The 288,358-nt window shown below is 42.0% G+C and overlaps 2 protein-coding genes across 5 annotated transcripts; both read right to left on the reverse strand.

Annotated features, from left to right (window-relative positions):
- Positions 1–28,855: 28,855 nt before the first annotated feature.
- On the reverse strand, positions 28,856–72,828 carry Gng4 (G protein subunit gamma 4). 2 transcript variants are annotated; one of them, XM_028859815.2, is made up of 4 exons: positions 72,728–72,828; positions 53,815–53,919; positions 51,870–51,978; positions 28,856–29,201 (listed from the first exon to the last, which is right to left on the reverse strand). In XM_028859815.2, the coding sequence occupies exons 3-4, from the start codon at positions 51,966–51,968 to the stop codon at positions 29,073–29,075; spliced, it is 228 nt and encodes a 75-aa protein (XP_028715648.1). In that variant the 5' UTR covers positions 51,969–51,978; positions 53,815–53,919; positions 72,728–72,828; the 3' UTR covers positions 28,856–29,072. The 2 variants fall into 2 exon arrangements, with proteins under 2 accessions (XP_028715648.1, XP_028715647.1); XM_028859814.2 differs by lacking the exon at positions 72,728–72,828 and adding an exon at positions 72,178–72,520.
- Positions 72,829–77,873: 5,045 nt separating this feature from the next.
- Positions 77,874–237,174, reverse strand: Lyst (lysosomal trafficking regulator). 3 transcript variants are annotated; one of them, XM_037205934.1, is made up of 54 exons: positions 237,073–237,174; positions 214,838–214,923; positions 212,194–212,392; positions 202,217–202,307; positions 198,535–200,614; positions 196,070–197,078; positions 194,435–194,596; positions 192,310–192,466; positions 189,616–189,842; positions 189,042–189,108; positions 185,735–185,844; positions 183,783–184,209; positions 182,332–182,473; positions 180,998–181,171; positions 176,873–177,033; positions 175,685–175,875; positions 173,420–173,665; positions 170,963–171,136; positions 161,101–161,250; positions 160,062–160,199; positions 155,054–155,252; positions 152,693–152,824; positions 149,372–149,987; positions 148,289–148,466; positions 145,845–146,014; positions 144,401–144,631; positions 142,623–142,789; positions 141,679–141,831; positions 138,544–138,699; positions 137,657–137,848; positions 133,276–133,454; positions 131,286–131,492; positions 128,475–128,651; positions 127,416–127,492; positions 126,904–127,092; positions 123,312–123,457; positions 123,132–123,228; positions 120,172–120,233; positions 118,296–118,351; positions 117,287–117,439; positions 114,060–114,304; positions 109,751–109,817; positions 108,333–108,489; positions 101,838–101,978; positions 97,784–98,001; positions 94,339–94,569; positions 90,207–90,396; positions 87,463–87,599; positions 85,516–85,614; positions 84,023–84,162; positions 83,682–83,779; positions 81,123–81,279; positions 80,683–80,754; positions 77,874–79,787 (listed from the first exon to the last, which is right to left on the reverse strand). In XM_037205934.1, exons 3-54 carry the CDS (start codon positions 212,383–212,385, stop codon positions 79,649–79,651), a joined length of 11,526 nt encoding a protein of 3,841 aa, XP_037061829.1. In that variant the 5' UTR covers positions 212,386–212,392; positions 214,838–214,923; positions 237,073–237,174; the 3' UTR covers positions 77,874–79,648. The 3 variants fall into 3 exon arrangements, with proteins under 3 accessions (XP_037061829.1, XP_037061828.1, XP_028715625.1); XM_037205933.1 differs by having other exon boundaries at positions 182,332–182,476; XM_028859792.2 differs by lacking the exon at positions 138,544–138,699 and having other exon boundaries at positions 182,332–182,476.
- Between the last annotated feature and the right edge of the window lie 51,184 nt (positions 237,175–288,358).

The following is a 288,358-nucleotide window of genomic DNA, read 5'->3' on the forward strand; positions in this document are numbered from 1 at the left end:
ATGTTTGAATATGACAAGAAATGTCTTGCTAACAAAGACAAAGCTCAGTCTGGAAAGTGCTTGCTGCCTAAGTACTAAGAGCCAGATTTCCAATATAAAAGCTGGGTGCAGAGCAAGTGTCTGTAATCCCAGGGCTTGTGAGGAGACGGTCGATCCTTAGAGCTGATAGCCTGCTGCCTCTCTGAATCCATTCATGAGATCCAGCTTCAATGAGAGATTAACTGAAGAGGTGCTGATCTCTGGCTTCCACACAAACTGGCATCCCACCTCACACATAGAAGTATAACACACACACACACACACTCAACACACAGCTAGGTATGGTGGTGCATTCCTGTAATCCTAGCACTTGGGAGGCTGGGGCTACATAATGAGACCCTGTCTCAAAATCAAGTTTCCAAAGATACCAAAAACAAAGAGTAAGTGACATCCAAAGATTAAATTTTCTTACAAATGAAAAGCCATGAAGTGAAGTCTAGTACGATGGCATACTTATGTAATGCTAGCCACTAGAGAGGCTAAAACGGGGGAACCGGCAGTTCAAGGTCATCTTGGGCTACACAATAAGATCCTGTATAAAGAGCGGGGGATGGGGATAAAATGAGCACATATTGTTCATGCAGTCTTGGAAAGACTCTAATGCCATAAAATTTAAGATTCAGAAACCTCTGTAAAGAAAGAAACAGAATCAAAGAACTCTCTGTAGCCCCATGAGTCCCTTGGGGTCCAAGATCCAGATCTGCATATATTCCCTGGAGCAAGAAAAGTGTGTTGTCTCATTAGAGCTGTGCAGTGAGATTCTGGAACACCCCAGAGCTGTTCTGAATAGTAAAGAAGGAAACAGACCAGCAAAGGCTCCCACCTTACCTCTGAACTTCCATAGGGACATTTTCAGAGAGCTAGGTGTGTGCCACCTTAGCCTTCGGAGATACAGAGGTGAAGAAAAAAAGATTGATTCTGGCTAGGCATGGTGGCTCATGCCTATAATTCCAACATATGCGAGGCTGAGGCAGGAGAATTGCTGTGAGTTTAAGGCCAGGCTGTTATGGAGTGACACTGTCTCAAAAAAAAAAAGTCAAAGAAAGATTATTTTTATCAATTCCCTTAAAATAACAAAAGTAAAAGCACCTTGGATATGTCTTTGACCTGCATCTCAGGTCCCAATTGTCACATACTCTGTGACTTGGTGAGGACATTTCTGGGGACAAAGGACATTGTTTGCAACATTTCATTATGAGGAGAATTCAGACTCCTGCTTCGAGTCCTCTGCCTTTTTCCTCTGACCCTGGAGCTTCCTCCCTCTCTTCTTCCTTTCTCTACTATCACAATGGAAACACTAACAGCATCTGCTATGGAAAATGTCCACGACAGTGGTCTCCGTCTCAGCCTCCCCAATAGGGTCCTGCCGCATTATGACAGGGTCATAGTAGCTGCATTATGGGGTCAAGATAACCTGCTGCCAAGCTGGAATTGGCAAAGGCAGAGTCACTAATGGATCTGACAACAAATGAGAAGTGCCCGCCCGCTCTGCAACCCGGCCTCTGATGTCCTCATCACACCACCATTCCCCTGGCTTTCTGACAGCATCATAGCCGGGTCTGTTCATCAGCCAGTTGGTTCTGCAGACCTTATGCATTTCACTGACTACAGCTTGCAGTGAATTTCAGAAACGTAATAGAGACATAGAGGAAGAAAGCCTGAAGGGAGGTGAAAATTAAGGCCACTGGAAGTTAAAAAAAATGGAGTGTGGACCGCATCATAAATATTTACCCAACTTTGTTTATAGACAGAGTCTTGCTTTGTATATAGGCTGGCCTGAAACTCCCCTTATAGTCCAGGCTGGCCTCACAATCCTATGTCAGACTCCTGAATGATGAGATTACAGGTGTGTGCTACCATTCTTGCCTCCTTTATTCTTTCAACAAGTATATATTCGGTGTATTTATTGTATACATTGTATGTTTTCTGTTCTGTATGCCTGTCGCCAGTAATGTTACAGATGAGAACAAAATAAAGTTGGTTCTTGCCTTCCATTCTAGAAGAAAAAGGTAAACAAGGGTTTTGAAAAAGCCATCAGTTCTCTGCAGAACAGACTGAATATTTTGAACACACTGTGGCAGCCATATGGACAGTTGCACCTTCATGGGCTTATGGCTTCCTGGCATCTAGGTCAGCATAAGTAGGTTTTTCACCAAAATATATAGCTGGCAAGATCTGAAAGTCTTGCTGCCTAATCTTTTGGATTCCTGCCAATGAGCCTTCCTGTACTTGTTCAGCAGCTGCATGGGCCTCTACAGCAGCTCAACTGGGTATGTGGTGGTGGTGGTGGTGGTGGTGGTGGTGGTGGTGGTGGTGGTGGTGGTGGTGGTGGTGGTATGGATGCCTACTTCTCTGAGGGGCTGATTTCAGTGAGGGAAGCCACATGAACCTCAGCTTACCTAAAAGTGGATGCAGGGACAATGATGAGGATGCTCAGTGACTAGGTATAAAATGAATTAAGGCCCAGTGTGCTGGAAGCAGAGGTGGTTAGAAGGAGCAGGAACAGGGCAGATGGCAGTCCAGGAGGACAGCCAAGTACTCCAAATACAGAGTAGCAATGTGGAGAAAAGGCGCCTTCCACAGTTTAACGGACAGTAGGATTACACAGTTAATAATACTTGTAACTTTAAAATGAAATAGATTATCTTAATGAGCAAGTTTTAAAAACCTTAAGTGAAACATTGTCTCTTTCTCCTTAGAACTTGGCTTCATGGCCTGGGGATGGAGCTCGGTTGGTAGATCTCTTGCTGAGTGTGCACAAAACCCTGGGTTTCGTTCCCAGGACCTTACAAAACCAACCGTGGTGGTGGATATCTGTAACCCAAGTGCTTGCAAGGCATGAAGAGCAGAGCTCAAAGTCATCCTCGACTACAAAACAACAACAAAAATGAAAAGCAAAAACAAACTTAATTGGCTTCAAATATCACTGTCCCATTCTGAACACAAACTAAACCTCCTTTCTAAGCAAGAATTCTAGAGGAGAGGTTCTCAACCTGTGGGTCATGACTCCTTTTGAGGGGGTCAAAAGACCTTTTCTCAGAGGTCACCTGAGACCTTTGGAAAACACAAATGTTTACATTATGATTCATAATAGTAGTAAAATTATGGTTACAAAGTGGCAACAAAAACAGTTTTATGGTTGGGGGTCACCACAACATGAGGAAGCTTGAGAACCACTGTTCTAGATGCTTCCACTTAATGTGTATCTGAAAGCTTTCTAAAACACTTGTCTTTAATATTCCTTTTAGCTGATTTATCTATAAGAGGATGCGTCTCTCCCAGGCACTGTCACACACTTCCTAAGTTACCAGGGTCTGTAATTCAGTGCTCCCAGAGTGACTTCAGGTTATGTCCCCTCCTTTCTGACTTTTTTCTTTTTGTTCCTCCTTGTTTCTTCCTCACCCTGACATGTCTCAGGAATCTTGCTTTTAGGGGATCAAAAAAAAAACAAAAACAAAAACAAAAGCAAAAACAAAAAAAAAAAAAAAAAAAACAAGTTTCTCCCATACCCTTGTCCTTTGTTTAGGTTAAGCATCAACATTATTTTTATATTTATCCAAGATACATCATTAAAATCACTTCAAAGCCTTTAGACCAAGATGCATGCAGAGAAGCCTTACCCCGAGCTGCAGGGAAAATTAATTTCCAGCACTAGCAGAGACACAGTTATTAGGTCTTCAAAATGACATTATATTAATTCAGCAAGAGTGTCTTAGAACTTGCCGAGTCAGAGGACAGGAGGATATTTTGATCTTAGAAGATAAAAGGGCAACTCTAAGCAGCTAATTATGCACAGGGTTCATTATCTGCGCTGGTGTGCACATTAGGGTGAGTTTCCACCAGGCCATCAGAGCCAGGTTCTGCTTACTGCATGCTGTCAAACAATTTTCCCCTCTGATTTATATCAACTGAGTTACATATCCTCCTCTTATAAACTGATGCTGGAGAACAAAACCTATAACGATCTGTGGAGATGAAAGTGGATATTCATGTGGCCTCATCTGATCTTTGTTAAAAAAAAAAATTAAGGCATTATAGTATTGTGGGGTATATTACTTATAAACTGTATGGCCGTGGCAGGCTTCTTAAGATATAAGAACAGAATATAACTGGTCTTATATCTTAAATTAACCCATTTCTATAAATCTATACCTTGCCACGTTGCCTGTGGCTTACCGGCGTCTTTACATGCCGCTTATCCTGGTGGTGGCTGCAATGTCTCTCCTCCTTCTTCCTGTTTCCCCAATTCTCCTCTCTCCTTGTCCCGCCTATACTTCCTGTCTGGTCACTGGCCATCAGTGTTTTATTTATATAGAGCGATGTCCACAGCACTTCCCCTTTTCTTCATTTTTTAAAAAAGGAAGGTTTTAACTTTAACATGGTAAAATTACATATAACAAAACAATTATCAAGCAAGAATTACAGTTACAATATTAAATAAGATGTCCTATCTATCTTATATTTGTGAGTTTAATGTTTTATATCTAAGTTATCTTTTATCATAACTGAGGAAATTACAACTATCTAGTCTTTAACCACATCAAAGACCTCAGAAGGATATGATATTACCTGAGAAATGGAAGAAGGATGTATGTAACTAGCAGCAGTTATAGTTACAACTTAGTATATATAATATCTTAGATAGAACATATTAAGTATTAGATTCAGGTTCTTTAGGATAGGACACTTTTTGGAATGATCTTTATAACATGCCATTTACCTATGCTCTATACTTCTCTGGATTTTAGTATGTGTTTCTTGCTTGATATTGTTTGCATTGGTTGTAGTTACATCTTATCTAGGTCATTATCCCTCATTATTCCTGAACAATATTTGATAACCATTCCTTTGTATATAGTCTTGTATTAGTTTAGAACCTTCTTATTTAGACAAAAAGGGGGAGATGTAGTGGGTAGCCATTCCAGCTTGGATCTGGAAGTTCCAACCCCCATTGAGACTCTGGCAACTGTCACGCCTACGAGGCGGGACCAAGGGAGGCGCCTAGAGACCCGAGAGCTGACTGGGCGAGCGCTCTCTGTGCTGGACCCTGAATGGTGGAGGTGGACTGAGCAGAGCTCCAGAGAACACCGCTGGACTGCAATACACCTTCCCCAGACCCTGCGACCTACCTATCCCTTAGTTTATGAGTTACGCCATTAAATAAATATCCTTTTAACTATGTGGAGTGGCCTTAATAATTTCACCAATAGTGAAGAGATACTAAGAAAAATGAGAAATTAAGGAAACATGAGAGATACTCCTGAGAGTGGGAGGGATTCCCAGGAGAGAAAACAGCTACTGACCTTTGTCTAGGACTGTGGTTCTCAACCTGTGGGTTGCAAGGCCTGGAGTTGAATAACGCTTTCACAGGGGTCATATATCACATATCCTGCATAGCAGATATTTACAATTCATGCTAGCAAAATTAAAGTTACAAATTAACAACAAAATAATATCATGGTTAAGGGTCACCACAACATGAGGAGCTGTATGAAAAGGTTGAGAATCACTGGTCTAGGGCATCTTATGTGACCCATAGTAGAAACTGAACAAAGATTGAGGTACTTTCAGTAGTTGGCCGATTAGAGGGTCCCACACTCTGGGCATGTTCCCCTGGACTAACCAGGGAAATGGTTGTGCCTAATCCACATGCTGCTTGCCCAGTTGTGGTAGGCAAAGCCCCCCATTCCCCTTTTAGTGCCAGCCTTGACTAGCTGTTGGCTGTCAGTCTGTGAGTCATCAACCTTGTGGGTATCTGGCTGTCTCTTCTTACAGTTATCTGGTCAACTTGTAGCTGTCAAGATTCAGCTGCCTTTGTTCTTGATTTCCTCACACTTAACAGTTTGCAGGCAGTCTTGGGGGTTACTCATCTCTTTCCTGAAATAGGTGGAGGATTTTTAGAGGCCATCCTTACAAGTTATTCTGTTACATCAGCTGTGTTTCAAGCAAGAGCATGTGAAGGTTGACACCACCTTGCATACGTTCCCTGTGGGAGAGAAGACGCATGGAAGCCAGTTAGCTGGCCAGCTCACACAGGCCTTGCCCCAGTCTGTCTATTAAGTCAGATTGGCTAGCTCATTCCCATCTGGAAGCCCTCTTATTTCTCGTCCCTGACACCCCCACCTCACCGTCTTAACCTTAGCATCCCTTTGAAGCCCAGCATCTGTTCTCAGTAACACACGTGATCCGCTGTGTGCTTTTGCCTACAGTGAGCTCATCCCTGCCTCACTGGTGAGAACGGCTTCTCTGGCATATGTACATGGCAGAGGGTTGGAGCACTCACAGTGACTGTTCATACACAGATGTCTTCCTTTTGGTTTCACCGTATGGAGCACTTGGAGAATAGTAAGGTCTTCCCAACCCCTCACTTGACTCTGAGGGAAGCTCTGAGATGATGCAGGGAGAATGAGCTCCCGAAGCAGAGGTCAGGCCTCTTTAAAAGGGGCGGAGCGTTGAGTGGCAAGAGGAGAAAGCCATGTGCTCTTGCTGTCTTCAGCTGTCTGGGAGTGTGGGTGTTTTCCTCACTGCTGTGACCAAGTACCTTCCAGAAACAGCTTAAAGGAAGGAAAGTCCGGGGCTGGAGAGATGGCTCAGAGGTTAAGAGCACTGATTGCTCTTCCAAAGGTCCTGAGTTCAATTCCCAGCAACCACATGGTGGCTCACAACCATCTGTAATGAGATCTGGTGCCCTCTTCTGGCCCGCAGGGATATGTGCAGGTAGAACACTGTATACATAATAATAATAAATAAAATAAACCTTTGCCGGGCGGTGGTGGCGCATGCCTTTAATCCCAGCACTCGGGAGGCAGAGCCAGGCGGATCTCAGTGAGTTCGAGGCCAACCTGGGCTACCAAGTGAGCTCCAGGAAAGGCGCAAAGCTATGCAGAGAAACCCTGTCTTGAAAAAACAAAAACCAAAAAAAAAAAAAAAAAAAAAAGTCCATCATGATGGGGAAAGCAGGGTGGAGCCTCTCTGTGGTGATGGAAGCATGAAGTAATGGTTTGTTCACATGGTGGCAGATAGTACTTACTACACAGGTAACAGGGACCAGCATCACCTTCAGAAGTTTGCCCCTAGTGAACTACTCCCATCAGCCGGGCCCTGCCTCTTAATGCTACACTCTGGGGACACTACAGACTTAAATACTACAGAGAGAAGTGGATGATGAGTATGCCAAGGAGTGATGGGTGCAGTGACAGCTAGGGAGAGATACAGATTTGTAACATCAAAGGTATCCAGGTAACCTATACTTTATTGTACAACCTCTTTGTTGTTGTTGAGACAGTTTCACTATGTAGCCCTGCCTGGCCTGGTACCATATCGGTAGCCCAGTGTAGACCATGAACTGAAGGCAATCGATCCTCCTGCCTCAGCCTCTTGAATGCTGAGATCACAGGCATGCACCACAACACCTGCCTCGCCCTATTGTACAACCTTGATATGATTGTGCATTCATGGCTCAGAATTAATTTAATTTTCCTCAGTTATCTCTGTACTTCTATCCTCAGCACAGCTGGGAACCCATTATGCTAAGCCACCTTTCATCATTTGGGATACCACCTACCTTGGTGAATCAACCATCACAAATTGCTAGCACATAGTCTCGAGCATAATCCCACAGAATATATCTTCCTAAGTCATTGTATTGTGATTTTACAATGTCTTAAGATTCAAAATGGTTAAACATCTTGCTAAAATACTCTGTTCTTAGATTTGTTTCAGTGAATCTTTAGGAAGTACCTGCAAGGGTTAGACCCTGAGACAGGCACTTCTCCTAGAGAAGACAAGTACACTGCCTGCCATGCAGAGCCTGTGGTTTGGGGGATAGAACCTTAAGAGGCGTGAATGTATGGGACACATATATAGGAGGAACCACTAAGATTCAAGTCACTCCAAAGCACTCCCAAGGCTTGACCTACACGGTATATAAAGCTTTTATTCTAGAAGACTTTAATGTCTTGTTGTTCCAATAAACAAGACCCTGGGATACAAATGAGGTCTGCTGTGTTTCTTTTCCTGGCTCTATTCCTTTCTCTCACTTTCTCAGCATTTCACCACAGCAGATTTGGGATGGAAAAGCACAAATCAGTGTTTTTGCACTTTAACTCTGTGTGTGTGTGTCCATCAAAATATGTAATGTAGCTGGAAGCTTTCCTGTGTCCTGCCCAGTCTCGTGGCAGTCCCAAGTAAACACACAAAGGCTTATATTAATTACAAACTATATGGCCTATGGCTCAGGCTTCTTGCTAACTAGCTCTTTCGTGTTAAATTAACCCATTTCTATTAATCTATATGCTGCCATGTGGCCATTGCATTACCAGTCTGCTGGCACCTTGTCGCTCCTTTGGGCAGCAGGCTGGCATTTCCCCTGATTCTACCCTTCTTCATCTCCATCTTCAGTTTGAATGTACCACCTAACCTTATTTTGCCTCACCATTGGCCAAACAGCTTTATTTATCAACCAATGAGAGCTACACGTATTCACAGGGTACAGAAAGACATCCCACAGCAATGTTACATCACTGGAGGTTTCCCTTTTACATTATTTGTGGGCCATAATGTGCATGTGGTGCGAGAGAACAACTTGCAGGGGTGTGATGTGTGAATCTAATTAATCTTATCAATAAAAACCAAGAGTCAGATATTGGGGTAAAAACCTGAAAGATCACAGAAGCAGGGGAGCAGCCATAGTCGCTTCCTACCTCTTATGTTCCTCCAATCAAAAGGGCAGACTGAGATCCTGTCTCTGCCCCACCTTATCACTTCCTGTCTCCCCTCTGTACAGACCTCCAGGCCTCTATGGTTAACTAGTGGCTAGCTCCGCCCTCTGACTTCAAGCAAGTTTTATTTGTCAGAACACAAACAAAATATCACACCATGGGGGCAAGTCTTCCCTTCCACGGCGTTGGTCCTGGGGATCCAACTCAGGCCACTAAGCTTGGCAGCGAATGCTTTTACCCGCGGAGCCACCTTGCCAGCCTTTTATTTTGAATTTATTTAAATGCTCCTTAAATACACCTTATACACTCCTACAACTCGCTCCTTTCACTCAACAGTACATTTCCAGTGCTTGTCAGATTTGCTAAGTACAGACCCACACACTCATCTTAACGGGTGTTTATTACACGTCCATTGTACCATATTCACCACTGGATGTAACCACCGCTGCTTAATGCTCATGTGTGCAACAGCTGTGTCGTGTTCACATTCAGCATCTCACAGCACCCTTTCCTATCCTCTGGCACTTACGTTCTTTTGTCACCCCCCACCCCCCTTTCTATGATGACCCCCCGAGCGTTAGGGCAGGGGTTGATGTCAATGTCCCATCCATGACTGAGTTGCTTATTCTCAGCGCTCAGAACAGTAATACATGTCTGCATTAACCACTGCCCACTGCTGGAGGAAGAAACAGATTGGGAACAGCATGGGTCTGAGGCATAGGAAGGGAAATCTCTGTGCACGCACGCGTGTGCTGTGGTGTACATGTGGAGGTCAGATGACAAATTTTGGGATTCAGTTCTTTACAATGCAGGTCCTGGGGATCAAACACAGGTTGTCAAGCTTGGTGGCTTTCCCTGTTGAGCCATCTTGCTCACTCCACAGCACCCCATTTAAAAGACTAGTCCACTGCTGTCATAACCAAAGCTACTCATTGAATTAACAAGCAAACTGATCTTACAGATGAGCTGTCCCATTGACCTTGAACACCAAATGCAGACAGGATGGAGGGGAGTTTTGTTAACCATCTGAGGGTTTCCTGCTTTGGCTTAGCCTGGAAAAGCAAATACACACAGCACACCCCTGAAAAGTGGTGGGAGTCACGCTCTCATTTCCCTAGATCGTGAACTCATTTCTGGGACCACTTCAGAGACACTGAGGGAACTGATTCGTGTGTTTAGCTTAGGTGAGTCCTGGCTCAGCTTGTGTCTGAAGGCTGCTTCTCAGCCTGCCAGTAGATCAGTGATTAGTGATTTCATGTGCTTGTATACGTTCATGGGTGTGCAAGTGCACATTTCCACATGTGTGCACACGGGCATGTAGAGGTCAGAGGTCAACCTCAGGTGTTGTTCGTCAGGTGCCGTCCACTATGTGTTTTGGAGGCAGGGTCTCTTCCTGGCCTGGGGTTTGCCATTTTGGCTAGGCTGGCTGGCCAGCGAACTCCAGGAATCCTCCTGTCTCTGCTCTCCCACTGCTGGAATTATAAGCATGCACTACCATGCCTGGTTTTTGTTCATTTGTTTTTCATGTGGGTTTTGAGGACTATATCCAGGTCCTTACCTTGTGCAGCAGGCCCTGTCCCCCCCAATCCACCTGCCCAGCACCCTATTCCACATTTACTGAACGCCCAGTGTGAAGTGTGTTTAGTTGCTCGAAGTATGTAACGGCAAGGAGGAAATCTTCACTTCTCAGCAGATGACAAGAACTGAGGGGGGCGGCGCACTGAGAGACACATCAGCCATGAAACGTTGTGAGGCAGCATCCATTCCGGGCAGGAAAGGATGAGAAAGAGATGGGGTAGCCCTGCGTGGGAAGGGGTGCATTCGCTACGCTTTTCCTTGCTCTCTTAGACCTGGCAAGAAGCAAATTAATGGAGAGAAAGAATGTTTTGTCTACCATAGACGGGAAAGCATGGTTGGGGACTAGCTCCTGTCTGTAGAGGCTGCCTGTTCACCTCCTGGTGGATCAGAGAGCAGATAATGGGAATGTCTCCTCTCTCTCTCTCTTTCTGTCTCTGTCTCTCTTTCTCTCTCATTCCCTCCCTCCCTCCCTCTCTCTGAGTCTCCCTCTCACTGTCCCTCCCCACTCTCTCTTCATTCTGGGACCCCATGAAGCTGTGTATATTAAGGCAGATACCCTCACAGATACACGCATAGGAATGACCCAGGATCCAGGACCTAGGCCTTGTCTTTTCTTTCTTGTTTTCTTTCTGAGACAGAGTCTTACAAAGTAACTGTCTTAGTTTGAGCTTTTATTTCTGTGAAGAGACATCATGACCATGGCAACTCTTTTTTTTTTTTTTTTTAAAGATCAAGTCATGGACTTTTATTTATTATGTATACAGAAGAGGGCACCAGATCTCATTACAGATGGTTGTGAGCCACCATGTGGTTGCTGGGAATTGAACTCAGGACCTCTGGAAGAGCAGTCAATGCTCTTAACCTCTGAGCCATCTCTCCAGCCCCGACCATGGCAACTCTTCTAAAGAAAAACATTTAATTGGGGCTGCTCGCATACAGTTCAGAGGTTCAGTCCATGATCATCATGGTGGGTAGCATGGCAGTGTGCAGGCAGATGTGGTCCTGGAGCTGAGAGTGCTACATCTTGCAGGCAACAGGAAGTATACTGACTGTTGCACTGAGGGAAGCTTGAGCAAAAGAGACCTCAAAGCCCGCCCCCACAGTGACACATTTCACTCAAAAAGGCCACACCTCCTAATAGTGCCACTTCCTTTGGGGACCATTTTCTTTCAAACCACCACAGTAACCCCAGCTATCCCTAAATTCACTATGCATAGCCAAGACTTGTTGCAGAATCTTTGTTTAACTATGCAAAGATGTGTTGCATTTGTTTAACTATGTAAAGATGTGTTTTATCTTGCCTACATAAGGCACCTGACTGATCTAATAAAAAGCTGAATGGCTAATATCGAGGGAGAAGGTATAAAGCAGGACTTATGGGGAGGCAGAGTAAGGAGGAGGAGGAATTTAGGCTCTGGGAGAAAGAAAAGGAGACAACAGGGAGACACCAGGGGCCAGCCAGAAAGACATGGAGGAAGCGGGACATACAGAATAAAAGAAAGGTTAAAAAGTCCTGAGGCAAAATGTAGATGAAGAGAAACAGGCTTAAATTAAGTTAAAAGAGCTTGTGGAACAAGCCTAAGCTAAGGCCAAGCATTCAGAATTAATAATAAGTCTCCGTGTCTTTGGGAGCCAACTACAAAGACTAGCTTCAAACTTACGCCAATCCTTCTGCCTCAGACTCTGCAGTGCTGAGATTATAGGCATGTGCTACCATGCCTGACTCCTGAATGTTTCTTAATCAAATCAGTAATCAATGCAGATAACCATGTAAAGCAGGCAGGGGCACTTCAGTTGGTGGGACAGACACATCCAAAGGAGCTTATTATTGTGGGAGACATAAAAACCCTCCTCTATCACTACTACAAAATTCTCATTGTCCATCAGCACCTGTGGGATTCCTTCCCATAGAGTAAACATGTGGCTTCCATACATGGCCAGGGTCCATTGGTGTGTGAGAACAATTCATCACGTCATGCCCTACTTTAACAAATGAAAGAGGACATGGAGCACCTTGTCCATTGTGGAAGAAAAATGAGTTTGATCCTCTTGTTGGTTCTGAGTTATGATGTAAAATTGTCACTTGCTTTACAGACCATGGTCAAAGAAGTGAGAGACTCATTATTATATCTATTGGACTGATCACAGTAGTAACTATGACAATCTTTTTGCTCTTTTCAATTGGGTGGAGACAACACCTGGTAACCTTTTCTTTGCTCTTTCTAAGTCTTTGTTTCCAAGCTCTAAATACTATTTCTGCATCTCTCCCAAGCACTTGCCCACATGCACATGCATGCACGTAACACTTGTACACATCAGATTATGAACGTGACCATTGATGAGGGTGGATCTCTTGTGACCCAATCACTCCCCCAAAGGCCCACTGTGGTGGTTTGAATGAAAACGACCCATAGGCTCATAGGGAATGGAACTATTTGGAGGTGTGGCCTTGTTGGAGGAAGTGTGGCCTTGATGGAGGAAGTGTGTCACTAGGGGTGGGCTTTGAGGTTTCAAATGCTCAGGATCACTCTTCCAGCTGCCTGTAGATCCAGATGTAGAACTCTCAGCTCCTTCTCTAGCACCATGCCTGTCTGCATGCTACCATGCTTCCCACCATGAAGATAATGGACTAAACATCAGCCAGTGCTAATGAAATGTTTTCCTTTATAAGAGTTGCTATGGTTATGGTGTCTCTTCACAGCAATAGAAACCCTAAGACAGCCACCTGTGAACATTGCTACATTGCAGACCAGACCTTCAACACAAGAACTGTTGGGGTACAATGCATATTAAAACCATAATAATGCACACATGTATTTTGAAGATTTACTTTTTGTTTGTTTGTTTTGTTTTGTTTTGCCTACATGTATGTCTGTGCACCACATGTATGCAGTGCCTGCAGAGGCCAGTAGAGGGCATGAATCCCCTGGAACCAGAGTTACAGGCAGTTATGAGCTGCCATGTAAGAGTTGTCAGTGTCCTTAACTGCTGAGCCATCCCTCAAACCACATGACAAATAGGTCTCAAAGTTAGAATATAGCCCAAGCTCTCACTGCCTTGGTCATGTTCCATTTGGTTGGTGTGTAGAGAAATTTTGCCTTTGAAAGTTCTCTTTTTCCTGTCCTAATTAAAGCTAAGGCTGGGAAGATGGTTTATTACAGCATTTGGTGCTTCAGTAAACAAATATGTTCTAAAAATGTAAATTGCTGTGTGGAACTAAAACATATGCCCCAAATTCACATTAATGATATGCAAGTTAATAAAGACTTTGGTAAGCAAATAAACTCTTGGGAATTGATTGTTGTTATCTGGATGCTAAAAATATAACATCTATTATAAATAAATACCTGGCTCAACATGATCATAAACAAATTAATCATGGATTTGGATATAAATATTATACTGGGAAAGCTTAAGCACAATGTGCTTTCCTTTTTTCTTCCTTCCTTCCTTCTTTTCCTCTTTCCTTCTACCCTCCCCCAACCCTTATTTTTGTTTTTTTGAGACAAGGTTTCTTTGTGGCCTTAGGCACATCACACATCTTTCTCTTTTTCTAGTAGGGTCTCAGCTATTCCAGGCTGGCCTTGAACTTGTTATGTAGTTGAGGACAACCTTGAACTAGATCTTCTTGCTTCCATCTCCCAAGTGATGGGATTATACACATGTATCACAATGCTCAGTTTATGTGGTGCTGGAGATTGAACCCAGGACTTTGTGCATATGAGGCAAGTATTCGGCCAACTCAGCTACAGCCCCAGTCCTCAATGTACACTTAAACAAGTCCATTTACTCCTGTAGTGTTGGGCATCTATCTATTTTTGTTGTCATTGTTGTTTTGTTTTGTTTTTCAAGACAGGGTTTCATTGTGTAACAGTCCTGGCTGTCCTGGAACTCACTCTGCAGACCAGGCTGGCCTTGAACTCACAGAGATCTGCTTGCCTTTGCCTCCTGAGTGCTAGGATTAAAGGTATGTTCCACCACGGCCCAGCAGGGCAGCTATTTTCTAATAAAACACACTCATGACTGGTGAAATATACTTCATGTACCTTTACATGCATCCCGCTGATAGGAAGTTATGATGTTATTAATACAGTCAGTCACACTTGGGAAGATTTGATCATGGAGAACTCTTTGTAGTGCTGGTGTGTGAAGCTGGCTTGTCCATGCCAGGCAAGTGCAAGCCACACTCCCATACCTAGGAGAACTCTTTAGTCAAGACAGTTGGGAGTTCACACCTTGGAAGATTGCCCTCTTCAGAAACAAGCCATATCCCATTCAGGTGATGTTTACAAAATATCATATGTCAGCATTTCAGAAGATGGACCATGAAAGGACGTGAAACTTGTGTCACTGGATGAAGCATGACACTCTGTGATGACCTCTGAGACTCCACCCTGGAGCTGCCTGGTATTGACAGACAGCAAGCTTGTTGGCCTCTGGGAAGTCTGTCCCTCAAAGTAATCCATCCTTTCTAGGCCATTCTCTTTTGGACCTGGTCCCAGTCTCAAGCCTCAGGAAAGTTAACAATCATAGGCAGAGAAGAGGGTATGGGCTGCCATGGAGAAAGGATTCTCTCATCTCCCCTTCTCTTGCTCTGTTGAGATCCAGAGTTGGGCTCAGTTCTGACCTGTTAGCTTTGGCCTCTTGGGAAGAGTCTTCCAATGAGGCTATCTGGCAAGCAGAGGCTGTCACCTGTGATGCCTCTGCCATGTTCTTGGGTCATGTGCCCTTCCTGGTTACAAGGTTGCCCTGATGGCTTCCTGCCCGAGATCTTGTGCCTGTGCATCTGCCTGGAGAGGCTGCTGCTGCGCTCTCCAGCTCAAGTTCCTTTCTGATGAATTCTACTTCTTGGGACTCATTTCATAACTCCAAATTAATCTACAACCTCTGGAGGAAAGGTGGGGCCTCGCCCCATGACTCTGCTCATGTCTTTGTCCAGGCTACCTGGTTCATTTACATGGTCTCCATCTCTGTGTCTCCTGCCCTCATAATGTCTATCAACTTGATGGAGTTCTTCAACACCACACCCAACATGCTCTGAAGCCCCTGCTCCCCCCCAGTCAGGAGCTCACTATTTCCATTTGAACTTTTGTATCAGCTATTTTCTCATTGTCTCCAAGAACCAGTATAGTAAAGTCACTAAGAGCCTTATGTGTTGCTTGTTGCCATTTGGTGACCTTGACAATGGACTTAACTCCCTTTATGCCTCATTTTGTCATCTGTAAAATGGGTTTGATAATTATACCTCCAGGGCTTATTATGAGGATTTACAAAGTGAGTTTTGTGAAGTGATGGGCGATTAGTACCTTAAGCTCTATGTAAAGATCTGATCATTGTCTATGTTTTCTGGGGTCATGGTTAACACTGGCTGTCAGCTTGTCAGGGTCTAGAATCACCTAGGACATGTCTATGAAGAAGTTTCTGTGTGGGGTTAATTGAGGTGGAAAGATACACCCTAACTGAGGTCAATTCCTTTCCATGGGCTTAAGTCCTATACTTAAAAAGGAGAAGGTGGGGTGAGCACTTACCATTCATCTCTCTTAGCTTCCTGACTGGGGGTGTCATGTGACCAGCCGGTTCCCTCTCCTGCATTCATGCTTTTCCTGCCATGATGGTCTGCACCCTCAAAGTGTGAATCAAAACAACCTTTCTTCTTTTTTTAATACTTACATTTTTTTTTTCATTTTTACATCCCAACCCCTGTTCCCCTTCCCTCCCCTTCTCCCACTCCCACCCATACCCCCCATCCCACCCCATCCCCTCCTCATAGCAGGTAAGACCTCCCTTGGGTAGTCAACACAGGCTGGCATACCACATTGGGGCAGGGCCAAGCCCCTTCCCCCTGCATCAAGGCTGAGCAAGGCATCACACCATAGGGAATGGGCTCTAAAAAGCCAGTTCCTGTACCCGGGATAAGCCCTGGTCTCATTGCCAGGGGACCCACAAACACATCAAGCCACACAACTGTCACCCTCATTCAGAGGGTGACCTAGTGCAGTCCCATGCAGGCTCCCCATCTGTCAGTCCAGAGTCCGTGAGCTCCCACTAGCTTGGATCAGCTGTCTCTGTGGTTTTTCCCATCATGATCCTGAGCCCTATTGCTCCTATAATCCTGCCTCCCTCTCTTCAGCTGAACTCCAGGAGCTTGGCCCAGCGCTTGGCTGTGGGTCTCTGCATCTGCTTCCATCAGTCACTGGGTGTAGGTTCTATGATGACAATTAGAGTAGACACCAAACAACCTTCCTTTCTCAAGTTGCTTCTTCAGCTATTTTGTCACAGCAACAAGGAACAGTAGCTAGCATACCCCGGGGGGTTGTAATAGAGTATTATGGACTGGGAGGTCTAAGAAGCAGGGAGTTATTTCCTCATAGTTTGGAGGCTGAAGTCCAAGCTTAAGGTGCTGGCAGGGTTGGCTCCTGTGGGAGGCGCCAGTTCCTGGCCTACAGATGGCCATCTTCTTATGACCCTCTATGTATGTCTGCACCCTTACCTCTTCTTCATATAGAGATACCAGTCAGACTGGATTAAAGCCTACCTATCTGATCTCATTTAAAACGAATTATTTCTTTAACAGTTCTCTTTTATACTTTGGGTTTTGTTTTTATTTTGTTCTTTATTTTTTTTTTTTTCTTTTTTGGCAGGATCTCACTGTCACCCAGTCTGGCCTTGAACTTGAGAGCCTTCTGCCTCAGCATCCCCAGAACTAAGATTACAGCCATGAGCCATCATGTCCAGCTGCTCTGGCTCCCCCTTGCCACCCTCTTTCCTTCATTCCCTCTCTTCATCCCTCCCTCACCCATCTCTTTCTATTTTCTTCTTCCCCTCTCCCTCCCTCCCCCCTTCCCTTCTTCTGTATCTCTCCCTTTATTCCTTCTCTTTGGAAGCTGAGGAAGGAACACAGGACCTTGCACTTGCTGGGCTATATCACGAGGTGCTGAAGATGAGACCATCTACATGTCGGTTTGTGATGGGGGCATAGTTCTACTCACAACAATAACTGAACAAATACTTTGCATCTGGACCTGTCAAGCTCCTGAAGCCACTGTTATTGGGTTCCTGTCTGTCCCCAGTTTCGCTTTAAAATCCGTCCACTCACTGTGACAGCATTAGGAGGGAAGACCTTTGGGAGGTCATTGGGATTAGATGACTTTAGACGAGTTCTGAGGGTATGTGCCCCTCTCTGATCTCTAAAGTGTGAAACGTACTGAGAAGAGGACTGTGAACCACGGAAAGGCTTCCGCCAGAGCCCCTCTGTGCTGCTATTTGCTCCCCAATTGTAAGCCTCCAAGATTGTGTGTGTGTGTGTGTGTGTGTGTGTGTGTTGTATGCAGGTGCACATGTGGACATGTGCATATATAGAGCCCAAAGGACAACCACAGGCATCATTATCCAGGTGTCCAGTGCTGTGGAATAATCCTTCTGTACACTGTGAAAATGTGTTGCTCTTCTTGTTAATAAAAAGTTGATTGGCCGATAACTAGGCAGGGTTTTCAGGGAAGAAGGGTAGAGTTTGAGGAGTCATGGGCCAGATGTGGAAGAAGCAACAAGGGAAGTTCATAGATGAGGAAAATGAGCTTCAGAGCAGCACATAGACTAATAGAAATGGGTTGATTTAAGGTACTGGCATAAAAGCTGACATGTGGACCAGTGGAACCAAACTGAAGACCCTGACATTAATCCGCACACATATGAACATATGATTTTCAACAAAGAAGCCAAAACTGTACAATGGAAAAAAGAAGACATTTTCAACAAATGGTGTTGGCATAACTGTATGTCAACATGTAGGATGCTGCAAATAGATCCATATCTGTCACCTTGCACAAAACTTAAGTCCAAGGGGATCAAAGACCTCAACATATATCCAGTTACTCTGAACCTGATAGAAGAGAAAGTAGAAAGTAGTCTTGAATGCATTGGCACCAGAGATCACTTCCTAAATATAATACCAGTAGCACAGACACTGAGAGAAACAATAAATGGGACATCTTGAAACTGAGAAGCTTTTGTAGGGCAAAGGAAATGGTCAATAAGACAAAACGACAGCCTACAGAATGGAAAAAGATCTTCACTAACCCTGACAGAGGGCTGATATCCAGAATATATAAAGAACTCAAGAAATTAGACATCAAAATACCCAACAGTCCAAATAAAAAATGGGGTATAGAGCTAAACAGAGAATTCTCAACAGAAGAAGCTTAAATGACTGAAAGACAGTTAAGGAATTGCTCAACATCCCTAATCATCAGGGAAATGCAAATCAAAACGACTCTGAGATACCATCTTACACCCATCAGAATGGCTAAGATCAAAAACACTGAAGATAGCTTATGTTGGAGAGGATGTGAAGCAAGGGGAACACTCCTACACTGTTGGTGGGAATGCAAACTTGTACAGCCACTTTGGAAATCAATATGGCGTTTTCTTAGAAAATTGGGAATCAACCTCCCTCAAGACACAGCTCTACTACTCTTGGGCATATACCCAAGGAATGCTCAGTCATATCACAAAGACACATGCTCAGCAACGTTCACAGCAGCATTATTTGTAATAGCCAGAACCTGGAAACAACCTAGATGCCCTTCAACTGAAGAATGAATAAATAAAATGTGGTACATACACACAATGGAGTACTACTCAGAAGAAAAAAAACAATGATATCATGAGGTTTGCAGGTAAATGGATGGAACTAGAAAATATTCTGAGTGAGGTAACCCAAACTCAGAAAGACAAACATGGTATGTACTCACTCATAAGTGGATGCTAAATGTAAAGCAAAGGATAACCAGACTGCAACTCACAACTTCAGGGAGGCTACCTAGTAAAGAGGACCCTAAGAAAGACACAGGGATTGCCCAGAGACAGAGAAATGGATGAGATCTACATGAGCAAACTGGAGGTGAGGAAGGGTAATGGAGGGCAAGGGTCAGGGGAAAGAGATCTTAGGGGATCGGGAGGTCCCAGCTGGATCAGGAACAGAGTGGGAGAACAAGGAAAGAGATACCATGATAAATGAAGAACCCATGGGAATAGGAAGAAGCAGAATGCTAGAGAGGTCCCCAGAATACCACAAAGATACCTCCACTATAGACTACTGGCAATGGTCAAGAGGGTGCCTGAGCTGACCTACTCTGGTGATCAGACGGCTGAACACCCTAATGGTCATGATAGAACTCTCATCCAGTGAATAATGGAAGCAGATGCAGAGATCCACGGCCAAACCCCAGGTGGAGCTCCAGGAGTCCATTCGGTGAGAGAGAGGAGGAATTGTATGAGCGAGAGATATCGAGACCATGATTGGAAAAAGCACAGGGACAAATAAATAGCCAAACTAGTGGAGACACATGAACTATGGACCAATAGCTGAGGAGACCCCATGGAACTGAACCAGGCCCTCTGGATAAGTGAGACAGTTGATGAGTCTGAACTGTTTGAGAGGCCCCCAGGCAGTGGGACCAGGTCCTGTCCTTGGTGCATGAGCTGGCTTTCTGGAACCTAGGGCCTATGCTGGGATACTTTGCTCAGCCTTGGTGCAGGGAGGAGGGGACTGGACCTGCCTCAACTGAATCTACCATGCTGGGCTGAATCCCCGGGGGAGACCTTGCCTTGAAGGAGGTGGGAATGGGGAGTGGATTGGGGGGGAAGACTGGGGTGGGAGGAGAGAGGACAGGGGAATCCATGGCTGAAATGTAAAATTAAATTAATTATAAAATAAAAATATTTATAAAAAAAAGAAACAAGATATCCCCACTCATATCTCTTCAGATTAAAGTCTCCAAACTTTTATATCTTAAATATATGTCTATGAACAATGAAAAATGTTTTTTTAAAAAAAGAAATGGGTTGATTTAAGTTGTAAGAGCTGGCTGGAGACAAGTCTAAGCTATCGACGGAATATTTATAATTAATAATAAGTCTCTGTGTGGTTATTTGGGAGCGATAGCTGGGACACAGAGGAGCTTTGCCAAAAGTCCAGCTTTTTTTTTTTTTTTTTTTTTTTTGAGTCAAGGTGTCTCACTGGCCTAGAACTTGCCACTTCCCCAGTGCTGGGATTACAAGTGCATGCCATCATGCCTGGCTGTTGTCCATGAGTTCTTGGAATTGAACTCAGGTCAACTGAGCTGTCTTTCCAACCCCCTGTTACTTTTTTACAGTAGCCAGAACTAGCTGAAGCAGCCTATCAATTGACTCTCCACTGGCTGGACCCCCAAATGCTGTCTAAACGATCCTCATCTCCAGTATTGGGCTGGGGCTGCAGCTGGGCATCCCTAGCCCAGCCGGAAGACCAGTGTGCATCTCTCCGCCTTTTGGGGGCAATGCATGATCTGGCACTGCAAGGAGCATCAGCCTCTGGTCTCTTGATGTCCTGTGTAGTGGTGCCAATGTCACGAACCCAGAAGGTACAAGACAGAGAAGACAGCCTAGCACAGCACTGCTGGTTAGTGGCTAGAAAGAGGGGAACGTCCCAGTCACTAGAGAGACTTGCAGTGACCTGTTCCCACGGGTGGATACTGAGATCTCTTGATAGGCCCTGATAAACACTTTAATCCTTCCAATATCTTTGTCCATAGCAATTCTGCACATAGCAATTCTGAAGTCTGGGAGCATAACCACAGACTTGAGTATGTCCTCCTCTGCTAATCATAGTCAAGTCTTGTCTTCCAGGTAGATGTGAGGTCAGCGCTTGCAGAATGGTCACCCTCAATTATATTATGCACAAAAAGTTTATGGTTTTAGTGTACCAAGGTGCTGAATGGGTTGTCAGCCGCTGTCTGACGTGTGGTACCTTCTCTCCTCTCTTCAGTACATCTTTACCAATGGTACAGTTTTGTTTTAAATCTTGCATCTCTGTAGGACCCAGTTTCCACAGTAGTTGTTACAGAGGCAAATCTAATCACTAATCAATGCCTATTTATTGAGCACACATTACATCAGGCAACGCTACCCACTTGTGTTATTTTCTGGATATTCAAGAGCTCTTATGAGAAGGCTGCTATTGTCCTCATATGACCACAGCAGCAGGGTGGTTGGTGTGGGAGGGTGTGTGTGTGTGTGTGTGTGTGTGTGTGTGTGTGTGTGTGTGTGTGTGTGTGTGTGTGGTGGGGGTGGTGAAGGCTGTCAGCATCAGCAGAGCCAGCACTGGACAGAACCCGAGTTCAACCCAAGACCGAGTTCCCAGCTCAGGCTCCTGCCTCTATAGTCTCAGTCTTCTAAATGGCCGGGCCATTATTTAACCCCCACACAGACACTACCTGCCCTTTTGGTTTATATTTGATGGTGCTGAGGTTGAAGCCAGGGCCTCACAGGTGCCAGGAAAGTGCCCTGCCCCAGAGCCACTTCCCCGTTCCTTCCTGTCCTTTGTCATCCGCTTGTTCCTATGTAATCTGAACGAAAGTGGGCCGTTCCCAGGTGCATCTGCGCGTCCAAATGTCAGAGGCTGGGCAGGGTGAAAACAAAGCCACAATTTATTGCATCCAGAAGCAAGTGTTGAGACAGTGGCCTCCAAGCATCCAGGACAAAGGGATTGGTTTATATTTAAAACAGAGCTGAAATGAGTCTAATTTAACTTAAAAGCAAAAATAAATAAATAAATAAATAAATAAAATCGAATACCAATGTTAAAAGCTTCAGGTAAGCAATGGGGATTTTTACCAAAAGATTTGGAAAGAAAAGCTGGGGAGTGAGCACTTGCCAGCCCCCAGCTGTGGTAATGACAGGCCTGGTTCTTCACAGAAACACTTCCATGTCCCCTGCTCCAAATGCATGCTGCCCTGACTGATGCCATGCTGCTGCTTTTGTGGCTCACTGGGGAATGCTGCTTCCCTGCTCCAGCTAGTCCTCCATTTCTCACCCAGAGGCAGCCTGGCCCCAGCCTTAATTACCACCATTAGGCCGGCATTCAGCTACACAGCGGGAAGTGAAGTTTGTAGCAGGCAAGGGATTTATGGCTTGTAAGTGGCAAGGAAGCCTGATAAGGCTATGAAGCCAAGGGTGCATGTTTGTGGTTTCCTAGCAGCTTACAAATGAAGGTGCATGTGCGGAGGAGCATATATGGAGTGGGGGAGGGGGGTTGTGGGCATGTGTACGGAGGCCAGAGAATAATCTTGGGGGCTGGTCCTCAGGAGCCAGCCATCTTGTTTTTTGAGACAGGGTCTCTCTTACTGCTTGCCAGTTAGGCTCTGAAGGCAGGACAGGGACCCGCTAGGGACTGCCTGTCTCCACCTTCCCATTGTTGGTTTAGAAGCACACACCATAGTATCCAGCTTTCTTTCTTTTTTCTTTTTCTTTCTTTCTTTCTTTCTTTCTTTCTTTCTTTCTTTCTTTCTTTCTTTCTTTCTTTCTTTCTTTCTTTCTTTCTTCCTTCCTTCCTTCCTTCCTTCCTTCCTTCCTTCCTTCCTTCCTTCCTTTCTTTCTTTCTTTCTTTCTTTCTTTCTTTCTTTTTTTTTTTGAGACAGGGTTTCTCTGTGTAGTTTTGGTGCCTGTCCTGGATTTCGCTCTGTACCCCAGGCTGGCCTCGAACTCACAGAGATCCGCCTGGCTCTGCCTCCCGAGTGCTGGGATTAAAGGTGTACGCCACCACCGTCTGCCTGTATCCAGCTTTCTTATGTGGGTTTTGGGATCTAACTCAAAGTCCTTGTGTGGCAAGCACTTAAGCAGATAGACCCCATCTTTCAGCTCTTAAACTCCCTAGTGTAAAAATAGGCAGTGTGGTGGTGGTTTGGACACTTTTGCATTAAAATCCAGTCAGTTAATAATAGTGAAACATGGGAATATTTTGCAGATAGCCAATAGCCATCCAGTACTACTTAATGCCTGCCCAATAGGAGGGAAGTCATGCCTGGTACTGTAAACCGAGTCAGCTATCCACGGCTAGAGAGGTCACAGACCCTAGAGGAGAGCCCACCACTGCCACTTCCCCAATCTAGTGTATTTACTAACCGCATTCTAAATGCTTACCCTCATCCCTCCGGGTCAGTGTCGCTCTCACCCCTCATCAAAGAAGCTTCTTTTTGCAGCAGTCGAAAACCATTATAGAAAGCCACAACTGTTCACACTGTAGAGAACAACTGACCGTGGGTGCCCAGCCCCCGTTGATACATCTACATCGCAACCCTTTGGCCTACGGTTGAGGGAACTTACAGAAGTGGGGATGGAAGGCTGTCCGGGCGGAGAACAGGCTGTCGGCATGGCACAGGTGCTTCCCACACAAGAGACAGAGGAGCAGGGTCTCTGCTGTGAGGGAGTATCTCCTCTATGCCATGGGGAAGCTACAGCCATGAACTCCCAACAACAGTTGCATAAACAAGGCCAGCACAATGGCAACAGCAGTGAACAGGCCAGGCAGATGGGAGAACTCTCACAGGCCCACACCCAGATGAAGAGCCTCAGGCATAGTAATGGCTGCACAGCGAGGAAGAATCAGTCTTCTCCAGGCATGAGCCCGACAAGTTATCTAGTCCCAAGTGGTCAGCCCTAAACACGTAGGCATAGGACAATACTAAATAGACTCTGCAGACTGAATTTGCATCCATCCATCCATCCATCCATCCATCCATCCATCCATCCATCCATCATTCCATCCTCCCACCCACCCACCCACACACCCATCCATCTACCCATCCATGTATGTAACAATAACAAAGAAAAGGTAAGGGATTTGAAAGAAAGTGGGAGGAGTTGGAGGGGAGAGAAGAAGAGTAGACATGATATGAATATAGTACTCAGGCATGAAATTCCCCCAAAATTTAAATTACAAGAAGAAAACACAGATAAAAAGAAGAAAAAACCCTTAAAAAGATAAAAAAAAAATTAATAGAAACTTGGAGCCTGATATTGAATCAGGAGTAAATCACACATTTTTTACATTTTGAGGGGCAGTGCTACAGATCATGCCAGGCAAGCACTCTCACTGAGTACTGCCCCAGTCCTGATGACACTTATGAGCGGCTCTCATGCGTCAGGTGACCCACTCAGTGCTGGAGATACCACGGTGAACAACACCAGAGCCTCTGATCACCTGGCATGTGGGAGGCCAGCTCCCACCTTTTAAAGGGGTCCTATGAGGAGGAGAGAGGGATAAGAAACCTTTACACATAAAGATAGGGAGGAGACAGATAGAAACACAGGATAGCTTCAGGAGGACCTGGATCAAAATCCACCAGCCCCTTCTGTCTCTTCAAAAGGGCTTTTTATAACAATGTCAAGGGGCGGGGCAAAAGACCTCCTCCTTGCTAGATCAAAACACACCACACAGATAAGTGCAGACCCTTCCAAACACCAAGTAAACATGCCCATGGTTCAGTCTACCTTATGCAGCCCTGCTGGGTAAAGCAAGCTCAGATTCTCGGACCCTAAGTAAGTCCTCACTAGGAAACCTCTGTAGGTCTCTACACTGGGATTTACAGATATTCCTTGACAACCTCAAGCACAGATGTAGGACTCTCTTGTGGTGCCAGACAAGCTTAGAAACAGATTTGAGCTGGTCAGAGAGGCCATGTGACGGTGAGTCTTTGCTGATCTTGAGTTGAGATCTATAAAATAAACAGACCTACCACAGTCTGGCAGCAGACAGATACATCAAGTGCAGGGACCCTGCGGCAGCAAGACAGAGTCAGTGAGGCAGCCTTGGGTAATGGCAGCATGGAGGACACAAGGTTTGGAGGAGAGAGGTGACAGGCACTGGAGAGTAAGTCCAGGGCAGAGGAAACAGACCACAGGAGGTCGCTCCACGGCTCTGAGAAATCTTGGAAGCCATGGAGTCAAGACAGCAGCCTACAGTAAATTATTACAAATGGGTCTGAAAAATGTCACAAGTTAGCAAAACCCAGCGACAGCAGAATCAAACACAGAAATTGGATTAAAAATAAAAACCGGAGGGTTTGGAGGAGGTGGCTCAGAGAATAGAATACTTGGAACCCCAGCACCTATACCAAAGCTAGGGGCGATGGTAAACGTCTGGAACCTCAGCTCTGGTGGGAAGGAGGGGGATAGAGCGATTCTGGGGGCTGCTGGCTAGGCAGTTTAGCCAAAATGAGAGCTCCATGGTCAGTGAGAGACAATAATTAAAAAAAAAAAGAAAAAGAAAAAAAAACAATAACAACAACCAAAAACCTAGCAAATGTCAGGGCATGCCAGGCACGGTTGTCCCTGGGTCATCCACACTCATACCCAGGAGTGTGAAACCTGGATTGACAGCAGTTCATCTGCCGCCACTGCCGCTCTGGGCAGAGAAGGTGCTCAGCCAGGACATGGGCCTGGAGGTTGGGCCACCTTTGGTCTTGGGATTCTCCTACCACCCGGAAGCTGAGAATGTTACAGGGTAAATAAAGTCTATCCCAGCCCTGTTCTTCCCCAGCTGCAGCGAGCGTCAGCTCTCATGATATCAGCTCAAGCTCCAGCAGTCACCACACAGACAACTCCTGGCTTCCTCGGGCACCTGGCAGGCGCTCAGCATCACAGACAAAACCTTTGGACCACTGTGAGGGGTGGAGGAGGACGGCTGGAAGCTGCTCTCTGATCACCCCGGGACTCCAGTGGCAGAGCTGTGAGAGGGCACAGCAAAGGCCCTGTGGAGCTCAGACATTCCAGGTTGGGGGCAGGGGACCCTCGGGGGGAGCAGAGTGAAGGAGAGACATGCAGCACCCTCTCTTCCTGCCTGTGTGCCAGCTCTTTGTCACCACAGGGCCTTGTGGTACCTTGCTCTCTTGCTCCAGAGGTCGCTGTAATTATGGGCTTTCCTGGAAGGCCACCCTGTCCCTTCACTCCTGAGGGTGAGAAGGCAAGAGTAGAGTGTCTGAGGATGTCACCTCAGACACTCAGTGGGAGACACATGGTGTGCCTTGCTGTTTGCCCACAAATCCCAGAGCATAGTGTTTGTGTGGGAAAGCACCTGTGCAGCCTGTTCTCCAGCCAGACAGCTGGTGATTACAAGTATTTTGTATTCCAAAATGTTGTCAAACACACCCTTAAAGTGTCCCACCAATGATGGGAGTCATTAATGTCATGTTGCTAAGGACATGTAAAGAGGAGTCAAACACTGAATAAAGTGAGAAGAAGAAGAAGAAGAAGAAGAAGAAGAAGAAGAAGAAGAAGAAGAAGAAGAAGAAGAAGAAGAGATCTAGCAGAGAGATCCAGTTGGTAGTCAAGTCACAAACCCGACTTTTTATTGAAGTATAACACACATACAGAAAAGCACCCAAAATTAGACAGCTGGGAAAGTTTTTACAAACTAAACATATCAGGGTGACAGGCAGCTAGATACAGAGACAGAACATTCCAGAAGCCTCTTGTCTGCCCTCTCTGTTGCCCCTTTGAGAGAAGCTACTGTTCCTCCTTGAGTCAGCCTGGGTTGGCCTTCCAGGCCTGTGCTGTGTGAAAATGGAACTGAGGCTTGGACTAGCCTGCTCTCAGTCCCCTCACCAGGCCTGGAAGGTTCTCAGTGAGCTGTGGGTGGAGCTGAGACAGTCCCTTCTGGGGCTGGGCAGGAGTCCACCATGTGAATGACCCTCATCGGCTTCTCCCTTCAACATGGGCAGAAGAGGCCTTCTGCTTCGGGGTTACTGCGAACAGTGCCTCCATGGCCACTCTAGCGCGTTTCTCTTGATGATATGTACACATTTCTGTCGAGGATATTCTCAGGAGTGGAGTTGTCAACCCACACGATATTTACATCCAAATGAGGGTATTTCATGGAGTGAGTTTACTGGACGGCTCTCAGAGACTCCAGGAATGAACAGAAATCTAGGGATAAGTAGGAAGGTGTTGGGGGTGAGAAAGTTCAGTGGGTACAAGGTGTGGCGTGGGAGCGTCTTCCCAGGACAGTTACTAGTGGACACACCGTCTACAGGAGAATGTCAGAAAGGTGGTTGGAAATGGGGACAGTAAAACAGAGACAGGTTGGGAGGAGATTCCAGCACACTGTTCTCCCGACCTACTTTGCCGCCCTAGGTACTATCACACTACTTTTGTGGACCCTGGTCTCCTCTGTCGGGTTAATGATGCCAACCTGGGTCATAGAATAACGAGATCTTGTTATAGCTCAACAAAACCTCGTGGAATCTTAGCCTCTCATCTCACGCACAGTAGTAAAACTAAGAACGGTTTCCACAAAAGCTGCCAGAAAGGGTAGCAAGGCACAAACCTATGATAATGTAATAAAAATGATACATTCACCATCACCAGAACCATGGGATCTAGGAAGTCACATACTCTTCCCAACGTTATAGGCTGTCATCTAGCATACATTGCTTTTCAAGGATAATCAGAGCCTTACTTGGTTTCTGCCCTGGCAGAAGAGCAAGATGGGTAATTAACATTGCCTGCAGTTTGCTGGTTTGAACAGCTTGGCACACAACGGCTTACCCAGCAGCACACAGCAAGCCTCTCCCAGAGCCAGAGGGGCGGCAGTTTCCAAACACACAAAACAAAAGTCCTCACTGAGCGCTCAGCAACTGCACCTTTATCAGGAGGGCATGGAGGTATTCTAGACTGGGCCCATAGCCTCATCTTGGAAAATCCCAGGGCTTACTGCTATCTGGTCTTAGGGCACCCACATATCAGCTATGACAAACTGCTAGAATCTAGGCTTGTGAGACTTCTCCCAGCAGAGGTGGGAGAGAAGTGTGCAGTCAGTCAGTGTGACAAATGTGTTTGCTTCCTTCCTCGTGTGCAGCTAGGATTGTTTGTGGATCTGTACAGATGCAATAGGCGGCCACAGTTTAGGGGTTCAGGGAGGGGTTCAGGGATGAACTACCCACATATGGAAGTCGTGGTTTGCCTACACTGTCTGCAGCCTTGAGCAAACGTCATTTCTCTGTCCTTCAGCTATTCCCTCTCTAAAACAAACCACACTGGTATTCACTGTCAGATTAGAGATGTTAACAGCCATAACTTCTCAGATCAGTAAGTGGCATGTGACTGACTCTGATCCACTACTCGAGGTCAGGGCTGTCTCTGTTGAGACTCCCAAGGGTCTTACCTTACTAGAGACACCAAGCAGGAGGAAGCGGGCAGGAAGAGTGGCATTCGGACTGAGGAGGTGGCCCAGAGGGGCTGTCCTGGTGAGTATCTACATGCAAGGCTGCCTTAGTGTCTATACCACAAATGCTTCTTCAGAAGCATCAGCTCTGGAATGTTCAGTAATAGGCAGGTGGAGACATTAGCCATCTACAGGGTCTGGCACATGGCCTGTGAAGACTCCTATGATAGAGATGCCAGAGGAGAAAGAGACCTCACCTTCACATGTGGCTGGCTGACATGCTCTCATTTGATACTGAATTACTGTGTGCGGGAGACACTCGAGCATGGTTTCAATGTCAATGAATTACCCACTGAAATTTATTAACTGGATATATTTACATTTGAGGGTTAATGTTTAAAAACTGTAGACCCTTAAATCCACATTTTTACTTGGCACATTTGTTATTTGACTATAAAAATGTCTGTTTTCTTCTCTATAGATGGAAATAACAAAAATGAAACCAGAAGAAGAAGGAGAAGAAGAAGAAGAGGAGGAGGAGGAAGAAGAAGAAGAGGAAGAAGAAGAGGAAGAAGAAAGAAGAAGAAGAAGAAACAATGTCATGAAGAAAATATGGTAAACCAAGATGAGCCTAGATCACGATTGGTTGGAGAGAGATGGGGTGTGTATGGGAGGCATGCCTCTACATGGGAGGAGCGTGCACGGTCTCTACTCGGGACTTTTACAGCAGGAAAGGGCCAGTTTCATGACCATGGGTGTTAGAGAATGGTGCAGAAGAACTTCTTCTCCCGGAAGGGGTTTTCTGAGGCAGGCACTGGGATGATGAGGGGGTCCTCCCGCACGTGGGCTTCACAGTAGGCCAGGAGGTCCGAGGCTGCCTGGGAGACCTGCAGGGACACAGCATAAATGCTTGGTTAAAGGCATTCACAGAGTGGGTCCAGGCTGAGGTCCACCAGAAGAGTGGCCACAGCCAAAGTCGGGCTATATGGTATGCAAGATGAAACAAGTCCAGGGGCTGGCAGGTTTGGGTAGAACTGATGGGTTTAGAAGATGCTGCAAGGACCTGTTGTCCTAGAGGTCAAGGCCAGGACCCAGGGGGCTGAGAACATGCTGAGGGTGTGGCTCTCACCTAGCATGTATTTGATCCCAGCCCCTCTAACAAGTGAATAGAGAGAACAGAGCAGAGTAAGCTCATAGTGACTCTCCAAAGCCATTTCTGTAAGAATAACACAGAAGCTGTTCCTAGCCAGCCAGGCTGATTGTAATTATTAGTATTGGTTTTTCTTTCTTTTTTTTTTTTTTTTTTTTTTTTTTTTTTTTTTTTTTTTTTTTTTTTTTTTTTTTTTTTTTTTTTGGTTTTTCGAGACAGGGTTTCTTTGTGTAGCTTTGCGCCTTTCCTGGGACTCACTTGGTAGCCCAGGCTGGCCTCGAACTCACAGAGATCCACCTGGCTCTGCCTCCCGAGTGCTGGGATTAAAGGCGTGCGCCACCACCGCCCGGCTAGTATTGGTTTTTCTATAGTCTACTCTCATGGCCAAACCAGGAAAGACACTCTGTCCCCTTCAACAGGCCCCCGATTCAGCTCTGCTTTATAAGCCCTCATCTTACAAATTGCAATTATTATTATACTTATATAATATTATTATATTAGTATGTAATACATACTGCACACATGGGGGAGGGAGCAGGTGCATGCCATGGCACACGTGCAGAAGTCTGAGAACAACTTTTTTTCGGAGTCAGTCCCATCCTTCCACCTTTATGTGGGCTCCAGGCATCAACATCAGGTCATCAGGCTTTCGTTGGAGGCATCTTTACCTGCTCAGTCATCATCCCTCTAGCCCACACTCACATCTTCCAGTGACAGGCAGCTGCTCCCTCCAGGCGGGCTGCTGCTGACCGGGAAACCCTCTCTTCTGTTCTCCTTCCAGACTCTTCTTGATCAACACATAGAAACTGCATAGCAAACTCCCCCAGTTTGAATCCAGAAAAAGAGCTGGGTGTCCTCAGAGAAGGAGATGGTGTGTCCTTTTATGCGGTCTGCCGCCAGAAGGTGAGGCCCAGATTTAGGTGGGCATTCTGAGCTCGAATGATCCAGACTTAGCATGGGTCTTCCCACCTCAAATGATCTACTCAAAAAAATCCCTCACTGCTCGGGTCTTAGTGGATTGCGGATGTAGTCATGTTGACAAACTGAGATTAGCCATCACAAGAAGTGAGGGATAGCCGGGCGGTGGTGGCGCACGCCTTTAATCCCAGCACTTGGGAGGCAGAGCCAGGTGGATCTTTGTGAGTTCGAGGCCAGCCTGGTCTACAGAGCGAGATCCAGGAAGGCACAAAGCTACACAGAGAAACCCTGTCTCGAAAAACAAAACAAACAAACAAAAAAAAAGAAGTGAGGGAAGACTATCCTAAGGCCCCTGTCCCAGGCAGCCACAAAATCTGCTTTGGGGTTTCCCCACCTTCCACCTTCAGATTCTTCTTTCCAATTTCCAACCCAGACCTGTCTGTGTCTGTGGTAGCCCGATTCCCACAGGTAACCATTAGATACAAGTTGATGTGTGTGTGTGTGTGTGTGTGTGTGTGTGTGTGTGTTTCCATCAAATAAAATAAGTACACATTGAGTGGATGAGTCAAGCCCAATCCTGACAAATGCTACATTTGTTAGGAGTGTGGAATGAGAAAGGAGCTCTTTGTACTACCCTTTCTTTCCTCCTGGAAATAAACTCTTCCTTGGGGGTTTCTTGGGTATTTTGTCATAGCATCAAGAAAAATAGTTAATGGGAAAATGAAATCTGTACCGTTGAGTGCATGATGGTCAGGTGAACAGGCCTAAATGGGCTCCTACAGGAGTCTCGCTGCAGTGAAGGGAAGAGGTAGGGATCCCAGGGGCTGGTGGGACACAGGCAGCTTTCCATCTTGGTGGAGGTGAGTATGACGGACAGGAAGCACTGGTCATTTACTTCCAAGTTTAGAGCAGGCATGCATACACAGAACCTCTCTTCCTGTGCCACAGCTATGTCCCATTGCCTTCACTGTGTGACTCCCGATCTGTGAGTCCATCAGGGTCATCTCTGTGCCCTGTACTCCCATCATCCCTTGTCATGGCTAAACACACGAGCTTGGTCTTCCCCTGGGAAGTTCCCATCTCCAGGTACAGTTAGTTAGGATTTCAAAAGCTGACTCTGCTATTAAAGGTAGAACCACAGAACACAGGTAAAACAGGCTTAGAGACATAGAACTCCCCCCCTCATGTCACTAATTCAGAGGTCAGAGGTGAGTTCCTTGCTGAAGATCACATACAAGCATAGGAGGCGAGGTAGGAGAAGAAGCCTGAGGTCAGGGATGCAGATCCAACAGCCCCAAGATGCAAGAGTCCAAGTTGGCCCCTTTAGTCATTCCGCCATCCCCCCAAATGACCCTGTCTCACTTTTCTTGACCATGCTCTGATACTTCTGAATTCTTTATCTCATCCAGGAAGTGTTTACTGAGTATCTATCTACCTTGCTGAGCTAATTGAGAAGATGCCAGGGAAAAACTAAGACACTAGAGCCAGCCAAGAAGACTCAGACATAACAAAGCCACTGCAGACAGCGGCATGTGTTGGAGAGTCACAGATGTGGAGGCGGAGGACCGGACCTAGGCAGCTGCTGGTTGGCAGATGGCTTGTGAGTAACCAGGGCAGCTTTCCTGTCCCTTGACCACTTCACCTTTATATACAACCAGCGACAGTCGTGGCTGGGGTTGGGGCGTGGAGGGCGGCGGCAGGGAGGGGTCCTTTACTAGCTTAACTGAGAACAACCCCAAGTTCAAATTTATCGCAGGCAAGGCATGGGGGTAGGGTTAGGATCGGGGGACTTGGTGGGGTGTGTGCCCCGTGGAAGAGCTGCAGGGTCCCGGTGCCTCTCTCGCCCCAGTGTCTGCAACACCTGGCAATTATGCTGGGTGTCTGGCCCGCCCAGTTCTGAGCAGGTTCTCTCTAGAAGTTTTTTCTGTCATGTCACAAAGATGAGCCTATGCTTGGTACCACCATGCTCCTTTTAAGAAAAAAAGTTGTTTTTAGGTTGCCTCTTTTTTTGGCGGTGTGGGGTGGTTGGAGACAGGGTTTCTCTGTGTAGCCTTGGCTGTCCTGGAACTGACTTACTTTGTAGACCAAGCTGGCCTCGAACTCACAGAGATGCCTTTGCCTCCCTGGTGCTGGGATTAAAGGCGTGCACTACCACTGTCCGGCTATTGGGTCGCCTCCTTTCCAGCTGTTCTTTCCAGACTGCAGCTGCATCTACTCAGTTGTATCCCATCCATACACCCAAGTGGCCCAACAGAATCTACAAAGAGGTCCACTCAGGACCAAGTAGAGGCACTTGGTGCAGGAGCACGAGTGTGTGGACCTGGGTTGGTTCCACACCGCGCCAGTTTTCTAGATTCACTCAGGATTACCGACACACGATTGTTGCAGTTTGAAAGTACGTTCAAAACTCACTTTAAAAGTTAAGGGCCCTCACAAACCGGTTCTGTGTGCAGAACCAACAGGACCCCTCCCTGCCGCCTCCCCCATAGGCTACAGTGTTACTGTAGAACAGAGCTCCTGACAGGGGAGCAGAGTTGAGCCTGAGTTTTCTCCTGCCTTCCCTGATGGCTTGCCTTCCCACCATGGTATGACAGCCTGGGGGCCCTGTCCGCCACAGTGCCTTGCTCTTGGACTTCTAGCTCCAGAGCTGTGAGAAACACCTTCCTTCCCTCCTTCCTCCCTTCCCGTTTCTTCTCTCCCTGCTTCTCTTCCAATCTTTCCTTCCTTTTCTTTCTCCTCCTGCCTTCTCCCCCACCTTCTATTTTTCCAGCCATGGAATTCTGTTACAGTTGCAGAACAGGAGCTCAAACAAAAAGCCTGAGGCCAGGATGGCGATCTGACAATCCCAGGAGGAAAGGGTCCTTCCAACATGGCCTCTTTAGTCATTCTACACTCCCAACAAATGATCTTATTCCATTTTTTTCTGACTATGCTCTGCTAATTCTGAATTCTTTATAGGATTTTTACTCAAACAATTGCATTGTAAAGAATGGACTACTTATGCCGAGCCACATCTAACACAGTGTAAATTATTTTATATCAAGGTAATCAAGGGAATATCTACCCTAACCAGACCCCCTCTGTTCAATAACATTGTCCAAAGTCTGTTTATGTCAGTATAAGCAAAGCACCTTGAATATCTGCCGGTGCTCACTGTACTGTGTTCAGAGAAGACAAACATGGGTAATGACTGTTTTCAGGCATGGAACATTACACATGAAAGATGCCATCATGGCTGTGGTGGCTATAATTTAGAACCACAGAGGAGACACACCTTTGGGTGTGACTATGAGGGTGTTTCCAGAGAGGTTTAATGGAGGTGGGAAGACCCAAACTGAGTGGTACCCACCCATGAACTGGGTCCTAGTCTGCACAGAAAGGAGAACACGAGCTGAGCACCAACCCTCCTCTATCTCTGCTTCCTGACTGCTAATGGGACGTGACCAGCCGCCTCATGCTCCTGCCATGCCTTCCCATCATAATGGGCTCGATCTTCCAACCAGGAGCCCTTCCTTACAGTGTGTCGTCAGGTATTTTCGTCGTCACAGCAACAGGGAAAAGTAATACACTGGCCCACGGTGTTCCATCCCAGCATTCACTAACCTAACTGCTGCCAGGGCTGAAGGAGGTTTTTCTTAATCAGAATTACATTGATTTTTGTGGCTTGTGGTTTCCTTCCTGCAAGGTACAGGTGGCAGACAGTGCCAGATGCCAAAACATCTGCCGCTTCGGAAACGAGGCCGATAATCTCAAAGATAAAATTTTACCATGGTAGGAAACTGACAACTGCCTCCTTGTGTTGCTTTCTTGTCAAGCATTGAGATCATTGTGATGAGCTGCCCTGAGCATCCCGGCCTCCTACCTCAGCATCCAGCTGTTAGGGTTATAAGACAGCAGATGCTCAGAGAAATGGGTAGCCTGGGAACAACTGTGGAATTTTCCCATTGCATTTCAGAGTAAAAGAGGTGATTAAAACAGCCCAAGTTAGCACATAATGCTGTTAGTTGCACTATAATTACCAGCTTCAATGATGGGAGAAAATGTTGCAATTACTATAGTCACATTCCATGACAAGACAGATGCCATAATTACTACTCTCGCTGTGACACCCACTGCACTTATCTTGTGCATCTGAAGTCAAGAGGGCACCTACTTCGCAGCAGTCCTGGTCTATTGAACAATATAGACTCGAAGGAGAGCATCTTGGTTGGCTTTGTCTGTTCTTCTCTCCACCCCCAGAAAACCAAGCCATGACAGGGTTAAGAGTGCAGCCAGGCTGTACTCAGCATGCAGCAATAGTATCTTCTCTAAGATCAGGCCTGGTGCACACTCCAGCAGTGGCACATGGTTGTGTCCTTAGCCCCACAGGGATCCTCAGGACATCACAAGTATATGCCTTGCCTCTGAATTCTGAGCGAGTGCCTGTGCTCTTCTTCTTTCTAAACTCAAACATAGTTGAGTCCAACACCCCGGCTTCTGAGGACAATCTCTAGGAACTGCACACCCTGGCTTTCCTCAGATCCTAGAGCTGTGAAGGAAATCCCAGGCTGTTGGGGAATGGTCTGAATGGGGAGGTGATGTCTGAGGCACAGGAGGTCCTGTCCTCAGGGAGGGAGCATCTCCTGCCCCTAGAGAGCATCTGGGGTAAAAGCCAGATGATGATGGCGTGCATAAACCGTAAGGTCAGATGTCTCTAAAAGTAGAAGCCATTGTCACGGCTATAACAGCTTTCCTTCATGTCAAAAGCTGGTTGCACCCTGGGAAGTATAAATGTGAGGGTTAGGTTAATACCACCAAGCTCACCTCTGTGAGGACTGTTGTTTATACAGCCACCACAGGACCAACAGGCCCCAGCCTGCATAGCCTACGACTGACCCTCACGTGCCCTGGATCTTGACTTAACCAAATCCTTCCAACAGGTGGGCAGATGTCCCGTCTGACTGGATACCGCTCCATCTTCACAATTTCCCAGTTTTCTACAAGAAAAGCTGTAACTCAAAAAAACTAGGTGGGGCCATGCATACCTGTAATTTCAGTGCTCAGGAGGCTGAGGTAAGCCTGGCAAGTACAGACTCTGTCTAAAAGGAAACAAGGCAAAACCACCAAAAGCCACAATTCAAGCATCTCACAAACTTTCTCAGGAGAGCATTTACATGGCAAGGCAAGCCACCAGGGTCAAGGATGAATGCAGCAAGGACCCTGATCTTGGCCCAGAGGGATTCTATAACAGTAGGAGCTTCATTTTTCCTATGGAAAACGATGAGCCCTGACTTAGTGGGCACCAACACTCCCTGTCCCGACTGGACATGGCACACACCACACAGCCCTGACTTAGCCTCAGCGATCACTGTCAGGTCCTGTCCCACTGGCAGGACACACACCACATAGACAGCCATCTGGCTTTTACTTCTGCAAGTGGTAACAGTTCCTGCAGCATAGTGAATGCCACCCTGAAGCTTCTGTGACTACTGTACTCATGGAGCTATGTCTGGAGGGATAGAGAATGTCCTGTCCTGCCCTTGGGTTTAGTTAAAAGGTTGTTCTCCTCTTATCGGATCTTCATTCTAGAGTCACTGACCACGCTTACCTATGTCTTACCAAATATCAGTTTTTGGCTTTTTCTGGTTTGAATTTATAAGCTGTGAGGGCAGGGGGCAGAAATCATGTTTTGCTCTTTCTAAAGATCCCCACCTGCTGGCATTGCACACAGCTCTTAGGAGGGAGCTGGGAAAGCAAGAGTAGGAGTTGTTGAAGTCTCATTTGTTAAAAAGGAATCATCATGAAAAACTCGGGCTCAACCACAAGTGTGGAGAAGTCACAAGCTTGATCTCATGGGGCTTGCTCAGAAAATGTCTGCACCAGGTAGTTTATTCACACCGAGGAAACCGGTGGACACAATCTAATTAAATTGATGCTCGAATTTTGAATATATTGTAAATTTTTATGTAGATTGTCTACATAAAAATATGGTCATGTCTTCTGCTAGGCTGCCGGCACCTGCGATAACACAGAAGATGATGTAGGGTCTATGGAGAGCACCCATGTAAATGACTGTTCAAAAGCCAGCTGCCAGGTTGGAGCTGGAGGCTTAGTTGGTAATGAGATTTCTTGTGGAAAGAAGATTCCTTCTGTTTACTGAGCTGCATGGTTACTGCTGTCCTGGTGCCAGCCTACTCCTTCCAAAGACCTTCATGTCTAGAAGGAACCCAGCCCCCAGGGACACAATGTCACCTTTATCAAGGAGGCAATTCTGGGAAAGAATCCCACTACTGAAATAATTTTTACCGTTTTCAGAATGCGTGATGGTTAATATCGATTACCAACCTAATTGGACTGAGAGATGCCAGGTGAGTAGGCATTGAGCACAACTCTGGCCATGCCTGTGAGTGTATTATTAAGTAGTTTAATCCACTTATGGAATCAGAACTTGAGTAGCCTATTGGGAGGTAGCAGAGCCTGGCTTAGGAAGTAGATGTCGTTATGGGGCGGGTATGTGTCGAAGGACACCTTTCGACCCTGGTCCCTTCCTGTTGCATTTCTTGCTTCCTGAAGACAGAAGTGACCAAATAGTGCAGATCACTCTGGGGCATCTCCCTATCTGTGGTTGCACATATGGTTCCACGTGCACAGGAGAGCTCGCTTCCCACTCATTCACACAGAACTATGTCATTATTTGTAGCGGTGATGTACGACGGTTGGTGCCTACTGCGGGCCAGTTATCTTCAGTTTTTAACACCTTGGATGTACTCTAAGGAGCTGCTTGCTGCCCACTGTGCTTTAGCATGTGCTCCTAGAAGTGACAGTTCTCGGCTCTAGACTGCGCATGACGGATATGTTGGTAAATGCCCCATATCTGCCTTTCAGGAAGACGGTCCATTTCTACTCCAGACAGCAGCAGTGCACCGTTGGTGAATGTCAGAGCAAACCCTGGCCAGGTCTGTGAGTGAATTACCAGTGACTTAATCCACTGATGGATTCACAAGGGGAGCAGCGGGTCCTTGTAAGGTGGTGGGGGTGTTGAAGGTGGGTCTGGTGAGAGGACTGACTCCCCACGATGGAAATGCTAGAGTTCCTGCTCTGGTGAGGATTTCAGCCATGTTTCTGGTGCTGTTGCTGAAGGTGACTATCTTTCCTTGTCTGAGCACTCACTCTTCCCATGTCTCCCTTTTTAAATTGCTAACTCAAGTGTTTCTTATCCAGCTCAAGAAAATAAAACCAGGGCTCTTCCCCTCTCCCTCTCCTGATTGACTTTGCAGGACATCTTCTAATTTGAGGAATTAACTCTTGTTTAGGTAGCAGTTATTTCTCTTTATTGATTGGGAGGCTTTCTCACTTAACAAAACTTTAAAGAAAGCAGTCAGAACTCCCACTTTACCCATGAGCTGTGGATTTAGTGGTACCACCAGACAGGACTTTCTCAGTTCACATGTTACAAACATGGATTCCCATCTTCCAAGGGCTTTTATGGTTTTGTTTGTTGAATTTAAATCTTTGCTTTCTGAGATGGTCTCACCACACAGCCAAGGTTGTAAATGTATCTGTGGTGGTCCTCCTGTTTCAGCCTCCTGACGGCTGGGATTAGAGGTGTATACCACCACACACAGATCAGATATTTGATCTGAGGCTGGAGAGATGGCTCAGTGGTTAAGAGCACTTTCTGCTCTTACAGAGGACCCTGGTTTGGTTCCCAATGCCCATAGCAGGAGTTCACAACTGCCTGTAACTCCAGCTCAAGGGATCCGATACTCTCTTCTGGCTTCTGTAGATACCTGAATATATATGATTCACATATATACATTCAGGCAAATACACATACATATAAAAAATGACTCTTTAAATCTTTTTTTACTTTGAGACAGGGTCTTACTATGTATGCTTGGCTGCCCTAGACCAGGCTAGGCTCAAACTCACAGAGATCCTTCACCATATCTGGCCAATCTTTAAATCTTTGATTCATGTTATAGACTTAATCAGAACTCCCCTCAATTTAAATGCAGAATCAAATGTGGAGACAGAGCTCTGGGGGAGGTGATTGGAGCTAAATGTGCTTATAAGGGAGGGGTTCGCATATCCTTATATCAGAAGAAATGACGGAGGGATTTCTCTGTCTCACCTTGCAAGCATAAGCGAAAAGCCACATGAAGCCACGGTGAGGTGTCCATCTACCACCATTCAGGAAGAAGACCTCTCAACACATGTACACACACACACACACACACACACACACACACACACACACACCCCTCATTCCACACCCTACTGGTACCTGGATTGCTGTGGATATTGCTCTATATAAATAAAACACTGATGGCCAGTGACCAGGCAGGAAGTAGGTTGCCAGGCAGGAAGTAGGTGGAACAAGGAGAGAGGAGAATTCTGGGAAGCGGAAGGCTGAGGGGGGAGACACTGCAGCCACTGTCAGGACAAGCAGCATGTAAAGTCTCTGGTAAGCCACCAGCCACGTGGCAAGGTATAGATTAATAAAAATGGGTTAATTTAAGATAAAAGAACAGTTAGCAAGAAGCCTGCCACGGCCATACAGTTTATAAGTGATATAAGCGTCTGAGTGATTATTTTATACGTGGATTGTGGGACTGCGGGGTTTGGTGGAAGCTGGAGAGAAGCCCTCCAGCAACACTGGATCTTGCACTTATAGCTAAACCACACACACAAACAAAAACCAAGAAAAAAAAAAAAAAGAAAGAGAAAGAGAAGAGAAAATGGTAAGAAATCTGTTGTTTAAGGTGCTGGAGAGCTGGCGAGGTGGCTAAGAGTGCTTGCTTTGGAATCATGAGGCTAGGGGCTGGGACCCAGGATCATAGCGCCCACATAAGAGGCCAGGCATCCTTGCAAACTGCTGTAACCGCAGCACTGAGCAGGGTAGAGACAGGAGGATTGCTGGAGCTTGATGGCTTCCAGCCTAGCCAAGAAAACACAAGTCCTGGTTCAAGGTGAGCCTGACTCCAAGGACAAAGGTGGAGAGCAACCGACGAGGCTATCAGACTCCCGTGGCCTCTGTGTGAGTGTAGAGATACGTGTACCCACGGGTGTCTGCCATCTGCACATGTACACATGTATACACATACATATATAAGTAAAATAAACCTTTGAAAGAATCTGCCGTTCAAGCCACCCATTCTGTACAGAGGGTTCCAATTCTGCTGCCATTTATTTGGATAAATTAGTGAACAGGCAACTTTGTTTACTTCCCTGAGTGCCAGCAACATTTATCAACAGCATTCTAACGAGTCTGTCAAGAACTTACTCCCACTTATCTCAGATGCCATCTGGACCATGGACTTCTGGGTACATGCTGGGTCTGACGCTGAGACTTCTAATTCTGTTCCAGTGATCTGTCTATTACTCAAGGAAGTCAGAAATCTTTATGCATTCTGACTTTTATATGCTTCCAGAGGTAGGAAACATCTGCGTGTTTTCCTTCTTTTTGTTACTTAAAAAAAAACAAAAAACAAACAAAAAACTTCCTAGGCATTGTCATGTTTTCCATCTAACTGAACTTAAGGATAATTTTAACTTTAAATTCTAAATAGAATTTCTGCTAAGCGGAGTCTAGGTATTCATTCATAATATTTTCCAATACTGACTGCTTGTTCTAGAACACGGCATTCTGTCATTCAAATCTTCTTGTATTATACCCTTTTTAAGTATTTCTTTTAACAGTAAACTAGGCCTTGTCCATATATAGGCATTCTCAAAGTCACTTCCACATGTTTAGTTATCTGAGTTGTGAGAGTGCCCGACATAAACAGTCTAACAAAGAAAGACTTATTTCAGCTCACATGGTCACGTGGCTCTGTGTGCTTGGGCAGAACATGATGATGGCAGGAATATGTGACTGACAGGCTTCTTCCTCTCATGGTGGACAAGAACCAGAGGACACAGGCACAGAGTGATCTCTACTTCCCCCAGGGAGCACCTGCCTCTCCAAGTGTTTACAGCCTTCCAAAACAGGACCACTATCTGATGACCAAGCATCCAAGACACAGCCTATGGGGCCACTCATACCCATGCTGGAACATTCATGTTCAGGAGGCAGTTTTAAATGCTTCCGGTGTGTATTCCCACTCCTGCTACCATTCCGGTGTGCTGTTAAGGGCACAGTCTCCATGGCTACTGCTTTACAGGGTCGATGCCTGTAGAGAGGCATCCCTGAGGTCCTTCTGAAAAAAGGATTTTATTTGTTCTTTTTGACGAAACAAAACATGAGGAAATGCCAGGGGCGATGGGCAAGTTGAGTAAGAGTCCAGTTCTTGTGGATCAACTAAACAGAAAGAAGCATGTTAATATAGGAAGTTCGGCTGACATATTCCCTCTCCTGTGTTTGCTTGGATTTTGTTTTCTGCGGTTTTCATATCGTTGGATCATATGGCTAAAGTACATTTAGAAAATGTAAGTTGCTGTGTCATTTTGCAGTCCCCCTAGCAAGGAACTACAATCCATTGTTCCATATTCTCACCAGTATTTGATATTGTCACCCCCTTTTCTGATTTAGCTATTCTAATGGTGTGTAATAGCATCTCATGGTTTTAACATGCAATTGTTGAAAGACATATCACAGTAGACATGTTTTCATATGCTTGCCTACCATTTGTGTAAGTACACGTGTATGTTTGTGGGAGCCAGAAGACAACTTCAGGTGTTGTTCCGTGGGAGCTGTCTACCTTTTTCGTTTGCATCAGGGTCTCTCACTGGCTTGGAGCTTGCCAAGTGTGATCGTCTGTCTTGCCAGTGATCCCCAGGGCCCCTTCTGTCTCATCTCCCCTGTGCTGGGATTAAAATGCACACTAACATGCATAGCTTTTAAAAATTGGGTTCTGGGGATTGAACTTGGGTCCTCTGTTCGAAAAGCAAGCAATTTACCAGCTGAGCTATCTCCTCATTCCATTATTTACCATTTTTGCATCATCTTTGGTGAGATACCCAGTCAGATGTCTTGTCCCTTTTTTTGGACGGCTCAGGCTGTCTAGTCAACAACTCTATGACCTCTCTCCAATCCCTTTATCCACAAAACTAAGCACGCTTGGATCTCTTGTAGTGAAATTCAATTATATAATGAAATGATTTTTTTCTAAGGAAAAGCAGGCTTTGTTTGTAGTCAGTTTACATATCTGCATACTGAGAATATGCTACGTCACCTTGAATGTGGCAAGAGGCAGAGGTCCCCCTGCAGATGCCATTTCTCCATGGGATGTCACTCGAGCTTCAGGAGGGCACCCGGCTCCATGCCTTTTTCCATGTGGTCAGGGACAGACCCAGAGTTCCAGAGTTCCAGGTTCGTGTCTGTTTGCTCTCGCAGTACCTCTGGAGCTCATTCTTGTCTGTGAGCTGAGACACTGGTCTCGGAGTCACTGTGAACACTCAAGAGCCTGATGCCATGTATGAAGAATGTGATCAAAATTCGGTCCTCTGTCCCAAGTGGTTCCTTCTGCCCGTAACCCACCGGGGCTTCCTTCCTTATTTGTACCATCTAACTGCTGCTGTAACTGCTTCTTGGGTTGTGTTTGTTTTCTAGTTTTGAGACAGGGTCTTAACGGAGCCCGCACTGGCCTTCAACTCTTGATCCTTCCACTGCTACTTCCTGAATGTTGAGGTTCCGGGTGTGGCCACCACGCCCCGGCTCATTTTTGTTTTGTCTGGGTAGCATCAGGAAAGGGTCTGCTGCTTCTGAGAGATGAGGGAACCTCCCAGATGCTTGTCTCTCATCGTCTGTCATTTCTACCAGCTGGATGTGGCAAGGTGCTGGGATGGGCAGACTCTTCCTCTATTTACTGGGAACTCTTCATACCTTGCCCTGAGGAGTCTTTCCTGTTCCAAGATGTTTCTGCCAGGAAACATCTCCGTGCAAGGTGGGGTGTGGACAGTCTTGAATTCATGAGCTCCAAAGGGATACTTTAGCTTTAGCTGTGACTTTCATCCTAACATCTTTGCCATTAATTTCGTTTTCTACAGGGCATTATAGTCATTGTTCCTTCTCGTGGCTTTCTCCACCCTTCCATCTCTCCTCAATTTTTCCTTATGTTTTGTTTTATTTTTTTATTCAGTAGCAAGGATTGAACTTAGAGTTTCAAGCAGGCAAGTACTCTGCCACTGAACTATATCCCAGCCTCCCCTTTGTTTTTTGAGACAGGGCCTCAGACAGCTGAGACTGTTCTTAAACTTCTACATAGCCCAGGCTGGCCTTGAACTCGTGGTCCTGTTGTCTCAGCCTCTAAGGAGCTGGGATTACAGGTCTGTGCCTCCACGTCTGCCTTTACTTAGCTTTCCCGCCTCTCTTCGGCTTGTCTTCTCACTCTCCTTTGCACTCCTCCCTAGATTTGCTGTCCTTTTCTTGAGTGTATGAGGCACGTTAAAGTTTCTTTTGATTTTCTAGAAAAAGCCTTCTTTGTGCTGTAGTCTGATACCTCGCTGTTCTGGGAGAATGTTTACCCAAGCCCATTTTGTTGTTCTTTTACTCTTTAAAGGGACGGCTGCAACTCAAATCTGTGCCCTTGAGGAGAGTTTCAGCAGGGTCTCCTTGTCCTGTCTACCGAAGCAGAGCAGATGGACCTCTGTGCAGCTGGGCTGCCAGGCTGCTCCCTCATTTAGCCTTTGGAGGACGTGCTGGCAACCCACGGTTAGATATGTTGTTTAATATATGTTTTCTGAGGGTACCTGATACTTTCTTCATCAGCATATCCTCTCCATGGAGGAAGGTCTTGGCTTTTTGGCCATGGCCCGTTTTGGAGTAAACACATGCCTCTGTGGTGGGCCAGACAGATGGCATGCTGAGGCCTGAGGTCAGAGTCAGTGCCACATTCTGAACATGACGGCGATAGGTGTCCTCTGGGTAGTGGGGCACACTCTTCAGATGCCATATTCATGAGGCCGATGAAGGTAGGTGTATAGACACGTGGAAAGGAGTACCAAGAGAGAACTGGTAATTCCTAAATATAATGATGGGCTGGGTGAATCAGTGGTCATGTGCACAATGCTGAGGAACTGGCATTTCACACACTGCAGAGTTTTAGGTCACAGGCGCAGTCAGCTTTTTATATTAGATTGAGCATAGGGCCTTTGTCCCTTGCTCCTGGCACAGAGCTCCTAAACTCTGGGATTCTCAAGTGGTAAGAGTCTCTGTTGTGTGCTAATGAGATGGCTGGTGGCTGGGACCCCTGAACAGCTTCAGGAAGGGGGCGTGTCATCAGAAAGAAAGCTATGATTGGAAGTAAAGCTTCCAGCCCTGCCTCTGACCTGGAGGGATGGAGGAAGGGCTGGAGACTGAGTGGCCAATGCATTAATAATCATGGCTATACAGAGAAACCACCATAACACCCTAAGTATGGGCTTGGAGGCCCTGGAGGGGGTAAACACATTTATGGGCTGGGAGGTGTCACTTTTATACAAGTCCTGGAGGCTGAGAACAATGACCCACAATTCCTCGTCCTGGGCATCTCATCAGGAGGTTTCCGAATTATCATCTTGATAATAAACTGGTATATATAAGACATTTCCTGAGCTCTATGAATTATTTTATGAGTGATAGAGCCTGGGGGAAGGGTGTCCTTGGGAACCCTCGAATTTGCAGGCAAGCCTGACAGAATGTGGGTACATAGGACACCCGGAGCTTGTGACTTGTGTCCACAAGGGGAATAGCGTTGTTGATCTGAGCCCTTAACCCATGGAATCTGTGCTATGCCACATAATGAAAGCAAAGCACTAACAAGGTAGTTCCATAAATATGACTTTTAATATATCGCTGTAAGGCATTGATTCCATGAACAGTATGACTTCTTCTTGACTTATTAGAGAGAAAATGATGAGCTTGATTCACAAAATCAGTTCCAGAAATAATTCTCCACCCTACATGCTGACAGCGGTTACTGACAGTGGTTACTCTGCCATATTCATCTGGACCTCAACTTGCTGGACTTCTCAAGCCACTTCGAGAGCATGGGGGGGAGACAGAGACTGTGCAGGAGGAGCAGCTGCAGGCTGCCCACCAGAGCTTCTGGTTGACCTGGAGATGATGTGGCCCGAGAACAGCAAGGAGTAAGGGACAGATCTCAGCAGTATTCATTCAGTGAGCAGAAATACGTGCCTGTCTTGGGACTACTTTTCATAAAGAAATTTGATATTGTTTCAAACGTGTTTGTGTGTGTGTGTGTGTGTGTGTGTGTGTGTGTGTGTGTGTGTATGCGTGCCTTTCTCTGTGTGTGTTTCTGTGTATGTCTGTATATTGTATATGCACAATGGAACATTATTCAGCCATGAAAAAAGAATGAAGTTCTGATGCACTGTACAATATAGATAAACTCCAAGGATGCTGTGCTACGCGAATAAATTACACATAACATGACAGCCATTACATGTTTCCACTTGGAAGAGGTCTCTACTACAGTTATACAGTCATAAGTGCCAGCAGAATGGTGTTTCTAGGGCCGGAGGAGGGGGAATGGGGATACATTTCTGGTTGGGAAGATGAAGTTCTTGGAGATGGAGGGTGGATGCTAGCTCAGGATACTACAAATATCCCTGATCCTCAAATTGCAATTTATTTAAAAATGGTTTAATGGGAAATTGTGTGTTCTATGTATTTTACCCCAACAAACCCATGCAAGATTATGCATGCCTGTCATCCCAGTGTGATGATATTTGTATAGCTAATAAAATTTGCTGAAAGACCTCATAGTTGGGCATCCTTCCCCTCAGACAGCCCAGGACTGTCTCCTCCCTGAGAACTCTGTACTCTGCTTCTGCAGCGCACAGGCCCGCTTCTTGCCCACTCCGTGTGCTGATGTCACCAGAGCTGGAATTATCTCCTTCCTCCACAGGGCCCCAAGCAGCAGCACACAGCCTTCCGAATGGCTCTGGAATGATTTATGATTCTCCTGCCGTTAGAGTCTGTACGTGTGCCCAAAAGACTCCAAGAACTGGCCATCCATGGGAACAATGTCTCTGGGACTCTGTCTATGGCTGAAGATGATCTGTTGTCACAGAATGTGTCTTTCCCTGGTAATCATATATGAGCCTAACCTGTGCTCACTGTCCCCTAACCCTGGCTTGGTGCGTGGCTGGCTTCTTGCCTCTCTCTGCCTGGTGCTCCATGCTTCCTTCCCACACTCTGCTTTCTTGGTGTGATCACCTCTCCCATCTCCTAAGCTCTCGGCCCAACTCACAGCTGCAGCTGCCTCCCTGCCCCTAACAACCAGATCTGCAGCCACAGGCCATTCACTGAGGCTCTGTGATCTGTGCTTGTATCCACAGCACCCTCTCCCCAGCAGCTCAGCGGGTGGCTTTTCCAAATCTAGTTGCTGGCCCCAGGCCAGCTCACATCTCTGCTCACTATGGTGGAGACACTCACACTGAAGCCGCAGCCCCGCTGTGCGGAGCCTTGCTCAGCGATGTTCTTACTGTGTCCTCCCCTGGCAGAGATTTCCTGTCTTTGCAAAGCTGGGCACTGCTTGTCTGCAGGACACCTCTGAAGTCCTATTCAATCTCTGGAACCCCAGCTTCCAATTGTTCTCTGGGTGCTAACCTCACTCCCTTCTCTGGCTGGCATTCTAAGGACTGACATCTGATTGGTTGGTTGTGGTTGGCAGCTTCTGCTACTATATATAACAAATACCTGAGGCAAACAACTCACAGTTTCGGGGGACGGCACATCATGGCGGCAGCCCTGGCAGAGCAAAGCCATTTACCTTGTGGACACGACCCAGGAGAGGAGAGATGAAGCTGGGCATGGCAGTGTATGCTCCTAATGCCAGCACTTGGTCAGGGTGAGGTAGGAAGCTCACTGTGAGTGAGTTCGAGGTCAACCTGAGCTATAGAATGAATTCAAAGCCAGTGTAGGTTACAGAGTAAGACCGTGTCTGAAAAACCTTAAAGCAAACCAACCACAAAAAGAAGAGACCGGTGGCCCCTCAAGATGGCTCAGCAGGTAAAGATGCTTGAAGTGGAAGCCTGATCCTGGGTTAGAGCCTCAGAATCCATGTAAAAGGCAGGACAGAAGTGGCTATACAGAGTTGTCCTCTGAGTTACACACACACACACACACACACACACACACACACACACACACACCACATCCAAATAAAACAATAATAATATCTAAAATTGGTTTTTGTTTTTTGTTTTTGTTTTTGTTTTTCGAGACAGGGTTTCTCTGTGTAACTTTGCGCCTTTCCTGGATCTCGCTCTGTAGACCAGGCTGGCCTCGAACTCACAGAGATCCACCTGGCTCTGCCTCCCAAGGGCTGGGACTAAAGGTGTGCACCACCACCGCCTGGCATAAAATTTTAAAAATGCATAGACCAGAGTTCCACAACCCCATGTGACCCAAAGCCTCCCAGCAGGCCCTACCTCTTAAAACTCCTAATACCGTCCTACACTGAGGTCCAAACCTTTAACCCTGGGCCTTTGGGGGACACACGATCCAAATGCAGCCTAGCTGGTGTCAGCACAGACAAGCTGCGGGTGCTCGAATGACAGACAGGTCTCTTCGTAGCACTGCACGCAGCCCACACTCCTCCCTGTCCCGTAGGCATGGACATCAGGTTCTGTGCACACTTCCTGTCCCCAGGAGAACTTGCGCCATGAGCTGTAGGGGAAAAGAGCCACTCTGCTTGCAAGGGGGAGATGGGGCTGCTGAGCCACACTCTAGAACGGGAAGTGCTGAGGGATATTTTGATCGCACTTTGACACTCCCAGAATTAGCCATGGAGATTTTAGAGGACCAAGGACAGATAGAGAGAGACAGGAAGTAGTAGAGTGGGGCTTAGAAAGATTCTTGGCCCTTTTTGGATCGAGGAAGGGGAGAGGGCTTCTCTGCCACTTCTCTGATCACTCAGGTGCTGGTCCCCATATCTGATGCTCATGTTTTTATTGATAAGGAGTAATTAGATAAATGCTTCATTTGGTACCCAACTCATGGCATGTAAATCCACATAGGGCCTGAGAAAGCTGCAAAAGGGTTCTGAGTAGGCTTGGTGCTTGTGGTGTGCAGAGGCACAGCCCTTTCAAGAGGCCCTGCTACTTGAATGGGGTTTATGTGTGGCGGGCGGTGCACTACTCAGTGGTGGGAGACTAGGCAGAAGTGCCTACCAGAGCTGGGGCAGATAGACTGGCTCCAGGCCAGGCCGGCAGGCACGAAGCTCTGCTCTCACTGACTTGAAGTGGGCAGAGCCAGCCATCAGGCCATGTGCTGGAGTCAGGCAGTGGAGGGCCTAACTGCTGCTTAGCAGTTTAAGGTATGGCTCACTCAGTCAGAGAAGTCTGCAGACAGACAAAAAAGCCAGGTCCAGACAGAAAACCTCTAAACAGAAATAGTATGCTTAAAAATGTTTTTAGATGCTGAAGAAAGAAAATGGGTATAGGCAGTCAAAATAAATAGTTTAAAAATAATAAGGTCTTTAAAGAGAGAGCAAAGTAATATAAAAGAAAAAAAGTCATGTAAAAATGGGAAATACACAGGGTGTCTGGATCCTGTACAGTGCTTTGTTGACTCTGAATTTTTTTTTTTTTTTTTTTTTTTTGGTTTTTTGAGACAGGGTTTCTCTTGTGTAGCTTTGCGCCTTTCCTGGAACTCACTTGGTAGCCCAGGCTGGCCTCGAACTCATAGAGATCCACCTGCCTCTGCCTCCCGAGTGCTGGGATTAAAGGCGTGCACCACCACCACCACCACCACCACCACCACCACCACCACCCGGCGACTCTGAATTTTTTAAATGCTAATATCCAAAAAAACAATAGGTGCTAAGAGACACTGGATTATGGAAACTGCTAAATTAAAACAGCCTATATATTTTAAAAATGTCTTAACTTTAAAATGGAAGTCAGAAAATATGTTGTATTGAGGGAGAGGTTTTGCTTTTGTTTCCACAGGAAATAAAAAGCTATGCGTTTCTTTAAAATTAATAAGGACTAGATTTGATTGGGGGAGACCACCTGAAAATCTTGGCTGTAGACATGAAGAAAAGAAATCCAAGAAAATCTACTAGACAGGTGATGTGTATGTTGATCCCTCTACATGGAAACAGCTTGGAGACTGGATGAGACATGATAAATTTTGTTGGCCACAGATGACTTCTTATTACATGCTATCCTTTCATATGGCTGGATAGAGATTTATATTACAGTTTGGTTATGTAGTCCAAAGGAACTTGTAAAGTTGACAGATGCCTTTTACCTGCTCTAATATAGAACAAAAATCATCTTTATCTGACTTGTGCACACCATAATTCCATATGTGTGTTAATGCAGATATGTATGTTACCTTTAAAAGTTTGTGAGTTTTCAGGAAAATTAAAAAAAAAAAAAAAGGACCAGACATCAATGAGGACAAGCAGCCCAGGTGATCCAGCCTCTCAGAATGCCTCTGTTGCAGTTTCCTCAAAATTCTACATCCAGGACAACTTCAAAGCTGCTAGCTGAAATGGTCCAGCCTCACAGACTACTCCAGCCAGGACTTCAGATAAGCCCTGCACTTTTTCATAACACAGGGACTAAACAACAAATGATACAGCTAGCTCTCCCAGGACTTGACCATTATCCTAGTTTTGTCAGGGTCCCCTAAAGATGTTGTTGCCTCCAGACAACAGGCAGCAGTCTAGAGACATGATGCCCACATTCCCAAAAGGTGGGGTGGATAGTTTTTGGTTGTTTGGTTGTTTATACATGTTTGTCATAATTTAGGGGGGTTGGTTGCAAGTTGTTACTGGTCATGACGAGGGAAAAAAAAAAACTAAACAAAGCAGGTTGGATTCAAGTATCTCTTTTTGAAAAGAAAAAGGGAGAATATAGGTTGGGTGGCAGCAGTGCATGCCTTTAATCCCAGCACTCAGGAGGCAGAGGCAGACAGATCTCTGTGAGTTCGAGGCCAGCCTGGTCTACAGAGGGAGATCCAAGACAGGCACCAAGACTACACAGAGAAACTCTGTCAAAAAAAAAAAAATAAGAAAGAAAGAAAGAAAGAAAGAAAGAAAGAAAGGTGGAGAGATATAGTATATTGATACAAATGTAAGGTTATTCTTGTTAGAACATACTGTATATATGTTTCTACTCTTGTTTAAGGTATTGTGCCTATGCAGCTTAATTAACAATGTAATGTAAAGTTTGAATCTTTGGAAACTACTTAGGATAATTAAGAAATGCAAGTTAGTAGTCATCTTTTACAATTAAACTTATAGTCATGTTAGGTATATTTTTCAAGATTAAAGAGAGATATATTTTAGATAGATAGGTGGTATTCAACCACTTCAGTGACCTAAAGAATATGGCATTTATGATGTTTTAATAACATAAGGCTTTTCATGACAGTGAGACATGTCTGCTCCTGGCAGCACCAATTTACTTCAAAAAAGGATGACAGCCATCGAAGAACCTCCACATGGAGTTTGCTTTCATTGTGGCAAAGAAATTTGGGCAAGAAACTGCCCTTGCCTCGACTGCTGACAGTATGCTGTCCAAAATTGGACAAGCAGGACACAAAAGAAGGTGACTACTGAACTTTGCCAAGACAAGGTGGAATAGTCCTTTGAAATTCCTGCTTCACAAAAAAGTCTGGCAGGTATTCTAGGTCTGCAGGCCAAAGATGGATGCCTCAACATTGCAGAGGAACCTTGGGTGATATCTGCAGCCAGACATCTCTGTTATTTCTTAGTTTTGGAGTTGCTTGCTCTACACTTCCTGCTTAATCAGGTAATATTATTTCCTTCTCAGGTCTTTGATGGAGTTGAAGATGAGACAGTTATAGTATTCCTTGTTACAAAATTCAGAAAAGAAACTCACCAAAGAGGTATAAAGTGTATGAGGCTGAGAGACATAAAAGCATAAATTGTTTAGCTAAGAAAATATTTTAAGGTCTAAAAAGATAGTTTTGGGTTGGTAATACAAGTTAGACTAGAAAGTGAATTAGGTATTAAACTTTGGACTCACCAAGATAGAATAGATAACGGAGTATTTTCTCTGAATTTGCCAAATGCAATAGACTGGACATTGTGAATGTAATTCTTACTTGATAATTGTTCGTTTTGTTTGTTTGTTTGTTTGTTTTTCAAGACAGGGCTTCTCTGTGTAGTTTTGGTGCCTCTCCTGGATCTCACTCTTTAGACCAGGCTGGCCTTGAACTCACAGAGATCTGCCTGGCTCTGCCTCCCGAGTACTGGGATTAAAGGCATGTGCCACCATTGCCTGGCTTGATAATTGTTCTTACTGTATATAGTTTTACTGTGTTAGAGTTAAAACCTTCCCTTTTTATTTAGACAAAGGGGAAATGTTATAGGATCTTTTGATTGGACTCAGACACTCCCAAGACTACCAATAAAATTTGCTTCAAATCAGAGGGCAGAGTTAGCTACTAACTTACCAAAATTAGCCATAGAGGTTTTGGAGGACTGAGGACCTAGAGAGAGAGACAGGAAGTAGTAGAGTGGGGCTTAGAAAGACCCTCAGCCCTTTTTGGATGGAGGAAAGAGAGAAGAGGTGACTGGTCACTTCTCCACCGCTTCTCTGATCGTTCAGGTTCTTACCTCGATATCTGACTGCCACGTTTTTATGGATAAAGAATAATTAGATAAACACTTCAGGGAAGGGAAGCCTTGTGTGTACCAGCGCACAGACTAGGATCCTGGGTTAAATAAAAAGGAGGAAATAGGCTGAGCACTCACCTCTCTGCTTCCTGACTGGACACCCTGTGACACTCCACCTCATCCCCTACCAAAGGGCAGCCACTTTCACACCACATCTTCCCAGTGAGATGGACTGTACCCTTAAACCGTGAGCCAGATAAGAAAAGCCCTTCCTTCCTTAGTTTGCTTTCCCCAGGAACGCTGTCATGGCAAGGAGAACAGTAACTCACACGCCGAACACTTGAACAAGACCCTTGGATTTGGTCCTCGAAGACCACAGGCATGGTGGACTCCAGTTCGCTGATGTCATTCCTGGGGGAGAGGAGTCCTAACCTTATCACAGCCGTGAGCTGCTGCATTTCACAGCCACACACTCCAGTTCAAGTCTCCAACTCATCTCTGTGTGCACCAGTGGAAACCAAGGCTTCCTCTCCTTGCAGTAACTCCAGGGGGAAGGGACTCCAAACACCCATGGTGGGAGGTGGCAGGCACTTGCCTTCACCCCGTCCCCCCAGGGAATATTTAATACACACAGGTTGGTTCAATGAGTCAGCCCTAGCTGTGCCTGTCCCAAATCATGTTGCCGTCTAACCTCTATCCTAACACTGGGGAGACATAAAGTGATCAACCTCATGGTCCGTCTCTCTTTTCCATCCTACTGTATCACAATAGTTAATACAGCTCGTGGGAAGGACAGTCTATTTTTGGCACTTCCTTATGGAACTCACACACACCATGGACTGCATCATGGTAGGCTCAGAGCTCTGGCACAAACACACACCCACTGAGACTGTTGCTCTGTTGGGGAACTGAGCCTCACCGAGCCACTCTGGAACAAGGAGGAACATGCTGAGCGAGTTTACCTTCACCCTGTCCATGCCGGCTTCCATCTTCAGCTGCTCCACGGCTTTCCTGGCCTGGGAGATGCTGGTGGTACTGTTATTAGACATGCCTTCCTTCATCCTGTGCTCCCTGTAAAATAACCCCAGGGAGAGGGTTGAGGTGCTGCTGCCCCGGGGGAAGGTGGCCCCTTCCCACTCTTCCTATATCCCATCACCTGTAGATTCTCCCCGCAGCCAGATTGATTCTTTTAGAAAGAAGAAATTCTCCCTGCCTGGACACACATCTACACCACATGGCCAAGACAAGACATTATAGTGTTAACTGTCCCCTGAGAAGGATTCTCTGTCACTCATGCAAGGAGAAATTGCTTGAGGGAGACTAATGATCACAGTGTGTGGCTGAAGTCAGGCAAACACAAATGTAAAGGACAGTGGCTCCCCTAGGTGCCGAGTGAAGCAGAGGCGAAGGCTGGGATCACTGAGTGCCCGTTACCCTGTGGGGAGAGACAGTGGACACCTGCACCACTACGCAATGGCTTTTGCTCACAGGCATTTTTTTTTTTTTGACAAGGCTTTCTTGGTATTAGCTAGGTCAGCTGCTCAAAGCAGAGTTCGGCAGGTGTGGGTTCCTGTCTCATTTGGAAACCTCCTAGCCAAGAGGAGAGCCACAAGTAACTGGGAGTTTGAGTTCCAGGGACCTCCTAGCCAGCCCTAGCCTTGGTCTGTCCTGCTCTTCCAGGACCAATGCACCCCTCGGGCAGGGGGATCCTCTGCCTGGCCTGGGAGAGAGAGAGTGCGCACGCAGGGGCGGGGGTGGGGTGGGGTGGGGCTGACACAGTGGAGCGAGCCACTTGGGATGGCTGGAAGTGCAGAAGGAAATGGCTTTAGCCAGATGGAGCTGGAGACAGAAGAACTCTGAAAGGTAGCCCAAGAGGGAGGCTTTGGAGTCATCCCCCTCCCCGACTCACCCAGGGGTGTTTGAGACTCCACGTGAGTGATACCTCTGCTTTTCTGAGCCCACTAGCTGCCTCTACAAGACCCAAGTGAGTATCTAGGAAGAAATGAACTAGAGACAAAGCGGGGTGGGACGGGACATGAGCTTTCCCAGAGAGACAGTGTCGTTCCCCACCCCCCTCCCCGACACAGTAAGAATCCCATGACAGTCCAGCTTGGCGAACCAATTAGTTTATTGGGCTTGCTTACGAGGCGAGGCGTGAGTCGCAGCTAGATCGCTGGTGACCTCAAGGCAGCCGTATCACTGAACAATCCCATCCCAACATGGATGCAGATGGAGTTCCTCTTCAGTTAGCCTCCCACCCCTACCTACTCTAGCTCCTCAGAGTCCACAGACAGCCAGGGCAGGATGACACTCAGCCTTGGGAGGAAGCGGCTCAAGCCCAGGTATGGTGACGCCTCTCCCTCCTTCTATGAGGGTATTACAGCCTCTGAGTAGCCGCAGCTGCCCTGATGAAGAAGATACCAGCAAACATGCCTAGAGGACAGCACTCCACACAGGGGTGGTGACAATGCTGGACATCCATGCTGCCTCCAGGGGACACTGACTGGGTGCTTGACCTCCAGGAAGGCGAGGCAAAGGAAAAATGAGTCAAATGCTCAGGGCCACCCTGGGGCCTTGAGGTCAGTTTCCTTGGGCACACAGGCAAATTTCTACTGACAGGTCATCTAGGGACCTCTGGCAGGCTGCCTCAGTGGCTCCCAACTCAAGTGCCAACTTCGGATGGGAGCCAGGATGAGGCAGTTTCATCCGAGGGCCGTTGATAGGACCTGACTCAGGGAAAGGATTTCCAGAATGGCGGGAGTCATCACACCTTCATCTGCCTTGGCTAATAGTGTCCTTAGGGAAGAGGAAGTCTAGACTGACAGAGATGGTATGAGGAACTTCTGTCACCATGGGGACCCTGCTCTCCGAGTCTCACCTTTCTGCTCTGTAGAGAACCATTCTTACCTGCTGAGAGGTGGAACAGGGAGAGATCCAGGCACTGGACGCTGGGGGTAGCAGCAGTGGGCTGATGGAGGAGAGGCCGATTCAGGGTCCTGCTGTGGGGTTCTCCTGAAAACACAAACAGATAGATGTTGTCTCCAGGCTCTTCACGGGCTTCCTTGGTTGTCCTGCCCAAGCTCAGCGGCTTTGCCTGTAAGCCCAGGGACTCTCATACTAGCCTTGGGGGATGACAGATGAAGGACGAAGAGATTCCAAGATGAATCAGTCTGGGACACAACTAAAGGCAAGGGCACCCCAATGCCAGACAACTCCGCTTTGGCCACAACCTATATGCCCAGCTGTCCTGCCCTTTCCTCTTGCCAATCTAGCATGCCAAGAGGAAGGAGTTTGCAGGAATTTTCTTTATTTTTTAAATTATAATGATTGACAACTATCAATTGTAGAGATGAATAGGTTCTACTGTGGTATCTCTACACACCATATATATATATATATATATATATATATATATTTTTTTTTTTTTTTTGCCATAAAAATATATTTGAGATTCAGAGGTAAAGAGCACTGGCTACTGCTGCAGAGGACTTGAGTTTGGTTCCCAGCACCCACATAGGGGACCTGATGTCCTCTTCTGGCCTCTGCAGGCACCAAGCATGCACATGTGCACATAAATAGATGCAGGCAAACACTCATACACATAAAATAAAAATAAATACATCTTTTTAAAAAAAATGTGAGCTAGTCATGCCTGACTGTTATTTCAGTACTTGAAAGGCTGAGGCAGAGGGATTACATGTAAGAGGCCATCTTGAGAGATAGATGATAGATAGATAGATAGATAGATAGATAGATAGATAGATAGACAGACCAACCCTGTGTGAAAATAAAACAAACAAACAAAAGACCAAGGGGAAAAAATGGGAAAGGGTGGATGTGTGTGTGTGTGTGTGTGTGTGTGTGTGTGCGCACATGTACACAGTAGATGCCTAAAAATCATAGACCACACTGAACCCTACACATGCTATGGGTTTGCCTATGCATGTATACCAATGAAAAAGGTTAGCTTTTCCTTGAACACAGACGCTGTGACACGGTGACAGTTTGGTGACAGTTAAGTGAGCCTGAGGTGAAGGCACTTCCCAGAAGACACTGAGATAGTTGCAGATGTGAAGTGTCATTGTCCTTGGGGACATCACTGTCACAGTACCATTGGCTTTGGGGGCACTTTGAGAGACAACAGCACCTCAGAAAAAAGTCTAGACTTGTCGCTTCTCATTCACTTGGCATTTGCACCTCACCTTCCACCCAACACTTGGAAAGTCTTTCACACATCATCCCACTGGTATGCCCAGGTCCCAGTGAGGCGTTAAGATACTGGCTGTTGTAGAATATTATTTTAAGATGTGTTACATTTGTTTGTGCTGTGGAATATTTGTTTAATGATGCAAAGATGTGTTGCATTCTTTTATGTTGCATTTGTTTAACTCTGTGAATCTATGTAACTCTGCCTGTCTAAAACACCTGATTGGTCTGATAAAGAGCTGAATGGCCAAAGCAAGGTAGGAGAAAGGATAGGTGGGGCTGGCAGGCAGAGAATAAATAGAAAGAGAAATGTGGGAGAAGATCAAGGAGTGAGAGAAGGAGGAGGACATCAGGGGCCAGCTACCCAGCTACACAGCAAGCTATAGCGTAAGAAGTAAAGAAAAGGTAAACAAGACGTAGAGAAAGGTAAAAGCTCAGAGGCAAGAAATAGATGGGATACTTTAAGAAAAGCTGGTTAGAAACAAGCCAAGCTAAGGCCAGGCATTCGTAAGAAAAATTAAGCCTCCGTGCACATTTATTTGGGAGCAGGGTGGCGGCCCCCAAAGAGCCAAAAGAGTCAAAAACAACTACTACAACTGCCCTTGTGTCTTACCATTTCTTTTTAAATATTCTTATTATTTTTATGTGTGTAAGTGTATGCTTGCATGAGTTTATGTATACTATGTATGCGCAGGACCCGGAGAAGGCCAGAAGAGGTGTGAGGTCCCTTGGAACTGGGATTACAAATGGTTGTAGGCTGCTCTGTAGGCGCTGGGAACCGAACTCAGTTCTTCTGCATAAGCGGTGAGTGCTCTCAAGCCTCTTAACTGCTGAGCCCTTTCTTTTTTCTTTTTTTTTTTTTTTTTTGGTTTTTCGAGACAGGGTTTCTCTGTGTAGCTTTGCGCCTTTCCTGGGACTCACTTGGTAGCCCAGGCTGGCCTCGAACTCACGGAGATCCGCCTGGCTCTGCCTCCCGAGTGCTGGGATTAAAGGCGTGCGCTACCACCGCCCGGCTTGCTGAGCCCTTTCTTAACTGTCTTAAATCTCGGCAAGTGTTTGGTAGTGAAGGGATTCGGCCTCCTTTGATTTCTGACTGGAGAAAATTGCTTTTTAATGGCATGAAATTTTGCTACGATGTTTTCAAAAATAGTCTCCCCAGCCTGGGGTGGGGTGTGTGTGCTGATTTCTAAACAAGGTGCTGCAGCTATACGCTGAGATCACTGAATGTCTACCCCTTGGCCATCAGTGCACTGAAGTTGAATGCTCTGTTTTATCTATTTTTATTTTTTAAGTGAAGAGATGGTTTGTCTGTGGCCACTTGTGCGCCTGGTGCCCATGGAGGTCAGAAGAGAGCATCAGATCCACCTGGAACTGGAGTTCCAGATGGTTGTGGGACTTGTGGGTGCTGGGAATTGCACCTGGGTCCTTTGGACAAGCATCTAGTGCTCTTAAGTGCCGAGCCACCTCTCCAGCCCCTGAGGCTGTTTTATTGTTTCCTGTGTCCCTAGTGTCCTGGTAGAAAAAATGCATAGTGGCCGGTCCCCGAGCCAGCAACATCAGTATCCCTTGAGGTATGGTGGAAAAACGGATATTCAGCATTCTGGTTCATGATGTGCACAGCCTCTGTCATGCTCTCTCATGGCCATGAACCCAACTGTCTTGAGATGCTTTCCTGACCACTGGGCTGAAAGCTCTGAGACTGTGAACTAAACCACATCTTTTCTCACCTAAAAATGCAAATTCCCTAGCAGGCTTTTAATTCCAGCACTCCAGAGGCAGAGGTAGACAGATCTCTGTGAGTTTGAGACCAGCCTGGTCTACAGAGCGAGTTCCAGGATAGGCTCCAAAAGCGACACAGAGAGACCCTGTCTCGAAAAACCAACCTCTGCCCTCCCCCCAACCCCCCCCCTGCAAATTCTCATCCTTGGCTCTGACTTACTGAACAAGTTCTGTAACCTAGGAGTAGGAAGCAGTATAACAGTCCTTACAGGTGACAGGTGCTGACAGTCTGAGAATCATGGGCCCAGGGAAGTGACGGGGAAGACTGGAAGGAAGGAGCTGTTTTGCTGAAAAAAACCATTGGCCTTTCTGTCAGCCTGGCTCCTCACCACTGGGCTGACATGTCAAAGTCCCTTACTCAGAGTCTCTTTGTTGTGGCAGCCTTGCCCTTCATGAGCCAGGTGATATTTCAATAGAGGTTGGTGTGCAGAGATATGGAAACTGCTGCCTTACAGAGGCTTTGACATCTGGTTCAAAAGTGCCGAGGGTTAGGGTCATATTTTGGAGAGCCAATATAACAAGGCAAGGACTGGTTTGTGTGGGGGGATCTAAAATGTAGGGCCTGGAGTGGTCAGCCGTTACTGCTTCTGGGATTGTACGGTGTCTATTGCACAGAGTCAAACTCCTTTTGGGTTCTAGGGGAAGGAGCTGCAAGCAGTCATGTAAGAAAGATGCCACGTTCCCCCTAAGGTTCTGTAGTAGACCAGCCACAGGAAGTCCTTGTGGACAAGCGTGGAGCAGGGGTTTTTCCTGCATTCAGAGACATCACGTACTGAGCCCTGGATTCCTATAGTCTGAAGCAGTACACAGCCATACAAATGACTTTTGAATTGGAACCATTTATCCAGCCGGTGATAAGCAATAAGACATGAACCTGGAGCTGTGAGTGTAGCTGAGAGGGAGAGACCGTGTCTGGCATGTTCAAGACCCTGGGTAAGGTCACCAGCACTGGAAAAAAACACCCCAGCATGGGCAGCAGCAACGATTACAGTCCCACAGTACTGAGATGTCGCAGGCAATAATGTCCTGTGCCATGCTGCTGAGCAATGTCTGAGGGGTGGATGTTAAATACATTTTCCTCTTAGCCACAGTTGGGATGCGGCCCGTCATAAGCAGAGGAGTGTCTACACTCAAGGGTCTTCCAACACAGCTTTGGGATGAATTGGATTTGAGTGCCCCAGGATGTCACACACTGAGTAAATATCTTAGAGTGGTCAACAAGGGACGCCACACTATCTGTGACCCAGGATGGAAAAGGAAGGGAGCTGTGAATTCACCTGAAGTTACTACTGCACAAGGAAAGGGGGCAGCCGTCAGCTTCCCAGAATGGAGGCACACACTTGTCATCTCAGCAGCTGGCGAGGCTAGGGCCAGGAGGATGCTGAGTTCCAGGCTAGCTGGGCTACTTAGTAATACCTTGTCTCAATGGGAGAGGGAGAGGGAGAGAAAAGGAGGGAGAGATAGAGGGGGAGAATGAGATTGAGCAGTTTTCAACACCCAAGGATTTATTTTCTTAGATGTGTTTCAAATGTAGCAAAGTAGAAAGAATTAGGAGACCAAATAACCTTGTGTCTATCAACTCTTTGAACAATTGTTTATCTTTTACCATATTTGTTCATTTCTACATTGCTTTTAAAAAACGTGTTTACTTTTTTACTTCATACCTGTATACAATGTATTTTGATGACATTCATCTCCTCTCCTTCCCCTAACTCTTCTCAGCTCCACCTCCCAACATCCACCCCCTCCCAACTTCATGCAACTTCATGCCTCTTTTTTTTTTTTTTTATAGCCCACCAAGTCTAGTTTACACTGCCCATATACTCCTGGGTGTGGGACCATCCGTAGGAGGGTGGCTGACCTACCAGGAGCCACACCCTTAAAGAAATCTGACTCTCCCTCCCCCGAAGCCAGTAACTGTCAACAGCTCCTTGGCTAGAAGAGGGAGGTTTTGAGTCCCTCTCCACTTGGTAGAGCATAGCTTTATTTGTTCTCAAGGACACCTAAAGAGATATTTTAGAGTCACATGACGAATGTTACTCATACTCAGTCATCTTGAGAGTCAGCTGAATATCCTCACCCCTGAAGGAAACTACAGGTAAATAGGTGTCATTCCACTCAGGCAACCTGGATCGGAGTGGACACCCTGTCCCCACAACCTCCTCACAGGAGCATGGTTTCTCAACTATTTCACCATGAGCCACTGTGCAAATTAAAGACTATGACAGGGAACTTTGATATACTTTATAGCTTGGGCTTCAGCCATTCAATTTACATTGTGGCTTCTCCCGATCCAATAATAATAGCTAGTCTCACACAGATGCCAAACACAGGACAGAGAAGTCCAAAGTGATGTCTGTATCCAGTGTTTGAGGTTCATTCCCAGCTGCTCCAGGGCCCATGTTATTTACCAACCAGGACCCATTTCTACTATAAGTAGGTTGCTTGGCAACATAGCTAACATGTACTATCTTATCTGGTTTCCAGGATATGGTCGCAGAATAATGGCTTTCCCCCAGTGTCCTAATCCCCGGCCGGACTCTGTGAACATGCTGTGTTACATGACATGGAGGATTACAGTAGCAGATGGGATTAGTGCTGTTGACCAGCTGATCTTAAGATAGGCAGGTTGTCCTGAATCATCCACTGGGCCTCATGTGATCACAGGGTATTCATAAGTGAAAGGGGGGACATGGGACTAGGTGGGAGTCGGAGTCAGACATGAAAATGCTACACCCATGGCCTTGAAGGGGACGCAGGGCCAAGTTTGAAAGTGTTCAGCCCCCACAATCTGGGAAAAGAAAGGTAAAAGACTTCCCTGAGAGCCCCTCAAGATAACATGGCCTTGCTAGACCTTGGCTTCAAATCTTTTTTTTTTTCTCTTTTTTTGAGACAGGGTTTCTCTGTGTAGTTTTGGTGCCTGTCCTGGATCTCGCTCTGTAGACCAGGCTGGCCTCGAACTCACAGAGATCCGCCTGGCTCTGCCTCCCAAGTGCTGGGATTAAAGGCGTGCGCCACCACTGCCCGGCAGCTTCAACTCTTAGAGACATGTTTTGGACTTCTGACCTCTAGAAATGTAAACAGTCGGTAATGCTTTTGTATACCGTTTGCTCCCGTGTGCTTGTCAGTTGGGTTGCAGAGGGGGATTAGCAGAGGGAGGGCAGCAGAGGGAGGGTAGCAGAGGGAGGGTAGCAGAGGGGGGTTAGCAGAGGGAGGGTAGCAGAGGGAGGGTAGCAGAGGGAGGATAGCAGAGGGAGGGCAGCAGAGGGAGGGTAGCAGAGGGGGGTTAGCAGAGGGAGGGTAGCAGAGGGAGGGTAGCAGAGGGAGGGTAGCAGAGGGGGGTTAGCAGAGGGAGGGTAGCAGTGAAGAGAGGTGGCCAGTGAGGCAAGACTCTCAGGCAGCATGACCTGCTTCTGGCCCCTCACCCCTTCCTTCTCCATCTCCATCTCTGGCCTTCCCCATCTCTCACCTGCTTCGGGCACACTGGATCACTGGAGATCCCCAACTGTGTATACCCTCCTCCTGGCCTTCTGCACCTAAGATGCATACACTCCACGTGGTCGCCAAGTTTACTGTACTTTGGACTTGAGTATTTTCCAATAGCCCATGGTCAAAAGCTTGTCCTCCAAACGTCACTTTCCGAAGGTAGAGCTGTGTGTTCTTGAAGGGGACTCTGAGGCCCTGGTCTCTTCCTCTTATTTTTTCTATTCTCTCTGGATACCAGGTGAGTAGCTTTGCTTTGCCAAACCAGGGCCAACTGATCATGGACTGGTTGGTACCTCAGAAACTGAGAATAAAATTTCATATAGCCCAGACTGGCCTCAAACTCACTATGTAGCTGAGGCTAGCCTTGAACTCCTGGTTTCCGGCCTCTACATCCTGAGGGATGGGATTTCAAGGCTGTGCGACCAGCTCATGTTGGATACTGATCTGCTAGTTTCATACAACATTTTGTCAGGTTTTGGCATTAAAATAACCCTGCCTTCCAAAGCTATGTGCCCTTATCTTCAAATTATCTCATGAAGCTTGGATATAATTAGCATAACTTTCCCCTTAAATGTCTGGTAAAATTTTCCCAAAAGAACATGTGGTGTTAGAATTTTCTTTGTTAAAAGGTCTTTGACTCCCAATTCACATTTGTTAGTACAATTATGACTATTCAGTTTTTCTACTTCTTTTTTGTATGAGCTTTGAGTGTATCTTCCATGGGGTTCAGACATTTAATCAAAGCCGTTGAATTTATGAACGTATAATTCTCTCTCTGAGAAATGACTAGGGGTGGTGCATGAATACCATAGTCATAGTGGAGATCAGAAGACAATCTGTGGGAGTTGGTTCTCTCTTCCCACCACGTTCCAGGGACTGAACTCAAGTTCTTTCCGACACCTTCCTTTTAACATTTGTAGGATCTGTAGTGATGCCTCCCCTTTTGTGCCTGATGTTGGAAGTGTGTATCCTCTTTGTCTGAGTCTGCCTAGAAGGTTAATGCTATAGACGTTTTCAAAGAATTTGCTTTGGTTCCTTTTCTTTTTTTTAGTATTGCTTTTGTGTCCTAAATTTCAGTGTCCCTCCTCCCCACCCCCCATTTATTGTTTCCTTTCTCTGCTATCTTTGGGTTTAATTTTCTATTTGTCTATCTTTTAATTTATGAAGACAAGGGTTGTCAATGATTTAAGGTCTTTCTTCTTTTCAAAAATAAGCTGTGAGTGGTATAAATTTACCTATAAGCACAGCTTTAGCTGAGCCCCATACAAATTAATATGAATTCAAAGAATTTTCTAATTTCCTATGTAATATGCTCTCTGGCGCTCAGAATGTGTAGAAGTGTGTGCTCTATTAGGTTAGTTTTTAAAGTCTTTGCAATTCCATGCCATGGCATCTAGAGGTCTGCTGAGATTTTAGTGGCAGTGTCACTCTTACTTTGGTTCTCACGGCTTTTGGATCTTTGGGCCTGTCCTAAACACACACAGAGATGAGGCTGTAATTCTGTGGTTAATAAAACGGATGTGGTGATCCTCTTCTCCCCCCTCCCCCTCTCCAGGATTCCTCTCACACATTCTACTTCATAGGAGATCCTTTCCTATTTCCTTGGAGGGAAAAACAGAGTTTATCTTAAAGCTACAGCCCAAAGGGCTGCCACCTCACCCCAGTTCTAAAACAGCAAAGCTGTGAGAGGAGAAGGGAAGAACCACAGACCACCCAGTCCTCCACGTAGAAAGGCCGTCTCTCTCCCAGCACTACACCAGCTTCCTACACGTCAGCTCCTCCCAGACAACTCGGGCAACTCCATGAAAGCTGGGGTAAAACAGAAGGAGACTCATCTCCAGTTGGGTGGCTTCTCTTGTGACGCACCTCTTGCACCATCCACATACCTTCCTGTGCTCTCTGGAGCCCTCTGATCATTGCCCTTTCTGCTTTTCTGGAGTCTTAGTTGCAGTTATGGAGGGAGGGGCTGCTGTGAGCTTGCTCCATCCTGGACACTCTAAGTCCCTCCATTGACACCTTTTTATTCTTGTCTGATTCACACCTACTCAACTCTCATGACCTCCAGGACATCTTTCCTGATCACTCCCACCTCCCCTGGCGACAACACACTCATTCTCTCTGTCTCCCTACCAACCAGCAGCTTAGCAAGGAGGAAGGCTTCATGTCCTTCCTGTTGCTACATCCCTGGCTCTCCAAGCTGAAGAAGGAAGGGTGAGATGGTTGTTTCTATTCTATATCCGAGTCTACAGCAAAGACACAGAACAGACACTTGAAAATTGTAATTATAAAACTGCAGAGACTCCCTGGATGCTGGCGAGGGAGGTGGAGATCCCTAGGTTTTTGGGGTTCAGACACAGTTAAAACAAAGGAGCCTGCAGGCCTCTGCTAGGGCAGAGCGGGGAAGGTAGTCTGGTACTTCAGATTATGTCAAGTTCTGTCTCACATGACATCATGTCCACAGAAAAGCTATTTTTATAATGGGAAGTGACATTTGGGGAAAAATGATAAGTTTTGAGTTTTCCATGCAATTTTAATTGAAGAAAGAACAATGCTGTCATAGTCCAGCTCCTGGTATTATTATTCAAGAAGGATGAATTTCCTATCACTATTCTTAGGGCAAACCATTAACATTTGAATTAATGAAGAATCCATCCATTTATCTGAATAGGCTGACTTTGTTCCAAAGTCTGAGGACTCTACATCGTATAAATTTACTTCCTGTTTCACTTGCTTCCAAGTGAGATCTCTGCACAAGTTCAAGCGAGCTCTGTGCACCGAGGCAGTGCACAGCTTTGCCTGTCTGCACCACACCTCGCTTGGCAGGTTCTTCAGTCAGCTTGCAGTGTGCCTTGGCCTACAGTGCCATTGAGAACAGGCCCCTGAGTGGCAGAAACATGCTGCTGCTGAGGTGCGGCTCTCGGTACCACATGGCCGACTGTCTGCAGCCTGGGGACAGCTGGCCTCTAAGGATCCCTGGAGAAGCAAGAGTCTGCTGAGGACCCAAGGTGGGAGGGATAGGTTGGAGCAGGCAGTCGCCAGCCCGTGGAAGTGGTATTACCTGATGGTCTTCCTGGGTTTTAGAGGAGGGACTAAGGAAGCATGTCCTTTGGATATAGACCTTGTCGCCTACATGAGGACCCGCGAATGGCATCCCTTCCCCTCCCTGCACTCTCTCCTTGCCCTGAGACAATTCTCTTCTCTCTCACCCTCTCAAACTTCTCCTGCTACTTTCCCTAGCTCTTTTCAAACACAGGCTTACTTTTTTTTTTCTTTTGAGAGAGAGGAAACTCATAGATTTCAGTCTGGCCTCAAACTCACAATGTAGTCAAGGAAGATCTTGAACTTCTGATCCTCTTGTTTCTACCTCGTTCTAGCTTGTTCTAGGCATGTGCCACGGTGTCTGGTCTGTGTAGTGCGGGGGTTGAACCCAGGGCTTTGGGTATGCTAGGCAAGCACTCTACCAACTGAGCTACACCTCCAACTGCCTCCTCCCCAACTTCCTCTTTCGTGTGTGTGTGTGTGTGTGTGTGTGTGTGTGTGTGTGTGTGTGTGTAATATGTCACCCAGGCTGGCATCAAACTCACTAGGTAGTTGAGGCTGACCTTGAATTGGTCCTCTTGCCTTCACCTCCCTAGGACTGGGACTATGTAAATACATCACCACGCTCCACTTAGTTTTATAGCAGTTTTGGACTCACAGAAACACTGAGCAGAAAGCACAGAGTTCCTATACGCCCTTGAGCCCACCCACACTCTCCCCCACAATCAGCATTCCACCTCTGAGCCGGGCATTTCTGACAGACCACAAACACTGACCAGTTTACGCCACGGCTCTCTCTTGGAGTGAATATTCTGTAGGCCTGTCTGCACGAATGTGTAACACATCCACCTGCCATGCATCCTACAGAATAGACTCTCGGCCTCAGAAGTTCTCTGTACACCATCTATCCACCTGGCCCTTCCCCTGGCAATTATTAACCTTCAAAAGTATTTGTTTATTACTGTGTGTGCGATACGTGTACATTTTGGCATGCATGTTCCATGGCACATGGGGAGTCAGAGGACAACTGTGAAGTTGGTTCTCTCCTTTCACCTTTACATGGGTCCTGGGGATAGAACTCATGTCCCTAGGCTCAGCAGCAAGCACATCTACCCACTGAGTTATCTTTTTGGCCCCAATTGTTGATAGTTTTACTGTCTCCAGAGTTTTCTTTTCTGAAATGTCATGTAGCTGGGATCGCTGTCTGCGACTGACTTCCCTCACTTAGCAGCATGCATTTCACGGTTCCCTGTGTCTTCTCAGGGCTTGCGCATACATAGCAAGCATCCCACAGCAGCCCCAGTCCTGGTAGCTTCTGCACCTAGGGTTCCCACCTAAGCAAATTCATCTCAACATCAACAGTAAGAGGAGACTTAAGCTTAACCAATCAGAAACCAGCTAACCCCATTAACAAGGACTTTCCACATTAGCCAATCAAACGTAGTTCATCTTGCATCTGTACACGTCTTACTCATGTCTTCTCTCTGCACCTCTCTTCTGTCAGTGGAGACCTGACCTGAATTGCTTATGGTCTGTTATTACTTAACTTCCAAGTCTGTCTCTGTCCAAATCCAGTCATCTTCCTCATCTGCAGGGAGTACATTTCAAGGCCCTTCCCCCCATCCCTGTGAATGCCTGAAACTGCTATGGGTTTTCCTACGCATATTTACCTATGAAAAAGGTTGTTCTTTCCTGAACACAAATACTGTGACAATTTGCTAACTGAGATGGCTACTAAGTAACTAACAGGTAGGTACCATATACAGCATGGATACACTGGCCAAAGCTGATTCATGTCATGGGTAGAACAAAGTAGAGACATGATTTAGTCTACATGCACTCCTCCTGGGACACACACTGCCCACTGAGGCTGCAGAATGGCTTGTAGACTGTGCTGGAAAAATGGAATCGATGGGTTGCTGGGTCTAGAGATGTAGCTTGAACGTTTGGAAAAGGTATTTTTCAGATGGGACAATATACGAGGAGTCATACTTGCTACAAAAATCTATTTCCATTTTCAATTACTTGTGTGACTCAACCAAGCTTCCATCTTTCTGCATTTGCTTTGTCGTTCTCTTGCCCCAAGATGATGACAATCAAACAAAATGCTGCCAGTGGGAACAAAACCAATGACATCAACTGGCAAATTCATGGTCTGCCAGATGCTGTCACACGCCTCCCTCCTCCTTTTGAGATCGGAGATCAAGTTAATAGCTTGATCCTGAAAGAAAAGACCGACGAGTGTAGTTTTCATTGTGTATTCACAGAATGCATCACACCAAATGACTGCTCAGAGACAGCTGCCTCCAGAGAGCGAGGAAGCGTGGCTCCGGCGGACGGCTGCCGCCCACCGACGCAGCGCTGACTCACCTGTTACACACGTTACAAAGAGCTCTCTGCAGTGGTTTTCTCTGCAGACAAGACTCATTCATGTTGCTCGAGTATGCTATGCATGGGAGAGAATATTTTAGCAGTAGTGGAAGAATAAATGGGACACACAAGTCTGGAAACGATCTAGATCTTTTCCAGGAAAGGAGATGTGCAAGCCGACCTGGCTATGTCTTCAAGGGGCTGACAGCCCAGTGCAGATCTGAAACCATGCAGATCTGCTCACGGTGACCTGTCCCTGAGCACAGGAGTAGCAGACAATGCCAGGTTGGGCCAGAGACAAGCAGGGACAAATTCCATCCCCTCCTGGATGACAGCATCTGACCTCTGTGCCAGGGCCCCCTTGTTGAGTGTCTTTCTGAAAGGGGGACATTCCACCTTCTCAGAGGATGGACAGTGCAGGAAGGTGGCTTTCCTTCTTTCCACCAAGATGTGTTAATTTATCATTTTAGTGACCTGACCCTGACAGAACATCTTAAGGAGAGGGATTGTTTCTTTTAGCTCAGTTTCCCCGGGCTCTCCTCACATCATGGTGGGCAGGAGGGCAGAGAGAGGTGACACAGGATAGGACCAGGATGAGACAGAGGCCTTAAATGACACACTCCAAATGGCCCTGGCCCTAAGAATGCTCTTACTGAACCCATGAAGGAACATTGGCTGCAACGGAGTCCTGATAGCGTAACTGCCTCTGGCCTGTGGCGACAGCCATCCATGGACCGAAACCTCTGAAAGCCAGAGCAAATCAACGCTTCCTTATGCTCCCGTCAGGCATTTATCACAGAGACAGAAAACCAACACAGGGGTGTGTCCATGGATCCCCCAGGCCCGAGGAGGTTTATTTCAAAATAAGAGAGAGCTATCTCCCATGTGATATGTACCACAGAACCGCCGTCTCTTCCTCCAGCCTGTCACGCCCTCTCTGGCAACCCATTCCTTGTCTCATTTTTCCTGCATGCACCTATTCTATCTCAAGAAGCTCATTTATTGTTGAAATGACTTTTGAGGTTTTTTTAAAAGGTGATTTATTTTTATTTTATGTACTTTGGTGTTTTGCCTGCTGGTGTGTCTGTGGAAATCACCTGGAACTGGAGTTACAGACAGTTGTGAGCTGCCACATGGGTGCTGGGACTTGAACCCGAGTCCTCTGGAAGAGCAGCCGGTGCCCTTAACTGCTGAGTCATCTCCCCAGCCCTGACTCTTGAGTTTCTTGCCTCTTATTGGTGATGAGGAGACTAGGCTGACGGGGAGTGGGGTGTGAGGAAACCAGTGACATCTGCCGCTGTGTCCCTGGTGGTTAGAACACCTGTCCATGGTTAGACATCCGGAGGCTGAAGGTGTTCTTCCCTGTGCAGCAGAAACTAAAACACCAGGGCACTTTCCCAATCCCCGCGTGTATACCAACTACACTAAGGGTTTGCATTCTCCAGAGACCTTGGCTTCATTATACTGTCATTTGCACAGTGGTTTTGACACCCTTTGAGAGCTTGTTTGGAGGCTCTGTCAGGGGGGTGCAGCTACCTTTCACCAGGACCGTCCTCCTCTATGGCGGGAGGTCATCCTCCCACACTGCAGAAGGCTGTCCTCTCCGCCTACTAAGTGTGTAGATTCAGGAGGGATGGATGTAGAGCCATGAGGGAGGTAGAGGACACCCACCTAGCCAAGCAGATCAGCCAAATCAACACCGCTGATTAATGTAGTGACCGATGCCACAGCCAGATCACCCTCACATCCTTGACTCCCCTTACGGGCTTTTCAAGAAGATCATGGGAAGAAATAGCCTATAAAACCGTTACCCCGCCATGGTTTGGGACCTCTTTAAAGGTCTACAACACAGGACCCAGTGGGTAGACCCACCGGGGTTAGCCCGCTCTATTTCTCCAGAGTGTACTATTATTTTGATTTGATGAAATACACTTCTGCTTGAAGTAGCTGTGTTTTCTCTGCTGAATCCATTCCTTTGAGAGATCTTCACCCCACTGTTTGAGAATAATCCCCCTCTGAAATGCACATCCAGAGGGCAGGAGCTCTGTGCTTCCCTCTACTGCCCACATCCTGTTCCCTGCTGCTCTATCATCTCCGGCTGAGAACGCACAGTGAGAAAACCCAACTGAGATGTACAGAATGAGGGACTAAGGAGGCAGGAGGGGGGAGCCAGACCTAAGAGCATCACACAGCAACCACACGTGTACCCCCCAACCAGGGCAGGAGAAAGGCACACCCTAGGAACCTGGGATGGCAGAGTGGAGACTGGGCATGCTTCCTGGGGTGTGCATTGAATGTGTGCGGAAGGGACTGGCCTGGAGAGACACAAAAGACACAAGGCAGGAAGAGAGGCAAGGAGCGACATGCTGAACTGCTGCTGGGGAGGCCATAGTGGGAGGTGGGCTCCTGAAGATGCCAGCATCTCCCCTTCAGGTAAAATTCAACTGAAGAGAAAGTATGTGACACTGAGTGAGTCCTGTTCCTAAATCTCCACCTTCCCCTGCCCCTGAAACTTCAGAGGACATTATCTTTCCTTGTTTCTTCTCTGGAGGTCAGTTAAGGGACTGGGATCCTCTACCCACTGCTCACCATCACCTCATTTGGCCACCCCCCCCCCTCCACCCCTGCCCTGGCAGGTCAGAGAGCCTGTCACTCTACCAAAAGAACATTCTTGCCCTCAGATGACACCAAACATGCCTGCAGAACGTGGCTCTATTTGCTGGGCAGCAGGCTGCCCCTTCTGGACAGATGACTAGGGGTGGAGCGGTGGTGGCTAAGCACCCAAGGGCTGAGAGGAGGCGAGTTAGCTGGGTACATGGAGGGGAGAACTTCCTCGAGAGAGCTGAACAGAACCAAACGCCATCAACTCACTTCCTTTTAGTGTGCCACAGGCGATGGGCCACAGCAAGGGCCTGCTGGAAGTTTTCACCCACAAATGACCTGCCGGCAGGCCGAGGCAGTCCAAATGACTTCTCAGCTGGGCTGGAGAGACCCTAGAGTGGACACAAACACTAGGCATGCCCAACTGTCCACAAAGCTAAGAGATTCGCAAGCCTCAGATGACAGTGTGTGAGCGCCCTGGGCTGCTAGAGGCCTCCAAGAGTAGTGGGGAGAAGACGTGCACAACTCTTGCTTAGGGGTGTGACAGTCACTTTGGGGGCATGTGGCCCCACGCAGAGTGGTCCATGCTGTGCTACTATAAAGGGGCCGGCCAAGCCTGTGCCCGCATTGTGCCCTGCCTCCCAGAGCCTGACCCTTGTAAAGACCGACCCCATACAGAGCATAATCACCCCTCTGTGGAGTCTGTCCCCACCTTCCCAAGAGCTTCTGGTAACAGCTGGACCACTGTCAACCTTTGTGACAGTGTGGGTCCTTTCTTTGGGGGGGGGTCCATCATCCCCTCCTGATCTCTAAGCCCGATTCTTCTATTTGGACAGCTTGGAGGGGGTGAAGAAAAGGCCTTGAAGCTGTGCCTCGGACACAATGCCAGCAGGACCCAGAGGGAAGGAGAGGGCCACAAGAGCAGTCCGGGACAGCTAACGCTCATGAGCACTGTATGCCCCTGTGTTGGGGGGAAGCAGCACCTCACTCAAAGCGACAACGAAAGCTTTTCCCCTTTCTCTAGGAACCTCTTCAATGTTCATTTCCAAAGGCAGAGCTGACCCAGCTCCTCAGAGAGAATTCTGAGGAGAAAGGAGGACATGTCGTCGTCTTTGGGAGGAGCCACATCCAACCTCAGTCCCTCACTCTTCTCTTCCACGTGGCTCAGTAGATTTCACTTGTTATCTTTCCACTCCTTTGTTGAAGTCCCCACCACCCACCAAGGGCACTGCCAGGACACTTGTCAACTACGATGCTTTGCAAACCTCAAGCCTGCAATTTTGTCCCTTGAGGATCATCTGAGGCCATTCTCATCACGTACCCAGCAAGCGCTACCCCCCCCCCACCCAGCCTTGGGCCTGCTCACCTGGGCTCCCACCGCCCTATCTGCCTCTGACAGGCTCAGCCTTTGTAGATCTGCCTGTAGACACCCCAAGACCTCCAGGCCCATGATGTACAGTGTCTCCATTACTCCTCATGAGTCCTCACTCCTGGTGGACTCAGCAGCACCGCTTCCACACAGTCCCATCTGCCAGAGACCGCAGCAGCTGCCGGCCCAGCCGCTCCACGGCTCAGCGCAGCCCTCTCTTTACAAGTGTCCCGATTTCTCTGCATGAATCTTGCAGCAGCTTTTCCTGCCTGTCTTGTTCCCTGTGTGGAAGTTTCGCTTGTGTTTCCCCCTCTGGATTCTTGAAAAGCTTTGGCTTCTTCTTAGTTTTTAGGCAGCCACTTAAAGCCTTCTAGTAGCAGGGTCCTCTGCTTTTCTCCCATCCCCCTACTCTGACATGTGTGGTTTCTCTTACTTTCGGGGAAAATCTCTTCGCTATCCGGTCTTGATGTCTTTGTAGAATTCAAGAAGTTTCAGCTTTTGGTTTAAGAAAACTGAGTGAATAACTGTGACCTGAATACTAAAAGTCTCAATGGTAGAATATGTCTAAAGAAAATAAAAATGTTGCAAAGGAAAAAAAAAAAAAAGGAAACCAGCAAGATTGGATTGCAGAATGTAGATTTAAAAAAAAAAAATCAGACATTGCTTCAAATCCCCCCCAACACACAGAAATGTCTAATACAACTCTGGACATGCCCTGCTTGTCAAACCGAATGAAGCGAGACAAAGTAAGAAAGGTGTCGGTGGGGTGTGGCCGTGAGTAGACCCAGACCTTGGCCAACCATTGGCCGCCTTCCCTGCAGGAGCTGGGTGTGCCCTGTGTGAGTGTGCTGTGGGTGGGTGGAAGCACACAGACACTCTCAGCCCCAGTGGCCAGGGATCCTGAGATGGGACAAGGGCAAGGGAGGGTCCTGTGCCCATCTGGTGTTCCACAACTCTGAAGAGCATTTGAGATTTGGGAGCTCTGGGGGCAGCCATTCTTTAAACACTCTGCAACGGACAGAGGAAAGCTCCCTTCTCACAGATTGCCAGGAAAAAGGTGAAGGCGGCTGGTCAAACAGGCATGAACTGGTGGGGATGGCCCTTCCATCCCTGTGCAGTTTCCTGCCCCGGGGTCCCTCCACGGCTTCCTCTCTAGACTTCATTACAGGGGTAAGGATTGGAGCCTGAGGGTTGCATGGTCACAGTTCTCTCAGCCCGAGAGTCCCTTGGTTGGCAATGCACCCCAGTAGGCCCCCACATTACCAGTACCACCTCTCAGCAGGCCTGAGAAATCCATCAACCCCAAGTTCAGCCTGCTGTTTCTCAGGACTGAAAGCGCCAGGTGCCTCCCACAGTGGTCTCTCCTAGGTGAGGAAGTAGCTGCCTTCCTCCTTGCAAGCCAACATGAGGAAAAGGGCGGCGGAGGGGCGGGGGTGCTCCAGTGATGAAGAACTAGCTAGCCTGCACCCAGCCCAGGTGCCTTGCTGCAGCCGTGGGGGCCATCACGCCTCACTCTGGAGGCAGGAGTGACGCTTTTTCACTGGAACCCCGGCACAGCCTCGCAGGCTTGCTCTGATTGAGATGCCAGCCAGAGTGCTGCCAGCCTTTTACAGACCCGGGAGCCCTGAGACCTGAGGACAGGATTTATCTATCACCCGATCAAACTTTCCACATTTGAAGGTATCCTCACATCTTAGATCAAAATACACGACAAGAAGCAGATTCGACTAAATGAAGGCGCCTTTTGCAGCCATAACTGGCATCTCGCCTCATTATTTCCCAGGCGACTAAAAATTAAAGCAAAGCTCGCTCTCCCAAGGCTATGCCCCGCGAGCTCAGCAGCGCGTTTCAGCACCAGCTTTGGGGACAGTCGCCATCAGGAGGGAGGGCACAAACTCCTCAGAGTCACCAGGCGCTCCCCCTCTACCCAAGGCAGGTATCCATGCGTCAGGAAAGCAGAGGGCTTCTGTGAACCCCCGCCAAAAACACTGCTCCAAACAAAATCTATCAGTGGTCACGCCACCATCCCTATGGTCCTCTGCACTGGGGACGCCCCTTGTCCAGAGGACAGCAATTACTCTAAGCCTCGCGCATGCAGGAGGGTCCCCTAGGAGTCTCGACCCGCCGCGACCCCGGGGGATTAGGCTGTGTCCCCCGAGGCCCGGACTGTCTGTGCACAGGAAGGAGGCTCAGATTGGAGGCGCCCCGCGGTGGTGCATCAAGCGGCCCCTGCCACATGGAACCACAGGTCTTTTGTGTCTCGTGCCGCGGCATCTCCAGGGAAGGAGACCCAGGAGCCAGAATGTCTCTCCAGTTCCGAGACTTTTGATTTCGGCTCGGCTTTCATGGAGCTGGAGGGGCCTGGGCCGAGGTTCCCCGACGAGGCGCCGCGCCCTCCAGGGGGCTCGGGCGCCACTTACCGCAGCCGGCGCGCAGCCGGTGCCGCTCAGACGTGGGCTGGGTCCCCGGCGCGGCACTTGAGGGGGGCGGCCAGACCAAGTGGCATCGCGAGCCTCGGGCTCGGTGCAAACGCGCCCCGCGCGGCCGTCCGCTGGGTCCCGGGCCACAGAAGACTGTGCGCGTCTGGGGAGGAAGGGGGCGCGGCGCCGAGCCCAAGCCACAGCAAAGCCACCCGCGTGCAGGGCTCGGGGTCTGCGCAGCGGGCCCACGGGGTGCAAGACCGTGACCCCCAACCCTAGTCTGCTGCGCCACGCTAGCCGCACCCACTCCCGCGCACCCACTCCGCAGCAGGTCTCCTCCCGCACCGGGAGGGGCCGGGAAATCCCGCCCGCCGCCGCCGACGTCATTGGTGCGTCACTGGGGCTCCCGCGCCGGGCTCTGCACGCCCCTAGCCCCTCACTTCACCCAGACCCGCCCTCCCGGGGCGCGCGCATCCTGGAGGGCTCAGGGCTCTGGGGCAGACCCCCCACCCAAGTGCAAAGTGAGGATGGCCAGCTCAGGGTACTTCACCTGGGGACACTTAGGGTGCCTCAAGCCGAGGAAGGTGGGTGCTGCCAGTGCAGGAGCTGAACATCTGGAAATGCGCACGGTCCTTAAGCCGACGTCGCTAAGCAACGTTGGCAAGACCGCCACACAGCCGGGCTGGGCAGAGCAGCTGCCTCGCAGCCAGCCACTGGAGTGCAAGTGGACAGCAGGGCGCTGCAGCCGCGGGGAATCCTGGCGACTCCCAGCAGTGAGGCGGTCGTGGCTGGCCAGGCCTCGCCCTAATGGAACTGTGTCTTGTGATTCTTACTGTAAACCGATAAATTACATGAGTTACCGTATACTCCTTCCTTGAGGGAGAAGCAGCTTCAGCCACGTCTGTTTTCCAACTCTCATAAAATGACACAAAGCCCTCTAAAGACAGAAGCCCGGAATTCGTTTCGAGCAGAGTTGCTAAGATGCGTAGAGAAGGAGGTCGTGTTACTTCTGTCTATAAACACCACTGACAGGGAGATTTCTTGAAAACCTTCCTCCTGTCTACCTTCAGCGACCATTCCTGCTGTAAGTGATGCTGGATAGGGTACCGCAGATTTAGCTCACGTCTCCCACTTTATCCTGGACAAAGGTGCACCTTGGCGGAGAGGAGCTGCCCCAAGAGGTCAGAAAGGCCCATTGGGGCAGAAAAATCACACAGATTGTCTTCATAGCTCTCAGGAGTCCCTTTAGGTCGCAGAATTAAACTACTACGCAGTGATTTAGCCAGTAATGTTCACAGCACAGAGACTGAGTGAGAAAGACCCAAATATACTGCAGTTGAAAATTCAAGCAGCACAAAATTGTGTTCACTAATTCACTCTCAGATCCATCATCTCTCCTGCTATCCCTGGTTCAGTGGTACACTCATTCCCCAAACTGGCTACATCAAAGTTGAGCTTAGGTTTTCTTTTACGAGAATTCTAACGATTTTGGTGCCAACTGTTCAGTTGTAAGGGATGTCAACAGATAAACTCTGGTAGACTGGACGGCCACTGGGACACCTCGGTCTCTCCCAGGCTCTTTTATGTCTCATGCACATATAGACCAATGTTCAACCTCTAGGGCTCTGGAGGGGGGAAGTTGTATTCCTTTGGGCCACCACCTACAGAAAGATCTCACCCTTTTCCAGTAGCAACTGTTCTTGGGTCCAAACCTGTAACACACCGGCCTCTGCGAGACATGAAACATCCTAAGTATAGCACAATCAAGGATAGTTAGAAACAGCACAGTACTGATTGTACAGTGTTGAATGCACAGGGTATAGCGTAGCAGACTCAAAGAGACCAGTTGCTTCTGGCACAGCAGGCAACAACTGAACTTTTACTCTCAAAAGGAGATCTACATACGGATTTTTCAGGAGCTCTCAATGTAGTTGTGCTAACCTCTGAGAGAATATATGTGTTCAATTCTGCCATTCTCAATCCTATTTAACAAGTGGTTTAGTCTGTGTTTTTTTTTTTTTAATCACAGCAACAGGAGAAGAAACTAAGTTATTCAACCACTATGAAAACTATAGTGTAGATTTTTACTAAGATCTCAGAAAACACTGTTCTAAAAAACTAATTGCATTTTAAGAACAGTTTGAACAAGATCAAAATTCGAGAATGAAAAGAATGCTTCTTGTAATCAACTGACAGAAGCTGGGGTGAGACCAGCTTATTTCACAGTGAGGATGCACCAAACTTACCACAGATCGTCTTTTAAAATCTTACCTCTCATCGGCCCTGCTCACGAGAGGAGAAGCTCTCAGGGCTGCAGAAGGAAGCTGGTGCCAGCCTGCCTTCGGAGGACACATCCTGCTATGGGATTTCCCTCCTGCAGCAGCAGCAGCAGGATGTGCCTTTTGGTCCGTGTCTTGTCTCCCACAGTGCATTTTGAGTGTGTGTATTTCAGTTTAGCAACCAGAGCTGCCTGCTGGCTTTTGAAGTGTCTTGGTTTCATAATGCATAAAGTGTTGCCCTGATTAGAGGAGTTTGTGTGCGCGCGCGCGCGCGCGCGCGCGCGCGCACACACACACACACACACACACACACACACACACACACACACAAATGGTAAAGCTATCCAAAATATGAGGCACATTTGGGAACAAATTGAAACATTTTGTCACCTACGTGGGGACCAACTAAAGGCTACGTGGGGACCAACTAAAGGATAATCAGCAATGAAGGGGGCTCCTGAGAAAGAAAACCCAACAGGAAGTAAAATGATGGTGTTTCTTTTGTCTCTACTTACCTTTCCCAACACCTTAGCTCTTCTTTGTCAATTTGGGGCATTAGCAAGTTATCCAAAATAGTGGGAACGAGATAGTCAGGAAAGAGCTCCAAAGGGCCTCTCCTTTCTGCCTCCTTAGATATCCAAACAGGCAGGCAGAGGGAGGACAGGGGTTTGGCAGGCTCACACTGATAAAGCGCTGCTGCTGACTTCCCTGGGACAGAAAAACACTAAAGCAGACTGAAAAGCTGGGAAGCAGCACAGATGCATGCAGAGGAGCAGCGGTTCCCGCCCTGTGCCTTCTGTTGCTGCAGGCACCCGCCACTCCGCAGCCTTCCCCAATGCGAAGGCTGGATCCCCGGCCTGGACCTGCTACTGGCATTCCCGCCAAGGTCTTGGAATGTGTACCATCCGCAACACTTTGGTGCCTATCTTCACTTAGATTTCTATTCATCCATTAGGTAGCAACAGCACTTTTAGTCATTAAAGAGGCTGTCTACCTGGGCACAGTGGTGCGTGCATGCGATCCCAAAACTCAGAGGACAGGACGTTTCAGGCTAGCCTGGGGGACACAGAAACCCTATCTTACAAAACAAGGGCTGGGAATGTAGCTCAGTGGTAGGAGGCTTTCTAAATCACCCCTACCTAAAACAAACTCTTCCTGCTATTCTCAGAGCACCTCAGTTCCACCTCCCCAGCACTTACCATGGATTGCAACTTACACATAGGCTGAGTGCTACCTGCTGCATTTACAGTGGTTCCTCGCCAGCTGGCAAGGCCCATGCGGGAGGAACAGCTGGACTATGTGACCTCATATCCTCAGCTCTATTCTCAATACGGGCCTGCCGCAAAGAAGGGACAGACACTCTGCTATTTAAAATGAGCAGCCGATCTTGGGACTGATGTGTTAAGTTCATTTAAGGACAGGAAAAGTTGAAATATAGCATTTTAGAACAAAAAAACTAAAATTAAGGAATGAGAGTTACCTTATTTATTCCTAGTAGTAGAAATTTATAGGGGAATTTAAGGAGAACAGATGGGGCTTCTTAAAAACTTTCCTGAGGAGACAAGAACAAACATCTCACCTCAGACAGGACCTCAGAGACAGAGACAAATGATTTCATTCCAGTGTAGCTTGGTGAACCAATGTGTTTAATTCGGGTTGCTTACAGAAGCATGGGCACCACTGAAGGGAAAAAATTTCTCCTCCGGAGACTCTTAAGTGTCATTAGGAAGGGGCATGACCTTGGGAGCCTTTCCTCAGAGCAACCATTAACTGTGTAAGTTCTGTGATAGGGGTAGGACCTTGTGAGACCCTCCTTCAAGGTACTCTTGAGTGTCAACAAACCTTTAGGGAGGCTGAGGATTCCTATAAAACCTCAAGGAAGAGGTGGCTTGGGAACCATTTCCTCCTAGCAACCATTGGCTACCTATAAATTCTTGGGAGGGAGATGCCTTGTGTGCCTCTCCTACCCGTGACAGAAAGTTAATGGGCCCAGTCTTGTGCAAGTCTCTTGATGATAATCACAATGGCTTAGAGTTCAAAAGGACAACAGACATGACAGGCGTGGAGAACACCTCACAACACCCCACCCTCTCCTCCAGTTCCTACATTATTTTCCTTCCCTTCCACAATGTTCCCTGAGACTTATGCACAGTGTGTCTCATTTAGCCCGGGCGTTCAAAAGTCACTTATTCTCAGCACTTGGGCCAGTTACAAGTCTCTACAGTCATCACTGCCCACTGTAAACAGTTTCTCTGACCAAAGCTGACAACCCCTGTAATCTATGGGCATACAAGTAAATATTAACCAGGCAATCTGAAAGGCACTATGAAAACTAGTCGGAAGGGAGAAGGCTTCCAACTCAGTCCCAGCTTGGTTTTTCTACATTCTGCAAAGCTGGTGGCGTCTTCAGCAGTTTGGCCTTACCATCCAGTTTTGGTGGGCAGTCAACAACAGTGGCAACGGCCTACACTGTTTAGGGGGTTATAGGTCTCCTTGGCCAAAAACTAATAGGGAAGAATCCTATTCCTACCACTAAAGTGTATGTTCCATTGCTCTACGGCCTCTCGAAGTGCCCTTTCCCACCCCTGCAGCGTGTGCGTGTATGTGTGTGTGTGTGTGTGAGAGAGAGAGAGAGAGAGAGAGAGAGAGAGAGAGAGAGAGAGAGAGAGAGAGAGAGAGAGAGAGAGAGAGAGAGAGAGAGAGAGAGAGAGAGAGAATGAGAGAGAGAACCTGTGGCAGTTTCCACACAAGACAGGGCTTATTTGCATCCCTTGCTGACGGGCTTTGGCCTATTGGTGACTCTTAGCTATTTTCCAGCCTACACTGAAGCCGTGTGGCGAGACTTTAAATGAATTTAGTGATCAGTCTAGGGGTGCCTGAGGGCACATTGCATGTACTTTAGTAAGGATATCTGCTTCTTGGCTTCTGGGAAGACTCAGTGGGCTCTGGACTCTTGGACAGAGAACTACGGACTGATTCCTCCCACATCTCCGTGTTTCTTCCCCCACTAAGCCATCCATGAAGTTGGGCTAAACCCAACTTAAGTGCAGACAGTCACAGGCCATGTCTCATGAGATACTACTATCTATAGGACTCTTAATTCAATCCACAGGCTGTTCTTTCCTTCTTTCTAGCCACATGGTATCTGTGTTTTATCTGCATGGCTGCAGCCACACAATCTCATCTAGAGCCTTAATTGTAGCAACAGTGCCAGGCATCTATGGGAGTGGCAGCATTCCTTCTATGAGCTATGGCTTCATTGTTGGTTCTGTTCCTTGAGGAGGCTCAGTGGCTTGAAGGAAACTGGCCCCAGCACAGCCAGTGATGAGTAACAGGACTTTCGGATACACCTTGTTCTGCAACAGCCATGGGCTGGGATCTGGTCATAACATACAAGACATATAGAAGACACAAGTGTAAGTCTAGTTTTAGCAAGTTTATTTCCAAACTGAAGTGGCAGTATGTATAAGGTAACAGCATGTGATGACTTCTAGGGATGTGTGCTACAACATGCATGTTATAAAGCGTTTCCAACATATACATACTAGGTTTCATGCTCAATAAATAATCCCCCCAATGAATTTTCATTTTTACATAAAAATAGAATATTGCACTCTTAACAAGACCAGATATTTTGCATATTTTCTCTTTAGATAATGATGAAACTTGGTCCTTTAAAAAAAGCCAAGACTGCATAGCATCCCTATTCTAATAGGAGACTAATTTGAAGTTCTCAGTAAAAAAATGAAAGCTAGATAAATAGCTGAATTTTTAAAAACAAATCAATCACTTCAACGTGAGTAGGAGTAATGTTATCTCTGCTCATAAGTGAACCTCAGGAGTAACATGTGGCCCATGTCAATGTGACCTAAAGGTCTCCTGAGGCCCTGCCTCTCCCATGCCTGTCCTCACAGCAGAGACTCTGGAATTGCATTTTGTAGATACAAGCAGAATGTTTTACAAAGTCTGGAAGTTACAAAAGTAGTTCTGTAAACATTATATGAGTCAAATTTCCAAAACAAATGCACAAGTCATTCATAGGCAGCAACACATGCTTCTATCCCATGGTGACATGTTTCTGAGCCTGCCTACAGTTTTCAAAGCCACTAAAACAGCACCTCTAGTAAAAATCCAGCGGTCCCAGCGAGGCACACATGGCGTTCCAGACTAGGAGCTGTCTTCTTCACATGCCATGGCGCACATGTCAGGCTTCCCACCTTCCCCAGGATTCTCAGATGGCAGCTTGGTAGGAACAAGTAAAACTGGTTTCCTAAAGCAACTCACTCTGCCTTCTGCTTGACACTCGCTGACTTCTTTTCCTTCACGGCTCTGTCTCACAGCAGAACACTCTCTTTGTGGATTGGATTAGCTGCTGTGCCTCCACTGTGGACTGCCGTCTGGAACTTTCGATTACAGATGGTAAGCGTTCAGTGCTCTGTCAATGGCATTGTTAATGGCAAGTCCTCAAAGATTGACCATTATATTTGAAAATTAGTCACTGAAGCAAGGGTATTGATGCCTAGTGTTATGGATTTTAAGTTCCTCTGAGGAACAAGGATGTGTATGAAACCAAAAGTACCCGTACTCTTGCCCGTGGCTCGCAGGAAAAATCTAGCTCTTCTTTGGGCAAAGACAACTGACAAAAACAGCCTAGCATGATGCCTCAGCAGTTCTCTTTCTGTTCAGATATTCTGGAATGTGTTTGGTGCAGAGGCACCTACTGAATAATTTGCTTCTCAAAGAAAGCAATTGTCGAGTCCTGAAAAATTCCTAGTTTTTTCTTTTTTTTTTATGGGAGGAATGTGTGCTTCTAGGGGATATACTAGAAATTTTAAAAATATAATTTCTAGTATTTTAGATAAATAATTGGCCAATTTAAGTTCTGCTGTTTCTTTTTGAAAGAAAAGGAGACTCTAATCTTGGATTCAGCATACCTTCTTGGGAAAAAGCATCAAGATTCTGACTTTAATTTGCCTCAAAAGACCTGAAACTTTTTGGCTGGTGCATGCTGACCCAGCCTTCCACACCACTATGGAATGAGGGCAGGGCCTTACTCTCAGGACCCTGAGGCTGTGGAAGTGTGCAGAGAGGGACAGGTGTCATTACTGGATGTCTGCTTAGGCATCTGGTGCTGCAGCGGCTGGAGCCAGCTCCGTGTATGGTGCTCACGTCCTCGGAGAACGCCCCTCTCTTCATCCAGCTGCGTAGTTGCTGAGGAAAGAGTAGAACATGGGCTGCTTCACACGCTGCTGGTCCTTCCGACACCATGCGATCACTGTCCCATCACTGTTGGCCGTGTACAAATGGTGGCCATCGCAGGAAAACGTAAGGCTGTAAAGAGCAAACCACGTCCATTACAGTCCTTAAACCAGTTCTGAAGACTGTGATGCTAAAACTATGGTGTCTCCACTCCAGAGTCATATGTGAAAAGGCTGCTCACAGACTGTCAGAGTCATACATGGAAAGACTGCCCGCAAACTGTCTGGGCCGACCTATTCTAATACAGTCGCCCTCCTGACAAGGCTCAGGGCTCAGTTTAGCTAGAATAAAACTGGAGCCCCAGAGATCAGGCTGGGAAAAATTTCACAAAGATATCATATTTTCCTCTTAAAAATTAAATGACATTTAGCTATTTATTTATTTGAGGCAGGGTCTCTCTATGTAGACCAGGCTGTCCGAGACAGACAGACAGACACAGAGCGCTGTCTCCCTCTGCCTCCCAACTGCTAGTATTAAAGGTGTGGGCCACTACACCCAGCCCTTAAATGACATTTGTTTTAAGGATATATTTTGTTTCTCTGGAGGAAAAAGGTGAAACAATGTAACATTAATAGATAATTAAGGTTCATTAACATTTAAATTCAATTTAACTAAGTATAATTTGAAAATCTCAACTACTGATTGAGTTTTACAGTCAAGTTTGTAAGCCCAGTTCAGGGTGACTGGCGTTTGTTTTATCAAGCACATCCCTGTGGCGGTCACATGACTGTCATCGCAAAGGAGGAAGTGGAAAGAACAGTTTCTATGGTTCCAGAAGCTTCCTAGCCCATCTTTCAGCTAGACACAGAGTTCCGCATGACAGGAATGTGTTGGTTTGTTGCTGGTAACAGGAAATTTGCTGCATGAAGCCTTCACACATACACTCTTCCGGTCTACATGCTTTAATAGTTCTCTAACAAAAATTCAAATTATTGTATGAAGAATAAAAGGTGGTGGTAGGTTTTACCTTATGATAGGCTTATTTGATTTAGGAAATGTAATTTCTCTCACAGGCTTCAGGTCCCATGTGCTCCATAACCTGGAAGGAAGAGCCGTTATTATTCAATTATGCAAACTAAAACTGCATGCACCGAAAACCACACCCATGTGTTTGTTGAGTTACCAGGCTGCCCTACTGCAAAGAACAGGACTGCAGATGGGGAGTCTGCAGGGCTGCAGGTGGAAGAAGAACTCTGCATACTTTTATATGGTTAATGTTTCACAGGTAACGATACTTTCAAACTGCACTAGCTTTACTATTTAGAAACACAACAGGGATAAGGACCTATACCCCAATGTGACTTTAAATCTCTAAGTACTACAATTAAGATGCTTAGACATTAAAATTCATTTCTCAAAACTACAGTGATCCATGATTGGGAAGAAAAGAGTCAAAGTCTTTCTTACCTCACAATGCCATTTTCTAGTCCCCCGGCAATGACATTGATGGACACTCCCTCAGGCTGGTTGGAGAAAGCTACAGAACAAATGATTTCTCTGCAGTGGACATGTCCAACGAGGTCCCCATTCACTGTCCAGAGTCTTAGGTCACTGCCCCCTCCAGCTGAAACACCAAATCATCCCACAGATCACAAGAATGTAGGGGTCCATAAGGGCCACTCTTGCTTACTCAGAGATATAGCTCACAGGGAGCCCTGATTAAAGACTGAATTACTACACAGAGTTGTACAGTCTTAGGCACCAGTCCTCTGTGGCAGTGACCAATGATGGAGTGAAATAGTAACAAGGGAAATCAGTCTTTGGGTGATTACATTTCTGTGTATGAACTGGCAGATCTTAATTATGTTTGGAAGTACCTAGAACACCACTCTCCAAGAGAAAGAGAAACACTGTGAGGCCATCAGAAAGAAGCCACTTAAGGGAGCTGGGGAGATGGCTCAGTGCGTTAAGTGCTTGTTGTGTGAGCAGAAGGGACTGACCCAGATCCCTGGCACCTACATAACAGCCAGGGATGGTAGTTCATGCGTGGAACCTCAGTGTGGGGGAGGCAGACCTTGGGGACTGCTGGCCAGTGAGTCTGGGTGGAATGGTGAGCTCCAATAGGTGAAACTGAGAGAGCCTCTCTCCAAACATAAGACAAAGAGCACTAAAGATACTGAAAGTCAACCCCTGGCCTCCACACAGACAAGCATGTGCGGAGCAGGGCACCCCCCCCCCCAGCACAGAATTGGCTTAAGCCAAGCATGGTGGCATACACCAGCAATCCAAACGGTTTGGGAGGCGGGAGGATCATGAGTTTCTGGTTAGTGTGGGTTGCATAGAGAGACCCTACATAAAAATAAATAAATAAATAAACCCAAAGTGATTTATGTGACTTTCAAAAGAGAAAAAAAATAGTTGCAGAAAAAAATGATATGTATTTTTTAAAAAGCAAATTAATTCTTAAAACCTTAATCCTCAGAATATCTAATATGGGATTTTATTCATGAACACAGAACTAAACTAAGTTTTTATTTTCAAAGTCTATAGAGTGAGGGGCTGGGGAGATGGCCCAGTGGATAAAGCGCTCAGTGGGTAAAGTCAACTGGACACCTAGCCTGGCTACCTGTGAGGGGCTCTCTAGATTAAATTTAACTGTGAACGTCCATGAGGTATTGTCTTAGTAAGATTCATTAATGTAGGAAGACATGTCTTAATTGTGGTCAGGACCATTCCCCGATTTGGGGATCCTGGACTGTATGAAATGGAGAGGGCGAGCCGAACACCAGCTTTCCGCGCATTAATCCTCTGCTCCTGGCGGTGGCTGCTCCAAGCTCCTGCCACCCTGACTTCTCTCCCGAGAGACTTTCCCTGGAACTGAGCCGAAGAGGCTCTTCTCCCTTAAGCTGCTCTTGTCAGATATTTTATCTGAGTGACAGGTGATCAAACTGACCATAAAAGCTGTAACACCGAGCCCTGGACTCCCACGGTGAGACAGAAGGTGGAGAGAGTCCCTGGAAGCTCGTGGGCCAGCGAACCTGGCGCACCACAGCCGTGAACAACAAAAGAGACTCTCTCCTCCGGCAGGGCTTACAGCAGAAGAAAATGCTACATAAGTCAGTGAACATGGGAAGTGGAGCTGGTGCTCACACAGAGCCTTCACCCCCTGCTGACTAGAGTTCAGGGCACTGGAGGATGCTCTCCACTGCCAAAGGAGAAAGGCCAACACCAACTCAGCTATAAGCCTTCCATCTACACTGGTGACCTGTCTGTGAGGTGCCCAGTGCAGCAGTAGTACACAGCCTATGGGCGTAACCGACCAACATCGGATCGGAGTCAGGGCTACTCCTCCAGACAGACACTGCTTGGATGACCAAGAACACCCGAGACTACACAGGCCAGGGACTTCGGGGAAAATCACTACAGTTCTGCAGGGAACACAGCAACAAAGTAACTCCTAAGACAACACCACTACACTCATAGATCATTAGAGAAGCTTCCTCCTGCAGTAGACGGGAATAAATACAGAGACCCCCAGAGAGTGAGAGACCTTGGAACACTCAATCCTATATGGGATATATATCTCCGTCTATTCCTTCCCCACAGGGCTCAGGGAACCCTGCAGAAGAGGAACCAAAATAAACATGAGCTACTTTAAGTTGCTGCTGTCAGAGTATATTGTCACAGCAAAAGGAAAAGTAAAATCATCACACTTGTCAAAAACTTGTTTTCTAGCATAAGGAAGGCACAAAGCTAATGGTTAAAAATCAAAAGCAAAGCGGTGTAGAAAACAAAAGCCAAGAAATTTCAAATAATTAGGTAACAATAATTTGTTTAAGTGTACTCAAACACATTTTTCCACCTATCGGGAAAACTTGGAACTTCTGCCTAAGGTGAGAAGTCAGTGTGGGTCCTTACACTGTAACATACACCCATGCTATGGCCAAAGTGCTTACACTGAAGAGAACCGAGAGAAGCCCTAGCCAGGAAATGGGTAGCCCTAGGCTTCGGCTGTGGACAACTCACCCGAGTCACACACAGTAGCAATGTCACCTGATGTTTCACTGGCAGAGACGGCTGTCACAGGGCTTTTGTGTCCTGCCAGACTTTGTACATAGCACAGCCTGAAAAAAATGACATGAATTCACAGCTCCAGTTTTTTCTGTCTCCTTTCCTCAAGAGGAGTAACTCTTACTCTGAGGCATCTGATTTCTTACTTTCACAAGACTATAGAGGTACTCTATACCTATAAGCATGTGTCTCATGCTTAAATTGACAACCTGGAGACATGATTTTCGTGTATTTATTATATACTGTAAAATACGTAATATTTCAAGCAGCCATGTCTGGCTGAGAGACTTTTGTACCTGTTTAGGTCCCACACGATGCAGGTCCCATCTCTGCTCACACTTATCATCACACTATACGGCTTGCAGACACACAAGCTGGTTATCTCTTCCGTGTGTCCATAGAGATGCATCTGACTCTCCATCTCAATTTCTGAGGGCTGGAATTTGAATATTAAGCAAAGTATGAGATGAAAACCCCACAAAATGATTCATAGTATCTCAAAATTAAAATTATGTCTCAGCCATAGAGTGGGCTCCATAGAGTGCTCTGTTTTTCCAATTTTATCTTCACCAAATTATTTGCCATCTCCCAACTTAGCAGACCATGGACTCCACACCGTTGGGCAAGTGGGTTCCCCCACTTTTGCTGATCTCTTCTCCACACAATAGTACCCAGTTTAAGGATAACCTTGGCTCCCTAATGCCTAGCAGGTAGGTACCTCTCTCCTCATCCCATGCTTTCCTATGTCCTGTCCTAGCCTCCATCCCAGCCTTCAGGGATGCTTATCCTGGCAGGCTCTCCAGGGTCTCTCCAGGGTGCTGACTGGGGCCCATTACTCCTGCTCAAACATGTTAGTGACTCCTCTGATAAGAGACAGAAACAGTACTATAGTCACATTTAACCCCCAGGGTCAGGGCAAACTTTAACAAGGGATTTACCCTAAGAACTTGGGAACAAAACTGTGCTAGGAATAGTAGTTCCACTCAGAAAAATATATTTCATAATATAATTCTAAAGTTGTTTTGGAAAAACAATAGTCCAGAGACGATTCTTAGTTAGAAAGACTATTACTTTAACTTGCTACATCCTGAACAGTACCACAAGGTTCAAGCAAGGAGAAATTTAAAAGGTAGCATTGTATAACATGTCTCTTTTTAAAAAACTGGCTTATTATTTAAATATCCCACCTTGGGCATTCAGTGGATGGCTTAAAAATGCTTTCCAGTAAATAAAAGAAATTAAGATGGCTACTTAGATTTTGCTGCCAGACTAGAAGAGTGACATTAGAGTTTCCACACTTTTGAGTACAGAGGGTAGAAATCATGTTATAGACACTCTTTCTAAATGTTCAAGCTGATACTGAGAATACAGGCAAGATTCAAATGTCATGAAAAAAAGCTGTGTGGTGGCTCACAACTGGAACCCCAGGACTTGGTTGCCTGAGGCAGGAGGACTGCCAGAAGTCTGAGGCCAGCCTAAGTTACAAAGTGAGACCCTGTCTTAAAGACAGTCGTGAAAAAGTCCAAATGCAAAGCAGATCATATCTCAAAATACTATGTGTCTCTGAAGCAAAAAATAAGATCTTTAAGGTTATTTTCAAAATTCCTCATTGCTCCTAATAAACCTAATTCTAATGAGTTAGGTCTGTGACCTTCCACTTCCTAAGCGCTAAAATAGGGAGGAGTTACCACATGTTTTAAGTTAGCCCTGCACAAGGATGCCTCACATCATCCAGGCTTTCCTCAGTGACATAAAGGTCCACACCACGTGCCAGGGAGCCCAGACCTACCGTGCTGCTGGACAGCCTGTTGGTGTAGGCTGTGATGACACCACACTTGCTCCCAGTGAAGAGCTGACAACTGTCAGGGACCCAGGCACAACTGGTCACCTTTGAAAGAACAAACCAAAGATGAACATGTGTTAAAAAAATAAGAGATACTTCTCATTTTCTGAGAACTTTTCACAAAAATACATGATCCCAAACTCCTGGGTAAACATTTTGCTTGATATGATCAGAGCAGAAGCAGATGTAACCACAGTACTTTCAACAATTTTTAGCAAAAATGCTTAACAATTATTTCCGGATTACAAGGTATTAAAAGCAATGGTATATAATTTTACATTTTTATACACACTTGTTTCTTAGAAACTTAACACAATAATAGAGATCAGTCAGAGCTGGAGTGTGAATGTGTGAGTGCTTCAAACATCTATGTACTGGTCTTTTGTTTTGAAATAGGGTCTAATTGTGTATCCCAGGTTGGCAATGGAACTCAAGATCCTCCAACCTAAGCTTCTTAAGTGTTGGAAGCCACCAAGCCGGGGCTACTGTTTTTCACTTTGGTGCATTCTCTTTCTTTCTGTGGGGAAGCAGTGTGTATGTAAACATAGGTGTCGCTCTAACAGTTGTGAATGTTGTGAAATAGGAAAGAGAAAGATGAATGTGAAGGATTACTCCTTTAGTACAAAATTCTTCATTCCCAACCATTCAAATCGGGCTCAGCTCTCTTCATGTCCTCACAGCTTTTCCTTGACAGTTGTGGATGCCAAGCACTACATCCAAAGAACGGAGCTCCACCAATTTGTCAGCACACTGGAAGAGGTAGGCTCGTTATACATCTAACTCCCACTCTATTTTCTTCCTCCTTGCAATTCATAACAATTCCATAAAGGAGGCAGCAAGGGACATACTTATTCTGCAATATGTTTTTGTGTTTCCACTGATTTTTGCAGACTCATTTGCAATTTAATTATACTGCCAGCTTTGTTATGATTCATCATTGTTTGTATTGGATACATATTTCTATCCATATAAAATGCTCCAATATCATTCAAAACAAAAAAAAATCTCATTAACATTTCTAATAAAGGTTGTTTTTCATTGTCCCTTTATCCTGGGTTCTGCTGGCTCTGGATAAGTCCAGTAACAAATGGTGGTAGCCTTCCTTTCAGCTTATAAAACTGGCATGGCCATTTTTGCTTTTGCTGCCAACCACTTCCAGGGATGGGAACATTTCAGCACACATGAACTGTTAGTAGGTGTTTCACAGTCAAGAGAAGGGAAGTCAGATAATGGTCAGAGACCGTCCCATGCAAAGACAGACAGAGACAGAAGGTGCTGTGTGTTCAATTCAGCGCCTGTGATGGCTGTGATGTGTCTATAGGACATGCGTATCAGACAGTTTTTATAAATACCAGCAGCACATTTATGGCAGCTTTCTGAGGGAGCAATGCAAATTGGATTAGCCCAATTTTAAAGAGGAAGAAAGACACTCTAGTTTGGAAAGGCCACATTATCTGCCAAAGAAAGATTATATAGTCAATGACTGTCAAAGCTGGGAGCCCAGCACATCTCTAGATGAGGCCCAGTGTCCTCTTGCTTCATCAGATGCTGAGTACCTGGGCTATTTAGGGAAAACCAGGCAACGAAGATGATACTATGGTTACAGAAAATGACCTAGCTGCAAAGCCAAATGGATCCAGGCTGAAAGCAGCTCATTTTGTTTAAACACTGGGCCCCAGGTTGGTACACAGAAGTGTTCATGACAACTCTTTCAATGAAGAAATAGGCAGAAACCAAACTGTGGAACCTAATCAGATGAGTAGGGACCAGGACATCTAGAAACACTGCAAACAGCAGCTTTGGGGCTGGCATTAAGTAAATAAAGCCAGTGTCAGCGGACTCCTTCATTCCTTCCCAAGCTTCCTGGCATGCAGTCCTTACACCCACGCTTACCTGGTGCTGCTGTGAACTCTGGATGAAGTTGATTGGTGGCTCACTCTGCTTACTCTTCAGTCGTAAGATGTTGTCAGCATATCCCCAGCTCAGGATGGCGGACCACTGAATGTCTGTATTGTTCATGCTTCTCACACCTCAAGAGAAGGGGAAATCAAGTATCTGGTTGTCACTTCAGTATCACGTAAAAGCTCAGACCCTGGCAAGTTAAAAGCTGACATTTATATAGCAGAATATCTTCTTCTTTCAGGCAGTATCATCCTTATCTCCCCAAGATAGAGTAATATTGGTTTTAGTTCTTTAATAGCAGTAATAAGATCCTCAGGGTGGAGTTATCTTCTCAGATAAATTTTTATAAAGACAACACTAATAAAGCTTACTCTGTTCGTGCTCGGAGACTTTTTCTTTAAAAATGAAACATGAACTAAACACTTGTTACAGTAACTTTCTAGATATCTAGTGCTGAGTAGTCAGCATGAACAACTTGGAAGGGCAGAAAGTGAACTCTGCTGGGGAGAAGCCAGACCCTCCCTAAGCGAGGGATTCAGGCTGGTCAGCTGTAGAATCTGGCATGGCAGATTACCACTCAAGAGGGTTTTGGTCTGTTCTGGTTTTAATAGCACAGCATTATGCCCTTTTGGCACAAAGACTTGGACATTCTGTGTTCTTTCTCGGGGCTGTTTACTGCCATTACAGTAAACACAGCAGGAAGAGGTATGAATACCCTTGAACATGTAATGCTTAAACTAACACCAAGAGTTTTCAGGAGAGACAATGTGCTTTATTCATTCCAGAACCTGGCAGGACACACAGCACACATATGAACAAACAAACAGTTCTTAAATGAATTAGCAGCACATTAAAAATACAATTCACAGACTTTTTTCCCTAACAGCCAAATGTAGGCACCAGTTTCACAACAAAAGAACTGAGATACGCTCACAAAATACAAGCTCCTCTACATATGAGCTGCTGGCAGGAGCCTCATGCCATGGGCTGAGAACCCTTAGTATATCTAGCTGATAGCACCTAAGAGTGAGATTATCTTCTTTTTCACTGGGGGTATTCTGACTGGGATTTACTTAACTCAGAGCTAGAGAAAGAAACTTTATTTAAAATAAATAAACAGTGGATTTTGAGCAAGAGTTTGTGAGAAAATTGTAACTTGGGCACATGTAGGTCTGGACTCAAGCCTTAGAGGTTCATGACATCCTATGAATGGACAGAGAGAGTGCACTTGATATTAAAGCCTTTGGTCAGTTCTGAGGCACATTTCCCAAGAAAGTGGCCTACAGTGGTCTTAAGATCATTAGGCGACCTTGTGCAGCTGTCTATTAAGATAGACAACCACACAGAACCACAGTATTTCAGATATCAGCACTTAACATGTCCAGGACTCTTAACACCCATCTGCAGCAAGGTGTAGTGAGCCGTCAGTCAATGCCCTCTGCGGTGCTTCTGTGGACTGTCACGGTTTAGGTAAAAGCAGTGAACCCTGACTATCCCTGGTTCAGGAGGGATAAAGTCTAATAGATTATCATAAGTAGTAGTACTTAGAATGATCCAGGCTCCATGCTAACCATTCTCATACAACATTTTGAGGGAAGGCATTTGGTATTCCCATTTTTATAGATCAGAAGTCAGGACCTGGAAGGCTTCAGGTAACTTTCCCATGACCACACAGGTAGTAAATAGTAGAGCTTGAACACAAACAAAGGAACTGTGCTTCCAGAGGCTACAGTGTAAGTATTTCCATGCACACACCTAGACTGACAAATCCCAAGTCCACTCTACAGAAGTTACAGAATGAACACAGCTCTTGAGGCACAATATGGGCCCAGGATTTAGTGACAGACATACATTGGGTAGAGAATTACATGGGACACATTTAAATCCCCTAATGCTGAGTGATAAGGGTGCTGAGTGATAAGGGTGCTGACAAAGGAGGCTTAAAGGAGGACCACAGAGCACAGGTTAGTGTTCAGCAGCTTCACATGAACATGAGTATCCCCAGCCATTCATGTTCATGCTTAGGCCAAGCAGGAGAGCCTCTGTACTAGAGAATGTTAGCAGGAAGGACAGAGGGAGGTCCGCAGTTCTCCAGTGTCTGGGGTGACATTTTGAATTACAAAATGACGCACACCACCAAGTCCTGTTCCACATTTCAATGTTACTGAGCTGGAACCAGAGAGCTGCTTTTCGAGGCATCTGTTTGTACTTATCACTCCCATCAGTATGTGTAAACCCACAGATGCATCTTCTGAGGCACTGGATCTATCTGTTAAATACATCTGTCCATCTTAGGAATCGAGAGCTTGATTATGCATATTTCTCTCAGACTGACAATGTTTTCATCCTGTGAGCACAGACATTTGTTCTCAACTCCCTCAGTCTCCCTTCATTTTAAACAGCACTGCATTTAATCCTCATTTTTTTTAATATACTACATTTTAATGCCTAGCCTGCATTAAGTAAACACAATTCAACCCAGCATGGCAGCACATGTCTTTAATTCCAGCAATTGGGAGGTGGAGACTAGAGGATCTCTAAGTTCAGGCCCAGCTTGGTAGGACAGCCAGGGCTACACAGAGAAACCCCTGTCTTGAAAAAGTAACATCACTGAGCAGAGCTTTTCACCAAAGACCACGCAATATTAGAAGTCAAACAAGGCATCAGCACAGGTGAGCTGGGGACAGTTAAATCTCAGAGATGCCCAGGCTGATCCTCACTATGGCTCACTTTACCTTGCTCCTTGCTGTAGGTCATCAGAAGACAGAAGTTTTGAGATAAACCACAGATGGCTCTGGTGGGCAGTGCTTGGAGTGAACCAAATCTTTCTCCATGGGGCTGGCTGAAGCAGACCACAGGTACTGGGGCACTGGGGGAGCCCACATATTCCCCCCACTTCAAGCCTTTTATCCATGACAAAGGGCTCTGCAATCAAGAAAAGTCAAGATGATGATTTTTAAATAAAAGGTGATAGATTATTAATTACAATATACATTCTAAACAGAAAAAAATAGATTATAAACTCTTTGAGGCAAGAATTGTGTTATATATTTTATTTCCCCATGTTTGCCATAAAAAAGTGTTTATTTGATTTTTGTTCTGTGGTTCTGGCCTAGCTTGAATGGAAATGCCTGCTACTAATCCAAACAATTTTGAAATTCAACAAAGAAAACAAACTTTTATTAGACACGTTTCTTTTAGGCTAGCTAAAATTCCTAAGGTTGGTATATCAGTAGGTTGATTTTGAAGGCTGACAAGCCACTTGTACATACGATAGAAATGAAGACAGGAGCATAGAAGAGCTCCCTCAGCCACAAGTTTGGGAATCAGGAGACCCTTGCTTCACGCACGTCTAGACCACCGCAGTTTCTCAGAGGATGCTCAGAATTGACTAACGGAGTATACCGAGAAGGCTAGAGCACCAGGGCTCCAGGGAGTGCTCAGGAATCCTGGAGAAGACAGTGTTGTCCAACAAGGACAGAGGAAGAGACAGGCTTGAGGAGCAGCAGGCCATGCACACAGAGGTAAGAGAAGACCGTAGCAGGATGGCCACACACCTGCCAAGAACAAGGACCAAAACCTTCCTCCGACCAGGCAAAAACAACCATCAAGAAGGAAATCCAGCAGGGGGAGAAAACAGCTTCAGAGTTTTTCCAATGACTTCCCTCTTTTTTGACTGTTAAATTCTACTAATCTCTTCTTATTAATGGATCCTCTCTGTTTTAGATATTTAAAAGTTTATTTTCTACTTTCAGAGTTTCAGAGTAAATGCTACACAAACCTAATAAAAACAATATACTAAACAAATTCCAGTCATTTCCATAAAAATATCAAATAATTTTTTCCATGTACTTTATCTCATTTTTCTATCTGAATGAAGAAACAGGCATTGTTGACCTATATACAATTGTTTAAAAGGCACGGCAGTCAGTGCTCTATTTCTTCTTAGTTAGACCACTCACAGGACAGAGTAATATGCTGTGTTGGTGGCATGGAGGAGTCTTAGAGCGGGCACCTTTGGGGAGGCTGAGTGGCAGGAGTGCTCCTGAGAAGAGAGAGGCTAAAACGGGTATTTTGAGAACAAGTTTTCTCTCTAAAGCCTTTATTCAACCTGTCTATACTGAAGTCACTAAAAAGTGGTGTTAGACTCTGCTGATGACTGACCATTCATAATTCCTTGCCTGAAACGTTCTCTCATATGAATTGCAGAGTTTAAGCTTTCTTGAGTTGTATACACAGCTAACCAGTTTTGAGTTACACACACACACTAGCCATTGTCCAATGCTGTTCTCCATTGTGTGGCATAAGGAAAGCGTGCCTTCCCTAAGTGCTGCTCCTACAGCTCTGACTAACCGCCACGATGAGCTCAAGTTCACACACGTGCAGCCGGGCTGCGTGGAGGACCCTTTTCAGCACAGCATTGCTGCTGTGTGTCGGAGCTTGTGGAGCTGCCTCCTGAAGGCCATGGCACAGCACTGTGTGGGAGGTCCCACTGTGGTTCAAGCAAAGACAGGCTGAACTCTGAAGAACCTGCCCAGAAGTCATCCTTTAGTCAAATGGTGAATGCCCACTGTGTGCCGAGCACTGCCCTAGCATCTGCAGACACAGTGAGGAGCAAGTCAAACACCATCATTTTCCCATGGTGCTGCATTCAGGTGAGGATGGACAGACAGACTAAACAAGCACTTACGTGTATGGTAGGACTCAGAGCGTTAAGAAGCAAAACAGAGAAGACGACTGAGAAGAGTGGAGCTTCTGGCTTAGACCTGGGGGGTATGGGGGGGGGTCAGGGAGGACTCAAAGGAGGGGAGGTCTGAACAGCTTTATTGAAATGAGAGATCCACATGGGGTGGATGTGGGGATGGGCCAGGTGGAGGAAACAGTTAGTGTGAGAGTCCTACAGAGGGAATGAGGCGGCTGGCATCGTGCTCCACTGCCAGCAGATAGACTGCCTAGTGCTTTTACATACATCAGCCTTAAATAGCTAATTAGCACCCAGCACAGTTCAGGCCTAGAATCCAGCACTAGGAGAATAAAGCAACCCAGCACTCCACAGGATCTCCAGCTCTAAGCTGGTCTGGGCTATACAGTGAGATCTTGTTTCAAAAGGCTAAAATCATCCAACCAAACCCCTAAAACCAACATCTTACCTATTAATTAGCAGTAAGTATAATAAATTAAGTGGAGTTTATTAAATTTCAGGAATATACTGTTATATTATTCTGACATGTTAAAATAAAGCATTATAGTTAAAAATAGCAACTCTGGTAATGGCTAATATGACTCATGAGCCTTTAAAAAAAATCACAAAATAAAAATCCAGTTTCCCCAGAAAGACAGTCATGGTATGTACTCACTCATAAGTGGATTCTAGATATAAAATAAAGAACAATCAGACCACAACCCATTGAACCATGGAGGCTATATATATAGCATAGAGGTCCCTAGGAGACTATGGCTTATAATAAATTTCAGTTTTACTCAATTATTGAAAAAAAATAGCCAAATGAATGGAAACACATGAACTATGAACCAAAGGCTGAGGGGCCCCAAGCTGGATCAGGCCCTCTGAATAGGTGAGACAGTTGATTGGCTTGATCAGTTTGGGAGGCAACTAGGCAGTGGGACCAAGTCCTGTGCTCATTGCATGAGTTGGCTGTTTGAAACCTGGAGCTTATGCAGGGACACTTGGCTCAGTCTGGGAGGAAGGGACTGGACCTGCCTGGACTGAGTCTACCAGGTTGATCACAGTCCTCAGGGGAGGATTTGCCCTGGAGGAGGTGGGAATGGGGGTGGGCTGGGGGTAAGGGGAGAGGGTGGGAGGGGGTGGGAGGGGGGAGAATAGGGGAACCCGTGGCTGATATGTAGAACTGAATGGTATTGTAAAATAAAATAAAATAAAATAAAATAAAATAAAATAAAATAAAATAAAATAAAATAAAAAAATCCAGTTTCCATTACAAAATTCAACATTGGTGATTTGGTTATAGTAGAACATAACTCTTTATAAATAAATGTCTTTCGGTTGACTCTAGTAATTGAATGGGTTGTTTGTATTTAACATACAAAACTCACAGATGTGAGCTATAAGCATGCAAAATTTACGTCTATAGTTCTAAGATATTTAAGCAATATCCTTACCAAAAACATTATCAAAAACAAAGTCTGTGAAAATTCTTCAGTGATGGTGAACCACAGATACGTGTAGTTGAGGCAGATGCTTGATTTATGTTTAAGGTCTCTTCCCTTCCCTTTAATCTTCAGTGGCTCCCTTCTACAAACACTTTGCAGCACTCTACAGTTTAAGTTCTGGTACCTTATGCTACTTTTATATGAAGAACTCTAATGAAAGCTAAAATTGGTTTTCCGTTTGAGGCCTGCTTTCTTTCATTGCAAAGAAAAATTATGCATACTTTCTATTTTTAGAGACAATATTTCCCATTACTACTACTATCCAGGGAGGTACCTCTGGTTAGTGCTTTGGGTTGAAGATGGTGATCAGGCCCAGCTGTGCCATTTACACACAGGTACCAGCTGGCTCCTTTTATTTGCACAACCCTATTTAGAAGCCTGCTTGGTGAAGCTTTCCCTAGCAATAACCCTTCTGTGCTCCCTGAGAACAGTTTCTGTCTGCCCCAAAATGCTTCTTTTCCCTGGGCTGGCAAAGCACTCTCTCCATGTCACTGACGCAGCAATCACTGTACACACAGGTCACTGCTCTAGCTGCCCCTGCTGTCTTGCACTGGCTGGTGCTTATCTGTAGGCTAGGACCACACTATTCATGTCTGCACCACTATAGCTAAGAGAGGGGCATGGCAGGAGTCCAATCAAGTTTTGCTGAATTTTGCGGAAATCAAAATAACGTACCGGATAAGTGACTTCCTTGATTGGTTCTCGGGTCTCTCTGAAAGCAAACTGTACTAACAAGCCAACAGCTGCTGGAAGCTCTCCTTCAATGTTGAGCTTGGCTCCAGGTCGGCTGGCGTGGGCTGTGTGGAACAGCTGACGAGGGGTCTGCCCATAGGTTTTTATCATGGTTTCTAAAGCTCGTCTCTGTACTGGATCTTCAACTGCAGAGACATCCATTCCAAAGTATGTCTGCAGAGAAAAAGTCAAAGAACATGGCATCAGCAGTGTGATGTCAGAGTTAGTTAAAATGCTGATAAGAAAAGCACTTGTTTCATTTTTTTAGGTATCAATACTCTATTTTGAGTGTAAATGATTTAAAAATGTTTCTGATCAAGTTAATTTATTTGTACTGGTCTTACCAGGATCAGACAGTGATAACCAATATTTCTGAATGTGTGAACAAAATAATACATCTTGTCTAAGTGGTATTAATTAGGTGTGTTTATAAAGCATCTCAAATTTAAGGCCGGAGAGTGTAAAAGAAGGTATCAAGTAAATTACTGAAGAAACTGCATGTCCAAAGTAATGCATGGGAAAAGGCAACCAGTGAAGTTATATTGCAGTGTAGGTAAGTGAGATCATAATGGAAACCAGCAGTGAATATGAAAAAGCACCAAGGAAGGTTCCAGGGTGAGTCACTGAAATGGCATGTTCCTTCTTGGCACTGGGCCTCTGAACATGTGTCCTGTGTGCCCCGTGAACTTCTCTTTTCTAAAGCTACAGGTCATTATTGCCATGCATCCCTGTGGACAGTCCAGGTTTTAGCATCTAGTCAATTACAACAATCTTCACACATGTATATAATATTCTTACATTTAAACAAGTGTCACAATAAGATTTCCATGGCACTTCAGAAGTGAAATAACCTTCACGGTTACTCAACTTTTTAGAATGCTGGTCTCAAAGACAGTGAAAAACATTCCAGTTAGACGAATTACCTTGTATATTTCAGTTTCTAGGTACATTTTAAATAAGAATTACTGAAAAGATGATGTAAAGTAATGTACACAGAAGAAGGTATAACTGAGGTCAATGTTTAAACTCATAACTGTTCTAAATGTTGCATTTCAGGATCAAATATGAATGCAGCTAAGAAATTATATCTAGACCTTTGCCTTTATTTCATACTTGATGGCACTCAGAACACACTACCTCAGAACACAGTGCCTGGATATGTGCAACATTTGAGCTGAAGAGTGTGAGGAAGGACTCTGCTCTTCCCCTAAAGATGCTCATAAGACCTAGAAAGGGCTTCAGACCATCTCCTGAAGCAGGGCAGAAACACAGGTCCCTCCATGGAGGAAAGGCGCAGCCTCAAATCTGAAGAATGATGAAGGCACACTCAGGGGACATGAGCCAAAAGGCCTCACTATTTGCCATTCACTTGCTTGGCTCATATTGCTTTTATTTTGTCACACACTCCATAATTCTGTCCTTTCCATCAGCTCTAGTATAAAATCTCAGGTCTAAGCACTTGTTGGGGGTATCCCTTCCTTAGGAAGGCTCTGATGCTAAAAAAAGTTTGTACTAGGCACGCCTTCATGTTTTTCTCTTGTTAATCTCTGTTTTGTTGTGGAGTCCCCAACAAGGAACCTAAGATGGATAGAAGGAAGATTTTTCCTCCTCTATTTTCTACTGTTTTTGGTAAGACTCTTATTTGTGAACCAAATGATAATGCTTTCCTTTAAAAAAAAAAGTGCTCTCTTCATAAACGCCTTCTTTTAGAGCCACTGTAGAACTGTTTTATTCTCCCTTCTACGGGTGCCTGGGAGGTAGCCAACATAATTTCAGAGAACAATGGACTCCAAAGAGAATTTTATCTTTGGACCACACTTTGGGCATGGATTTCTGGTATAAACAAGTTCAGATGCAGAATACCTTGTAAGGGTTTGGGGTGTACACTTAGCTGTATTTGTTACAAATACTTTCAGATCTGTATCATCTACACAGACACCCTGCAGAGCAAGCCCACAGTAAATCAATTCACCTTGCTAAGTGGAAACTGGGGCAGCCATGTGTCCTGCAGGGAAAAGAGCTGACGCACTGGTGTGCACCCAGTAGCAGCAGGCAGGAACGCCTTCCTCTGGTGTTCTGCCGTCTCACTGCCTAGTCCTTCAGTCATGACCTTTCACCCACATCACGGGAACTTTTCCTAACACGTGCAGTCAGGCCACTCAACCCACCTTCTTCCTGTTACCTCTGTCCCCTGACAGCCTAGCCTAGTAAGTGTTCCCTAAGTCTACGCAGAAACATAAACTAGTACTGTGGAAATCAACACTTCTACTTGTAGGGAATTAGAAGCTGTCTTAAATACGGATAGTAGTGGTCATTACAACCATAGAGAACGACACCTCATGACTTAAGTATATTTAATACTTTATTATTCAGGGAGAAACAGATTTAAAAACAGGATTAATATTAAACTACTGCAATAATAAGCAGGTACAGAAAAAAGCCTTGAAGGTGGTTTTGATAAATGATCATGCTTTCCTTTTATAAAAACATGCTCCCCTCTCCAAAAATATCTTCTATTAGAGATACTATAAAAAGCTTTTCTAGATGCTGAAAGCAAAACTTATTTCTCACATTTTTCTCTTTTCGATAGTTACATTTTACATATTCTCTAATAAGGCAAATGTGCTGTTTCTGTCATCAAGAAAAATGATGCCTTTCATAAACCATAACAGCCACTCAGAGTTGTATGCAGAAAAGAGCTAACACAGCAAGCTGTCCACTCTCCCTGGAAAGCTCTGCTGCCTCCTTGGCTGGTGTCTGGGAGCTGGGATTTCCTGAGTCTTCCCACCATTTCCTAAGTGACAAGTATAGCTACTTCTGCCTACACTATGCAAACAATGTGGTCCATGCTCAACCCTTGGATTCCTTCTGGGTCTGGAATTTCAGCACACATCAGACACGTGGTTTCTAAGAGTCCATTCCCAAAGAGATACTGAACTCTGAATCTCCAGACAGCTTCCCTGGCAGAAACCACTTCCCACGTGTCATGGAAGCACCTGGAGAAAGTGAGCATGCTCTGCGGTTTAGTGGGGGAGTCAGGTGTGTGTGCCTTGCTCCACCCAGACTTTGTTCACTGCTTGTTCCCTTTTGCAAGTTATGCTTTGTATCCTTCACTGTCATGAATCATAGCTACATACTGAGTCCACATATTTATCTAGTAAATCAATGAATATGAGGGTGGTCTTGGAGAATCTCTAACTATAGCATCTAAGACACTTTCAAAGAGGTAAATATAAAACCAGAACAATCTTCCATAATAGTAGTAACAGCTTACTGTAACTGCCTCTTTGATGACTTGAGTATTTTAAAGAAATAGCTTAATGGCCAACCTTAAAATATCGAGGTTCTAACTTACGTGTGTGCAGATTCTTTTAAAAGAGTCACTTACAGCAGGATGGAAAACATTGATGGCTTGAACAGAAGCCTTTCCTTTTTGCTTGTAGCCGAACACCAGGTCAATCCAGTGACAGATGTTCTGGGACACGTGGTCCGATTCTAGTGCCTGCCGGTGAATGAGGATGAACAGCCGAGGATCATTGCGTGCCCACGGAGGAAGGTTGACGTGGTTAACCCGTTCACCATTCTGACGCACACCGAAGTCAAAACCTTAGGAAGATTAATCCACAATGTTTAATTCTGCCAATGCAGGCTTCATTCAGCCCACAGAGCATAAGAGCTCTGGAAAACAGGGTCGGTGCACCACACCCGACGGCGGCAGCAGCAAGGTGAACTGCCCTACAGTAAGAATCACTGCTCATCTACTTCTTTCTGTACCGACAGGGACAGGATAGACACTAAGCTACTTCAAACTGGGACTTTCAACTTTACCCTTCGTCCACTTCTAACAGGATAACAAAAAAGCAGAAAATCAGTGTCCATGATTTCTAGTAGTATGCTCACCAAACTCTTCAAAACACAGCGAGTGCTTAAATACCTATTTAATTATAAACTTGGTTAACATCAAATTAAAGCTTTGTATAAGCATTTCTAGATTGTTGGTATTTTTATAAATTGAGCACTATATATTTTTTAATTACATTTACTTATTTATTTTTATTTATTATTTTTTTAAAGATTTATTTATTTATTAAGTATACAGCATATGTGACTGCTGGCCAGAAGAGGGCACCAGATCTCATTACAGATGGTTGTGAGCCACCATGTGGTTGCTGGGAATTGAACTCAGGACCTCTGGAAGAGCAGTCAATGCTCTTAACCTCTGAGCCATCTCTCCAGCCCCGAGCACTATATTTTTAATAGATATTAATATTCTGTAGTTCAGAAAACCCCTTACAGAGCAGACACCCCCCTAAAATGAGTTGTCACAGTATATTGGTTTTATGGGCAATGACAGGTCTGTTCTGACTTTCTAAAGAGCATTCCTGCCCCCCCCCCCAAAAAAAAATACAACACACTGACTAGAAGGCTTCTTTGTTTGTTTTTTGAAACTGTTTCTTTGTGTATCCCTGGCTATCCTGGAACTCACTCTGTAGGCCAGGCTGGCATCAAACTCAGAGATCTGCTTGCCTCTGCCTCCCAAGTGTGCACCACCACTGCCCAGCTGACTAAAAGGGCTCTTTGTGACATGAATATGTGTTAATATGTCCATTTCATTTGTCTGCTAGTGTAAAAAATATCAGAAATTTTTATTTAAAAACACTGTCCTAAAGGACTTTGTCTGAAAGCCAGACATGGCAGTGCATGCCTGCAATCCAGCCCTTGTCAAGATGAAAAGGGAATACTGGGGGTTCCAGGCCAGCCGGGGCTACACAGGGAGACAGCGTCTCTTAAAACGAATAAACCTCTTTGAATAGAGATTTTTCTATAGAAAAGCTAACTACTATGAGCAGGATTAAAATTAAAAAGGATCTGAGCTGGGCGTGGTGGCGCACGCCTTTAATCCCAGCACTTGGGAGGCAGAGGCAGGCGGATCTTTGTGAGTTCGAGGCCAGCTTGGGCTACCAAGTGAGCTCCAGGAAAGGCGCAAAGCTACACAGAGAAACCCTGTCTCGAAAAAAACCAAAAAAAAAAAAAAAAAAAAAAAATTAAAAAGGATCTTCTTAAAAATTAAACTGTCTAACTGCTTCTTGATTGTGTGAGTATGGTATGAAGGTTCTTCACCAGTTTGTAAACATTTTGAAATATGATACAAAATATAAACTGAGGGTATGTATAAGATCTGTACATAGGCATCTCAGGATCTCTATTGAATCCTGGAGGGCAGGGATAGGCTTGGTGGGAAGGCCTAATTTATTTAATGGTGGCCAGTGTGGCCTAAGGGCTAGGGAGGGACCATGAACTGAATCATCACTTTCAGGTCCTAGGGCACATCACAAAGAAGACACTTGGAAGATATGAATAAAGGGCACTGGGAAGACTGCTGACAGGAAAAGACATGAGCCTTAGAGGGAGTTATATTTTTAAGAAGAGGTTACAGAGGCTGGAGAGATAGCTCAATTGTTAAGAACACTGGTTGTGCTTCCAGAGGATCTGGGTTCAATTCTCAGCACCCACATGGAGGCTCACAACAGTCTGTAACTCCAGTCTTGGGGGATCCAATGCTCTTCTGGCCTCTGCAGGTACTGCACACATGTGGTCATATATACAGGCAGACCACCCATACACATAAAACAAAACAATAAAGATTAATTTTTTTTAAAAGAGCCTACAGTATTTCCTAACTACTATGCTTTTGGGTCTTATTTCTGCATCATCAAGTGATAGCCTGTGAGTGCTCAATTTGGATCTGGATGGACAGAGATGAGAAAGAGCTGAGGAAGGGATGCTGTTTGGCTGACAAGGCTAGGTTGGAAAAGGTCATTTAGCTTTTGCCTGTCTCAGAATACTTGCCTTTGCATCCTTGAATAGCCAAATAGTATGTGAGGAAGCCCAAACCAGCCCTTTTGGAGAGACTGTCTGGAAAAGCACAGATCAACTTAAGGGAAGGGACTGCGGATCTGCCACTCTAAGCTCTGAATGTAACCAAGGACATTTGGTTGACCTGGACTTGCAAAAACTGTGATAAATAACAAATTAATTGGTGCTTTGAGTTACTAAGTGTTGGAGGGATTTGTCATAAAGACATAAAAGGAGCACACATGAGAGACAGAGAAAACAGGCAGTAGATTTAAATGCGCTCCAAACTGAAATCCCTATGTGGGTTCCCCCAAGCCGTAGGTGCTGACATTTGACTTATATTTTCATATTAGTACTGCAAATGACTGTGCCACTGGAGCTCCAGACTGAGGTGATCTAGACAGGCAACACGATGAAACAGCTCCAGGGTAATTAGCAGGTTGAGTGCATTAATAATTTGCCAAAGAGCCTCAGAAGACAGCCTACAACCTTCTAAGGTGCTTTGTCTAACACTGACTTACCTAAAGTTATGTCTCAATTTCATATACTCCTGAGGGTCACATGAAATTAAGGAAAACAACTCAAAAGTATCCATCCCAGAGTTGACTGAGCTTCGAAAAGGTGGCCAAGGTCAGTGGTCAGTGGCATGGCAGCCCTGGATTTTATTCTCCAGAAAACCCTTTGACTTTTGCTTAGTAGATAGTTCTTCGTAGAGAGTTTTCCTTCTTTGCTTTTTCTTTTTCCTCCCATAGTCTGTATCACAGGCATGCACAACCACATGTGGTTTGTGTGGTCCATGTCAGGAGGGTACAGCACCAACCCAGTCACAGCCCCAGCCACAGACTCTTCTCTCTCTCATTTCTTCATAACATTATTCAGATTTTTGTTAATTTACATTTTCAAAGAATTGTTTTTTACTCTTACTTTTTATTTATTTATTTATTTTAAGTTTTCTCCAGACTGGGTTTCTTTGTGTAGTTCTGGTGCCTGTCCTGGATCTCACTTTGTAGCCCAGGCTGGCCTCGAACTCACAGAGATCTACCTGGCTCTGCCTCCTGAGTGCTGGGATTAAAGGCATGTGCCACTACTGACTGACTTACTCTTACTTTTTAATGAGTGTAACTTTTATAAACAGGAGAAAATTGTGTAATAAAGTTAAAATAGATGTTACAAATAATTTTAATAGTTAAACACACAGTTCCCCTAGCTGGGCAGTGGTATCACACACCTTTAATCCCAGCACTCAGGAGTTAGATGCAGGTGGATTTCTGTGAGTTCAAAGCCAGCCTGGTCTACAGGGGGAGTTCCAGGACAGCCAGGGCTCCTCAAGGAAACCCTATCTTGAAAAAACAAAATAAAAACAACCCCAAAACAACAACAACAACACACCATAGTTCCCCAAATGTAGCCAGTCTTATAAAACATCAGAAATCCTCAATTTCACCTGGAAATAAAATTATACATTTAACGCCGTGAATCTCTCCTATCTAGAAATTCAAATTTCAAGTCTTAGAAAAGCTACTTTTGGAAAATTATAACTCCACTGCACATCCTTCAAACTGTGTGAAAAATGACCTGCTGTGTACCTTCACGGTTCACTAGGAACTCAGGGAGATAGAAGAACTCTGGAATCAGCTCCTTCACGTCAGTCATGGATTCGAATGATGAGAGGCGCCAAGTTGTGTTTGTAGAATGAAAAGTTCTGTCTGGAATGTCGAAACTCTGATCTGAGAAGAAATTACAATAATATAATAAAGACACAAAGACTGTGTTCCACTTGAAGCTTCCCATAACTTTTGTTGCTTCAAAAATTACTGAAGAAATAGTCCTTTGGTTTATTTAAAATATTATTCAAATTCTTGGAATGACATTATTTTCAACTGTATTGTGATTTCATCATCTCTAAATAGAAGATTTTTTTTATCATTTACTTGCTTAAATGACTATCTTCTACCTAGTTAGAATGAAAGTTTCACAAAAGCAGGAGCCTAAGGGCCCACCCATACCCAGCACACAAAAATGATCTCTTTATTAAAGTGAATGCATAAATTTAAAGAAGGGGAAATTATGGGTTGTGGAGATGGCTTGGATGGCAAAGTCCCTGCTACAAAAGTTTGATTCGCCAGTTTGATTCAAGCATGCATGTAAAACCAGGTGGGCTGGTGTGTTTCTGTAACTCCAGCACTGGGATGCTCCATGTGTAGGCAACACAGAGAGATTCCTGGAGTTCACTGGCCATGCAGGTTAGCTGACTTGATGAGTTCTAGGTTCAGTAAGAGATCACGTTTCAAAAAATGGGGAGCAGTTAAGGAGGACACCTGTTGATCTATGGCCTCTATAAGCAGGCCCGTATATGCATGCACCTGAACATACAGAGAGAGAGGGAGAGAGAGAGAGAGAGAGAGAGAGAGAGAGAGAGAGAGGGAGGGAGGGAGGGAGGGAGGGAGGGAGGGAGGGAGGGAGGGCAGGAGGGATGGATAGAGGGATGGAGGGAGGAGGGAGGGAGGAAGGGAGGGAGGGAGGGCAGAGAGAATACAGTTTGGTACATGGCTCTTACCAAGACTATTTAGATTTATTTTTTTTTTTTAAGGGTGGGGCCATTGCTTTCTAAAATGAAACCTTTTAGGGTACAAAACGTTTCATTATGACATTTCCCTACAGCATTTCACTGTAATTTTCTTATATTTGCCTATCCTATCACCCCAACCTTTCCTTCCTCATTCCCATTACTGCCCATTGTCCTCCTGCGGATAGTCCGTCTCCTGTCTCTATGTTGTGTGTGTGTGTGTTGATACATTAGATTCTGCATGTAAAAGAAAATATTCTTTATTACCTTTGTTCTCCTCCCCTTCCATCCAGACTGCTTCCTCCCTTACATAGTCCCCTTCCACTTCTACACCACACACACACACACACACACACACACACACACACACACACACACACCCTCAATTCTGCACAGGAGAGAAAACTTGCAATACTGACACTGCTTTTCAGATGCACCAACTCTGAGCTTAAACATTAACTAAAATTTTTATCAATTAATATAAAACTGAGCATACTCACTTCTGTTCATTTTTTTCTGGAATAGACTATTAATGACAAAGAAGTGAATGTTGTCCCTGTATCTTTTCTGTGAACAATTACCAGCCTTTCCATTCACAGGCCTGGAAGGCCAGTTTCTGAGAAAAGCAGCTGTGTGTATGGATCTTAGGGACTGGGCTATACTGTCTAAAGCGCCTCTGCACTTGCTGGAATCTGAGCACATCCTCTGTGTAGAGAATGTCACAAACTAATCTCAGCACCAAGCACAGCAATTTCTAAAGAATGAGCTCATTTCTTTCTCCAAGCCTGCTTGCTCTGCTGAGCTACATTTTCCATTATTTTTATCGTTTTTCATCTACTACACTGAGCCAGTTAGCACTGGCTGGCCACTAAATCAAATTTGGGGAAAAACAAAATTTATAATTTTTTTTTTCAGAAAGTAAGAAACATCAGGTCATCATGGAGTCATGGCACACAGAGCTCAGACTAAGCAACTGTGTAACAAGAGTATCATACAATAGGTTCTATTGGAGTGGTACAACTTTCTGCAGTTTCTGTTTTTTAAAAACATCTCACTGAAAATTACCATAATATAAAACATGCTCATATTAGACCAGTGGTTCTCAATGGGTAGCCCTTCTCCCTTCTAGGTGTTATTTGGTAATGTCTAAAGGTATTTTTGGTTGTCACACTAACATTGGTTGGTAGAAGCCAGGGATGCTGCCAAAATGTCCTGCAATGAATGCACAGGGCAACCCTTGAGACAAAAACAAACAAACAAACAAACAAACAAAACAAAAAACAAACATTATGTAACTTAAAGTAACTATAGTGCTACGGTTGAGAATTCCTGGACTAACTCATTAGGTTAGGAAAAAAATTCAAAAGTCAGCAAAAGCTAATGAAATGAAAGTGAAAGAGGATTAAGGTAGCGTTAGGGTTTAAAACTAATCTATGAATAAATATGCAATGAAGATCTAGGCATGGCAGTACATTCCTGTAATATCAGAGCTTTGAAAGTAGAGGCAGGAGGATCAGAAATTCAAGGCTAATCTCAGCTACATAAGTTTAATGCCCATCTTGGCTACTTTAACACTTGGTTTCAAAACAACAATGTAATTACTTAACGAAGAAAAACTAATATTATAGATGAATCTATTCATAACAACAATATAATAAAGATTGATGGTTGACTGGAAATTTTATATTGATGAATTCTTGGGCTTCACTGAAAGAAATGGTTTTAGTTGGAGGGATGTTAATAGCACTGCAGTGTTTCAAACTACATTAAAATATTATTTCACTGCCATTTTTTTTTTAACAAAATGACATTCACAAATGAATGCTCTTATGTCCAAAACGATCTTTAAACAATGGCACACTTAGAATCCACAGCAAGCAAGGATGGTATAAACATCAGTTTTGAATGATCTTCCTTAACAGAGCTGCTCATTTGCTTATGGGAGTTCCTTGCACTGGCTGGAATGGGACCATACACACTCTCAACCTGAGATCAAGTTAACTAGGGATAATTGGTCAAGGAAAAGCAAGACGAAGAGGGAAGAAAGGGACATGGCATGTCTTGGGAAACTAGGGAAAGGTCTCAGTGGGTAGGAGCGCTTACAGCACAAGCTTTGAGGACCTTAGTTTGGATCCCAGCACCCATGTAAAAAAGCTCAGAGTGGCCACATGTGTGCTTGTTACCCAGTGCTGTGGGGCTGGAGAGAGAAAGAAGTATCTTGGGGCTTTTTGGCTGCCAGATTCACTGTAGGTTTAGTGAGATACACTTTCTTAAAAGAATAAGATACAGGGCAATAGAGCAGGACACCTGATGTCCTCCTCTGGCTTCTGCACACACACACACACACACACTGGCCCATGCACATACAATTCTCTCTCTGTCTCTCTCAAGCCCCATCCATACTAAGCATAGGGAATACAAATTCATTTTTCTGAGAGGTTGTTTTAAGAATAAAAGACATAAAGAAGTCCAAGAAAAGTAGGACAAACTGATTGGACAATGGTTTCCTACACAGATGTCATTAGCAACAATTTCAGAGCCAGTACCTCCGTTCTCACTGGCTAGTGTGGTGAGTTTCACTGGTACGCAGTGAATTCCCTCAATCATCTTCAGGCTGTCATGCAAAGTGCTGAGCTAGATTACTAGCATGCTTTACTACAGAGATGATGCAGTGTGTTCTTTATTAACTAGCTACCATAAATAATAACAATACTTTTCAATAACAGATTTTTATATAAAAAATTACATAAGCTGCAAGGCTTTAGTACTTTGAAATAATTATTGGGTTGCAAGCCTTTAAAAGAGAGCTGAGCTGGGTGTGGTGACATTCCTTTTTTTTTTTTTTTTTTTTAAAGATTTATTTATTTATTATGTATACAGTGTTCTGTCTGTGTGCCAAATCTTATTACAGATGGTTGTGAGCCACCATGTGGTTGCTGGGAATTGAACTCAGGACCTCTGGAAGAGCAGCCAGTGCTCTTAACCGCTGAGCCATCTCTCCAGCCCTGACACATTCCTTTAATCTTATCACTCAGAAGGCAGAGGCAGGTAGATCTCTGAGTTCAAGGCCAGCCTGGCCTACAGAGCGAGTTCTAGGATAGCCAGGGCTACATAGAAAAACCCTGCCTCAAAAAAAAAAAAAAATGAAATAAAATAAAAGTGAGCTGAATATAATTTAACTGATAAATTTTACAGTTTGTGAATTAGATCTTAATTTTTAAAAAGTAATTACATTTTTATAAACTTAGACATGACCTAAAGCTAAAATCTCAGATTAGAGCAAGAAGATTTGACTACCATTTTTAAAATGGAGGATTTTAGTGACTGGTTAAGTAGAATTCTTTTTCCTGGGCTTAGTTAGAGTAAAATTTTAAGAAGCTAGTCAAGTTTTTTTATTGTTGTTGTAATGATATAACATGACTTTTGGGGTAGTGCTTCGAGACACGGGTGGGAAAGATTCGTCCCAACTGCAGGGCCAGGCAGGACCAGAGAAACTTCCAGCTACATTTGGTGTCCAACTTGTGGGACACACATTTACAAAAAAGCCACTTGTGGCCTTAAAGGCCCCCAGCTCAGGCTGGAGTTGCATGTGGCCAGATCTTCACCCATGTGGGCCCAAGTCTCTTTGTTTTTTTCTCTCCTGGTGGGTGGTGGGCTCTCTCTGGATTCCCATCTCGGACTGCCACCACACTAGGTAGCTGCTTTGAAATTCCTTTCTTCTACTTCTACTGTTCTACACAGTCAACAGACTTGATAAGTCAATTAAGATATCTTAAAAGGAGAAATTAGTTAAAAGAGATTTTTTTCCCCACATTAAAAAATGGGAAACATTTTTACAATGGAAGAAATTTGGTCTCTGTTTGATAATACATTAGGCAGTCTGAAAATGGAACAATTAAATGAGAGGATAATTAATGTTGATGGGATTTATATAATGTCAATTATGAATATTATTTATTTGATCATTTTTATTTCGGCATTAAAAAGGTTGGTCAATTTGAGTGCCAAGATAAAAGTTTTAGAAAAACTTGTTAAAACAGATTATAGAGAAATTCAGACCCAGACAGAAGAATTTAAAGGTAAACCTATCTCAGCATTGAATTATTCAGTTACAGAGAAACAGCCTAAGGTTACCAGACAGCAAACATTAATCTACCCAGTAACCTTACAGGAACTGCCAAATGCTCAAGGGTGAAGCTAACTGGACTCCAGTGAAATGTTAGATTTGATGAGATTTAAAGAAGCTATAGTATCATATGGTATGCATTCTCCATTTGTAAAGTAGATGTTAAACTCATGGTCAACTTGTAATAGAATTATCCCTCAGGAATGGAAAGATTTGGCTACAGTTCTAGAGACTGGGCCACAGTTACAATGGGTGACCTAGTGAAAATAGGAAGCAAAGACTAAAGAATAACAATGTAGGACTACAAGTGTGGAAATTTTCCAAAATCAACTTCTTGGAGAAGGCAATTATGCTGATATACAAAGACAATGTTTACATGATAACCAAACCCTAATTCTATGCTGCAAGGCAGCCATGAATACATGGAACAGAATTGAAGAGGCAGGGAAGAAAATTGAGTCATTTACAAAAGTTATACAGGGCCCAAAAGAAACATTCACAGATTTCTTACAAAGGCTGTCTTCAGCAGTAAATAGAATGATACCAAATTCAGAAGCTAGACAGATAATAATTGAATCTTTGGCTTTTGAGAACGCCGCTGCAGCATGTTAAAGGGTAATCAGGCTGTTAAAGGCGAGATCAGCACCCCTGGAGGATTGGACCAGCGATACAATTAATATTGAATCTCATGACCATGATGATACATGGATAAGAGAGGTGATTTCTAGAGGTTTGAAGAAAAATAATAATGTCAAATGCTTTAATTGTGGTAAACAAGGCCACCTAAAAAGGGACTATAAACAGGGCATTCCTAGAAACAATGTTTCTTCAAGGAACAATGGCAAAAGAACGCCCTTCCCTTCTGGATTATGCAGAAGGTGTGGTAAAGGTGAACATTGGACCAATGAATGTAGATCAACACAGGACAGACAAGGTAATCCTTTGCCTTTGCCGGTCAGGGAACTCCGAGGGGCCTCTTGCAGGTCCCCACGGCAAATCCAGTTCAGTCCTTTCCTGCCATAGTAGAAGAAACCCCTCAGAGTAATTAAATAACCAAATGCCTATAGTAATAAACCAATTGCTCAGGGTGATAGAAAAGCTATAGTAGAGAGACACCAGCATCACCAGGAGAAGTAAGATGTGAAAGTACCGGTAAGCCACGGCCATGTGGCAATTTATAGATTAATAGAATTGGTTTAAGTTATAAGAGCTAGCTAGCAAGAAGCCTGAGCCATAGGCCATACAGTTTGTAAATAATGTAAGCCTCTGTGTGTTTACTTGGGGCCAAGCAGCTGTGAGACGAGGATGGGAAAGATTCGTTCTAACCGCAGGGCCAGGCAGGACCAGAGAAACTTCCAGCTACAGGGTAGTTACAAAATATATCCTTACCTTGATAGGCTAGAAACATTTTAGTGAAAGGAGGCATCCTGACCAGGAAATGGAGCACGGTGCCGCTGTTGGAGTAGTGGGAGCCATAGTGGTAGGGCTGCACGGGAGGCATGGGGTCATCCTCTCGGGCTCCTTTGCGGTACTCTTCCTCCAAGTACTACAGAACAAAGAGCAGGAAAATTCACGATTTGTGCTCCAAATATGGCTAGTTTTTTTCTTCCATTTTCCTCCACCTCTTCGACATTATTCTTGTCTTCCAAATTGTGTTCAGAGCCCACAGTCATTTTGAGCTCTAGCAGTCTTCTACTGACCCCTGGCCAACAGTTCTCTCTACCTCCATTCCTAGTCCCACATGAGGACACATCTGCTTTGCATTCTCACTCTTAGTTAACAGCTCCAAATATCTAAACTGGTGCCCTCAAAAACCAAGAGCTGATTCTACCACCACAGATGTCTTCAATGAAGAGCTTCATGATATATTTTGAGTGCTTCTCCAGAAATGGAAATATAGTAAGAGAGCATACATCACCACTATTAACACAGTGGTGTAGGATGGTTTTGTGGAGCATGTACACAGAGTTAGAAAGAAAATGATGATCTTCCCCCACCACAAAGGAGGCAGCTCAGCCACACATCTCCCATCTGTCACTATGCTCATCTTTGCAGCTCTGTCTGCCTGACAGCAAAGCTGGATGCAGTGAAATTTCGAGTAATGTCTTGACTCCCATAGACTGTCATATTTTCTATTGCAGAAGACTCAAATGGTGAATTTCAGGCACTTGGAAGGACATCTCTGGAATTGGGACATGCATGAATGATATGGGAATATGAGAAAACTGCTTCTGCTGCTCCTATCACTATAGTATAAAGAATATACTATGCAGTAAGTCAGTTTTCTAAGTTTCCAGTTGAATACCATTAATATTAACATTGTTAATATATGTAAATCATTTCTATTTAAATAGGTAATTTCACTTCTATCTAAAATGCACAATTTTCTAAATATATCTAGTGTTTATAGTAGAAATAAATACATCAATATTCAATATACAACAAACTAATATGATCATATTAATGTTTTCTATTATAAAGATACCATTATTTCTATATAATATAAATAAAACTCAAAGGAATGAATAGTTGGGTCTCTGGAAATCTGTGATTTTTATGCATTTGAAAATACAATGGATTAATTAGCTCTCAAATCGTGCCAAAGTGAAAGTATACTTTTTTTTTTTTCCATTCTTGGAAGGTGTTTCCATAGAACTAAGACAAAAATGATATTCAGTTCATACAATTTCTAGTTCTTAAAGTACAAGGAAACAAATAAACAAAAAATAAATACTAAAATAAATAAATACTACAAATAAAAAAGCATAGGTTCATAAAGCTCCATATTCAATGGAAACTAAAGCTACCTTGTATGTGTCAACATAGCGGTCTTCTTTTTCTTTATACTGCACAGCTATAGGCTTAGATAGGTTTCTACAAAGGAAGAGATGATAGAAAAATATGAAGTAATTTGATACTGCCAGTATTCAGCTGCTCATGTCTTCATCCTGAAAATGAGCAATTAACAAAATGCCCTTAACTCACATAAGCATGTTGCTTTGTAACCAACAGTCACCATTCAAAATCATGACCTCATAAACTGTTAAGAGATGCAAGTCCAGATCTGCATCTGTACAGTGAATTACTACTGACTCTTCTGGGTGATGCTGTCATGCAGCACCATGCAGGTGTGCATGCACATGAGCATGATAGTACTGGTGTTCCGACTATTAATACCACATACCATTCTCAGAGGACAAAAATGCAAGGAACATGCCCTCACTTTTACCCACTATAAAACCTATCAGTGTCTCTGTAGGGTGCAAGAATGGGTAGAAGAAATAGCTCTGACTTGAGGGATCAGCTGCTCTGGCTAAGAGGCACAAGGAGAAGACCGTCTACAATGTCAAAATCTGACACTGTACTAGACCAATAGCAAGATTTGCCAAGGCTCAATAAATCCAATCATTCAGCTTATTCAGGTGTAATTTTTTTTTTGAGACAAGCCCTCACTATGTAGCCCAAGCTAGCCTTAAGCTCACTTTGCAGATCAGGCTGGCCTTGTGCTTGCAACGGTCCTCCTGTCTGGGTCTCCTCAGTGCTGCGATTACAAGAATGTGTTACCACGTCCCCACGACACAGCTTTTTTGATTAATTACTATTTCCTAAGGATGTGGAGTTTAGTAACATTAAATGCACATTCTGGTGACCACTGTCTAAGCTTAGAGACGTTGTCAAAAAAGTAAAACAGTTTTATAGGATAGATGTCAATTTACACCACAAAATACAGAGAAATTATCTTTTTGTTTGTTTTTGTTTTTTTGTTTTACAAGATAGGGTTTTCTCTGTGTATCCCTGGCTGGCCTGGAACTAACTCTGTAGACCAGGCTGGCTTCGAACTCATAGATATCCACCTGCCTCTGCCTCCCAAGTGCTGGGATTAGAGGTGTGCACCACTGCCACCTAGCATCAAAGAAATTATCTTTAAGATTGGGGCACTTTTTTTTTTATTCCTTAAAATTTGGTAATAAGTCTTCTTAGATACAAATTATATTATTATGGTTGAAAATTAAGAAATTACAGTTGTTGCTAGGTGTGGTGACACATGATTTAATCCCAGTCTGGCAGAAGCAGACGAATCTCTGTGAGTTCAAGCCAGCCTGATCTACATAGCAAGTTCTAGGCTATCGAGAGTTACATGGTAAAACTCTGCCTCAAACAGGCAGACAGATAGAAAAACAAATAAACATAACAACAAAACCCTCAAAGAAATTGCAGTTAAGTGAACAGAATAAACAAAAAATCAGTCATGCTGCTATTTATTCATAGGGAAAACATTTTAGCATGTATTTGTCCTGCGTATTAGTGATTGCCTATATATATTTTAAGCAAAAGAATGTTTTTTTCATGCTTACAAAATGTACTTCTACAGTATTTTTTTTAACATTTTTTTATTTTATATGAATGTAGGTGATGAGTATGTGTGGGTATGCATGCTATGGTGTGCACATGGAGATCACAAGAACATTTGTGGGAGTTGGTTCTCCGTACAATGTGAGTTCCAAGGATCAAACTCAGATCCTCAGACTGGGGAGCAAGTATGACTTGCTAAGTCATTTCACCTGTCCTACAATATTGTTTTAGTACTTGCAGCATACAATAATATATTCTAATCTAATGTTGGATCTTCAGGCTGTTTCTAGATTTTAGATACTTTGAAAAAATTACAGGAACACCACATTCCTAGCTAAATCTTTACATACAGTGCCAGATACCAAAACAAGCAAAGAACCAGGCAAGTTCAGGTCCCAGTTCTCGTGAAACAACTGCTGGTTGGAATCTTTATGTTGAGCATATGTCCTTTAGTATTCCTAAGAATAATTCCTAGAAGCTAACTTGCTAAAACAGAGTATGCACATCTAACAGTTTTTTGGACACACACTGTCAAACTCCTTTCCAGAAAGGCCACATATATTTACAGCAGCAATGTGTAAAATGTTCAAATGTCCAACAGCTGTGTATATAGTATCTACAAGACAGACAATGTGCCACTGTGGATTCACTTGAACTTGACTTCTTGAGAAAGGGCCAAATCAGGCCTATTTTGGAGGAGTTATAATCAAGATATTTATAAACATCCCAAGTGAAATATTTGAAGTCAATTTTTCTTTAAATAAGAGAACTTTTTTTTTCAAACTAAATGAAATATTTGCCAATGATTTTGGGCTATCTGGTTTCTTTAAAAATAACAGTTTGTTCAAGAAAGGCAGAAAAAATGCTATATACTTTTCCTTTAATTCTCAAACTTCAAATTATGGAATTACCTCCAAAGGTACCAATGACCTTTGTTTCATGCCCCCCCCCATATGTTTTTTCATGCATGTGTGCACATGTATGTTTCAATTTTTTAAAAGTATAGAATGAACATTCTTTTTTTCCCTCTTTGAGACAGGGTTTCTCTGTATCGTTTTGGTGCCTTTCCTGGATATCACTTTGTAGACCAGGCTGGCCTTGAACTCACAGAGATCCACCTGGCTCTGCCTCCTAAGTGCTAGGATTAAAGGCATGTGCCACCACTACCCAGCTAGAATGAACATTCTTAATCTAGAGATCTGACATCCAAAATGATCCTAAATTCAAAGCTTCATAACACACTGTGCATCACAACCAGTCAGACCAGAGCATCTTAGATTTCACATGCTTAGATTTGGGATGTTCAACTGGGAGTGTGCAAACATTCTAAAACTCAGAAATCCAGAAAGTACTTATGATCCTAAACATTTTGGATAAGGGACATGTAGACTATAAAATGATTAAATAATGTAGTTTTTTAGTTTTAAGAGGTTTCAGCTACTTGTTCTTGTTGCCATTATTCTCTTGGATCCTCAGACTGTCCTATCTTTGGTAATGAGAGTCTACTAAGTTTGTTTCTATGTTGTTTCCTTGTTCTCCAATAAAACAAGGTATCTTAAGCTCAGCTTCTATATTTTCTTTTCATAAATTTAGAAGAGATAAAAGGATTAGTGTGCTGGCTAGTCTTGATACAAGCTGGAGTTCCCTAAAAGTTCTCAATGAGGAAATGCCTCCATAAGATCTAGCTGTAGGGCATTTTCTTAATTAGTAATTGTTGGGGGAGGGCCCAATCCATTGTGGATGGTTTCATTCCTGGGCGTGTGGTCCTGGATTCTATAAGAAAGTAGGCTGAGCAATTCATGATGAGCAAGCCAGTGAGCATGCTCCACAGCCTCTGCATCAGCTCCTGTCTCCAGGTTCCTGCCCTGTTTGAGATCCTATCCTGGCTTCCTTTGATGATGAACAGCAGCATAGATATGTAAGCTGAATTAACACTTTCCTCTCCAACTTGCTTTTTGGTCATGGCATTTCATTACAGCAATAGCAAATTATAAGTAAGACAGATAGGGAACCATCCTTATGCAATTTCTACTGAAATAACTGATTCAAGCAATAAAGCCATGGATGAAACTATTAGATAAAAGTTCAGTGTGAACCTGCAACTACAAACCATCATAAGCATCCTCAGAGAACACTATAGCCCTCCTGATGGTAGGTAGTGACATCAAATTCACACAGCCATCTTAGTGGATTCCTCCCAAAATAAAGGGTAAGTTGAATCCAAGTAAGCCTTTTGAGCTAATTCCTGCTCTTTAGCAAACAGAGACTTTTGAACAAATGTTATTATGCTGCAAAAATAAAAAAAAAATACATATAAAAACTTAAAGGCCTTTCTAGTATTTTTTTACATGTCTGCAATCAAATGCAATGACAGACGTGACTCAAAATAACCAATCACAAAAGGCATTGTTGAGATAAGCAGGAGACAGTGAATATGGATGGTATGTTAGATACTATCAGGATTGTTAATTTTCTTAGATAGGATAATAGCACTGTAATAATGTAAGGAAACATCCTATTGTTGCAAAAGATGTATACAGTAGAACTCAAAGGTGGCATAACTAGATATTTGAAATAAAAAGAAAAAATGATGCAAGTTTGGTAAAATCTTTATAATTCACAATCGTTGAATTGGGGAAGATGAATTATAAAGGCTTTATTAATCATTAAATTTTTGTGCATATTTAAAAGTTTTCAAAGTAAAAACTTTAATGGCATAAATTCAGCATGTATATAAACCCAAAATGCAATGCTTTTACTTGCCTATAGATAGATGGATCATTGAGGTCAAGAGTCTCACTAACATAGTCAGAGAGAATAAAGGGGAACACGGGGTACTGCATGAGATCATTGAAGGATCGGCCAGCATGCTTGTTTAAATGAGTCAAATATTCAAAATTGGTAATCTGTCCAGTATACCACAGGTTTGTCAGAGCAGTGATGTTGCCATACTCCAGAAGGTTGGGGAGGTTATTTGTGAGAATGCTCTGGTACACATCATCACGAACCTAAAAGGGAAGGAGAAAAAGAAAGACCAGATATTTTTCGGCTTATTGATATGTCCCTGGAGAAGAAGTAGAACATTATAGACATGTTATTAATTTGAAATCCTCCAAGAAATCTGCATTAAATGGTAGAGAACCAAATCTGATTGCAGTTCCCTTCTGGAGGCAGGCTCTTAGTCATGACGCTTACTGCTGGATAAATCTGCCAGTAAAATTACCTGGCAGAAATTTCTGTGTTATCTGTTCATAATTCCCAAGGAAAGTTATGCACAGAAGTCACTTAGACATAGATACTAAAAACAAAAAATTCAATAAAAGTGAAAAAGAAAAGTGAAAAGTGAAAAGAAAAGTGTGGTATTCTTGACTGACTTATTCTTCAGTGATTGCATTAGAACAGATCTGGTCCGTGTGTTTCTGCTAAACCCTTCATGCTGTTATTATATCAGTAATATGGAAGTGATAATGTTTACCTCACAAGAATTAAATACAATGTCCTATGTAAGTAGGATGTAAATCCACTACTGATTGAAAACAAAAAATTTCTCCCAACTCCTGTGGTTCTTGGGATTGAACTCAGGGCCTTGTTCATTCTAGGCAAACATTCTACCACTGAGCTGCATCCCAGTTCTATAGAAACGGTTTTTTTTTTTTTTTTTCCCCAGAGATTAGTAAAAGTTCTGTAAAGGGAGCTTTCTGACTCTTCCAAAACAAACAAATGAAAACCCCAACAAAACAAACTAAATATACCTCAAAGTCTATGTGTTCAGGTGTAGGAAGAAGAGCTCCTGATGTGACAATGAGAGGCCAGACTGAACGAAAAGGACAAACAGAGCAATGTAGGGACAGACAGACACAGTGCCAAACAACCAACACTGTCACCTAAAATCAAGGGGTGCCAAACGCTGGCACCCAACGAGCTGGATAGGAATCTGTGATGGCAGAGTGTGCAGTCACTCTGGAAGGAAAAGGCTTTCATCCTCCCAGCACATAAAGACACCTACGTGGCAGGGGTGTCCAGATGCAGGCAATGGGAAACAGAACACAGGCAGGCTCGACAGTCTGTAGAGAGAGCACACTACAGTCCTGCAGAGCAGGGCAGCCCGCTGAAGGTGGCAGGGGTGCTGGCTGCCGGGCTACAGAGGGGCTGCTTGGGGTGCTTTGAATGAGAATGGCCCCCAGAAGCTCATATGTTTAGGAGTTTGGTCCCCAGGGAGTGGAGCTCTTTGAAAGGATTACAAGGATTAGGAGGTGTGGCCTTTCAGTAGCAGGTGTGTCACTGGGGGTGTGCTTTGAAGTTTCAAAAGTCCATACTAGTCCCCCTTTCCTCCCCGCATTTCTCTCCCCCCGCCGTGTGTGTGTGTGTGTGTGTGTGTGTGTGTGTGTGTGTGTGTGTGTGTATAGCAGAGTACAGCTCTCAGTTACTGCTTCAGCACTATGCCTACCACCACGTTCCCTGCCATGATGATAATGGATTAAACCTCTGAAACTTTAAGCAAGTCCCAATTCAATGCTTTTTTTTTTCCTTAGTAAGAGTTGCCATGGTCATGTGTCTCTTCACAGCAATGGAACAGTGAGTAAGGCACTGCTATTTTATACAGTCAGGGTCAAGAGGGAGGGGATGCTGTTTGGTACAGTAAGGGACTCTGCTGAGGAGACACTTGATCAAGAGGCCTGAGGAAAGTGACAGAGCGAGTCAGTGGGAGTTCCATGGAGAAAAGTATTCCAGGCGGCAGTCAAGTACAAAGGTCCTGCAGCATCAGTGTGTCTGATATATCCAAGGAGAAGAAAACTAGCACGGACAGAGTAGGAGTACAGGAGAGAACGGCAGATGCAGGCAAGAGCTAACAAGGGTCTTGACTACCTGGGGCTCCATCAGGCTCTTGTAAGACCTTTGACCCTCAGTGAGTGGCATGAGAAGCAATTACAGAGCTTTGAATACAGAAATGAAACAGACTGAAGGGGTGGGGTATGGATATAGCTGGGCCAGTTAGGAAGCTGCTATAAATGCATCAGGTAGGAAATGATGGTGGCTCAGAGCAAGATCATAGCAGTGTAGTCAGGCCAAGGGTATGCTTGGCTGGAGTAGACATGCAGAGGGAGAGGAATAGCAGTCTACTAGGATACTCTCAAGGTTTTTGGTTTGGGCAACAGGGAGATGGAGGTTCCATTTATGGAAGGATATTTTCGGGGAGAATCTTACCTTTAGTTTGAGATACCACTTGGCAACTCCAAGTGGAGATAGCAAGGCAGAGTTAAATAAGTGGGTATGATGTGTAGGGTAGAGGTCTGGGCACTGATACAGAGCTGAAAGTTGTAGGATACAGACTGCTTTGAAAGCCTTGAGATAGATGAGAAGAGGTCTGAAGAATGAGTGTGAGCTACTCAAGAAGGATACGCAAACATGCTGAGTGGGAAAGCTGATGAGGGGAAAAAGATGGAAGCCCAGGAGCCTAGAAAGGAAGTTGTCATGTGTGGAAAGAAAAGGCTAGTCAGTGTATCAAATGCTTCCAGTGGGACAAGTAAGATGAGGAATACAGAGTTAGAATAGAGGTTATGGCGAACTGGACAGGATGATGAGAAGAAAGCAGGAGTGGAGCATTTCTGGAGAGAACCTAAGGGACCAAAGGAAGCAGAAGGGACTGCAGGGACAGGCTGGTGGCAGCCAGCAGATGGAACTCCTCCCAAGGTTTTCCACCAAGAAAGTAGGGCCGTGGGGCAAGTAACGGCATGTCGAGGAGGGATCCCAGCCTGAGCAAGTACCAGCTACTCCTTTCAGCCACTTGGGGAACTTCAAATTTAACATTTTAGAGGTCAGAGAGAATCTTTATAAGAGTAAGGACTTCCTTAATTGAAATATAAGGTATATTTTATATAGTTGTAGAGTACCAATTTAAGAAAATTATCATTCATTTAGCTAAACTTCATAGAATCAGTAGCATCATTGGTCACATGATCATTTCAACAAATCTAAATAGGTGGATTTACCTTGGTATTGTCAAATGCCAACAGCAGTGTTCTGCCATTTGTTAAAAAGATTTCTACAGCATTATCTCGCAGTTGCCACCAGCGCCTGTGAACTTCTTTAATTTCCTCGTATGTCCAGGAAAAAGATGCTGGTTCTAACTCCCCCTGAAGGGTCTAAGACAAAGGAAACAGATAAAAGTATTTCCACTATATGAAACTAATTATTTTGGCTTTAAATATCAAAACAAAATGCATAATCTTTCTTCCATGACAAAAAGTTAAGACTATCTGAAAACCCTCCCATTACATAACACTGCACATGTTAGACAAAATTTAGGAATAAAAAACAAAGAGTATTTCTAGACCTGTTTAGGGTTATAGAATACTGAGCAGCTTTATCCTACATAATATGAGAATTCAGAGTCTTACTGGTTATTTTTACAGCAAATACTAGCATATCCAGAAGTATCTGTTATCATTACTCATCTACATAGACATCAGAGTGGCTTAGTTATTCAATTAGACAAAAATTTCCTTTTCTTTTTTTTTTTTTTTTGGTTTTTCGAGACAGGGTTTCTCTGTGTAGCTTTGCGCCTTTCCTGGAGCTCACTTGGTAGCCCAGGCTGGCCTCGAACTCACAGATATCCACCTGACTCTGCCTCCCGAGTGCTGGGATTAAAGGCGTGCGCCACCAACGCCCGGCTCTCCTTTTCTTTTGATAGCAAAGGTACTCAACTGTGAACTGGGAGTGGCAGGGAGCATTTATTTGTTGCTGTTCAGGATAGCGATGAGGAAGAATGACACGACAGACAGAAGTGTGTTAGAGTTTGAATCATAACTCTAATTGCTGAGACCCAGACTCAGAGGAAGAGGAAATAGCAGTCTTCCCTTTAAAAGGACCTTTAAAAAAGTGGCTGTAATTCACACTCGTCTACTGTAATAATGGGTGAGTGCTCTCATTATACTGGATTTATGCAGTTTTTAAATTTTTTCTAGGTTTAGATAAATATAAACTTAAGCCTCCACTCACCGAACTTTCAACTGTATCAGAAGCATTGTCTTCCACAAAATACATTCCACATTTACCTGCAGGAAGTAATTGGACAGAAGGGTTTGAAAGTATGTGTGCACTGTTCTGTTTGGTGAAATGTCTTAAGTCCTCCTGACTTGAGTTTGAGAACCAGCAGCTAGAAACAGTTCCACACACTCAATAGATACTTTAAAATAGTACTCATAAGATCTTAGTTGCTTAATCTCTCTGTGCCTTAGTTTTCTTACTAAAAAAGGGTTGTGTGAGAACTGAATTTCCAAAACTACCATTAAGATAAAATTAGAATATATATAAAGCATGTATCAATACTGCCTAGCTACTGGCTCATTCTACTATTATCTTTTTCTTATAGTACAAGCACACTGATTTGCTTTATTTTGTTACTTGCTGAAGTCTGTTAAAATAGTAAAAAATTTAACTACAGCAATAGATTTTAACTTGAAAAATCTAAATTGTGTGTAGTAAAAGGAATGATTGAATATAAAAGTGTTCACCCATAAAATCAACTTAATAAAAAAATTTTGAGCATGTACTTTCAGAAAATGTCATTTTTTTCATATTTATTCAGTTATTTGTAGTTTTGTATTTATTTACAAACTGACCACTGTTTCCCCTCCTTCCTCTCCTCCTAGTCCCCCGCCCCAACACCTACTCTGCCTCACCCCCAACCACTCCTCCTCCATTCCTATTCAGGAAAGAGCAGGTCTCCCATTGATATCAACCAAATATGACATTTCAAATTGCAGTAAGACTAGGGACCTCCTTTCATACTAAGGCTGGACAAGGCAACCAAGTATGTGGAAAAGGGTCCCTAAAGCCAGCAAAAGAGTCAGAGACAGCCCCTGCTCCCACTGTTAGGAGTCCCACAAGAAGACCAAGCTACACAACTGTAACATAAATGCAGAGGGCCTAGGTCAGTCCCATGCAGGCTCCCTGGTTGTCGATTCACTCTGTGAGCCCAGGTTAGTTTATTCTATGGGTTTTCTTGTGCTGTCCTTGACCTCTCTGACTCCTACAATCCTTTCTCCCCCTCTTCTGCAGGATTCCCTGAGCTCCACCTAATGTTTGACTATAGGTCTCTGTATCTATTTCCATCAGTTGCTGGATGAAGCCTCTCTGATGACAATTGGACTAGACTACTAGACTGTGGGTTTTTATTTTTATTTTTTTTTTTTTTGAGGCTTCAGTTACTTTTGGTCAACCATGATCTGAAAATATTCCATTGAAAATATAAAAAATAAATAGTTTTAAATTTTCAATCATGTTACTCTAAGTGCATGATGAAATTCAGTTCTGTCCTGCTCCATCCTATCTGAAATATGAATCATCTCTTCGGGTAGTGTATCCAGGCCTACTAGTCAGTCATTGGCTGGTTATCAGGTTGATTGCTATAATGTTGAACACCTTATGACCAAATAACCTTTTATTTCACTTTAATAATGGCCCCCAAAAGCAAGAGTGGTGATGCTGGTTATTCATATATGCCAAGAGAAGCCATGGAATTGTACTTTTAAGTAAAAAGGTGACAGTACAATAAAATATGTTGAGAGGGCTCATATTCATTGAGCCTTTATGGTGGTGTTATTTTGTTTGTTATTTTTGTTAACCTCTTTCTGTGGCTAATTTATAATTTAATTTTATCATGGTGTGTGCACTTGGGAAAACAGTACTATCTGTGCTTTCAAGCATCCACTTGGGTCCTATGGGTAAATGGGGGCTGTCTCTATAATGTCAAAGCAAAGCCACCTACGTGATATTAAAGAAAATTTACCTCTGTATAAAAAATGCTTCAAATTATCTAAGAATAAAGTAAGGAAGGGTGAACATGAGTGAAATTCTCTTGAAGCCAACTTACCTAACAACAATTCCCCAGCTGTCTCCCTGGATGGTGCAACACTGATACATCTTCTATTCACTCTGTCAAAACATGTTTAAAATTGCTATGACTCAATTTTTGGCTCAATTTAGACTTCAAGCTTTTTAATCTAGTAAAATATTAATGCACAGCAGACTAGAGTTTTAGTAGCATAAGCTGGTGTGTCAAAACTCAAATGAAGATCCTGTGCTATTTATAGAACACTCATCAGAGAAGTGATGGAAATCTTTAGGAAAGTCCAAGGACTCCTGCAGCTGGAGAATATTTGGATCTGGCCACTTAAGAAACACCAATGTTTCATAGTTCCAGTAAGCAACTAGACACTGTGTTAGGTCATTGAAAAACAGGGACACTGGGATCAGAACATTTCTGTTCTGAAGTTACTGTCTTTTAGCCTGTATGGTTTCTAACTATAACATGAGTACAATAGTAATATAACCACCACAAGAATATGGCAACACTGTTAATTAAAAACCAATACATGGAGACAAGCAGACGCAGGTAGGCCTGTGGCAGCGGCCCGCGGAGGTAGACTGGTCCAGCAGCAGCGGCCGACAGGGACATTTAGGCCCGGCAGCAGCCGGCAGAGACATACAGGCCCAGCAGCGGCCCACAGAGGTGGACAGGCCCTGTGGCAGAGATAAGCAGACGGAGGTGGAAGGGCCCGGTGGCAGCGGCCGACAGGGACATACAGGCCCAGCGGCAACCAGCAGAGACATACAGGCCTGGTGGCAGTTCGCAGAGGTGGATGGGCCCGGCAGCAGTGACAAGCAGAGGTAGGTAGGCCCGCGGTGGCAGCCGGCAGAGATATACAGGCCCGTCAGACCCAGCGGCAGCTGACAGGGACATACAGGCCCGGCGGCAGAGACAAGTGGACGCAGGTGGGCCTGTGGCAGTGGGCCACAGGGGTGGACAGGCCCGGGGACGGAGACGGGTGGACGCAGCTTAGAACGGGGACGCCCCTAGCCCCAACACCTGGGGAAGAGGCTATCTCCCTAGGTCGGAACCAGGGCGAGTCTGGGCACTCCGTCTGGGGACAACCCAGGGCCCAACTGCTGATCCTGTGAAACCCAACAACTTGGAGGTGTTGGTGAGACTACCCTGCTCAGCTGAAACCCATCTGGGAGAGGATTCAGATGCCTACAATTTGAAGTCTGAAGAAACAAGATCAGCTGAGGAGTTGACAAATGAACAAAACGTGACCTGGGAACACAGAAGAAGGCGCTACCCAGCCACTAAACCAGATCACCAGAATCATAAGTATATAATTCACCGACTGAAATCAGCTGTCCCTGAAGAAACAGCCCAATAGCACCAATTTAACCAAGAACCCCTACTAAACCAAGACTAAAAATTAGAACAAGAGAGGCACTCTCAGACACAGACACCACCTGCACCGCACAGAGGAAAAGATGAGCAGACGCCAGTGCAAAAATACAGGCAACAACATAAAGACCTATATGGCAACACTAGAACCTAGTGATTCTATACCTGCAAGACCTAAACATACCATGACAGAAGAAACAGAAGAGATCAACCCTAAAAATGACTTTAAGAAGATGATAGAGGCCCTTAAAGAAGAAATAAAACATTCCCTCAATGAGGAAATAAAAACTTTCCTTAAAGAGGAAATGAAAAACTACCTTAAAGAGGAAATAAAAACTTTCCTTAAAGAGGAAATGAAAAACTCTCTTAAAGAGGAAATAAAAACTTCCCTGAAAGAGGAAATGAAAAACTCCATTAAAGAGGAAATAAAAAACTCCCTTAAAGAAATGGAAGAAAAAACGAACAAAAAATGGGAAGAAATCAAATCAAGCCAAGAAAAAGCAATTAAATAGATGAAAGAAACATTCCAAGATCTGAAAAATGAATTTGAGACAATAAAGAAAACACATGCTGAGGGAATGCTGGAAATAGAAATCCTGACAAAAATCAGAGCCTTAAAAACAAGGATTTGGTGAGATTGTAAAATGGTGTGCCACTTTGGCAAAACAGTTTGGTGGCTGGTCAAAATGCAAAACATTGTTACTCTGTTACTCAACAATTCTACCCTTAGGAATATATTCTCAAACTACTGAAAATGTGCATCTATGAAACATGTACATGAAGGTTTATAGCAGTGTGTTGCTAATAGTAAAAAAGTTAAAACAACTCAAATAGCTATCAAATACTGGAGAGAAATAAAATGTGGCTTATTCATACAATAGAATATTATTAAGACATAAAAATGAATGAGAAACTGACAGATTAAATGACTTTGGTGAACCTTCATAATTTCATTTGTAGATCTTTCCATTTCTAATTTATAAATACATTTGGGGTTATAAATTATAAATGTACTGCCTCCTGTCAACATTGTATACTTCTATTTGGTGATTTCTGTGTCAAACATTATATGGAAATGTTTCCAAGTATTTTCTGTATTAACTGTGAATGAATAGAACAAAATAAATTGCCTGTGATGAAAAAAAAAAAAACCCAATACATACTGACACATCTAGTATTCAGTAATACTATGGAAGCCTGTAGATGACAATTTGCCTTACTTACGAAGTGGGGAAACTGAAGCAGAGAGGCTAAATAACATGCCCAAGATCAGGTGGGTAGGCAGGGTAGGAATTTGACCCTTTATGTCACTACATTCCACTCCTGTGGTGGCACCAGAAGCAGCTCCATCTACTTTATAGTGACTAAAAAGTCAGCTATAAAATATACACATACTAGGAAGGGTCAGAGCATGATGGCTGACATCCATTAACACCCAGTGTTAGATATGGCATTTGGAGTTTGTCATTCAACCTTCTCCTGTCTCAAGCCTCTTTTGTTTAAGACTTTCCTAACCTCACAGCATTATCTGAAACCAACACTACACAAAACCTACAATGAGCTATTTTTGTACATTCATCAAAGAGTAAAGGAAGGCATGTACTCAGATCTACCTTATGGATTCACTTGCAGCTTTGTCTTTGACAGTAGAGGAGAAGGAAGAATGAGTTTTATCTTCAAATAGGTAAGAGAGTGGTGGCTTGACAACACCTGTTGAGAAAAAAAGTCCACAACATTTATCTAATAACCAGTTGTCTGCCATACCTACAGGTCAAGGTCAAAGTTACTATTACCTTCTGACTTTTGTCTATCCCTAAGGAGATACTTATTTGGAATAGTTAAATAACATCTCTGCAAACGTCTCCTCTCTCGGTTTGGTCCTTCTGTTGGATCCAACTGCCATGAAGTTGGATAGTAGATTGGATCATACCAGACTGCTCTGCAAGTTGAAATAAAACATCTTAGTGGTCATCCAAGGGCTTGCAGCCTTAAAATCATTATAGAGACTGAGTAAATAAATACAATGGGCCTGTTTAATTACAAAACAGCAATTTGTACATTAGGGGAAACATATACATAGGATAAAGACTAACATAGAAAGTGAGTGTCTGTCCCTGAGTCCAGTTCCCAAGTTCCCTCCTGGAGTAAGCGCTGCCTCTACTGTCCTGTATCTACTAAATTTTATGTTCCAAAATTTAAAGGAAATTTGAGGTTATAATTACATCATTTCTACCTTCTCTTTCCTCCTTCCAACCCCCACTACATACTCTCCCTTGCTCTTTCAAATTCACGGTCTCTTTTTAATTGTTGTTATACATTCTTTCATACCCCCCCATCTCTCTCTCTCCTAAACATATAAACACAACCTGCTCAGTCTGCATAAAGTTACTTGTGTGTATATTTTCGGGGCTGACCACTTGGTACTGATAAACAATTGCTGTGTTCTTCGCTGGGGAAAACTATTCCTCCCACTCTCAGTATTCTTTAGTTGTCTGCAGTCCTTTGTCTAGCACTGAGGCCTCACGAGATTTCCCCCTTCCATGTTAAATATACTAACAATTTCAAAAGATGTGCCCCTCCTACTGCAAAACTTTATCAGCATTATACAATATACTATACCTATCATGGTTATTAGCTAATGGAAAATTTTCTCCAAATTAATTTTTTAGGAGTTCCCATTTTTTCCTACTAATGAAAACTAGTTCCTTTTTGTAGTATGTCACATTTTAAATTTTAGATATTAGATGAAAGAAAAGAGTAAAACTATAGTAAGTACATTTTTCAGAAAGCAGATTAAAAAAAAATCACCCTTAATTCTATTACCCAGAACATTACTTTCTTTTTTTTTTATTTTACAATACTATTCATTTCTACATAATAGCCACAGATTCCCTTGTTCTCTCCTTTCCTGCCCCCCTCCTCTTCCCCCCAGCACACCCCCCATTCCCACCTCCTCCAGATCAAGGTCTCCCCCGAGGACTGGGATCGACCTGATAGACTCAGTCCAGGCAGGTCCAGTCCCCTCCTCCCAGATTGAGCCAAGTGTCCCTGCATAAGTCCCAGTTTTCAAACAGCTAACTCATGCAACGAGCCCAGGACCTGGTACCACTGCCTAGATGCCTCCCAAACCAAACAGATCAAGCCAATCGACTGTCTCACCTATTCAGAGGGCCTGATCTTGTCATCATAATGTAGCTAACTGTGCTACTGGTAATACTCCTTTGTTGCTCCCAATTAATTTACTACCTTCTGCATTTTGAATCCTTTCCTTAGGATAGACTCCCTAAACTATTTCCAGAGCAAGAAATATTTGTAGGACTCCTACATGCACTGTTCCAAGGTACACCACCACCAAAGTTCTGAATAACAACAGCTAACATGTTCAGCTAATGTCCTGTTGTTGATATTGGCACAAGAAAACAAATCTCTTTTGAACTTTAAGAAAAGTAGAATTATACATTTATATCTATGTAAGTTATGAAATATTAATTCTTCCATACATTTTCTGAAAACAAATTTTCTTACTTTTTAGTCATCAAATATAATAAACATCAATTAAAATTAAAATTCAAAAACCACTGAGTTCTTTCCATTTTTCTGTTGTACTCCACTGAGAATGTTATCAATTCTATAGAGATATATATCCCAACTTCCCAATTTCATCTACTTAACATTTTTTTTTGGTGAAGCAGGACATTTTTGAAGAACTGTCCTATCCTGTTTTGGCAAAAAGTCTGCCAGATATTCTAGGCCTGTAGGCCCAAGATAGATGCCCCAACGTTGCAGAGGAATCTTGGGTGACTGTCTAGGCAGCCAGCTGTTTCTGTCATTTCTATAGTTTTGGAATTTGTTTTTTCTGTATTTCCTGTTTATTCAGGTAATATTATATCCTTCTTAGGTGTTTGATGGGGTTGAAGACTAGATAGTCATACGTTTTTTTTTTTTTTTTTTTTTTTTGGTTACCAAGTTCAAAAAAGAAACTTACAAAAGAGATAAAAAGTTTATAAGGTTGAGAGACGTAAAAGCTTAAGTCATCCATCTAAGAAAATGTTTTTAGGTCTAAAAAGATACTTTTAGATTGGTAATACAAGTTATAATAGAAAGCAGTTATATATAAAACTTTGGACTTATCAAGAGAGATAGATAATAGAGCAATTTTTCTGAATTGCCTAATACAAATGGACTGAGTATTGTAAATGTAATTCTTACCTGATAATTGTTCTTATTGTATATACTTTTACTATGTCAGAGTTAAAAACCTTTCCTTTTTATTTAGACAAAAGGGGGGAAATGTTGTGGGATATTTGTACAGTATGTGAAGATGTGTTGTTGTGATTGGTTTAATAAAAAGCTGAATGGCCAATAACTAAAAAAAATAAAAACACTCTAAAAAAATTTTTTTGGGGGGTACTGGTGATTGACTTCATGGTTTAGCACATGCTAGGCAAGCGCTATTTTATAAACTTTCTAAGTATAATTCCTTCTGTTTGTAATTTCCATTATTATGTAACCTTTAGTGTATTTTAACACTCAAGGCTAGCAAGCTATCTATCTCTTTTTTTGAATTTTTTAATTCATTTTACATACATAATTAGCTATCTTAATTAAATATAAAGAATGACACATTAATTTTCTTTTTAGTCATTCACAATTCATCTTTTTTTTTTTTTTTTTTTTTTGGTTTATCGAGACAGGGTTTCTCTGTGTAGCTTTGCGCCTTTCCTGGAACTCACTTGGTAGCCCAGGCTGGCCTCGAACTCACAGAGATCCGCCTGGCTCTGCCTCCCGAGTGCTGGGATTAAAGGCGTGCGCCACCACCGCCTGGCCACAATTCATCTTTTTAAAAAGATTTATTTTTACATGTATGAGCGTTTTTTCCTGCATGTATGAATGTGGACCATATGTGTGCCTAGTGCCTGAGGAGGCCACAAAAGAGCACTGGATCTCCTGGAGCTGGAGCTACAGATGATTTGTGAGCTGCCATGTGGGTGCTGAGGAACTCAAACCTGTCCTCGGAAAGAGCACAAGCACTCTTAACCACTACGCCACTTCTCCAGCCTTCTCTGATGCACCTTTAAAATCGTATTAATAAAGTCTAAGCTAGAAAAAGATCTATTTCTCAACCACACTCTTTGGACAATTTCTCTATCCTTTTGCAAAAGAAATTTTTTTTAATTGAAGTCAATTTTACTATCTGAAAGAGCTACTGCTTTACATGTTTTTCTTCAAGAATTAAAAAAAACCTCGTGATTATTTTTAAAGATTAAAAACTGATAATTAGATAAAAATGTTTCCTTAAATAATTTATAAATCTGAATTTTATAGTGAAAACAGTGGTTGACATCACATACAAAAGCTGAACCCAGACGCGTTCCCAGCACACACCTGTCGTGTGTCAGCTGCTGGATGAGTTCCTGCCAGTGTCTGCTGGCACTCAGGTCGACTTTGTACATCCCTCTGATGTGCTGAATCACCTTTTTTCTTTCAATTCCTTGGGAGAGAGATATGGCCTGCGTGATATCTGCAGCTATTTTAGATATATCCTTAGATTTTAAATCGAGTCGCTGAAAGAGACTAAATAAGATTGTTTCAAAGTTGAGTATCCATGGAACATTAAAAAATACTTTAATAGTACATCTGAGGGCTGAGGGTACAGCTCAGTGGTATAGTATTTGACTAGCATGCATGAAAACCTGAGTCCCATCTCTACATTCCACATATATACATACATACGCATACAGACTCAAACACACACGGGTATAAACACATATGAATACCTACAAAAAAAAGTGACCTCACAAGTTTCAAAAATCAAAGCAAAAGAAAAAAAAAAAGACTAAATGTACAGGATTGGATGACTTCTGAAGGACAGGGCTTTGGAAAATGTTGTAACTCACCTTTGTTGATTATTATTAACTGTTTTCTGCCACGCGCCTTTACTCACATTCTCTTCATTTTCATATTTCTTTTGTTCCTAAAAGATTTAAATAATAATATATGAAACTTATTCTCCCTTTTCTTTTTTGAGACAGGGTCTCATGTATCTCAGACGGGCACTGAACTCACTATGTAACCAAGGATGACCATAAACTCCCAATCCTCCTGTTTCAGCTTCTCTAGTAGAGGGGTTACAGGTGTGTACCACCACATCCAGGCCCTTTAGGTGAGCACTCTACAAACTGGTCTGCATCTTGAGCCCCAAAACTTGTCATTTCTCATATAATATTGGCACTTATCAGGTTTGCTTAACAAAGTAATTTTGAAAGCAAGTTAATAAAGGAAAAATTAATCTCAAGAGACCAGACTACTGAAATATAAGCCACTTAAACATTATAATTTCATTTTTTTCTTTTTTTTTTTTTGTATAATTCGAGCAACTGAAATTAGAACAAGAAAGTTAAGTATGTTCCCCAGCCTGCTGAGTTTATAAAGCTACCTGCTTATTTCACTGGCCTGTTAAAGAGTCCTTCAGTCCAGGGAGGTTTCAACTTGCTTGTCACTACAAAATCTGTCCTTCATAGGGGTTATGAAAACAGCTCGGCCATTAAGAGCACTTGCTGCTGTTGCCAAGCTGGGGTTCATTTCCCAGCACCCGCATGATGACTCACAACCACCAGGAACTCTGATTCCTCTTCAGATCTCCAAGGTCACTGCACATATGTGATACACAGACTTGCATGTAGGCAAACACCCACATACATAAAATAAATTTTTAAAAAATCTTTCCTTCTTTGAAGGCTAGAGATAATGGATGATGAGAATCAAAGAGAATAGGAAGCTCCTCAAAATAAGTCTATTTTTTTTCTTTCCTGATCAAAAACTCTTGTAGTAAAAATGAAAGAATCATTGCAAGCTTATCAGCAATGTTACCTAATAATGAAAAAGATCTTTGAGTCACTGTGTTAAGTGTGCACAACAGGATCTCCTAAAAAAACAACGCTGATTGACAGACTTACCTCTTTGATCATTTTAATGAGCTCTGGTTTGGAAGGCGCACTGGGAGGGATGCACTTGTGGCCACATAATTTTAAAGCATTCATAAGCAGTTCTGCTGTGTCCAGTTCTTCTTCATTTAACTCATCTTGGTGATTATGTATCAACTCTGACAAATATAAAACCAACTTGGCTCCATGCTTTAAAAAGAAAAGTAATAATGCTCTAGTTATAAAGAATTTTAATTTCTTCCATTTAAATTATTTAATAATAAATTTAATTATATTTCTATTTTTTGGTTTTAAATTATTTAATAATAAATTTAAACATATTTCTAAAATTAGCTTGTTGGGTCCGACTTCAATATAGCTGTAAAAAAACATGATAGGGTAGATGAAAAATTTAATTATGTATTAGATATTCCTAATTGTATTTGCTTTGATAATAAAAAAAGTGTTTTAAAAAAGAATCTAGAAAATGTCATGATTTCTACAAACTACTTTTAAATAAATGAGAAAAAGAAGAAATGGTGCCACCAGTATGAGAGAGATGCTATCAAATATTAAATCTATATTTAATATGATGGTTATGTGGTATTCATCATATTATTCTATTTCTCTGTGTATATTAGAAACTTTTCATAAATGATTGAAATGAAGCAATCTAGTTAGCCAGCTTCTAGGGAGAATTTGATAAGGAAAAACAGAAAATAAATGGGGATAAAGGAAAAGACAAAAACACTGAACTAGAAGAGAAACTTGTCTTTTAACTTAAAGTAAAAGTAGGTCTCCATCCTCTTTCCTTTGAGTTTCACCCAGGAGAAAATGGTAAGGTTTCAGGAACAAAAGACTGTCCCTAGCCTGTCAACACTGATGCCTCTCTAGGAAAAGAAGAGACAAGGAACTAAAGGCAGTAAGATCCTGCATCTCATGAGTTCTACATGAGCATCAAGGCGAGGGCTGGTGTGGGCCCGCCTAAGAGCAGACCTAAAGCCAAAATTCTTAAGGTGATGAGTTCTTAGGGTGATGATGGCTTCCTCTGAGGTGCAAACTCAAACCAAATTTTGGTTCCTACTTTTGTTAGGTGGGCCTTCACATTATGCCTATCACATCTGATTGTCATGGGTACATACATGTTAAACAATAATTATGCCAACAAACTAAAACACAAGCCCTTTACTTTAAAATTTTTCAGTGACTCAAACATCACTGAATTTGGCTTCACAGCATTTTAAACTGTGGATAGAATTAAATGTCAACAAATGGGTCTAGAAACGTTTACATCTTAGGTGATATTTAAACTAACATGCTGAATCATAGCATGTTGCTAAGAGCCTAAGATGAACATATGCAACAGTGAAAGTAGCGAAGCAGCATCTTAAATTCGTTTCAATGCAGCATTTTAAATTAGTCAGGAGACAGCTGCTACCTGACCAAAGAGGAAAAGCAACAGATGCTGTGAGAGTAAAAGCACTCAAGAATTGGCAAATAAAGAAAGGCGGTGCATGACGGGAGTACTTTCCTGTGTGTCTTAAAAGTAATGTTCATTTTACATTAAATCTACTTAAGCTGAGTATTCAATGACATTCTAAACTATCTTTAGAAAACTATCTGAAAAAAAAAAAAAAAGAGCCAGCAACAGTGGCTTACACCTCAGCATTTGTAGGCAGAGGCAGAGGGACCGCTCCACGTTTCTGGGTAGTCTAGGCTACAAAATGAGAACATGCAAAGAAACACCCGATTTTCTCAAACACTAAGTTTTTCTAATATCTCATTTTACTATCCTTTCATCAATAGTTTCTTGATGAGAAATGGTGTTAGGACACATGTAAAATTGTCTTTTTTTCAGCTCTCAAAAAGTAGACATCTTGGGAGGCAAAGACAGGAAGATCATATTAGCCCACAAGTTTAAGATCTGCCTGGACAACAGTTTCCATCTCAAAAAACCAAACCAAAACAAACTGACTTAAGAAACTAAATCTATTATAAATATTTATAAATAATAAGAGTGTGTAAAAGTAAAGTTTTCAGGAGGAAGTGTTCTGAATGTACTAAAGGAAGGGAGGAGCAGAAGAAATACAGGGTGAGCTAGTCAAGGGCTAAGGGGTGGACAGAGGAGAGGACAGTGCCCTCCCTGTTCTTGGTGAGCCTCACGTATGGAAAGAGGTTGCAAGGGGCAGTGACGAGAAACCATCTTGAAAGGAGGAGGATTCATTACAAAGGAGTTGAATAGAGAAAAGAACCCGTGAGCTTTCCAACCCTAGGAGAGAGCCAACGAACAAAACTTGTATGCAGCTATGAAAAGGCATAAAGAACATTCCTATAGAGGACATGCTGTCTAGTAAAGAACAAAAGAGAGTGAAGAACTCTCAACAACAAAAACAGACTCAGCAGATTATGTTTATATAGTTATACATATATACACAAACAAATATGGAACAATAATAATAAAAAAAGGCTATTAAGTTAAAGTGTGGGAGGAGGGAAACAGGGAGGGACTGGAGGGAGAAAAGGAAAGTGGGGAGACTAATATAATTAGATTTTAATTGAAAATGTATTTTAAAAAGGAAAATATTTTACAATATGGGAACAAGTAACCGTATGAGACCTTATAAGAACTCAGATACAGAATTTCTAATCTAAGTCCTGGAAATAACTGGGAACAACTGGGAAATGACCACAGAAAAAGGAGAGAAAAAAATCAAGCCTACAAAACACATACATGATGGAAGACTTCAGGTTAAATTTGTTTGGTAAGAAAACTACATTCCTGACAGCAGAAGTAGCTCACAGGTTCTTGTCTTGAAAGGCTTTATCAAATGCTAAGATACTTACTTGTGGGGATGGGCTAAGACAGTCTCGAAGTATATCCTGATGAGCTGGCTCATGAACTATTTCAAATATTTGTTTCCTTTCTTGGACAGTATGGGTTGGTGATAAAATATGTGCGAGCAATCTTCCAAGCTGGACTCGGAAGGTTTCCTTACAGGACCCCAAGATTTTAATCCACTGCTGCTTATAACCACTGGTTTTATTTGAACCCTAGTCAAAATAGGAGTGAATCAGGATCAGACTTTTAACAAACTAAGTATTATTAGTAGCAGTAGTAATAGTAGTAGTATGTGTAGGAAGGTGTATGGGTGCCATAGCATGCATGTAGAGGTCAAAGGACAATTTTGTGGGGCTGGTTCTCTTCTTCCACCTTTACATGGGTTCTAGGGATCAAAATCAGGTTGTCAACATTTGTGTGGTGTTTTTAACCTACTGAGCAAGCTGAACAGCTCGGGATCAGACTTCTTAAGCAATACTATACTAACTTCACACAATTCAAGGGAGACAATAGAACATGACTCATTCTAGATTTAATATTCTGCTAGACCTCATACGCATATCTACACAAATGAGAGTTTAAGAGACAAATTTGCAACAATAGCCAGAACTTATTTGCTACAAGTACAAAAACAGATAAGGACAGAAGGAAAGGCTAATTTCATGAGTCACTTTAAAAAAATCACCAAGCAGCCGGGCGGTGGTGGCGCACGCCTTTAATCCCAGCACTCGGGAGGCAGAGCCAGGCGGATCTCTGTTAGTTCGAGGCCAGCCTGGTCTCCAAAGAGAGTTCCAGGAAAGGCGCAAAGCTACACAGAGAAACCCTGTCTCAAAAAACCAAAAAAAAAAAAAAAAAAAAAAAAAAAAAAAAAAAAAATCACCAAGGGCTTACAGATTGTCAATTAAAATAGAATCAAAACAATCAGAGAACAATGGCAGGTAAGGCCATCTTGATTTTACAATCTAAAAGACAAGCAACTCATAATAAAAAGTTGAGTCAGTACTACCACAGTAAGTACAATAGTTACAAATTTAGAACTATATAGAAATTGACTATCAATTTTCCCTAAAGTATAACCAATCAGGTTATTTTAACTGTAGCTCTACTAGTAGCCTAGTATTGACCAAATCATCTGGGTTTAATACTGGAATCATTTTAGAGTCTATCCAGAACTTTAGAAAGGCTTTCCAATTACTCCTACTTTTAAGATCTCTGTTTGAGTGATTGAATTCTAAGTACATCTACAGTTTATTTAATGATCAGAGATGGGCACTAAAATCTAGTTTAGAGTCAGAGATTGACAGTGATGACTCATGGTTTTCTATAATTAGATTGGCCTTTGGTACCATTGACAGAGTGAACTGATCGATTTGTTCCCCATGGTCAAGTATAAATGATCCAAAGAAACTCAAGCGGGATGATGGTAAGTGAAGCCAGACACCCATCAATATTCTCTATATCAGTTTGAAGGCACCAGATGTTTATTCTAAGATCTAAACATTATAATAATTCAGAAACTCAAGAATATAAATAAAGCCCTTAAGAAAACAGGCTATTCATTTATAGCCACAGTAATCATCAAAACCCTACTCTTCCCTGATGCTATATGAGGTTCTTCATTTTGTAATAGGTAAGTCAGCAAACTATATTATTCTGTTATTGAAAGTCCAAGCCAGGCATAATGGCATACACCTGTAATCTCAATTAGCAGGAGACTGAGACATGAGAAATGTAAGTTCAAAGTCAACCTAGGCTACATAGTGAGTCCTTACTTCAAACAAACAAGCAAGCAAGCAAATCAAACCAAACCAAAACCCCACAAAATCAAAAAACCCACCCAAAAAACAAAGCAAAAAACTAATTCAGATAGTTTCAATTGTAGAAAAAACACTGAATAGCAAAAAGAAATATGATTTTGGAAACTCATAGTTTAGACATGAAGACTTCTGTTCAGTTTCTGTAAGTAGACACCTTCCAAGTCATTAATTTACTTACAATAGACACTTTGAATCCATCTATCAGATACATGAACATTTCTTTCTGAAATGGATTGTGTACAGAAGGTTGTTCATGATGCATATCTTCTTCAGAAATTTCAGTCTGGGAAATTGAGATCTTGCTTTGAGCTGCATTTTCTGGAGTTCTCAAAATGTCAATAATATCTGAATTCAACTCTTTGAATTAAAAAAGAATTAAAAAAATTAGTTAACTCACTGATATATATAGTAATGATGCTGGTAAAAATACCCTCTATGGAAAAGATGTGGGATAAATAACACTGAGGATATTTGAGACAACCATAGAGAATTATTTTATATTTACCTAAAATTACATATAATATATACAACTGTGTATATTTTAATGAAGTTATGCCACTTGGATCCTCAAGAGCCACATACAAAACCTAACCTAAAAAGTCTTGCCGGGCGGTGGTGGCGCACGCCTTTAATCCCAGCACTCGGGAGGCAGAGCCAGGCGGATCTCTGTGAGTTCGAGGCCAGCCTGGGCTACCAAGTGAGTTCCAGGAAAGGCGCAGAGCTGCACAGAGAAACCCTGTCTCAAAAAACCAAAAAAAAAAAAAAAAAAAAAAAAAAAAAAAAAAAAAGTCTAATGAAAAACCTCAGGACTGGGCATGAAAAACCTCCATTCAAGTAGGTGGTTAGGGGAGTCCAAGGGATCCCAGAACAATACAGGTTATTGCTGTTGTCTTTGGTTGTCTTCTAGAAGTCTGAAGATAAGTCCCTATTGCTGAAGACACCAAGCACTTTAGACACAGGATCTGGAAGAGTCTAGCTGGATGTGGCCTGAAAGCTCCCTTCCTGAGGACTAGTTTTCATCATACAGGACGATGATTCAAGCTGCCAAGAGGCAAGCAATCCAGCTGTGACACCTGTGAACCACAATGACCAGCACAGCAAGATATTCTTAAAGGTATATTTTGGCAGTAATCAACAACTGTCAAACTGGATTTAAGGGCTGCTCAACAGGAGAGAAATCGTGCCTAGCACTATAAATCAAGCCAACCACCAGTGGCTAGTGATGCCATGGAGTTTGGAAGAGAACCTGCAACTGCCATTTTCCTAAACCAGTTTAATTCCTAACTGCATTCTAAATAATTATCCTTACCCTCACAGAAGAGTATAGCTCCTACCCCTCATCAAGGAAGCTTCTTTTTGCAGCAGATGGAGATGATTTCAGAAAGCCACAATAATCAAAATGAATAGAACAGCTGATCATGAGGTATCCAACCCCAGTGGATACATCTACAACACAACCTTACACCTACAGCTTAGAGAACATTGTGGAACTTAGGGTAGAAAAATTGTAAGAGCCAGAAGACCAGGAAGTCTTCTGTAAGATTATATCTTCTAGATATTACAGAAAAGCTGCACTCAAAAATTTTCAACAATATGATTGCTTAAACAAGACCTGAACAATGCCAACAACAGTTGACATGTCAAAGTAGATGGGAGGAACTGCAGAGCACACCCCTACATGAAGAGTCACAGGCAGTTAGCAACTGTTGAATGAGGGAGAATTAGCCTTCCCCTGAGATGAGCACTTTAAATGGCTATCCAAAACCGACTAGTCAGTACTGAAAATATATACATACAAGCAATACTAAATGGATTCAGGGAGTTGCATTTATATATTTATTCATATACACAATTAAAGAAAAAGAAGGCATGAAGAAAGGCACACTTTCTTCCCTCATGAGAGGGAGCAGGAGGGGAAGACATAGGAAGGGCTGGAGGCAGAAAAGAGAGGAGGGGAATGAGACAATTATATTTGAATTAAATTTTAAAAATCCTCTAGCCAGGTATGGCAGTGCATGCCTTAATTCCCAGCACTCAAGAGGCAGAAACAGGAAGAGTTCTGTGGGTTTGTGGCCAGTTTGGTCTGCATAGTGAGTTCCAGGACTGCCAGGGATTGTAGAGAGACCCTGTGTTACACAAACAAAACATAAATAAAAGTTTTAAAATATTCTGTATTACTAACTCTCTTACCATAGTATAAATGTGGTAGATGTACTAATTAGATAAAATGTGACAGAGGAGAGAACTCACTTAAAACAATATAGACATCTAAAGGTAAGTATAATTCATAATAAGTTATGAAATTATAAAGGTCAAATTTGCTAACAAAGATGAAAAGTGTTAAAAATTACTAAGACCATATGACTCTTGTACAAATCAATTGCAAGGCCATATGACACATACTGAATCTGTGATGGATCTGTGTGATGAATGGCTACATGTACTAGCCTTTTAATACTGTAATGTTATAATCCAGGTTCAGCTTTATATTTAAGTCTGAAAGTCTGTTGTCCCAAATACGAATTAAAAGAGTTAAAAATAGAACCATAGGAACATGGTTCTTGGGCTTACCATATGTTTTTAGGGACAATCACTTCTTTCTTCTTCTTATCTTCCTAGGGCTACCAGAATAACTCTTTAAACAATTTAAAAAAAATTATTTTTATGTTTGTGAATGTTTGGCCTACATGTATGCCTGTACACCACATACATGTCTGGTGCTCTCAGAGGTTACAAGAAGGCATCAGATTCCCTGGAACTGGAGTTACAAATGGTTGTGAGTCACCATATTGGTGCTGGGAATAGAACCTGGGTCCTCTGCAAGAGCAACAAGTGCTCTTAGCTCTTGAGCATTCTCTCCAGACCCCTTGAATAGTTTTTAGAATTCTATTTTGATTCACTGATAGTGCTTTAGCTTTTTTTCAGCTTTACTGAGGCCTAACTGAAAGAAATTATATTCTGTATATAAAGTGTACAACCTGATGCTTTGATATACATACACACACAGTCAAATGATAAAGTTAGGGAATACTCATCAGTCCTGATATAGTTGTGTGTGTGTGATTGTGTGTGTGTGTGTTTGTGTGATATTGTGCGTGTGTGATTGTGTGTGTGTTTGTGTGATATTGTGCGTGCGTGTGTGTGTGTGTGTGTGTGTGTGTGTGTGTGTGTATTAGCCAAAGAATTGTTTTTTATTCCTTGCTTTGTACACAAGCCTGGCCTCACACTTGTGATCCTACAGTTCCAGCCTTCACAAGTATGCAACACAGGACATAGCTATAGTGTTTTGTTGCTGGTGTTTATTTTTTGTAGCTCTCTTGGTGAGAGAGAGATTGGCTTCATGGAACAGCACATTAAAACAGCAGTGGGGTATCTCCATACAACTAATGAGTTTAGATGCCCTTCAACAGGCAAGTGGTTAAACAGATTCTGGTACATTCACATCATGACACTACTGTCCCATAAAACAAACAAAATCCCAACCAAACAGATTGCTGATACATCCAAAATAAGCAGAATGACTCTCCAGAGAATTACATTGAATAAAAATGGCAACAGACTTAATATCATATTTATATGAAACATTTTTTTTTCCAAGACAGGGTCTTACTATGTAGCTCTGGCTGTCCTGGAACTCACTATGTAGACCAGGCTGACCTCCAACTCATGGAGATTTGCCTGCTTCTGCCTCCCCAGCACTTTGGGATTAAAGGTATACAACAGTACATCTGATTTTCTCTTTTTCTTTCTTTCTTTCTTTCTTTCTTTCTTTCTTTCTTTCTTTCTTTCTTTCTTTCTTTCTTTCTTTCTTTCTTTCTTTCTTTCTCTCTCTCTCTCTCTCTCTCTCTCTCTCTCTCTTTCTTTCTTTCTTTTCTTTCTCTCTCTCTTTGTTTTTTTTTTTTTGGTGGTATCATAGGCTTGAACCACTGTGTCTGGCTGTCTTGTAAAAATATTGTAGAAATGATACAAACAGAAATTCAGGGTAAATTTTGAGGTAGGTAGGGGCTGAGGAGGAGGAAGAAAGTGAGTTTGGCCACAAAAAGGCAACACAGAAATTCCTTCTGAGGATGGAAATGTCCTCCTTGACTATATCCACGTCTCCTTCCTGAGAGTGACACTGTATTATAGTTTTGCAAGATTCCATGGGAGAAACTGCAGGATCTCTGTATTATTTCTAATAACAGCCCGTGAATATATTACTTTGTCAAATGAAAAGTTGAAAAAAATACTGTTTTGAAATCAATGCCCAAACCCAGACTAGCACTTAACACATTAAGAAGTAAAGTATTAGCTGGGCGGTGGTGGCGTATGCCTTTAATCCCAGCACTCAGGAGGCAGAGGCAGGTGGATCTGTGAGTTCAATGCCAGCCTGGTCTAGAGTAAGTTCCAGCACAGCCAGGACTGTTAAGTGGAACATTAGTCTCGAACCTAAGGTTCCTTTACTCTGTGGTCTTTAAGAAGAGAAAAACAATGTCTTAAAAAAAGAAACCTAATCAACTTCATCTGACATATTTCCCCTGTGAATCTGCGTGAAGGGGGAAAAGTGAGTTCTGGGCTACCTTGATAAATGATCCTGTTCACAGCCAAGATGGTGAGTCTCTGCAGCCTCTGGGTAAGCTCTGCCTCTGAGGCCTGGCTGGGGTGCTCCTGGCTCATCCTCCTCTGCATCATAGTGTGCAGCTCATCACTGGCCACTGAACGCATCTTCATCAGGAGAGACTCTGTCTGAGCCAGGGAGAATTTTCGAGGACCTGCAAGTACATAAATTATCCAATGCCACAGTTAATTATGACCAATGAATTTATTTTCACTATAATTTTTTGATTATGGGTCATGAAAAGAAAAACTTTTTATTACAAAATTAATTTATATTAAGGAAAAGACAGCAAGAGAAGTTAGTACTTTTTCCTTCTCCAAAGAAGTGCAACAGTACTTCTAACGTCAAAGTCCAAAATTATAGCACTGAAGCCAGTGACACAGAAGGGTGCTTCTCGTTTGTCCCAGTCGGAGTCTTCTCAAAAACTCAAAGTATCAGATGGGTGTGTGGAGCTTTGATACCTCACAGACTATTGTCACTGTTTCACTTCCTTGTATGCCAAAATCATCAATAGCTTTAAAGAACAAGATATTTTACCAAAAAAAAAAAAAAAAAAAAAAAAAAAGAAAGACAGAAGGAAAGAAAGAAAGAGAGAAAAAAGAGCATGACAATTTAGTAATAATGTTACTATGTCCTGGTAATTCCTGTTGAATCTTATAGTTTGGAAAATTATACATAATGATAAATAAGAAATCAGTCAGTGAGAGTGAAAAGATCACAAAAGAGATACAAGTCCAGCGATTTTGCCAGTACAATGATTAGGGGTGAACACATCATTTGGAAAGCATTTCCTGAGAAACACCTCCCCAGATTGATCCAGGCAGAGTGCTGTTCCTGTGCTTACTGCACCTGCTCTGGGAGGCACTGCACTCGTGGTGCATCCAGGAGAGAGCTGGGAGGAGTCTTGATTTATTGGACTGAAGAAAGGCATCGGAAGTTGACCATAGGAACCAAAAGGACGTCTTGGTAGATGAGGAGTAACAGAACCCTTCACCGGAATTGAACCTTTGTTTTAAATTATGAAAACAATATCAATTTCCATAAACTGTTTTTTTACAAATTACTTGCATCTGACAAATTACTTGCATCTGACTAAATTATGACAGGTTTTAATGACTTACCCTAGAAGATATTTAAAATTTTAATAGTTTTTTTTAGATTGTCTACTAGTAAATATTTTTATTAGCTAATAGTCTTGGTGGGTAGAGTCATCTTTGAGGCAAAAAAAAAAAAAAAAAGAAACAAGAAGAAAATAATTCTTAGAGGCATTAAAAATAATATAGTTGCCAGGCGGTGGTGGCGCACGCCTTTAATCCCAGCACTTGGGAGGCAGAGCCAGGCGGATCTCTGTGAGTTCGAGGCCAGCCTGGGCTACCAAGTGAGTTCCAGGAAAGGCACAAAGCTACACAGAGAAACCCTGTCTCAAAAAACCAAAAAAAAAAAATATATATATATATATATGTATATATATATGTATATATATGTGTATATATATGTATAGTTGGACAATATTCCTAATTGTCAAGGTAGATTCATCCTTCTATTATCCACAGATTCCTTATGTATAACCCAATGACAATCATAACCCAGAGGTGGCAAGGTAGTAAGATACTAAATGAGACTCTCTCACATAGTCTGTATTTGTGGACGTGGACGTGTTCTTCAGTACCCATGCATTAAAGCCACATGGTTCTGGTACAGCCTTAAGCACTTCTTTTTCTAAGCCCCCCGTTTCCTTGTTTGTAAGACACATATTAGAAAATAAAGCAGAGCTTATGCCACAGGAAGATATTTGTCATTATCTGATAGTATAGTCACACATTTGTTTATATGTTCATTCATCACTTCCTCCAGTTCTATGGAGATAGGTAAAGTAGGAATTTGTACATGGCTGGTACTCATTAATTATTTGATGGTTGAATGAATGAATCAAGAGCATTATTTTATGAATTAAATAAAATAACGGATATAAAATGCAATGTCTATCTCATTCCTCAAAAGAATAAAGCATCACTCATGTTGGTATTGTTTTTATTGGTTAAAATATAAAGGAAATTCATTTGTGTGCTCATTGTACTAATCTATTATCTACCTGTATGGACGACACTTTACATGGATAGGTCACTTCAAATAATACCCTACTACTTCTATCTTCATGCATTAAAGGTAATGTACAACGTTTTTTACTTGAAAAATTGCATTTTGTGATCTTGTTTATAATGGCAAAAGGTAAAGTAAAAAAGCTAGGGAAGAATATCACAGCACACAATATAGGAACCATCAAACATTCAATAAAGGACATTTGTGTTCTTTAATGTGAAAAGATGTCTATACTGATTAGAACTAGAAGTCACTTTATAAACAGTTGGTAGAGAATGATACCATTTAGGCAAAAACATCTCCCCATCTCTCTCTTTCTCTCCCCATACCCCGTGTGTGTGTGTGTGTGTGTGTGTGTGTGTGTGTGTGTGTGTGTGTGTGTGTCTCAGAAGTTGAATCTGGCCCCATACAATGGGTTGATGGGCACTCAAAACTGTCAAACAGAACAATACACATGTGATGCTGAAGGAAGACTAATCTGAAACATAACAGCATCTAGCTCCTCTGTGAGTTTAAGAATGTAAAACCTACATGTGATACTGCTGGAAACAATCACTGCACATAGGAAGCTGAGCACTGCAGTTAGATATGGAAAAGGGCACAATTTTTACCTGAGACAGAAGACAGGTATAATGGGAGAGTGGTTCAAGAAGAGATTGATACTCTGTCTAGATATTAAACAAGGAAGAATACATAGGGGTAGCAAATTTAGTTACATGGGTGTTTTATAAGTTTGATTTAGCGCAATTTAAACATATTACTACAAACATATTTAAAAGTGTTTTCTATAAGTGGGCTTTTCATCACATGGCTTTAAAATTTTGCATAGCATTGAACACAAAGAAGAAAATTAGTACAAGGAGAGAAAGATTTGAACTTAAAAGCCTTTACAACTGTGAGAGTAACTCCAAGAATATACCAAGTACTCTGTTCATATGTATCCAAGCGTGTGCATAAAACAGCTGCTGCAGATACTATCATCTAAGCAGCAGCCAGACTAACATTACATTCTTACACATATTTATGTAGTTACACTGTACATAGGTAATAGACACACATATGTATATGTTTATGTGCATATGATCAAAGATCCTGGGTTATCTTTCTATTTGTTTCTATTAAAGAAGCAGCAAGCTTTGTGGAAAATGTATCACCATTTATTATTTGATGATTCATACAAATTCACAGTAAGCTCTGACACCATGTGTATTCTAGCCATCTGCAAGCTACCACTATCTGCCTTGATTGCTGCCACAACCACAACCTGGATTCTGTACTTGGCTTTCTTCTAGTCCACAGAAGTCAGACTTCTCTCTATACAATGAACAGCTATCTGATCATATCATGCATCGACTGAAAACCTGATGACTTCCATTAGGATAAAACCTGGACATTGTCTATGTAGCCTCTTCCGGTACAATGGTTTCTACTGAGAGGAAAACTTTCTCAGATTTTATAATTTGATTTTTGTTTGTTTTTGTTTTTGTTTTCGAGACAGGGGTTCTCTGTGTAGTTTTTTGGTGCCTATCCTGGATCTCGCTCTGTAGACCAAGGTGGCCTCAAACTTGCAGAGATCCGCCTGGCTCTACCTTCCCAGTGCTGGGATTAGAGGAGCACGCCACCGCCACCCAGCGATAATTTGTTGTTTTTTTTTTAAACCAAGAAATACATATTAATTTCTTGGCTCTTAGAGATAAGACTTAGTATGTTAGATTGGATTGGCCTCAAACTCCCAGAGACATACCTGCCTCTGTTTCCCTAGTGCTGGGATTAAATGTGCCTCCATGCCAAGCAAGAAAAATACTTTTACTGTAAATTACATCAGAATACAGGAAAATATAGCTACCTTCAGTTTGTAATTATTAAAATACCATTAATACTCACCAGCAATGCTTCTCCGCTTCTGAGATACCGTATAATGGTGAGCAGAAGGCGACTGGACTGTATCTGTTGGATTTTCGGAGTCATGATTGGCTGTGCTCCTTATAAATTCCAAAGCGGCCTGGAGAACTCTAAGCTGCAGGGCCAAAGCCATATCTAAACCCAGAAGAGACTAAGATGTTTCAAGCTATCATCATTGTATGAATCTTTTAACTAAGTTAATTTATCCTCTACTATATAAGGCATATAACCTAATACCCAAATTATAATATTCAATATCTAAACAAAAAGGCCTTAGACATTAAGTTAAAATTGTTTATCAACATGGGTTTTTGATGTTTTTTTATGTTATATTTAAAAATATTGTTATTTTTACGTTATATTTAAAAATAATGTTAAAGTAAATTCCTATATAATCACTATAATTTTTTTGTTATTTTTTTGAGACAATGTCTCCTGTATCCCAGGTTGATCTTCAACTTGCTATGTAGCTGAAGATGACCTTGAATTTCTGATCTTCCTGCCTTCACCCCTCAGATATGTATTACCATACTCAGCCTCACTATGGAAATTTGAATGGAAAAATAATAAATCATAAATGTATTTAATTTTTAAATAACTGTTTCAAAAACAGTAATTTTGTGTAAAGCAAAAGCTTCAATAATCTACATGCTTCAGATTTCACAGTCACTTTAGTATTTCCCATTAAAGAAAATTAAAGATCATTCCTCTTCAACATAAGCCTTTGTATTCTCCTTGGTTAAAAAAAAAAGTTACTAGTTTCTGTCAGTGATGTATTGTCAGCTACTAATTACATTAAGTCGTCAATCACTCTATTTTCAACAATTCAAAGGTTGCTTTTAATAACAACTAATACCATCACATAATAAAGTTTAAACCTTCAGTAAAAGAGTTATGGGGAAAGTTCCATAAAAATTCGTTCTTACTTTGTGTCCTCTTGTTTTTGCTATTTTGAAGATATCCAAGAAGTACAATAAGGTCTTCAATAACTCTAAAATACTGGGAGCCCGAGGAACTGCAAGCGTGGATTGTAACTGCTATGAAAAGTTGCTGTATATCACATGCAAGCAACTTGTATTCGTTCAAAGGAATGCTAAGGTGAGCCAAAACAAAACAAAAGAACCCAAGACATTTATAAGCTAAATAGCCAACAATTTAAGACAAAGAACTGAATAAATTCTATACTACCAGCATGCATTCATTTAATACCTAGTCATGCTTACTCTATGGCAAGCAATATACCCTGCACACTAGGAATGGAAATAAGACATTTTGACTCCTGTCAAAAATACAGTCTTACAGAGAACTAGACAAACTAAGAGAGCATCATATACAGCAGGTAAGAGATTAACACAAGAGGCTAAGGGAACACTCACACAGGTTCCTAGCCTACATGAAGTGTAAATGATAGGGTGTAGTAACAATACTAAGGGATTGTGCATTTGAATGAATGAATTAACTTTCCTGCATTTCTGCTGTATAAATTAAAGTTATTTTAGAGATTATAAGTTTGAACTTATATTGAACTTGAATTAAGGATAATAAGCTTGAATGTGTATTAATCACTTATAAACGTATGTGAAATGAATATGAATCAGTTACTCTTCCCACAAGTTTAACCTTGATGATCTACTCAGGTATATGACACCAGGCCCAAATACTTTTCTATATTTAGTTTTTGCAAATTAAGTAAAGGTTAGAAATATAACTTTCTTAGGGCCTATTAATACAGTATCACACAGGGACTATTAGTATAATTTATTTTTAGGAAAAACTACTTTCAGAACAAACCCATGAGTACCTTTCCAGTTTTACCAATTTTATGCACTGTGCTGCAATCAAGACTAAGTGTGCTAAGGAAATACAATACTTTGTATTTCTACTTTTCATATGCACAAGTACATGAACCCTACGTATAATAAGTGCCCAGTGAAAGCTGAACTTCGTGAGCATAAGGAGTCTATCTTTGCCTCAGACAATCACTGGGTACAGATATGCTCTGTACTCTGCAAAATTATGGACATTTAGTGCTTTGGCGTACAATAAGGTGGTGCATCTAAAGATTCATATTTTAATATTATGCTGGTAAAACGATAAACTATATCAGATGTGGAAACACCAAAAATATAAAATCTAATTAAGAATTTACTTTTCAAAGCTCTTACTCAACCGGCAGGCAGCCCTTTGTAAGTGTACTTTTGATTATTAAAAGCTATTTGTACTCGCAGTGCTAACACAGCCTCTATTATCATAAACTGACCACAGCAGCAGTGATACAGCAGCAAGTGAGTTCACTGAGATGAGACAAGTCCTCTGCTGTTCATGAGCTGCCTGTGAATCAGTGAGTTACTGTAGCTCTATCTAATCTATTTCTGGTGGCTGAACTACAGAGACTACAGATGAAGCTTGATAAACAAATCTGAGAGTAAACTTACTATCTTCAGTTCTAGATACCCAAAACCACATCATATAAGCATCCTATTCTCAGCCAAATATTACTCAAAGTGATGAAAACATGCCATCTCCAAGTTAATTTAATTTTGTTGGGAAGAAATTCTTTGAAATCACTAAAACAAAAATCAACTCTTTAAGGTAACCTAATAACTATTTTCCCTTCTAATGATCTTATCAGATGTAAATTTAATTTAGTTTTAATTAGATGTAATTTATATGTTCAGTAGCAGATGTAATTTAATAAACTTACTTCTTTTCCAATCCATTCAGGGCTGCTACTGTATTACACAACACATAGAGTAGACCATTGTCCAACAACATGTCTGCTACCTTAGAACAAGAGTTTAAAACTTGAAGGAGAAGTAAGAGAGCATTATGCAAGAGCACATTGTCATAGAGAGAGGTCTCTATTAGTCCCAGTACTGGAATGACAGACCACTTCTGGAAAAGTTCCATGTGTTTCACCTCCTCCAGATCAAATCTGTAATAAAGAAGACACAGGAAAGAGCATGTTAGGAGCAGTCAGTCACAAACTGGGGAAAAATGCTTAAGCCACAAATCTGCTTTTAAAGTTACCAAGAAACAGTGTTGGGAACAAGGATTATTAATTAAAAATAAAATTACAGCTTCTAACAAGGCAAAACCTAAGATAAATGCATAAACACTCAGGTGAAATACACATACAATTTCATAGCTTCAATGGATTCATTTGAATTCATCCACTGACAATCTTGTATCCAAAGAACATCTGCCATGTGGGGCTATACAAGTGCAAAGAAAAATTACTAGTTTACAAACTACCTTAGTGACAATGAGCTAGTAAAAATAGCTTAGCACAAATGAACAAATCCTTCACCCCTGACCTCCTATCATTTGCCTCTGTGGTGCAGCAGAATTCTACATATTTTGAGTATTTTCCTTATCTGACAAATATGTGTGATGATGTCTGTTCAACTTTCCTTACAAGAGTGTTGTGAGAATAAAATAAGATCATGCAGACTTACTTGATCTAAAAACAAACAAAATAAGAAATTCATGCAAATGAAAACTACTATCAAAATTACCATGTCTGGGATATAGCTCAATAGTAGAGTACTTGTTGGTATATATAAGGTCCTGGGTTTAATATCCAGTAATATGCACACATACATAAAATGGCCACAGTAAATAATTTAAGTTCCCCAAGGTCTGAATTTGTCTAACACACTAAAGAAGTATGTATGTTTCTCTATCAAACAGGAAAAAAAAATTGTGCCAAACTTTTAGTTCCAGTGGATTTTTTTCTTTTATCTTTGCATGTATTGTTAATATTTAAGCATTACACCAAAGTTAAATCTGAATAATCAGCACATCCAGAAATTCAAGGGAGGACTCTGAGGGGACTGAGGAAGTCCTGTATGGGTCACAAATATCATGTCATTGAGATTACAAGGGCCACCTTTCTTCTGGGGTAGCTTTCTCATGACATGTCAAATCTTCTGTCACTTTCATTTTCTACTACAATTGTTTGTTTCCAGTTTCTAACTAGTGAATAAAATACTAAGAAAGAAGTAATATTAGAAAGATTATCATATGTAAAATAATAAATCAATTCCCTGGAAAATGATTTACAGTAGATTTTTTTCTGATGACCCCAAAGAATCACCTAATTTTATATTTAAGACAAGAGATCTCTTATAGTGGAGAGAACTCACTCTTCATCCAGGCCAATGCGTCGACCAAAGAACATTTCAGTGAAGCACTCCAACAATTCCTGAGTTCCCTGATGAAGATACAACTGGTTGGCTAGTAAGGAAAAGCCACGGTTCTTTAGAAACTTGTCCTTTTGTTCTTTAGACGCTCGGTTAATATATGCATGTAACAGCTAAAGAAAAAAAAAAGACCATTTAGATGTTAACATTTAATATATACAAATCAGACTTATATAATTCTTGTTTTTGTAAGTTATTACCTGTTATTCAAATACATAGTCACATATAGAGAAAGCTAAAAATCATGTCACCTGCATAGAGAAATTAACTGGTTACTCTGGGATGCAAGTGGTGACGCTTTCTTGGGGATTTCATACTTCTTTGATGCTGTCCTGTAGCTGAGCAGAGGACCTAGTAGCCTGGGAGCCATAGCTGAGTATAAGTAGAATCTTACGTCTAATTCAAAGGGAAAGAAACCAGTGCACTGTTTCTTTTCAGGTCTGACAGTTGTCATCTGCCCTTACATGTGCACCAAAGCGCACACACACATACAAACACACACACACACACACACACACACACACACACACACACACACACATGGCTTCTATTTCTAGACTTCTTGAGAGATCATGAGCAAAAGCCTGAATTTCCACCATTTTACAACTTTCCCTTTCCTCCTCCCTTCCCTCCCTTCTTTTTAATAGAAATCTCAGAAACTAGAATCACATATTCATAGACATTTCTAACATTTGTTTCTGTGTTTTGTATGGGGAAGTGGAGGTGTGTGTCAGGGTGCACATGTCAAAGTCAGAGGATAACATACTACGTGAGTTGGTTCACTCCTACTGTGTAGGTCCTGAGGCTGAAACTCATGTTGTTGGGCTTGGCACTAAGTGTCTTTTATCCACTAAGCCACCTTGCTAGCCCTTATTTTCTAACTTCTTAAAAGCAACATGTATAAAACTCAATTACTTTTCCTTCAAAACCCGCCTTTCCCACATTTATTAATTCAGATCGACCATAGAACCCAGATATCAAGACAAAACACCCTATTACTGATCCTCACGTGTACATATGAAGGTTTGTCTCTTTCAAACGTCTCTCAAATCTGTGTCCTCGGACTTGCATAATTCCAGGCCATGAGCTCCTGAGTTTCCTGCTGCACTGAAAGGTTGCAATTCACTGTCACAGCCATGTCCTTTCTGAAGGACTGTGCTGTCTGCAGCAGAACACGTGCTCTTCTCCCTTCTGTTCAGTCAGCCCCTCACAGTGGAGACTGAGGACTCTCCCCAAACACACAGCTATCTACCGCCCTCCTTAAGACCTTACTAAACTTACAGCCAACTATTAAAATGCACTTTTGGCATGAATCCTTCTTTACTTTCTCATAACACTAAATGCTTTCTTCATGCTCCCACTCTTCTTTATCAACACGGCCACTGCACACTGTTATCACAGGATTCCTGACATCATCCTTTGTGGGCCAGTGACTTTCTCTTAGTACAAATAAATGCACTGGATGTAGGGACTACTATTATTATCCCATATAGTTCACATAGCAGTTTTATACTGAACTGCAAGAAACTAAACAACACCTACATCCAGACCAACTAAAGAAAATGAGACTCTTTAAAAGAGCATTTCAATATTTGTTTGTTTTCTAAAGGAAGACATTTCATATCGAACATTCATTTATTCAACAGTATACTTAGTTTGTATGTAACACATATGGCCAAATGTCAATGCACACAGTTTATATCAATGTTAGAGATCAAAAATAAGTGCATAAATAAGAAGAAAATTTATAAGTAAAGAGTATGGCCAGAGGGAAGCAATTCTCATAAGGTAATCAGGGAAGGCCTCTTTAATAAGGAGACAGCTGAGACTTAAATGTTCAAAAGTTGATACTACACTACAGAAAAGACTCCCAATAAACTATACAATCCTAATAATCTTTGTAAAATGGACTTACTGTTAAGATATATGAATTTATTGGTAAACTGACTGATATAAAACAATGTATAAGAAAGACAGGATTGATTTGAATACTACATACAAAATGCCAGTGTGAAATAGCAAAACTATAGATTGTTATCTTTTTATTAATTTTAATTTTTTTTATGTAAATAGGTATCTTGTCTGCATGTATGTCTATATACTGTTTGTGTTCCCGGTGCCCACAGAGGCCAGGAAAGGGTGTCAGGTGCTCTAGAACTGGAGTTATAGATGGTTGTGGGCCACTGGGTGGGTGCTGAGAATTAAACCTGGGTCCTCTGTAAGAGCAGCCCAGTGCTCTTAACCACTAAGCCATCTCTCTAGCCACAACAGTTCACTCTTCTTAAATATAAAATAAGCTTTAAGTCTTAACATATACCAAACAATTTAAATTGTACACATACTTATTTTTCCTATGAAAGTATTGCTTTTGTAGTTTGTGCCCTTACTTTAATTACTCCTTGCTGGATAGCAGGTGATGGGTGGTTAACGAGGACTAGAAGAGTATCTGCTTGAATGATCCTGTCCATCACATTTTCAAGCATAGCATCAGGCAGGATAAGAAGAACTCCACTTAAGAGGTCATATAACCCACAGCAGATAGGTATCAAACAGTCTTCAGTGACACTGTGACAGAAACCAGAAAAGTCTTACTAACGCAGCATCAGAAAGAAATCCACATGAAGAATACCCTAGGAATTGCAATGCATAGCAACTTTAACATGCAAAACAAATGCCCAGAAAGTTTAAAAATGCTTCCTAATTTAAATTAACAATTAACAAACTTACCATTGTCTTTTAAGGTAGCTGTTTTTCCAGCAGATAGTATACTAAAATGCAGTCATCACTGCCACATATGGTACTTAAACTATCTAAGGTTTAAAAATCCAGGTCCTCCTTTACAACATCAGGATAAGTCAACAGCCCAGCATGAAGGGAGAAGGGGCTTATGAGTCTTCACCCCTAACTGAGCATCTATGGAGAGCTGATGGCTTCTGATGAAGGGAGGGTCAGTTTTTAAAAAAAGTGTGGCCCCTGGTAGGTTGACCACTGTCCAGTGGATGTGTCAACACACTCAGGAGTATATAGGTAGTAATACATAGGTAGGACTTCGTGGGTTAAACAAAAACCAAAACCAGAGAGAGAACATGAAGGGGGATAGAGAGTAGAGGGTGGATCTTGGAGGAGATAGCTGTATAAAATTCTCAAAGAGTTAATAAAACGTATTTTAAAAAATCAAGGTCCTTCATTCCTCTAGCTGCATTTCAAATGTCTCATCAGTGAACATTTCACTATCACAGAACGCTTCATCACTCAGGACACGATCTAGGAACATCAATCTGATGATCAATCTCTGAACTAAAGAATTTTCTTAATTATTTGGCTTTTGGGTGAGTAATGGAATTCAGTATTATCTAACAATGAATAAATGAGAATGCATCTTTTGGCTTGCTATTAATGTAATATGATCAGAAGTGGCACAATGAAGACATTTCTAGTGCAGGGATTCTAAGGCAAGAAAACATGGTTACCTGTGAGCACTTGCAGCTCGGTTGTAGTTTGCCTCATAAGCAGGAGAAAAGGCAAAGTTTTCCCAAACATCAGCATTCCTATCAACAAGACTTGGCCACCTGCTAGCAGTGGCAGATCCATTCTGAGAGGGAAATGCAAGCCCGAGGCTTGCAATAGTGCTGTGGCTTCGCTGGAATGAGGCCAATCCCTTGAGATTATCAGGTCGACGTGGATAGGACTCATCCCCAGGACTGTCATCATCTGATCTGGGCTCAGTTCCCAAGTCTCTGTGAGCTACTCTGGCCATAGGAAACCCCAGTGTTCCTCTGGAGACCCCATTAGCAGAGGCCTGGGCTGCAAGAAGTGCTTCCATTTCACAAACCGTTTTTGCAGATTCACAGCTACTGATGAATGCTTCCTCTTTGCTTGTTTTCAGTGTGTAGGGACTTCCTAAGGGATTTCGTTTCTCTGGGTGGGCATCTGCAACACTTAGTAACTTGTCAATACTAAAGCCCAAACTTCCAGCCAGTTTTTGTGCTTGCATTAGTGGCGAATAGGTAGGAAATGCTGGTAGACTTCTAGATCGAACCATCTGGGCAGCCATCCGCTGTGGAATAATATTGGCAGAACTGGTTCCTAGTAAGTGTAGACAGAAAAATAGTACTTAAAAATCTATTAAACAGCACCACTTTTCTTCTGTAATGTGAGTCACAACCATGGAACAGACCAGCTGTCTGGCACTACTAAAGAATCCATAAAGGGCAATTTTCCTAGCCAAAAAATGCTTAAATTTCATATGTGCCCAAACTATTTTTCTTTTAACTACATTTTATTAAGCTTTCAAAACCATGTCTTTTCCTATTTTCTTAATAAAATACAATATTAATGGCATGGCTTGAAGTCATAAGGATTAATGGGCTCAGCTGAAGTGAATCAGAGTGAAATTTAATTGACTTAGGACAGCAGTCACAGTGTACAACATGACAAAGTGGAAAGAGTTCAGGCTTTGCAGTAACACATGACTGATTCAAGTAAAAGTTCTGTTAGTTCAGTGGCCTTAGGTAAATCACTTAATTACTACAGAAGTGGTAGTTTCTGCAAATGTATGATGAGAGTTCAGAATATCTACTCTGCAGGGTGTTTTTAAGGATGAAGAGAGGTCATGTATGTGATGTACCTAATATGGTACCTGGACTGTAACAGGTGCTTAATAAAAGGTAATACTTGTCATTACAAAAGTAGCCCTTAGACTGTTCTCTTATTTCCCTTCTATTTCTGCAGTTACTTACTAATGAGAAGTAATCATCTCTCTTCTTCATGGCTTTCCAATTTAATGGTTCTAACACTATGTTCAGGAGATCAGAAAAATCCTTTATGACAAGAACACAGGATATAAGCACAGATCTCCCAGCATTTGGTCATGAACCAGCAACAGTGGAGCAGCAGCACTAGTCCAATAGCTAAGAATTCACATTTTCAGGCTCTGGCCTATATCTACTCTTCCAGAATACAGGAGAGAGGTACACAGTGTCTGAGTGAGATAATCAGATGCTTGTATGCATGTTCAAGTTTTGTAAATATGATAGAGTAAATAGCTCCTTAATGAACTATTTTTGAGGCAAAGCCTTGTGCCAATAAAAGAGATACACAGCTTAGAACCCTTTCCTAATAATTCTTTGTTTCAGCTGGCAGGCTACAGTTGTCAAAAGATTATTCAAATAATCCAGAAAAAAAAAATGGGGTATGACTGACTATATTTGAAAATGTTTCCGACTGATACAATTTTAAAAAAGATACTTTCTACAAAATACTAGATGAAACTAATTAAAACATGGCCTTAAAATATTATAATAAATGACCATAAAATGAACCAGAGAATAACTGAAATGCTTTGGAAAATAAACACAATTGGAAATTAACACTCATACATCTTGTCCTGCTTCTCCATAGCTCTACTTTGCCTCCAAGACTTAATAGTTGTTTGCAGTAGAGTTACAGAAGAGAAGGCTGTCCTGACAATAAGAGCCATAACCAGCATGAAGAAGACAGCTGTTGGGAAAGGGAAACAAGTAGGGCCAATTCAGAACCAGGATATCTACACATATTGTGTTTTCTATGAAAATAAGGACAGTCTGTTAAAAGTAATTACGAAGATAGGAAATTACTATGAGCTTAAAGACTTAAGTACTCATTTTATGAAGAGAGAAATGGAATTAATTCTGAGCACACAAGTAATGATGAGGCAAGCATTTAAAGCTGCTCTAGTGTTTGGCAGTGAAGCTGGCTGGCTGGGAGCCACAGTTGAGTTTTTCAAGTCAACAGCCACAGGCTAGGACACTGAAGACAGACAGCATCTAGGAAACTGCTGTGGTTTCCGTTTAAGGGAACTAGGCTGCAGGAATATAGTAGAAGCACAGGAACTGGGGCAGTGTCACAGGAGCCAGAGATAGGAGGTTGTCAGACTGGGTCAAAGGATGACTGCCTCCTCTTCCAGCTACCAAAGTTCCCAGAGGATGCTCTTTCTAGATTGAAGGTAAAAGCTGCTTAAAAACAAAACAAAACAAAATAAAACAAAAAACTCAATTCAAAAGACCTAGAAAACACGAGGGTACAACTGCATCTGAAATCAGAGTAATGCAGGTAATTGAAAATCAACCAACCTCACAGACAGGACAGTGCAGAGCATTAGGGTTCTAGAAGTGCTCGGAAGCCTTCATAATCATGTCATATTGAAGAAAGATACCAACAGAGGGGATAGTGAACCTAACAAGTGAGCTGTCTGGCAAAGAGCAGAACAAGACAACCAATATTTCTGAGAAAAGTTGGGAAGTAAACCAGAAGCTTAATGAAATACAAATGACTATGGTAAGAGAACATATAATGCAGTGGTGAGATAGCATGAGCCTCATCTATTTTGGGGTCCTCCAAAGACCTGCACTGGGTATGTTGTTAGACTGAGTGTCAAGTACTGATACCAGTGGTTGTGAAAATGGATTTTTATTTCATTTTGGCTAAATCTCACCCCAACCTCTGCAGCTCCTTCTAGGTCCCTTCTCCCATATTCTCTCATTTTCAAGTCGCCCCCCCCACTCCTCTCTCTCTCTCTCTCTCTCTCTCTCTCTCTCTCTCTCTCTCTCTCTCTCTCTCTCTCTGTGTGTGTGTGTGTGTACACAAAATGTACTAAGTCCAATCGGTTTTGCCAGATAAAAATGGATTCATTAAACATACTTTGGCTGGATATCAGATTATATTATACTGCTACAACATGCACAATTTAACTGTTAATGAACCAGTCATAACTGAAATAAGATGATCTGTAGTTTAATCTTTGCTATTATTACCTTCAGAAGGTGATGCAGTAAAGGCAGATGGACTTATTACCAGAAATCCAGGGCTGGGAAACGATTGCCCTCCACTGCTAGAATGCCGCAGGTACATGATTGACTGCATTTTCTCCTGAAAGATCTTGCCATCTGGAATTGGTTTTGAGACAGTAAAAATTTTAAATAGGACAAGACAAAAATAACCTTTAAAAGCAAAACATTAAACATGAATTTTGGCTAATGGATGTTCAAATAAAGAAGTAAGGCCTGCTTCATACTGTCAAATGTATGATTCACTCTACAATTTCTCACTATGGATTTTATGGCTGTTGACTATTATAACCCACATTAATTTCTACATTCTTTGAACTCCAAGTGTATTAACAGTTATTTCTGAGATTTCACATTTTACTATTCCCCTTTCATGTATAATTATGATCTCTCCAAATAGACTGTTTACTGGTTTACTCCTTGAATAAGGACTGTATCATGTGTCTCTATATTAGATTTATTTTTATTTGAATTTATGTGTATGTATGTGTGCCTGTCACATGTTCAGAAGAAGGTATCAGATCCTCTGGAGCTAGAGTTATAGGCAGTAGTGGGTGCTGGAAACTGAACTGGGGTCTTCTGGAAGAGCAGCAAGTGTTCTTAGCCACTGAGCCACCTCTCCAATCTGTGTCTTCTATTTTTATGAATCCCCTTCAGTGTATGATATGAATCTTAAGTAAAAATCTAGTTTAATCATCCTTTTTAGCATCATACTTTGAAATTTTCCACCTTGGCTTTTTAAATGCACCATAAACAGACAACTACATTACCTTTCTGCTCTTATTCATACCTTTTGTTTGTTCTCTCATGGGAGAATTTCCCACTCATCCCCTGTGGATAGTTGGAACTACCTGTCCACCTGTTGTTCTTCACCCATGTCCAGTCAGTCACTGGGTTCTCCCAGCTTGATCATTTCTCCATTCAATCCTCTCCCCACTGGATCGGTGTTATAGCTTTCTAAGTCATAACTGGTAGATGTCTTGTCTATCCCAAGATCTTTAGAGTACCAGAATTCTAATAAATATCAGCATGACTTAACACACCCTAGAGGTTCCTGTTGCCTTAATACCTTAGATAAAGCCAAGCTTCTTGTTTTCAAGAACCTCCATGTCTGTCAGACCTCTCTCTAATTGTGAGTTAGCATTACTATTGCTGTGATAAAATGCCATGACCAAAGCAACTTGGGATGGAAAGGGCTTATTCAGCTTACACTTCCATATCACTGTTCATCACCAAAGGAAGCAGGACAAGAATGCAAGCAGGGCAGGAACTTAGAGGCAGGAGCTGATGCAGAGACCATGGAGTGTGGCTTGCCATACAGGGCTTGCTCAGCCTGCTTTCTTATAGAACCCAGGGCCACCAGCCCAGGGATGGCACCACCCACAATGGGCTGGGCCCTCCCCTAATCCACCAGGAATTAAGAAAATGACCCAGGTTTGCCTACAGTGGGATCTTATGGAGACATTTTCTCAGTTGAGGCTCCTTCCTCTCTGATGACTCTAGCTTGTATCAAGTTCACATAAAACCAACCAGTACATTGTGTTTCTTATATTTTAGCAATACCAGCCTCTAGGTTCCTTGTTAGTCTTTGCCTAGAATGCCATTCCCATTGCTCTTTCTTTATTTCTATTAGACTCTAAGCAAACACCTTCTCCTTCAAGAAATATCCCTCAGTCCCCTAGCCCCTGCTCTATACTACCAGGAAAAACACATACATCTACATAAATAATGGCTTCCATATCTCTGCACTGTCCACAAGCCTAGTATAACTATCTCTTCATTTCTCTATCCCCTCACCAGATATAAGCCTCTTATGAAAGGAAACATTTTACTAATATTTGAACTATTCTGATTCTAGAACCTTGTGCAGTACTTTACTCACAAACTGTACTAACCTAATATGAAATCATGCTACGTAATTTCATTTGAAGTTTTATTGAGGATCATTCATTTTATTTATTACATTTCTTTAAATGGTTGTTGTACAACCAGATTTCCATTTTAGATTTACTACCTAGCTTTCTCATAGTTGCACCCTTGCTTACTTTCTTATCATATTTTATCTCCCTAGTTTAAAAAAAGCTGGCTGGGTCACAGAGTATTAATTGTTCTTTTCGGAATATACACCTCTTCCCTCCTCTTGGTATTCAAGCTCCCTGGAGGCAGAAGCCAATTTGGTTTATCCTGTAACTCACTGCCTTCTATCCCCAAGATACAATTAGGGCCATTTCCAGCACAGAGAAACCATCCATTGAGTATCAAAACAAACGTGGGTCAGCAGGAAAAAGACAATGGAAACAGTTAAGATCCAACAATGACCACACTCACCAATGTGCAAAGAGAAGTAAAAGTTTGTGGGGTTGTGACAAACATAAGTGTTAGTAGGAGGATGCACTGCCAACAGGAAATTGAAAATAATTGTCAATAATTCCAAATCTGGAGGAGATCCAAGGACTTCCGCAATGATTTTCACAAACGATCTACAAACCTCTCGGGGCATGGATGTAAGCTGCCCCTCTCTGTGTTCCTGAAAAGATAAAAGCCAAATACTTTTTATGTTTAGAGAACTGTCAACTAATATTTTTCATTCAAATAAGGTAGTCTTTTAAAAATCATTATTATTGTCATTATTATTAGTGGGGGGGAGGGCTGTACATGTAGCAGTCAGAAGACAACTTTGTGGATAGTTCTTTCCTTCTACCTTTATGTGGGTTTTGGGAATCAAATTCAGGTCATCAAGCCTATATGGCAAGCACCCTACCTGCCGAATCATCTCACTGATATTATTTTTAAGACAGAATTTTGTTGGTTTACTACTCTAATATGACCATATTTACCATTAAATTGGGGTACTACTTCTTAAATCAAGTAATCTTGCCATTAAAAATTCATTAAAAGTGATGGCAATTCATCTGACAGAGGATTGATCTCCACAGTAAATAAAGAACTCAAGAAACTAGACATCAAAATACTGAACAGTCCAATTAAAAAATGGGCTAAAGAGCTAAACAGAATTCACAAAACAAGAAACACAAATGGCTGAAAGACATTTAAAGAAATGCTCAACATCCTTAATCATCAGAGAAATGCAAATCAAAAAGACTCTGAGATACCACCTTACACCTGTTAGAATGGCTACGATCAAAAACACCAATGACAACCAATGTTGGAGAGGATGTGGAGCAAAGGGAACACTCCTACACTGTTGGTGGGAATGTAAACTTGTACAACCACTGTGGAAATCAGTATGGCGGTTTCTCAGAAAATTAGGAATCGAACTACCTCAAGACCCAGCCATACCACTCTTGGGCATATACCCAAGGAATGCTGATTCATACCATAAAGATACATGCTCAGCTATGTTCATAGCAGCACTATTTGTAATAGCCAGAACCTGGAAACAACCTAGATGCCCATCAACGGAAGAATGGATAAAAAAAATGTGGTACATATATATACACAATGGAGTACTATTCAGCAGAGAAAAACAATGAAAGCATGAAATTTGCAGGCAAATGGATGGAACTAGAAAAAAATCATCCTGAGTGAGGTAACCCAAACCCAGAAAGACAGTCATGGTATGTACTCACTCATAAGTGGATTCTAGATATAAAATAAAGAGCAATCAGACCACAACCCATAGAACCATGGAGGATATATATATCATGGAGGTCTCTAGGACGACTGTGACTTATAATAAATTTTGGTTTTACTCAATTATTGAAAAAAAATAGCCAAATGAATGGAAACACATGAACTATGAACCAAAGGCTGAGGGGCCCCCAGCTGGATCAGGCCCTCTGAATAAGTGAGACACTTGATTGGCTTGATCAGTTTGGGAGGCAACTAGGCAGTGGGACCAAGTCCTGTGCTCATTGCATGAGTTGGCTGTTTGAAACCTGGAGCTTATGCAGGGACACTTGGCTCAGTCTGGGAGGAAGGGACTGGACCTGCCTGGACTGAGTCTACCAGGTTGATCGCAGTCCTCAGGGGAGGATTTGCCCTGGAGGAGGTGAAAATGGGGGGTGGGCTGGGGGTAAGGGGAGGGTGTGGGAGGGGGGAGAGTAGGGGAACCTGTGGCTGATATGTAGAACTGAATGGTATTGTAAAATTAAAAAAAAAAAAGTGATGGCAATTTAATTTTACCCCTCTTAATTTAGGTAACTGAGCCAACTTACACTGCCAAACTCACAAATAATGGACTCAAAAGCTAAAGTGTCCAAGTGTGCAGTGTGGCCCTGCACTTACATTAACATTGCCATGCTGTCTTTTTGTCTGTATGACTAATGCTAATGCTAGTATATAAGATCATTTTAAGAATTAAATGTCATAATATCTTAGAACATTGCCTCAGACACTAAGTCCTACGCAGGGTAACCATCTTGAATGTAAAAAGTTGGAAGAAGAGTTTCAGATTTCAGGTTTTTGGATTTGGGAGATATCTTGGCAGACTTATCTATAGATTATAGATCTATAATCTCCAAACCGGAAACGTTCCAAACTGAATTTCTTTTAGTGCATAAAGCTGCCTTGTTCTATTACTAGCACCACTTAGTACTATGACTCCACTATGGTTACTAGATCTGGAAGGGCTTCTTGCAATAGAGCAAACTAGTTACAGTGCTATCCTGTGCCCTGGCTTACAAAGTCCTTTCTCACATTGGTTTTCACAGTGGTCTTATCTTTCACTTGTAGAATATGGTTTTAAAGTGGTTATTTGACTAGCTTGAACCACACAAAGAAACAAAGAATTGTTCAAATATAACCTAAACTCAGGCCCCCATTATCTTTGTGCTGTATTATCGACTGCTTAGATTATAGAACTCGGCAGGCTACCTTGCATTACTAAAAATAGAGGCTGACATAACTTGTTTATGCCCTCCAACTCCATCTTCCCAGAGGCTAGTAATTAACCTCCTGACTAAGGGCACAGAATAAAAAACTGCCTTGTCTTCTGTCTCCCTACATCCAAATATAAAACAAAGTTCTCCCTCCACCCCATTGACTCTGATATACTGCTGAATCAGAATACTTAAAAGGGAGTTGTTAATTCTGAGATAATTTAGTCATCCAACTAGCTGAGATTTAAGAACAAAATCTGTTAAGGTCTCTCAAATGTCCAGATCAAAACAAGAAGTTGCACTTCCTCACTTCCAACTCAGAGCTCATTTCTGCCATAGTCATGTCTTTCTTCAATCCATACCTTTTACCTTCCCAGCTCTCCTGCTTGCATCATCAATGAGCTTCCTCCATCACATGGCCCCCTGTGCTAACTCTTTGTCCCTTGCTCACCCCAGCTTTCACTCTCCTGACCTTCCAGGTTCTTCTCTTTGGTTACTCTTTCTACAGCCCCTATTTCATGTTTTCACCTTGGAGAATGGATATTTCCCAAGGCAAAAAAAATCTCAGCCTTCATTATATCCTAGCAGGCTGCTTACCTGGGAATGCTACCCTATCCTCATGGGTTCATAGCCACGGCCACCGTGTACCCTGCTGAAAGCCCAGATGTAGGCTGTATGAAAAATCAAACTTGGTTGCTTTTCTGATGCTATCATTCTTTCAGTCTCACAGTTTTTAGTGTTTCATATGCGTGTGTGTGTGTGTGTGTGTGTGTGTGTGTGTGTGTGTGTGTGTGTAACAATATAACATAATATATAGACTTCTCTACCAATTCTACTAAAACAGAACTGGCCTTAGTAGTGATATCTTTTTAATCTCCTTCATACTTGCTTCCTACTTTACACTCTCACTTTATCACCTTAGTTCAGGGTCTATACCCTATACTCAGTAACTAATGACATTGCTTCATATTCATTGCTCTGCTTAATTCAATACTCTTTCCAAAATGCCTCAAAGACACTGAGATATTGTAAATGCAAAGACCAAGTTCATTTCTTTACATACTTTACACAAGATTCATGTTTAATAAAATATGATAAATAGACTTTCTGAATGAAGAGTGAAAAAAAAGACCTTTCAGAAAAAGGAATTGCTACCTGAGTTTTAAAAGCATTTTGCAGAAGAATTATGGAAGAAAAAATATATTGAAAAGGCTGACTATCACATGATCATACAAACTTACTGCAAAATGGCAATACATTTCAAAATGGATAAACAAACAGATTTAGAGGAAAACAAAAGCATAAATGATACATAAAATATTCACCAAGCTAAGAAATCAAAGCCTTGTATTTCTGAAGACAATAACCTGATGTACCACGGGGGCCATGAAAGGTACATATGATGCTTTTTAAAGCAAGTATTCATTTACTTCCTATGTGTGCCTGATATAGAAGTCGGAGTGTGGTCAACAGCAGCAACAACAAAAACTCCATATCTGACCTTCAGAAGATTTACAGAGGGAAATTAACTGTAATATCATGAACAACATAAAACCATACCATATATGTATAGTGGGAACAAATGTATGAAGCAGAAGGGACCAATTAAGATGAAAAAAATCAGTGGAGGCTTCTTTCCAGGGGTGAGTTTAAGGAGCCCCAGAGGTAAGCACATGTGAGTCAAATGAAAAGAACAAGAGCAACAACATCCAAGGCAAAAGAAGGGTCGTGTGCCAGAGGAAGGGGAACCTCTCATTTGTGGCCAGAGAGGAAAGAATACCAGGAGTTTAGTGCACTAGGAGGCTGCCACGTCTTCAGATGACACATGTCATCTTATTTGGATTTTAACCCAACTATACTGTGAAGGTGTCAGGCTATGGAAGGAAAGGCACTGGCCTCATGAAATAATAAGGATCCCATAGATCCCACCTTATCTGGACTTATCTCACTTAACAAGACTCACGAATGTTTCAAACATTCCAAACAAAAGAAAACTTTGGGAACTAGTCCAGTATAAAGCAGATAAAAGGACATTTGTAAAGGCAGATCACAGCACAGACACAGAACATAAGCTAGTGTCACTTTTGAACATAATATTTTGGATATATTTCCATGTTGCTGATTAACATATAAAACAGACCTACAATAAATTATATTTATTAAAAGCATACATATGTGTAAGTTGTTATTTAAAGACTATATAATGAGTTAGGGATCACTAAATGTTGATGTTCAGGAAACCACACAATTATTATATCCCAACACAAAGAAACGTGCAGAAACTAGTTGTTCTTTTGTGGTTTGAGTTAGAGAAGATGACAGTATAAAGATCAGGTGGCAAGAGCTGAAAGAAAACAGGCTTGTGGAGTAGGTAAGACAAAAGACAGAAGAAATTCCCATTGACAGGCCTGCGAAATCTCGATGTGCACAGCAGTAGGTTATTAAAAGAAGCCACTGCAGGAGACAGCTCCACAGAGAAGCTACATGAAAAGTACCTGTAAAACCTGACAAGTCAGTAGGAAGTGATGGACTATGTGGGCGTTCAGCAACTGCTTAATATTAAACTGCTGCTGCTGGTGCTCTGCCCGGATGAGGACTTCCAGAGCTGCTAGCAGAGTCTCCCACACACCTTGCTGAGAAAATAAACATGCATCAGTTAGCACAGAGTTATGGAAAACATGCCATGGGCCTCTTAGAAGACTCTAAACATAACTACTTAGCACTGTGCATATTCTATGTCGATTCAATTTTGGGGGTTAGGGCAAGCAAGTCTTAAAATTTATTCCTTTCAGTTCATCATTACCTCAGGCAGTTCAAAACTCCACACAAAACAAGCCTCCAGATTTACATTTATAAATAACATTACACTGAAGTAGCAAAATCATCCTCTCCTCCAGAATAATTAGTGATTTTTTTAAAAAATATTTTTATTCTTTAATAATTTCATATATATATATATTCAATGTATTTTGATCATATTTACACTCCTCTCCTAACTCCTTCCAAATGCACCTCTCCCCTCCTTCCAATTTCATGTCCTTTAAAATGTTTATTTAGATGATTATATTTAAATGTCCTTTGGAGCATGAGAGGTCCAGGACACCATAGCATACACTCACATTGGAATATTCCTCAACCTCAGAAGAACAAGAATCCTGGATGAATCCTGAGGGCATTATATTAATATAATTACAAAGAAACAGATACTGCATGATTCCATTTATTAATCTAATCATAAAGAAACAGATACTGCATGATTCCATAAACAGATACTTAAGAGTAGTTAGCATCACAGACCCCAAAATACTATGGCAGTTATGAGCACTAGGGGGAGAGGCAAAGAGGTTTGATGGGTATACAGCTTTGTTTTTATAATATGAAAAAACCATGGAGATAAATATTGGTGATGGCTGTACAATATTTGCACACAAGTAATGCTTCTGAACAACATACTTAAAATGATCGATAAGCAAACTGAAAGCTATATGTACTTTACCACCATACACAGATGAAATAAAAGTGCACATCACATGCCTCTGCCTTATTCCATATCTTCCAGTCAAGCAATAGTTCCTGCAACAGGTTAACATCTTGGATTATAGCATGAGACTCAACATCCAACTTGAATTCTCCATGCTCATTGATGTAGATAATGTCTTCACCACAGCAACCTTCAAGAAGGGTCTACAGAAAATTAACATTAATGTAAAATGCAGTAATAACTGGATAACCATGGATAACCAAATAACTCACCATAAATATCAAATTTTCCATCTTAGCAATCATAACATCAAATTTAAAGGAAAACTAGTAAGGAATTAAATGTTTCTCCAAATATCTACTTTATAAAACAATTCAACTTAGCAGTAAATCATAAATTTTCAAATAGTTATGATTTCTTGGTTTCAAACACAGGGTAAATCCACCTACAACTCATCCTTACTCTTCATTTTTTGCAATGCTAGGGATGGAACCTGGGGATTATACATTACAGACAAGCGCTCTATCACTGAGCAAATCTCCAGCCCTTGATTTATTCTTGTTGGTCTGAGTTCAAGTTCCAGTGTAAATTTTCATATTTTAGACTGCTTAATCCTCCCAATAACTTCATGAGGTATAAATGATTGCAGAAGCTAAGGCTCACATGGGTGATTTTAGCCCTTGGGTTTTTAAATTTTTTTATTTAGTGTGCTCTATGTATGGGGAGTGTACATGAGTGCAGTTGCCTTAAAGACCACTAGAGGGCATGCTTATTCATAAGATGGAAATTCATACCTGCACTACAAATCTGTTCAAAAGCTCAGGAGGCTATAGGGCATGGGGGAACATACTATTGTTGTTATGCTAAATGGCCATGTTATCAAACTGTCGTCTAAGTACTTATGTTTATACTCATAGATTTCTGTTGCTTTCAATCTTGATCAGAGAGGATTCTTTTTGCAGTGCTTAATGCAGACTTCTAACTAGTCAAAGTGATAAGAACAAGTGAATACGAATGTTCAGCACTAAATAGGATACCTATATCCACTTCCTTGCTCCCAAGAGTCAGGGAACTTCAAAGAAGATGGGAAGGAAGGAACGTAAGAGCTGGAAAATGGGGAGGAGTGCTGTAAGATGCTGTCTTCTGGATATGACAAGGCTTTCGCACATATGAACTGGCAGCAGCTGCACAAAATCAAGTCATTCAAAAGTGCAGCATGGATGGGGGAGGGGTTCATGAACCATTACCACCACCGCCACCTAGCTTAGGAGAAAAGAGTGTAAATTTCTTGAGGGTGTGGGTATTGATAGGTTGTCCATTCTTCAGTAGATGCACCCATGTGCACACAGGCAGAACTTATTGGACCCACTAGGTTAGATAGAGGTTTTTAAAGAGCAAGAGGATGAAAGACCATATGTGTCAGAAAACCCAAGTAGGCTGCTTGCAGACCTTTCCCCCTCTTTCTGTTCCCCTAGACCCAATGCCCCAGTCTCATCCCGAGAGCTATAACAGAACACACATCTCCTGTGGAGTCCCACGGACCACTATCCTCCCTTCCCCCATTCATGGCTATATCCCGTCCCCCAACTCCAGTAGGCACCCCTTGCTAAACTACAGGCCACTCTAGACAGAAAACCAGGTAGGCTGCCCACAGACTTTCTCCTTTCTGTTCACCAGACCCAATCCTTAGTCCCAACACCAGCACTGCAAGAGAACACCAGCTACAGCCCCCCCTCACTGCTGCCCACTTCTCCTACGGATCCCACAAACCATCCCCTCCAAACCTTCCTCCTCCCACTCACTGTTTTGTCCCAGACCCCAACCCCAGAAGGCACCCCCTTCTAACCCAAGGGCTGCTCCCACCAAGGCAACAAGAAGGCTGAAGGCAGACCCACAGCTCTCCTACTGCTCCTGAGATCCAATACTTCCTATATCATCCCTAGCTTTGTAGCTGGAAATCTGCTGTGCTCTCTCTTTCCTCTCTCACCTCATGCCCAAGGAATTACAAAGACCCTCTCTTCCAATTTTCTTTCCCTTCCCCCAATTCATCCCAGCATCCCAGCCTCCAATACCAGCAGGCATTCCCCATGAACACACCAGTTGAATAGGCCAGGAAAACAGACAACACACAGCTCTCATACTCTTAGGAAATCCAGAGAGGAAATAGAAACCAAGGCACAATACGCCCACCCAACACAGACAAATCCAGAAATCAGCACCTAGATCTTTAATCATCCCAAACGCAGATGCCAAGACCCCAGTGTTAAAACACAACCAACAACCAGGCCATATGTCCCACTAGAGCCCAGCTATCCTATCATAGCAGGCTCTGAATACTCCAACATAGACGGAACACAAGAAAAAGACCCGACAACAGCTTTTATGAAGATGATAGAGGTCCTTAAAGAGGAAATTAATAAATCCCTTCAAGAAAACACAAACAAATAGGGTAAGGAAATAAATAAAATTGTTGAAGACTTGAACAATAGAATCAATAAAGAAAATGCAAGGCTGGGCAGTGGTGGCGCACGCCTTTAATCCCAGCACTCGGGAGGCAGAGCCAGGCGAATTTCTGTGAGTTCGAGGCCAGCTTGGACTACAGAGTGAGTTCCAGGAAAGGTGCAAAGCTACACAGAGAAACCCTGTCTCGAAAAACAAAATAAAAAAAAATGCAAACTAAGGGAATTCTGGAAATGGAATTCAAACAGGAATTATAGAGGCAAGCCTCACCAACAGAATACAACGGATGGAAAAGAGAATCACAGGCACTGATGATATGATAGAAGACATGAATTTATTGGTCAAAGAAAATGTTAAATCGAAAAAACTCCTAACACAAAACATCCAGGAAATCTGGGGTACTATGAAAAAAACAAACCTAAGAATAGTAGGTACAGAGAAAGGAGAAGAAACCCAGCTCAAAGGCCCAGAGAAGGTTTTCAACACAATCATACAAGAAAATTTTCCTAACCTAAAGAAGGAGATTCCTATAAAAGTACAAGAAACATATAGAACACCAAATAGATTAGACAAGAAAAGAAAATCTCCTCACCCCACAATAATCAAAATACTAAACATACAGAACAAAGAAAGAATATTAAAAGTTGTGAGGGAAAAGATCAAGCAACATATAAAGGCAGACTTATTAGAATTACACCTGACTTCTCAATGGAGACTTGAAAAGTCAAAGGGCTTGGAATGATGTTCTACAGATTCAGAGACTACAGATGCCAGCCCAGACTACTATACCAAGCAAAACTTTCAATCACCATAGATGGAAAAAAATAAGATATTCCATGATAAAGTCAAGTTTAAACAGTATCTGTCTACAAATCAAGTCCTACATATGGTGTTAGAAGAATAACTCCAACCTAAGGAGGTTAACTATACCCATGAAAACACAGGAAATTAATACTCTCACACCAGAACAGGATCTATCCTTCTGGGGCATCCAAGCAACATACCTAAACATCAAGGATAGACATTACCTTTGGGTAAAGTGTTGGAAAGAGATATTCCAAGGAAATGGACCTAAGAACCATGCTGGTGTAGCTGTTTTAATATCTAACAAAATAGACTTCAAACCAAAACTAATCAAAAGAGACAGAGAAGAACACTGAATACTCACCAAAGGAAAAATCCACCAAGATGACATTTCAATTATTAACATCCATGCCCCAAACACAAGGGCACCTAAGTTGGTAGAAGAAACACTACTACAGCTTAAATCACACACTGACCCTCACACACTGACAAAGGGAGACTTCAATACCCCACTATCACTAATGGACAGGTCATCCAGACAAAAACTAAACAGAGATATACTGGAGCTAACAGGTGTTATAAACCAAATGGACCTAACAGATATTTGCAGAACATTTCACCCAAACAAAAAATAATATACTTTCTACTTTGCACCTCATGGTGCAAAACGGAACACATACTTGGACACAAAACAAATCTCAACAGATACAAGAAAACTGAAATAACTCCCTGTATCCTGACAGACCACCACAGATTAAAGCTGGATATCAACAACAGAAAGCTCACTACTCATGGAAACTGAACAACTCACTACTGAACAAAAAATAAGTCAAGGCAGAAAAAGAAAGAAATTAAAGACCTTCTAGAATTCAATGAAAAATGAACACACAGCACACCCAAACTTAGGGGACACAAATAAAGTGGTACTAAGAGGACAGTTCATAGCACTAAGTGCCTACATTAAAAAAAAAAAAAAACTAGAAAGATTTCATACGAGCAACTTAACAGTACACCTGAAAGCTCTAGAATAAAAAGAAGTAATCCCGCCCAAGAGGAGTAGATGGCAAGAAATAACCAAACTGAGGGCTAAAATCAATAAAATAGAAACAAAGAGAATAATACAAAGAATGAATGAAACCAAGAGTTGGTTCTTTGAGAAAATCAACAAGAGTGACAAACCCCTATCAAAAGTAACTCAAAGGCAGAGAGAGAATATCCAAATTAACAAAATCAGAAATGAAAAGGGGCACGTAACAACAGACACTGAGGAAATCCAGAGAATCATAAGAACATACTTTAAAAACCTGTGCTCCACCAAATTTGAAAAATCTAAAAGAAATGGACAATTTTCTTGATAGGTACCACTTACCAAAGTTAAATCAAGATCAGTTAAACAATTTAAATAGATCTATAACCCCTAGTGAAATAAAAGCAGCCATTAAGTCTCCCAACCAAAAAGAAGCCCAGGGGATAGATAGTTTCAGAATTCTACCAGATTTTCAAAGAAAAATGAATGCCAATACTTTTTAAATTATTCCACAAAAGAGGAACACTGCTCATTCATTTTATAAGGTCACAAACCTGACCTCAAACTACAAAATACTCCTGATACCCAAGCCACAAAAAGACTTAACAGAGAAAAGAATTACAGACTAATTTCCCTTAAAGACACAGAATACTTGCAAACCGAATCCAAGAACACATCAAAAAGATCATCCACCATGATCAAGTAGGCTTCATCCCAGACATGCAGGGATGGTTCATACACAAAAATCAGTAAACATAATCCACCATATAAACAAACTGAAAGAAAAAAAATCCACATGATCATCTCATTGGATGCTAAAAGTCTTTGACAAAATCCAACATCCCTTCATGATAAAAGTCTTGGATAAAGTAGGGATACAAGGAATATACCTCAATATAATAAAGGCAATTTACAGCAAGCCTATAGCCAACATCAAATTAAATGGAGAGAAACTCAAAGCAATCCACTAAGATCAGAAACAAGACAAAGCTGTCCACTCTCTCCATAGCTATTCAATACAGTACTTGAAGTTCTAGGTAAGATAACTGGAAGATATCAAAAGAATACAAATTGGAAAGGAAGAAGTCAAAGTATGGTTATCTGCAGATGGTATGATAGTATATATATAAGTGACTCTAAAAATCCCACCAGGGAACTCCTATAGCTGATAAACACTTTGAGCAAAGTGGGAAAGAAAGAAAGAGAGAGAGAGAAAGAGAAAGAAAGAGAGAAAAAGAACGAAAGAGAGAAAAAGAAAGAGAGAAAGAAAGAAAGAGAGAGAGAGAGAGAAAGAAAAAGAGAGAGAGAAAGAGAAAGAGAGAAAAAGAAAGAGAGAGAAAATAAAGAGAGAAAGAGAGAGAGAAAAGAGGGAAAGAAAGAAAGAAAGAAAGAAAGAAAGAAAGAAAGAAAGAAAGAAAGAAAGAAAGAAAGAAAGAAAGAAAAGGAAGGAAGGAAGGAAGGAAGGAAGGAAGGAAGAAAGAAAGAAAGAGAGAGACAGAAAGAAAGAGAGAGGGAGGGAAGGAAGGAAGGAAGGAAGGAAGGAAGGAAGGAAGGAAGGAAGGAAGGAAGGAAAATCAGCATCCCTCCTATATAAAAATGACAAATGGACTGAGAAAGAAGTTAGGGAAACAATACCTTTCACAATACCCTCAAATAAATAAAATACCTTGGGATAACTCTAACCAAGAAAGTGAAAGACATGTATGATAAAAACTTCAAGTCTTTGAAGAAAGAACTTGAAGAAGATAACAGGAAAAGGAAAGATTTTCCATGTTCTTCGATAGGTAGGATTAACATAGTAAAAATGGCCATACTACCAAAAATCTATAGATTCAATGCAATCCCCATCAAAATTCCAACATAATTCTTTACAGATCTTAAGAGGACAATTCTCAACTTCATATGGAAAAAACAAGAACCTCAGAATAGAAAAACAATCCTGGACATTAAAAGAACTGCTGGATGTCCCCACCATTCCCAATTTCAAGTTGTACTACAGAGCTATAGTAATTAAAAACAACAACGAAAAAAGGCAAAACAAAACAACAACAAAAAAAAAAACCATGGTATTGGCATAAAAACTGATGTGTTGATCAATGGAATTGAATTGAAGATCCAGACATAAATCCACATACCTATGGACACCTGATTTTTTATAAAGAAGCTAGAAATATACACTAGAAAAAAGACAGCATCTTCAACAAATGATGCTGGCCAAACTGGATGGCTATATGTGTAAAAGAATCCAAAGAGATCCATATTTATCACTCTGCACAAAACTCAAGTCCAAGTAGATCAAAGACCTCAACATAAAACCAAATACACAGAACCTGAGAGAAGAAAAAGTGGGAAATAGCCTCGAAAGCCTCAGAACAGGAAATGACTTTCTGAACAGAACACTGATTTGTTTTAAGACCAAGAAATAATAAATGGGATCTCATGAAACGGAAAGGCTTCTGTAAAGCAAAGGAAACAGTCATTTGGACAAGGCCAAGCGGCAGCCTACAGAATGGGAGAAGATTTTTACCAACTCCATATTCAACAGAGGACTAATATCATAAATATATAAGGAACTCAATAAACTAGATTTCAAAAGATCCAAATAATTCAATTAAAAAATGGGGTACAGATCTAAACAGAAAATTCTCAATAGAGGAATCTTAAATGGCTGAGAAACACTTAAAATATTCAACATCCTTAGCCATCAGGGAAATGCAAATCAAAACAACTCTGAAATTCCATCTTATAACCTGTCAGAGTGGCTAAGATCAAAAACACAAGTGACAGCTCATTCTGGTGAGGATGTAGAGCAAGAGGAACACACTTCCATTGCTGATGGGAGTGCAAACTTTACAGCCACCATGGAAATCAATATGGCAGTTACTCAGAAAGTTGAGAATCTAATCTAGCTATGCCAAGACTCAGTTATATGCCTTTGGACTATACCCAAAGGACACTCCATCCTACCACAAAGACACTTCCTCAATCAAGTTCATAGCAGCTTTATTCAAAATAGCCAGAAACTGGAAACAACCTAGATGTCACTCAATAGAAGAATGGATAAAGAAATTATGGTACATTTACACAATGAAGTATTACTCAGCTGTTAAAAAAAAATGACACCATGAAACTTTCAAGCAAATGGATGGAACTAGAAAAAAAAAATCATCCTAAGTGAGGTAACTCAGACCCAGAAAGAGAAATATGGTATATACTCACTTAAAAGTGAATATTAACTGTTAAGTAAGTGATAACTAAGTGACAATCCAAAGACCCAGTGAGTTTAGGTAAAGAGGAGGGTCTAGGGGGGGATGGATGCAGAAATCTCCTTGGGAGGGGGGAATGTAAAACAGATTTTACTGGTGGACTAGGGATGGGGATGGGAGCAGGGGTCAGGTGCAAGGGAAGTTAGGGTGCAGAGAGAGAGTGTGGGGAGAGATGGCTGGAACTGGGGGGCACTTGGAGGGGTGTGGAAACATAGTGCAGTGGAAACTTCCTAGAACCTATGAAGGTGACTCCTAGTAATGGGGGATAGAGTCTTAACTGGCCATCGCTTATAGCCAGGTGAGGCTTCCAATGACAGGACTAGGTTGTATTCAACTGAGTTGGCCAACAGGGTCTCATGGAAATCTCCAAACAACCCAAGATGTTGCTAAGACAAAAGGTTGCTCTCTGCAAACTGACAGTGGGGCCTCATTGACAAGGACAACACCTGCATAACTCATTGAACATGGAGAAGTTGAACTGGTGCCTACACAGAGCCCTCCTCACCCTTAAGTTCTAGTCTCTTTAGTATTGGGAAGGCTACCAAAAGAAAAACATGGATACCAACCCATTCACAAAACCTTTGACTTAACAATCTGTCTTGCCTGCATAATATGCTAGTGCAATTGTGGAACAGAACTTGTGGGAATAGCCAACCAATGTCTGATCTGATCTAAGGCCCAGTCCAGAAGGAACCCACATCCAAGACTACTTGAGTAACCAAGAACCAGAGAGCAGACAGCCCAGAGACCTAGGATAAAACCAAACATCATTGGTCTAAAAATAAAATAAAATACATCAATAAAATGACTCTTAATGATATTCTGCTATACTCATAAGTCAGTGCCTTATCCAGTCATCATCAGAGAGGCTTCCTTTGGCAGCAGATGGAAAGAGTTGCAGAGACCCAGAGCCAGACATTATGCAGAGAGAGAGTTCTAAATTGGAAGACTCCACCAAATCCCTCCCTCAGAGGTCAGGGAATTCCAGGGAAGAGGAAGCTGAAAGGTTTGAGAGCCAGAGGAGATGGAGGAAACCAGAGAAGAAGGCCCTCTGAATCAACTAAGCAAGGCACACATGTGCTCACAGAGCTCACTGAAGCAGCAAGCACAGATGCTTTCAAGGGTCTGCACCAGGTCCTCTGTGTATATATTATAGCTGTTGGTTTAGTATTTTTATGGGACTCTTGACCGGGAGAACAAATGGGTCTCTGACTCGTGTGCCTACCCTTGGGACTACTCTTTTTCCCCTGTTGGGTTGCCATGTCCAACTAGGATATGATAGTTTTTGCTTCATCTTATATTTTATTTTGTCATGTTTGTTTGTTACCTCAGAAACCTGTTCTTTTATTATGAATCAGAAAGGGAGGATCTGGAAGGGAGGGGAGGTGGGAAGGAAATGGGAGAAGTAGGGGAAGAGGACACTATAATCAGAATATATTATATGAGAGAAGAATCTATTTTCAATAAAAGAAAAAATGTGAAGAAGAAAAGGAGGAAGAAGAAAAGAGCAAGAGGATATGAAGTTTGGAGAAGGTCTTGTTGGGAAGGGGTCCAGGAGAGTTGGAGGGGAAAAGTGGAAAGTGGATATGATCAAAATATATTATGTACATGTATGACATTCTCAAATAACAAATAAAAAACTATTTAACAAAAACTACCCATTAGAGCTGGGGTAATGGCTCAGTTGGTGAAGCATTTGCCTCACAAGCATGAGTACTTGAGTTCAAAAACTCTTGTAAGTGTTAGATGTGGCTATGGACACCTGTAACAGCACTAAGGCAGGGCAGAGGCCAGAGGATTTAGTCAATCTGAATTGATGAAGTTCAGGTTCGTTGTGAGAGTCCTGTCTCAAAAAAATGAAGATGGAGAGCTAGAGGAAGACACCTGACATCAACGTCTGACCTCCATGAGCATGTACACACACCTGTATGTGCATTCATACATGGTCACACGCTAATAAGTGTATTCATATCCTAAGGCCTCCTACACACAAGAATAACAAATAACAACAACAAATCCTAACTGTAGCAATATTGCCTGACTGTAGTAGTACACCTCTGGAGAAATGGAAGTGTGGGAGTGAGATAAACAACTTCATTAGCCCACAGAACAAAGGGCTTGCCTGGAGTACATCTGTACATTTAGAGCTAAAATTCTTGTAGTTTATTTTCTTCCTTTCCAAAAGGCTTTAGAAAAAATATAAGTATTCTGGAAAGAATCAGAATACCTTAGTTCGAGTACATATATATTAGTGAGTTTCCTTTATTTACTGGCAACATAAAATAATTATGGAAGATACTGATGAAAGGTGAGTGTCACTGCACAGAAACCACAAGAACAAATTTTGTGAGGGCATACCTTCAAAATGTGAAAGCCAACAATGCATTTCTGTTTGACCAACACTTGATGAATCATAGAAAGTCCATTACAATTTTCCAATTCATGTGCTCTCTGTTGGCTATACTTAATCAAAGACAATATAACCCGCAGTGCTAATGCTTGAGTTTCTTCATAGCCACTGAGTTCAACAACCTGAAAACAAAAAGTAGATGTTTTTCTCTTGATCTCTTAATAGTAAAAATTTAATGTGTGTGATTACCTATAGTAATGTTGTATCAAGCTATTTTTAATGCTTACACTATAACAAGAATTGTGGATAAGCAAAACTTAAAGAAAATCATAAATCCCATTCCTTTTAATCTCTCAAATATACTAAAATGAACAGAGGTAACACTGACAGCCTTAGAGATCAGTAGCATCTTACTTATATTTAGTAATCTGAAACAGGGTCATAGAACTTGAGTTTTCCATGGTCAATCAAGAAACAGGCTCAAAAATATGATGTGCTGGAGGGAGAGGCATAAAAAAGCTAAGGGTACAATGTACCAGTGATGGCTCCTGTCTAACATAAAGATAAAGGGAAAAATAAAAGCCACATGTTGTGCCTAGTACTACAGTTCAACCAATGCCTCTGATACCTCTGACTTTTAAGAACCAGGCATGAGAAATCCTGTCTTGAAAACAAAACCAAAACCAAAAAAGCCTGGCTATGGTGGGGCACATCTTTAATCCCAGCACACTGGCGGAAGAGGCAGGCGGATCTCTGTGAGTTCAAGTCCAGCCTGGTCTATACAGTGAGTTCTAGAACAGCCAGGGCTACACAGAGAAACCCTGTCTCAAAAAAACAAAACAAAACCCAAAATAAAACAAAACAAACAAACACACAAAAAAAAGAAGCAGGCATGACAATCAAGATAAAAGGCAAGGGCAGGACTTAGATTTCTCCTGCACATACATCCACTTCTGATTCCTCTGCTGGTATAAGGAAGACTGCACTGAGAAGCCAGCCTGAGGAGAAAGGCAGACTCTGCCTGGAAAGCAGGGATAAGGAAGAACGAGCGCAGGGCACATCCAGAAGGGCAGGGCCTACACTGGAACACCTGAAGAAGGTACATGGGCTAAAAGACAGGCTGCACATGGAAGACTTTTCGGGAAAATACATTTTATAAGATAAGTACAGGAAGCAGAATATTGAACACAATTTCTAAATTTTAAATGTGAAAACATACTTTAAAAGTCTACGAGCAAGATCATAAATATATGTACAATAGAAATTAAATCTCTTTTCTAGGATTCAATTATATTTACCACTTGGATAAATCAAGAAAAACCCAGGGCATACATTTTGAAATTATAATGTAAAAAGAGATCACAAAATACTGATGAGGAGTTAAATGAAAGTTTACTTTTGAAATATCAGTGGAAAAACTGTTCAACTGGATACTAGAGGTGGGGAGAAAAGCAGTGAGAGGATGACAAGGCAGAAACGCACTAGGATAGGTAAGACACCAGCAAGATTTACAAAGAAACACAAACTCTAACAACAAATGCTGATATACCCCTTTATTTCAAAATTAAATCAAAAGTGGCCCCATTAAAGGAAGCAAGCTAGTTAAGCACATGCTGTGAAAATCTGATGATGTTTCAGAAGTTATACTTAGGGATCAAATAAAATGACATTATAAGGATAAAGGAAGATCAAAGTTGCTTTAATTAAACAGGGATATAGATGTGAGGAAGTAGAAATTATATGTATAAAAACGAGGTTATTTGTGCCCACATTGTGCTTTTCAGCAATCCTTAAAACAGAAACAATGAAATTATGGACTGCTCATTCTCTATCAGGAAAAATATTCTTCCTGCCTGTAAGTAGCTAAATAAATGGTTTATTTTCATATGTAGTCAAAGTTTTGTCTCCCTCTTCTTTAAAAAAAGAAAATGTTTTGGGGCTGCAGAGGTGGCTCAATGGTTAAAGGAGCTTGCTGCCTTTCCAGAGGACCTGGGTTTGATTCCCAGCACCCACATCAGGTGACTCATAACTGCCTGTACCGGCAGCTCCAGGGACTCTAATGCTCTTCTCTGGCTTACACCAGTAACTACACATATGTGTGAACACACATACACAGACACATGCACATAATGAAAAACCATTTTTAAAAGGAAAAAAAACGTTTCTTTCATATCATTAGTATAGCATATATTTTCTTTCCAAAGGCAATTACAATCATATATTTAACATTTACTTGTTCCAATTATATTTGTGGATAATAGAAAACTTCTAAGATCTTCATAAGTTAAAATAAACCTTAATCCTTTGCAGAAAGCTTGGTATCATCTGTAATATGTGATCATTTTTTGTCTCAAGAGTTTTACATAGTGGAGTACAGCTTTTTTGGTACTCTACAAGAAGCCTTCAATTTATCAATAAAAGAGAGGGAGCTTGTATCCAGACAAAGCTATAATCATGATTCTTACCCGAGCAAAGAGAAAAACAAATACACCAGCCCCACCAATCTCATGCAGAATGCTCTGGATGGTTTTACATTCCGTAGGCCGGAGGCTTTTGAGTTGAGAAGGTTCTAGCAGGATGCTTTGGACTTCCTTTGAGCTGAAGGGTCTTTGAGAGAGCTGAGTTTTCACTTGGCCCTTAAGTCGGATCACAGGCTCATAGATGGTATACTGAGCAGGACAGTAAGTTGTATAAACAACTGACAGACTTTCCTAAAACACAAACATTTTCCTTTAGTGACAAAACAAATTTAAGATGTTAGCTATCAACTAGCAAATAAACATTTCAACATAAAAAGGTCCTTAAATAGTTTTATTTTTAAAAAGATGGCCACTACACTAAACGAAGATGGACAGAGAAGCACAGCTTCCTCCTACAACAGAAATGATAAGCTAATCAAGCTATGACCAATAACATGAGCCACAGCAGAGGATTCTGACTTTGATACATCCAGAATAAATATGAGAATAAAACAGAAAATACTAGTTACAACTAAGCCTTTTTCTCATTATTCAGAGAGTGTTTTAATTACTTCTGTAATCAAACTCACATAGATAAGACTTATATATTTAATACAGGGGAGCTAAGTCTTCTGCCACATTCGGTTTACTTCTGGCACTGTTCTAACTCCTAGACACATGAGGACTCTGGGTTAATTTACCCCAAGTTTTTGTTTTGGATTTGTTCACAGGCTGCCCACTTAGTTAAAAAGTGTCTCTAAGGGAGGAAAGACTGTAGGAGTCAGAGGAGATAGAGGACACCAGGAGAACATGACCCATCAAATCAGCTAATCAGGGCTCATGTTGGCTCACAGAGACTGAGGCAGCAGGTACAGGGCCTCTGTGTCTGCACCAGGTCCTCTGTGTACATGTCATGGCTGTTAGCTTGGTGTTCCTGTGGATCTTCGAACAGAGGGAGCAGTGACTCTCTGACTCTTTTGCCTGCTCCTGAGACTCTTTTCCTCCTGTAGGGTTGCCTTGTCCAGCCTCCATATGAGGTCGTTTGCCTTGTCTTATTGCATCTTGTTTTATCCTGTCTGGCTGTTGTCTCTAGGAGGCTGGTCTTTCAAGGAGAGGAAATGGAGGGGGAGTGGATCTGAGGGAGAAGGGAGGTGGAAGGTTGCTAGGAGGAGTGGAGGGAGGGGAAACTGTAGTTGGGATATAATGTATGCAAGAAGAATCTATTTTCAATTAAAAAGTGTCTCTGAATAGATCTTTATTTCAATTATTATTATTATTATTATTATTATTATTTATTTCAATTATTATTCACACTGTCAGCATAAGTAAACAAAATCAAGTTAAAACTTCAGTATTTCTCCTTGGAGATAGTAGTTTAAACCAGCACTGATCCATGTCAAACTTCTCTGAGCTATTCCTCAAAGAAGTCAGAGAGGATCCTAGGCTTTAGCCTCTTACAAGAAGCCACAGCAGTTTAAGCAGTCTCATTAAGCATAGCACATGTCTTATCCATACATAAATTAAACCAGCTACAGTCTGGTACAGCTCACAGGTGCTATTAACAAAAATCCCCACCAGTAGGTCCTGAACTCTATACTGATAAGACAAAATAAAAGAATAATGTGAAAAAGCAATAGAAAAAAAACAGCAATACTTTGAAGGCAAAATTCCCATTTTATACTGATACTAAAGAGTAGTTATCTAAGCCCTGAATATATGCAATTAATTTTTATTTGTGAGTGTGCACATGTACACGTTACAAGATGCGTATGGTTTTATTTCTACCTTCACGTGGGTTCCAGGGGTCCAGCTCAGGTCACCAGGCTTGCACAACAAGCCCCTTCACCCACTGAACCATCGATCTCATGGTCCCCTCCTACATGCAATTACAACTAATATTGTAAGTGAGTCTTTGTATTTATTTCTAAGCATGAAGAAGAATGAACTGTGTGGTTTTTTTTTTTTTTAAAAAGGAGTATATCAGGCTAAAAGTGCTATATTTTCAATATATCATAAACATTTTTCTTGAAATATTATTAGGTATAAAATAAACTAAGCTGATAAAATTGCTAGATAAATATAATTCCAAGCATGAAACAAGTTTAACAAGAGATTAAAGTATTTCACATTTTTTAAGGAAAAAACTCTATATTCTAAGAAAAGAACAAAATGGAAAACTTTATGACTCTAATTCACTGCTAATTATACATGCCAATGAACACATCTATACAAACCTAATACAATGTTAAAACTTATAAAACTAAAACTTACAATTAAGAGACCAACATCCACATCTTTCTTGGTCATAAAAAGGTCTCTAATTTGGTCACATCTCAAAATTTCTTTATTAATGTATTTGGAGTAGTCAACCACTGGCTTGCCATATTTACATGGCATTATGGATGTGTAGTTGGGTCCACAAGCATACAGGTAAAAGGCCTCTTGTGAGCCAATTTTAGCTCCTGGATAGCAGAAAAACAAAGCTAGTTATTTAAAACATTTCAAGTAGAATTTTTCACATATAGCAAGAAGATGAGGTAGGAGTATGAGTATGTTTGTCTGCTGGATTCTTTCAGTTGTCCACTATATCTTATAAAACCTATAAAGGCTCAATTTCCAAGTGAGTGTAAGGATAACTAACCTATGTCAACTTTATAAAGATGAATGGATGTATATAATGTAAACTGGGAAGCTTTTGATAAAATGTCTATTTGTTCCTTAAGACAGTGAATTTTAATTTAACCAAATTTGGGTTTGTTTTGCTTTGTTGTTTTTTTTTTTTAATAAATGAAAACTTAGAATTTTTTTATGAAAACTATTTCTTGATGTATTTCATTCTAAAGTGAAATTTGAATTGATACCTTTATGTGCCAGGCTTAATAGTTTTTAAATGGTTTTCACTGTTTTTGCATAAATTTGCTATTTTGATAGAATGTACTAAAATCATGAATAAAAGAGGGGCTGTTGAGGTGGCTCAGTAGTTAAGAGCACTGACTGCTTTTGCAAAGGATGGCAGCTTACAACCTCCTGTGGCTCCAGCTACAGGGGATCCAACACCTCGTTCTGACCTCTGTGGGCACCAGGCATGTATGTAGTACACAGTCACATAAGCAGGCAAACCACATACACAGAAAATGAGCAAACCTTTAAAAGTCATAAATAAGAGACGACTATTCTAGGTTTACTAGTCATGACAGTGCACTTCCCAAGGCTACAAAGTAATGTTGATTATGTATGGGATGAGGTTAGAAGCTACATCTCCACATCATACAGCAATTGTAAGAAAATGTTTGGCTATAAAATGTTAACAATATCCTGAAAGTGAATCTCAGAATCTTGGAAATACAGTACTAATTAAACATTAGTCAATGAGGAGAGACCAAGATTGCTGTCAGGTTAATTTATGTAGTACATAGTAATTTAAAGAAAAGTTTGGAAATGCTTTATGGGAGAACATACCATTGAAGAGGAGCAGGTTTCCAAGGTCCCATTTTCCAGCTAATTGCAGGAATTCATCTTGGGATGTTAAGCAATGACCAATCATACAAAATGTTTTATTGCTGTCTGATGATAAGCTTGTTTTTCTTGGAAGTACAAAATCCAAGGTGACATCAGTCTTCCTACATTAGAAACAAAATTAAGTTAATGATTTTTGGGAATACCATGAATGCTTAATGAGATGACATTCCTGAACTTTTCTAGATCCTGAAATGTATTGTCATCAATGGGAGAGAAAAGAGGGTAGCCTTCTGTCTCTTGATCAGAGGTGCTGGTGGTCCACAGGTTGAGGACAGTTCCCCGGGGATCCTACATGTTGGCCAGTGGAAGCAAACACACATTTGCTGAAAGCTGTCTTTGTCACATGACTTTTACATGTGTGTCTTCCCAGTTCACAGAAATAAAGTAACCATCTCCCCTTAATTTGTCAAAAACTTTCCTGTCTTGGCAATACTTCCTAAGATTTCACATTCCCCATGAGGTGTTGGAATCAGAATTTCAGAATGCCCACAAGTTTTGCTGTCTCTAACCTCTGAAATGCCAGTGTTTTTGTATTTTGTTTTCTAATGCTAATGATTACAGAGATTTTGTTCATTCTCCTCTTTTTCTTTAAATGTTTGTCAAGAATTCTTACATAAAACAGAGCCAGAAAAGGTAAGGCTTACTTCATTGTTTGGAGAAACCACTGAGTGCAAGTCCACCCCTATTTCAGGAATTCCATAAACTCCATAGTAAGGAAACTCCCTGTTAAGGCAAAGTCTAAAATTTGGAAAACGGAGACTTAGCCTACATGGCTAACTCACTTTCAGATATTAAACTTTTTATACATTTATTTTAAAATCTTAGTATCTGATTAATATTTAGTAAATAAATCCAACTATCTTAATAGTAATATCTTTTAATTTTTAAAATTACATTTATGTATGTACATAAATCTGTGTGTGCATGTGCACACTAAGGTGCACAGAGACGTTTGGAGGAGTTGATTCCCTCAACTGACGTCCAAAATCAAACTCGGTTGTTAGGCTTGGCAGCAAGGATCTTATCCTGCTGAGTCAGCTCACCAGTCCAAATAGGAAAATATGTGTATATAATTAATTAAAGTAATTATTAGTATATATAAATAAATAAATAATTTGTAATGTATTAGTAATTATTAGCATATATTAATTTAATATAAACAAATAATACCTATAATTGATTAATATATATTAATAAAAGAAAAGAGACAATCTATGACTGTCTCCTTTGTGAGTCAATAAATGGCCACAATTAAAACACTACTGCCACCTAGTGACATTATGATTTACTTTTCTTAAGTGAAAGAAAACCTATTGCAAGATGAACATAAAATAAACACAGTAAATATGAAGTGTATCTCTGCCACACACTTCTACTGCGTTTGTGTGACTTTGATGCTAAGAAGGTATTTTCCACTGTCATTATGTGGTTTTTTTGGTTATTTTTATTTGTTCATTTCTCTAAGGTAGTCTCCCTCTGTAGTCTAGGCTAGCCAGGAACTCACTATGTAGCCTAGGCTGGCCTTGAACTCACAGCAATCCTCCTGCCTCAACTTCTATAGCACTGGAATTACAGGTGTGAGTCATGATGCTTGGCTTGTTATCAAAATGCATTCTTTGTGGACATTAAACTATATAGCTTCTACAATAACAACCAAATTTAAATCAGCAAAATAGTATTATTGACCTGTCACTTGTTCATTGATCTGTCAAAACCAATGAAATTAACTTACCAACTGGCAAGGAAATTTCTTCAAAGTAAAGTAAATGGGAGAGGAAAGAGAGAACATGTGTGACTCAAAAGTCTACTACTAACTCAGAACCATCGGAGACAAATCTCATCTTTCACTCTGAAAGGGCCTAGTTAGTGTAGAGTCCCCATACCCATCAGCCATCCTGAGGCAAAAAGAGCCGCAGGAGCAGCACAGTACAGGGTTTACAGCATGACCCCCATCCCCATCTAGGCTCAGAGCCTCCCTTCAAATTCTGCCTACACTCCTTCCATGTGGCACAGCTCTGGGCAAGTCTCCTTACCCACTCTAGGACTCAGCGGAGCATGTCAAATAGAGTCAATAACATACCTACTTCATAATGTAGTGTGAAGGGTAAAATGAGGTACAGTGCAGACTTAGTACAATAAGTGCCACTTGTTACTAGCTCAAGAAATGAGGAGAGTGTCTAAGAAGAAAGGGGCCTATCTCCACTTCTAATCCAGAACTCCAGTGTTCTGAAAACAAATTTACTAATTGGTTATAGCTGCCATTCAGGCTAAGGTAGGTGTGAATACTATCTGGAAGATGGATACCAGCTTCAGTTTTTATGTATTTTCTTCAATGTATCAACAAAACTGAACGTGGGTTTAACTTCCTGGAGCAGACACTATGAGCTATCCCAAAGCCATTTACAGAGAGCCCTTCTTCCTCGTCTCCCTCAGTGATTGAAAGTTGATGGCTGTAAGTAACCAGTGCTTGCAGCCTCCTACAGCAGGGCCATGCCTGACATGTAGTCATTCCTTGATAAACACCTTAACTTTTGCTAAAGATATATGTGCCTTCTATGATCTAATCTATTTTGAGTAATTTTTGAGAGGATAAGGAGATAACATATATAAAGCACCTAGCCAAAGGTCTTCAATATAACAAGTCTATAACACATAACACTTTTATAAAAAATAATTGACACTCACTGCTGGCAAGCTTTTCCATCTTGTCTACCCACTTTTCTTTCTCATGACTCAACTGAGACTCTTCCAGTCACTTCAATCCTCTCCCATGATAAACTAGTTTTAAATTCTGTATCATCCAACATGCTATTTCACTCCACTCTTTCAAATCCAAGGTACCTTAGAACTTGTGCTAGTTAGTTTTGTCAGCTTGGCACAGTCACCCAGGAAGAGGGAATCTCAACTGAGGAATTGCCTCTATCAGACTGCCTGTGGGCATGCATGGGGGACATTTTCTTGATCACTGATTGATGGGGGGACCTACACTGTGGGCTATGATACCCCGAGGCAGGTAGTCCTCTGCTGTTTATGAAAGGTAGTGGAGCAAACCAGGGGTTAGCATGGGAGTCAACAGCATTCCTCTGTGTTCTCTGCTTCAGTTTCTGCCTCTGGGTTTCTGCCTTGCACTCCTGCCCTGACTTTCCTTGATGATGCACTGTAACCTGTATCCAAATAAATCCTTTTCTCCCTGAGATAGAAAGTAAAGTAGGACATAGTTCATTCGGGGTTAATTTTTACATTAAGATCATCTACAAAATTTTTACTAACTTGGCTGTGAAGTCTGTGCAGTCAAAGTCATGCAGTCTTCTACCTGAATCTGTAACATTATATAGCTCTAGGACCCGTCTAAGTTTATTACCAGATATAATACTTTACAATCTTTTCTAGTCATTTTAATTTCCTCCAATCTCAATTAAATTTAGACATTAGTCCTCTTATTCAATTAATTTAAAGAATTCCTTGTGGATTCATCCTTGTAATATATAGGTTTGAGGGGCAATATTACATATCCTATAATTGCTTACCTAGTATATATTGTTCATAAATATCTACTGCCCACGTTTTTGGCTTTCTCCTCATACCTAAATACAGCAGTCCATGATATTCACCAGAGGTTGGTTCCAGGCATCCCATAGATACCAAAAGCTGAGACTACTCAAATCCCTTATAGACAATGCCATATGAGCATATAGCAACATATAATCTCTTCCATACATTAAGCTATCTTTAGGTTACTTATAACACCTAAAATAAATGCCTTATAAATAGTTGTTATACTTTTATTTAGAGAATAAGCAGCAGGTAGGACTGTATATGTTCATCATAGTACAATTCTTAAATATTTTCAGTCTGATGTTGGTTGAATCCTCAAGAGCAGAATTCATGGACAATTTTCAACATGGAAGGCTTGTTATGTATTGAAGTGATAAATGGAAAAAATCCAATTTTGATATGAATTTCTTTCAGTACATATTAAATTTTACCTAGTCTGCAATATTTCAGGAATGAAGACAAAAGCTAAAACTGTGGCTGAAAAGAATATTTTCTGAGAATGTTTAGTACCTCTGTCCAGAGACCCATATGGAGATTTCCCCATGGACATTCTTTTTCCCTTGAGGATGCTGAAGATAGGTAAGTACCAAGTGCTGCCATTTGCTTGGAAAGAAAATGTTCTCCTGTGACTCCACTTGTGCTAGTAAAACAGCTTTCATGTCATCATTTGAGTCCATGCACACACTGTAGAAAAAAAAAAATCACAGGTCAAAACCATGAAAATTCTGACCTTAATAGTTAACACATACACTGCAATTCTCAATATGTGATATTAAAAATCACTTCTATTTTAAAATGAAGTGAGAAAGTCGATAGATCTTTGTTTTACACCATATCTGCTTCTTCAACTTATGAACTAAAATGGATTAGACTCATTGACTGATGTTAATAACTTGGGCAATAATTTCTAGAAATCAGTTTTTAAAATCAATTTTTAGTTACATACTCATTGTCTATTTTAGAAATTATAATGTAATAACTGGTTCACAAAAAATTAATAATACTGTAATAAATGTCTAAATACTAGAATATATTGGATGCTAACTCACTTTGCAGGATTACTAAAAGAATAAGGAGAAATGTATGTAGAAAATACCTGGTAACATTTATAATATCTATAAAACAAAATCTAAATAACATACTGGCTTTAATTTTTACTTTTAGAAAGACACATTAAACTGGTAAATTGCCATTTGTTGTTTGAGCTGACTGAGAAGCTGGCTCTGGAAGCAAGATAGACACCACACCCCCATTTCGAACCCAAGTATGTTTTTCTCAGTGTCTTTTGTTCAGAGACAGGCTGCCCCCACCCTCCAGCCCTGTGTTAGGGAAAAAGAAGAACAAGAAAACTGCACCTTTAAGGGCAGAAGGAGAGTGAACTGGTCTAGTGAAAACATTGTGCCCTGGAGAACAGCTAGGTGGAGAAACCTTTCCAATAGAGATTATTATCATTGTTGTATGGCATAAAAATGGTTGTAGTGGTACAGGAAGCTAGAGAATCCTTATCTACTTGTAAAACTGTCAACCAGGAATGCCAACATGACTGTTTTCAGCAAGACTTCTCTAGTCATTTCTGCTGGATGTTTAGGAACCTGATTTGATGATGCTACTATTGCCAATTGGAGTACTCCAGTCATTTCCACTGCATGTCATAAGCACTTGATTTGCTATGTTTCGCTATCTGTCTACTGCTACATAGAATCTATATGCTGTCTGATAATCATCCTTTTAATTTTTTTCTCTAAATATCAATAAGATTGTTCTTATAAATATTATTCAATAATTTCTTACATAAATTATTTAAATACATGACCTATTTATTAAGAGTTGAGGATTATCAATACCGAAAAATAAAAGTGCCACTGTGGGGATCAGCCCACACTTGGATCATCAATGCTTTGGATCCCAATGAAATCAAATGAATACAGCCATCTTCTATGAGTCTGTCACCAGGATTGATGGATTCTGTACCTTCTGGTCTATCACCTTCTGTGAGAAAAATGTTAGAATCATCAACAATATAGTTCATAAAAACTGTGTGAAAAGTGAACTTAAAAGAATACAATGCATGTTGGTTTCTTTGTAACAGGTTATTTACCCCAAATGTCTGAACCTGATTCAAGCAATATTTCCAAAGGTTAAATGTTAACTTCAAAAGAACACAGTGGGCAAAAAACAGCGTTTTAAAAATTATTAAATGATTTAAAATACATGACAACTAAGGGCAGTTATGGGCAGGACTGCTAAAGGAATGTAATCAGCTACACTCTGTATCCAGCTTCTGCTTTTGTTGGTTTGGGCTACTCTAACACAACTGACCCTGGTCTAGAAAACACACACCATCTATGATCTCCAATACAATAATCCTATTAGAAAAATAAGATTATTTTTTAATTATTTTTACTCTCCTTAGAAAAGCTGCAGTACTTGAATGATCATTATTTAGAGTAGTGGGTGACTTTTGAATAAGAGTGCTAAGTCATGCTGAAACCTTGCATCATAGTTAGTCTCCAGCTAAGGGAAATGTTTATACTGGTTATCCTTCCCAATGCCATATTATCATTTAACTCTTGAACTGCCTGAGTATGCATGATGAGCTGTTTGTTACTATGATATGACTTTATGTTAAACTAAGCCAAGATGTACTAAAATACACAGTGCACGTCCAAAGGCTCAGGCTTTCAAAGAAAAGGAATATTAGCAGCTATGACTATGTAACTATTAGCAACCATTTTCTTCAACAGGCTAAAAAAATGCACAACCAGTTTCTAAGACTATTCCCTCTAGCTGCTGTATGTCCCAAGAAACTGTTGCATGCCTAAGAAAGAAGAGAACAAAAACAAGATGCAGTTTCAATGCAGCCTAACTAATTTTTCAGTTATGGGTAAACTCTGTCCCAACATTGGAGAAGGACTGCTACATACAACTATTCAGGCATAGGAACTAGAAGCCACTGAGGTAAGACACAGAAGGAGCAGAACCTGAAATAAAAGTGGCTGTAGGGTTTTATTTATTCCTTTTCTAGAATCAGGGGCCACACCATCACAATAATGGGACTGCTAACTTCAGCAACAGTTGTAGATACAGGGCCTCTATAACCCTTCCACATCTAAGCTTTAGAAGAAAATGGAGATTTCAAGGCTGCCAAAATCTCAGGTTTTGGTAATTCAGTCATTAAGTATGGTCTTTAAGGTGAAAAGAACACATTAAAGCACTGCCGAATATCCTCGCAGCTCAGCAAAGGGCTATCTGAAGAGTTTTAGTGTACAGATCAGACTGCTCCCTGCCATCATACCTGCTGCTTCCAATCTGCCGTCCTGTAGAATAGATGGCTGGTTTCTTTTCTTTACCTTCTTTCCTCTTTCTGCAGCACTCTCGGATTCATGGATATACTCCACATTAAACCACAGAGAGACACTAAATCCTTCTGACAGGTGTGGCCAGCAGTTCTGCCCCAGCAATGGCAAGTGGATTGGGGCTATGTGCCAAGAGGAAAGCAGCCCAGAAGGAAAACTGTCTCTGTCAGCCTCTTTCTTGCCTCGAGAAATCCGCGCTCTTCTCAATAAGCCTAAGGCTTTACTGTTAAGAATCCCAGGAGACTTTTGTGGTGAGACACCATTGCTTAAACTTGGGGTGTGCAGCAAAGGGAAAGATAGATACTGTGAAGGGCTCATAGTAAAATCACTCTCAACAATTTTCTGAATACCAAGGAGAAGAATTTCCTAGAGAAAAAGAAAAACAAGTAAAAGTTTACAATCTTGCAACCAGATACACAATGATCTCAAAATTCAGGTTATAAGTAAAAATACAAACATACCTGTATATAGTAGCCTTTTAATTTTAATAGTATATCTACCATATCTTCAAAACTTTAGTTTTTACTTAAGATATAGAGATTTAATTATTATGTAATCTTTTGATAAATTTGGTTTAAATTTTGGTATTTTACAGTATAAATCTAATATTCATGAGTAGTTTTTAAGTATCATAAATGAAATACAATAATTATATCAGGAATTATTCTATAAAACAAGGTTATTACTTCCTCATGGTATTTCTCTCAAAATTATTTTTAAGATTTATTTTTATTAGTATGTGTGTGTGCGTCTGCATGTGTGCATGCATACATGCCTGCTTGCTTGAGCAGGTGCCTGAAGAAGACAGAAAATGGGATCAGATCCCTTGAAGTTGGAGTTACAGGCATTTGTAAGCTGCCTGAGGTGGGTGCCGGGATCTGAACTCTGCCCTTCATGACTGAGCAGCAAGTACTCTAGTCACTGAAACATCTTTCTAGTCCCATAGCTCAAATATTTTTAAGTGAGGGGATACAATTTTACAAACTCTCTAGATTCCTAAATGATAAACTACATAAAACTGAATGCCCAATTACTATCTAAGTTATTTCACATGTTTTTTTCCAAGCCAAGGAAAATTTCTTTCATTTGTTTCTGGGGAAGTGAAATAAATTTTAAGGTGTTTTACTTAAATGGAATACAAAAAAGGTTAGGGATGGAATGTTGAAATGCACACTTAATTAAAAGAAGGACAATGACCAAAGAGAGCTAAGTTAAAAAGTATGAAAGATTAGCCTAGTGCAATGCCTTACTCATGCATAAAATAATCTTCAATGTCGACCATGATGAGGGAGAGTGTGCTGAAGACAAGCTCTAGAAATAACCAACCAATACACAGCCAGCCCTCAATGACCCACACTGGTGTCTGATGGAGCTTCCATGGGGCCTTGAAACTGAAGTGGTGAAGAGATGGGCAGTGAAGTGGACAGGGCTCTGCTCATCCTGCTTCACCTCGGGCAGCCTCCACATTCTAGACTCATCTGCAGAGTCTTCCAGTCCAGACTGCATTATAAAAATGAGTTTCCTAGCTAAGAGCTATACAGCAATGGGAAACAGAATACTCAACTAAAGAACAGATAGTGGTTCTTTAGAAAAAGGACAAATTCGGGATGATTGATGTTACTCATACTTAAATTCTCTTGAGTAAATAAAAGCACAGCATTTCTCAACCACAAAGGTTGGGGGTGACATAGGGCTAAAGGTGACTGGTTAGTCCAAATCAAATCGAAATGGTTAAGATCTATACAGATAATATAACTGAATCTGTCAAACATAAAACACGGAACTGGCTAAACAGTAATTACAATATCAAAAGCTTAGTGATTTACAAATTAGTAAAATATATATTCTATTAAAGAATTAGTGAAAATGTAAAAAATTCTAGCATATTTACTGTACAAGGAGACTTTTCCAGAAATATTCTCAAAAGAAGGGTTAGCTCTTCTGAACACGTTCTTGAACTCATCAAAGACACCAAAAGATCCACCAATACTCTCTGGCATGCTAAATTTTAAAAAGAGGAAAAAATTAAAGCCAGTACACATTTAATTCAAGGAAGATATAAGCAATTTTCATTGAAAGAAATAAAAAAACTATTCTTTCATGTGGAATGATTATAAACAATCTAGTTAGTAATCATTAAAAACTGCTAAAGAAATAGCAAAATAACTAAAGGCAAATGAACCAACACTAATAAAACAATAGATTTTTTTATATTATAACTACCACATATTACTTAGAAATTAAATGACAAAAATAAAAAATAGCAAAATTACATAAATACCACAAGGTATTTATTTTAACCATGTTCTTTATTCTACTAAAGAGTTTAGCATAAACAAAAGCAATGGTACACTAATTCATAAAAATTCTTTAAAATAACAACTATTTTTGTAGATCATTTTACAGTGCTTCAAGTATATTTTTACATGTATGCCTCAGCTGCTCCTCACTCCAAAACAGAAAGTGTGAATTATTCTCTCCACTTTAGACATGACAAAAACAATACTGATGTAAAACCCAAGGTGCATCCTAAGGGACTCCAGGTTTAAGACTAGAAACAGACTAACCTGTTTCATAAAGGCAATGAACAGACAGAATGGTGTAAGAGGAAGTATCCTCTGAGAGGACAGCTTGCCAGGAGACCATAAACTGGCATGGAATTTATTTACCCTCAGGTAATTAATGTTAAGCCCAGTAAAGGTTTTGAATAGAAAAGTATCACAATCAATGTATGCTTATGTCTTCTGTTATTGTTTTTTGACAGGTTTCCCCTTGCCCACCTTAGTGGGATAGCTGCTCCCATCGTGAACTGGCCCCAAAGACATGGGCACGAAAAAGCCTGCCCCAACCTTCCAAAGCCCTAGGAGAACTGTCCTCCCTCCCCCATGCCGGCAACTGCAATGGAGAACTGGCCCTGACCCTCACCTAAAGGGATGGTGGGGAGGCCCAGAGGCCCAGACTGACCAAATCAGCTACTTGTCCAGGCCCACATTTAGGGCTTTGAGTTGGCCCATCCCAAGATCTACCCCATCTATGACCTGCTGGAGCACCTAAAGGGACTGACTGGTCCTGAGGAATCATAGCTGCAGGATCTCCATGATTTGGAGCAACAGCAGGATATCCAAGAGGAGTCTCAGTGAGGCTCTAGTATTGATGGTTCAATACAGAGGCCTTGAACCAGACCATGACTCACTGAGATGAACCTTTGTAAGTAAAGCTGTTTGGGCAAAACATATGCTGCGTGATTCACTGCAGCTCCCAAGGCCACTACGACAAATGAATATGTGGAGAAGTGGGAAAGATGGAGGACCAATTTTTTTTTTTTTATTTGTGGGGAGCTACAAGGGTAGAGGGCAGACATGGAAAGATGGGGAAATGAGTGGGATTGGGGTGCATGACATAAAACTCTCAAAGAATCAATTAAAAAAAATCACTAAGTCACACTAAAAAACAAAACCTGACAGGTTTCAGTGTGATTGAGAGAATGCGGACACAGGGAACACACACACACACAAATTTTAAAAAACAAAAAATAATCAAGCCAAAGGACCTCTTAACTATAAAACAGGTGTGGTTTGAGTGAGACTGGCCCTGGTAGGATTATCTGTTTGATGGAACTGTTTGAGAAGGATTAGGAAGTGTGACCTTGTTGGAGGAGATGTGTTACTGGGGGTGGGCTTTGAGATTTCAACAGCCTACACCTTTCCCAGTTAGCTTTCTCTCTCCCTGCCTCCTGCTATGGATCAGATGTAAGTTCTCTGCTACTGCCCTAGGGCCATGCCTGCCTGCCTGCTGCCATGTTCCCTGTCATGATGGCAGGGATTCACTCTCTGAAATTGTGAGCCCCCATTAAATGCTTTCTTCTATAAGTTGCTTTGGTCATGGTGTTTTGTCACAGGAACAGAAAAGGAACTAAGACAATGGGCAGTTGCCAAAATTAAAATCTGGATAAAATGTGAACAGAGTTTTTTAAAAACTCCCAGAATATAACACAAAAGGAGAAATGCATGAGGTAAGAAATATAGTAGGATTCAACTTCAAAGCCCAAGATTACAACTCATATGCAAGAAAATAAAGAGCAAAGAATATGGAGAGGAGAAAATAATTTTTAGAAATAAAATCTGTGTGATCATGAATCAGTCTTTCCTGGGCTTGAGAGAAAAGGCATAGCAACAAAAACAAAGAAATACGACAGTTGATTGTAATGTATCCTGGAAGAGCTCTTTGAACAAAAAAAGGACATTAGGAAACAACTTAGGAAAAACTGAATGTGCTATGAATGTCAGATAACAATAAAGTCTAATGGAAGTTTATAAACTTCAATATATCATACCAGTGTTAAATATTCATGATGAGAAAACTGGTAAGAATGTAACATGAGCACAACATACCCACACATTAAGTAAGAAAATGGAGAAGAGAAAGCTTTTCCTTATCGTACAATCCCAATTCATAAATGTACAAAGAATGCCAGAAATAGAAAATCACTATTTGGCAAACATTACAGTACTACTCTTTTCAGGTACAATTACCAGTTAATGCTAAAAACTGTGGGCTAAAATGTGAGAAAAGAGAAATTTACATACTTTCAAGTTGCTACCCATAAGATACTTACAAATTACAATAGAAAAACCTGGTAGACCATCTTAATCTGAAATTGATTAAAATTAACATTCCTAATTATAAGACATAGACATCACAAAGTCTTTGATATGATATCCTCTAGGGGACTCAACACTAATATTGGGTATTCCTGACAAAAACATGTGAATTTAACTTGGAGGACAGAAGCATTACACAAACCCAGATTAACATTTCACATATATTAGCCTTAATCCTCCAACTTTAATTTAGATTTACTGTGGTCATAAATCACATTAATTTTCACGATGAATTCCTGAAATGTCTGAGAAAGTACTAAGTAGAGAAGAGAACAACAGATGATGCAGTACACTGTTCATACCAGGTCACAATCTCCAGGAAGCTACTAAACAACTTGCTTCAGGCCTTGGAATTTACATTTTCCTTCTATTCAATAAAAATACTTATATTTCATTGAATGTGAGGAACAAATAAGATGATACATTTAAAAATTTGGAAACCACAGAGCAATATGCTAGTGGAAGCCATAATCATTAATTCTTCATACAATATTACAGCAATTAAAAAGCTATTTCTTTACACCAGGTTCAACTCACCTTGAAAATCAGAATTAGTTTGTGTTAAAATATTCAAGAACCCTCCTAGAAGGATTTTTACAGTTCCCTGAAGATTAAAAAAATGAAACATAAGAAATTAAATGTTTAACTTCATAAAAGCACAATACAACTGCAACATCATGATAAATTATTTCATAAAGGACTGGTGTGTGTGGGGAGAGAGAGAGAGAGAGAGAGAGAGAGAGAGACAGAGACAGAGACAGAGACAGAGACAGAGACAGAGAAAAAGAGAAAGAAAGAGAAAAAGAGAGAAAGAAAGAGTTTAAAAGACTGAAAAGAATACTGTTGTAGGATTAAATGCAAGTTTTAAGATCTGCTCTCAGGATATACTACTGTTTAGCTACTGACAATATTGATTTTATGCTACTTATTAGAGAAATACAAAATTAGATGATTTTAGAAAATCACTTGAAAGTCAAAACACAGTGAAGGCATAACAAAAGTTAAGTAATCATCTCAAATAATTTTCAGACAAGTTGGGTTATTATATAAGGAAATTAATAATCGGGGCATGAGTGTGATAAATACTGATTCAATTTAGTACATCTTTTACCTGTTGCATGAGCAGAGAAATGTTCTTTTCCTTCTGCCTGGCAATTTTCAGAAAGCTCTCAAACACATGAGCAAGCACATCAAGTTTAGCTTTGCTAGTAGAAAGTAAATTTAATTCCAGCATACAGATCTCAGGGTATATTATCTCTCCGTGACTGAGGTTTTCAAGTAGGTTGTTTGGAACAATCGATGCACTGAAACCTTCTGCTTCAGGTTTTAATTCTACTCCTGAAAAAGGAAAGAAAAGAATGCTTTTATTTCCCAAAAACTGAATATTTCAACCCTAACTCATCACTAAAAATATTTAATGAAAACTGTGCTGTTTTTATTAAAATGTTCACAAAGCATTTTCCTGCAACCTTAATGTAGATTAGGGTTTGTATCTTAAACAATTAAGTCTTATGGACAGTTTAATTTTGAAAGTAATTTTGATCTTCAATGAAACTACAAATATTGCCAACAGATTTATAGATACAGATTTAACACATTCTGTTGATGCAACTGGAAAAAATTACCCCAAACTTTCTGACCCCAAAATATCTAAATCGCAGTGTAGTTTATTTTATCTGCCCCTATTTCTGTGGTAATAGCAGGCTTGGTTTGTTGAAGTCTAAACATTGTCCTCTTATGACTGTCTTACTGACTGACCTTAACAGGGTCTGATGCACTCTTTAAAAGTGTTTATACAAGGGCTTGGAAGAGTGCTTGCTACACAATCATGAGGACCCAAGATCAGACTCCTATCACCCATACAAAAAGCTGGGCGCTTGTGCCAAGAACCGGTGATACCAGGCCTAGGGCAAGTGAATGCCTGGAGCTCACTGGCCAGCCAGCTTAATCAGAATCAGCAAGCTCTAGGTTCAGTCAGAGACTGTCTCAAAGAAATAAGTTCAAGGAGGCAGGTGAGATGACTCAGTACATAAAGGTGCTTGCCATTCAAGTATTACCTACAACCTGAGTTTGAACCCTGGAGTCCATGGATAGGTAAAAAGAGAGAACTGACTCCACAGGGTTGTCCTTTGACCAAACACACACAATGGCACACATGTGCTTGTCCCCCTACATTATATATACCCACACAATAATCATATAAATAAATAAAACAGAGTTTGAGGCCAGCCTGGTCTATATAGTGAGTTCCAACATAGCCAGAGCTACACAGTAAGACCTTGTCTCAAAAAATAAATAAAAAATAAATAAATAAATAAATAAAAGATGAAAAATGATTGAAGAAAACACTTTGATGTGGGCCTCTAGCCTCCACAGGCACACACATAGATGTACACTCATACACCTCATACACATGTATGCACATACCCATAAGAACATGTACATATAACACACACAGTAAATTTCACTTAGTAAAGAAATTTATAAATTTCTACCTAGACTAGACATCTTTACGTTGAGATTTAGTTAACAAGCACACAAAGGAAATCTACCACTGTAAAGTTATACCTAGGTTATGATAAAGCTACCATTAAACAAATATTTTTTCAAAAAGCACAGACTATAGGTCCATTATACCTTTCAACTTTAAAGTTAGTGATTGTTCTTATTCCCTCCATGAAAAAGAGAAAATTTATTTCTAGCAAGAATAAACTACTGTAAGTTTAAAGACTGGGAAAGTCCCAAGGCCAGTATCTGAAAAGAAAGAGCCCTCACAAAATCTTTTGGCTCACATAATCTGTCTCAGTTAGGCTTTCTGTTGCTGTAATAAAACACCACTACAAAAAGCAAGTTGGGAAGGCAAGGGTTTATTTCAGCTTACAACTCTCAGGTCATGCTCCATCACTGAAGAAAGTCAGGGCCAGAACTCAGGGCAGTAACGTGGAGGCAGGAACGAAAGCAGAAGCCATGGAGGAGTGCTGCTTAATGGCTTGTTCCCCATGGCTTGCACTGCCAGCTTTCTTATATGTCCCAGGACCATCTGCCCAAGAGTGGTACCTACATTGGGCTGAGCCCTCCCACATAGCTAATTAAAAAAATGGACCACAGGCTTGTCCACAGGCCAATCTCATGGAGGTCTTTACTCAGTTGAAGTTCCCTTTTCTCAATTAACTCTAGCTGTGTCAAGCTGACATAAAACAAGCAAACAGACCATCTTTTCCACTTTATCCAAGCTGCACAGCCAGCACAAAAGATCACATGCAAACACAGTTCCATTCTAAAGACAGGTTAGTCTACAGGAAATGACCAAGGACACCCCTGGATGTCACTGACAGTGAGATTTCAATATACATATCACCTCTTCAGAAAGGGCTTCCCTGGCTAGCCAATGAAAGGTAATCACTTGCTTTTCCTTGTGTTGTCTATTTCTGGACATCGCTTTTCTTTTCTGCTGGAATACATATGAAAGCAAGGACTTTCTCCTTCATTCTTATTCTTAGGCACCTACTTGTTTTAGACAAGAAGGGTTTTTGTTTTGCTTCTCCTTACAGTGCAAGGGATCAATCATATCTGGGGCTTTAGGCTTGCTAAGTAAGTGCTCTTTCAATGAAGCTATCTCCATAGTTTTGATCCCACTGTTGAAATTACACATTTAAATGGCCGATTTGTTGTGATGACCACATAAAATGATGATACGATGCCTTTTGGAAACTGTAAGGCTTCTGGGTAGGGACATGATGAAGCATTCCGCTAATTTACAACCTGACCAGGGCAATACAATCACAAGCATCACAGATATTTTTACCATCATCTTGGGCGTCGCCATCCTCAGGATTACTTTCACTATCTGCTTCATAACCTTCTTCCTCGCCCAGAAGTTTCAGACTACAACATTGAGAATCCTCAGTTTCTTCTGAAAAATCTCCAGGCTGGGACAACAGTTCTTCCTCAGACTGACGACTCTAGAAGGCCAATGTAAGTCAACAGCGAGAGTTGTGACACTGACTCATTTTTCAATAACAGAATTCTTACTGCTCAAAAGTCACTTGAAGAACAATCTCAATATTTTAAGAGAAAAAAATCTTAGTAATCAGTAGTCACTGAAAAATATGAAATTGACTCAGCAATATTTCCCAAACTCTCTCAGATAACTCAGATCAAAGGTCTGAGTCATTTGGTCACTTGTTTCTCTAGAAAATAAATCTACTTAGGAACTTTCACTCTAGTTACACAATACAGAATGACTGAAAACCACAATAAGGCAGTATTCTATTGCAGACTTACTCCTAATAATAAACATATATTATTTTCACATATTTGTTGATAGGAAAAATTTCCCAAAATTATTTTTTAATTAAATGCTTCATAAACTAGATAACTGGAAAAGGTAAAACAATCTTCCAAGTGAAATAAAAATTTCAGAACGCAAATGTCTACATATAAGCATCTCAGAAATCAAGGTTTCCAGCATCAATTTCCTGTCTAATACCTGTGGCAAGACTTTTGTTTTGTTCTGTTTTTTTTTTTGTTGTTGTTGTTGTTGTTGTTTTTCCAAGACAGGGTTTCTTTGTGTAGCCTGTCCTGGAACTCACTTTGTATGTAGACCAGGCTGGCCTTAAACTCACAGACATCCGCCTGCCTCTGCCTCCTGAGTGCTGGGATTAAAGGCGTGCACCACCATTGCCCAGCTCATTTTTTTCCTTATAAAAATGTTACTGATACCTTCACTTTAGGATCTATTTGCGTTTATAAAAGTTCAAAGTACTTTATCATTGCAACAGCAATAAAAAGTAACATAAAGTTGATGTTTTAATTTGTTATAGTCTGTCATTTGATTCAACAATAAGTTGAAGTTACAAGCTTTAAAGTCAATTTTTAAAGCCAATAAGCTTTAAAATTATGGAAAACAGTAACATAGAATATTATGGCAAATATAATAAAATATCAAATATATTACTAGACCAAAGGTTAGAAAATAAGTTATATAAAGATGAAAGCTAGCCGGGCGGTGGTGGCGCACGCCTTTAATCCCAGCACTCGGGAGGCAGAGGCAGGCGGATCTCTGTGAGTTCGAGGCCAGCCTGGGCTACCAAGTGAGTTCCAGGAAAGGCGCAAAGCTACACAGAGAAACCCTGTCTCGAAAAAATCAAAAAAAAAAAAAAAAAAAGATGAAAGCTAACAATAATTAACCAAAGTAAAAGAAGCATAACTGGGAAGAGAAATGAGTTAAAATGAACATTCTATAGTTTCAGAAAAAAAATTTAAAATAGTTACTTTGGAAAAAATGTTAACAGAGCTCAAAATCTCCTGTTGTCTTATATATTGGTCATTTTTATGCTGAATATTTTAAAATTAAAGTCTGTAGAGAGTTCTGGAAATATTAGCTGTACCAATACAGGACCAGATAAGATAGCTAAACATCACCATTCCTGAATTATCATTTAAAGATTATCAGCTGCTGCAAACCAGGATTTTCTTTAAAATCCTTCAAGAAAGAAAAAAGATATAGGAGTCAGGGAGGAAGAAAACATGTTGATGCTGAGCAGTCAACTGTGGAAGTAGCTGGCTCAGGGAAAGGTACTGTGCTGCTTCTGTTCAGATTTGAAATTTTCCAAACTAAAATCTTTTAGGGGAAAAAAGACTATTAGTTATATGTAAGATTGTCAGACCTTAATACATTTTTGCCTTATAGGGAACAATTATGAAAAACTCCCAGATTAGACTAACTGAAGCATACTGTATTGACATCCTGCTTTTCTTCAAGGCAGAACAATGATGAAATACTACCTATTCCAAATGATGGAGAATGGACCAAGGAACTCACCTGATCAAAATCCATGGCCCTGTGAGCTAAACCAGTGTCCCAGCCCCAGCCCACATGCTATAGTCTCTACTGGGTGTACTTAAAAACATGACACATGGGTTCATACCTTCTCAGTCACAGTATCACCAGGATCCAAATCTGCTGAATGATTCCCCAGGGCTACTCGAAGCAGGGCATCAAATAAAGGCTTTGCTAATTCTGTTTCCGTCACCTTTGACTGGGAAAGGTGTTCCCTCATTTCACATATTATATTTTCCACAGACAAGCTCTAAGATAAAATGAGAGACTAAGAATATCAATAACATCCTCTAAAAAAAAAAACAGTGACAAAATGGATTACAACAAGCAGGGGAAAATCCATTTATTTGTAATTGATATGAAGGTAAACTGTATAAAATTTGAGCTCTTATCCAAATATCTTACTATTTAAAAACTGTTAAATTTTTATTTATAAATTTAAATTTCAATGTGCTTTAAATTATTTGAATCATAAAAAATTCACTCTTTGGGGGCTGGGGAGATGGCTTAATGGTTAAGAGTCCTTACAGAGGTCCTAGGTTCCATTCCCAGAACTGATATGGTGGTTCACAACAGCCTATAACTCCAGTTCCAGGGAATCCACCTCCTCAGGCACTGAGCCCACATAGTGCTCAGACATACATCTGGGCAAAACACTCATACACATAAAATAAAAAAATAAATAAATCTTAAAATTTTTACAAAATCATTTTTTGAAACTTCAGAGTTTTAATTATCTCTAGAGTTTACTAAGTCCTTATTCTTAGAGATCCTCTAAGAGTCTAAGAAGCAGTTCTAATTATTTTTTTCTTGTGCCTTCAGTTCTGCCCTTTGAATGAAGTTATTACTGCTTGCCTAGATATCTATAACAGTGGGTAAAAAAAAAACCTGCTTTTCTTTTAAGGAATTCTAAGTCTAACATGTAAAACAAATAGGTACAGACCAGATGATGACCATACCAGAGCCATAAACAAAGATCAGGAAATGGAAGAAGGGTACCCAACAGTATCACAAAGACTTTTAACTCTAAAACACAGCATCCATAACTACTCATTTAAGACTTAATTCATAAACTATCCCAAGGGAATTTTTGCAGAAAACTAAACAGTAAGCTTCTTTAGAGTAAGAACTGTTTTTCTGCCTCATTGTGTCCTCCACACTTGGTATCCTACTAAGCACAAAAGGACTTTCTAAAAAGTATGTAGCAAACAGGAGGAGGGAGGGCCATGAGGCCTCTCCCCTCCCTGTGGATTTAATCGGGAGAAGAGCTCCTGAGGTCTCAACCCTCTCAGTATCTAGAAGGAATTAATGGTTACTGGGAATGGGAAAGACATTTTCTACTGTGGTATAACCACTGGCAAGGAACTCTGGCTCTGGTAAATAACTCCTCATCCAGAATCTTATTAAAAAAAAAAAACCCTAATAAAATGCAATGGGTTACTTACACTTACACACACACACACACACACAGAAAGGGGATGAGTGGAAGTGGGAGGGGAAAGAGGGCACGGAGGGCAAATTGATATAAAAACACTATACACAAAACTGTTATGATGAGTTTCAGATTTATGTATAATTAATACATGAAAATAAAAATTTTAATATGTGGCAGAATAAATTGACACTATTGTCATAACATGTATAGTATATATTACTACATGTGTCTATAATACATACAATACACACATATGTTACATGAGCTGGACTAAGGACAAAGCATCACCTGAGGAGGTAGCTCCAAATCCATCTTCTGTTGACTGGCTCTGGAGCCATGAAGACAAATGGCCAGGAGGGACTCTAAAAGTCGAATACTCTGGAGAGAGGTCTCATTTTCTTGACTCGTAAATGCCTTTGCTTCCCCGGGAACAGCTTCGGTAGCCAAAGTCTGCTCTACACTTGTGGGAAACATATGCTGTGACTCTAACTCATCCAAGCTGCCACTACTCTTTTTCAGATGTCCCAGTTCTGGTGCTGTTGAAGACGACACATCTCCCTTCAATGTCATCTCAGGTTGAGACATTCTGATTAACTCCTGGTTTTCACTTACACTCATTTCTCCCTGCCCTCTTCCTTGCTCCTCTTCATGACTTCTGAATAGTTTTTGGGTTATCATAAATATTAATTCATGGCACACTCTGAAACCACCAAGCCTGTGAAACTGTTTCTGGAAGACTGAACTCAACATGTAGATCCAACGACACATGGACCAAATGTCTGCTGCTTGGTGCAAACATTCAGGGGAAGGGACGACGACGTTCTCAAGAGACAGACATGGCAGCATGTGACTCAATGGCTCACTGGCAGTACTGTCATAGCCAGAAGTATCTTCTGACTCATTGGCAGAGTCCCGATCAGAATCTGCTTCTTTACTGACACATAAAAAAGCCACACAGAGAAAGAGGTTTATGGTGGTGATGTGAACATCCTGGTGAATGGTCTTCCGTTTCTTTGGATAAGCTTCTCTGAGACTGGCATAAAACTTACTGAGGCTCCGAGGAGAATCGGAAGAAGCTTGCTGCTTATGGAGAGAAGGACTCACACTTAAGGATGGCAACTCCTGTTCAACATCTAACCCATTGATTCCTGGAACTGAAGCATCTTTCTGTTGTTCCCCTAGGCTGATAATCAGAGTTTCAAATGCTTTGAGGGAATGACTTCGAATGCCATCTAAGTAATTTAATTCAATTATTTGGTTTACTCCATTACAACTTAAAAACAAATCTCTTATTACCCTGTGGGAGATAGGAAAAACCAAAAGATTTTACATTACATGGTGAAACATTTATAAATAGTTACATATGCTATGTAAACATGACATTGCTGTGTGTGGTATATACTAAACACTGCCTACTCTGATTCACTGTTTGAGCAGTTCTAAGTTACTGAAGATCTCAAGTTACTTTCTAATTGCACTTACATGCTCATATACAGCTCTGACTGCATTTAAAAAGAAATGTTTACATATAGAACACATTAAAAGAAGTAACTCAAGAGAGAATTTTTTCTTCAAATAGTAAATTTCATAGAAATTCTAAATATCACAGCCATTAGCTACCCCTGATGTGGGTACAGGAGGGCAAGCATACATTCGTCCACCTGCTCACTTGGTTGTGTGTCTATCACTCTGCTCAGGATTTTCCATTTGTTTTATACCTACACTCTATGAAGGGAAAGGACCAAACTACAGAGCTGAAAATCTTGGGAGGATATTCTCTCAACTTGAAGGTTTTGCACCACGTGAGTTTCCCTATAGCTCTCTTCTAATTTGTCGAGTTGGTCAGAGTCAACAGCGCACACATGAAAGATGAGTACAGCTTGGTAGAATCCATGTCAGTGTTAAAGCAGCTGTATTAAGATGACCCAAAAAGTACTGCACACAAAGATACTAGTGACAGTTATATTTTGTGCTATTTTGAAATGACATTTGCATTAATTTAAATGGCCAATCTACCCATTAAAGCAAGCTTTACTTACACAATCATTTTAAAGTGCCCCAAACTTAACAGTCATGAAATTTGGAAAATTCATTGATAGGAAACAATTTAAACTTTCTTTTTGCTTATGTGTGTTTTGTACTTTGGGTAATAAATGTAACTATGATATTTAAGAAATAATCTCTTTAATGCCACTGACTTGGGAACTAACATTTCATGTATGTACAAACTATACACTGTTGTAAATACATTTTAAGTTTTATATTTTACTCATAAAATATTATAAGCATTTCCCTGTTCTAACATGATCTTTATAAATGTTTTAATGGTTTATTATATTCTATCTACATAATAAATACAAAAAATTAATTTGAACTGGCCTTTGCTCTTAGATATCTTTGTTCAAACACGTTTCTTTCCCTCAGAAATATATTCAAAACTTTTCCTTTTTTTTCCATTAAGAAGTTAAAAATCAGTATCTCTAGCCTCTGTTCTATAACTACCCCTAGAAAAGTAAATTTTAAAATGTTTAAAACGTGACATGGAAAGAGTGCCTGCTTTGTGGACAAACTAAAATCCTTGAAAGCAATATAGTAACTGTGATTATACTATGGGTGAGTTCCTGGAGATATCAAGGTTAGAAATTTAAACACACACACACACACACACACACACACACACACACACACACACACACTTTACGCCATGTTCAAAAGCACTCCTCCAACTGTAAAACATATGCACACATACAAACCTGGATTTAAGTAGAATAGGCAGAGTTTTTAGATAAATCTGAAGCACTTCTTGAGGCAAACACTGTTTCAGTTGGCTACACATATGAGTCTGAGCTGAAGTAATGTTGAGCTGTTGACAATGATGTACTAATTCAACTCCTCTTTGGAGCACAGGATTAAAAATATAATTATACAATTTCCACTGAACAACTATATTGCCTTTCTGGATTAAATTGCAAATGTGATTTGCAATATGGATGTTATGCAATCTGTCTTCTTGAAAGACAAAGTTCTGATAAGCTTCCAGTGCATCCCATTTCCACAATAAGTCTTCAGACCCACTGCTGGGCAGGATCCCTTGAAATCTGTAAGAAGGACTGGGCAAGCCAGAGGAAGGGCCAGCACCACACAAGGTGCCTTGCAGTGTCTCCTCTAAGTGAGCCAGCTGGTCAGAATCCACAGTACAGATGTTGCAAGCTGCTTTTTTAATTCTCTGTGAAATCTCTGCTCCTCCTAACTGATCCAAAAGAAGTTTGTTAAGGACATTCAGTATGTGCTGCTGAAAATTCTTCAATGCTGGCAATTTAAAAGCATGGAGTAAAGGGATAATCACAGACTTAGGATCCATACAACAACAGATTCCAACACTGTGTACCCCTGATAGGATCTGGACACAGGTGGTGCTCAGGGAAGCCTGCTGCAGCAAGCGCAAGCACTGGTGAGCACACACTGCAATGCAGCAGCACCGCTCAGGATACTGCACATCTCCCTCTGCAGTCTCTTCAAAGGGACTTTTAGAAAGCTGGTTCTTAAAAGCTGAAACCAGGAGACCTGAGAGATCACGGTGGTGTTGCATGAAATGGGAATACTCACAACGCCGGTGCCTTTTTCTCGTGCACATGGAGTGATGAAGTTGCTCTGACTTCACTTTTTTGACAGTACTCATTATTTTCATCACACTGTTTATCAGGGTTTTCAAGTGTTCTGCAGCCTCTGAAGGAACACCATCCCTCGAAAGCAGCCATTCCATCTGAAGAACTGCTGTTTCAAACAGATTAAATCCTTGGTGCTGAATAAATTCTTGCACTAAATCCATGGCTTGACTGAAGTAAAAGGGATTTGAAGCTGCACTCTGAAGACAGGAGATAAGGAGCTGTAGAACTCCTTCCAGAAGCTCAGGTAGAAGAAGGGCTCTATGCCGATACTTGGAAAACATGAAGCCCTCCTGGACCTCCTGTAGTGTTTTCTTTTGTCTTGGTGAGAAAGGGTCAGGCTGCCTTTCCAAGCAAGCTCTAATTTTTAAAGCTGCCCTAAGCAATTCAGTCAAATTTTTTCTAAGACTTTCTGGCATTGCCTCTGCTGTGCTGACATCTACTGACATAAGATGCAGCACAGTTCGAAAGAGCATCCGTTGAACCAAAGCCACCGGCTCTTCAGTCCAACCTGCAGAAACTACCTGTCTCTCCAAAGTATCGCCCTGGTTACAGCAGTCCCCAAAGCCTGCTAGGAACTCAGTCAGTGTGGGGACCACACTGGCTGCTAGGGAAGAATTGTGATTCAAAGCAATGTCAAACTTACAGACCTTCTCCAACAGCGACAACAGAACGTGACACAAGTCAAAGGGAGAGTTATTCATGTTACTGAGGATAGACAAGGCAGCTGGCTCACTTAACACGTCACCATTTGAATCCTGTCTCGGAATGATTTCTCTGGAGTTTCCCAAAGCCATGGTGTCAGAAAGGACCTGTTCTTTGGTTGCAGAGGGGTCAAGTTTGGCTATGAGGTGATCTTCCTTAGGAGACTGCATCAGGAGCCGGGGCAGCACATGGGACCTCCTGTGCTTACTCACAACTGGACTTTTCTCATCCGAGTTGCCTTCAGAGTCAGAGGTGGAGAGCTGTGTCTTTCTTGCATCTCTTACAGAATAGCGATGGGTACTTTTACGCTGCCGTCTGCTTTTTCGTAAAAGGTTTACTTTTGCAGAAACTGGACCAGGTGGAGCACTTCCTTCTAAATATAATTTTCCCTGAGTTGACTTTTGCAAACTTGAGTTCTTTTCTTTGGTCAGGATTATATCAGATGACAATGGCAAGTTAAAATCTAATGAAATCAAGAAAGAAGTTTAGAATGTATCAGTACCTATCCTATTAAACACCACATGTATGGGCAATGACTCTTACAACCCACATTGTAAGTTTGGCCTAGCATAATTTTTCTGCAAGGCTGATTTCCCTAGTTACATCTCTGGGTCACTTGCATCCACCCTTATCTTTTTCACTCTCAACACCAGGTGGCATTAGCTCAAGGGATACAAATTGATTTTGAGAACAACAGAAAAAGAATTAGGAAAGTCAACATGAGCTGAACCTATATACAGCATTCTAATTTCAAAACTCAAGACTGAATTATACGGCTGCTGTGCCCACTATTTATAAACCTTTAGTAATGCTGTAATTAAGACACAGGGTTAGCTTGTAGCTTCCCTCACTTCAATATTCACCCAAATGAACTCAAAATCATATATTATATATCAAGTATTTGTCAAGACTAGGGTTAAAAAAGTTCTTCAGTCCAAGTATTTCTCTGGGGCCTTGTTCTTTAAACTAGCCAAGTGTAGAGAGCTCAGCAGTCCATCCTAAGTCCCCAGAGCCTGGGGCAGCATTCAGTGATCATTTCTTAGAGAAAGGGTCTGGTTAAACAAATCTTTCTCTTTGCAGCAATATGTGCTACAATCCACAGGAAACAGAGTTCTAATTTAGGAGGGATAACTAAAAAGCCATTAATAGAATCTTGTACTTCATTCAGGAGAGGGAAAACAAAGCAGATGAAAGCAAACATTGCAAGGGACCAATCCCACCAAAATACATGATGGCAGCAATGAAGGCGACCTCCCTAAAATGGCAGTAATCACTTCCTAAGTGGTTAACAATGTTTTAATTCTGCAAACTCAAAAAAACAAAAAGAGTACTTACTGAATCAATAAATAATCAGTAAAATAGTATTAGAAGTCTTTAAATATCTTCATTAAAAGAGCTCTATGTCAAATATGCATTAAAATATAAACCAGTCATTAATACATAATACAGGAAGACTATTTTTAATCCAGGAGATTATCAAACAATTCCAAAAATGATCCAGGGGAAAACCTGTTTATCTTTCCACTGAAGTACTTAAAGTTTCATGTACTTATAAATGCATATTTTTCAAAATCAGAAATTAAAATTACTTATTGACCACATCATAATTCTAGTTAGTCTAGAAACAAACTATGGCTTCAAATTTATCCTTCAAAAGCAAAATTAGAAAAACTGAACTAAAGCAAATATTGCAGAGTCGATTTTAGAGCACTGGTGGTAGCAGCCTTCAAGCAAAGAGCTTTAATTCCTTTCTTCAAATGCTTCACCACCCATTTTCCTAATGCTATATAGCATTCTAGCAACTTCTCTCAGTAAGTATTTGGCTTCTTCCTGTATTTGTAACCGTCATTTGTGTAAGCCTCTCAGAAGCACCATGGTTTTTATATTACTGGAAAAATAAAATTGTGCTTGCCTAGTGAATTTTCCCTACTAGGTAGATAATAAATCACCACAATACCTACTATTCCGAAGCTGCATTAACCAATCAGGCAGAACTAGCTTTGCAAAGGCACTTCTTTTCTCAATGGGCTCTGACAACTCAAGTGAGCTGTGAAAAGGGACATACCTGTTGCCTGCTGTTCCTGGACAGGTATCTTCCACACCAAGGGAAGGAGCGACAGAAGAAGAGTCAAGAGTTCTTCTCTGCATGTCAGGGCCTATGTCAGAAACAGAAAGGTTTTTCAGGGTCTAAGGGCCCAAGGCACATTCACTCCTAAAACCCTGTACTCAACTGAACCAAAAACAATTTTTATCCTTAAAAAAGGTTAAATTTGAGAAATTGAGGATGAAATTAACCTCTTTTAAGTCCAAGTCTAACTGTGGATACTTTTCAATTTATAAGCTTTCCAACCATAGAAGAATGTAAGATTATGTGATGGTATTTAGCACATTCTCGCTAGTATTTCCAAGAAGAGCTGTTATTGCCACCACACACATTGCAAGAATTCATCACCTATGAAAAACAGACTTGTTAAGTAAAAATAAAAAAGTAAAACCTATAACAAGTTAGTAAACTAACAACAAGGTTACTAGAAAAATGTAAGTCTTCATGTAGTTAAATGTAAAACAGAAAACAATTTTAAAAGGTGAAAGCAATATTAATAATACATATAAAAACATTTATCAGTGAAGATAATTAAATATATTGACTAGACATTCTATTCAAGGACTTGTTATATTATCCTTATTGAAGTAAATGGTCCATGTTGGAAAGGTTCCCTTTAATTGGTGCATAAAATACATACACACTAACAGAACAATAGAAGGCATTTAGTATCAGTAAATTTCCCAGTCTGGAACAAAACCCTAGTATGGAACTGGTATTCAGTTTAGGAGTCCAGAAAAAAAAAAAAAAGAACAATCATGAGAACTGTGAAGTAGGACTGCAACTAGACAGCTGCACCTGGGATACCTGGGACATGATGGTCAAGTATTTAATGAACAATTAAGCCAGGAGTTATTCCTTCTCTCGACAATCTTGAGGAGGGGAGCAGGATGACATGAATAGATTTGCTGGGCAGAACTGTGGACGTGGGAATAGCCAATGTTCCCAGCAAGGTCACTTGACCCATATGTGAGATGAGGACTAAGTAACCTGACAACCACAAATACAGAGACATATAAGAAACTATATGGTAGGGCTGAAATGGTCATAGTTCGTTTTCAATGATACACAAGAGGGAACAAAAAGACTCCTCATAGCTTTCTGGTTTAAGTAATAGGTGGCTGGTAATATTTCTACAAGACAGAAAATCTAAGATGGGTACTAGGTTAGGGTAAAGATGATGGATTAAAATTTTTAAAAATTATATTTAGTATGCATTGCTGTTAGGCTTAGCAGTAAACGCCTTTACCTGCTGAGCCATCACATTAGCCCAGATTCATTTTTTAGACATATGCAATCTGAGATGCTAGGGGGGTGTCTAAATGGAGACAACTTTTAATAGATAATATACAGACCTGGAACTTAAGATATGAAGGTCATTTGGGTGGGTGCCTAGGACATATGTGAGGTTTTCCAGAGAGCAAGCAGAATAATGAGAGAGAACTAATGACAATGGTATTCAGAGCTCCAAGAGTCTTTAAGGAAGTAAGGGTGGACAGTGTTGAAGTAAGCCTGTTGAGCAGATCGACAGACTATTACAGAGAGAGCTGGAACCAGAGAAACCACAGAAGAGAGCAGTGAAAAGAAAACGCATTCATCAGGATGAAAGCTGTCATTTTCAAACTGTATAAAATGATGACTGAAAAGCCTTTAGCTACTGGAGGGTGTTGGTAACATTCACAGTCACAGCTTTGATGGAGTGATAATGGGATGAACAGAGTGTAAGTCCCTGTTACAGCAGGCTGAAGACTCAAAGGAGTTAAAGAAAGATTCCTAGTCTTAAATAAAGTAAATAACTTTTTAGTGCATTAATCTTTCAGAGTCCTAATCTGAGTCTTTAGTGGATTCTAATGGAACATACACACTGTCCTGATAAGTGAGTCCTTGTTCTGCAGCAGTACACTGGCAAATCATCACTGCTATGTGAACTGGCATTCCTGCCTTTCCCTGCTGCTCAACATGATCTGGAACGTCCCTAATACCTTCCTACCATGTAAGGACTAGCTCCAGCAATATTTCCTTGGTGAGGCTCGCTACCCCCTTCTTCCTGAGACAAGTACCCTCCGCCCCCAGTATTTCATGCCTGCTGCCCCCAGTTCACTATGCAGACTTATAGACCACAAGCCCTTGAAAGGATGAGATGGGGGCAAGTACAGAACTTAGGAGTTTGACCCTGCTATGCTAGAACAGCGGGCCTAGGTGGGAAGAGGAACATGTTGGCAGCTTCATACAACAATTCTTCACTTCATACTCAATTACTGTATTTCTAACACAACTCATTATTGCGGTAGCTCTCAATAATAATGATGATGATGATGATGATGTTGCATGTGTCTGTGTGCACATGCCATAGTGTATGTGTGCATGGTAGAGAACAACTTTGTGGAGTTGTTTCTCTTCTTCCATCCCAGAACATGAGTTCTGGGGGTCAAGCCCAGCATGCCAGGTTTCTGCAGCAATCACCTTTACCCACTGAGCCATCTCATTGGCCCTGATTCTATTACTTTTTAAAGTACTATATATTCCTGCTTTTTTTTAAATCCTTTCTGGTCTTCAGAGAAACTTCACATGTAACTCTGTCCTTTGAGACCCATAAATATTTTTCTCTTATTTGTAGGCACTCTGGAAAAGTAGGGCTTAGTTATTTCAAAGGAATCCCTAGTTCTATCTCCCCAAACCCAAAGTAGGCATGATAGTTATAGGATCTAGAAATAGGGTTGTTCCCTCATGCCAGACCCACACAGGCCACATCAGGGAACACAGGCCATGCACAGAGCCAGCCCTTCTCTGGCTTGCTTTCTAATGACCTGACAAAGAGAAACGAGTCTCTATCATACCGTCCCTTACTTTATATTTTCAGTTCTGTCTTCATTTCTAAAAGAGAAAAAGGCTGGATCATGCCTTTAAAATTTTCCCCTACAACAATCAATAATGAAGTCATTCTCACTGAGGTGCCACTTTCTCAATTCAGTTCAAGAAACACGTTACAATTACTTGGCAAATACCAGGCCCAGCTCTTTCCATGCTAGGCATCCAGGAGCCGTATGTAGTGTTAGAGGAAAGGGAAGGAGAAGTGAGTCAGGGAAAGGCTGAGACCCCAGTCCACACACATCTCTAGGAGGCTCAACGGGAGGCATCAGTGGAGACCTTGTCATGGAACGTTTGACATATCAAGGAACATGGCCTACAGCTAAAAAGTAATACAAAGTTACTGAAGTTATTCAATGGTATTACAAATGAATGTCTTGGCATACTAATTCAATTTAACTTTCCTACTATAAAAACATAATATGGTAACAGCATATTAACACATTGCTATTCTTTATTTCTCCTCTAAGAATTTTATTCTAATATATGTATATTATACATATATAAAAAAGTTTCTTCATTAGGATTATCTAATCTTTTTTTCCATCCTAACTATATAGCTACAGAGCTAAAGGAAACATATAATAAGTATGTACTGTTTTTTTTTAGTGTTGTTAAAAAGATTTCCTATTGATTGTTTTTATTTCTGTATACATCACTTTGAAAAACAGTATTTTTACTTCTCTGTTTAATTATCATTATGTTTGGTTTGCTTGTCTGTTTTAGACAGGGCTTTACTATGCAGCCTAGACTGGTTTCAAACTCACCGTGTAGCACAGATGACCCTGAACTCACAGTGATCCTCCTATACTGGTATTCCATGTGCTAAGTTATAGGTATGTGCTATCACTCTCAAAACAGTCATTATACTTTAAAATTCCACTCCACTATTGCATTTCTTTAAAAAACAAGGTATTGCCAGTGTGGTGACACATGCCTTTAATCCCAATACTTGGGAGGCAGAGGCAGGAAGATCTCTGAATTCAAGGCCAGCCTAGACTACATAGCAAGTTCCTGGACAGCTAGGACTAACTACATAGAGAGACCCTGTCTCAAAAGAAACAAAACAAAACAAACAAACAAATGAAAAACAACAACTCAACAACAGTACAGAAAAGTCTGTCTCAAAAACAGTTAGTTAGATATGGCTTTTGTAATACAGAGGTAATCCCACTAAGATTCATAAGAAACCTACATTTTAAAGAAGGTTGTACTTTTAAGAAACAGTGTGGGAAGAGAGAAAAAAGAAGGGTAAAGGGATGTGGGGGAATATGTTCAACATACAATATACACTTGTATGAAAACATTTTTTAGAGGACAGAAATACTACCAGCTTCACCTAAAAAGATGAAATAGAAAAAAAATGAAGAATTCTGTCTCCCACTCCCAGTAAAAAAAAAAAAATCTATTTTTAGTGCATGAAGCCAAGAGTCCTGGAGACCAGGAAATAATGAACCATTCATGTAGAATAAAAACATTTCAGGACCTCGGAATGGGTGGAAGCCTGCAAACGCAATCAGGTTCTACCTTGTATGTATTATGTATGTATGTATGTATGTATGTATGTTTGTATATATACAAATATAAACTTAATTTGTCACCATTAACCATTAAAAAGAAGCTCTTTGCCATTTAAAAAAGGATAACTTATTTAATAGATTAAAATGATTATGTTTAATAAATCATTAACAAATGGGGCTTATCATAGAAATCTAAACTTAGTGCAACATTTAAAAACCATCTGTGTACTTCACCCACACTAAAGAATTAAAAGAAAAGATAATGATAGTCTCAACAGATGCAGAAAAGACATTTGCCATAACTCAGCATCTGTTAAGGCTACAAACTCTCAGTGAACTAGGGACAGGAGAAAACCTCATTCTGATGAAAGGCAACTAAGAAGCACTGCACTCAAACCACATCCAATGGAAATGTATGTATTCCCCTTGGGTTAGACCCAAGGCTATCAGTCCACTCTCACCCATCAATTCCATCTGCTTCTGTGCTAGAAGACAGTCCGAAAAGGAAAAAAAAAAATTAAGGTATAAAAACTGGAAAAAAAACAAAACTGTCATTATTTACAAATGACATAGTTGCTAACACAAAAAATCCTAAGGAGTTTACAGAAAAATTTTGAGACCTAATAAATGAATTTAACAAAAAGGCACTACATCATATACAAGCAGCTCAATTTCTATAAGCAACAACCAGGAAAATTAAATTTTTAAATAATATTTGCAATAACATCAAAAGAGAATAAAATATGTACACAATTTCTATACTGAAAACATAACACTGCAGAGGAATCAAAGAAGACCCGAATTAACAGATTTACACCACGTTCACAGACTAGGAGAAATCAATAGTGCTAATTCTTTCCAAATTGATTTATGGATTCAACACCTCTCGAGTGAAAGCACAGCAAGTATTTGTACAGAAATGACAAACTGAATAAAATTTATATGGAAATCCAAAGGGCACAGAATGGGCATTGCCGATGAACTAGAATAAAACTGGAGAACTTACATGACTTGCTTCTGGATTTACTTTTTAAAAAACATTTATGTATGTATGTATGTATGTATTTGGGGGGTAGTACTTGTGCTATGATGCATGTATGGAGATCAGAGGATAACTTGCAGGAGCCAGTGTGTTCTAAGGATTGAACTCGGATCATTACACTTAGGCTTGGTGGCAAGGGCCTTGACCAACTAAGTCATCATGCTGCTGGCCCTCTGAATTTACTTTTACTTGAAAACCATAGTAATCAAGTCAGTACAGTATGGGTGAAGGAACAGACAATGAATTAGTGTACAGAATAGAAAGTTCAGATACAGACCGCTAAGTATGCAGTTAATTTGGAAAGAATTAACACTACTGAGTTCTCCCAGTCCATGAACATAGTATGAATAGGTTTATCTGGGTATTCTCTGATTCCTCTGCAGTGTTATGCTTTCAAGATCACCAGTGTTTTCATCTAGGAAAGAAGAGGCTCTGAAGAAGAAGTGATGCTGTAACATTTGGTATGTGTAGAAGAAAAGCGTAAGAATGGTAATGCCTACCTCACACTCTACCCAAACAGTAATTTAAATTGGATCACGGGTCTAAGGTTAAAAACAAGACTAAAAGGCTAGGAAGGCTGAGAATATAGCTTTAAAAGTAGAATATCTTACAACTTTAGGGTTGCAAGACATAAATTTTTAGAACAGAAAATACCACTGTAAAAGAGAAAACTCTCTTTTTCTGAAGACACTATTAAGGCTGATGGTATAGTTCAGTGGTTTAGTGCTTGCCTAACATTCAAGAGGCCCTGAGTTTGATCCCTAGCACTTATAAACAATAAGAAGAAAACACTTAAAAAATGAAAAGGCAGCCAGGTACAGTAGCACATACCTAAGTCTAGTCCTGGGTAGGCTAAGGATGGAGGAGAGAGAACTAGAAGCAGGCATGGACTGCCTACTGAAACCTTATCTTTAAAAAAGAAAAAGAAGGCCGGGCGGTGGTGGCGCACGCCTTTAATCCCAGCACTCGGGAGGCAGAGGCAGGCGGATCTTTGTGAGTTCGAGGCCAGCCTGGGCTACCAAGTGAGTTCCAGGAAAGGCGCAAAGCTACACAGAGAAACCCTGTCTCGAAAAACCAAAAAAAAAAAAAAAAAAAAAAAAAAAAAAAAAAAAAAAAAAAAAAAGAAAAAGAAGAAAACACAAGAAGAGAGAAAAGGGAAGCAGAGGGGAGCAGAGGGGAGGTGCCTGTTAGAAAGAAAATATCTGCACACTAACAATGACTTCTATCTCTAATACATGAAGAACTGGATGGATGACAAAGAAAAGTTAGACTTTCAAAATGGAACAAACTTAGACATTCACAAAAGAAGATACAATAGTCCCCCTTCTCCATAGTTTCACTTTCTGTGGTTTTGGTTATCGACAGTCACTATAGCAAAAAGAAAAAAAAATTCAAGAAATAACTCATAAAATTTAAATAACTTTTAATAAAGTACATCAATCAGAGTTAATAATATACCCTAAGGTCACCTAAGACTTAAGACTGGGTCAGGACATAGTAGTGCATGTCTTTAATCCCAACACTTGGGAGGCAGAGACAGACAAATCTCAGTGAGTTCAAGGCCATCTTGGTCTATATAGTGAGTTCCTGGACAGTCAGAGCAACATAGGGAGACCTTGTCTCAAAAACAACAAAAAAGACTTAAAACTGCTATGCTACTGTATACTCAGACTGTTTGTTTACCTGCCTTTAAGAGAATGGTTTAATAATCAACTTTACTTGCCTTGGATTTCCCATGTAATCAACTTTCATAACCTAAGCTAATGCATAATTGTAATCTTAAATTGAGCATTCTTCCATGCATGTTCTAATAATCATTGGCTGAAAGCAGCAAAAACAGAAGTTGAAAGCAATCTTATAAAATGAATAGTCACTCAGTTTCTCAGAAAATTACAATCAATATACCTCAAGACCCAGCTATATCACTCTTGGGCATCTACCCAAAGGATGCTCCATCATACCACAAGGACACTTGCTCAACTATGTTTATAGCAGATTTATTTATAATAGCCAGAAACTGTAAACAACCTAGATGTCCCTCAACTGAAGAATGGATAAAGAAATGTGGTACATTGACACAATGAAGTACTGCTGTGGGATGGTCTGTATGTCAAATGTGTTGCTCTGGTTGGTCAATAAATAAAACACTGATTGGCCAGTAGCCAGGCAGGAAGTATAGGCATGACTAACAGAGAGGAGAATTGAGAGAACAGGAAGGCTGAGAGAGACACTGCCAGCCATGACAAGCAGCATGTGAAGATGCCGGTAAGCCACGAGCCACGTGGCAAGGTATAGATTTATAGAAATGGGTTAATTTAAGATGTAAGAACTAGATAGCTAGCAGCCTGAGCCATTAGGCCAAATAGTTTAAATAATATAAGTGTCTGTGTGTTTATTTTATAAGTGGGCTGTCGAACTGCCGGGGCTTGGCAGAACTGGGAGAGGAAACTCTCTAGCTATAAAGTACTACTAAGCTGTTAAAAAAAAAAAAATGACATCATGAAATTTGCAGGCAAATGGATAGAACTAGGAAAAAAAATCCTGAGTGAGTTAACCCAGACCCAGAAACATATGGTATGTACTCACTTATAAGTAGATATTAGCTGTAAAGGAAAGGATAACCATGCTACAATCCACAGACCCAGATAAATTCAGTAACAAGGAGGGCTGGGGGGGGGGCGGATACTTGGATCTCCATAGGAAAAGGAAATAGAGATTTTGCGGGTAGACTAGGGTTGGGTGGGTTTGGGAACAGGAGGGATGGAAGGGGAGAGTACTGGAAGAGACAACTGGAAAAATGTGGCATTTCAGGGTAAGGCAGAAACCTAGTGTAATGGAAACTCCCAGGATTCTGTAAGGGTGACACTAGCTAAGACTCCTAACAATAGTATGTATGTAACCTGAACTAGCCATCTCCTGTGAGCAGGCAAGACTTCAAGTGGAGAGACTGGGACACCAGCCCAGCCACGTAATCTTCGACATACAATTTGTCCTGCCTATAAGATGTGCTGGGGTAAAGGTGGCACAGAAATTGTGGGAGTGGCCAACCAATGACTAGTATAGCCTGAGACCCATGCCACAAGAGGGAGCCCAGCCCTGACACTGCCTGGAGTGTCAGGACAGAGAGGCTGGATAGGCCAGAGACCTAGGATTGAACCAAACAGGATTCGAGAGAAAAAAAAAAAGTCAATGAAATGATTCCTATGATATTCTGCTATACTCGTAGACTAGCATAACTGTCATCAAAGAGGCTTCATCCAGCAACTGATGAAAACAGATACAGAGACCCACAGCCAAACATGAAGCAGAGCTCGGGGAATTGTGCAGAAGATGGGGAAGAAGGATTGTAGGAGCCAGAGGGGTCAAGAACACCACAAGAAAACCCACAGAATCAACTAACCTGGGCTCATAGGGGCTCACAGAGAGTGAACTGACAACTAGAGAGCCTACATGGGACTGACCTAAGCCCTCTGCATTTATGTTACAGTTGTATAGCTTGGTCTTCTTGTGGGACTCCTAACAGTAGGAGCAGGGGCTAGCTCTGGCTCTTTTGCCAGCTTTTGGGACCCTTTTCCACATACTTGGTTGCCTTGTCCAGCCTTAATATGAGGGAAGGTGCCTAGTCCTACTGCAACTTGGTATGCTGTGTTTAGTTGATATCAATGGGAGGCCTGCCCTTTTCTGAATAAAAATGGAGGAATAGTGGATGAGAGGGACAGATGGGAGATGGGGGAAGGGGCTGGGAGGACAGGAGGGAGGGGAAAGTGCGGTTGGGATGTAAATAATAATAATAAAAATCATTTTTAGGAAATGAATATCCACCATAAATATTGAACGCAACATGTGGATATTGCCTGATAAGCAATGATGTTTGTGGTACTGTTTGTTATCTGGGTCAGTTGGGGTCAACTGGACTCTATACTTATGTACTTTATGCTAAAGATTTCTGTAAAGTATCTCTCATTCCTTTCCCATGTGATGCCTTTTGTGCTGTTCAATGAAGACAGAACAAAACCCTCTGTTATGGACAAAGTTATGCACAGATACAGGGACAGATTTATAGGACAGACTTCAGGCAGTCACAGATTCAGATTCATGCAGCAGAAAGAAGATGGAAGATGTAGGAAGCTTGAGGTAGAGAATTCAAATCTGGCTTGATTTTGATTAAATAACAACAAGGGAAAGTGCAAATATTTCTTTCCTTAATGTAATAACAATGTATTATTGGTGACTTGGAGATTATTACTGAAGTGTCCAAACCAACTGCAAAAAGCATATATATGAAACCTCTTTAGAAAAAAAGGCCACTTTTTAGAACTCCAAGATATTTCAGACAGTTTGAAAAGTATCCAAATAAATTATATTTCCATAAATAGGGCTAACATTTCTGGTGGAATAATGTGAAAGACAGGACTCTAACTCAAGGAGATTCTCAGAAAGGATGAAATCTACAAGTTATAAGCTGATGACCAGGAGTAGCATACTGATGAGCAATTGTTTGACATTACCTGGTCAATGATAGAGTTTAGCTTGGTAAGTAACAGAAATCCTCGCCCATGGACAAGGTACTGTCCAAGGGTTGCCATGTGTGTCTCCTCCTCTTCTTCTTCCCGGGCCTCCGCCCTCTGGACCACTGCATTGCAAAGCTGGTTGACATCGACCAGAAATTCACGTGCCAATGAGTTACTGTCAGTACTCATGACAGAGCTATAAAATGAACAGAATACAAAAGATTTTTTAAACAAATATAAATTTACCTTTAACTATATGTGATTCGTAGAGTGACTTAAAATTGCATGTATCAGTGTCTAGCTCTCTACTATTCTCAGGCATAGTTCTGACCTCATTAGATAAATCTAAATGGCAGTACCAGTCCAGGGTCTGAAATGCCTGGGCACACACAGGCAGACTAAGTGACACCACCTGGGAGAAGACACAAGTGAACAGTGACAGTTAAGGGAGGGCCTGACTTTCTCTCTTACACAGAATAAACAATAAGGAAATTGTTCTTGCTTTGCATATTTAAAACAGATAAGCGGATCTTTTAAAAATATAAACTGGAGGTTGCAGAAATGGTTCAGCAGTTAGGATACCTTGCTGCCCCTGCAGAGGATCTGGATTTAGTTCCCAACACCCATATGGCAACTCAAAACTGCCTTACAACTCCAATTTCAGGGGATCCAAGGCCTCCTTCTGGCCTCCGCTGGCACCAAGCAAGCATGTGATGCACATATATACATGCAGACAAGACACTCACACACAAAATGAAAATAAATAAAAAGATAAAACATAGTTTTTCTCTTGATATAACCCAGTCACTGACCTACCCTCCTAAAACTCCAACACTTAGTTAATGCAGGAAGTGGTGATTCCTGTCAGGTGAGAACTGATGAAATTTAGCTGCCAAGCTTATGTCACTTTTAGCCAAATAAAAGGCAATGTGGCACTTTAACATTAAGAGAAATAGCAAGGTAAAACACACAGGGAATGAAGACTGAGAAAAACATACATTCAGAAAAGAAAAATCAGAAACAATATAATAGTCAAAGAGTTTCAGAATAGGTTTAACTTATGGCTAGAAGTAATTTGGAGGGCTGGAGAGAGGGCTCAGCATTTAAGAGCACTTGCTGCTTTTGCAGAGGACCTAAATGTGGTCCCAGAACCCATATGTCTGCTAACAATTGCAGAACCAAGGGATATGACACCCTCTTCTGGCCTCTGCAGGCACAAGGCAGGCACATGGTCCACATATAATACAAGCAAAACACTCATTAAAAACAAAAACAAAACCTTTTCACATGAGCTCTTACTCTTTATTTTTTCAAACTGACAAAATTTCATTTATTGTACACAACACAATGTTTTAAAAACATACATATCTATATACACTGTGGAATGGTTAAATCAAGTTAATTAACAAATTTATTATTTTACACAGTTATGCTACAATGAGAACACCAAGGTCCACTGTTTTACTTTCCTCCCTCCTCCCTCCACCCCCACCCCAACAGGGTTTCTCTGTAGCCCTGGCTGTCCTGGAACTCAAGAGTTCCACCTGTCTCTGCCTCCTGAGTGCTGGGATAAAGGTGTGCACCACCACCACCTGGCCTGTTTTACATTTTTCTTTTTTTTTTTTTTTTTAATATATTTATTATGTATACAGTATTCTGCCTGCATGTATGCCTGTATGCCAGAAGAGGGAACCAGATCTCATTATAGATGGTTGTGAGCCACCATGTGGTTGCTGGGAGTTGAACTCAGGACCTCTGGAAGAGCAGCCAGTGCTCTTAACCTCAGAGCCATCTCTTCAGCCCCTGTTTTACATTTTTAAAGAATATAATATATCATCACTGACTATGGTTACTATGCTGGGCAACAAATTACCATTATCTACACACTGCCAAAGTTCTGAATTCTCCTATGCAATATTCATACAACAGTTACATGCTAATTAGCACAAATGGGACACAACACTAGTAGGTCACCAGAGGGTATTTCTATTTTGTTCATTACTTCCTAGAATAAATGTTGAATATCCTTGAATATTTTCCAGCCATTCTGAATATCCACTGAACACATAGGCATATATTTTTCTTAAATTTTTTCTAATATTTTACATACTCAGAAAAGTATACAGAATACATGATGTGAGCACATACACAAAAAAGACACATACATGCCAGGCAGTGGTGGCACATGCCTTTAATCCCAGCACTCAGGTGGATTTCTGTGAGGTTGAGGCCAGCCTGCTGTTCTACAGAGCAAGATTAGGACAGGCACCAAAACTACACAGAGAAATCCTGTCTCAAACCCCACCCCCAAAAAGATACAATATTTAAAAAGTGTATAGAACATGAGCCAACACTCAGAATTAATAAGTGTTAGCATTCATCATGTTCAAGTGAGTTTGCGAATGTGCGTATGTGTATGTAAAGAAACCAAGATTCACAGCACAGGAAAGCTACACCACACTAGCTAGTACTTATCATTATCATGCATGATTTTACAGGTTACACAGATTTATAGCTATAAAAACATTAACTACACAATCTATATATACACCTTTTCTGCAGAGAATCTAATTGTTTACTATGTAGCTCCAAAATTTAACCTTGACCCAAGTCTTCTGACTGTTCATATTATGTTACTTACCAGTCTTTCAACACTTCTGTAACATTCAGTGTATGTAATATTTTGGTTCATGAACTACAGAAAATTGTCTCAGCAAAAGGCTTCACCTATAAGAAAAAGATACAAATATATTAGTAGCAATAAAAAAAACCACAAATAATGTTAATAAAGTTCTGACAAAATACCAGCAGCCAATGTTTGTATATGATATATGTAACAGGCAACAAATTATTTGTGTTATCAAGAGCATACTTAAAAGAAGTCCTAGCCAGTTAAGAACCTCTTAGAACCACCTCACAGGTAGCCTCACCCACCCACCCACCCACCTACTGACCCTAATATCCTGCCACCTGAGAACAGGGCAGAGCCCCACACCTTATACAGGTAAGTGCTACCCAGTGGGCAACCCCAGCCCCACCACCCACACTGAGAATGGAGCAGAGGATCTCATACAGGTAGCACCAATTCCTAAAGCCTTACTGTTATAACAATAGATTAGTGTATCTCTTGACCCTGACCAGAGAAGCTTCTTTTTTGTAGCAGATAACAATTTAACACAGATACCCATACCTGCTCAATATGCAGAGAATAAGAGACTGTAGAGTGCTCAGATCTACATGGGACATCTATACCACACCCTCTCCTCCTAAGGCTCAGGGATGGAGGAAGAGGAGATAGACAGATTGTAAGAACAAGAAACAAGATGACTATAGCCAAACAGTATTTCCCTTGATACAACAGGGAAGTTACACAGAGAAACGGACAGTGACTCAAGACCTGTGCAAGATCAAGCCAGACAAAAACCCGGAATGAAGGGAGGAGGTGGTCAGGAAGTTCCACCCTGAAGAGCTATTGACAACTAATGACTGCTAGAAAAAGGAGAGCCACTTTTCTTCAGGAATGTGGTACCTGAGAGATTCAGCATGCTCCAGTGCATGGCCCTACACCTGTGCATACTGGCAACACTCTGTGAGTTAAAAAAAAGAGAGAGAGAAATAGAACATATGAAATTGGGAGAGAATAGTGGTGGTGGGGATAAGGGAGTAATTGGAGGGAGGGAATGAGATGTGGACTTGATCAAAACAATATATGCAAGCATAACATTTTTTGTTTTTAGGTTTTTCAAGACAGGGTTTCTCTGTGTAGCTTTGCGCCTTTCCTGGGACTCACTTGGTAGTCCAGGCTGGCCTTGAACTCACAGAGATCTGCCTGCCTCTGCCTCCCGAGTGCTGGGATTAAAGGGATGTGCCACCACCGCCCAGCTGCAAGCATAACATTCTTAATTAATAAAAAAATTAAAATTAAAAAAGAGCGAGCCAGGCGGTGGTGGTGCATGCCTTTAATCCCAGCACCCGGAAGGCAGAGCCAGGCAGATCTTTGTGAGTTCGAGGCCAGCCTGGTCTACAGAGCGAGATCCAGGAAAGGCACCAAAACTACACAGAGAAACCCTGTCTTGAAAAACCAAAAAAAAAAAAAAGAAAGAAAGAAAGAAAGAAATGCCTAACTTCAAGGCTTGAGTCTTGAAGAAAATCCTGGAATATAGAGCTGTACCTTAGTCATCACAATCCTCTGCTCTTCCTTTTCTAACTCCTACCTCCACATAAAATACAAATTAACCACACAGGAAAATGAGACAAGTATCTGCTAAACAGAAACTAGGGAATGATGGGATACCAGTCACATAAAATTCAAGGTTCCTACAGACAGCCAACCAATTAATTACTCTCCTGTTAGGGTGGATAGTATTTGAACATATAGGAAAACTCAAAACCCCAAAACCAAATAATGATGAATTCCCACCAAATTTCATCTTCTTGAATTCCTTGTTTTGTTTGAATTCTTAAAATGAAATGAAATTCTTCTGGGTATAATACAGTAAAGGCTACTTCCAGGGTGCTGAGGAAATTTTCTGCTTCTGAGAGCAACAGATGCTTCTGTTCAGCTTTCTGTTCTCTGTAGTCTTTACCAGGAAAACATGAGGAAATGTTTCTTTATTGGCTATGAGATTATTTTTAATGACAAAGTTTTTTAAAAAAAAATAAAAGTGATCTTTAAATGTTTCGAACTACTTAAAATCCAAAAAACTACCTTGAGTGTGTTGGCAAACAGTCTTGATCACACATTATTCTACAATCTGGAAGATAAAGCAGGCAGGAAACGGAACAAGGAGCCATTCGAGACTATATGGAGTTTGTGTGAGTCAGAGTAGGTGCAGCCCACATCACCAGTGAACAGTGCCACAGCGGCTTGGCTAATTTCCCACAGAAATCTAGATACATTACAGTTGCAACTTTATCTGCCGTCAAAGGGGGCGGGCTGAGCTCACTATCTGGATGATTTCTCAGAGAACCCATGCAAACTACTGACCTTTCCCATGTGTAAATATCTACCAATATTTTAAAGTCAACTCTAGAATTTTGTGGGGGGAATGTCAAGTTCACTAAAATCTATGGAACCTACATTCTCTTAAATTTTGCAACATTCCACTTCCACAGCTTCTTACAAGTTTTCTTGAGTATTACAATTCCTCAAATCTGCTTGGAATCTGACCCTGAGGCATGAATTCATTTAGATTAGCCAGAGGTTCTAGATCTCCTCCCTCGCCTTGGGCTTCAATTTTTTCTTATTATGTTTCTTACATTTATCTTCATTAGTCTGCATATATTCTCTGTGTCAGAGAAGACAAAGAACAGAAGCTGAGAGCTTTGGTTTCTCCTTTGAATCCAATTACAGGGTCAGTTTGTTAACAACAATTTATTTGTAATTTTCATTCTCTTTTTTACAAAGTAAAAAGGCCAGATTAACTTGTTTCAAAATCTCAGTTCTTTATTCTATTGGGATGTGTTTCTCTTTTGTGTCTTGTGTGTATTATTTGGCTTCATATCCTTCTTTCCTCCTTTTACACATGCTATTTTAAAATCAGCCCATTTGCCTAATTTATTTCTCTGTCTCTTTTTCCTTTACATATTTACAGTTGTTCCATAAAACCACTATGACTGCTATATGACCACTTTTGTTTCCAGGGCCTATAGCCATGGCACCTTATCTACCTTATTTATTACCATCTTATTTGTTTACACCTTACAAACTTTATAGTTTTTAATTTCAATTTTATTATTATTGCATGTGAAGATTATGTCTTAGTTACTTTTCTATTGCTGTGAAGAGACACCATGACCAAGGCAACTTACAGAAGAGATTATTGGGGTTTACAGTTTCAGAGGGTGAGCCCATGACCATCATGACAGGGAGTACAGCAGCAGGCAGGCAGGTAGGCAGGGCCCTGGAGCAGTAGCTAACAGCTTACTTACATCTGACCAACAAACAGGAGGCAGAGAGCGCACTAATGGTGTGGGTTTCTGAAACCTCCAAGCCCACCCCTGGCGATGCATCTCCTCTATCAAGGCCTCACCTCCTAGTCATTCCCAAACAGTTTCACCAATCAAGAACCAAGTATTCAAATATGAGCCTATGGGGCCATTCTTATTCAAACACATGCCACAACACACATGTAGAAATCAGAGCACAATTCTGTAGAGTCAGTTCTCTTTCTACCTTTAGGAGGGTTCTGGGGATGGAATTCAGGTCACCAGGCTCTTGTGGTAAATGTTTCCACCTGCTGAGTCATGTCTCCAGTCCCTGTGACTACATACCAAAATTTGTTGTATCCCAGCTATGGTGGTTAATCTTGTCAATTTGATTGGATTGGGAAATGGCCAGGAGACCAGTAAGGCATACCTCTTAGCATATCTGAGGATTTTTCCAGAGACAATTGGATCTGGAGGACTCTGACCCAATCACTGGTTTAATTCACTGATAGATTCAAGTTTCAACAGACTAGTAAAACTGTGGACAGCAGAGCTAGCTGAAGGAAGCTGGTTGCTGGGAATACACCCCTCAAGGGAATGTCTTGGCTCTGATACTTTCCTGTTACCTCTACTTCCTAGTAACCATGAAGTAAGTAGCCTTTATCTGACATGGTACCGCCACCATGATTTTCTGCCTTGCTTCAGGAACAAACCAACAAGACCAGATCCCCATCAACTGAAACCTCTGAAACCACAAACCCAAATTAATCTTTTCTCCTTTTAAATTGTTTCTCTCAAGTATTTGTCAGTGACAAGAACTAATTTAACGCACCAGCCTGGTTCCATGTTCTTCCTGTTTATAATTAGAGAAGATCTAGTTGGTACTAGATTAAGAATACAAAACACTGGGTCAGCAAAATGGCTCAGTAGGTAAAGGTGCTAGCCACCAAGTCTGGTGACCTAAGTTCAATTCCAGGAACTCACGAGGTGGAAGGAAGGAACTGACTCCAGCAAGTTGTGCTCTGATCTGTATGCATGTGCCATGGGATGCACATTACCAACATTTACAAACAAATAAATAATAAAGGTAATTTTTTAAACATGTACAAAGGAATACAAAACACACACACACACACACACACACACACACACACACACCTCAGTCTTAAGAAGCTCACAATACAGTGACAAAGGAAAGCCAGAAGAGAGGACCCTGCATATTCTTAAGGGTACCTGACCCAAATTTGAGTCCAGGAAGCTTCCTGAGAGAGGTAATCTTTAATAAGCTAAAGGATCTTTAAGTAGAAGATGGACAAATGAGAAAATGAGGAGAGAAAAGTATTACACACAGAAAGGACAGTTCAAGCTAAGTCACTGAGGACATTACACTAAGTTTGGTATTGTAATTGTAATATAAAAATACAGGAAAAATGAGGATGGAATGGTAGGTGAAAACCAGAGAATTTTGACATTATACCAAGAATTTAATCTATTGGCTAGTGGGTCTTGGAATCATCTACAGACTTTGCCATGTTTCCACCTTCAAAGACTGATCCTAAACTGAAGAAGGCCCAAGGTCACCATAATTAAATAGAGATTCTGATGAATAGGCCCGACAGCTATGACACAGGTGACAGAAAGCCCAGGACTAAATTTTAAATGTAAGAGGAGCACAGCTAAGGTTGAGCAGATAGATATTTTCTTGTAGAAAAGTAGAAGCAAGATTTCAAGAAAAAATCTAGCATTATGTAAACCAATTTAGATACTGCTGTAATATTTCAAGTAAAAGGTGAGACCTTTTTTCCTAAGCAATAGTAGAAGAGTATAATTTTAATAGATTTCTATTTAGGAATTACATGAGCATAATTCTGATGATATATTAGATTGGGAAGAAAGAAGGAGAGTCAGAACAACTTTCTAAATGGCTGACTGAACTGCTGGTGTTGTCACAGGGACATCATACAGCAGAAGAGCTGAGGTATGTGTGCAGAATGACTGCCAGGGCAAAAACACACCTGGTCATCTGATAAGTGAACTACGACTCTGTCCATTAGGCCCATGATGAACTTCTTTGCAGTAACAATGAAGACTAAATTCACTATGCCATACATTTCAATCCCCGAACTTCTTAAAACAACCATGCCAACTCTACCCACAGTTTCCAAAACATGGTAGAATAGTGTAAATTCATATCAGTCTTTTGAAAAAACAAGACAAACAAAGAAGGAAAAATAGGATGTTACAGAGAAAAGCCATAGGTCAAGAAAGGTTTTTGTTATATTGTTTAAAACATTCAGTTCTTATTTTGTTTTAGAACTGTTGAGAACCCAATCATATTTTTAGGTTCTAAGAAAGAAACAGGCCGGGCAGTGGTGGCGCACACCTTTAATCCCAGCACTCAGGAGGCAGAGCCAGGTGAATCTTTTTGAGTTCGAGGCCAGCCTGGTCTACAGAGCAAGACCCAGGAAAGGTGCAAATCTACACAGAGAAACCCTGTCTCAAAAAACCAAAAAGAAAGAAAGAAACAGGCATGGAAGTACAGTTAGATATCTCTGACTGGCTCTGCCTGGCCCTTCTCCCAAGCAATTCAATCATAGTAAGAGTATTAACACCATGAAAAGGACAAACACTATACAAGGTCTCTAAATTTTTGTTTAATCATTGTGCGTGTGCATAAATGAAAGCAAGTGGGGACATGTGTGTGAAAGTCAGAGGACAAATTTGTGAAGTTAGTTCTCTTTTTCTACCTTTACATGAGCTCTGGAGCTTGAACTCAAAGTCACCAAAATTTCCAGGTAAGGTTATCTCACTGGCTTGTATCAGGGTCTTGTTTGTTTGTTTGTTTGTTTTCTCTCTAAAGAGCCAATTTGTTGGCACACCAATGTGTCTAAAGGGAAAAACCATCAAAGATAGCAGCAAGGGAAGGAATGAATGAAGGACAAGAGTCAGACAAAGTAAGTGATGATTAGGTTACAGTACAGGTAAAGAGGCCAGGCTAAGAGCAGAGGGCAAGAAGCATCACATTGTTATCTGGTACCAAAGAAAAGAGGAATAAAGTTACAGATATGGGAAACATATCAGATAGTAGCCAAGACCTAAGGCAGTTCAAGAATGATAGCCTCAATTATTTCACTCAAGTCACAGCCAGGGCTGTCCACTGGCTGACAAAACTTTATTATATAAAGAAAAATATGCATATTTGTATCACTTCCCTTATGTTTTCTTGTTTTTCTTTTATGCAAACAAGTAAATGACCTGGGAGGATACTTTTCCTCCTAGAACAAATTTATATCTTAACAAGAGTTGTTACTGGAATCTCAGCATCACAGAGCTTTGTAAAAGTTGGCTGTGACCTAGATGTTCCACATTACAAATGTGGAGCTAAGATAATCCTCAAGTAGTGAAAAGGTTAATAAATGGTGGTGGTGCTCCTACATTTATTCTGTATTGGGTATTGTGTCAAAGTAGAAAAATGTGTTTAATGAAATATTTTCAGTTTATGTGAAACTGTGTGGGCTGTTCAAATAAAGAACACTCAAAATAAATATATTTAGAATAATGTTTGTGGAGAGGGCAGAAATCTAAGAAAGCAACAGTCCCCAATTTCTTTTTCCTTCCATATTTCAGAGAGTGAACTAATACTGACAATTTCCCCCCATCTCTTTAAGCTCATAAAGTCCTAGTTGACCCACTCTATTCCAAGGGCCTTAAAACTTATGATTGGTCTAAGATGAAATGGCCACTCTGGGCTCTCATATGACAAAGCTGGTCAGGAAATAAATGAAGGCCAGGCCATGGCAGCAAGGTAGAATTCTAATGGAAATTCAGAGGAAGACACACCAAAATGCAACAGACTTAAACCCTTCAACAAGTAGCTTGTTTTCCTAAAACAAATGAATTGGGCAACCAGATCTCTCAGGTAAAATCAGTGTTTGACCCTCAGTCCCATAAAAGATGTTTTTAGAAGCCAAGAGATGGTGGCACATGCCTTTGATCCCAGCACTCCACACAGGATGCAGGGGCAGATGGATCTCTGTGAGTCTGAGGCCAGTCTGGTCTACAGAGTGAGTTCCAGGACAGTCAGGGCTATACAGAGAAATGGTTCCTTGAAAAATATAATATAATAAATAAAATAAAATAAAGATGTTTTTCGTGAGGCTATACAAAATGGAACTATGAAGGCCCACCCAAGCAAATCTCTTCTGGCTTGCTGAAAGGAATATGATAGGAATTTTACACTGATTATTTCAGTTGACCTCAAGACAAATCTTCAGATTTTTACAAAATAATAGTAATGACATGAGGAACTAGCTAACCCTTGCAATGACTGATGCTTATGTAAGTATACTGTACTGGTTTAATTCCTGCTGGGGGGTTATCTTTCTGTATGCTGTGAATATGTGTTGTTCCCATTGGTTAATAAATAAGCTGCTTTGGCCTATTGGCAAGCAGCTTAGAGGCAGGTGGGAAATCCAAGGAGAGAAACAGGAAAGAGAAAGGTGGAGTCTGGAGAGATGCCAGCCTGCCACCCAAGGAGCAACATGCCATCATACCGGTAAAGCCTAGGAACATGTGGCAAAACATAAATTAATAGAAATGGGTTAATTTAATTTAAGTGCTAGCTAGCAAGAGGCCTGCCATAGGCCATACAGTTTGTAAATAATATTAAGCCTCTAAATGATTATTTTATAAGTGGCTAAGGGACTGCAGGGCTAGGTGAGACTGGAAGAACTCAGGACTGGAGAAAACTTTCAACTACAAATTCATATACCCATTTATAAGTACTGTGAGTGCCCTTATTTGTTACACATATTGGACACAGAAGTATAGTAAGGTTAGGAGGCTGTCCAAGATCATAGAGCTTCAAAGTGTCAGGAGTCAGACTCACCAATCTTTCTGAAGTCTACTGACTGCCCTCAACAAACCATCTTCTCCTTCCTATTCCAGTTTGTGGACAGTCGCTCAGAAGAGGAATCAAAACAATGCTTTATCCAAGCTTTGACAACTCTCTTGTTGTTTGCTGGTACACTTCTATATCCACTACTCACTAGTTCTGAGATGCTGGGCACTTGACTTCCTCTTCCTGAGCCCTTCTTACAGTAAAGGGTTTACAGAATGAATGAACATAGCCTTTATTTGAAGTTAGCTCATTTTTCTTCCCAGGAGATCCCTTGTTTCTTATGTGAGCAAGCTTTTAGGAAGAGCTATTTGTGAGGCAGGGATATTAAAATTAAATGAGAAGATTCACGCAGAAGACAAGTACCTGTCAATCTGAAGATCAGTAATTATTAGCTATTATCATCATCACTGAATCTGGCCTCTCTTCTCTAGCCTTATTTCTAAGCACCTCTGGGACATCATCTCCTCTTTAACAAACTGCCTCTGGTCTGTTGGCCATCCAACCTAAATATTTACAACTGCTTAAAAATGTCACTAAGGTTCCTTGAAATTACAAACAACATTCTAATTCATGGGGAGTAAGACCTCAGTACCTTTGTTAGATCTGAGTATGCAATATCTTCCACCATTCAGTCATTCTAATCTCTCTATACAACTTATACTCAGTACCACCTCCTCTATAATTCCTCCCCAAAGGTATATACCTCCTACATCTTGCTTTGCTATTTTATCATGTTGCTCTCACCATGGAAATTACTATTAATTTCTTTTCTACATGCCTTTATACTTTCATTCATCATACTTTATCATACAATTGAATTCTTTCTTTATAAACTACATTACACTTCCTTAAGAAGGGACACCAAGGGGATGGAGAGACAATACAGTGGTTAAGAGTACTAGTTGCTCTTCCAAAGGATTTGGGTTCAAATCCTAGTACACACTTGGTAGTTTACAACCATCTGTAACTCAGGTTCCAGAGAATCTGACACCTTCTTCTGGCTTCTTTGAGCACTGCATGCATGCCATACACAGATATATATGCAGGCAAAATACCCAAGAAATTTTCATAGCAATCTGTGAAGTACTAGGAAAGGTACTACACAAACTCCTAAGTTTAATATATTTAAAAACTTTAGGAATAGAAGTTGGTATGCCATTTATGTTATGTTAAAGATTATAATTTAAAAACCACAGGCTTTTAAAGAAGTTCTAAAACCTCTTATTATAGGCATATAGCTCTTCATACTTGAAGAAACACTAAAATCAAATTGAAGCCTGAACCTAATGTGAAATGAAAATAATAAAACTAATTTCTATAGCAATATCATAATGATCAAGTTTTATATTCTTTTCTGACATATGCAGAAGATTCCACAAAATAAGGTCTAGAAATATTTAACATTCACAAGCTTTAAAGACACCTTGCAAGCCAGGTAGGAGGTTCAGACCTATAATGTCAGTTCTTGGGAGGCTACACAGGATGACCATGATGAGAATGAAGCTAACCTAGAATACACCTTGCAAGGTTAGACAGCACTAGTTTCCTCTTATTCTTCTGTAATGTGTACAAAGACAATACAATTAGCTACCCTTTTAAAGAAAGATCAATTTAGTTGGTACAGTAATTATAGGAAAATGTGTTTCCTGTTATATTTCATGCCAAGAAAGATAAGAGTGGAGTCAAATCAAGATGTAGTTGCTGAATCAACTGCTCTCTAACCATTCATGAAGAGGGCTAGTTAGAGGAGGTGAACACAGAAGCTAGGAGAAGTAAAACAAAAAGAAATAAACACTTTCTGAGTAAAGACTTTTCAAGTCTAACCCACACTTTTTTTTCTCCCACCACACTGAACATCATCACAATTTGTTTCTATCACTATGTTGAAAAAATAGGTAAACTCGACGTGGTGGCACACGTGTAATCCTAGCACTTGAAAGGCTACAACAGGAGAAATGCCTCAAGTTAACACTCAGTGAACTCCAGGCTAGTCAGGGCTAGTGAGACACCATCTCAAAATAATAATAATGGTAATAATAATAATATGATTATGATGATGATGATGTAGACACAGACACATAAAGAAAAAATAAACATATACATAAATTACATACTGGAAGCCAATTGCTACAGGTTCCTATGGTACCCATACATATTTTGGCTACAGAATTACATTCCTAAAACACACTAAAATATTTAGGGTGTTGACAGGATAATAGAAGGAATGTCAGACTAAAAATAAAAGATATTTTTGAGCTTTTGTTTCTCCTCAAATCTTTATGAACACTCCCCTCCCACACACACGTACACACTTTTCAACTGTTAGTTTGTCAGTTTTGAAACAAAGTCTAGCTATATAGCCCAGGTCACCCCAAAACTTAGTACCCTCCTGACCTAGCCTCCTAAGTTCCCAGTACTAGATGTATGCCACTATACCCAGCCTGTTCCCTGTTATTCTTATATTCAGAAAAATAAACAAAAACTAGACAATCTAAATGTCTCTTTAGACTGTGAACTTTCATGACAGTACACCATGAGATAATGAAGCAAGCATGAAGATCCATTTATAATTATAATTACATATTTCAAATGTTTCCTAAATAAGTGTGGATGACTAGGTTTTGTCAAAACAACATGGCTAGTATTCAATTTTTAAAAAATGAGTAGAGCTGGAAAGATGGCTGAGCAGTTAAGAGCACTTGCTGCTCCTGCGGAGGACCCAGTTTCAGTTCCTAGCATTCATATCAGGAGGTTCACAAGCGCTTTTAACTCCAGCTCTGGGATCGAACACTCTATTCTGATCTTGTGGGCACCATCACATATGTGTTGTACTTGCATTGACTCAGGCTCACACACATACAAACAAAACAAATTAAAAAATAAAAATAAACCGGTGATATGGTTCAGTAGGTAGAAGAGCTTGCAATCCCAGGACCTACATGGTGGAAGGAGAAAAGAGACTCCTGAAAGTTGTCATCTAACCTCCATGACTACACACAGACACACTTTCTCTCAGACACACACAAATAATGAATATAAAATGTAAGGAGTGGAGAAGATTATGCCAGGAACTTGAAACAAATAACTTTAGAAATATTCTCCAAAACATTTAAATAAAGCTAACAGAAAAAAAAAAAAGCAAGAATAAGTATGAACATTATTGTGTTTGAAAGCATCATTAAGAGGAAATTCTGAGTAACAAAGAATTTTAATCTTTAAGAAATTCCAATACAAACAGCTCCAGCACTAGGGAGGAAAAGGCAGGTGGATCTCTAAGTTCAAGACAAGCCTGGTCTACAGAGTTCCAGGACAGCCAGAGCTACTCAGAGAAACCCTGTCTCAAAAAACAAAACAACAACAAAAACAAACAAGCAAAAGAAGAAATTCCAAGTCAAGGCTGAGGATATAGGTCAGTGTTAGAGCCCTTGTTTGGCATACATAAGATCCTGGGTTCAACCCCCAGCACATGCATGTACTTATGTGGTGATATTTTGTGCTGAAATGTGGTGATATTTTATTTGTGCGTTAATAAATAAAGCTTGCCTGGAGATCAGGGAGGAAAGGCCAGCCATTTTAAGTAAATAAAGAAGTCAGGCAGCACACGCCCTTAATCCCTTAGCAAGCAGGATCTCTGTGTGTGTTCAAGGCCACACTAAGGGACACAGCCAAGTATAGTGACACACACCTTTAATCCCAGTACCAACCATAGAGACCTGGAGGTCTGTACAGACAGACAGATAGTGACAGAGCTGTGTAGGAAGAGGAAGTTAGGTAGCTGGGCTAAGAGCCAATGAGAGGGCAGAAAAGCAAGGCCTGGGTAAACAGGAAGTCGTGCTCCTTGGAAGCTGTGGAGTTTGTGAGGTGAGGTTAACTCATGGCTTTCCATATTTCCCTGATCTCTCTAAGGCTTTAACCCAAATTTCTGGCTCCGTGGTTTTTTATTTAATAAGACCTTTTAAGACTAGTGTTACATATTCACATTTAAAACATCAGGTCAGGCTGTGGAGTTAGCTTAGCAAAATACCTGGTTAGCAAAATGCTTCCTTTGCAAGTATGAGGACCTCAGTTTGATCTTCAGAACCCATGTGGGGGAGGGGGGAAGCTGTGCATGGTGGTCCATGCATGTAATCCCAGTGCTGGGGAGGTGGAGTCAAGCAGATCCCTGGGGTCCACTGCCAAAATGATCTGGCCTAGATCTGGCCTAATCAGCTAGTTCCAGATCACTGAGAGATCTGTCTTAAAATAACCAGGCAGAATTCACACACACACACACACACACACACACACACACACACACACACACACACACAGTCGAGATTCAGTGAGGTCCAAAAAGCAAATATAAAAAGCAGGGTAATGAGGGAGCCAATGGACACACATAGCTGCCCTACAAGTTACACCAGTACAACCTCCTTGCACTGTCTATGCTGTATTTCCCACTTCAGTGGATGAATAACCAGAAGTTACAACAATGAATGCGTTTTATGAACTGATAAATATGTTTTGCTGCCCTTTCAAAGAGGCCACGTTATTTGGATAAAAAGAGGAAACTGTTCTTACCATTGTTTGAATTTCACACTCACCCAAACTCAATGTATTTAATAGCTCTGCTGTTCTAATATAATGAATGTAATTATGACTTCTGTTCTTCTAAGGAGTAAAGACAACTACAGAACTAATAAAAGCTGCAGCAGATCACATTTGACTAGATCAATGTTAAAGAAGAGGAAAAATAATATATTATTATTGCTTTTTAAAAGTTCCTAATATTTTTAAAAGCATACAGATTTAATTCTGTTTGTGGTAAGTAAACAGAGATTACTATACATAATCAAAAATATTTCCAATGTACAAAAACAGTTAATTTTTTTTTTTTTTTTTTTTTTTTTTGTTATTTCAAGACAGGGTTTCTCTGTATAGCTTTGGAACCTGGTCTTGGAACTCTCTCTGTAGACCAGGCTGGCCTCAGAGATCTGCCTGCCTCTGCCTCCCAAGTGCTGGGATTAAAGGCGTGTGCCACTCACAGTTAACTTTTGAAAAAGAGGTAAATGGAAGGAAGGGGGAAAAAAGCCCCAGATAATAGCAAACATTCCAACAAACTTTTGAGTAGCTCATGGCTAACCATTCTAAAAACAACAGAGAAAACAGAATTGTAAATGTAGACCACACTAGGTGTAAATTAAATACTCCCCACTCACTTCAGTATTTGACACTTTTAATGAGTAAGTTTGTCTTATTTATTTTTAAAGCACATCTCCTGGAGCTGGAGAGATGGCTCAGTGGTTAAGAACATTTGTTGCTCTTGCAGAGAATTCAAGTTTGGGTCCCATTACACATACATATTTAAATCTTTTTTTAAGAAATACATATCTTCTAGAGTCCCAGTGAGGGCTCAGTGTTGATAAATGTAGCAGAGACCTGGGTCTTCAAATTAAACCAATGATTCTTGTTTGTTTGTTTGTTTGTTTGTTTCAAAACGGGGTTTCTCTGTGTAGTTTTGGTGCCTGTCCTGGATCTCACTCTGTTGACCAGGCTGGCCTCAGACTCACAGAGATCTGTCTGGCTCTTGTCTCCCAAGTGCTGGGATTAAAGGCGTGCGCATGCGCCGCCTCCGCCGCCTCCGCCGCCTCCGCCGCCACTGCCAGCCTCAGCCGCCACCACACCACCCAGCTAAACCAATGATTCTTTGAGATGAACAACTGCATGTAAAAATATATGGGAAAAGGGGTTTACCGCATGACTCACTGTGTCACATTGCAGTTTCCATATCAAGATTTTCCCTTCTTTTTTCTTTTTTCTTTTAAATTTTAGTTTGTTTTGTTTGGGGGAGGGAAAGTGACAGGGGCAAAGGGTGCATGCGAGGGGATGGGAGGTGGGTGGGATCAGAATGCATGATGTGAAAGACACAAAGAATGAATTAAAAAAAAGAAAGCCAAAACAAGAAAAATAAAAAGAAAACAAACAAACAAAAAAACCCATACCTTCTAAGCCAGGTGCAGTAAATCTCAGCACAGAAGAGTCTAAGCAAGTAGGATTGTGAGTTTGAAGTTAGCCTGGACTACAGAGTAAGTTTCAGGCTAGCCTGGGCTACAAAACAAGATAGGGTCTTATTTTATAATAAGCCCAAATAAACAGCCCAAAACAACAAAACGTATCTTCCTCTTACTTTTGCCTTTGCAATGACATCAACACTTTCTGATGACATTCTCCCAGCTCCCTCTTAGTTTTTAACCCCTCATCTCCATTAGCTTCTTCCCTGCTTGCATTTAAAACAGAGAAAATATCCCATGGATACCTCCTCTTTCAAGATTACTCAAAAGTAGTCTATAATGGAAGCACCTTTCACTTCTGCTCTGTGCACTGCAGCATCGCTCTTGCTCACAGTCCTCTATCAAAACTACTTAGGCTAAGAGCAACAATAACCTTCTAATTGCCAAATCTATTCCAACAAGCACGTTCCAAGTACTTATCTGATCAGACTTCTTTGTGAAATATGAAGCATATGATACCAATAATCATTCTGTTCTTAACCCTCTCTTCTCTTTTGACTTATAGGTTCACATATATACTCATACACAAACCTCTATATTTTGTGGGTTTCCTTCTCTGACTACTATCTAGTCTCCTTAGTTGGATTCTTCTCTGCCAACTCATGTTGATGAGACTCTGGAGTCTCTCCTCATTTCATTGTGTGTGTGTGTGTGCTTTTTATGAACTCAGTCACTTCTGAGGTTTCAACTACCACTTATTATGTTTAATGACTTCCTAAACTCTCATATAAAGATGAGTCCAGGCTTTCTTATATAAAATGGAGCCAGAAAGTCTCTCCATGGCACTAAAGAATAGAATCTTAAGCTGGCACCATTCAAGCCCATCTAATAAGAGACTCAGTGCACTCATTCTCACTGTCTACCCCTTTCCAATGTTCCTCTGCTTACCTACACTGGCGTGACCAAATACCTTCTATTTGCCCAGCCTCGTTCTGTCTTATGTCTATCCACGAGTTAACTATTAATGACACCCTTTCATTCTCAAAATACCACCTATTTGGCCAATCAACTGTTTGATTGCCCTACCTACTCACCTATACTTTTGAGTTTTTGAGCCCTACTAGGTAAGTCCTCTTTAAACTTTTTGTTATGTTTTATCTGTAAGCGCATGTATAAATGTGCATGACCTCAAGTGTCATCCTCAGAAACATCATCCGTCTTTTTTGAGGCAGGGTCCTGGAGCTCACCAATTAGGTTAAACTGACCAGCTATCAAACCCCTGGGTCCTCTTGCTTCTACCTCTCCAGAGCTGGTATTTTAAGTGTATGCTACCAGACCCACCATTTTTGCATGGCTTTTGGGGGTCAAAATTAGGTCCTCACACATACAAAGCAGACACTTTACTGAGTTATCCCCTCAGCCCCTTCCCTGTATTCTTTACTTCTTTTCCAAGCCCTATCTCTGTGGCTTAGACATTTCTCTACCTTCACCTCCTCTTCTCAATAAAGATCATTACATCATCAAGATCTCAGTCTGAGAAATGTCAGTATTCAGCTGGCCTCCCAAGCACAGTGCTTCATTTTATCTACTTTCAGGGTTAGATTTAAAGTTGTCATATACTGGCAAGTAATCCTAAATACACTAGACTTAAGTGTTACCTTGCTTCCCATGGCTCCTGCTTTACAGAAGATTAACATGGTTTAATAGTTGGTCATAAGGACTTTCAAGCTACACAGACTCAAGTACTCCCTAGTTGTATACCTTGGGGAAGGCTACTTAGCCTCACTGAGCCCCAGTTTCCTCACATATAAAACACTGATCCTAACATGCACCTTATAGGACTGTTGTGAAACAAACTTCCAAAAGCATGTACAGTGACCAGCAGTAGTATTGTTAAGACTGGCTGCCCAGCAGCAGTGGCTATATTTTGACTCTTATCACTTAACACTGACCTAACTCTAAAATTTGAAATTTTGGATTTTCATATATGTATGTCTATTTTTCCATCTCTAGTATTCCATTACTACCATAAATTATACTCATAAATTCTTTTTTACTAAGATTCTTCACCTTTTCCACAATCCACATGTATCAACCTCAAGTTGGCTTGGCTTTTCTTCCTAATTAAGTAGGGGCTTCTAATTATGAAGAACTCATCCCTTCACACAGTGACCTCATTGCCACCTTCCATTCCTCGGTGTCTTACCACCCTTCTTCCCAAGGTTCTTCATTATATCTTTCCATCCAGTCTCATCAAGGTTCAGTTTAACACACTTGCTTTTTTACCTAAGCAAAGCAGGTCACAGAGAAAACTACTTAACCATTCTGATAACCTCTCTACATTTGTGATTTCAAATCTTGAGAGAATATTCAATACCATTCTGTAATTAGGTCACTAGTCCTTGTTTAAATGTCTTCCTCTTCACACAAGTGTTCTTTTTCCAGATTCATTAGCCACAAAAATTAAAAATCTCAATATATTAGGCTTAAAGTGTTTCCCCAAGCATATCCCAACTCACATTTTTCTTTCTGTCTCAGCAAATAACCTTGTTTCATAGAGAAAGAGACACCATCCTGGATTTTCAGCTCCACATCAACCCACTCCCTCATTTTGTTTTCTTTTGCAAACAGGAAAATATATTGCTACTCTTCTTCTGAGTAACCCTTTTTAACCTTCGCTCTTGGGCCCACCCCTCCCCTTTCATATTATATTTAATAAATTAGCATCTTTCTCTTATAGGATGTCCCTTTTTCTCAATCCACACAAGTATCTTTGACTTCACTCCTTAAAACACACACACACACACACACACACACACACACACACACCTTTGGCCAATCACACCTCCCAGTTCAAGCTTCCATACATTGTCTCCTCTACATGTCAAAAGTATCTGAAATACTATATTTACTGAATAAAGATGTTTTCACATGATCAGACTTAATTTTTTTAATTGTATGCAACTTGTTTTGATGAAAGAAATTAAACAACTACATTCCTCAAACTGACAACTAATCAGCATCACCATTCACCGAGATTATACTCTTCAAAGCCTGCTTTTATTCCTCTTTCCTTTATCCCATTTCTTAGAGTAGGACTGCTACTGCTGATACTTCTCTCATCTGAAACTAATCCTGAGGGGGTGCTTTTGGAAAATTAAATAAAATATTAGGTGTGTATTCGATATATAGTGAAGTTGCTATTAAAAAAGAATATGCTATTGTGCTATCTTTGGCAAAGTGAGCATGAGGTTAGATCATTGACTTGTTCTTAAAAACTGGATAGGTCTTAGTAATCAATATTTTCTTTTCTGATGATGAATCATGAAGCACTTGGCAATCTGGCTTATACTTTTTCTGAGAATCAGTGTCAAACATTTCAATGTCCAATTTCTCAGCTTCACCTCCTAAGTCTTCAATTTTGAAATATAAAATGGGCAATTCTCGCCAGACATGATGGTGCACACCTTTCATTTCAGCACTCAAGGAAGGAGGATCACAAATTCCAGGCAGCCTGGGCAATACTGGTAGATCTTGGCTCAAAACAAACACACCAGAACAAACAAAATGGCAATTCTTCAAGTTTCTGGCAAAAATCTTCTACTCTCTTTAAATATAACTTTCTTTAATAAAGCAGTTTTAGGTTTACCTCAAACTCAAATGGTAAAAAGAAATCATACATAGATGTCTCCATGTGCACAGCCTCTCTGGCTATAAACATTCCACATCACAGATACATTTGTTACTAACAAACTTACATTGATAGATCATTCTGTTTCCAAAGCCAAAGTGTACATACAACAGGTTTTGACAAATGTATACCGACATAAATCTACCACTGTAGTATTGTACTGTCCTAAAAATCCTGTGCTCTCTGCCCATTTATTCTTCCCTTTCTTCAACTTCTGATCTTCTGTCTCCAGAGTTTTGCTTTGCTTTTTCCAGAATGTCTCATAGTTGGAAAAATTAAGCACACAACTTTTTCAGACTGGCTTCTTTCATTTGGTAATATGTATTTCAGATTCCTCTGTCTTTTAAAGCTTGGGCTTTTAAATATCACTTATGAAGGTGTAATTGGCATGACATATAACACACTGTACATTTTAAACTATATAATTTGTTCAGTTTCAACATATGTGTACACCCATGAAACTATGGTCATAATCAAGATAGTGAAACCTGTCTATCACTCCCTGCAGTTTCCTAGTACATCTCTGTTATTCCTCCCTTCTGTGCCTCCTCCCCTTACCTTATCTATACCCAATCCACCACTGATAAGCTTTCTGCCACTACAGATAAGAGCACATTTTCTAGCTGGAATTACAAAGTACATAGTGGGTTTTTGGTGGGTTGTATTGTGAATGTGTGTGTATGCTACATGTAGAAAGCCAGGCTTGTGCACATGCATGCATTCATGCATGCATGCGCGCGCGCATGCACACACACACACACACACACACACACACACACACACACGTGTGCACCTGGCTTTCTACATGCGGCAGAATTATGTTGTATGATCTATAGCACATTCCTTAATTGCTAAGTAGTAATCCACTATCTAAACAGCTCTTTACTTTTCAAAGATTGGTAGAAACAGTTTTATAAACATGTCTATATGTGTGCAGAATTCTGTTCATCTAATTTTTCCACTAATTTAAAATAGAAGCTCTCATTTTCTCATCCACTGTGTGGGTTTCAGTTTCAAAGACTAATATCTGAATGGAACAATGACTAGCCTTTTGAAAAATTATTTTATTTCTTTTTTGACTAATTATGATGGTTGGTTCTAAACATTTCTATTTCATGTTATTAGGTACCTTTTTTTTCCTTATTCTATTTTTTCCAGCACTTAGACTTAGTAAGCATTCAAAATTTCCAAATGTGTCAGGATTCTCTCAATTACTATAAGCAAGGCCAAGGAATTAAGAGGCACTAGGGCACTGATGAGTAACAACAATGAAAACGTAGTACTAATGAGAAGATAGTTGCCTCATTGACTCCACGATCAGTTTATGATTACTCACTAATCTGACAGAGTTTTATATATTTTCAGGATAGATATGCTGAAAATTCGTTATAAAATATTAGCCATTTTCTGGCTCTTCATTATAAAGTGTAGCCCTCAGGACTGAGGATCACATGTTTTCTGGTACAAGTATTGTTATTGTTGTTCTCTTTCACAGTACTGGAGATTAAACCCAGTGCCCTGTGCATGCCAGACAAGCACTCTACCACCATGTCACATCCTCAACCTCATTTTCTCATTTTTGAGACAGAACCTCACTAAGCTGTTAAACTGTCTAGACTGGTCTTGAACGTGTGATCCTCCTGCTTCAGCCTCCCAAGTAGCTGGGACTACAGAGATGCTCCATCAAGTTTTACAGATCAAAGTATATTGGGCTAATACTTTATACTCTGATTTTAAAAAAAGTCTCCATTTAGAATGTGATGGTCCATTTATTTCAAGTCATCTGTAATGAAACAAAAGAATTAAGATAATCTCTTTGTTACTGACTTATTAGAAAAGCATTAAAAACGATTCAGGTCTTTTACATTGTAATTTAACAAATGGCCAAGAGCAGCCACATTTGATAACATTTCTGGGGCTTAAATTTTTTGAACAGGCATCTAAAAATAATTCAGAAAAAAAAAGAAATCAGATGAAGGTGCTCAAGTTAAATACAGCAGCAGGCTATAAAGATACTCTGGAGTTCTGTACTACATGGGTTTCTCTACAATGAAAACTAACAAACACATGGACTGAATCCAACAAATACAACCATAGCTACATTTGGCAACATGAATGACTAGGTTGGTTCAAAAGAACTAAAAAGAAAATGAGGATGAAGCCAGAGGAAGGGCTCAGTAAGAGTTTTTTCCTAGCAGGCTCAAGGTACTAGTTTTGATTCCCAACACTGGAAAGAAAAAAATAAGTGAGCATGAAATAAAACTTGTCCATTTATGGGCAAAATTGTTAAGCTTCTAGAATAGTCAAGGCAACACAAAAAGTTTCTGCAATGCAAAGTCACTAATGTCTACTATGAATAATTTTCACTTGGATGTTTAATTTTATTGCCTAAAACCTAACCTTCCAACCAAGCCTATTCTTCTCATAAAATTCTCAGTACCTCCCTATTCTATCATTCTTGCTGGACAAAATTGTTACTATCCTCTACATCTCTATACATAAGCTATTCAAAAATCAATAAACTCTCACCACAGCCTCCAATTCCTATGTCATTTCTACACAGCACTATGCCAATATCTCCTGACAAGGCATCTCTGCTTCTGTTCTGCTAACCCCTTCCCTCAAAGGAGGTGTATTTTCCAACTAGCTGTAATATGGCCCCTTTGAAAAATCAAGTTTGATTATATCATTTTGCACTCAAAAAGAGGACTCCTCTCCTTACAAAGGCTTATAAGGCCTTTCACAACCTGATCTCTTCCCCTTCTAATATGCCAGTACTCTACAACTCTTACTTAGCTGGCTCCAGCACAGCCAAACAAGCCCCCAGCCCTCACTCCAGGCTCCACACTATTGCCTCAGGGCTTTATGCAAGTGGCTTTCTCACTGCACACCCTTCTCTCAGAGAAGAACATGGATCACCCCCCCCCTTCCTTCCGGTTGATCAAATGTCAACTTCTCCAGCAGGCCTTTCCTAACTACCTCTAATCAAATTGCAACCCATTTCTGGCTCGCTGTCTTCTCTCTTCCCTGTTTTGTTTTTTTTTTTTCTCTATAGTCCTTAACATCATCTGACAAGGCATAGTCTATTTATTTATGATCTGAGGTTCTTCCAGTAGGGTGTGTTCCATTTGTCTGTTTATAAAAGTGCCTGGCCCACAATAGGTGCTTAACAGATCTTTACTAAACACACGTGTTATGTATGTAATTTATAGTCTGCAAAGTATCTTAATATAAACTAAATCCGGAAAGTCATTTTTCCTCTTATGTCCTCTCCTAAATTCTCCCAATATCTATATGTATCAATGTAGATGACAGCAAAGAGCAATCAGCAGAAAAGTTACTTGCAAAGCTCTAGAAAAACAGATATTGCCTACTAATTAACTACATTAGTAAGAAGCCAAGAGTCAATATTTTCATTAGTATAAGGTTTCTAGGTGTGGAAGTTAAATGTAATGGCAGACCAGCCAACAACCTTCTGGAAGAAAAACCTCAATTCAGTGTGCCATATCAATCTGCTAAACAAACCCTAGGGGAAATGCAAAATGAATTCGATCCTAAAGGAAACACTGGCCAGAATTCAACACAAATGTGTATTCAACAAGAGCCAACACCGTTAAAATTTTTCCTCACCCCATCAACTACCAAGCAAGAGCTGTCACTGGCTGTGTGTGATAGGCTGAGCATCGAGAATGTTTTTGCTGTTTTGTTTATCCCTGCGAGGATTGCAAGGGGGCACTTTTCTTGACTCCCTGAGCTCCAGTCCTCCATCATGAACCCTCTGCCTTCGCCCGGTGGCAGTGGGGTTTCCCTGGGTCGTGCCCCTTACATTAGCATCTCAGCCAGCCACCACTCCAGGGACGAGCGCGAACCACGGAGGGTGGTGTGCGGAGTCCCGCAGCAGGTGTCACAGGCAGAAAAGGGACAGTGGGGATTCAGATGCACCAGGGTGGAGATGACAGATGGGCCGGCGGCCCGAAGTGGGGCGCCCGGAACCTGTCAGCTCCAGCTGTCACCTGCCGAAGAGGACCCGGCGGCGGCGGGCTGAGTAGGGGCGGTCCCAGGCAAGCGCACCCCGAGGTGAAGCGCCCCCTGAGGGCACCGGTCCGCCGCTCCAGCCGGCCGAGTAAAGTTAGTATGGGGTCCGCGCCAGTCACCGCCACAATCCGCGGGGCCCCGGACCGCCTCAGTCAGGAACCGAGCAGAGCTCCGAGTGCAAGCGAGCGCCAGCCGGGCAGAGCTCCGAGCGCCCTCGGTTCCCTCCGCTCCCTCAGCGCGGCGCGACCCCGCCCGGGCAGCCCGCCACCTTCCCGCCATGCCCCGCTGAGGTCGAGACCCCGACCCTCGGAGGAGCCCGCGGCCGCCTTTACCTCTGCTCTGTGGTCCGCCGCACGCTCTCTCCGGTGCAAGAAAATCCCGACTCGCCACGGCTGCCCGGCCAGCGCGAGCTCTCACCCCCGCCCCCTCAGGTAACCCGGGAAACCGGGAACACCACCCCTTCCTCCCCCGCCCGGACCCAGACCCGCTCCTCTGCGCGTGCGCACAGGCCCCGCCTCGAGGGCCTAGCGTCCCGCCCCGCCGGGAGGGCACGCCGGGGTCGCCAGCGTGATGCGTGGAAGCATCTCAGCCAATGAGAGGGAGAAGGCGGGCCAAGTGCGGCTGGGCGGGGCCTGTGCGGCCCGTCTGAGTTCCGCCCCTCCTCCCCTGCAGTGTAAAGCTCCATCGCGCAGCGGAGATTCAGCCTATGAGGTGCAAGCATAATATCTCCTTCCTACTGTAAACTCACGTCCCCTGGAAAAGCCACATCTGTGTCGAAGACTGTTCAGAATGACTGACTGGCAGAACTTTGCCATTACGGAGAGATGAATGATCAGTAGCCAAAATTAGCTTGGACTATCTTTAGGCTCTTTAAAAAACCGCTTATTACCAACCTCTGTAGTTGACCTAGCATCTCTGTGGCTATTATGTAAAACGTTTGGAATGTATTGTTAAGCTTAGCCAACGATTAGCTTTTCAGCAATGCTCAAACGAAGAAGATCATCAGCGAGAGATTTCCCCGGCTGTGCTGTAATCCGCCCTTCTGATGTCTTTCCCCCTGTATTTGGCAAATGTATTGATTATGGTCTTTTGTTCTATGGCTATAAGACCTCTTGTAAACCTCTTCCACCATTGGGCATGCAATTCTGGGAAACCCAAATCTGTATTCCTAAGCAGCATTCACTGGGAATAAACTCTCTCTTACCCCCATTGCAGCAAGAGCTGTTTTGCATGAACAGTATGTTGCAATGAACTGTCGTCCTATCTCCTGCTGGAGTTTAAAGGATAAAAAGAAAATGGAGCCGGGCGTGGTGGCGCACGCCTTTAATCCCAGCACTTGGGAGGCAGAGGCAGGCGGATCTTTGTGAGTTCGAGGCCAGCCTGGGCTACCAAGTGAGCTCCAGGAAAGGCGCAAAGCTACACAGAGAAACCCTGTCTCGAAAAAACCAAAAAAAAAAAAAAGAAAAAAAAAAAGAAAATGGAAAGGTTTGCCGAGATGGTAGCAGGGATACTTTCAAGGTAGCTTTGGGGCCTGGCCTTGTACTTCTGTCAAGAACTAGAGAGAGGCTTTCGATAATCCTGGGTTCAGTTATAAATACCCCATCTAACCCCGTTCAAGTATGTTTGCATAGAGTGGGCCCTGTGACAAAGATCCTTGCTTAAGCCAAACTTTAGTCAGACTTTTGAACCTTCTCCTTGGCCCACGTGCTATGTGTGTTCATCTTTGTGAACTCCAGGTTTAGCAAGTGCCAAAGGCAGTTTATCAAGAACCTACACATACGAATCAGACTCTCCCTATCTAACAAAAAAGTTTCAGTCCCGTGTTTGGTATCTGTTCACGTTGGCCTGCCTTCAGCAAGAATCTTGGGAGGTTGGTGCAGCCAGAAATCACTCAAGTTTGTATCATCCTTGGGCTCCAAGTTCCCTGACTATAAACGCCCACTTATCCCTAGTGTGTTTAGAACAGAGGCCAGCTCTGTGCCCGGGTCTCTTTTGTCACAGTAGTCCTGAATAAAATTTGTCTTTGCCACTTTAACTTATGCCCAGCTCTGATTTTCTCTGACAACAGTTAATGTTACATACCTTAAGATACCAGTCTCTCCTGAGTGTGAGAACCACAAGTTAAATAAAAGGAAATTTGAGCCTCATCACAGACAGTCCAACTAAATCTAGCACTGGCAAAATGCTGCTGTTTTGACAGTTTGACAGCTTAGAGGCCACCCTTCCTCATCTTCCAGCCACAACTGTGGCAGGCCTTAGAGATATCACAAGTATGGGGGAAAGAGCCAAAGCTACACTGATGTATTTGGTGTCATTTGGCAGTTTTTTGTTTGGTTGGTTGGTTGGTTTTGGTTTTTCAAGACATCATTTGGCAGTTTTTAAGTCTTCACAAATAATATAATCAATAATCAAGTAGTCTAAGGCTTGATCCTGTAGTTGAAGAGTAGGGCAGAGTGATTACAATTAATGACTAAAACAAAAAAACACTGGAACTCCCATTATCATCACCAAAGGATACATAAAATAGGGCATAGCCCGGCATGGTGGTGATGCCTTTAATCCCAGCACTAGAGAAGCAGAGCCAGGCAGATCTCTGTGAGTTCAAGGCCAGCCTGCTCTACAAAGCCAGTTCCAGGACAGACAGGGCTGTTACACAGATAAACCCTGTCTTGAGGGGAGAAAGTTAGGGCATGTCTAAGAAAAGTCCATAGTATACAAATGTAAGGAGAGGCAGAAGTAAATGAAGTGTAAAGATTCACATCCGTTGTGGCTCATTATTCCAGCCTTTGATCTTTCTCCAGCTCTGGCCCAAGCTTTTTTTCCTTAATAAACAACCCTTTGTTTCCACCATTATCCTATATGTTCCTGGTCCAATTTCTGCTCTAAGAAAAAAAAAAAAAAAAACCCTGGAAATCCCAGTGGAGAGCTTCCTTAGTATCTGCCTATAATAGTAGAAATCGCTGTAGACCCAAAGCCTCCAGTTACTTTTTGCACAGGAATTAAGAAATAGAAAGAATTCCGGATGTTATATTGAAAGGCTATTTGCCAAATGCAACTCAATTCCTCAACCCCCTTATGGCCTTATGATAAAGCAGAGTAAACAGTTGCCCATTGATGTGGCTTAAGGGGGCTCTCTGGGAAAATTCTTCTCTTTAAAATAACTCTATCTGACTCCAGTGTTTAACCATTAACAGTTCATATCTTTAGACAGAGGTTACCCACTTCCTCTGGCAGGCAGTCTTTTAAAATGCCAGTACTCTAGGGGTAGGCAACATACAAAGTTTCTAAGAATCAAATGAAAGAAATGCCATGAAATGGGCACTTGTTTAACAAATATATAAATAGCATTATATAGGTGCTAGGATCTATGCTCAGCACAGTGCCAGGCACTTGAAACACTGCAGTGTTTCTAAACTCAAAGAGGAAGAGTGGTTAAGCATTCCCGGTTGCATATTTAGCTAAGGCTGAATCTACTCTTGTTCACACAAAGTTCACACACTAATCTAACAACAGCAGCAACAACAAACAAGCAAACAAGCAAACCTTTTGATGCACAAATGGTCACAGAAACATCAAGTAACAAACTGCTTTCTATTTCCCATGTAAGGAAGATAATTGATGAATAATCAAGACTTCATTAAAAGCAAAAGAAAATCAGAGACATTACATAACAATGGTATACATTGGCCCTCAGAGTACTTTTACTTGTAAAAGACCAAAGTAATAGCATTTGTGACATTGTATGTCTAAATCATAAGGCATTTTAAACAAGATATTACAGTATTTATTTTGAATTCAGTATACATTTTAGAATTAAGCCAGGTACAGTAGTGAACACTGGTAATGGTGGCATTTTAGAGACTGGGGAAGCACAATTGCCACGAATTCAATGCCAACCTTGACAACTTGAATTTGATTCTTAGAACCCACATAGCAAAATGAAAGAACAAAATTCTAAAAGTTGTCCTCTGACCTCCACATGTGTTTCATGGCTTGGGTAAATGCATACACACCACACATGCACACACACACAACAAACAAACATACAAGTAAATGTAAAAAGGAAACCAGTATACCATATTAGAACATTAATATTCAGGTAATAATAGCACTGTGTCTAACACTCAGGAAGTGGAAGCAGGCAGATCAGCAGTTCAAGGTCATTCTTGGCTACATAGCAAGTTTGAGGCCAGGCTGAGTACATAAGATCCCTTATCAAAACAACAAAACCAAAAATGAGTATATAGGAACAAATAACAGAATGATAAGTCTATGCAAGCTTAAGACACTTAAGAGACTTCAAATGAATATCAAAATGGTAACTGAGAACATACAAAAGTGAAAAAAATCTAAAGAAAGAAAAATGACTAATATAGAAGGAAAGTGTACTTGTGTTTATTTGCTACACTTCAAGAGTTTTATAGTGGTAAATTCTCCATATAACTGGGCTCTGAATGAATGCTAAAATGAGACTATAACATTAAGACTTTAAAATATACGCTGTAATGTGCACATCTTCATATTTGATTGTTCCCTAAATACCTTCAAATTTTTTCAGTGACTAATAGATCACATGGTTCCTCATTTCACTTAGGCAACCGCAAAAGTCCTTGCAATGACCTTCGGAGCTTAATATATGCCCCAGAACTTTACCTCCTCTTGGTCTTCCTTCCTCACAAACAGACTGGCCTCTTCACTGTTAGGCATATACTTCCAGACAAGTTCCTGCTTTTAAGATCTCACACTGCCTGGCCCCTCTGCTTTCTTTCTAGATAGCCACAATGATTCCCTTAGCTATCCTCTGGTGTTATCTCCCAGTGAGATCCACCCTCAGTACTGCTGCGGGTCCTCAGCAGCAAAGACTTCTGGCCTGGGAACCTGTGCCTGAATTTCTCTCATAAGACAAATACCCTCTAAATAACATTTTTTAAGTCAGGTAGTTTGTCACTCGGGATCCTACACTTCAGAGCAGCTGGGCTGACAGGCCCACGCCACCAGGCACAGGTCTTGCGCTTATGTTTATCATCACTTCTATTTAGAATACAGAACTCACAAGAACAGCAATTTTTGTGCTAGACAATGTATCATGAGTGCAAGTTCACATACTATAACCTGTAACTTAAATATCTTTTTCATAGCACCTGTCAATTTTAGCATAGTTAAATGATTTGTTTATTATTCATTTTTGCCTTTCTGGGTATTGAACCTGGGGTCTGGAACATGCTAGGCAAATGCTCTAATACCAAGGTATATGCCCAGCCCACTTTTTACTGTTATATTTTCAGACAGAGTCTCATTATATTGTCCAGGCCTAGCTAATATGTTTATTGTTATCATCTCTCCCACCTAAAACTACATGATCCATTAGAGAAGCAATCTTTTTTTTTTTTTTTTCTTTTTGAGACAGGCTTTCTCAGTGTAGTTTTGGTGCCTTTCCTGGATCTCACTCTGTAGACCAGGCTGGCCTCGAACTCACAGAGACCCACCTGGCTCTGCCTCCCAAGTGCTGGGATTAAAGGCGTGTGCCACCACCACCTGGTGAAGAAGCAATCTTTGCACCATAGGATATATCACAAGGCCCTGAGTTCAAAATGCCTCTGTCTTCTGCAGGCACCTGCATACACACACACACACACACACACACACACACACACACACACACACACAAAATTACTAGACACAAGGCACTCAAGATAATCTGAATGAATGCTTTCATTAAGAAAATTTTGTAGGTAGCCATGGTGTCTCACACCTGTACTCCTAATACCAGAGAGGTTGAAGCAGAAGGATCACTGTAAATTGAGACTAGGCTGGATTATAAAGGGAGACCCTATCTCAAGGAAAAATCTGTTTCAATTTCAAATAAGCATCCAAAAAGTATGTTGATTATGATTCTAAATTAAGTTCATACAAGTTCAATGCCTAGTGAATTTGTGAAATGGTGGAAGGAATATGGGGTTGTAATTTCTGTAACAATATAATGGTCAAAATTATGTAGTTAACTATATTTATACATATAACTATAGACCAAATAATTGTTCCATTAAAAAAAAATCAGAAGTCAAGGGAGATAGCTCACTTGATGAAGACTTGCCTCATCAGGTTGAGGACAGGAGTTAGGGATAGCCAGAACCTAACTTAGATGCCAATGGGTGTGGTGGTCTGTCTATAATCCCAGTGCTTTGAAGTGAGACTTGCCACATTGATGAGCTCTAGGTTCATCTGAGAGACCCTGACAATGAACAATTGAGGAAGACTCCTGTCATTTGTCACACCTGTCCCACATGTGCACCCACATACATGTCAACACACATAAATACACACTATACACATATACATGCAAAAAAAAGTCAGAGACATACCAGTCTTGGAATATAGTTTAGTGGTAGAGCAGTTGCTTAGCATGGGTGAGGCCCGGGGTTTGATTCCCAGTACTTCAAAAGCAATACTAATATAATAACTATGATTATTATTTTAAATGAGTTTAGACTTGAGTTTTGGAGTGCTTTGCCTTAATAAATCTTTAAAATGTGCTTTTAAACAGATACCTTGAAATTTGATTGAAGTGGCCAATTCATAATTAATATCTTCATTATATAAGAACTGATTTCTCTTGTCTACAAAAGCTATCAGAAGAGATTTTAGTGAAATTCTTTTATGCGATTTTTCTCTGCTGGTTCACTGATGGCAAATGTCCTTAAATGTATGGATATTTTACTCAGGACTTATGTCATTGCATTACAAGATTTCTAAAATTCAAAAACCATTTTGTGAGGTGACCTTTGAAAGTAGCAAGACGTCTTGAAGTGATTCAGATTTTCTGCTTTGCTGTGGAAACCTCATGCTAAGTGTGACTTGGGTTTTGACTTTCATGTGTAGGGAAGACTGCTTGTGGGCAATGGTGTCATTTTCTCACTAAGGTCTTATTTTCTTTTCAAAATATGACCTGTTTTTCTGCTTCTCATCAGAAATATATATCTATCATATACACCAGACTCAAAAGAAATACACAATATAGGAAACAAAGTATAGTGTTATCCCAAAGGTAATCACTAATGACGATATAATTGTCCACAGATGTTTTAGTGAACACACCACACATACATACATGTTATTAGTTTTGTTTTCTTTTTTCATTTTTGAGACAGTGTCTCTTTATGTAATTCTGACTGTTCTGGAACTAACAGAGATCCTCCTGCCTCTGCCTCCAAAGTGCTGGGATTAAAGGTGGGTGCCACACATTATTGTTTTTAATATCACCATCACTATCACTGAAAACAAACAAACAAACAAACTAGGATTTAATCCAGGCCCATAATCCCAACTACTCAGAAGAATCATAAATTCAATCACTGTCAAGGCTACACAGTGGGTTCAGCCTAGAAAACTTAGCAAGAGTCAATCTCAAAAGAAAAAGGTACAGTTCAGTGACAAATCATCTCCCTAGCATGTGCCAAATCCTAGGTTCAATCTCTATACTGCAAAATGAAATGAGGAGGGAGAGAAGGGAGGAGGCGGGATTTCAGTCACTTACTAAGCATAAGCCAGGTCATGTACTTGGTATTTCATATTTAAATAGCAAATATTTGTCAGTCTTTGTACCCAATATGGTCCCATGGCCAGCAAGTTTCTGATTAACTTTCAGCTGTCACCTACATGAGCTGTTTATTTTAGAAAAGCAAGCTAAGTCAGCCCTACATAATAGACCGGCTGTGGAAGTAAAAGGAAAATTTAAAACGTTATCATGAGGAAAGCAGGTTTCCTATTGTATTCCTGTTTCTAAAGCCAGGAGTCAGGTGGTCAGAGGAGATTAACGAGCATAAGGGCTTCTAAGAGCTCAAGCAGACAATTCAGAAGGGAACTAGAAACACACCTTCCCACTGATGAGTGGATCCACAGAACAGAGTATCACCTGACCACAAAGCAGCAGGTGCAAAGGGCAGGGAACAGACCAGGTGAGGAACAGGCACACTAGCAAACAAACTCGGGCTTGTAGTTTGAATGTGAAATAACACCCACATGTTCCTACGTTGGAACACTTGATCTCCAGCTAAGAGCCAAGCCTCTCCAATAAGGTACGACCTTACTGGAGGAAGTGAGTTACTGGGGGTGTGGCTTGAGGATTCTTCTGGTCTGCTCTCTACTTCCTGATGTAGATGCAGTGTAACCAGCCACCTCACACTCCTGATGCCATCCATACCCTCTCCATCAGGATGAACTATATACCCTCAAACTGTAAGCCAAAACAATGGCTTTCTCCATTAAGTTGTATCTTGTCAGGTAATAGATCACAGCCATGAAAATGGTAACTAATACACGTGGGAAGGAATGGGTGAAGACATGTGCTTCACTGGATGCTCATAAAACCACATTATGCAATTTGTTTCTGTAGTACTGGGGATGGGATCTAGGGCCTTGAACTTGCTGGGCAAACATTCTACCACCAAGAGACACCCCAGCCCCTAAAATGTTTAAAAGGTATATTTTCTCTCTCATTTTTGATAGTATCACAATTTTCTATTGCAAAAGACCATCCCTAATCCTACCTAATACTTGTATTTTTTTTATAAGATTGCAAGACTGACTAGGCATGATGGTACATGTCTGTAATCCCAGATCTTGGGAGGTATAAAGCAGTAGGCTCTAGAGCCCAGTGCTATTCCAAGGTACATAAGACTCTGTCTCAATTTTTTTTATTAAAATTAAAAAAATTACAAGACTGAGCCACTGTGGTAGCCCTTTGTTCCACCACTGGATATTTTCCATGTACTTGCAATGTTCTTGAGGAATAGCAGTTGGACCAAAATGTAGTTGAAAGACACCCCGGGTTTGCTAGGACTCCAGGTAGGTAAACAATCAGTTCTTACAGAAGTTGATGAGAGTTATCCTACACAGGAGTCTCTGGAGGACTGTGGTTATGCCCACTCAAGGTCAGAAAAGGGCTTTGAAAGGCTGACTCTAGACCCGAGAATTAAAGACCAGGAAGTTTGGATACAGACCAGTTCTTCCCACATGCTCTTAATGATTCCAGTTTAAAACTAAGACCAAGATCAATGAAGTGAGTTCTCCACCAAGCTAAGCTGACTCACCACTGCCCTTTATTCTGAAACTCCACCCTCCCTTCTCTTTTGAAATTGCAGTAGCCTTCCTTTTACAGCAGAGAAATAGCATTTTGGCATAGCTTTGATGTCCTTTCTCAAAGAATTGGTAATAAGGAGCTGGCAACTATGGTCTCTCTTGATGGGATTTGTTGTTTTGATTGGCATCATTGATTGTGTGTGTGTGTGTGTGTGTGTGTGTGTGTGTGTGTGTGTGTATTTGTGTGCATGTGTGATATATAAAATCCCAGTGTTCAGAAACCACTGAAGGTTTGCCCGGGAGAACAGAAAGAGTGTTCTTCACCATGCTGCTTAGCCAAGTATTGGCAGCATCACTCGGGAGCTTGTGAAAACCAGAATCTCAGGCCATGCCCCAGACTCACTGAGTCACACTTGGCATTTGAACAAGTTCCTTGGGTTCTTTAAATGTACATTAAGGTTTAAGAAGAGGCAGAAACAGCATGAATAAAAAGTCTGGTGAGCACGATCCTGGTGGTTTGAAGATACTTAGTAAAGGAGAAAGGCCATGTTTCAGGCAAGGTGGGGGAGATGCTAGGCAAGCAGGTAGGTAAAGATGATTCATGTTCTGTTGGGGTTTTTTCCTTCTTTTCATATTTGGATTTTCTTTATTGCTCTCTATATCCTCCTGAACTGTTAAAACTTCGGTTAATTTTAGTTTTGTTTTTGAGACAGAATTTTGCTATATTGTCCAGGTTGACTTCGAATTCGACATTTTCCAGCCTCAACCTTCAAGTGCTAGAATTATAGATATATAACACATTGCCTCTTACATCATGCTGGTCATTTTTAATTAAGCCATGTTTCATTTTTTAAAACATCAATCACTTATTTAAAAAACTCATAGAAGGCAATGGGGAGATGGCTCAGAGAGTAAGGTACATACTCAGCAAGCATGAGGACCTGATTTCAAATCCCCAGTCCTTATGTAAAAAGCAAGGTATGGTTTCATATGCCTGCCTCCCCAGTGCAGGGCAGAAACGAGGACCTGGGAGTTTTCTGACTGTCAGCCTAGCTGCAACTTCAGTGAGGAGTCCTATTTCAAGGGAATAAGTAAAGAGGGATTGAACAGGACACATGATGTCTTTGTCTGGTCTCCACACATGTACATGGGCATTCATACCTGCATTTACACATGCAAGTATAATATGCATGTGTGCATGCACACACACACACACACACACACCACAATGAAAAGAAAAAAAGAAATCACAATATACGTAAAACGTATGAGGGACCAAGATCTAGTGCCTATTATGTGATAATTAGTGGGATGCTGTATAAAACTTTTGTAAGGATAACCATAGGTCATAGTGACTCCTTAGCGAATCTGCATGAATCTGCATGAATCTGAATGTTCTCTCTCTCTCTCTCTCTCTCTCTCTCTCTCTCTCTCTCTCTCTCTCTCTCTCTCTCGGGGTGGGGTGTCTCCTGTGTAGAGGGGAGAGGGAGAGAGAGAGTCTGTAGTAGTAGAGATTGTCCTTACTGCATGTTAGGCAAGCATTCTATCACGAGCTGTATCCCTATTCCTCAGGTTTTTCTAAATAACAGTCTCTGTATGTAACCTAGGCTGACCTCAAAGTTGAGCTCCTCCCTCTGCCTCCTGAATTCTGGGATTACAGATGTATAACATCACAATGACAAGAGTCTGTTTTATTATGTACCAGACACTAAAGAATAAAGGGTTAGTGTAAGCCAGGGTGCTGGTACATTGTGCTGTGAGGAGTTGACCTGTCCCACACAACTGCATTGATGTCTTATTTGGTCTTCATCCAACACATTCATCAGATCTGCAGTGACTATCCATAAGGCACCATCTTGCCCTTTCAGTGGTATAAATTAGGATTTAAGTTAAAACTTACATTTTCTATCTGCTCAAAGAACATTCAGGAAATTGGCACACAATCTCATATTGTCTCCCATCCTCCTCTGCCTTCTGCAATGTCACTACTGTCCCTAGAAAATTTCTCAAGCTTGGCCTGGTGGCCCCTACCAGTAATCCCAATACCTGGAAGGCCAAGGCAGAAAGGATGGCAAATTTGAGGTCAGAGTAGACTATATAGTGAGTCCTAGGACAGCTTGGGCTACAGGGCAAAACCTTATCTGAAAGAAGAAAAAAGAAAAAAAAAACCCACGAATTCTCTTCTCAACTATGCTGATATGATTAAGTTATGAGGACTATGCTTTGGCCTTTTGTGTTCCTAAGAGTCTGGGGTGTTAAGTGCCATGAAAGTTTTGGATAAATGCCAAAGATAAAGGAAGAAATAAAACACAAATTGCTGAAGAAAGTTTCCATGATTTGTAGTACATGATAAACTCTCATTGGAAGGCATACATCTTCTAACACTTCAGCAGATCTTATTTAAATTCTGGACTTTGAACCTCACAGATCATATGTTTACCTCTGTGGGCACTGTGATGTGGTATCCTGTTTGCTGAAAAAGAGCACCATTTTAGGCAAAGTAAATCACACTGGTAAGAGCAACCTGGCCATTTCCCCAGCTCACTGTGGAAGCCATTTTGGTGGCACAAGACTTTCAAATCTTTGGAATCAACTAAAAAGACACATAGCATAGTGCTCCCCCTTCCACTTAAGCTCTAATTACATCTGGAATTGTGATGTAGAGTTGATGGGGTCCTAGCTGGGCAAAAATGGTTGAATAGCATTTCTAGGACAGTCTCATTCAGACCTTACCTGAGATACAAATTCATTCTATAATAAAACCTGCCGTACAGAAAGCAACTGCTGACTGTGTGAGTCTTGCATCCAGATCCACTTGCCATCTGATTCCTGGACACTAAGTCTTGCACAGGACTAAAACGTGAGATTTGACATCAGAAACCCAGGTCTACTTCCACAAAATGCTTGTTGGATCCCTGATCTCAGGCAGCATAGACTATCTAAAGAACACAGTGTGTGCACCATGTCATGGTTTGAATAGGAATGGTCCCCATAGATTCATGTGTTTGAATACTTGGCCCATAGAGAGTGGCACTATTAGGAGGTGTGGCCTTGTTGGAGGAAGTATGTCACTGTTAGGGTGGGTGTTGAGGTCGAATATGCTCAAGCTAAGCCCAGTGTGGCACACAGTCTCCTTCTGGTACCTGTGAATCAAGATGTAGAACTCTCAGCTCCTTCTCCAGCACCATGTCTGCCTGCATGCTGCCATGTTTCCCACCATGATGATAATTAACTAAACCTCTGAAACTATAAGCCAGACCCAACCAAATAAATGTTTTTCTTTATAATAGTTGCACTGTGTCTCTTCATAGCAATAAAACCCCAACTAAGATAAGTTGGTACCAGGGACTGGAATATTTTTGTGATAGGCCTAAGCATGTTTTCATTTGGAGGAATTTGGACTTTGGTACTTTGGGTTAGGAAAGTAGTCGAATGCTTTAAGGACTGCTTAATGGGAGCATAGAAGATTTGAACTGTGAGGTCCTGGCACAAGAGGTTTCAGAGGGGAAGAATTTTAGTATGTTGCCTAGAGATCACCCTTTTGATATTTTGGTGAAGAATTTTTTCTTCACCATTGTCCAAAGAGTCTGCCTGGGGCTAAAGTGAAGAGTTTTGGATTAATTGCATTGGCAAAGTAAATCTCAAAACAGCTTAGTATTGACTCTATTGTATGGTTATTAGTGGTCACTCTTACCAAGATTTATGATGAAAAGGAGCAAGCTAAGCAAGCAAAAATATAAAATGTACAAATTGAGAAGAAAAGGGGTAACAGGAAGTGGAATGGAGCTAAGTTCTATGTTCAAGGAGATAAACAGATTAAAGAAGAGTTGGATGCTAAATGGAATAAAGGGAGTGGTAACCTCTGGGCAAGACCTCACCCAGTTAAAATTCCAATTTGTGAAAAGAAATTAAAGAAAAGCTTAGGGACAGGTGTGGTGGTGCATGCCTTTAATCCCATCACTCAGAAGGCATAGGCTGATGGATCTCTAAATTCAAGGCCAGCCTAGTCTACAGATCAAGTTTCAGGACAGCCAAGCTTAGACAATAAAGGAAACCATTGAAAACAGAAGCTAATGAAGATGTAATTGAATGATGGGGGCATGTTCCAGCCCCAGAAAGCAGCTTTGTCCATGTGATTCTGGTTTTAGAATCAAGGATAGAAGAAAAGGGTTATAGAATCTCCTTTCATGACTAAGGAAAGCTGCTGAGGCCAGGCATGTGTCAGGGGAGTCCTTGAATGGGGGCCCAGAGAGGCTATTGTCTGCAACTGTGTAGCTGAATCCTGGATTGCTTTGGAGACCCCAAGATGTTGGAGACGCCAGAATCATGAGATACCTGCCAAGAAGAGCTGCTAACAGGGAATGGAACCAGCCCAAGAGAGAGAAGTGTGTTATAGTCAACAAAGCTAAAAGGAGTTGGAGTTCTGAAGAGTGCTTTGACATCAGACATGTAGATGCAAAGTTTGGAGTTTGCCCAGGTGGTTTTTGGGCTTGCTCTTGTCCAATATTTCCTTACTATGCTCACTGACCTCCATTTTGGAATGGTAATGTAGATCCTGTGCCATTGTATGTTGGAAGTATGTGATCTGTGTTTTGGTTTTGGTTTTACAGGGGATTACAGTTAAGATATTGCACAAGTCTCAGAAGAGACTTTGAACTTTGGGTTTTAAAACAAGTTTGAGACTGTGACAGACCATGGGGACTTTTGAAGTTGGACTGAATGCATTTCTGCATTATATTATGGTGACAAGCCTATGGGGCCAGGGAGTATAATGTGGTGGAAATGCTAACAAAGACATGCCAGAATCAGGATAACCCTGTCCCCTGTATATAGGCCCAACAGCATGACAGCCAAGGCCAAGAGAATACATTCATTTCACCAAATGTTTGCCTGAAGGCTTTAATGAAAGCAAAGGACTTTCTCCCTGTCTGTCTGATGCCAAAATTGCAGCAATAGCCAAAATACAAAAGCCTGTGGGAACATCAATTTGATAGACAGTTGACTTGTGGTAATTTTAATAAGAATGGCCCCTGTAGGCTTATATATTTAAATGCGTAGTCACCATGGAGTGCACCTGTTTGAAAGAATTAGAAGGATTAGGAGGTGTGGACTCATTGGAGTAGGTGTGGCCTTGTTAAAGGAAGTGTGTAACTGAGGATGGGCTTTGAGGTTCCCTTCAGACTACAGATCAGGCTGTAAAGCTCTCAGTTCTAGGGCCATGTCTGCCTGCATGCCACCGCGCTCCCTGCCATGATGATAATGAACTAAGCCTCTGAAACTATAAGCAAGCCCCCAAGTAGATGCTCTCCTTTATAAGAGTTGTCTTGCTCATGCTCTCTCTTCACAGCAAAAGAACAGTGACTAAGACATGGCTAAATCCTGATTTCTTAAATGCCACTATTCTACCTGAACAATCACATGATTAAATTGTATAGATGTAGCCCAGATGTACAATCTTACTAGAAATAAAATATATGGCCTTTCCAGAAGGGCAACAATGTCTGACCCAGAAAAGAGATTCAAGACACACATTGGTATTAGAACCCATGCAGACATCAGATCAGGGGGAAAAAAACAGCAAGGGAAAGATCTGTCATCTCAGCTACTCATGACACCGAGGCAGATGGATAACAAGTTTAAGTTTGGCCTAGGTTGTAGAATGAGTTCAAGGCCAACCTGCGCAAGTTAGTGAGATCCTGTCTCAAAAATTAAAAGTATTTTTTAAAATGGCTGACGATATAGCTCAGTGATAGAACACTTGCATATCATATGTGAGGACCTGACTTCAGTCCAAGGTACCACAGGAATAAAGGGAGCATAGGGGCTAGAGAAATGACTTAGAAGTTAAGAGCACTGGCTACTCTTCCAGTGGACTGGGGTTTGGTTCCCATTATCCACATATTGGTTGACAACCATCTGTAGCTCCAGTTCTAGCAGATCTGAAGCCTTCTGGCCTCCTTAGGTACAGCACACACATGGTTCACAGACATACAATGAAGCCAAAGCATCCACATATATAAAATAAATATAAAAAGAAAAATAAAGAACAAAGGGAAGGAAGAAGGCACCAATGAGTCACTGAAATAGAAAAGAGGGTGGACAGGGCAACAGAGTGTTACTTGATTCTAAAAGTCCAAGGAAAGCCATTGGTTCTGAGCAGGTGTATTAGTGCACTTTTTCACACTACAAAAGGCCTTAATGAACTGAAAAAGCATTGGGGTGCCTGGGCCCATTGAAAATAATGCATCAAGGTGGGAGCATGTAGGCAGTGAACTCCAAGGCAGGCTCCAGGGTAGGCGAGCTCAGCTGTCAGCTACATACAACTCCAGACCAGGAAGAAGACTGGGAAAAGGCACTTCCTCCCAGGACAGAGAGGCATAGCTTCTTGTGGAGAAAATCTGGCCTTCACTGCTTTGACTTTCCTACTGTGAGTTCTGGGTCCATTCCAAACTCCCCTGCTACCCAATCCTGACCATTCCTCAAACAGACCTGTTGTCCCTGGCACACAGATATTGTGAAACGGAATGAAAATGATAAAGCTAGGCAGTGGTAGCTCATGCTTTTAATCCCAGGAGGCAGAGGCAGGCAGATTGCTGTAAGTTAGAGGCCAGCCTGGGCTAACAGAGCTAGTTCCAGAATAGTCAGAGTTATATAGTGAGATTCTGTCTTGAAAAAAGAAAGAAAGGAAGGAAGAAAGAAAGATAAGGGGAAGGAAAAGAAAATGATAATGATGGTATGATGATGGTGGTGATAATTAATAATGATGATGCTTGTAGCATGAATCTTAAAAGTTCTTATTAATAAAGTCAAACCTGAGGTGAGTTATTGGGGTCCATGCTGGTTGATCAGAGAGACAGAAAAAGCCACAGCTATCTCACCTCGCCGGATCCTCAGCTGGTCTTGTCTCCTCAGACTGGAGGCCTCTGAGTTCTCATCCCGAATGGGTCTCAGCTGAACTGTATTGCTCCATAGCCTGAATGCTTAACCAGCTAAATGCTTAACCAGCCAAAATCTTCTAGTTTCTTGTCCTCACGCCTTATATATCTTTTTGCTACCACCACTCCCTGGGATTAAAGGCTGGTTTTCTGGGATTAAAGGCGTGTCACCATGCTTGGCTATTTCCAATGTGGCCTTGAACTCACAGAGATCCAGAGGGATTTCTATCTCTGGAATGCTAGGATTAAAGGTGTGAGTGCCACCATTTTCTAGCCTTTGTATCTAGTGGCTGTCTGTTCTCTGACCCCAGATAAATTTATTAGAATACACAATACCACCACATTTCCTCTCTTTTTGTCTAAAATTAAAGAAGCTTATAACTAATACAAGAAAAACTATCTTCAATAAGTATATGCAATATACAGTCAAGATTACATTAACAATGTCTAGTCCATTAACATTTGACAGATCCAGACAAAATACTCCATTATATATATTAACAATGTCCAGTCCAGTAACATCTGATAAACTCAGACCAAAAAAATTTCATTACTTATCTTATTTAAAACAAGTAGTTCCTTTTTAAAAGTAGATTCCATAATCTCCCTTTTTATCTTATCATATCCATATTTTTTCTTTTCATAATAAATTCATTAGTCTACCTTTTGTCATTTTTATATCTTCCCCTTTTTCTTCAGTGTAGATTCAGTGATCTACCTATTTATCCTATTTTTTCTTTATCTTTTTTCTCAGAGTAGATTCGATGATCTATCTCATATCTATATTCTCTTTTTCTTTTTGCTTTCTAGGGGTGAAGATATCTTTGGGGAATCTTGAAAAGAAAATCTTTGGGTTAATTGTCAAGTCCTGTATCAGATGCTGATGATTATAATGGAGATGACAATTATAGTGGTGATAATGACCACAATGACAATGGTGATGACAGTCCCATTCAGTTCATACTGTGAGAAATCCTTCTTCAGACATTAAAGTCATCAGTCAAGAATCTGGGGTCAACAAATCAAAGCCATACGTGGCCAGGAAATGCATTAAAAAGTATGACCCCAGGACCTCTTGCCCTACAGGATAACTCTCCCAACCCTGGCTTATTTCCTGTTAAACTTACGGCAACATTTCTGCAACTCAGTGGCTGGCTGATAATTCTATCTAATAGGAGAGTGAGGACTTCCTGATGGTGTACAGACAACACTTGCTATATTTGTAGGCAGTTGTGTCTGCACTCATTGCTGCAAACCTGATTTAACACTATGCTCGCCATCCACCACACCAGACTCAGGTAGTGCAGGGGACCAGGGTCTTCACACTTTACAGGCAGCTGCTAGGTGACTGTGTTAACCATCCATGGCTGATTCTTAACAGAATAATGGTGGTCAAAAACAAATGAAAGGCTGGGGAGATAGCTTAGTGGGTAAAGTGCTTACTGTTCAAGCATGAAGACCCAAGTTCAGATCCCCAGAATGCACATAAAAGCCTGGCATGGTATCATGCACCTGTAACCTCAGTGCTTGGGCAGTAGAGACAGACAGACTGATGTCAGGAGCTTGCTGGCTACCAGTCTAGCAAAGTAGAAAGCTCCAGGTTCTGTGAAAGACCTTGTCACAAAAGGTAAGGTAAAGAGAAATAGAGGAAGACATCTGAAGTTGACCTCTGGCTTCCACATGTTCACGAATGGGCACGCGCACGCGCGTGCACACACACAGAATAAATAGTATCAAAGCATAATGGTGCTTGCCTGTAATCCCAGTATTCAGGAGGATTGTTACAAGTTTGAAGCCAGCAACTCTACACAGCAAGACACTGTCTCAGACAAAAAGCAGCATCCAGCATGACATTTGGAGAATCATTACCTGGAAGATGAATTTTGCAGGTGTGGGGGTGCCTCCTGAAGCCTGATTGATTCAAGGCAAGCACATAACAAGTGTTGCAAAGATATTATTGGATGTTAGGGACTCAGAAGGAGATGCAGAAGGCAAGAAGAGCTGAACACCAGCAGCATCCACTGCTAGCCTTGCCGAGTGGCACAGTGGGTGCCACCTGTGTTTCCTGACACCCCGACCAGAGCCTGAGAACTCAGGATGGAGGACAGCATCTGAAGGGATACAGGACGTGGGAGAAGCATCCCCTTCCAAACAGATCCTCACCACCCCACTCTACTTTGAAATGGTCTTGTAATTGAATAGTGAGTTCCTTCCTGTTGTCAAAGCTCTGTCTCTCTAGAATAGCAAAACTGAAATCCATAACTGATAACTCAGATGCACAAATGGGCTTGAATCTTTATAGAAAAAACAAGTCTTTTTTTTTTTTTTAAATTTTATTTTACAATACCATTCAGTTCTACATATCAGCCATGGGTTCCCCTATTCTCCCCCTCCCACTCCCTCCCCTTGCCCCCAGTCTACCCCCCATTCCCACCTCCTCCAGGGCAAATCCTCCCCCGAGGACTGCGATCAACCTGATAGACTCAGTCCAGGCAGGTCCAGTCCCTTCCTCCCAGACTGAGCCAAGTGTCCCTGCATAAGCCCCAGGTTTCAAACAGCCAACTCATGCAATGAGCACAGGACTTGGTCCCACTGCCTAGTTGCCTCCCAAACTGATCAAGCCAATCAACTGTCTCACTTATTCAGAGGGCCTGATCCAGCTGGGGGCCCCTCAGTCTCTGGTTCATAGTTCATGTGTTTCCATTCATTGAAACAAGTCTTTTTTTTTCTTAGATTTGACTGCTACTCCACACTGGGTACTGTGCTGTCTAGGTCTCCTATCAACAGCGGTTGGTTACATCTCCTGAGTTCTGTAATTATTTCAAGCATGTTTTAATTTTACTAATCCACTTCCTCAGTTTCAGTGAATAAACAGAAAGAATGATGGAGGTTGAGTATGTCCCTGCAATTTTTTAGATTTTTTACTTTTAATTATGTGTGGTGTGGGGGAGGGGTATGTGCACATGAGTGTAGGTGCCTGCAGAAGCTAGAGGTCAGAACTCCCTGGAGTTGGAGTTATAGGCAGTTGTGAGTTGCCCAACATGAGTACTGAGAACCAAACTTAGGTCCTCTGCAAAAAATAGTGTGTGTCCTCAACTGCTGAGTATCTCTCTAGTTCCCCCAGGCCCCAAAAGCAAGTTTTCATTATTAATCTGCATAAAAACAGATGAACAAAAAGGGAGGGCTCCAACCTGTTAGAATGGCTACGATCAAAAACACCAATGACAACCAATGTTGGAGAGGATGTGGAGCAAAGGGACACTCCTCCACTGTTGGTGAAAATACAAACTTGTACAAACACTGTGGAAATCAGTAAGGCAGTTTCTCAGAAAATTAGGAATCAAACTACCTCAAGACCCAGTCATCCCACTCTTGGGCATATACCCAAGGAATGCTGATTCATACCATAAAGATACATGCTCAGCTATGTTCATAGCAGCACTATTTGTAATAGCCAGAACCTGGAAACAACCTAGATGCCCATCAACGGAAGAATGGATGAAAAAAATGTGGTACATATACACAATGGAGTACTACTCAGCAGAGAAAAACAATGAAAGCATGAAATTTGCAAGCAAATGGATGGAACTAGAAAAAATCATCCTGAGTGAGGTAACCCAAACCCAGAAAGACAGTCATGGTATGTACTCACTCATAGGTGGATTCTAGATATAAAATAAAGAACAATCAGACCACAACCCATAGAACCATAGAGGCTATATATATATATACATATATATCATGGAGGTCCCTAGGAGACTGTAGCTTATAATAAATTTCAGTTTTACTCAATTATTGAAAAAAAATAGCCAAATGAATGGAAACACATGAACTATGAACCAAAGGTTGAGGGGCCCCCAGCTGGATCAGGCCCTCTGAATAGGTGAGACAGTTGATTGGCTTGATCAGTTTGGGAGGCAACTAGGCAGTGGGACCAAGTCCTGTGCTCATTGCATGAGTTGGCTGTTTGAAACCTGGAGCTTATGCAGGGACACTTGGCTCAGTCTGGGAGGAGGGGACTGGACCTGCCTGGACTGAGTGTACCAGGTTGATCTCAGTCCTCGGGGGAGGCTTTGCCCTGGAGGAGATGGGAATGGGGGGTAGGCTGGGGGCGAGGGGAGGGAGTGGGAGGGGGTAGAATAGGGGAACCCATGGCTGATATGTAGAACTGAATGGTATTGTAAAATAATATATATATATATATGTGAATTGAATAAAGTTATCAAAGAACTAATAAAATATTTTTAAAATCTAAAAAAAAGAAAAAAAAAGGGAGGGCTCCGAATGTTGCTCAGTTGGCAGAGTGCTTGCCTAGTATGCATGAGGGCCTGGACTCCAGTCATGGAGACCTTCACCTACAATCCCAGAGTTTAGGCAGAGAAAGAAGGACCAGAAGTTCAAGGTCTCTTTAGTTACATAATGTCTTCTAGGCAAGCTGAGCCTCTAAAAACAAAACCAAAGGCCAACAGTACAGTTTAGAATGTAAGACTTGCTGCCAAACCTGAGAACCTGAGTTCAGTACCAGGACCTTATATGGTGGAAGGGGAACACCAAAATCAGAAAATTGTCTTTGACCTCTACATGTGTGCTGAGATGAATGAACCCCACTCCCAACACACACACACACACACACACACACACACACACACACACACACACACGATAGATAATGGATGGATGGATAGATAGATTGATTGATTGATAAAGATAGATAGATAGATGATAGATATAGATTGATTGATAGAGATAGATGATAAATAGATAGACAGACAGACAGACAGATGTAAAAGGGGTTGTTTTATTTTAAAAAAGAAAAGAATAAATGATTACTAAGCTTATACTGCTGTCCCTGGTATGGTATCAATAACAGACATCTTAAAACATGAAAGAAAAATGTGGAAGTTGTAAGATCTAAAGTGAGTTGATTGGTCAGCTGTACTAAGACAATAAAACCACATTGATTTCATACTCAGTAAGTGTTTTCATTTGAACCAATATCATTGCAGTGATGATAAATAAGTTTTTTGCCAAATCTGACACACATACACATCCATCCAGGGACAACCATGGGGAGTAGGCTAGACCGCTTAGTTTAACACTAAAACCAGTATCTTTGAACACAATGCATACATATCATGTAGGACTTGCTGGGTTTTCTCTGTTGTAGACTATTACTTTAAGGTGTGTTACTTTTGTCTATGTTGCACTTGTTTAACTCTGTGAAGCTGTGTTACTGTGCCTGTCTAAAACACCTGATGGTCTAATAAAGAACTGAACAGCCAATGGCAAGGCAGGAGAAAGGATAGGCAGATCTGGCAGACAGAGAAAACAGAGAAGGAGAAGTCTGGGAGGAAAAAGAAAGAAGTAGCCAGAGAAGGAAGAGGACATCAGGGACCAGCCACCCAGCTACACAGCCAGCCACGGAGTAAGAGTGAAAGTAAGATTTACAGAAGTAAGAGAACAGAAAAGTCCAGAGGCAAAAGATAGACAGGATAATTTAAGTTAAGGAAAGCTGGGAAGCTAAAACTGGCCATTCATAATTAAAAATAAGCCTCCACATGTGATTTACTTGGGTAGAGGGCCCCCAAGAGAGCCAAGAAAGGATCTCTCCCCCCTCCCTGTGTGTGTGTGTGTGTGTGTGTGTGTGTGTGTGTGTTACCACAGGTCAAACACACTTACTAGGTAAGCACTCCACCACTAGGCTCTACCTCAGGCCCTCACTGTGTGTTTTTACTAAGGGTTTTTTTTTTTTTTTCTTCTCTTGGCCCAGAATGTTCTTTCCTGGTGTCTGTTCGTAATTTCCCAGAGGCTGTTGCCTCCATTGCTGTACTTTTAAACTGTACCAGTGCCTGCCTTTCTCATTACCCTTACTGTTCTTGAAATTTGACTTTTTTTTTCAGCTCTGAAAATGGAACCCAGGTTCCATGGAGAGCTGGATCACTGAACTCTAGTTCTAGAAATGTGCTTATTTCTCAGAGAATGTTCTTATCTAAATGAGAATGACGGAGAACGGCGACACTTCATCTCCAAAGGAATTCCACTTAGCTTCCTTTGACAGGACGGCCAGTCAGCCTGACTGCCACGCAGGTCTGCTTTAAGTGCCTGCTACTGGCCCTTGTGCTAATTCAGCTGACCCCTTTTCCTGGGGTCATCAACATTCTTTCATTTGGATTGCTTCATGCTCATGAATGTAAAGAAGCATTTGTTCCTTCACTGGAGATAAAATTAACCTAGAGGACGACGTAACTTACTGTATGTACAGAGCAGAGCAGGGAGGACACAGGGAACTCCAGATTTCATATTCCCAGGTGGATCACAAGGAAGTGCACACTATAAAACTTGCTAACTGGATTTCTCAAGGGGATTTTCTCCTCACAGCATTTTCCAGCATCTAATTTTAGATTCATGTGTTATTAGCACTGTCGTGTTTCAGCCATTTTACAACTTCTGTGGAAACCGTACTTTCGCTGCAGGGCAGAGTCAGGCATCCTCTTGCAGGGTCCTTGTGGTACTTTCATCATCTAAAATTACTCCGAGGGAATTCATGTCCAGCTCTATTACCATAATGAAGACTCGTATTTAATATACACAATTACCTTTGAGGGGAAAGAGTGGGAGTTAGGATCGTCACATGATCTAGTAATCTCACTCCGGGGAGCATACAGAAAGAAGTGGCAAGCAGGGTCTCTGACATCTGCATCCAATGTTATTCCAGTGTTGTTCACAACAGCCAAGGACAGAAGCAACTCAAGCATGCACTGATGATTCCGTGGGTAAAAGGCAAGTGATGTGTACACACAACAGAAAAAAGGGGAAAGGAAAGAGATTCTGACAAAATACTGTAATGAACATACCATGAGGATGCTTACAGGAAGTGAAGAAGTAAGCCTACCACAAAGGATACATACTGTGTAATTCCGCTTCTATGATGCATCTAGAAGAGTCAAATACACAGAGACGAGTGGGGAATTAGTATTTCATGGGACAGGGTTTCCAGTAGGGAAGCTGAAGTTGTGGTAAAAGATGGAGATGATGATTGCTAACAATGTGCATGTTCTTATGACCACTGATCTGTACACTTACATGTGGTACTTGCTTACCATGCAATCACAAGGTCCTGAGTTTAATTCCCAGCCTCACTGTGAAAATCTGGGCTTGCCAATGTACCCTTGTAGTCCCAGTGTGGGGGAAGTGGAGACAGGAGGATCGCTGGCACCAATTGGCCAGCCAGCCTAGATGAATGGTCCAGTGCCAGGTCCCAATGAGAGTACCCTATCTCAGGTAATAAGGTGGATGGATCCGGAGGAACAACAGAAGCAGTTGACCTCTGCCCTCCACACACAAGCATGTATGTGCATATGCATGCACACTTGCACACACATGCACCTATATGCCTGTGAACATACATACAAATAAATGTTAAAATAGTAAATTTTGTTATGTATACTTAAATATGCGTGCATGAGTAAGAAGCAGAACAATTAACCCTACTATGGAAGGCGGACAGACAAAGCTTCCCAGAGGAGACAGCTTTGTTTAGACAAATAAAGGATTGGCAGCAAAACAAAAGGAAAAGATATTCCAGAAGAGGGAACAGCACAAAGAAACAGGAAAGTGATTACAAAGTCCTATTAAGGAACAGCAAAAAATGTAGGTTAACTCCAGCTTGGGTCTTTGCAGGTAAGTTCCAGATGAAGGCTGCAGTGTGTGTGTGTGTGTTTGTGTGTGTGTGTGTGTGTGTGTGTGTGTGTGTGTGTGTGTGTGTGTGTGTGTTCATGCAGATACCTTTGTATGGAGGCCAGAGGACACCTTCAAGAACCAAGAGGGTTTTGAGACAGGGTCTCTCAATAATCTAGAAGTTACCAAGTAGGCTAGGTTGGCTGGACAGCCAGCCCTAGAGATTGTTCTGTCTTTCTCTCCAGCCTTGGGATTGCAGATGCACATCCCTAGATCAGGCTTTTAAAATAAGTTCTAGGGCTAGAACTCAGGTCCTCTCACACGCTCAGCAAGCACTTTCCTAACTGAGCTGTCTCCCCAGAGGGGCCACTGGAGTCTTTCAGACTGGAGAGATGACCAGCTTGCATTTAGAAAGATCATGCTGATGGCTGAATAAAGAATGAATGGGCGGTGGTAGGGACTGGAGCAATGGCAGTGATGAGGAGGTGCCTGTGTATCTCCGCCCCTCGCCCCAAGCCACGCCCCTCGCCCCAAGCCACGCCCCCCGCCCCAGGCCAAGAGACTCAGTGAGGCCTCAAACTGAGAAGAGGTAAGGATGGAGATGGGCACTGGGGAGAATGCAGGAGACCAGACAAGGGTAAGACAGCAGCTTGTGGAGCAGCAGATAGATGGTAGAAGAGTTGTCTTTTTATTCACTCCCGAGTTTTCTACCCTCAGCCAAGCTGACTCCTCCACATCCTCAGTGTCCCAGCTTACAGAGAAACAGATCCTGGTTCCTTGCATTTAGTAGGGCCTAGAGTCCCTTGTAACCCCGGCTATACTTAAACTCACTGTATAGCTGAGATTCCAATCCTTGTGCCTCCACCTCCCAAGTGCTAAGATGTGCCACCACACAGTTTTTGTGGTACTGGGGATCAAACCCAGGGTTTCCTGCATGCTAGGCAAGCATTCTGGCAACTGAGCCACATCTTCGGCTCCAAAAGTACACTTTGAAAACGCTCAGTTTCGTGTGCTTTGTTTGGTCACATCCCACACAAACCCATCTGCACCCATTTATCGAGTGGCCCTTTCTTAACTCCATCATGTCCAACACAACCCAAATTTCCTGGCACCAGAAAATCAGGACTGGCATCTCTCCAATGAGGGCCTTCAGCTCACACAGCTCATGCCTTTATTCCTCTTGCCTCATACCCTCTCTGAGGTTTCTCCAGGGCACCAACCACCCTCTGAACAGGCAGTGTGCAAGAACCAGCATCCTATGGCACCAGTGCTGCCAAGGATTCTCTTTATCATTACCCTGTCCGGTGGTACCCAAGCTCTCAACCCATGCCCAGCCTGCCTGCCCAAGCTGCCCATGCTTTCTGCCGGCACTGAGCAGTCTCAGAAACATGTTTGCCTACCTGCGCCGTAATTACCTTCTTCAGATGAGGAAGGAAAGCTTTCCTTTCGCAGTGACTCGATAGACACTTTCATTGCAGCCTAATTAGCACACATCTGCTCAGTTGCAGCAGAAGGGCTCCATGCTGTTAAGCAAGCTGGGTCTCTTGTTTGCAGTTAAATCCTGGCTTCCTCTCAGCTGACTTACGGTGGCATCATTTTGCCAGTATTAGAGGAACACGAACAGTTGAGTCAAACAGCCTTAGGTCCTATTGGATAACCAGGGTGAACCCTGCTGTGCCTTCTGATGTCACCTGAGGAAGACACAACAGTAGATGGTGAAGGCAATCAGTGACTCTCAGTCACTACAAGTACCCGATGTCTCCACGCAAGAATGGCTAAGCTGTGGAAAGAGGCCAATCCATCAACCACGCTGGCACTCCACCGGCTCTTCTCAAAGCCAAACTGTCCTTGGGAATGGCTTTCCGAAAGCCCCATACTGCTGTTTCACCCTCTGATGGTGCTGGGAAATCTCCATGGAATGGCGCTCTCCCCCTCTGGCTTTCTGGCAAGGGGCCATGGTGGAATCACATGGGGAATTTGGCAGAGCCAGCCCCGTCGTTCCTTTGCAGTGTGTCTGCAGGGAGGATGGCGAGTTAGAGATTTCATGGTGACTCTTCTGAGTCATTGCTCCTGGATGCTCCTGCAGAGGGGCAAGCCTTAATTATGTCCCTGAAAGCATCTTCATGACTCGGGTAAAGAAGTCTTTGGTCCTTGGAGGAACCAGATCCACTGCCTCTAGCCTTCTAGCTGCAAACTATCACTAGACATATAATGTCCTCCATCTGCCCTTCCTTTATGCTGACACCTACTTGTCTTCTTTATTCTTATGCTATGGTTTCCTTTTTTATATACTCATTATTAAACTGCTGTTATTTTTATTCCATGTCAGGTATGGATTTCTGAATATTTGTGCATGTATGTTCAAGTATATGTGTGTGTAGGTGCATGTGCACATGGATATTGTTTCTCAAACACTGTCCTTTTGGAGTTTTTCTTGAGACAGGGTCTCTCACCAGGCAAAGCTGACTGGCCAACAAGCTCTAAAGATATTCCTGCCTCCAACTTCTCTTCAGTGGGATTACAGATACAGGATTAAGTAGAATTGATGCCACACCTAGCTTTTACATGGGTTCTAAGGGTCCCAACTCAAGTTCACAGGTGCACACTTTACCAACAGAGCTGTCTCCTTAGCACCTTGGCTTTTATTGTCTATAGCCTTCAGTCAGTTTTCCTCTTGAAAAAATAAAGAACTTCCTCTCTATCCATTGTATGTCCCTGGGTGTAAATCCAAGTCAGTGAGCTCCAAGTTCAGTGTGAGACCATATCTCAAAATAGAAGGCAGAGAATGGTTGAGGAAGACATCCAACGTTGACCTCTGACTTTCACGTGCACTGTTCCAGTTTGCCTTTCTCTTACCCTGATAAACACCACAACTAAGAGCAACATGGGGTCAGGGAGGGTTTATTTCACTTAAATTTATAGTTCCTCACTGTAGGAAGTCAGGGAGGTCAAGCAGGGATGTAGCATGAATCTTAAAAGTTCTTATTAAAAAATTAAACCTGAGGCCAGTTATTGGGGTGAATGCTGGAAGATCAGAGAAGCAGAACAGGCCACAGCCAATCTCACCTGGCCGACTTCTCAGCTGATCCTCTTTCCTCAGACTGGAAACCTCTCAGTCCTCATCCGGAATGAATCTCAGCTGAACTGTTGCTCAGACGCCTAGAAGCTTAACCAGCTAGTTCCTGGTCCTCATGCCTTATATACCTTTCTGCCATCACTTCCTGGGATTAAAGGCATGAGTCACCATGCCTGACTATTTCCAGTGTGGCTTTAAACTCACAGAGATCTGGATGGATCTCTGCCTCCCAAGTGATACGATTAAAGGCGTGTGTGCCACCATTTTCTGGCCTCTATATCTAATGGCTGATCTGTTCTCTGACCCCAGATAAGTTTACTAGGGTGCACAATATTTGGGGGAACACAATATCACCACACAGGAGCAGAGACAGGAACCATAGAGGAAGGCTGCTTCTTGGCTTACATCCTCTGGCTTGTTCTTAGCCACTTTTCTCTTTTTCTTTATTTTAAATAATTTATTTATTTGTATTTTATGTACACTGGCGTTTTGCTTGCATATATGTCTGTGTGAGGGTGTGGGATCCCTAGGAACAGGAGTTAGACAGTTGTGAACTGCCATGTGGTTGCTGGGACTTGAACCCACATTCTCTGGAAGAGGAGGCAGTGGTCTTAACTGCTGAGCCGTCTCTCCAGAAGTTTTTGTATATAAACTCTCCCAGTCAGCTTTTGTATATAACCAGGACCAGGAGCACCTGCTGTGGGGTGATACTACCCACAGTGGGATGGGCCCTCCTACATCAATGAGTAATTTTTATGCCCCAAGACACACCACAGGCCAACCTGATCAAGGCAATCTCCCCAACTGAGACTTCCTCTGGTGCTTTCAGACTGTGTCAAGTTGCTCGCTGAAATTAACTTGGAGATAAACATGTGTTCATATGTAAACACACACACACACACACACACACACACACACACACACACACACACACACACCACTGTCAATGTGTACCTCTAGGAAAGGATGGTGATCTCTCTTTAATTTGAGGCATTTTTAGCTGTTTCACATCATAGCTACCCCCAAACTCTCTGAAGTATCTTGAATACTCTGAAAACTTCACACCTCTTGGTGTTTCTTGTATCTCTCATGGTGCTTCCTGCCTCATTTAACTCTGCCTCCGTGGGATCACCTGCCACATCCCTGTGCACTGAATTAATATTGTTTTCTGAGGGCTTCTGGAGGCAAGCCTGTCTCAGCCCTGTTATGGACATGAAGGCCTTTAAGTCATATGAAATGTGTTCATCTGGAAGCTGGTATCCCTCTGCAGCTTGCAGCATTTTAAAATTCTTCTGATGCACAGAGTGATACCAGGTGGCCAGGCAAAGTGGGTACTGTTGCAAAAATGGGCCAATTTCATATAAAATATACAAATACAACCAGTCACCTCATATGACCTTTTGTTAAGTTAAGCTCTGAATTTGGACTCAAAAAATATCAACAAGTAAAGAAAAGAATCAAGATGGGTAATAGAAGAGCTTCCTCCAAATATTTTATCTTTTATCTGAGACAGAAAACACATTCTACTAGAACTGTTACAGTGTGATGGACCTAAGTTTTCCCCTCATGATGGCCAGGAAGCAGAGAGACAGAGGGACCTTAGACAAGGTCCATCCTTCAAAACCATGCCCAGGGGCCCACTTCCTCCCATCAGGCCCCACCTTCCACAGCTTCAACCAGTTGTCACTAGTCCATCCAATTTTCAATCCATCGGTGGATTAAAACATTGATTGGATAGGTCCACAGGAGCCTTCGAGGGGACAGTTCAGATTCAAACCATGACAGCCATGCTATCTGTAAGCACACGTGTCCTGACAGTAATAAAGATATTCTGAAGAGATATTTGTGCCCCACCCTTTGGGTATCAAATCATTGAAACAATGGATCCCAAGAAGTTGGAATTTCCTTAGAACACTCGTGCTAGGAGAAGAAAAGGGCTAAAGCCTGGTGACAGCCAGAGGAGAAATTTGTCTCCTAGGAAGAGATTTCACACAGTTCTGACAACTTACCAGAACATCTTGTAGGCGAGAGTAGCCAAGACAATGATGGGTCAGTGATGGGTAGACTGTACCCTGACCAGGACTGCTTAATTATCTTATCTCTTGCCTTATTTAGACCAGAACCCTATGTCAGGACCTCCCAAAATGGGCTTGGGAGGCAGGTCACTAGAACTCTTTGTTGCTCTTCCTGATGTGGCCACAGCGAATGAATTTCCTTCCTCTGTCTTCACTATCATTTGTTTATGGGCCCATCATAGGGAAGTGGCTCTGACCCTAATGGAGGTAACAGAAGGGTGAGAGACCAGCAATGTAGGGAAGACCTGGGAAAACTCCAGATAAGCTGTCATTAACCCTCTTTTCAGGAAGAACTATAAACTCTCAGCCAACCTCCCAGAATTCCAAGACCCCTGCTAAGGAACCTTCACAGCTGAGTCATGAAGTTGAAGACCAGCCCAGTCACACTGGATATCAAAATGAAGGGCTATAAAGATCCTGGGATGATATTAACAGTGTGGCATGTAGTCTACCTGTGTTAGGCCTTCTGACAGAGCCTTAAACATCAGTAATTTGAGTAAATAAACAGAATGAACTGGGAAACCTATCTAAACTGTCTGGGGTTTTAGTCAAAGACAAGTTCAGGAGCCAAGGAGAGGGCTCAGTGGGGAAAGGCGCTTCCTGCTGCGTCCCGCAACCCGAGTGTGATCCCAGGACCTGTTAGCCAGGGACACACACACTATTGTAAAACTCCTTTTGGTTGAACTATGAATTCTAGTAACTACAATAATTGATTTCTAGGAGTAAATAAACTTGTTTCTCTAAATTCTCGACAGCCCTGCTCTGTAGACCCCCATAACGGCTAGCCAGGAACTTTGTTTATTAATGACCTGACTTTTTTTCTGATTTATTTTATTTTATGTGTGTGTTTGGGCTGCATGTACATGTGTGTGCCATGTTTGTGCTGAGTGCCTGCAGAAGTCAGAACAGGGCATCAGATCCCATGGAACTGGAGCTACAGATAGCTGTGAGCCATCCTGTGGGAATAGAAGCTATGAGCCATCCTGTGGGAATAGAACCTAGGTCTTCTGCAAGAACACGTGCTTTTAACTGCTGAGCCATCCATCAGATCAGCCCCATCTTACATTCTTTAATAGACAGCTCACTGGTCACTCCGAACAATGGCCAACTTCAGATTTAAAAAAAAAAAAAAAAAACCTCTAGATCTGCGTCCCACAACCCTTTTTCTGACCTGTATCCACCTCAGCTTGTAAGGGTCGGGGCTCTGATTCTTAGAGACCTCTTCTTCAGGTTTTTCCAAAAACAAAGGCCTTCATTGTCTTACGTTGTTTGTTCCCTTGTCCGTTTTTCCTTCTCAATAACCTTTCTGGTGGAAAGAAAGAACCAACTCCCCAAACTCCTGTGAATTATCTTCTGACATCCACTGTGTGTGTATGTGTTGGTGTACACACACATACGTATACACACACACGTGCAAATATATACGTAAGGCTAAAAATACAATAAATTTTTTTACAGGAAGCTCCATTTGAAGGGACAGTATGGTGGTGGCAACCACTCATCCACCCAGCGGCTATCTGTTATAAAATAAATAATGATTGCTTAGTTTGCTCTTGGGAAATTCCTCCATTTGGTTGGGGCAGTTCCTGCAGCAAATATCAACAATGCTTCTTCCCCTTGAGTCTTTTGCAAAGTTTTCCTGTATCTGAAGCTTTCCCAGTGTCAACTGTGTCACAGAGGCTAGGCTCACACTTGTCTGTTTCCGGCCTGCCCCAAGAGTCATATCTTGATTTAGGATAAATGAGGTGACATTCTCCATAGGTCCCACTGCCTGGGTCGTATGGGATATTTCATGGGGTCTGAGGTTACCACACTGTGTCATATGGAACTAAATGCATCTGAGTGGAAATGCCAGAATAAGAAGTCTTCACACTGTAACCACGAGGAACAGTTAAAAAAGGCAGAAATTTTGTCTAGAAGATAAATAGAAGGTGATAGACAGGAAAGGCTGTCACGTGGACAGAGAAGCAGGTTAGACACCAATCCAGGGGGGCTTCCATGTTTAAAGGGCAGCAGGGTCAGTTTAACTCTGCACTTGCAGGAAGAGCTAGACAGGGAGCTAGCTCTCTGTTTGTACCTTTATTCACATGTCCCTGCCTTCTGCCCCTCACCCACGCTTGCTGCCACCCCAGAGGGGCCGCAAGTACCCAAAGGACAGCTGTGCCAGACTGACCTTCAAATCGCATCACCCTGCCAAACTCTAGGTGCCAGCAAATGTCTTCATATATGAAGATGAGAAAACTTAGAATTACCATTACTCCTTCCCATTCATCCTTGTTTCCCAGAATCCTTAGGGGCTGGTGAATGTTAGGCTTCCACGCTGCACCCCCCTTCTCCTCCATCCTCCTCACCCTATTTATCTATTGGAAAAGCAAGAATATCCAATGTAGATAAAGACCTCTGCCCTTTGACAGCCTTTGTTACCATCTGGGTCAACAGGCAGGAGTCCCTGTGTTCACTGGACATGTTTTGTAGGGGAAATAATCTGTATACCACATACTATATTTTTTAAAAGAGGGTGTCTAGCCCAGGCTGGCCTCAAACTTGATATGTAGCCAAGGATTACCTTGAACTTCTGATCCTCTTAACTTCCAAGTACTGGGATTCCAGATGTGTACCTATATAGTTTATGAGGAGCTGGGTTTGAATCTAGGACTTCATGTATGTTAGGCAACACTCTACAAACACAGCCTTCTCTCTAGACCCTTACTTGCTCTGTTCTGTTCTAAGAGCTGGAATTCCTGCAGAAGCCCAGAAAGTTTTATATTTATTTAGTACTCAAGCTGTGTACCCAGACCACAGACCCACTCTCCAATGCCCAACCCTGGTTAGGAAGACAGTGTACAGCTATGAGGCCAAGGTATTTCTCAGTATCCAAAGGTCAAGAGAAAGGGGATAGCTCAGAGTCCACATTCATCCTCTTCCAAAGTGACTTAATAAAGATCACTATGAAGACAGAGGCTACCAGAAACTGTCAGGAGATACAAGAAGATCACAGGGAGAGCTGGAGGCAAGGAGGTTGGCAAAGGCTGAGTGATGATGGGAGCCAGTCCAGGACCTGTCAGTCCTGTCAGGTAAGACAGGAGAGGGGAAAGTTCATGGTCGGAGTCTCTGGGAAAATAAATAGAATTCATTTGTTGATCTTTGGCTAGACACTGTTCTTTTGAAGGGCAGAACAGACCCTCCATGGGGGTTCCTGAACAGTGACTGCAGAAGCATGTCCCTCCTGGGGGAAGGAGAAGACTGGGTCTAAACAAATGCTTCCCATGGCTTTATGAACATCCTGGATGACTACTGTTTGTTTATGAAATTCATAAAGCTAATGAAGCAAGTGGATACACATGATTATTAAATCCACAACTGAAGCATGTATAGATGTATATATGTATAGCATGTGTAGAATGCATATGATGGGATCATGAAGGATGACTACTGGCATCACACAAATGCAGACACTCAATTATATTACCAGGTGAACTTCTCCCTGGGCATGAAGCTAGGGATGTAGCTCAGTTAGTGGATGCCTGCCTAACATGCATGAAGCCCCGGGTTGAACCCCAAGTACCACCTGAGCATAGTGGAATATGCCTATATTCTAGCACCAGGAGACAGAGGCAGGGAGATCAGAAGTTCACGCTCCTCAGCTACATAGTGAGTTCAAGGCAGTAAACAAGCAAACAAACAAATACTAAAACATTCTTTCCAGATAGCAGTGATACTAAATCTGGTTGAACATTCCTGGAGGATTTATCTTTCAGTAAGAAAGGTTTCTAGGGCTGGAGAGATGGCTCGGCAGTTAAAAACATTCTTAATCTTACAGAGGACTCAGATTCAGTTCCCAGCATCCACAAGACAGCTCACAGCCACCAGTGACTTCAGTTCCAGGGGCTCTGATGCCTTTTTCAGGCCTCTGAAAGCACTGAACACATGTAGTGCATATGCTTTTCCTTTTTTCAGGGAAGGCTTCAGTGATCTGAGAAATCTTCAAGGAAATGAGTTTCAGGAACTGTTACTAGTAACTTGTCTCGGGATCTAAAGAATGTCTAGCTATTCTTGTTCTCCTTCCCCTGGGTGGGAAAAGAAGGCACAGTGTTAGACGGGAGCTGGTGATTTACCACTGCTGACTTTATTCAGAGCACGTGACTCTGTGAGCCTCAGGCCCACTCTATGTTAGGGATAACCTTCAGAGTTAGGACTGCCAGTGATGACCACTGTGTCCTGCTCACAAAGGATATAGTATGGACAGTCTATGATTTTAAATAAGTGGTCAATGGAGTGCAATAAAATATAACTGCTGTAAGAATCCCATAATCATCATCTCTAGAGGAAGAAGAAGATTGACTTTGCAGTCCTGCTTACTGTGGATGAGAATCTGCTGCTGCTCTCTCCTCGCTGACTTCACTTGGCCTCTCAAGGCTTCACTGGGTGATTCTAGACCACACCCTCATCTAAGTGAGTCTTCTTATCTTACCAACTTCAACTTAGAACCTTATTCTTATAGTCCCTGAAGAGACTTGCATCCCTCCCTCCCTGCTCCTGTCTCTCCCCATATCATGTTCTTATCACCACATATAAGGATGCATCTGCTCGCTCTCCTTTTGTCTTTCCACTGCCTGCTAATCTCCGTGGAAACAGAGGCAGCCCTTTCTGACTCATTGCTACATCCTCCAGTGCCTGATCCTGATGCCTTCCTCATGAGAGAAGCCACAAAGGCGTGTGTTGAATGAGAGAACCGCCATCCCACTCTCCCTCCCTTCAGTGCGGCGGTGTGTCACCCAGAACCATGTGACACAGAGAGGTAGTTGTCTATTTCTGTGATCTCTCCTTACCTTTGTTCTCTTCCTCATTTGAGCTTCCCCAGGCCATTTCTGATGTCTTTCCCAATTCCCCAGCTCCTACGGGCTGGCTGGCTTCCTGCAGCTCACAGATGAAGTGCCTGCTGCCTTGTACTGTTCCTAGAGTTTGACGTGTCCCTCCCACCTTAGGGACCATGCTCTACTTGACACTAATTTGTGTCAAGTGGCCCTGTCTCAGGGGACTCAGCTGAGAGCCATTTATTTCATACCTCTGTATTAGGTGCAGGTGCTATGTCAAGCATGATACAAAGGAGGATGAGATGCGGGATTTCAGTGGTCTGGTGGGGAAGCAGACGATGATAGCATTAAGTAACAAGGATGGTGGCTGATATCAACTGTCAACTCAACAGAGTCTAGAATTACATAGGAGACATGTTTCTGGGTCTGTCTGCAAGGGGGATTCTAGATTTGGTTAATTGAAATGGGATGATCCATCCTAAACTTGGATGACACTACTCTACAGTCAGGAGTGAAGAGAAAAAAAAAGGAACAAGCAAGCTGCACACCAGTTTGCTTCTCTCTGCTTCCTGACATCAGACACTGCGACCCTACCTTGACTTCCCTACCATGATGCGCTGTACCCTAACACTGTTGGTCAAAATAAACCTTTTGTTCTTGAGTTGTGTTTAATGTGTACTTAATTTTTCTTCTTTAAAAACTCAGTTTATTCCTGTGTTATATATAATATATTCTAGTGGCACTCTTCGCCCCACAAAGTTCCTTTGGTTAGGTATTTTATCATAACCGAGAGAAAAGCGAGTAATACAAAGGCTAGCGTTTTGCTTCATGAAACAAAAAGACAGTGGGGAAGAATTCTTACCCAGTTGGAGAGGGAGGAAGGACAAAGAAGGCTTAACGGAGGAGGTGACCTGTGGCAATGGCCTTCAAGCAGAGCGAGCAGCCTCAGCCCACACATGGAACTGAAAGGTGGTATTTTATAGAAAGGTGTCAGCAATTCAGTACTGATAGAAAAAAGTACAGGTCAGAAAGTGCTGTGTATTAGTCAGAGATATGTGCTGGGTCCAGAGCAGGGAAGGCTCTGGCATCCTGGTGGGAAGCTAGATGTGTAGTGAGAGGTCACTGAGTGAGTAATGAGAGGTCACTGAGATGTGTAAGTAGCAAGAGGTCACTGAGATCTAGATATGTAAGTAATGAGAGGTCGCTGCAAGTATTAGGTGGGGATTGGAGCGAGGAGGCATTGGATTTGAGAGATACACAGAGCATGTGAAGTATGACCAGGATCTAACCCAGTTTGGCGATGGTGGAGATGCAAGTTTACAGACAGGCTTAAGAGCCTCAAAGACAGAAAACTGGCAGGACGGATTACTGTTTCAGCACAGGACAGTTATAGGGTGGAGGGGTGAAACCAACAGAGACTGAGGATGGCTTGGGACCCCAGGAAGCAGAAAGGACTATGCATGGGGTGCTACTTATGGTGGAGATACGTTGAATCTGAAGTGCTAGTAGAAACTTGTGAGAAACAGACTGAAAGTTGGGGTTGGAATTCTAGATTTTAGAGTCATTGGCTTAAAAGTGCCTTAAACTGATGAAAAAGAGAGCCAGCCCTCTGGAGAGTATGTTGGACTGCAAATAGTCAGGAGACATAGATGGGCTCCTTGAGGAGAGGAGAGGGAGTAAGAGACCACTAGTTACCTGTCCAGCATTCCCACTTTCTTCAGAAGGCCCTCATCTTGGGTACCAATCTCTAATAGACTTTGCCTGTATTTATGTCTTTACCCTTCTACAAAGTCCCAATTGTTGATCAGTAAGTGGAGACAGGGGGATGGAGTTCTTTAAGGAGGAGGGGTAGATGGCTGTGTTATGTACCCCTCATGAGTCGGTTGCCAAATACTTCTTTCAATCTTCCTCACCAGACTCACAGACAGAAAGGCAGCCACGGTGTTGGCTGTTAGCTACACAGGGATGTGACAAATTTTGAAAGAGAGTAATCCCCTTTTGATCACGACCAGATTTGAACAAGCTCTTCAGGAATTAATTTTGGGTTCCCTCTGGAGCCCCCGTGAAACTGAACAAATAATGTTGCTGAGAAAGGCAGGGTGTTCACATCATGCCGATAAGCACACTTTGTTCTGGGATTTGGGCATGCGTGGGAGAGAGAAGCACACTTTGTGATGCTCACAATACACATAAGACATTCCAAGGAAGGATGGACACGCTTTTAAGGCCATCCCTACATTTACCTCATGATTTCTGAGTTTAACTAGTATATTAAGACACACTTTCCTGTTAAAGAATTCTATTATGTCACTTCACCAGGCATAATATAGTTACTTGTACTCCTACTGTGACAGAATACACAGCAGGCAGATCCACATTAGCTACTTTTACTCCTACTCTAACAAAATACACAGCAGCAGCGACCGAGGAGGGGGGGGGTTGTTTTGGATATAGTCCATCACGGTAAAGAAGACGTGTCGGGGAGTGTTGCTAGGACTCCTCTCCTCTCTGTGGACCAGGAAGCAGAAAGAGGAGGGCCAGAAGTGGGACCAGGCTGTAACCTTCAGGGCCTGCCTCCAGTCATCTGTTTTCGGCCTGCTAGGCCTCTTAAAGCTTCCACAGTCCCCCAAAACAGTGTCATCCCATTGGGGCCAATGTGAGAGATGTTTTTGTATCCAAAGCACGACAAGATCCATGACTCATCTTATTGACTGTTCGTTTTATAGAAAGCCTTTTCTGAAAATTTTGGTGATATTTCATTTTCTGTAATTATAACAAAGGCCAGATAATGATGATCTATTATACAGTCACCAAAAATAAAATATGCAATTCTATTACCCTATTGAGGTATTGGCGTAGGTACAGAATCATCTAGAATTACTATATATGCCTGCTGGTATGAGTGTATAACCAAGAATTCTGTTTTAAATTAGAAATGATATCTTTATTTATAAAACTAAGTGCCTATCCACAGGCTATGGTGTGCTCTTCAAGGACATGACCCCAAGGATCTGAAGACCCTCACTGGGTTCTACTCTTAAAGATTCCATCACTCCCGAACAGTGTAAAGTTGGGGACCTACCCTTCAACACATGGGCTTTGGAAGGCCCTCCAGATTGAGAATACAGCAGCATCAGTACCCCTAGTTCTGAACTAGTCCCTGACCCACTCCCAGAAATCTAGATTTGATCTCCAGACAGCTGTATAGATCTAGAACTTACCAAGGTGCAAACTCTCAGACTTCTGCAGCCCCACTGCACAGAGGCATGTTTCTGAAGAGCCCCGCATAAAGTCAACTGTCTCTTTACAGTTCCACTTAAAACCTTAGTAGGAATCTCAGAGAGAATCCTTGGTTCCCTCCTCATCTGCACCATTTCCCTCTGATCCCCACCTTGAAAAGGCATACCAACACAACAAAGAGGGGATAGGGCTAGAGAGATGTCCCAGTGCTTAAGAGCACTGATTGTTCTTCCAGAGGGCTCAAGTTCGATTCCTAGAACTCACATGAAAGATCTCTAACTCCACTTACCAAATTAAACCATCTGTAACTCCTGTTCCAGGGCTGGCTTCCATGGGTATTGGGCATGCAAGTGGTACATAGACATATATCCAGACAAAACACTCATATACATATAAAAACAAAATAAATCTTTGGGAAAAAAGTATTGTGGGGTATCTGCCAAAGAAGACTGCTCAGGCCGGGTTTAAGCCAATAGAAAGTGTCTTTATTAGCCAGTTGGAGACTACACTGGGTGTTCAGGATCCCAGTGTAGCACTGAGCCTCTCTCAGGGAGAGCTTTTAAGCATAAAAACCATGTTCTGGATTGACACATTCCATTTAACAGGAACAGTTAGCCAGAAACAGAACTACAGAAGCCAAAAAAAGCAAGGTTAGAACATTTAAAGACTTTCCCAGAACTGTGGGTTTTGATGGATTAGGTTTTTGTTTTCATTTTGGCAGGTGATACTGCCTATGTTCTGAGTTTTATGGCCTGAATGGTATTTCCATTATGGAGTCAGTTGTGCTAAGGTCTGGGGGGCCTACTAAGGTCTGGGGCCCCATTACAAAAGAAAAAAGGAGAGGAGAGAATCTGTAAGAAAGAATAGTAATTGAATGGAGAATGAGTTTGACATGTTTCTGGGCTTAGGAAGTCCAATATGGTAGCCTTGTAGGAGACAAGAAGACAGCGAGAAGCCACCTGTGGATGGGGGCAGGATGTGGTAATTTTCAGAAGCATATGTGCACATGTTGGGCCGGAAGCAGTGTGGCATCAACATCTCCCTTCATGAGCTCACTGGTATACTGGGCACAGCCTTCCCAATGCTGCACTGAGAGCATCCTGCAGCTGTCAATATTTCCAGATGCTGGGGTTGGGACACTGTGTCTCTTGCACCTGCAGGTGATTCCAACCCCTCGTTGTCATGAGCGTAAGTTAATTGTGGCTGGTGTCAACTCACAACCCTACTTTCTGGGACTCATACTCCAGCAAACAAAGTCTTAACTCCCTAAGACTCAGCAGCCTAGAGTTAGGAAGCTTCAGCTCCTCATTCCTCATATCAAGGAGGGCTACTCCATGAGAGGTCAGCTTGAAGTTGGTCTCTGGCTGAGACCACAGCCACGCTTGTTTCCGTGATTCAGTGACTTGCCTTTCTGGGAGGTGATACTAAAATCAATCCCTGTGATCGGGGCTTGGTGGTGGGAGCAGCCTGACTCAGTACATAAGGGGGGGGGTGCTTTGGGAGATGACTGAGATCAGGAACTGCTTGGGGTGGACCCCTTGTTTGAACACTGGGAGAAGAAGAGAACGATGAGGGTAGAGAGGAAGAGGAGGAAGAGGAAGAGGAAAGAGAAGAAAAAGAAAATACAAGAGAAGACTGGGGCACATACCTGTGTACACTCTCTCTGTGTGTCTCTCTCTGTCTCTCTGTCTCTCTCTGTCTCTCTCTCTCTCTCATTCCCTGGAGTACTTAAAGATTTTGCCAGAAAGAAGGCCAACATCAGATACGGTCTTCTACTTTGTTTCTGAGCAAGCACGGCAAGCAGAGTCCAAACGACTTCTTTTCTTTATAACTTACTGAGCTACCAGCAACAGAAAATGGCTTAAGACACATACTGACTGGTTTCTCTGACTATAGGAGCACTCAATATCTGCTAGTATTTGGCTAGAAAGACAGACCACTGGCTTAAGTCACACTGTGTGCATGTAGAGGGGAAGCAGGGTTCATCTACCATCATAAATGAACTTGAACATGAGCCTGAATTGTTTGGCAGACGGACTCACTTTAAACAGTATGCATCATTGAAGTTCTGGCCCCAGGCTCCAGGTTTTGTGATGGAATCAAAGGTTGGTCAGGTCTAGCCTTTAGCTATGGTCTGACGGCAGTCTGACAGATGACTGAAACACCTGTTTTTCTTTCTTTTTTTTTTTTTTTTTAATCTGTGACTTTAATAACTAGAACACAATGTCTTTGAATTTCTTGGCATCTGTAGAGGTGATTCATGAATTTTATAGCTGCAGAGACTAAAAGGAATGACTTACCCAGGGCCAGACAGCAAGTCAAAGAATCCTGCGTGAGAATCCTGTACCACAGAGCCGTCAGAACTGGTTGGCCTCTTGCCTGTCCCTTGTCCTGTCATTGAATCAGAAGCAAACACTACCGGTAGAGAGCAATGATGACCCACTGAGGGGACATGCAGTACAAGTCAAGAGTCCATGACCTCTGAGGTCTGACATCTGTAGTTCCTCCTGGAGGCAGAAGCTTAAGAAGAAAGTCACATTGTATCTAGTCAAGAAGCAGAGGAATGGATGCACAGCCCACTTTCTCTTTCTTATTCAGTTTGGGATCCTGACCCATGGGGTGGTACCACCTATTTTTAGTGTGGGTCTACCCACCTCAATGAAATTCCCTCACAGCCTGCCCAGAGCCTGTCTCCTAGGTGATTCTTACCAAGTCAAATTGACACTCAGTATTAACCATCATAGCAGTGAATGTCTTCCTTCTCACCTACTCTTGTCCCAAGAGCCTCTGAAGGTCAGCGTTTGGGTTTTTGTTTTGTTTTGTTTTCTTCGCAAATGTACAGCTCTACAAAACAAGGTCATAGCCACTTCTAGTGGACTGCGGTTTTGGTTCTCACTATTCACGAGCATTTTGTCTTTATGCTGGAAGAAATGCAGTCGAGCAGTTCCCCAGGGTATAAATGTTTCCTCAGGATTGGTTGTGTCCATCACCAGCTGTGATGACCCATATGAGACCTTCAGGAGGGATCAGCCTAATAACATTCCCTTGTGGAGACATGAGGAGGTTCACAAGATTCAGGAAGCTCATGGTATGTTCAAGAGGTATTCACCATATATTCACCAGACCCCTCCCTACGATTATGGCAGGGCACTTCAGTGGTGTAGCTGCCTCTAAGTTGCCTAGGGGACTTCCCAATTGTGTTGCTGCCTTTGCATCACCCATGTTTCTGTTCAGTAACCTCAAGAAACTCATTGGTTTACCAAACCGGACTTGGATGGAATTCTTTCTTTGGTCTGTTGGTGCCTTCTCTACCTATACAGACATTCCTTTATGTCTCCCCAAGGAAAAGTTACCCATTAGCATTAGAGAATGTAGAGATGTTTACTTGACAGCCATAGATAGTCTCCTAACTTCTTGGATACAGTGGATGCTCTCAAAAAAACCTTCCATCTCTTGAACATGTGCTTGAGCTGAGTAGAAAACTATAGTTTCATCTTATCCTCAGGACAGAATATATATTTAGTAATTGCCAAACGTCAGTCAATGTATTGGTATCAGGAAGAGACATACAAATAAACAGGGCACCAGGCAGTGGTGGCACACTCCTTTAATCCCAACACTTGGGAGGCAGAGCCAGGCAGATCTCTGTGAGTTCGAGGCCAGCCTGGTCTACAGAGCAAGATCCAGGAAGGGCACCAAAATGACACAGAGAAACCCTGTCTCAAAAAACTAAAAAATAAAAATATAATATAAATAAATAAAAAACAGGGCACAGACCCTGCTTTCCAGAGCTGTGCAGAGTGGGGAAGATACAATCTTAATAAGTAACTGTAATGAGGTACGACACCAGTCTCCAGTAAGAGGTGAGCACAGATGGCTGTGGGAGCACACAGGAGGCTCTGACATCATCTACAACTCTCAGAGAAGTTGCCTTACAGGAACTGATTGATGCCTAAGCATTATGACATGAAATTTATTAGCCCAAGGTTATTTCTGATCATCATAGAGTTTGGAAGAAGAGGAAGAGGAGGAGGAGCCCAAGGTTATTTCTGGTCATCATAGAGTTTGGAAGAAGAGGAAGAGGAGGAAGAGGAGCCCAAGGTTATTTCTGATCATCATAGAGTTTGGAAGAAGAAGAGGAGGAGGAAGAGGAGCCCAAGGTTATTTCTGATCATCATAGAGTTTGGAAGAAGAGGAGGAGGAGGAAGAGGAGGGGCAGCAGCAGCAGCAACAAGGAGGAGGAGGTCCCAAAGATGCCCATGTCCTAAGTGCCAGAGCCCGTGACTCTATTATCTAACAAGAAAAATGAAGGACTTGGCTGGTACTATTAAGAGGTCTAAAGGAGGGGAAGAGAGGGAACAAGACAGGGCAGTGCAAAGAGAAAAAAACGTCTATTTTCCTCAAATGCGGATTCTAGATGTGTGTGTGTGTGTGTGTGTGTGTGTGTGTGTGACATGAAAGCAGAGGGTGACTATTTGTGGGGAGAAAAGGGACCATTACAGGGGAGGAAGGACAGGGAGGTTAGTGAGGGGGTGGGTGGACCAGGTACAAAAACATTTGTATGAAAAAGCCATTATAAAGCCCATTATTTTGTACTTTTAAAAAATTAATTTTTTTTTAAAAGTTCACAACTGCAACAACAGATCTTGAGATGGAGTTGGTCCTGGGTTATCTGAATGGGCCCAGCACCATCACATGTAATCCCTCATAAGAGGGAATTAGGAAGGTCAAGTCAGGCTGAGGAGATACTCAGTGGGTAAAGCACTTGCTGCATAAGCCTGAGGGCCTGAATTTCAATCCTGAGAATTTATGTAAAATCAGACACAGTATCACGAGTCTGTAATCCCAGTGCTCCTAAACCAAGATGGGAGGTAGAAATGGGAAAATTTCCAGAAGCTCACAGGCCAGCTGGATTGGTGTATATGTTTGCAAAAAGGAGACTGTACCTCAAATAAGATGGGAAGATCAACAACATCCAAGGTTGTCCTCTGTCCTCCATGCGCATTTCTGCATTCACACATACATCATATATACAACATTCCTGTACACACACACACACACACACACACACACACACACACGCGCACACACACACACACACACACACACACACACACACAAGATAAAAGGTCAAGTTAATACTAGGAGATACTGGGACAAAATCAAGAGACTTGGTGTTAAGGTGGAGGCCCATGCACCAAGGAACATGGGTGGCTTCCACTTCTAGAAGCCAGGAAAGGTGAGACAACTATCCTGCCGACAGCTGCTATGGTCTGAAGATAACCTGTGCACTTCTGCAACTGCAAGGGAATACATTTGTGTTGTAAACTACTGGCTTTGCAATAGGAAATGACATGGAACTTGAGCAAGCATTTGCCGGATGCTCAGATGCTGCTGCAATGAAGCCTGAATTAAAATTGAGTGTGAACAAGTCCAGACCCAAAAGGGCCTTTCCCTAAATCGAATTCATTCTCTCTCGGTGTTTGTTCACTATGTTTTAGAAAGCATGTCTACCTGTCTCCTGTATCTGTTGCCTAAGGCACAAATCTATGCAAGTGGCATCAGTGCTAAAATGCAGGGAAGACACAGGACAAACACCTGTAGGTGGATGAACTTTTTATTTTCTCAAGAGCATAAAAGAGCTAAGGGACATAAATTCCAGGCAGGTAGTGATGGTGCACATCTTTAATCCCAGCACACAGGAGGCAGAGGCAGGTGGATCTTTGAGTTCAAGGCCAATCTGGTTGTCTTAGTTAGGGTTTCTATTGCTGCAACAAAACACCATGAACAAAAGCAAGTTGAAGAGGAAAAGGTTAATTTGGCTTACATTTCCACATTGCTGTTCACTGCCATGTGGAAGTCAGGACAGGACTCAAACAGGGTGGGAACCTGGAGCAGGAGCTGATGCAGAGGCCATGAAAGGGTGCTGCTTCCTGGCTTGCTCCTCATGACTTGCTCAGCCTGCTTTCTTATAGAACCCAGGACCACCTGCCCAGGGGTGACCTCACCCACAGTGGGCTGGGCCCTCCCCCATCAATCACTAACAAAGAAAACTACAGGCTTGACTATAGCCCAGCTTTATAAAGGCATTTTCTCAACTGAAGCTCCTCCTCTCTGATGACCCTCACTTGTGTCAAATTAACATCAAACTAGCCAGCGCGGTAGCTGAATCCGTGTCATTGGGTTCTGGAGACCGAAAGGAGAGCTTGGAATAGGATCTGGATCATTGGCAGGTGATCTGGTGCCCCCAGGATGCAAGCGAGCCAAGGCTATCTCAGATGGTGCATTCACATGAAATGGCAATTTGTGGCCCTTTGTGGTTCTGAGGTTTTTGCTGTGCTAGAAGGATGACCTGTGGGTTTTCATGCAGCCTGAATGATGGTACATGTACGTCACATCCTCGCCTATGTGAAGCCTGGAAACCACAGCACTGATTTTCCTTCTGCTTGGTATGCAGGTCCTCAGTCAGCTCTCTGAATGGTGCTGCTGGCATCCTGGCTGCTTTCTTGACATTTTCCTTCCTGTACTAGAGCTGCCTAATTATATGCAGAAAAACATATTAGTAGCTCAGTCAATAAATAATTAGCCATTGCGTGGCTCTAAAATGCTTCCTTTTCTTTACCTCACAAAGGCAGCATAGATTCTCCTTTGCATTTTCAGTCCATGACAGTTAACGGGGCCCACTCCCTTTCCGTGGCTGCTGGGCTTAGCTCCACCTCTACCATTTGCTCTGCCTGCTCTCACCCTTCCATTGCCGCATCCCATGGTTCTTTCTTCTGCATGTTACCTCCCTTGACAGTTGCATCCAATCTCCCATCACATTCTTGGGTGGCCCACTCTGCAGACAGCCCCCTCTTGAGCTAACATCCCTATGTCAAGGGCATCAGGTCCCAGATCCCAGGCTGAATCCCATTTCTATCATTTTTAACAGATGTATGAACGAGGACAGTGATACAGGCCTCAGTTTTCTTATCTATAAAAGGGGGAGAATAACAGACACTATCTTCCAGTTTTACAGTAAGTATTCAGGAAGTTGGCTTTGTAAAGTGCTTGGCAATGATAATCACATAATTAATGTTATCTACAATTTCATTTAAATAACTGGGCTTCAGAACTTGAATGAGTCTGCTAGTCAATCCAACACTCAATTCACCTCTCTAAATAAACACAGCAAGGTACCTCTCACAGTCCCTCTATCCTTCTCTATTTTTGTTAACATTGTCAACTACACTCCTGTTTTCTAGACCCGAGAGTTTCAATCATCTTGGAGCCTTTTAATGGTTTATATTTGTTTGTTTTGAGACAGGTTCTCACTGTGTTTCCCAGGCTGATTTCCAAATTCACCATCCACCTGCCTCAGCCTCCTGAGTGCTGGGATTATAGGTATATACTACCACACTCGGCCCCTAGAGCCTATTTCTTTGGCCCCCACATCTGCCCCTACATCAACTTCCAACTCCTACTTCTCGATTCACGTCTGGTCCCTCCAGTCCATTCCTGTCCATCACCTTATTTCTCTCCCTAGTCTTTCAACTCTCAGGTTTTTCTTCCTGCCGTTCCTCACATGTGGACCTCATAGGAACATTCATCCTTGCATGGAGTTGCCACTGCTTGCTCCTTAGTCCTAAACACACTTCTACTTACTCATGTTGTTATGGAAAAATCCAGCTTTCTGTGTAGCACTCGGGTTCCTATACGGTTTCACAGGCTCAGCTCATGTGCAGAGGGCTGGGAGGCTGGAGGCTGCCTTGTGCACGGCACAAGTGGGTGGCAGCTTCTAGTGGGAGAAACTATGAGTCACTTGGCCACATTCAGCAGGCAGCAAAGGGTATAAAAAGGAGGAGCAGACACCTATATCTAAAATAGCAAAAACTATCAAAATCATATGGATATGAAGAACAGTCAGCCACAAATATTGTCACTCATCTGCCGTGTGCCAGACAACACAAGAGATTGCTGGGACCCAGGGATAGGATGGCCTGACCCTTCCTGTCCAAGATGGGCAGCTGGCGAAGGGACAGGAAAATCTGTGAGGACAGCAGGACACATCTGTGGGAATATGAAGGATAGATGCTCACCTGTGTCAGAGTGTGTAAAGGAAACTTCTAGAAGAAAGTGACCTAGCAGAGAATGGAAAGCATAAGTCAGGTGGGGGTACAGAGGTAATGATGGGGATTACCAAGGCCAAGGGGATGGCCTAAGGTCACCAAGACATTAGCGGTTTCATGTAGTAGTGATGTTGGCCTGTGACCTAGCTGGGGACAGAAGAAGTAGAACATGCTGGAAGACGCAATGTATTTTAAGGCATCTGTGTTGATCTGTGGGGTCAATAATATAATCTGTTTACTTCTTTATTTATAGTACTGGGGGTTGCACTGTGTATCTTAGGCAAGCACTCTGCCTCTGAGCTCTGCCCACAATCATCTTTCCACTGTTAATTTTGAGATAGGGTCTCTCTCACTAAGTTGCCTAGGCTGGTCTTGAGTTTACTCTGTAGCCCAGGCAGGTTTAAATCTTTGATCCTCCTGCCTCTACCTCTCAAGTAGCTGAGGTGACAGGCCTGAGCCTTCCAGGCCCATAGATACATACGTTTTTATCTGTCAATTTAAAAGTAATTCCTACAATAAAGATAGAGTGAAAAAGCAGGGGTGGACGAGGAAGGACTTTAGATTTTACTCAAAGCAGGAGAAATGCTGACAAGGTATAAGCAGGGAGTGGGTTCATCACAGTTTGTTTTTCTCAGAAGCTGAAAGAAGCCTGGATTTGAGTTAGGAAAAGGCAACACACACCAGTGATGAGAACTCAGGCCGATTCCATTAGCGACAAGAGACATCATTCACCTCTAACTCCTGCAGTCTATAGGAACTGAGAGGCTATATCCTAGGACCAAGATTCTGGGATGCCAGCACCCGAAATGATCCTAGACAGTGCCTACTCCAAAATAAAAGTGGTGTGTTGACGAGAAGAAGAGGGACCCATGAGCCCCCTCCCTTCCTGAGGATTTGGAGGCAGTTAACATTTACTGGAGAAAGGAGAGACATTTTCCTCAATGGTGGAGCCATTGGCAAGTTACCCTTACTGCTGCAAATGGCCCCTTACCCGTACTCCTGTGAGCAACCCTAATGAAACTCCTGGGGTCACAAAAAAGAAAAGAGAAAAGAAGATATGAAACTAAAAGAGGAAACAGGGAGAGGAAGGGGATCGACAGAGTGGGAGGGGACATGAGGGAATAATAGAGGTGAATATGATAAAAATACATTAGATACATGGAGGAAAATGTCATAATGAAACCAGTTACTGCGTGTAATTAGTATACACCAATAAAAAACATCTTAAAAGAGGTGTAGTGAATGCTGAGTCCTCACCTTTTCTGATTGGTGCCTTCATTCAGCACCCAATGTCCATCCACCTTCTGTGGCTGATGAGTAAATGTGACTTAACTAGAGGTGGAGACATTGTCCCCGGAGGGCACTGAGAAGCCTCTAGGCTGCCCAGTTCCTCCCCAGAGGGACCAGGCTATAATGAGCCTCCGCTCGGACAAGTTCCCCTGAGTAAGAGAGGAAAACAGGGCCATACAAAGCAAGACATTGTTCTCATCTCAAAGGGAATAACCTATCATTTATTCTTGAGCCAACTAGGGTGATCATGTCCCTTGAACATGGATTCAGATTGCCTCCAAACACATATTGAACCATGGATCTTATTGGTTAGAGTGCCAACAACATAAATCAAGGCATTTGCCAAGTTATCTTTGGGGATCTTGCTTGGGTAGGCAGGCGACAGCAAAGTGGAGAGAACAGCTGCTATCCGATAACATTCTTGGCTTTTAGACTGGTGGAAGCTATTGGCCTTCCAGAACACATATTAAAGCTTCTGGTGGTCACAGTGATATTAGGATGGACACACGATCTGCAATGGATGGGCTTTCAAAAGGACCCAAAGTAGGCCAGGATGATTTGATTCTGATCTGTAACATTCTAACTCTCCCCAATCACAAAGTTCAGTCACTGGACCTTGTGTGTATACAAATTGCATGCCCATGCATGTAAAGGCTACAGGTCCATGTTGGGTGTCTTCCTCAATTTCTCTCCACCTTATACTTGGAGACAGAGTCTCTCACTGAGTCTGGACTAGTCTGGCTGGCAGGTAAACCCCAGGGATTTTCCTGTCTCCCTCCCTGACTGCAATGCCCAGCTTCTTACAGGGGATCAAGCTTAGGTCCTCATGCAGCAAATACTTTACCCACTGAGCGGTCTCCCCAGCCTCCTCGTGAAATAGTCTTTAACACAGATGTGACTTTTCTTTTTTTCAGAAGACTCCTGTTTGCAGGAGGCAGAAAAGTCAGGCTTCCCAGAGGGAGGAGACTCTGCCTGGTTACATTGACAGACACTGCACTCATCCAGTTTTGAAAGACACTGACGCCATCTCTCCTCCAGGGCCATTCAAAGGCTGGCTTAATAGGATTTAGTCCAACGCATTTCATGTCATCAGAGAAAGCGTCTATCTCAGCGGCTGAGTCATCCCCGCAGCTCTTAAAGCCCTGGAAGTGGGGATTAGTCACAGGACTTCCATCTGATTATCCTCACAACAAGGCTGAGGAAGTCTCCCTCCCTCAACCTTCAGGTAGCATTTGAAGGTTTCTAGAAGTTTCGGCATCACTATTTTCTGACAGTCCAGAGTCATTTCCTGACTTTGAGTCTATGCCATAGGACAGGCCTGAGCTGCAGAAAGCTGAAAGCAAAGCCAGTGTGTGTGCTCGTGTGTGTGTGTGTGTGTGTGTGTGTGTGTGTGTGTGTGTGTGTGTGTGTAGCTAACATTTTCTCCAGTCCTGCCTGGCCCATAGTCAGGACAAATCTTTCTCACCCGGTCCTGCAGCTGCTCAGACCCAACCAAGTAAACACAGAGACTTATGTTGCTTACAAACTGTATGGCCGTGGCAGGCTTCTTGCTAACTTAACCCATTTCTATAAATCTATACCTTGCCACATGGCTCGTGGCTTACCACTATCTTACATGTTGGTACTCATGGTGGCGGCTGGCAGTGTCTTCTGACTCAGCCTTCCTGTTCCCAGAATTCTCTTCTCTGCTTGTCCTGCCTATACTTCCTGCCTGGCTACTGGCCAATTAGCATTTTATTTATACAGAGTGATATCCACAGTGTGTGTGTGTGTGTGTGTGTGTGTGTGTGCCTGTGGGGGGGATGGAGGTGTGTGAGTGGGTGGGTGTGCCTGTGGGGAGGGGTGTGTGTGTGTGTGTGTGTGTGTGTGTGTGTGGTGCACACGCACATGCGCACGCATGCCAGTGGGGGTTGGGGAGTAGGGAGGATGGGAGTGTGCCTGGGGGGGGTTGCGTGTCTGCGTGTCTGTGTGTCTGTGTGTTCCTGTAAGCCAGAGCTCAGCCTCAGGTGTTCACCTCACCGCTAAACATAGTACTTAGCACAATAAACACATTTCAAAAAACATTTTTAAAATTTCATTTGTAGATTTCTGTTGTTTCATCAGGATAAAGTCAGGAAACAAAGCGAACAGGACAGAAGGCTCTGTGTTAGCTATTTTGTCATTATTCTACCCATGATTTCACCGTCCTGTCACTTGTCACAAGCTGCTGGTGGCTGGTTGATGCCACCCCTTCTGGGACATTAGAGCCGCTTCTGTGGTTTACCTGTTGCTATCATCTGTCTGTGTTCTACTTCCTCTTTCTTTCTTGTTCCTTTGCAGTTCTGGGCTTTGAGTCAAGGCCTCACACCCACCAGGGCTCTCCGCCATGAGTGGCACTCCCCATTGTCCTTTTACTTCTTTTTATTCTATGACAGCCTCTCAAGAGAGGCTGCCCAGGCGTGGCTTGTACTCATTCTGCACTGGCATTACACCCAGGATCCTCCTGCCTCAGTCTCCCTCGTAGCTGGACTGCCAGGCCCCATCTGTCCACTTTTTACATGTATTTATACTCCATGGCACACATGTGGGGTTCAGAGGACAACTTACATGAGTTGGTTCTATGTGGAACCCCAGGGGAATCAAGTTCAGGTGGTCAGGCTCGGCGGCACGTGCCTTTACATCTCGCTGGCCCTTACTTGTCCGCTTGCTAATTACCAGTCTCACTGAGATCACTCAATGTCTGTACACATTGTTCTGAGAGCACTAGTGTGTAGATCAGGAACAGACCTGAGAGCTGGTGTAGCCTGCAGGCCTGCTGACACCCCAGACACCACGGAGGTTGACAGGCCCCTCAGCAGTCTGCCCGTCATAGCCTCTGAACCCTTCTCTTTCCTATGAACATGCAACACTTCTTTTCCTTCCCTTTTTTCTGGTGGTGCTAGGGACCAAACCCAGACCTGCCCACACTTGAGGCAAAAGCTTTCCCCCCTGGGACAGATCCTCTCCTCCCGGGCTGTGCTCTCCACCCTCTTTTGACTTTTTTTTGGGGGGGGGGAGGGTTGTTGAGACAGGGTTTCTCTGTGTAGCTTTGCATCTTTCCTGGAACTCGCTTTGGAGACCAGGCTGGCCTTGAACTCACAGAGATTTGCCTGCTTCTCGAGTGCTGGGATTAAAGGTGTTCGCAACCACCTCCCAGCTTTGACTTTTTATGTTGAGATGCTCTCACTAACTTGCTGATGCTCTTTACCTTCATTGCCAGCCACTTCCTGTCCCCCCCCCAAAAAAAACCTATAGCTCCCCTTGTTCACTGAGAGATCACTGAGCATAAGATTTCACACACAGAGGACCAGGATTCCAGGAGATACTTCGTGAGAAAACTAAGATCTGATGAAGCCCGTATCCTCCACGACACGGTGGCCAATTGCAGTTGTGAGTCAGAGTTTTGCCGCTACCCAGCTCTCCTAAGGTGTCTCTTGTGCAAGAGGCTGGCCCCTGAATAGCAACTGAAAGATGGCGACCTCAAAGAGCACAGAGAAAGTAGAGAGCCCGAGTGGAGACAGGCACCATCCCTGGAGACGTGGTCCAGGATTCCACAAGGACCTGATGGAACAGAGGCTGCATGCACCAAGAACAGCGGCGGCAAAGGAGGTCAAGTAGCTACTTTGACAGCATCTGCAAAAAGCGTGACTTCCTTTCTCTTCTTTGATTAAGCTCCCAGAAGACAGAATACATCTTTACTTCCCCCTTGATCTTGCTACTGAAGTTGTCAGGGTCCAATCCTGGGCCCTGACAGCCCTAGACAAGCTAGACCCAGCCATCCATCCTCATCACGCCACTTAAAGAGACAAGCAACAGTGAAAAGCAGAGGGAGGTGGTGTTTTCAAAGTGGCCACATTGGGGAAAAGAACAAAGGTCCACGCATCCCTCCAACACCGTTTAGGAGTCCAGATATGAGGTTGGGGTTTGAATCAAGGGCAAATAGTTAAGCCGTCCTAGTCAAGGTGTCATCCTGCCCATCACTGTCATGTCTCCAGTGTCTTCTGAATGGTGGGCTAAGCATGAGATTCCTGGGGAAATTCCTGTTTTTAGGGTCCATTGTTTCAAGAGTCTGATAGCCATAGGGAGGGGCACAAGTGTCTCTTTCAAATCTATCTTCATTCCTGCCAGGGCAGTTGCCATCTCAGAGAAGAGGAGCTTTGTCTAGGAAGTGTCTCTGCCACCAGCAGCTATTTATTCCCAGCACTCCCCACAGGCCACATGCTACATGGCCCAGAGGTGCTGCTCAGGGTGAGCACAGTCCCTATGGACTCCTTTTCCCTGGTGTAATAAATTCAAACCCAGACTCCATCCTCACAAAGCAGGGGCAATGTGCCAGTGAAAACGCTGTTGTTTTCTGAAGCATGGTTCTGGAATGGACCCTAAAATGTTTTATGTAACAATCTCTTTTGAATTCTCGCCACAAATCTGTGAGATTGTTAATGCCCTTATTCCAGAGACCAGGAGCCAGAGGCACAGAAAGTTTATGTAATGCGGTGCACATCACCTAGCTTAGATGGGAAATCTAGGCATGCCTCTGGTCAGAGCCTGCGCTAGATGATATTGTTAAGGTCTGAGTGTGACATGTCCCCACAGGATCGTGTCCTAAATGCTTGGTTCCCAGGTGGTGGAGTGTGTCTTATTGGGGTTACCATTTCTATGAGGAAAACACCATAACCAAGGCAACTTGGGAAGGAAAGGATTTATCTGACTTATGCTTCACATCACTGTTCATCATCAAAAGAAATCAAGACAGGCACTCACATGTCTGGAACCTGGAGGCAGGAGCTGAGGCAGAAGTCATGGAGGGGTGCTGCTTCCTGGCTTGCTCCTCATGGCTTGCTTAGCCTACTTTCTTATAGAAACCAGGACCACTACTAGCCCAGGGTGGCACCACCCACAATCACTAGTTAAGAAAATGCCCCTACAAGCTTGGCTATAGCTCCATCTTATGGAGGCATTTTCTGAATTGAGGCTCCCTCCTCTTAGATGACTTTAGCTTGTGTCAAGTTGTCATAACACTAGCCAGCACAGGGATTTTGTTGTTGTTGTTGTTTGAGATAGGGTTTCTCTGTGTTGTTTTGGTGCCTGTACTGGATCTCGCTCTGTGGACCAGGCTGGCCTTGAACTCACAGAGATCCATCTGGCTCTGCCTCCTGAGTGCTGAGATCAAAGGTGTGCAACACCGTAGCCCAGGCACAGAGATATTTTTCAAAAGTTCTGGAAACTTCAGGAGGAAGGATCTAGATGGAGAAGTCAGGTCCCTGGGGGTGGGTCCATGGGAACTAGCTTGTTACTAGCTCCCTCCTG

The sequence above is a fragment of the Peromyscus leucopus genome, chromosome 5 (assembly GCF_004664715.2).
Source record: "Peromyscus leucopus breed LL Stock chromosome 5, UCI_PerLeu_2.1, whole genome shotgun sequence".
In the NCBI taxonomy this organism is placed as follows: domain Eukaryota; kingdom Metazoa; phylum Chordata; class Mammalia; order Rodentia; family Cricetidae; genus Peromyscus; species Peromyscus leucopus.

Excerpts from the sequence above, each read along its gene's own strand:
- Gng4 (XM_028859815.2), bottom strand. The coding sequence starts at position 51,968 with ATGAAGGAAGGCATGTCTAATAACAGTACCACCAGCATCTCCCAGGCC. Across the intron at positions 29,202-51,869 it reads CCGGCATGGACAGGGTGAAG|GTCTCCCAGGCAGCCTCGGA; the intron begins GTAAACTCGCTC and ends GTGTCCCTGCAG.
- Lyst (XM_037205933.1), bottom strand. The coding sequence starts at position 212,385 with ATGAGTACTGACAGTAACTCATTGGCACGTGAATTTCTGGTCGATGTC. Across the intron at positions 117,440-118,295 it reads CTGATACAGTTGAAAGTTCG|ACCCTTCAGGGGGAGTTAGA; the intron begins GTGAGTGGAGGC and ends CCTTTGTCTTAG. Across the intron at positions 94,570-97,783 it reads TCAATGTTTTCCATCCTGCT|ACATACTTTGGAATGGATGT; the intron begins GTAAGTGACTCT and ends TTTTCTCTGCAG.